This window comes from Pelobates fuscus, chromosome 3, assembly GCF_036172605.1.
Source record: "Pelobates fuscus isolate aPelFus1 chromosome 3, aPelFus1.pri, whole genome shotgun sequence".
Classification (NCBI taxonomy): Eukaryota; Metazoa; Chordata; class Amphibia; order Anura; family Pelobatidae; genus Pelobates; species Pelobates fuscus.
Genome location: NC_086319.1, coordinates 72,243,633 through 72,531,990, shown reverse-complemented (window position 1 = coordinate 72,531,990; position 288,358 = coordinate 72,243,633). Strand labels below are relative to the sequence as shown.

General features: G+C 43.2%; 1 protein-coding gene across 2 annotated transcripts; it reads right to left on the bottom strand.

Annotated features, from left to right (window-relative positions):
- Nucleotides 1–80,627: 80,627 nt before the first annotated feature.
- On the bottom strand, nucleotides 80,628–182,609 carry IGF1 (insulin like growth factor 1). 2 transcript variants are annotated; one of them, XM_063445180.1, is made up of 5 exons: nucleotides 182,499–182,609; nucleotides 182,074–182,160; nucleotides 179,524–179,680; nucleotides 93,490–93,671; nucleotides 80,628–81,325 (listed from the first exon to the last, which is right to left on the bottom strand). In XM_063445180.1, exons 2-5 carry the CDS (start codon nucleotides 182,137–182,139, stop codon nucleotides 81,266–81,268), a joined length of 465 nt encoding a protein of 154 aa, XP_063301250.1. In that variant the 5' UTR covers nucleotides 182,140–182,160; nucleotides 182,499–182,609; the 3' UTR covers nucleotides 80,628–81,265. The 2 variants fall into 2 exon arrangements, with proteins under 2 accessions (XP_063301250.1, XP_063301249.1); XM_063445179.1 differs by lacking the exon at nucleotides 182,499–182,609 and having other exon boundaries at nucleotides 182,074–182,362.
- Nucleotides 182,610–288,358: the final 105,749 nt, after the last annotated feature.

The following is a 288,358-nucleotide window of genomic DNA, read 5'->3' as shown; positions in this document are numbered from 1 at the left end:
TCTGTGATGTCGGACGGGGGAGCTGACGTCGGAGTGGGAGGAGAGGTCACCAGCGCCGAGGGAGCCCGGCGCTGCAATAAGCTAAGCCGCTGAAGGGGTATTAACCGCTTTGTTTTCCTGACACTATAGTGATCCTTTAAGTGCACCCACACTTATTATATATCATTTTATTCAGGAGAAATAGGGCTTTCACTTAACATCAAATATTTAGTTATGAAACATAATTTAATATGAATAAAATATTTTAAAAATTAGAAATTAAGAAATGTTTTTTTTTTTTTTTTTTTTTAGTTCTGCATGATATTTTAACTGTGAATGTCATAATACTGTTTCCTTTTACGGCAATAAAATACACATATTTGTAATCAGCGATGTCTCACATGTAAAACATAATTTTTTCAAATTATTTCTATCTATATTGTGATATATACATATATATTTATGTATATAGATATATATATATTATTTCATTCTAAGTGTATTTTGATATCAATAAATATATATATATCAAAACACATCTAGAACAAAATTACACTATGATCTAAGTATATATTATTTAATTCTAAACTATGTTTAAACTTTATTTTTCTTTATTTCATGCAGCAGGGGGACTGCCTGTAATTCCAGGCACTCCCCCTGACCCAGGAGGGCCGGATCAGCAGCAGGGGGACTCCCTGGGATACCAGGTAAGTCCCCCATCGCGATCCTCCGCTGGCAAGCAGGTAAGTCCCCTCAACAACGTGGACATGCTATGCCGCTATGCGACGCTTAGAGCCGGGTCCCCAAGGACGGCACAGCACGTCTGCCGTCCTTAAGGGGTTAAATAAAATTACTTTTTTTTACCCAGAACCTGGATATTTTATTTTATTATATTTGACTACCTGTGTTTCCTGCAAATCCATTGTGGGGATTATTCTACCAACGCTTCATACCACCAGAGCAGGTCATTGCTCTGGTTTGTGTAAGTAGGATATTCTTAAATTTTATTTATTATCTGCTTACATATTGCACTATTGTGTCTCTCTTTCTTCCACATATTCAACTACCTACCCGATGCTGAGACTATTAACCCTTACTGACTACATCCTAATCCTTAGATGGGGATTGTATCGTCCACATACAATATAGCAGAGCACTCAATAGCTCTTTAAAGTGTGAGTGTTCTCTCGGCTTTTCTTATGTATTGCCTATTTGTATATGACATATTGCACTATTATTTGTTTCTCTGTTTTTTGCTGTTAAAATGTACTCTTCAAAAGAATCTGCATCATTATATGTATGTATTTATATGTTTATACATCGATATAGTCCACTTTTTACATGGTCACTTTAAAAAAACAAAAAACGCTCTAAGCCCTCAATGAATATATTTCTAGCAACCTATTTTTCTACTCCTATCCTTACCTTTTGTGTCACTATACCCCACTCCCTCTAGCATGTAAGCTGTCACATATTCATCCGCTTATAAAAATGTGGTTAATGACATTTACTGTCCACACAGGAAAAGTTGTGCCGAGCAGCAACCAAATCCACAGAAGGGTTAATGCTGAGCAGCAATTATGCAAATGGGAACCTGGTAACTGCATTGGGGTCAAAGGCCGGTTACAGCCTATCAGATCTAGAGGAGGGGTATTTAGGCCCAGTTCTCATCCTGCTCAGTGCCCTGTCGTGGTTTCCCTTGTGGTTGTCCGAGAGTGCGTTATTGATTCTGGTTATTATGTTTTTTTGACTTTGGCATTGTTTTTGACTTCCCTGTTTTCTGGCATCCCTGACTCCTGGTTTTTCCTTATCGTTGTGTCTCTTTCTGTTTCCCTTGACCTTGGCTATTCCTGACTATTCTTTGGTATGTTAGTCCGGCCGTTCTAAGGTCCGGTATACGTTACCTATCAGTCCTCTGTGTTACACAATTCTATGTGCTGGATCATTCTGTAATCTTGACATAAGCTCATTGAGCAGAGCTCACAACCTCTCTGTTCTTCCACCCATTGTACAGCGCTGTGGAATTTGTTAGTGCTTTATAAACAATAATAATAACAATAAAAGTTATTGCTCTAATAATATATATATATTTTTTAAACTATTTTAGCTGTTTTACAACTGGAATTATTCTAATACTTTTTCTAATTATTAATAGGTAAACCAGGCATAGAGTGTACATAATTCATTGGGTATAAGACATCATAGCCTTTCTCTCCGTAGCATACTGTAAAAGTGTTTTAATTATTTGCTGGGTGGAAAAATACAAATTCTGTATGATCATGATTTTTTTTTTTGCCAACACTGTTAAACTGATTTATCTCACTGAGTAACTTTTCTTTCTAAGAAATCAACGTTGGCAAAGATAGGCCAAGGTCATTTCTGATTGTGTAAACAAAAAGTTCAAAAACCTTACCTGACAAGTTTGGGCAATGTTTAAACAGTCTGTATTTTATATCGCAGCTCGAGTTTTTCTGTTTTACCACTCGGCAAATTAAACATTGTGCCACTGATATCAGGTGGGAGCTGTTAACACTGACATAGTTAGTCACTAAAAGGGAGAATTCAAATGAATTAAAAGTGAATTACTAGTTTAAAGCGGTCAAAAGATGTAATGAGACAAAGTATGGACGGCTTTGTCTTTGTATTTCTCCTCCACTTGACTTTCTTAGACCCTTTCTTAGAGCCTAAGCATCAACCCAGACAGCCATCACCAGAGACAGATGCAGGGAATTGGCTGTGTCTATGGGGGATTCCTTAATAGGCCTCAATTCTGTATTCTTGCGCATGTGTGAGAGTACAGCAATAACGTTGGCTCCCGGCGCTGAAACAACGGAAGCTGAAGAGGAGCAGACTGAATAAGATGGCAGTGCCCATACAGCATTTCAACAGTTACTCACAGAACTCACAGTACCCTACAGTATTACTGCATACTTGATGACTATTGCACTCTTCATCCTTAACTCTTGTTAAATGTTTGTTTTTGTTAGTGTTTTTTCACTCAAAGCATTGTTAATCTAAGATGTTCCATATTTATGACTTTGACGTATCTGATCTCTGCCATTCCCTCATATCCTTAAATTTAAATTCTTTCTCATCTGCTTTTTCCTTGATTTGTTTTTAACACCTCAATGCTTCCCCATTCACAATCTGTCTTATCTAACCCTAGATTCTCTCTTATAGCTTGGCCCCATAAAGCATTGAAATAGCTACTCACAGTACCAAGCGCCGCAGGAACAGCCTTAAGCAGAGGTAGCATTTCTGGATGATCATTTAACCCTCCTAACCTCACCTATGATTTTTACAGCTCAATTCTCCATATCTTAAAAATACAGCACCTATTCTCCTAATAAAGTTCTCCCTTTTATTTTTCACTTTCTCCCTCATTTCCCTCATTATTAAAATCTCACTATCATTTACTTACCTGTTCCTGCTGACACCATCTTCATTGCTCTCTCTCTACTTCCCCCATCTCTGTATTCATCACTGGCACTTTACTCATATCTATCCAGCCTTTCTCCACAAACTCCTCCTAAATCCCCTAAATACAAGCTCTAACCCAAAACATTTAAATCTTACTCCCACCTTCTCTCCCTTTCCATCCTACTGCTCCTGGCAGCTGGTGATGTCTCTCCAAACCCTGGTTCCTCCTCTACTAAGCCTCCTGGTGCTAACACTAGAAACCACATCAATCTCTTATCCATGCCATGTAACTCTCACTATAATTCCTCCTTTAAAGCTGCCCTCTGGAATGCACGCACTGTGTGCAGCACCGTTAAATCAATTTGCATCCATGACCTATTCAGCTCACACTCCCTAAACCTACTTGCACTAAATGAAACATGGTTCTCTCCCTCTGACACTGCTACCCCTGTTCACTATCCTTTGGCGGCGTAGGATTTCTGCTTTCACCCCAGTGCTCCCTTAAAACTCTGCCCAACCCCCCTTCCCTAACTTTCTGTAGCTTTGAAATTCACTCAATTTGTCTGTTCAAACCTATCTCTGTAAACATAGCTGTCATCCAACCCTCCCCCCCCCCCCCCACACTCCCCTCCCCAGTTTCCCTAGTCTGTTCCTTGACCATTTTTCTGCCCGGCTTCCCTACTTCCTTTCAAGTAATATCCTTTCCCTAATTCTCTGAGATTTCAACATTCCCATTAACTCACCCCTGACCTCAGTAGCTTCCAAACTCCTTCCTTTGCCTATCACAGTGGGTAAATACTCCCACACATGTAGCGTGCAATACCCTTGATCTTATCTTTTCTAATGCATGCACTATCTCTAAGCTCCACAACACTCTATTTCCAAGGCTCGCACCTTGTCAGACTTCCTCCATTATAAATGTATTTTTTGTTCATATAGCACAGCCCTCACCCTTGCTAAATAATCCTACTTTTCCTCTCTTGTTAGTTCATGCTCACGCAATCCCAGGCGTCTCTTTAATACCTTCAACTGTCTCCTTTGCCCACCTCAAGCCACTCTTCAAACTGACCTTTCAGACTTGCATGCTACTTTACTGACAAGATTGAACAGTTAAGGAAATAATTCTCCCCCCCCTTTGCTCCTCCCTCTCGCAACCACACATGGACAGTACCTTTCCTACCCTACAGGTCCTCTCTCCAGCTACAGAATAGGAGGTGGCTTTGCTTTCCCTCCCCTCTCGTCCTACCACCTGTCCGCTTGATCCAGTACCTTCCCATTTTATCAGATCTCTCTCCGCATATCTTCTACCATCCTTAACACACATCCTAAACTGCTCTCTTTCATCTGGTGTTGTCCCTGATCCCCTTAAGCATGCTACTGTCGTACCCACCCTAAAAGAGCCATCCCTAAACCCGTCTTTCCCTACCAACTATAGTCCCATATCCCTGCTTCCTTTTTCCTCAAAACTTCTAGAAAGACTTATCTTTACCCGTATGACTCACTTCATAAATTCCAACTCCCTCCTCGATCCTCTTCAATCTGGCTTTCGCCCCCTCCACTCTACTGATACTGCTCTTTTTAAAGATACAAATTACCTAATCACATCTAAATCCAAAAGCCACTACTCCATACTAATTCTTCTTGACCTCTCTGCTGCCTTTGACACTGTTGATCATGTCCTCCTCCTCTAAACTCTTCAATACGTCAGCCCTGTGACCTCTCGTGGCTCTCCTTCTATCTCTCCCAACGTTCATTCAGTGTCTCCTTTTGCAATGACACCTCCTCCTCTCGCCCTGTCTCGGTTGGAGTCCCAAGGATCTGCTCTTGGTCCCCTTCTGTTCTTTCTTTATACTGCCTCTCTTGGCAAACTCATTGACTCCTTTGGATTCCACTACCATCTGTATGCCAATGACACCCAGATATATCTCTCGTCCCCCGATTTCTCTCCCGCGGATTGGATCTGATTGGATGTCCTCCCACTTTCTGAAACTCAATCTCTCTAAAATTAAGCTTCTTATTTTTCCCCTCATAATGCTGATCCTCCTCCTTCGCTTTCCCTGCAAGTTGATGGTGCTTGCTAGCTTGTTGTCTAGGTGTTATCTTTGATCCTGGGTTCACCTTTGCCTCACATATCCAGTATGTTGCTAAAACCTGTCGACCAGCATGGCAGACGGTCGCAGCTTGCTGGAGCTCCCGAGCAAGATGCGGCCCCAAGCGACGTATAGAGACTCCAACGGCATGCGACCACAGAGAATCCCATTCCCCCCCCCTTGGACCGGGGGGGGGAGATCCCGGTCCACACTCCACTGTCTAATATGGGGACGGTCCCTGACAGACAGCACATCGAGAGCATGGAAGGCAACCCGACACTCGAGATGGCGGACCCACTCACCAACCACAGCCAAACACAGCGGCTAACCGCCAAAAGCAGACCGAAGCCCCAGAGGAGCCTAACGGCAAGGCTGAATGCTGTTCTGGAGGCCTTCTGGGCGAAGCTGGCTGCAAGAGTGGTGAGCCCCAAATGGGACCCCCAGGCGCAAGACCAGAGGCGGAATGCACAAAATGGCCGCGGACCGCGCGGAGGCGTCCAGGGGCGCCCAGCACCAGTCCCAAGCAACAAACACCCCTCCGGGCCGAGAGTCACTAAGAGAATGGCCCGCCGGCAGCGACCAAAAAAGAGGAGCAAACTACCCACACCTGCACGCCGCCTGTTATGTATTGAGGTTTATGCAGTCCACCTTCCAGTAGATGGCAGCATAGTGAAGTTATGCACTTGTTCTATTGTGTTTAGTCTCTTTGGTGTTATGTCATTATGTGTGTGTACTGAAGTAAAGAGAAGTTTATTTTACTACAATGTCTGAGAGCCATTTGTGAATATATAACATGCTAATACACTAAACTGGCGACGAGGATGGGATTCCAATAAATGGACACTGCAGAATATATATAAAGGAAATGAAATCAGCCTGAGTGAGGAAGTAAAACTTTTTTTGGAATTCTTTTATCTACAAATATTTCCAGCATGGCTTCTCTGGGACACATGGAGGAATTTGATCTGGCTAATCCAGCCTCATGGGACTCATATGCTGACAGGTTAGTGTTTTTCCTGGAAGCTAATAAGGTGGTGGATGCTATTCATAAGAGAGCTGTGTTACTGAGTGTTATTGGATCCAAAACATTTGATATTGTCCGCTCACTGATATCTCCTGCTAAACCACAAGACTACTCATTTGAAGAAATACTGGCACTGTTAAAACATCATTTAGCACCCACCCCATCTGAAACAGTGAGGCGTTTCCATTTCAATAGAAGAAATCAGAAACCAGGTGAAAGCATTGCAGCATACATTGCAGAACTGCGCAGGCTGTCTGAAAATTGCAATTTTGGTACCAGCTTAGAATCCTTGTTAAGGGACAGGCTTGTGTGTGGGGTGCAAGATGAAGCACTGCAGAGGAGACTGCTTGCAAGACAGAATTTAACTTTTATTATTGCACAAGAGGAAGCGCTCGCAAATGAGGCTGCATATGTCCATTCAAAAGAGATACAATCCTCCAGCAAAGATAACTCACCTGAAGTAAATCTAGTGAAGAAGACTGATGTTAAATCAAAACACTGTTCACCACATACTGATGTCACAGCTCCATTTAAAGGAACTTGTTATAGTTGCGGTGGAAAACACAGGCGTAATACATGTCGTTTTCGAAATGCAGTTTGCCACACATGTAAACGTACAGGTCACATACAGACAGTTTGCCAAAGTCAAGCCAGTGGAATTCAGACCAAATATAAGAATGTGAATAAAATACAAACCACAGCGCACTCTTTTAATACTCCACAAACCGTTTCAGATAGTGAAATGACTGCAGGTGTTTACTCAAATGACTATGTGAATAAAGTGGAAAATTCACCATCAGGACTGAAGATTTACACTGAAATTGTGCTTCAAGATGTTCCGTGCAAAATGGAAGTAGATTCTGGGTGCGCATATTCTTTGATTTCAGAAGAGACATTTACATTGTTATGGCCTCATAATTCTCCTTCAATAGTACCTTGTGATATTCATCTCGTGGACTACAACAAACAGGCTGTGGATGTTAAAGGGGTTTGTTTTATACCAGTAAAATATGGTAAATTCAGAGGACATTTACGTTTAATAATTACTAAGGGACAAAGAGCAAGTTTGCTAGGTAGAGAGTGGTTTGAACCCTTAGGAATTTCATTAACTGGAGTTAATAATGTATCCACAGATATTCTACAGAATGTGATTGATAAATTTAGTGCAGTCTTTGAAGAAGGTCTTGGCATGTTTAAAGGCCCTCCTGTTTATTTTGTATTAGATTCAAAAGTACCCCCAATTCGTATGAAGCCTCGCAAAATTGCATTAGCTCTCAGACCAAAAATAGATGCTGAGATTACACGTCTTGTGGAACAAGGCATACTTGAACCCATAACACACCCAAAGTGGTGTACACCCATAGTTCCGGTCATGAAACCAAATGGGGATGTCAGAATCTGTGCTGACTACAAATGTACAATAAATAAAGCGTTGCAAGAGCATCCCTATCAAATTCCAGCTGTTAATCAAATTCTTACTACTTTGGCAAAAGGAAAAGTATTTGCCAAGTTGGATATGGCTCAAGCCTACCAGCAGTTACCTGTGGATGATGAGGCTGCTGATGCACAAACGATAATAACACACAAAGGAGCTTTCCGAGCAAGACGTTTGGAGTTTCCATTGCTCCTGGCATATTCCAGAATTTAATGGAGGACCTCTTATCTGGACTTCCAGGTGTAGTGCCTTATTTTGATGACGTTCTTATTGGAGCAGATTCTATACAGTCATTGGCTGCACAGTTACAACTTGTTTTACAACGTTTTCTTGATGCTGGTCTAAAACTTAAAAAAGAAAAGTGTGTTTTTGGTGTAAGCAGCGTGGATTTCCTTGGTTACCGAGTTGACGCACAGGGCATTCATCCAACTGATTCTAAGGTTGAAGCTATCCATAGAGCTCCGGTTCCAACAAACAAACAAGAACTGCAAGCTTTCCTAGGGTTGCTTAATTTTTACCATTCTTTTCTGCCTGATAAAGCCACTGTTGCTGAACCTCTGCATCGTCTACTAGAATAAGATGCTCCATGGAAGTGGACTGACGTTCATACTACCGCTTTCAGCACTGCTAAAAAACTGTTGTCTTCTGACAGTTTGCTTGTACACTATGATTTGGAGAAACCGCTCAACCTCACCTGCGATGCTTCTCCGTATGGCATAGGGGCTGTATTGAGCCACACTTTGAGAAATGGGGTTGAGGCTCCTATTGCATTTTATTCACGGACTTTATCTACTACAGAGAGGAATTACGCCCAAATTGACAAGGAGATTTTAGCTATTGTGTCCGGTGTAAAAAAGTTTCATGACTATTTGTATGGGCGGAGGTTTACTATTATAACAGATCATAAACCTTTACTGGGTCTGTTCACCAGCAATACTCCCACTCCTCAAATAATTTCACCACGCATGCTCAGGTGGTCCCTTTTGCTGAATGCCTATGATTGTGAGTTCAAGTATCGTCCTGGCAAGGATATCACACATGCTGATGGATTAAGCCGATTACCTTTGCCTTCTCCTGACTTCCTTGTTCCTCCTATGTCTGAGGTCCTCATGTTGGAATCCATTCCAAACCCTCCGTTACATGCAAGTGACATTGCTTGTATGTCTGCCAAGGATCCTTTGCTGTCCCGTGTGCTCAACTGGGTTTGGAGGGGGTGGCCAAAATCAAAAGTGGAAGACAAGTTCAAACCATTTGTAGTGCGCCAACATGAACTATCTGCCTATAAAGGGTGCCTATTATGGGGAAACAGAGTGGTAATTCCAAATGCAGGACAAGCTCGAGTATTGCATGCTCTTCATGAAGGACATCCTGGAATAGTTCGCATGAAAGCTTTAGCCAGAAGTTATGTTTGGTGGCCTAAAATGGATGAAGTTATTGAAAAGTGGGTGAAGAACTGTGTACCATGCCAATCTACTCGTCATGCTCCACCTAAAGCCTCAGTACATCCTTGGGAAGTGACTAGGTCACCTTGGTCCCGTTTACATATAGATTTTGCTGGCCCTTTTCACGGACAGATGTTTTTTTTAGTTGTTGACTCCTTTTCAAAATGGTTAGAAGTTGTTCCAGTTACATCTGCTACCTCAGTCACAGTCATAAAGATTCTAAGGAGGTTGTTTGCTACACATGGGTTGCCAGATACAATTGTGTCTGATAATGGAACACAATTTACCTCATCAGAATTCAAAATGTTCATGGCAAGTAATCTTATTCGACATGTTACTATTGCACCATTTCACCCATCATCAAATGGTCAAGCTGAGCGTATGGTTCAGACTACCAAAGACTCATTAAAGAGAATTATTGAAGGAGATTGGAATCGTAGACTTGCAAATTTCCTTCTGCAACAACATGTGACACCTTGCTCAAGCACCGGTAGTAGTCCAGCAGAGCTCGTTATGAACCGGCGTCTTAAAACTTGTTTGGATCGTTTACATCCTGATTTGACAACTGAGTTACAAGAGAAGCAAGAATTGCAATTCAATAAGAACTATAATGCTTCTACTGTCAGAGTATTTGCACCTGACAGTGATGTCTATGTCAGGAACTATGTTTCTGGGCCTAAATGGATACCTGCAAAAGTACTTATGGCCACAGGACCTTTGTCATACAAAGTACGAATTCCTGATGGTAGAATATTACGAAGGCATGTCGATCAGATTCGGGAACGGAGTGATGAGATTGTGCCTGCTGCCGGTCCCAGTCATACTGGGTTTTCTGTGATACCAAATGATGTGGAACCACTGGATGATACAGGTCTCAGTTCTCCAGGAGTTGTTATTGAAGAACCAGTTCTGTGCGGTCCATCTGACAGAGCACAGGAAGAAGGGATGGGCACAACTGAAGGTCCAGGTGAAGCAGTTCCAAACACGGTTTTGGGGCGCCCAAGACGAAATATTAAACCTCCCAGTTATCTCAAAGACTTTGAGGTCTAGGGGGGAGGAGTGTTATGTATTGAGGTTTATGCAGTCCACCTTCCAGTAGATGGCAGCATAGTGAAGTTATGCACTTGTTCTATTGTGTTTAGTCTCTTTGGTGTTATGTCATTATGTGTGTGTACTGAAGTAAAGAGAAGTTTATTTTACTACAATGTCTGAGAGCCATTTGTGAATATATAACATGCTAATACACTAAACCGCCACATAGAGCGATCAGCGCTGAAGGAGGGGAGACCCCTGCAGGGGCGACCATACAGAAGGCGAAGTGCAGCAACATAATAACTGATTCAGAGAAAGGTGTCGATACAGACCGAACCTGGAGTCCCTTTGACCACTCAGCAATACTGGCCTCTACATGTGTTTAAGGCCCTGAGGGACTGCCTCGCAGATTTCTAGCGCTTCCCAATATCAGGAGTCGGCTGAACGTGGACTTAACATGTCCTCCTGTGCCCAAGTCACCAGACCCTCCTATGCAAACTGTTAAGTGCTATAACTCATGATTTACCTTGTCTCCTCAGCCTTTGCTCTATGTCACTCCACCACACTCGCCTGATATACTCCTGTCTGTCACACTTCTATGTCTCACTAGTATTAACCTCCTTCAGACAGAATAATCTTGCACACAGTAGGATCTCTCACGGTTACACAAATTTATGTTTATGTTAGTCTGCATAGCTTGTATAATCTCTCTACTACCACTTAAAGGAACACTATAGTCACCTAAATTACTTTAGCTAAATAAAGCAGATTTAGTGTATAGATCATTCCCCTGCAATTTCACTGCTCAATTCACTGTCATTTAGGAGTTAAATCACTTTGTTTCTGTTTATGCAGCCCTAGCCACACCTCCCCTGGCTATGATTGACAGAACCTGCATGAAAAAAAAAAAACTGGTTTCACTTTCAAACAGATGTCATTTACCTTAAATAATTGTATCTCAATCTCTAAAGTGAACTTTAATCACATACAAGAGGCTCTTGCAGGGTCTAGCAAACTATTATCATAGCAGGGGATAAGAAAATCTTAATTAAACAGAACTTGCAATAAAGAAAGCCTAAATAGGGCTCTCTTTACAGGAAGTGTTTATGGAAGGCTGTGCAAGTCACATGCAGGGAGGTGTGACTAGGGTTCATAAACAAAGGGATTTAACTCCTAAATGGCAGAGGATTGAGCAGTGAGGCTGCAGGGGCATGTTCTATACACCAAAACTGCTTCATTAAGCTAAAGTTGTTCAGGTGACTATAGTGTCCCTTTAAACATGCTTACATAGACCGGATACTCTACTGTAGTTTACTACTATATCCCTAGCCTGTTATCATAAATATATAAAATGTGCTTTTTTACTTGCCATGACAATGTTTGCTGTTATGCTGCTTGTCACTGCTGTCGTGGCGTTACAAGCATTTATGTTATTCAATGCACGTGAAAAATAAAGAATTAAAAAAAATATATATATATCGCCCGCATCTGCCCCTTTCTCACGCAAAATGCTGCCAAGGAGCTTGTCCATGCTCTGGTAATCTCTTGCATGGATTATTGTAATTCTATCCTAGTTGGTCTCCCCAAAAGAACTGCCCCGCTACAATCGTGAATTGAATGCTGCCACCAGGCTGATCTTTCTCACCCGTCATTCCTCCCATACCTTGTCCCTCTGTTGATCCTTACACTGGCTTCCTGTATCATACAGCTGTCAATTCAAAATGCTAACCCTTACCTATAAAGCTCGAACCAACTCTAGCCCCTCTTACATTTCTTTGCTGATTCATAGATATGCCTATCTACTCTGCCAGTGACTTTCTTCTGTCCGCTGCTCACACCCTTACTGCTAACTCGCGCTTGCAGGACTTCTCACTTTTGGAACAGCCTCCCTCCCCCATCAGACTCTCCCCTAGTCTTCAATTGTTTAACATCTGTTCAGAAATGCTTATGGACTCCCAGAGTAACTTATCTATACTTACCCAAGTCTGTCTCTTGCTTTCCTAAACAGCCATATTCCACTCTCACCTCCGGCTCTGCTACTTTTCCACCTTGTTTGGTGGCTGTCACCCTTGCTGCCCTGTTGTGTATTTGGACCCCACCTCATCTACACTGTAAGTTCGTTTGAGCAGGGTCCTCATTTACCTTTTGTTCCTGTGTCACTGTATAATTGTCTCATTTATTGTAAATTTCCCCCCGTTTCATAATATTGTAAAGCGCTGCAGAATTAGTTGGCGCTAGATAAATACCAATAATAATAATAATGTTATATAATGCTAAAATGCAAATCAGTATGATCCAACTGAGATATTGGATAAGCTTGCTGTCAGGTAATAGAAGGGTTGGTAGGAAAAAGTGTATGCGTAGCAGTATAAATGCCAAACAGTATAATTATTTTGTAACAAAACGTTCGCTGTTTGTAACTAATGTTTTCAAGGCCAGCAGGATTGTGAGGAGTTGTCCTACTCCAAATGTGAGGAGAATTTTCCTCAATTCTCTCAATTAGAAGAGTCTACTTTCGTGTTTGGAGAATAGACAAAGAACTGAGTATGCTAAGCTGGCCAAGATAAAATTCCTTTCTGTTTCTTTTGTTCTCTTTCATTGATATCATCTATATATTCAAGATCTTATCGCCTATGCTCTCAGAACCAGTTTTGACTGTTTCTCCTCTGTTGCAATAAAGACATGATCCTATGCTTCCACTATTCCAGGCTCTGGCTGGTTCATAGAAAAGGCTTTTCAGAAGGTCTTGGTTATTTGGCGAACACCTTGGATTGCTGCATCTAGTCTGTGCGTGACAGAACAAGTAAAATAATTCACAGTATACAATTAGATTTATCCGCCTTTAAGACTTTTTTAATGTCTCATTACTTTTGCCACCTTTTTTTTTACATTTCCCCCACTTTTACTACCTCCTAGTTTCTGACTTTCTTCCTATTTTTTCCTTCTGTTTGCACTCTTCAATACAACAATTTCTCTGAATATTTTGTCAATCCAAATCTCACCTTTTTTTTACTTAAACCTACTCATCTTTATAAAGCTATTTGCCAAGACAACCCCAATCTCCAATTCACCTTACAAATCAATTATGTCTCTTCCTTTCATAGTTCTCCATACTTTTCTCATGTTTTTTTGTCTAAACAAAGTGGCAGGTTATTACCGGTAGTCCTCCCTCAAATAATGTCATGCTGTATTTGCCTACTGGAGTTTAAATAAGAAATAATGCTTTAGATAGAGACCAGTAACACCCCTCCCCCTCCCTCCCACCAAACTCCAACCACTGATTTCAATTAACCACTAAATTAATTTCTAAATTAACTAAACTTCAATTAATCCACTAAATCGATAACTGGGCAGTGTGGGAGAAAAACAAGAACATGTATTCGATTGACTCTTTTCCTAACTGATTAAAGTATTGTTAATAAAATGGTATAAAAAGGCTCTGTACAGGACCGGTGCAAGGATTTTGTGCTTTTTGTGAAAAAGATGCATTTTGCTCCCCCCGCCCCCTCCCATAACAAAATGCATCTTCTCCTGTGTGTCACTTTAACCCCTCTTGAATGTCTTACACCTTTTTATGCTTCTTATCCCCTGTTTTAAATGTCTTAACCGCTTTGGTGTATCTTATATAACTTATGTGTCTTACAACCCCCTTTAAGGGACACTATAGATAATCATCTAATTTAAGTGGTCTGGGTGTGGTGCCCCTGTTCCCTTAATCCTGCAATGTAAAATAGTGCAGTTTTGGGTTTTTTAGAGTTTTAGGGTTAAAAGACTGCCTCTACTAGTGGCCTAGCTTAGTTCCCAGCTTAGTGAATAACCCTAATATCCTACACTGAATTGAGAAGTGAGTTATCAATTGGGAAACTGGTAAGCTCTGGGTCTATGAAGTTACGTAGAAAAATCAATTGTGGGACAAAGATCTAAAAGTAATGCAATCACTGTGCAAACCAATAGAATGTTCCTATTGATCGCACCACATTTTAGAATTTTGTTCTAGAACTGCCCTTTACAAACAACCCCTTGTATGTCATACAATGTATAACTCGTACATTTTGTCTATGCGACAATAAAATAAGAAACATCAAAAATCAAGAATATTTAGACAAAATACCATAAGACAATGTATTATGTATATTTGACATTTAATGTCACAGAAAAAATTATGAATGAAGCAGGTCACTTTAAAAGGGTAACATGTTTTTTTTTTTTTAAATATAATAACATTGCCTAAACACATTGCAATTTTCTTATTTAAATATTACTAAAGTGCAGATCACACAGAAATTATATACCGTAAGCTGGGATATAATAGTACCTCTACTGACAGTGTGATGAATATGTGTTTTGATTTTGAGGATACTGGTACACCCACATATTATGATATGCTTTAGCACTCGTTTTATAATATACGCAACCACGCTTCTCTGATGGATTGTTATAGTTTAATAATATAATATAAGTTTAATTTTAGTTCAGTGGTTGTTTATCTTGGAGCTTTGAGGCTTGTTTTAGAAGAGACCTAGCCAAACTGGATTCTATCCTGGATATTTAAACAATAGTGCAGTATCATACTATTTGTATCAAATATCAAATTACTATGAATATAATAATATAGCTTTCCTTCATTAGAATCTATCACAGGATTCTAGTCTAATACACATCTGGATATACATCTGGAAGCAAGCTAAACGTGTGAACCCTCAAAATTTTCAGATCTACACAGCGTTTATTCTTAACTTTAGGTTTTTCTGTAACGGCACTGGTCATTTTGCAAACTGAACAAATGCCTGGTGGGCCTAAATAGATATCAGTCATGAGAAGATCAGACAATGTCCTCAACTGGCCTGGTGAATCAAAGACGATTCCTACTTTCCGTACAGCTCCCACTTGTGGGCCACAGTGAGAAAGTTAATTATCATAGGCTTATGTAAGAAGCAGTACAGGTCTCTACTGCTCCCATACATTATGGCCAACAAATGGCAGCATAGAGGAGACCAAGTCATTGTGGCCAGTAAAAGGTGTCCAAGATGTCCAAGGTTTGTCAAAACTATTTAGTTCAAGAGATATAGATTTGAGCTTGACCAACAAAGTTTTTTTTTTTTTTTTGTCTGGCCCACCAACTACAAACAGTCAAATGCACAATTCTACTTAATTGATTTCTAAAAGGACAAAATAGAGTGCTATCAAATGGCAAAAAAAAAATAATCTGTGTTAAAATTCAAAAGTCAAGCAATTAAGAAGATAGAGAATGATGTAAAAAAGGAGCCTAGAGAACGGAATGGTGAAGTCTGGTCAATATGTTCAACAGTCTTATAAATACCTCAGGTGTGGTGCACATGTTCTATGGGTTCCTGGAAAGTGAATTAGGTAATTATATGGAACTGCATTGATCAAATAGCTGACTATCCATATGCAAACAGGGAAATCAAGGAAAGACCTGACTAGGGCCATTCCATGGATCAAAGAACTATATATTTATATTTCTTCAAAAAATATGTTTGGATTGATCCTTTGATGTTTCAGATGAACATATATGTAGGGAATTATGTACCACCATGTCTTTCATGTTCGTTGTTGGATTCATTACACTAGAAAATAGAAAGTAATACATTACTCTATAATATTTAATCGTAATGCATCCCTCTAAAATATTTAATCACTCTCAGATATTCAATCATAATGGAATGGAATAAACTCATTGAGGGTTGTTTGTGAAGCTATAATGAAATGCAAAATAAACAGGAATTGAATATGAAATTTGTTAACCATCAGACACTTTGTAAACAGAAAAATGTGATCAGAAAGATAGTGTCATGATGTTAGAACACATGAGCACTGTCATACACAATACTAGGCTTCCCTGCCGTCCTGATTTAATTGGGACATTCCTGATTTCCAGGTTGTGTTCTGCAGCCCCGACATAGTTTCATGAACTCCTGATTTTGGGGATACCAGGAAACTGTTTCCAATTAGCATAGTACGAGCGCAACATTAAATGTGCTTAAGCTATGTTCAGGGCACTAAGACCCTGCAGATAGCCCCAAAACAATGCTCCCTGCAGTGCATGCATTTAGTGGGCTCCCGTGGCTGATTGGCAGTCAGCCTTGTGTGCATTCACATTAGGCTGGCTCGCACACTTCACACCCCTCCAACTAGTCTCGCTGGAGTTGGGAGGTTTTAAGGTTTTACAACTTTTGTCAGATTTGAACTGTTTCCCTTTTAATTTAAAATTACCGACTTTCACAAAACAACTAGCAGCATTTGCAGGTATGTTTAATGTGTTTTAAAATTGTCACCAAAACCACTACATTTTAAACTAGTGGTTTTCGTGCAAAGACCCTGTCCCTGCACTCTTACGAAAGTGAGATTTGCATTTGTCAGTCAGAGTTTGCATTTGCCACTAAGAATTTCAACAGTGCCTGTCAATCATAAAACAAATTAGTTAGTTAGACAGCTTGCAAAGGCACTTTCCCGTTGAAACCTTTCAATAATCGAAAGTGCTGACGTTTGGCCACGTAAAACACTGTTAATGCTTCTCATAGAGAAGTATCTGATTGGTGAAGTATGGTATTTGCAGCACACGCATTAATTGCATTGGTCCAAGATCATCAGTAATGACGAATAGCAGTACAGGGTGAGACTGGGACAGAGCTTGATAAAAAAGTGAGCTCAACATTTTTTTTTTTATATATACTTTAACAGAGAGGGCCCAGTAATCCAATGTGCAACAGATAATTGTAACATTATCAATTATTATATGTAATTGTATTTCCTTAAATAACCCAAATCCATAGCACCACTAGCAGGTATTCTGATCACAGTTACACTGTGGACATAATATTTTTGTGCTTATTTTGCGTTGTATTTTTCATTTATTACTTTCACTTTACTTTATAAGTGTATATGCAGAAGTTAAAGAATGGAAAAAAAGAAAGAAAGATAAAATAATTAGATTGTAATAAATGTTTGAAGAATTTATTAGCTGTAGAATGACTATGTGTGTTAAAATGTGACTGCAATCTGTAATGGGTTTTAATGGAACACAAGTGTAAAAAAAATATACCTTAATTTCGAAAACTTCAAAACGACTGTGCAACGCGTGGGGAATGCAAATTTTATAACATGACAGGAGGCTTCATATTTGCTTAAGTCTCTCTTTACTAGAACTCCACAGCAGTAAAAAAGACAGAGTTAAACAAACAACCAATCAGAAAATAGTAAGGAGACCATATAACTCCCTTCCCAGCATTCCATTTCCTCTTTCTTTACTGCTCCGCATCAGTAACAGGTCAGAGTACCACTGCCTCCTGCTTTTAGTTGGTGGCTTTGGGCTTTATTGTTTTACATACTTCTTTTACTCTCATTGTGATTTAGGTATTGGGGGTATTTTATGTTATTTAGGTGTTTTTACTCTTCTGTACACTAGATCTGGGGACTCCCCCTCATATCCCTCTGGGGATCTCTATCCCCATTTTTCTCTCTGTCCCCCTTGTTTTTCCTCCCTTTGGCTGTCACACTTTTTCCCTGCTCTGGGGTTTCTGGAGGCTGGCCCGTTCTGCCTCCTCCGATCCCCCCGAGCGCCGGGACCGCGGAGTACGTCTCCAGCGGTCCGTGAGTTTTTTTCCCCTCAGCTCCGGTCGCGGGGCGCTCGTTTCTGAGCGCTCTCCCGCCGACCGGAACTTTCACCACGTGGCCGCACCTCGCGGCCGCCCCGATCCGCGGACCGCGTGTGTCCGCCGGGCGGAGAAGGGAGCTCTTGCTCTCGCCCCCTCCCCCGCCCGTTTGATTCTCAGCGCCAGGCTCCTTGCTCCTCTGCCGGCGCGGGGGTCTCCCACTCACACAGGCCGCGGCTGCAGGCCTGTGTGGGGTCTGGAAACCCCCTCTCTCTCCCCCTTGGTCATTTCTAGTCCTTTGGGTAGGCAGGCTCCCCTTCTCTGGCTCTGCTCAGGTGGCTTTTATTTTAAGGCGCTGTTTACCCCTCCAGATAAGGGCGTTCAGTGTCCCTTAAAGGTGTATGCACAATTTTCATTTTCATGATATATTTCATCCTACACTACTATTTGAGAGCACGTACACATGTGACTGTACTTACATTTTGGTTTGCTGACACCGTGCATATTCTGGCCTGCTGTGTCTGTGCCCATTATTCTGGCCTGCTGTGTCTGTGCCCATTATACTGGCCTGCGGAGTCTGTGCCCATAAGATTGGCCTGCCTTGTCTGTGCCCATAAGATTGGCCTGCCTTGTCTGTGCCCATAAGATTGGCCTGCTTTGTCTGTGCCCATAAGATTGGCCTGCGTTGTCTGTGCCCATAAGATTGGCCTGCGTTGTCTGTGCCCATAAGATTGGCCTGCGTTGTCTGTGCCCATAAGATTGGCCTGTTTTTATCTGTGCCCATAAGATTGGCCTGTTTTTATCTGTGCCCATAAGATTGGCCTGCCTTGTCTGTGCCATAAGACTGCCTGCCGGGCCTGCGCCTTTGCCGGCCAGCCCTGACTATATTTACGCTCCTCTGGGGCCATACTGTTGTCACTCATACATTGCTCTCATATTAACCGGGTCTCACCTGTCATTTTTACTCCAGGCTCACGCTGCTGCTCTGAGATGGACGCTTCGACCCAAGAAAACTTGCAGGCTATGATCAATGCGGCCGTCGCCGCGTCAGTTGAAAAAGCGCTCTTACGCGCTATGCCCCAGCCACCCCAAGAGAGGGAGGCACCGGAGGCCCAGCGCATGCTGGTCGAGTCCGAGCCTGACTCTCCAGACAGGAGCCAGGCACGCGCACCTAAGCGCTACTGGAAGGGTGCAGGCCCTGAGCATACTGCCCGGAAGGGCAAGGCTCCTGCTAAGCGACCTAAGCGGGCGTCCGCTTCCTCTCCAGCACGCCCGAGATACTTCCCCGAAGAGGAGGAAGATTTCGCCCTTCCCGCGCCTCTGTCTGTCCTGGATGAATGGCGGGCGGACCAGTCCCCCTCGGAGGACGAGGGCGGGTGGGGTGGGGAAGATTCGGAAGAGGAGGCATACCATCAGGATGCCGACGAGACCACCTCGGAGAACCTACGCGCCCCTCTGGGGGAGGACGTGTTCCTGGATGCCACAGGCGTCCCCCTCTTTGATCCGCGCAACATCCGGCACCCCCGGTCTCCCGAGTGGTCTCTGCCTGATCACCTGGCCCAGTTTGTTCACTATTGGGTCCGCAGACCCCTCGAATGGGCAGTTCGAAAGAGGCTGAGGGCGGAATGCCCGAGACCTACCTTGCCAGACAAGGTCGCTGTTACACCGGAATTTGATCCGCTGGTCTCCACCTACTTGACCCGAACTGGTCGCGACCCCAAGAAAGGGGTCGAGCGCAACCTCCGCCTCGCACAGGATAAAGTGCTGGACGTGCTCGGACCGCTGTCACGGATCCTGGCCATGGCGGACGAGGCCGTCACTCAGGGCTCACCCCTGGACGCTACTGCCATCAGGGATTGGGCATTGCGCTCTGTTTGCCTGCTGGGCAACTCCAACTCGGCCCTGTGCACGGAACGGAGAAGAGCAGTCCTCATGCGCATGGACGGCAAGTTGTCAGAGCTGGGTTCCAAGGAGTTGGGCCCGTTAGCCAAGGGCCTTTTGTTTGGCGAACCCTTCATCAAGGAGCTCCAGAGGCATGTTAACCTCTACACCACCCTGAATAAGGCGCAGACTTCGATAAAGAGGGTGTTTCGTTCCCACTCTACACGTGTTTTTGGCAGGGCTGGTAGGCAGCGGGGTCGTGCCTCCAGCCGCTTCTGGCCTTCGGGCCAACGAGGATCCCGCTCTCCATCCTTCTTCCCCAGCTACCGCCCGGGGTCCTTCGCCTCCTGGAGGTCGGACCGCGGCAGAGGTAACCGCGCCCGTGGTCGGGGCAGGATGCCATCAGGTGAGACACATGACACCACATGTTTACCACAGATATTTGCATGCCGGCCGTTTACGTTTTTGTCTCGACAGGTGGAAAGACATCTCCTCGGACGCATGGATCCTCCAAACGGTCCGGGGTTACGTCATAGACTTCCATTCCCCTCCTGTTCAGGATTCCCGCCCCCGGACGCCGGTTTCGTCGAGGGAATCAAAGGCCTTGGTGGACGCCGAGATACGATCTCTCTTCGTCAAAGGGGCGGTTCAGTGGGCTCCGGACGACGGCGGTTTCTTCAGCTCGATTTTTCTGGTCAAGAAGAAGTCTGGAGAATTCCGACCGGTTATAAACCTGAGGAGTCTCAACGCCTTCGTTTCTTACCACCACTTCAAGATGGAGGGCATCCATCTACTACGGGACCTCTTGCATCAAGGAGATTGGTTCACTCGCCTGGATCTGAAGGACGCATACCTGTCTGTTCCGGTGGCGATGGAGCATCGTCGTTTTCTACGTTTCGTTTGGGAAGGAAGGCCTTGCCAGTTCACCTGCCTGCCCTTCGGCCTCAGCTCGGCTCCGTGGTGTTTCACCAAGCTGCTGAAACCGGTGACCGCATGCCTACGTTCCAGGGGCATTCGTTGCCTGATATACCTGGACGACTTGCTTCTCTTCTGCGAGGACGCCTCCAGGCTGAAATCTCAGACGGCCTTCACGGTCTCCTTGTTCGAATCCCTGGGATTTGTGGTCAACCGGGAGAAGTCAGCCCTGTCCCCAGCGCAGGTGGTTCAGTTTCTGGGTTTCGAGATCGATGCGGTTCAGTGCATCCTACGACTTCCCCAGACGAAGATCACGGCCATTCGGAAAGAGATTCGAAGGATTCTACGCCAGGCCACGATTCCTCTCAGGGTTCTGGCACGAATAGTGGGTCTCCTGTCCGCCTCTATCCAGGCCATCTACCCGGGCCCCCTTCACTACAGGGCCATGCAACGCCTGAAGGCGCGCTTCCTACGCCGGACGCCCTCTTACGACCAACGTATATCCCTCACTCAGGAAGTCAAGACCGAGCTCCGGTGGTGGCTGTTACACATGTCGGCCTGGAACGGCAAAGCGATTTTCGGGCCGACCCCAGACTTTGTCCTAGAGTCGGACGCGAGCTTGTGGGGCTGGGGTGCGACCTGTGCGACTGCCTCCACAGGGGGCCCCTGGTCGAACACGGAGGCAGGATACCACATCAACTGCCTGGAGATGATCGCGGGGTCGTTTGCTATACGCAGCCTTGCGGGCCACCTGTCGGATTGCTGCATCCTCCTGAGGATGGACAATATCTCGGCGGTGCAGTATATCAACCGCCTGGGGGGGGCACGTTCTCAAGCTCTGACGGAAGTCACAAAGGAGATATACAACTTTTGCCTTCAGCGCAATATCACCCTCCAGGCGGAGTATCTTCCAGGAGTATCGAACCTGACGGCAGACTGGTTCTCCAGACACTGGAGAGATGCCAGCGACTGGCGTCTGCATCGGCAAGTCTTCCTCGAGGTGGCGCGACGGAGGGGCCCTTTCACGGTGGACCTGTTCGCATCCAGGACGAACTTCCAGGTTCCGAGGTACTTCAGCTGGCTCCCGGACCCGACGTGCACGGCGGTAGACGCCTTCCTTCAAGACTGGCCGTCTCAGGGAGCCTATGCTTTTCCGCCCTTCACTATGATACCCAGGGTACTACTTCAGCTACGACGTCAACGAGTGTCGTTAGTATTGCTGGCACCTCTGTGGCAGGGCCAGGCCTGGTTCCCAGAACTGTTGGAGCTGTCTTGTCAACATCCACTCCTTCTCCCGGCACTACCGACACTCCTGTCGGACACTCGAGGCAACCATCACCCCCTCGTTCTGGAGGGCCATCTCCGTTTGGTGGCTTGGACTCTTTCCGGGGCTCCTGGAGGGTCGAGGACCTATCGGAATCGGCTAGGGACCTCCTATGGGACTCGTGGGCCCCAGGCACGAGAAGATGTTATTTGTCCGCCTGGAACGTTTGGTGTCGCTGGTGCGTGGAACGGGGTGTCGATCCCTTTACAGCACCTGTCCCCAGCGTTCTGAATTTCCTTTCACACCTGTTTGTCCAGGGTAAATCTTATCGCTCAGTGAACGTGGCCAGGTCGGCCATCTCGGCGGCTCATGTCCCTCTCCTAGGGACGCCGATTGGACAGGATCCTTTGGTTTGTCGGCTGTTGAGAGGGATCAGACTGTCGCGTCCCCCGGCTCCTAAATATACATCGCTCTGGGACGTTCATCGGGTCTTGGATTTCATTCAGTCTTGGCCGGAAAATCAGGATCTTCCTCTACGACAACTGTCGGCCAAATTTGCGCTTCTGTTATGTTTGGTGTCCTTTCGTCGGGTCTCCGACGTTAGGGCTTTCGATGTTAACGCCTTCTCCTTTTCCCCGGACGGGGTGACCTTTTCTATTACAAGGCGTACCAAATCTGACTCTTCTACAGTCTTCTATCCATTTTTTCGAGAAGCCCCTAGGCTCTGTGTAGTTTCTACCCTGTCTCGTTATTTGGCTGTTACCAAGCCACTTCGACCCTCTCAATCAGGACAGCTGTTGATCTCCTACGTTCGCCCTCATAAACCGGTTTCGACTGTTACTCTGGCTCGCTGGATCAGATGGCTCCTGTCCTTGGCCGGTGTGGATTCGTCGTTCGGTGCCCACTCAGTCAGAGGTGCGGCAGCATCTGGAGCACTGATGGCAGGTGCTTCTCTTTCCGAGATTCTACGTTCAGCAGACTGGTCTCGAGAGGACACCTTCCGGAGATTCTACTTCAGACCGGCGGAACATGCATCGTTGGTTCTTCTGAAGGAGCGTTAAAACAGCAAATATGAAGCCTCCTGTCATGTTATAAAATTGTAGATTATGCTAGCTTTAGTGTACCTATAATCTTAATTTTATTAATGACAGGAGGCGAATATTTCCCACCCTTTTCCTTTTCCCGACCCTTGGTTTTGTCTTGGTTATTGTATGTTTGTTGAATAAAGAATTACTCTACCGATCAGTTTCTATAGTGGTTATTTCGGTATTTTCTAATCCGGGGGCGGGCCCGATAGACTTGGTGGTTGGCTCTTACATATTGTGTTGGGTGGCTACATGATTTTAGACGTACACTTCATTGGCTAATCACCCCTTTCGACTGTCTTTCTCTCGTTTCAGTGTAAAGTTATCAAGATGAGGTCAAGTTCAAGTCTTCGTTTCAGTTGAACAGTTTCCGCATGGATCGTTATCTATGTCAAGATGGACCTTCTGTTATATTGTGTTATGTTTTCCTTACTTTATTTGTTGTCGCAGTTAGAAAGAGGAAATGGAATGCTGGGAAGGGAGTTATATGGTCTCCTTACTATTTTCTGATTGGTTGTTTGTTTAACTCTCTGTGTTTTTTACTGCTGTGGAGTTCTAGTAAAGAGAGACTTAAGCAAATATTCGCCTCCTGTCATGACATTTGCACAGACGTTATTCGGCATGTGCTTAAACTTTTATATAAACCTTTGTACAGACGATATTCGTCATGCACTATAACCTTAAACTGAATAAGACACGGACACAGTTAATTCTGTTGGAGTATAAAGTCCACAGCTTTTATTAATTAAATTATTAATTAAATTATCATAAATTAACATAATTTAGGGTCATTGTCCAACTATACATTAAATTACTATACCCCCCACACAGTACCCCTGACAATGACCCTACCAATTGAACAATATATAACAAATAACAATTCACTTGAAACACGGCCTACCAAAGAGGCCCCACATCATATTGTTAACTGTAGGGGTGTACCTCAGACACCCCTACACCCACAGGTTTGTCGCCACCGAAGAGCTAGAACCAACCAGTCCTTAATTCCATCAGGCCTACACCTCGGCCTGTCCAGTCCAAACTCTACGCCAAATTCCAATTTCTACTATGCCCTGTTCCGCCACAGCACATGGCTTGACCTCCTTAAGCGCATGTGCGACCCCCACCACACCTAAACAGGGCCTGCTCAATACCTTCGTGGAACCCAAGGTTCAACAAGTCGTTCCCCACATCTGACAGGTGTACACCGTCCCTCCTGAAATACCCAGGTAACATGCCCTCCAACTCTCTGTGACGCACCACTACGCCCCCAGAACGTCTAATGAAACTGACATCATCTTATTCACCTTACCCCTCGATCGAGCTATTGCAGCCGGGTCCCTGGCGTGCCGCCACGCAAAACGCGGAACCATTTCAGACCACACCACCACCACGCCAGGAACCAGCTCCCTCAGCCGATCTACATCCCTTTTCATCCTTCTCACCAATTCCCTTTGTGGAATCCCACCTAGGTCGTTCCCTCCTCCATGAATCAATACCACATCCGGGACCGACCCTCCAACCACTTTCTGAAACAAGAAATTACACAAACTCTGCCAACTTGCTCCCCTGAAACCAAACCAACATAGAGTCACTCGTTCCAAAGGAAAGCCCAGCTGTGATCCGCTTCTGCGAACTGCGGCCCTCTTCTCCGCCCAGTACACATACGAGTGGCCCAGCAACCAAACTTTCAAACCTGAAAAGAGACAAAGTTAGTGGCAGAAAAAGGCAACGTCCCCATCCCCAGATACTTGCACCCTAGCAATTACACCAACATATCAGGCCTTACATACGAGCGGAATCGCACGGACTCCCACCTCCCAATTTGCTTGATCTTCTCGTCCCCCAGACCTAAACGCGCAGCCTCCGTCGCTGCCCCAATGCGAAAGGAGTGCGTCCCAAATTGACTCGGCTCCAAACCCATTCTCTGCAGACCCATTCGAAACATCCGTAGAAACTGAAATCTCGACAACGCTGAACCATCGGCGTGTAAAAAGAAACAACTCTTACCTTCTGGCCGCACCTCACAGTACCTTTTGCCACAAGCCACCGGGCAAGCCTCTGATCCTGGCAACTCATACAGTACCACCGCACGGCCCTTGCCGTACACGTCCGTTTTAGACCGGCGCAGCCATATCTGCACCTGATCAATACCCACGACCACGTCCTTGAACATCAAACCGCCGTTCCCCAACTTGTTGGCACTCACCAGCTCACTAATGCGAAAAGCCCCCAAAAACGCCCAGACAAACGCCCCGGAAAATAGTGTCACTTCGAAAGGGGAATTACACAGATCAATCAACACACTTAACAGGTTTTGCAAAACCGAAAACGACACCGGTCGCCTCGGGTCCGCGAGCTTCTTACCCTTCTTAAAGCCCTTCAAAGCCTGGCGTATTAGAAAATTCTTCGTAATGTCCTCCCACCCGTTAAACTTGAACAAAAACGCCATGGCGGACATGCACCTATCTATCACGGCCGGCGACGCTTGTTTAGCAAACAAGCGACACAGTACCCACAACAGCACGTCCACCCTCTGCCCTTGCGAACTGTCACCCCCTACCTGCTGTACCGCCTCGTCCCATTCTTTCCACACCTTGACATAGCCAGACCACGTGCTCGGCGCAAGAGAATTCTTTATACACTCCCCAAGCATGCGGTCCCGAGCTGCCACATCTCGCCAGGGCAAGCCTGCCCCTGTGCCAAAGCTTCCGGCGCCGCTTCCCGAAATCGTTCCCACTGAAAACGAGAAAGCGCATCAGCTACCACATTCAACATACCAGGGATGTGCCTAGCCCTAAACACCAAATTAGAAGACATACAAAGAAGGACAAAACGCCGCAGCAAACACAAAACAGGGGGGGACGACGCCGACAAACTATTGATCGCCTGTACGACCGCCATGTTATCTGAGTGAAATATAATATGCTTGTTGGATAACACCCGTCCCCACAAACTCACCGCTACCACTACCGGGAATAGCTCCAGAAACGCCAGATTTTTAATCAGCGAGCTTTGCCTCCAGGCCTCCGGCCATGGCTCAGCGCACCAGTGACCCCCCAGGTAAGCCCCAAAGCCTACGCTACCAGAAGCGTCGGTGTATAAACTAACAACCTCCCCTGATGCCGCCGGCTCTCGAAAAATCACCGTTCCATTAAAATCCCGCAAGAACCGGTCCCACACCATTAAATCTGCCTTCATATCCGCCGAAACCCTAATGTAATGCGACGGCAGCCGCACCTTACTCGTAGCTTGCGCGAGGCGCCTACAGAAAACCCTCCCCATGGGTATGACCCGGCACGCGAAATTAAGGCTCCCCACCAGCGATTGGAGCCCTCGCAGTGTCACTTTCTTGGCCCTCCCTACCGTGGCCACCAGCTCCCGCAGCCGTGACAATTTGTCCCCCGGTAACCTGCATTCCCATTTACAGGAGTCAATTTCTAAGCCCAAAAAACTAAGGCACGTCGTAGGCCCCACCGTCTTGTCCTCCGCCAAGGGAACCCCTACTTTATGCGCCACCCACTGAAACACGTCCAATATCTGTTTACAGCGGTCCGAATCCCTCGGGCCCACGCAAAGAAAATCATCTAGGTAATGCACCACCGCACCCTCCGCCGATTCCGTCCGCACAACCCACTCCAAGAAGGTACTAAACTTCTCGAAATAGGCGCATGAGATCGAACACCCCATAGGCAGGCACAGATCAACAAAATATTCCCCTTCAAAACAACACCCGAGCAGATGATGGCAGTCCGGGTGTATCGGGAGCAGTCGAAATGCCGCTTCCACATCCACCTTTGCCATCAGTGCACCATGCCCCAGCCTCCGAACCAACTCGACTGCCTTGTCGAATGACGTATAAGAGACGGAGCTAAGAGCCGTGTCGATGTCATCATTCACCGAAGCCCCTTTTGGGTACGATAAATGGTGAATCAACCTGAATTTGCCTGCCTCCTTCTTGGATACCACGCCCAACGGGGATATTCGCAAATCGGGCAATGGCGGTGCCGAGAACGGCCCTGCCATCCTCCCCAGTTGCACTTCCTTACTTAGCTTGTCCCTCACCACCTCTGGGTGTTCCCGCACTGACTTAAGATTCCCACATAACGTACCAGGTCCCCTAACTACGTAGGGAATAAAGAACCCTTCCCGAAAACCCCGCCACAAGAAAATAGCAACTTCCCTGTTAACGTATTGCCTTAGCCAAGGCAACATCGCGTCTATTTTCACCGGAGACGCTCCCAACGGGAGCTGCGGTGGCTGCCGCCCCTGCGGGCCCGCTTCCCCCGCCAGACTTACCCTTTTTGAAACAACGGTTGACACCGTGGGACCCCCCGCAGCCTGAGCATTCGTGCCGGAACCTGCAGTTATTTCCCCATTTGCAATGTCCTTCGTTGAACATCCAACAGAAACCTTTCTTTTGCCCAGCCGACCCGGCCCCTGAGGCCGTGCCGGCTGCCCCAGGAAAGGGCGCCGCCTTCTGGGCCATCATAAGGCGCATCCATAACGGCAGGTCCATTTGGTCCCACCGCATGCTCGCATTCGCTGCCAGCCGCTGACGAAATTGTTCGTCGTACCTCCACCAAGCCAAACCTCCGTAGGTCCGGTACGTGTCACCTATCCCGTCCAAATAACAAAATAGTTCTGAGCAACGCCCCGGCGCCTTCTCCCCGATTACGCTAGCTAGAATGCAGAAGGCCCTCAACCAATTCCCAAAGGTCTTAGGTATCTTGCGATACCTCCGCCTTTTCTCCTCTTCCTCCTTTTTAGCATCCTTCTTATCCTCCTCCTTCAAGTCTAAAAACTCCTCTAGGGGAAGGAGGGAAAATATCTCCACAAACTCACCTTTCCATATCTTCTCCTTCACTTCTATTTTTAAATGACATCCGAGGGGGCCCGCGAAGGACACGTGCACATTCTGTCGCGCCGCATCCGGGACATCACCTACCTCCCGCTCTTCGCCCCCTCCTTCCAACCCAGACAAATCAGCCCCGGCTCCGGACTCACCTCCGCCATGCACGGACAGCTGTGTAACCCCGAGCCCTGTAGCTATGTCCCGGCTACTCTCTCGTGCCCACACCTTCCCGAACTGCGCAGGCGACCCCTCTTTCCCAGACCAAGAATCTAAAAATGTTCTTAAATCATTCAACAACTGTCCTGGGTGTCGTGTGTGTGAGAACTCACCACTCGAACCTCTGGCCGTAACTGGCTGCAGAGGCGCTGTCCTTCCGTCCACCTTTTCAGGCACCGGAGAATCCCGTTGTCGCCGACTCCCATCCGCCTGGACTCGCCTCGAGACCGTAGGGGTATTGCTCCGAGACCTGTAGGGAGAAGGAAATCTGGGTAGTCTGTCCTGAACCTTCCTCACCCGCCTTTCCTCCCTACGTTCCTCCCAATCCTCCTCCGCAACGCTGCGTCTCGCAGGGCGACTGCCCTCACGAGATGATCCCCACCACCGATCACTGAGCCTCTCACCCGGCGAACCCGATCTTCTCCGCTGACTCCTCCTCATGCTATCCCTGGAATCACGCCTCCTGCAACATGAGCCTGCTAAGCTGCACCCGCTCCGCGCAGGTGATCCTTCCCTGCTCCCTGAACTCCTTGCTCTGCTCTTCGAAATGCTGCGCCTGACGCCAGAGAAGCGTCGTTCTGCTCTCCACTCACTCCCCGAGGCCTCCCTGTCATGAAGCTGACCCTGGGAGCGGCCAGATGGGCCCTCCCGCCTACCGCTGACATCCCTAACCAGCTTAGCAGTTTGAGCACCCTGTCCCTCAACGGTCAGTGCCGAGCCTGGCCTCTCCCCGGCCGTCTGCCCCATGTCCGATTCATCTCCGCTATCCTGGCAGCCTGCCGTGTGCCCAGACCTACTCGCTTCTTGTGAGGTCCCCTTGTCCTTGTATCTGTCTCCCTGACCTGCCTCAGCCTGAGACGTCCCTGCCCTCACACTGCTGTCCTGGCCTCCCCCCACAGCTTGAGGGGCCGTCATACATCCGCCATCACCATCACACCCCTGCCCTCCAGCATTCGCACTAGTGGCTGACTCACCGGGACGTGTCCGCTTCGTGCCGCCGCTCACATGACTCCCAGCCGGCCTGGCCTCCGTCCCGGCCGTCTTCCGAGATCCGCCAGGACCGTTCCTCCTGCCAGCCGCGGAACCGCGTGGCTTAGATCCATCCGCCACCATGCGCTGTGCGTCCGTCCTCGCCAGGCCGCTGCCGCGCCCACCGGAGCGAGCCGTGCGCCTGCCTGGCTCTGTTGACCGGGCCTCACCCGGACCGTCGGTCACACCACATCCCGCCGAAGGGCTCCTCCTCCGCCGCGCTGCAGGCCCAGCGCCCGGGCTCAAACGCTGAGGTGGTCTCGTCCTCCTCGCCGGTCGACGGGCCGGTACCGCAGGAGCAGGCCCGGCAGTCCCCAACTGCTGATGAAGCCAATCCAGTCCTCTGTCCTTCACAGCTGCCCGAACACCATCCAGGATCTCATCTAGCGACGCCATAATCCTGCAGAAACGACAAAGAAAAGAACCTCGCCGACCTGACACAATTTACAGGTAAGAAAGGCTCTGGTTAAAATGGCCCCTATTCTAAAATGGCTGCTCTTTATACTCCCTGTCTCCGCCCCCAAGCTCCATTAAACTAATCCAACCCCCAAACACTAGCACCTGCCCACTTCCTGGCTCTGTCAAGGCCCACTCCTCCTACTGCGTTGTTCCATGGGCTTCATTAATAAAATTAAGATTATAGGTACACTAAAGCTAGCATAATCTACAATTTCCGCAGAAATACGCTAATGGTCTGAGGTCATCTGTCAGGATAATTTTAAAAGAGGAAGATAAGCTTTCACTGTGAGACCAGCACTGTGTTAGGTTTAAGATGTATTTAAGTTATTTATTTAAATTACGTAACTGTCAACATGCAAATATATTTATTTAGAACATTAGAGTGTGTCTTTAAGAAGCAACATATTTTTTTCACCGTAATGCAAATTTAAAAAAAAACGCTCAAAATTTGTGGGTGACATAAAAATAATTCTCCTTTTTTATGGTACCCAAAATAAATTGAGAGCCATTAAATGCATTTAGGACTAGGTGAGTGGCAATAAAAGTGTTACATGATTTCAAGACAAGTCTGAGATACAATTCTGAAAAAGCACTCATCAAGGATGAGCTATTAAAAAAACAAACTCGGGGGGCGGGGCCTGACAGCCAAGATGGCCGGACGTGTCCTCTGAGGGCTCCTGTACCAGAGGGCACACAAATGCACAATCTGCCTGATTTAACGCAATCCACAACTCAAGCTACCCAGGTATCGAACCGGGACCACACGCGGAGCAGAATGGTACCAGTCCGGTACCAATCCGCCACGGGAAAGTCATTACCGGCCACGCGGCCTAAGCGGGGTCTGGAGCATGGAGGAGGCGGCCGATCCCCCGGCCCACAGCCCGCATACAAGCGCGGACAGAGCAAAGCCCTGCTACCCCCCCCTTTGGACCGGCGGGGGTTATCCCGGTCCACTCTGGGGATGACAACCCCTCTGCGAGACCAAGCTACTACTAAACAGGACCCACGAGGTCCAAACAAGATGGCGGCAACCAGGCAGTCTGGGACGAAGCGCTCACTATACCAGCCTCCCGGGAACATAGCAGAGTTCTGCGGCAGACTCATTGCTCACCTCTGCACAAAGCTCCACACCCAGGGACAGGCATTCAGGCGGACGAGGAGGGAAGCAGCGGCATGGATCCGCCCGAAGACAAGAAGAAGTATGAGCTGGAATCCTCCTCGGGCCTCCAGAGGGGCGATTAGGGGGCAACGCCGGCACTTCATAAGGCGGGAATCGACGCCAAGCCCCTCGGACACCGGCACTCGCTTCCACACAAGCCAGGGCGAGAGCTGCAGACATAACCAGCCAGAAGGCCACCCGGAGGCAACAAATCCACTGGGCCAGCAGCAGACTTCCCCAAATAAATGGACCCACACCGTCTGCAACGACGTACAACACCACCGGTTAAGTGCAGCAAGCGTCCGCACATCACGGACCCGCACACACACGCCAGGCGGGGGAGCCCATCACGAGGACCGGCACCGGGCGCAGAACAGCCAGGGGAAGAACGGAGACACCATACTGGGACACCTCACAGACTTTCTCCTAAAGCACATACACGGTGTCGGATGAACATACCGCGGACCTGAGTATGTCTGGAATGCACCCCTGGTATACCACGGTATAGCACATTACTGGACTCTGACAACCCTCCCAACGCCAAGAAAGATGACTGCAAATTAACACTGTTCTGTTATTGTCTTCACATTAGCTTAGTCGAGCATTAGTGATTTCATACATACTGCATAAATGTCTAGTTGCATGCTTATTCTAAAGCAATGCTGCCCCCTAAATATGCTAAAGTTTTACATTCCCCTAATGTCTACAGGTGAATAAGCCTACAAAAGCCAGGGTCAGTTCAAGCAACAGATTTTTGTTTTTGTTTTAACTTCAGTATAGCCTTAACGTTTAACTCATAACGATGCAGTAACTGATTGCAGACATTCAGCATGTTATTAACACGTTTGTTTACTTAACTATGCATCCTGTAGTCCTCTCAACATACCTGTCTAGGTCTAGGCGCACAGCGGACTCCCTATTATTGTTGATGCTTTGCCTAGCTTAAAACTAAACCATTTAATTGTATATCCAGCGTAAAGTTTAAACGTGAATAACCTCAATATACTTATTTTAAAAAAAGTGCACGGATTTATGTTAACCCTAATGTTAAAATGTTGATACTCAGCGTGCGGATTGCTGTTGGGGCACCACACGCCTGCTGTTATGGTCTTTATATGCACTGCAAAAATAAAGAATTAAAAAAAAAAAAATGTTGGATAACCTTTTGAAATGATTTCATATTTTTTTAATAAACTTTTAAAATTATTTTTTCAAAATATTAAAATATAAAAATACATCAAAATAAAAAAAAAATATATAAAAAAATTATCAAAATAATAACACATTAAAATATTTTTCACAAAAATCAGATGATTTTAAAAGTTAATCCCAAAATATTAAAAGTGTATACAAAATATTAAATTTGAAAAACATATCCAAAAATATTACGGTGAAAAAAAAAACAAAAAAAAAAACAGTTTGAACTAAAAAAGAAATCTTTAATATTGATTACCTTCAAGAGTACCATTAAATCCCTCATTAAAAAAATAATAATAATAATTAACAAATAACATGTCACAACGAGACGTGTGAAGAGAAGAATATGTATCAAAATTCAGTATTTAAGCAAGGAGGGTTTTACAGAAGCCACAAAAAGCTGGTGGAGCTGGAAGGAAATGAGGTTCCAACAAACCGGCAAAAATTTAAACGAAAGTTACACAGCTGATAAAGCAATTAGAAACTCACACAAGTCATACAGCGTGCGGTATTCACTCAAGTGAGAATTCAGATGAAGAAACCTGTACCAGTTTTTTTTTATTTTGTTTTGTGTTCAGGTACTAATGCAATTTTGGCCTACGTAGTTTGGGCTATGTATGGACACACTACAGTTCACAGTTTAGTAAATAATTCCTTTTGCAAAGAATGCTACGCACAAATCTGGAAGCAGTACATTTATCTAGGGAATTCCTGCCATCACTGCGTACTGGTTATATATTACCTGCGTTGCAGGGGATTTTACTTTAACCATGTGTGACTGTACATTTTGTTCTCAGCCCCCTTTGCCAGAACATCTGTCTAGCAAGTGGTTAGAATGAGTTATATTATAGCATGTGCATTGTTAAAGTTATAGCTTGTTGCATTATGCACTGACAGTGGAGCTAGCCTGTGTTTGTATTGTATATGCTGTTGATGTATCTTTGGACAGCTTTGCAATCCGATTAATTGGCAAGTTGGAGTACTGCTAAACTAGATGAATGGTGGGATTTAAATGTTGTACCCTACACATTTTGTCTTTTCAATAGTTTGGGATGCTAAGATCGCCGTGAAGCATCAGATTGCATTGCTTTCTGACAGACGCAAAGGAATTTAAATTGTTTTAACATTGACTGTTTTTTTTTAGGCTGAAATTGTGTGAATATGAAACTTTAACATCTGGATGTATGCTAAAATCCAGACTCGAATTGCATATGCAACTTGCAAAATAATTATTTTAGGGAGCAAAATAAATTCTGTTAATTTTGCAACGATTGTGTACAAAGGCAACTGGGAAATGCACCCACCAGTATTTGTTGCAGAAAAAAAATGAATTAATTAAACTGTATGTTTTTTTTCTGTTGAGGTTGAATTTTTTTTTGTGTGTGTAAAGATACACTTTTGATTTGTGTCTGTTTGTTCAAATGTGTTCCAACTAGATTGGCAATTTGCAGATTTACAAAAGCTAAACACAGTCAAGATTCAGTTTCAGTTTGTATCATATGTTCAGAATAATTTGCACATTCACAAATTATTATTCACTCGCTTTTTGCAAATAAATTGATCATTTGAAGAACTATTTGGCTGCTGACTGACCACATCTTAGTAGAACTTATCAAGGTCGGCCAAAGCTTTAACTGGGTGCTGATTGAACACCACATGTGGAATTATTTGTGGGTGTTATTTTGTGAGGAAGTTTGGTGTAGGGCTCTGTTTGCTGGCACCCTGTCTGGTGAATACCCAGCAGGGACTGGCAGCCCAAAGTGGTACTGGGGAACCATTCCTAGTTCTGTGAGTAGCCCCCTGGAGGGTAAATATACATTTGCAGTGTATGAATGCTATGTCTGTGTGCTAATAAAACGTTCTTGTTTCACCCTTCATCAAGTCTTAGCTGATGTTTGAGGAAAGTGCTAAGCAGACTATACTCACTCAGGATCTTTGTGTCTGACTAGGTAGGGAGACTAGCAAAGGTAGTTTAGCATTGGGAGCTTTGTTACATTGGCTCTGTTACATTGGTTGGCAGCAGTAAGATCGCTCCCTCCTACTTGGGAAAATGTCCAGATCACCACTGGAACCAGGGCCGGATTAACATAGGGGCTGATGGAGCTGCAGCTCCAGGCCCAGGCCCATGGAATAGGCCCATTGATTTAAAAAAAAAAAAAAAAAGTTATTTTTTCTTTTTTACATTTTTTTTTTCCACACTACTCTTAGGTATTCCACCTGGCTTTTATTTTATTGGCACAGCCAGTATTTGAGACTGCCTGACTGGTGCCAATATTGCAGTGATACTGGCAATACAAATGCTGGTATTTTTCTCAGTATAAACAAGAGATTACTATGCAATACCAGCACTGGCCAGTAGGGGTCGCTGTGTGTGGAGACAGGCAGGGATAGGAAGTTCCAGGATATCGCTCCCTGCCTATCTATACTCACTGATCTGCACTGCAGGGGTGTAGCTACAGAGAGTCCAGACAGCAACTCCCATCCTGCAGAGACAGCCTACAGCTCAGGGAAGTAAGGGATGGGGGGAAAGGCTGCAAGTAGACATACACTGAGACACTAAGGGACATTGGGAGACATTATGACACAGTGTCCCCATGTCTCCCAGCCAGTGTCCCTGGTGTCTCAGTGCCCCCTAGTCTCCCAGTGACCCCTAATCTCCCAGTGCCCCTAGTCTTCCAGTGTCTCACTGTCCCCATGTCTACTAGTGCCTTAAAGGACCACTCTAGTGCCAGGAAAGCATACTCGTTTTCCTGGCACTAGAGTGCCCTGAGGGTGCCCCCACCCTCAGGGACCCCCTCCCGCCCGGCTCTGGAAAGGGGAAAAGGGTTAAAACTTACCTTTTTCCAGCGCTGGGCGGGGAGCTCTCCTCCTCCTCTCCGCCTCCGTTCCTCCCCGTCGGCTGAATGCGCACGCGTGTCAAGAGCTGCGCGCGCATTCAGCCGGTCGCATAGGAAAGCATTCATAATGCTTTCCTATGGACGCTTGCGTGCTCTCACTGTGATTTTCACAGTGAGATTCACGCAAGCGCCTCTAGCGGCTGTCAGTGAGACAGCCACTAGAGGAAAAAGGGGAAGGCTTAACTAATTGATAAACATAGCAGTTTCTCTGAAACTGCTATGTTTATCAAAAAAATTAGTTAACCCTAGCTGGACCTGGCACCCAGACCACTTCATTAAGCTGAAGTGGTCTGGGTGCCTAGAGTGGTCCTTTAAGTGTCTCAATGTCCACATGTCTCCAAGCCAGTGTCTCTAGTGTCTGTGTCCCTGGTGTCTGTGCCCCCATGTCTTCAAGTGTCCCCTATTTTCCCAGTGTCCCCATGTGTCCCAGCCAGAGTCCCCTAGTCTCCCAGTGTCATTGGTGTCTCCGTGTCCCTAGGTCTCCCCATGTCCCCAGGTCTCCCCGTCTTCCTAGTGTCCTAGTGACATGGGGACCCTGGGATACATGGGGACACAGGGAGACATGGGGCATTGAGACACTGTGATACATAGGATCACTGGGAGACCTGGGGACACGACTCTAGGGGATACTGGAAGACATGGGGCACTGAGACACTGATACATAGGAAAACTGAGACCTGGAGTAATCGACCATGGGGGCACTGAGTCATGAGGGCACTGGGAGACATGGGGGCACTGGGAGGAATCCATCTATACAGCAGAATCAAACTAAGTAGTTTTTTGGTGATTTTACAGCATTTTCTCTTATGTCACTACTTGTGATTTACATCATGTGATGTCACCCCTACATATTAAATTATGCAAATTAGTAAGGCCGGTGTGTTTTTCCCAGAAAGGTGGCAACCCTAACTACTTTTCACATACTCTTATTTAAGTATGGAAATGTAAGAGGGATGTATGGGAACAAAACTTGTGTGGACTGGCTGAAAATGAATATAGTTAAAGGGACAATATAGTCACAAGAACAACTACAGCTTATTGAATTTGTTCTGGTGAGTAGAATCATTACCTTCAGGCTTTTTGCTGTAAACACTGTCATTTCAGAGAAAATTCAGTCTTTACATTACAGCCTAGTGATAACTTCACTGGCCACTCCTTAGATGGCTGTTAGATATCCTTTCCGGGTCATGGCTGTCTAAAATGCATCCAAAAATTCAGTGTCTCCTCCCTCTGCATGCAGACACTGAACTTTCCTCATAGAGATTCATCTCTATGAGGAGATGCTGATTGACCAGGGCTGTGTTTGAATCATGTTGGCTTTGCCCCTGATCTGCGTCTTTGTCAGTCTCAGCCAATCCTATGGGGAAGCACTGTGATTGGATCAGGCCACCACTTCTAATGATGTCAGCAGACTGCTTGTGTTTCTGAGTCTAACAGCATGCAGAGTTACAGCTTCAGGCCTGAATACAGTAAGCTTTTGCTATACTTATGGAGGCATGAGGGGCCCAGGAGGCTAGATGGTGGTGTTAACACTATAGAGTCATGAATTCATGTTTGTGTTCCTGACCCTTAAGTGATCCTTTAAGGTAATGCTGACTTTGGTCTCTCTAACACTGTGGCATGTTCCCTTTCTTCTACAGCTTTTCTCTGTCCCAGACTATATACCAGGAGCTTCTGCCTGTGTCAGGGTTTCTTTGCTGTTTTAAACAGCAACCCTTTCTGTTTCAGTGATTGAGTTTTCAGCTGCAATTACTATGAGCTGCTTCTGCTTGTTGCCACGGTTACTCACCTGTGAGTAGTAATCAACCCTGCTGCTAATCAGTTCTGCCTATTTAAGCAGCTAAGCCCAGAACCTCCTTGCCCTTGCGTGGTTTCCTGTTCCCCAGAAGTCTCCTTGTTCCTGTGTTTCCTGTTTGCTCCTGGTTCCTGACTCCGGCCTTGTTCCTGACTCCGCTGCTCTCAGTGCTCCTGATCCTGGCTTGTCTGACTACCCGCTCTGGTGACTGACCCCTGCTTGATTCCTGGACTTTGCTTTTGTTATTTATTTGTTATTTATTAAAGGTGTGTTTGCATCTACTTCTGTCTCTGTCTGGTTCCTGGTCCCTGACATTACGCAAGGGCCATGAATACAGATGGTACAGGCAAGACACCTATACCTAACCTATTTACCCGGTGGGACCAGCAGAACCACCATTTGGACCAGTATGCCCATCTGGATCCAGTACCCGGCCAGCCTGCGATTGCGGCCGCCTCTGCCTCACTTCCTGTTCTAGCACCGGTTGTAGCCTCCAAACCTGTAGCGGCTAGAGAAATGACTGGGTCTGTCCCGCTCCCTCAGTATTTTGGGGGCGACCCAGCACAGTGCAGAGAATTTATAAATCAGGTTAAAGGATACCTTGAAACCCTGCCCCAGGCATTTCCTACAGACAGTGACAAAGTTCACTTCATGATTTCTTTGCTGTCTGAAAAGGCCCTAGCTTGGGCAAAACCTCTCTGGGAGGCAGAGAAGCCTATTATTTACAATTACCCTGAATTTGTTGCATCCTTCAAAAGGGTTTTTGATATTCCAGCTCGCTCCACCCCTACTGCCGAACTACTCATGTCTAATGCTCAGGGCACAAAAACTATTGTCGAGTATGCCAGTGAATTCCGTACCATGGCAGCAGAGGGTGGCTGGAACAACGAGACTCTCGTGGCTGCCTTTGCACAAGGTCTCTCCGATGTGTTTAAAAATGAGATTGCAGCCAGAGAATTACCTAAAGATCTCGAGGAACTGATATCATTTGTCACCCTCATTGACATCAGACTCCGAGAGAGATCCTCATCCAAGGAGCGCCTGCGGAGGCCTCTTGTAAATTTGGCACCGAGCTTTTCTTGCCCACCCGAACCTCCCTCACCTCCCATGCCTCCTGGTCCTGAGTCCTCTGTCTGTGTGGAGCCAAGGCGGTTAGGCTTCTCACGCCTCTCGGTCGAGGAGAGAGCCTTTAGGAGGAGGGAGGGTCTGTGCCTATACTGCGGACACCACGTGTAACGGATCCACTGGCACCCCGACTTGGTACCTCCGTTAATGGATGCTCCTAGTGCTTCCTGAGGGCTCCAAGCACTCTGGCAGACACCATAATCACCGAATCCAAGAAAACCTTTAAATTCTCCCAAGCGTATGAATGCTGTAGACCATTGAATAGGAACCATACGAATAGGCTTGTACCCCTAGCAGTCAACTGGAACAGCATACAATAAATCCTTCCCCCAATAATGAGACGACACATCACTTTGAGGTTAAAACAGGAACTCTGGACTGGGACATCCAGCCTGGCTTTTATTCACAATCCACAAAACATAGTGCTGCTCAGAGGGTTTTGCAGAACAACCAATAAACACATTACAACACATACAATGCAAGTACAGCAGCCAATCAGACACAATGGGACAATAGAAACACACCCAGCATATTCCTCCCCTCTGCTTAGGAGATAATTGAGTCAATTACTGTATCTACTCAATTATCTCCAAGCTGAAAAGTTACACTTTTTATACATTTTTATAACTTGGTGAGTTAACATCGTACATACATAAAACTTATATTATTTTAACCAGTATAACTTGGGGACAAACATATCCAAAATTCACTTGAATAGGTTCAGGGGTTTAACGGTTAGGTCGAAGTCCTTTGTTTTCACTTGCAAGCATGGCTTTTCCTTGTCCCTGGGACAACACCCTGCTGGAGAACAATGGATCCGGGGGAGGGGAAGAGGAAGTGTCCAAAAAGTTTCAGTATGTCCATACACTGTTTTTAAAAGGCCAGCACAGTACAATAAAAGTCCATTCACTGTGCTTAAAGGGCCAGTAGCCGCACAATAAAATACAATATGCCCAAATATTGCATTCAAAAGTACAACTTTACCAGGGGCCATAGTCAGCAGGTAGGAGGCGGGCAGCCAGGCCTCTCCAATGCCCAGTGGCGAGGTTGGTTTCGCCACATTTCTCCCCTTTTCCAAACATACTAACAGGGTACCTGACCTCTTGCCGGTCAGTGCCCTTGTTAGTCCAGCAGCCCACCCACAAAACAGAAACAGCAGTACAGTCCACCCACAATGAATGGTTACTACACCTGAGTAATGGAAAAACTTGTCCAGGTCCAGGTGCCTCACCCCGGCTGTGTGGGGGACTGGTAGGCTGTTTTGGTGGGTTGCTGAGTGGGCAGAGACCAGCGGTACTCTGCCCTGGTGCCAGCACTACTACAGGAGTAGTCTGGTTGGAGCCTGGTTGCTGGAGACCGACTGTCTCCCCTTTAGCTGCGCAGCTCTGCTGCTGGAGACCGACTGTCTCCCCTTGAGTTACACAACTCTGCTGCTGGAGACCGACTGTCTCCCCTTTAGTTACACAGCTCTGCTGCTGGAGACAGACTGTCTCCCCTTTGGCTAAACAGCCCTGTTGTGGGGGGGCAGGACCGACTGTCCCTACCCCCTGTGCTGGAAGTGCAGAGACCACGGTCCCATCTGCACAGGTGTGGGGCTTACAGTCTCCCCCTGGTACATTAAGCTGCCGCTGGGGAGAGGTGGTAACCAGCTCCTCTCCCATTAGAACACTCTGCCCATTGATGATCCGCCGCTGGGGAGAGGTGGTAACAATCTCCTCTCCCATTAGAACACTCTGCCGCTGGGGAATGGAGACTGGGCTCTCTATTCCCTGTACATTAATGATCCGCCGCTGGGGAGAGGTGGTAACAATCTCCTCTCCCATGCATACTTCCCGTCTCTGCGGAGGGAGACCGACTGTCTCTCCTCCCAGCACAGAGTCCTGCTGTGGGGAAAAGGGGGCTGGGCTCTCCATTCCCTGCTGGATACTCTGCCGCTGGGGAATGGAGACTGGGCTCCCAATCCCCAACAAATCACACTGCCGCTGGGGAGGGAGGACGGCCCCTTCAGCTCCCTGTAACTTGGGCGCAGAGACCACGGTCCCATCTGCGCTGGTGTGGGGCTTACTGTCTCCCCTTGGTGTGCTAAGCTGCCGCTGGGGAGAGGGGGTAACAAACTCCTCTCCCTTACACACTTTCAGCCGCTGGGGAGCAGGGCTGACCCTCTGTACTCCCTGTAGGCAGGGCGCAGAGACCACGGTCCCATCTGCGCTGGTGAGGGGTTTACTGTCTCCCCTTGGTGAGCTGCGCTGCCGCTGGGGAGAGGGAATAACAAACTCCTCTCCCTTACACACCTTCAGCCGCTGGGGAGAGGGGATAACAGGCTCCTCTCCCTGCACCGTAGAATGCCGCTGGGGAGCAAGAACGGCACCTTCAGCTCCCTGTAACGCACACTGCCGCTGGGGATCTGGGCCGACTGCCCAGCATCCCTGTAGGGCCGGTAGAGAGACCGCAGTCCCATCTCCACCTGCCATCTGTGGGTCTTCCCAGGACCAATCCGTGAGGCCCCGCAACATTTGTGAGTAAGGGCCCGGTGGAGAGACCTTGGTCCCATCTCTACCTGCCTGTTGTGGTTCCTCACAGGACCAGTCTATGAGGACCCCCACTTCGGGTTCCTCCCGCCGCCTCAGGGAAAGACGGCTAACCTCCTCGGATGCAGCCTCTACTCGGCTGCTGTACCGCTCCTGCTGCTGAGCATACTTCCTCTCTTTTGCCAACCGGAATTCTCGGTCCAGCCTTGTGTTTCGCTCAGCCATGACCTGGTTCCAGATCACCCGGCGTGTCTCCATGGGTATATCATCCCCATACTCGGCCACTCGCTGCCTCACCTCGGCCAGCCAATCATCTCCAGAGCCAGAACCTTCCATACTTGTCTGCTCCCAGGGGCGCTGCACGACTGCTAGCGTTGCCCTCAATTTGTAAATCCAAACAGTGTCTCTGAGCTGCTTTACCTCACACTAGGACGCCATCCCACCGCTTGCCACCAATGTAACGGATCCACTGGCACCCCGACTTGGTACCTCCGTTAATGGATGCTCCTAGTGCTTCCTGAGGGCTCCAAGCACTCTGGCAGACACCATAATCACCGAATCCAAGAAAACCTTTAAATTCTCCCAAGCGTATGAATGCTGTAGACCATTGAATAGGAACCATACGAATAGGCTTGTACCCCTAGCAGTCAACTGGAACAGCATACAATAAATCCTTCCCCCAATAATGAGACGACACATCACTTTGAGGTTAAAACAGGAACTCTGGACTGGGACATCCAGCCTGGCTTTTATTCACAATCCACAAAACATAGTGCTGCTCAGAGGGTTTTGCAGAACAACCAATAAACACATTACAACACATACAATGCAAGTACAGCAGCCAATCAGACACAATGGGACAATAGAAACACACCCAGCATATTCCTCCCCTCTGCTTAGGAGATAATTGAGTCAATTACTGTATCTACTCAATTATCTCCAAGCTGAAAAGTTACACTTTTTATACATTTTTATAACTTGGTGAGTTAACATCGTACATACATAAAACTTATATTATTTTAACCAGTATAACTTGGGGACAAACATATCCAAAATTCACTTGAATAGGTTCAGGGGTTTAACGGTTAGGTCGAAGTCCTTTGTTTTCACTTGCAAGCATGGCTTTTCCTTGTCCCTGGGACAACACCCTGCTGGAGAACAATGGATCCGGGGGAGGGGAAGAGGAAGTGTCCAAAAAGTTTCAGTATGTCCATACACTGTTTTTAAAAGGCCAGCACAGTACAATAAAAGTCCATTCACTGTGCTTAAAGGGCCAGTAGCCGCACAATAAAATACAATATGCCCAAATATTGCATTCAAAAGTACAACTTTACCAGGGGCCATAGTCAGCAGGTAGGAGGCGGGCAGCCAGGCCTCTCCAATGCCCAGTGGCGAGGTTGGTTTCGCCACACCACGGTCACGTGTTAAAGTTTTGCCCGATTCGTCCGGCAAAGGGCCCGCACCCAAGATACTGTCAGGGGCAGATCTTGGGTGGTCTTTCTGCAGACCCAGAGATATGTGTGCGCAAACCCTTGGTGCCTGTTATCCTCTCCTGGCCTGATTCATCCATTGAAACCCGGGCATTTCTTGATTCTGGGGCCGCAGGCTTGTTTATAGATTGTGCATTTGCAGCAAAGCACTCTATACCCTTACAGTCTCGCAACTTCCCACTAGCCTTCGAAGCCATCGATGGCAGACCAATACAGCCAACCCACGTGACCCAAGAAACCGTGCCCATATCTCTGGCTGTAGGGGCTCTACATCATGAGACGATCCAATTCCAGGTAATTTCCTCTCCATATTACCAGGTTGTTTTGGGATACCCTTGGTTACAGAAGCATAACCCCACAATTGATTGGCGCAAAGCTGAGATATTATCATGGTCCCAACAATGCACATTGTCCTGTCTCCAGAAACCGGTCAAAGTTTTGGGCGCATGTTCTGCCTCTTCCTTACCCGCTGAGTACCAAGAATTCCAAGATGTATTTGACAAGGGTCAAGCCAGCGTTCTGCCACCACACCGTCCGTATGACTGTGGTATCGAACTCCAACCGGGTACCAATCCTCCCCGGGGCCGGATTTACCCACTGTCTGTAGCAGAGAATCGAGCCATGGAGGAGTATGTTACCGATGCACTGTCTAAGGGTTTTATTCGGAAGTCATCTTCTCCTGCCGGGGCCGGCTTTTTCTTTGTAAAGAAAAAAGATGGCGAGTTGAGACCCTGTATCGACTATAGGGGTCTCAATCGCATTACTATTAAGAATGCCTACCCCATTCCATTAATCACGGAATTATTTGACCGCCTCAAGGGAGCAACGGTCTTCACCAAACTTGATCTGAGAGGGGCATATAATCTCGTCCGGATAAAAGAGGACCACGAATGGAAAACCGCATTTAACACCAGGAGCGGCCATTACGAATACCTAGTAATGCCCTTTGGTCTTTGCAATGCTCCGGCGGTTTTCCAAGAATTTATAAATGACGTCCTGCGAGATATGCTGCAGCAATGTGTGGTGGTTTATCTTGATGATATTCTGATCCATTCCACATCTCTCGAGAACCATCACGCAGACGTTTCTCGTGTTCTACAGAGACTTAGAGAAAATAATCTGTTCTGCAAATTGGAGAAATGTGAGTTTCACTGCAAACAGGTCACATTCTTGGGATATGTTATCTCAGATGCTGGATTCTCTATGGATCCGGAGAAACTTTCGGCTGTACTAAAATGGCCTCGACCTACGGGTCTTCGCTCTATACAACGGTTTCTGGGCTTCGCCAATTATTATCGGAAGTTCATACGCAACTTTTCTTCCTTGGTTAAACCTCTCACGGACATGACCAGGAGAGATGCTGATCCACAGCATTGGTCACAGGAAGCCATTACTGCCTTTGAGTCTCTCAAAGTCGCCTTTGCTGCTGCTCCTATACTGGCACACCCTAACCCTGCCTTACCATTCATTCTTGAGGTCGATGCGTCTGAGACAGGAGTGGGCGCCCTCCTGTCTCAACGTCCTAACCCAGAGAGCTCCAGGCATCCGTGCGGGTATTTCTCGAGGAAATTGAACCCGGCGGAATGCAATTACCAGATTGGTGATAGAGAACTTCTAGCCATAATTTTAGCTCTCAAAGAATGGAGGCACCTTCTTGAGGGTACTTCGGTGCCAATCCTCATACTCACAGACCACAAGAATCTAACATATCTTTCTGAAGCTAAGCGACTTTCCCCCCGGCAAGCTAGATGGGCTCTCTTCCTATCAAGATTCAATTATGTGGTTTCTTACTTGCCCGGTACAAAAAACATTCGGGCTGATGCCTTGTCTCGACAGTTCTCCCCTCCATCTACTCCTGTGATTCCTCCGGACCATATACTGGCAACCATCCGTACTAACCTCACCTCACCCCTAGGCGAGGAGATTCTGGCTGCACAAAGTAATGCTCCTCCAGAGAAACCTAATGGCCGTTGTTTTGTACCTATTAACCTCCGTACGAAACTATTAAGTACATACCACGACCCCAAAGCAGCTGGACATCCAGGCAAAAAACAGTTAATCTGGTCCGTATCCCGGCAATTTTGGTGGCCTAGTCTCCGTTCGGATGTCACCGCTTTTGTAGCTGCCTGTCCTGTGTGCGCTCAAAATAAAACCCCACGACGCCCTCCAGTGGGTCTCCTGCAAACCATACCTAATGGTGAACGACCCTGGACCCACTTGTCCATGGATTTTATCGTAGATCTTCCGGTCTCCCGTGGCAATACAGTCGTTCTCATGGTTGTTGACCGATTCTCGAAGATGTCGCATTGCATTCCCTTGAAAAAACTACCAACTTCCCAGGAACTTGCAACAATTTTTGGTCGGGAGATCTTTCGTTTGCATGGGTTACCCAAAGTGATAGTCTCAGATAGGGGTAGCCAGTTCGTGTCCAGATTTTGGAAAGCTTTTTGTACGCAAATGGGAATTCAGCTTTCCTTCTCCTCGGCCTACCACCCGCAATCCAATGGTGCAGCGGAACGAGCTAACCAAACACTGGAACAGTTTCTGCGTTGCTACATTTCTGACCACCAGAACAACTGGTCTGATCTGCTACCCTGGGCGGAGTTTGCCCACAATAGTGAGATTAATGCCTCCTCCCGGCTATCCCCATTCCTGGCAAACTATGGGTTTCAACCGTCCATGTTGCCTGATACATTCTTGCCACAGGAGATACCGGCATTGGAGGAACATCTCAGGGAACTCCGTTCCACTTGGGTGCAGGTTCAGAGTTCTTTGCAACGCGCAATGCAGAACTACAAACTCCAGGCCGACCGCAGACGCCTTCCTGCACCTACCTATCAGGTCGGAGAGAGGGTCTGGCTGTCTTCCCGCAACCTACGCCTCCGTGTTCCCTCACAAAAACGTTGGGCCATTTCGTATACTTCGAAGGGTTAACCCTGTAGCTTACGCACTTGACCTTCCTGCTAACATGCGCATCTCAAATGTTTTCCATGTTTCCCTCTTGAAACCGTTGGTTTGTAATCGCTACACCACCTCAGTGCCACGTCCACGTCCTGTTCTGATTGACAATCATGAGGAATATGAAATACGCAGCATCATTGACTCACGGGTCTTCAGAGGACAGATCCAATACTTGGTGCACTGGAAAGGATACGGTCCAGAGGAACGCTCCTGGGTTCCAGCCTCTGATGTCCATGCACCATCCCTCCTTCGTTCCTATCACGCCCGCTTCCCCATGAAGCCCGGACCCACCAACAGAGATGGGGGGAGTCGTTGAGGGGGAGGTACTGTCAGGGTTTCTTTGCTGTTTTAAACAGCAACCCTTTCTGTTTCAGAGTTTTCAGCTGCAATTACTATGAGCTGCTTCTGCTTGTTGCCACGGTTACTCACCTGTGAGTAGTAATCAACCCTGCTGCTAATCAGTTCTGCCTATTTAAGCAGCTAAGCCCAGAACCTCCTTGCCCTTGCGTGGTTTCCTGTTCCCCAGAAGTCTCCTTGTTCCTGTGTTTCCTGTTTGCTCCTGGTTCCTGACTCCGGCCTTGTTCCTGACTCCGCTGCTCTCCGTGCTCCTGATCCTGGCTTGTCTGACTACCCGCTCTGGTGACTGACCCCTGCTTGATTCCTGGACTTTGCTTTTGTTATTTATTTGTTATTTATTAAAGGTGTGTTTGCATCTACTTCTGTCTCTGTCTGGTTCCTGGTCCCTGACAGCCTGCTAGTAAGAAGGTAAGTGGACCAGCGAGTGCTAGGGGACGATCCTTAGAAAGCGTTGAGCGAGCGCATCATTAGTGTCATGAAAGGGAAGGAGCATAGTCATTTTCACATAAAGCAAGGATGAATAGCGTTTTCACAACTATGGTGTCAGGAATATATGTTTGTTTTCCTGACACTATAGTGTTCCTTTCATCAAATTACAGGAACATTCTGGTCACCATAACAACTTTATCTAAATGAAAATGCAGTGATGCAAGGAGGCCCCTGGGTTCTCTTTCTTTGAAGGGGAAATGGTTTACCCCCAAAGGCTTACTTCAGCTCCAGATCTCCAGGTCGCTCAGTGGTATTCAACTTCTGAAACAGAGTGTCAGGAAGTGCAGATTGACGTTGGGCATGGGTGCCGCTGATTGGCTAGAGTGGTCAGCTGACACTCTAAGCCAATCGCTAGTTCCCGATTCATAAAAATGTTTTACGTTTTTATGAATGGGGAGCTACTGATTGGCTTAGAGTGCTAGCTGACCCATCTAGCCAATCAGCGGCACCCCTACCCAGCGGCCCTCTGTGTTTCCTGACACTCAGTAAATAAAAGTGAACACATTAACACTGATATTGTTTGTTTTTACCTGGGGAGATGAGAAGGTCCAAAGTTTCCCTGCCAGGTACCAACGCCTTATGATGTGGTGTCCAGAATGAAGTGCTCCAATCTCATTTTCTTCTCCTTCATTTGACACAGTCTTCTTTGTCTTCTGAGGCCCCTTCCTGCTGCCCCTTCCTATTCCTTGCTGACCCCTCCTGCCTCTTGCAGACCCTTTCTACTCCTTGCTGACCCCTCCTGCTCCTTGCTGCTCCTTCTACTTTACCCTCCTGCTCCTTGAAAACCTTTCGACCCCTTCCTGCTTCTTGCTGCCCTTCTCTATTTCTTGCTGACCCCTCCTGCCCCTTGCAGAACCTTTCTGCTTCTACTTTACCTTCCTCTATGCGGTCTCCCCCACCCCCATCCCTCACTTACCTGCTCTGTAGGCTGCCTCTGTGCTGCTCCCCTGCGGTTTCAGTCATGAGAGAGAGGCAGGGATAAGCTGTAGCTTCCACCTACTGGCCAGCGCTGGTATTGCACTGTATTCTCACACTAAAATGAAAAATAGCAGCACAAGCTGAAAAATCGGGCTTACATGCTAGAGGGAGTATTATGGAGCCTTATACTCCAGGGCTTGGTACGAATACATCAGGGAGCCTAAGGTCTACCTCCTAATCCAGGGCTTTGTCTACTGTGGCCCTGGGACTCTGTGGGATTCCATGCAATATGACATATGGTTCCGGGGATTCTGTGCTGGAGAAGGGTGTTTTAGGGCTTTGTTTCCCAGCGTCCTGTCTGGAGAGTACTCAGTGGGGGATTGACTATTATCAGACAAAGCAGATAGGCACCGGAGAGGAACCTTCCTTTGTTCTGTTAATCACTCCCTGGATTGTGAATATACATTTGTTAGTGTATGAATGCTGTGTCTGTGCGCTAATAAAATAGTTCTTGTTTCAGCATTAAACAAGTTGATGTTTGGGGAAACTGCTAAGAGTGCTATACTCGCTCTGAATGTTCGACTCGGACAGGAAGGGAGGCTAGCAGAGGTACTGAGCGCTGAGCATGGAAGCTCTGTTACATTCACTAACTCAGGAATTGCAGAAAACTGACAAAGGAATTGCAAATTCAAGGTCAAATCAGACAAGTTCAATATAAAACTGATTTTGTTGTTGTATCTACATTGACCTAAAGTTTACAAATCCCATGTTAGTTTTACACATCTCTCTGTTTAGTGAACAAACCCTAAAGTGTCCTGGACTCTCTTTTGAAAAATGTCCCAACAAGAAGAACAAGGAACATGAACATCTATTCAAAATGCATCTTTTATTTGTAACATGCATGTTCCATTTTAGTGTGCTTAAATTTTAGGGAGTGTACATTTTCACTGGGGTGCATATTAGCTGGTACTTGATATGTTTCTTTTTCAAAAAGCTTGTTATATTATTTAAAGTGATGCACCAATAATGAGATAATTTTACTGCTTTACAAATTGCATATTTCTATTGCCATCACTATTTATTAGATGTATAGCTTTAGTTTCAAGAAGAAAAGTATTGAAATATGAACTAATTAACCACAATTAGTATTATTAGTATTAATATCCATGTTAATTTTCATGGCTGATATATAAACTGATGTATCTCATTTTTACCGTAAGGAAACAATAAATAAAAACAATCCTAAGTCAAATATTTTTTTTCCTTGCAGATACCAGATATGGACCCTTATACCTACATAGCAGGTTTTATAGTGTCATCTTCGGCTAAAAGGTCCACTGTCATAAAGGTGTCTCTCCAGAATCACAACTGTTGTTTTTATTCAATGTCTGAATACATTTTGTACTAATCGTATTAATTGTATTTAGTACTTTCGGGACCGCATATAAATGTCAAATAATTATAAAGGTTCCCATGACTATAAGGACTCTTACTACATGATCATGGGGAGGACAACAAAAAGGACTTCTAAAATTTTTTCCCATTCTTAGACTTCAACTTGAACTTAGTATTTGTAAATAGAATCCATCCAGTCACATGCTATAGTAACTGACATTTAAAGAAAAAAATGGTACACTTAGCGTGGCATTTTGGATACAGAACTCTCGCACATACAGAAAACGAACATGGGTGCAGGTTAAACAAATATTGTTATCATACATTACAAAAACCCACACAGTATTTGGAGTGTTTTAACAAAAAAACACACATCGTGGGACACCTAAAGCTCAGCATTTTCTGCTGCCGGGATAGTGCAGAAGTCTCTACTCTCTGATATCAATCTCATTTTGCTTTGCTTTAACATAAGGGAAAGATTGACAAGATGATATACGAATATCAAGCCCTAAATGTACTTCTGACATTTTTTACTTCAATGGATGAAATGTACATTTCCATGATCTCTCCAACAGGCGTCTCTGTATGAAGCACTTCAAAGCATCTAACCATCAAATTAAAAAAAACAATTAAAAAATGTACAGAAAAAAAAATAGACACAAGCTACTCATCCAACTTTGTTTTTTTTGTTGTTTTTTTTTTTTAAAAAAAGCTTTCAATAATTGTTTGCAGGCATACCAAGCTTGTCAGTTCTGCCATCTCCAATTCTTTTCCATTTGTTCTTTAGGTTTTTCTTAGGGAGATTTGGATAATCCACATTGGTTCCAATTTTTTAGTAAAAAAAAATGTGCACATGTCCACTTTACCATTTTACTATTGAGCTATGTTAGTCATATATTTTATTCATTCAAGGTTTGATAACATGGTATCTCACTCGTGCACTAAATAAAATGCTTTTTGTCTTTACTCAGCTTCTTAATTCCAGATCTCCCACAGGTCAAGTGAACGGGGTACAGACATCAAGAATTCATAATGACAGGACTCAACACACTTGTCTGAAGTCGAATGATTGCTCCTCACCAGCTGCACAGCCCAACAAATAGGCTCTGGAGATCCAGAAAGTTGGTCTCTCTACGACTAAATCTGCTATGTTCTGGTTGTATGGAATCCAATATTTCATATATAGTGCAGGCACCATACTGAAGAATACAAACGGTTGTCAATATATAGGATTATATTTGTGCACAGCAGAAGGGTGATTTTGTCTCTTTTGGACTTTGGAGAGTATTATAGTATGCCTTTAGAGGTAGCAACTAATTATTTAATGATTCAAGATTTTGTGATTGGTCATCTGGTTAGACATCGGATCAATTCCATTTAAACATATAGTTTAAGATGTAATCTCAGGACAAGGGTTCTATTTCATTGATATACACTATACTTTTTTTGTCAGTCTTTGTTTTTATTGAGGTATGGATTAAACATAAGTAACACAAATTCTGACATGACAATTATTGTAAAATCAAGAATATACACAGTATCACAGTCCAGAATATTAAGTCATTTTAGCGATAAGCTAGAGCTTGGTATAAGCTGAATATAGCAAAGGGGTATAACACAAAAGAGTTTACAGCTTGCCACCAGCAACTTAGAAGTTTAATCCCACTAGGTACTAATCATTACATGAGGGTAGTTAGAAAGGAGATGGAATTCCCTGCACAGAGAACCAGATATTAGTAGTGGGTAGGCAGAATATCTGCTTGGCATCCAATGCCGCATGTGGGCCATACAACACAGTCCGTTTCCTTGCCAAGCAGGGCGTCCACTCTTTCCTCAGTGAGGTGCCGAAGCCAGGCTTCCTGCGTGCGATCTGTGATGGATCTGCTGATTTGAAGCTGCTCACCCCCTATTTACCAGGCCTTAGAGGTGGCCTTTGCCACAAATCCAGTGACCCCCATCTCCCATTGGCAGGGTTGCAAGCCCTTGGGTTCCTCAGACGTCAGATAGTCCTCTGGGTATGTGGACTGCTTGGCATTCGTATCTTCAGGGATGCCCCATGCGCAGAATAGGGTCGGTGATCTTACTCAGAGTTTCGGTCCTCTGACAGAGCAAGTGTCATGGGGAGGATATACACTATACTGAATAATATAGAAAGTTGTAGAAAAATGTGTATGAAATCCAGTGAGAGGGATCAAAGGCAGGTGGTATTTGATAAAGATCGGGGTCATATTTTTGAATCTTTCAACACATGAAATTTAAGAACTGACTGTTCATATGCTGCCTAATATATCTCACCCCTTGGCAGGTGCCACTGGCACGATATAATCAATGTTATTCACTTCACCTGTCTGTGATTTTAATGTTGTGGCTGATCAGGGTATGGTACCCATTGTTGAGCTATACCTTGCAGACCTTCTATAGCTTTTGTTCTGTGTTGTATAAAGGAGTATTAATGATGCAATTTTCAGGTAACTGATAGATGTATGAGTAACTAAGACCATGCAAATTTGTACGGTCATCCTGTCTCCTTTTACAGCTGGTTAATTACTTCCCTATTCCAGCTCCACCTCTTTTAATTGATTTATTCTTTGGTCCTATATAATCCATATCCCAGTATTTTTATGCTGAAGTGCTGAAGTGTTTTATGCATTTCGTACTTTGCTCATATTGTTATTTGTGTGCTTTCTAATATGTAGCCCATGGATCAGCGCAGCAGGAGAATGGGCCTTGACAGAGCCAGGAGTTAGGCATTAGGCAAATAGTTAATGGGGTGGGATAGTGGAGGGGACGGGGTCTTTCAGGCATATATAATTCGGCCATTTTAAGAAGTGGCCAATTTTATGAAACCTTCACTTACCTGTTAGTTGACTGGCAGGTCTGTGTAGATTTTTTTTATTGTTTACTAGATAGTTCCTTTTGCCTATCCTGACTCTGGTGAGTCGGCACCCAGGAGGGGGCAGGCAGGGGTGGTTCTTGGGCTCAGGGGGCAATGAACTAGGGCCACTGTGTCACAGGGTAGGGGAAGGGATGCGGGGGGGCCAGGATGGAGAGTACGGCTGCTGGCTCTGGGACAGGCAGCCAGGCTAGGAGCGTTGCGGCCAAGAGAGGACCTAGTTTGCATAGGCAGGGTGATGTGAGCCAGGAAGCTGATGCGGGTAGGCGAGGGGAGTCACAAGCGTGGCAAGTTGTCAGCGGAGAGGGACCGTGGGCATGTGGCTACACAAGACGGCCGGGGGAGGCTCTCTCAGGCAAGGTCTAGCACGTACAAGGATGCTGTGAAGGAGGAGCGTCACATGTACAGACACATGCGCCATGTTGACAAGCGATCCACAACAAGGATGGAGCCCTTCTGTTAGGCATCACCGGGGAGGGGGGCGCTCAGTTTCTATAGGCAGGAAAGTCAGCAACAGGCGCATCGCTTCCAGGTTCTCTAGTGGAAGCTTCCTGACTAGGCAGGTTATGCAGGGCTGCCATTAATGGCCGGCTCAGCAGGAGCTGCGGCAGGGTCACACGCAGAGAGCATGGGGAGGATGGGCGGGTTAGGCAACCGGTGAACGTTTTACCCAGGCTATCTTCTCTTCGCGGGTGTGCAAGCTGCTCTCCCACAGTCCTACAGCGGGACCAGGCTGATGGATGCCAGCATTGCAGTAATTCTCTGGACCTTCGTATGGTTGATGGACGCCCCCCGGTGGAGCTCGGGGGAAGGGCAGGGGTCACAATTTAGTCGAGTTTGGATTCCTCCAACAGTGTAGTGGGGGTTGCGAGTACGGCGGCGGGGGACGACGGTGTACAAGGAGGGATCGGATTGTCGTCCCAGGCGTCGGTGTCCTCGGCGGTGACCGGTGAGAGGTCTGAGTTGATGGGTGGAATTCCTAACGTGGCTAGACAAAAGGTACACGTTTCTTTTGCAGGGCCCCTGGGCTGTCATTTGAAGCAGGAGCTGAAAGAGATTTGGGGGGATGACTTCCCCTTGGACGAATACCTGGATTTGAAGGAGGAGGATAAAAAAGATTCCAAAAAAGAGGAGGAAAAGAAACGGCGACGGTAACGGAAGATACCGAAGTCATTTGGGAATTGGCTCAGGGCTTTTTGTATCTTGGCAAACGTGTTGAGGGAGAAATTTCCTGACCGCTGTTCACAGTTATTCTGTTATTGGGTGGGATCTGGGAGGCTTACCGTATTTACGGAGGCCTAGCATGGTGGTGGTACGTTGAGCAATTATCATACCCGAAAGGTTCATAGGTGAATGATGATATCGATGCTGCCCTGTGTTCTGTGTCCTACACATCATTTGACCAAGCGGTTGAGTTCGTTAGGAGGGCAGGACGCGGGGCGCTAATGGCGAAGGCGGATGTGGAATTGGCATTCCGTTTAATGCTGATTCATCCTGATTGTCACCATCTGTTGGGTGTTTTTTCAATGTGACTTATTTCTTGGATCTCTGTCCAGCTTACTTTGAGAAGTTTAGTACCTTTTTGGATGGGTTGTGCAGGAGGAGATGGGGAGGCTCCTTGGTGCACTGTCTTGACGATTTTTTGTGTGTGTGCCCGGCAGGGTCAAAACGTTATGGGATACCATTAGTCATTTCTGTGGGGTTTCAGGTCTCATGCTCTGTGAGCGGCAGCTTGTGTTCTCTTACCGCTTCCATTGCCCGCGTGCCTCTCGCGGCATCTCTACACTTCCGCTTACCGTGAGCGGCGGCTTCCAGTGCCCTGTTGTGGTCTTTGATAGCTCAATAGTACGTTATACTGTGTCTGATTATCTGGTTACCGAACTTTGGCTTGTCTCATGTTTACTCTGTCTTCTTTGATCCTTGACTTGAAAATAGCCTTCCTCATTAACCATTTCTCCAGAAGGGCTTTGGCCTGGGCCAATCCCATATGGGAGTCAGGTCCTACTATCTCCTACGCTTACTTATTGTCTGCGTTCAAAAGGACATTTGACATGCCAGGGAGGGTTACCTCTGCTGGGAAAGCCTTGCTACGAATTAAACAGGGCTCTAGATCCATGGCAGATTATGCCATAGAGTCCCGTACTCTATTGGCAGAGATGGTATAGAACAACGACGCCCTGATAACCGCTTTTCAAGAGGGGTTGGCTGGTTACCTGTTGGATGAGACAGCATCCAGAGAGATACCCATTCTTCTAGATGATCTCATTGATTATTGCATAGTAATAGACAACAGCATCCAAGAAAGGTGTATCCAGCGAGATTCCAATAGCAGGGTGTACGCTCATACCTTACCCGCCTTACCCTCTGCATCTTTGCTTGCTTTGCCTCCACCTACTCCTCTGCCTGAACCTATGCAATTGGGTTCTGCCAAACTGACTGAGGAGGAGAAGCAGCGAAGAAGGAAGGCTTATGCCTTTACTGCGAGAAGAAGGGGCATTTACGTAAGTCTTGTCCTGACCTTTAGGGAAATGCCAGCACCTAAGGCCTAGTGAGGGGTCGGCTTTGGGTGTTCTGACACTATCCCCTCATGATGATTCCACCAGACCGCTCATAATGGTTGTTTTGTTTGTTAATGGGAAAAGCATCACCACTACTGCCTTGATTGGCTCAGGTGGAGCAGGTAACCTTATGGACCAAACATTTGCTGAGACCTCTGCCCTGGTTCCAAAGACTACACACTTGGCTGTTGAGGCCTTTGATGGTAAACCATTAACAAAGCCCTAGGTTACCCACAAAACCCAGGAGTTTCTAATGTCTATAGGAGCTTAGCATAGGAAACGTATCACATTTCAAATACTGAGCTCTCCTACTTGCTCTATAGTCCCTGGTTTCCCCTGGTTGGTAAAACACAACCCTGTTATTGATTGGGTTAACGTGGACATACTGTCTTGGAGCGATTAATTTCATACGTCATGTCTAGAATCCATACGCCCAGAGTGTTCCTTAAACCTGCCCTCAGCCCCTCCTCTCTCTACCTTGGTGCCTCCACAGTATTATTATTATTACTATGATATTTATAGAGCGCCGTCAAATTCCGCAGTGCTTTACAATGAGTGGACGAACAAGTTGGACACGCAGGAACAGAGGGGTTGAGGGCCCTGCTCAATGAGCTTACATGCTAGAGGGAGTGGGGTAAAATGACACACAAAGGTAAGGATAGTATTAGACTAGTGACTGTTGCAGAAGAGGAATCAGTTGGGAGCTATTAACAGTTTAATTGATACGCTTTTATGAAGAAGTGGGTTTTTAACGATTTTTTGAAGGAGTGGAGACTGGGTGAGCATCTAACAGAGGAGGGAAGCGGATTCCACAGGAATGGTGCAGCCCTCGAGAAATCTTGAAGGCGAGCATCAGAGGTGGGAGTACGGACAGAAGATAGACGTAAGTCTTCAGCAGATCGTAAGGGCCTAGACGGGACATACTTGTGTATAAGGGAGGATAGATAGGTGGGAGCAGCATTATGCAGAGATTTAAAAGCAAGAACCAGAATTTTAAATTGAGCTCTATATTTTATAGGAAGCCAATGTAGGGACTGACAGAAGGGTGAGGCATGGGAGGTGCGGGCGGACAGGAAGATGAGCCTCACTGCCGCATTCATTATGGACTGTAACGGCGCAAGTTGGGAGCACGTAAGACCACTGAGAAGCGGATTACAGTAGTCAAGGCGAGAAAGGACAGTGGAATGGACCAACACCTTAGTCGCATCTGGCGTTAAGTAGGGGCGGATGTGCGCAATGTTTTTGAGATGGAAATGACAGGATTTGGCGATAGATTGAACATGAGGCTTGAAGGAGAGGTTGGAGTCAAAGAGAACACCTAGGCAGCGAGCCTACGTGGTGGAGCTGATGGTAGCACCATTGACTTGGAGGGAGACAGACACAGGAGTAACAACACTTGAGGGAGGAAAGACCAGAATTTCAGTTTTGGTCAAGTTTAGTTTAAGGAAGTGGGCAGCCATCCAGTTAGAAACAGCAGAGAGGCAGTCAGAGACACTAGTCAAGAGGGACGGGGTGAGATCAGGAGAGGACAGGTAGATTTGCGTGTCATCTGCATAGAAATGATATTGGAAGCCAAAGGAGCTAATGAGTTTACCAAGGGAGGCAGTATAGATGGAGAACAGTAGGAGACCAAGGACTGAACCTTGGGGGACACCAACAGAGAGGAGTTGGGGAGAAGAAGCAGAGCCAGAGAAAGAAACACTGAAAGAGCGCTGGGAGAGGTAGGAGGAGCACCAGGAGAGAGCAATATCTTGTAGACCGATATTGCTGAGGATGAGAAGAAGCTGTTGATGATCAACAGCGTCAAAAGCCGCAGACAGGTCAAGGAGAATTAGGATACAGTAGTGCCGATTTGGCACAGGTTTTTGAGAAAAGAGAGTAGCCAACTAAAATATGAATAAAGTGCACAATGCAAAATGTATTTACTTACACACGCATGCGTTTCAGCATCATCATTATGTCCGCCGGAGTCTCATGGTGGTGCATGCGTTCCACCATGTGTTCCCCTCTAGGGGAGTCTGATATATTTAAGAAAGAGTTCTTGAAATGAGTGGATGAATGGGCGAAACATGTTGGAAGGGGAAGGGAAAAAAAGTTAATGACTGCTAATGACAGTTTACATAAGAAATACTTTATTAAACACCAAATTTTAAAATATATCAATTGATAATTGAGCACTCAATACTTCTATTCACTATGCAGTTAGAGCAAAAGTATCAAAAAGTTTATCAAACAAATTTGTTATAAAACAGAATTGTTCCATACATGATAATATAAAAAGGATCAGAAAATGTATCAAATTTTATAACACACAGAAACAGTTCCTTAACAAATGAAGATGAAAAAGCTAAAACAAAAGAAGAAAGGGAAAGAAAAATAACTACTTTAAAGAGCACTAAAGGTCTATGTCCACATTTAGTCCCCCTGGTTGGAGGGTTTTTAACATGTTATTCAAATAAGTTTCACGTTGTGCTAATTTTTTTTATTATGTTTCCACCTCTCCAATAATTTTCTATTTTTTCCACATAATAAAAATCTTTCCAACTAAGTTTAGCACATGCATTACAATGGATGGGGACTGTATGTTTATTAAAAAATTTCCGAATGTTATTTTTGTGTTCTAAAAAATACACTCTTTTAGCTTTCTACAAGTTCAGCCCACATACTGCTTCCCACAAGGACAGTGGAGTAAGTATATCACATTTTTCATTTCACAATTTATGTTTGATTTAATAGTGAATTCACTCCCCATTGCCGAACTTTAAAAAAAAAAACTGTACTTAATAATCTTTGTGTCATACAAGCTTTGCATTTATTGCTCGAATTGAAACCCCTAGTTTCACAAGTTAAAGTGCTTTTACGTATGTTTTTCAGCGCGAAACTGGGGGCCAAACTACTTACCTTTTTACAAATAATGGGTGCCTTTTGTGATATACTTACTCCTTTTCAGGTGACTTATTTTGTGCAACCCAGTGTCCTTCCAGGTGTGTTCTCTGAAAATGAAATATCCGCTTTGGACGATCACTTTGCTACTCTACGGGAGATGTGGGATCAGGTCCATGTAGCTCTCTCACATGCAGCCATGTCCCAGAAGAAGTTCGCTGATCGCCTTAGGGCTGCGGCTCCCAGTTATGCCCCCGGTAGTAAGGTGTGGCAGTCTACGAAGAATTTACGCCTCCATACCCCTTCAATATAGTTGTCGCTCAAGTTCACTGGTCCATGTAAGGGGCTGTGCAGGGTTAATCATGTCTCTTATTCTCTGGAATTGCCTCCGTGCAATATCCACAGGGGGCGGGGTCTTTCAGGCATATATAATTCGTCCATTTTAAGAAGTGGACATTTTAATCAAACCTACACTTACCTGTTAGTTGTCCCTCCCACCTTCCTTTTTTGGTTAATAGATGGGGGGGGTAGTTGTGGCTGTAAGTGCCGTAATGGTTATTGTGACGAAAGTAACCTCGCCACTGTTTTTTTTTGGGGGGGGGCTGTTTGCCAGCCTCCTACCCTGTGACTATGGCCCCAGCAATAGACCTGGCAAAAATATTTTAAACAGGCTCTGTTCGTGCAATTGGGACTATATGGTTCGTTTACTAAACAGCCGCACAAACTGGAGACCACCCTGGTGCTTGTTAAGCTTAACTGATACATTGTTGCAATTTCCACCATAGTGGTCTAAGTGTTCGTCTGGGTGGCCACAATTTCTATGGACGACCACGAGGTGGTGGCCATCTTGTTTGCATGGACCAAAACCGCGAGTAGACTTCAGGGGGACTTAGCCGTGAATGCCCTGGAACTATATTCGTCATGAAAACTTTGCGGTTCCCGGTCGGTCCTCCAGCAGCACTTAGCCGTGATTCTATGGGACTATTTTTGGCTATGGGACCATGCCTGCGGTTGGTCAAATAAATGACTTGCAGGAAATTCCTGGACCTCTGAACTGATCTGGGTAATTTTTGGATATTTGGTCACCCAGATCAGGGCTATTAGCTGATGTAACATTTGTGTGGTTTTATGTATTTTTAGGGTAATTTTGGGGTGTTTTAAAAAAAGTATGTTTTTTTCTGTGCTTGGAGATAATTGGATTAGAATTAGTACAGTTACTGATCCAATTATCTCCCAAGCAGAGAGGAGGGATTGTGTGCTGTGTGTGGGAGTGTCGTGCCTTGTAACCTTATTGTTATTGGTCTGTGAAGTTGCAAATCAGTCCCCCGCAAGATCCATACATAAATGATGTATTCAATGTAAAATGCATGTATTAAGCAGTTTGTGTGTATGGCTGTGTGGATTAGGCAGTAGGTGTGCATGGATGTATGTATTGGCAGTGTGTGTATGGATTTATGTATTGAACAGTGTGTATGTGTATGTATGTATGTATGTACCGGTATATAGCAGTGTGTATGTGTATGGATGGTGTATTGGGTAATGTGTGTGTATGGATGAATGGATGTATTGGGCAATGTGTATGTGTATGGATGGATGGATGTATTGGCAATGTGTGTGTATGGATGGATGGATGGACTGGGCAATGTGTATGTGTATGGATGGATGGATGGATTTGGCAATGTGTATGTGTATGGATGGCTGTATTGGGCAATGTGTGTGTATGGATTTATGTATTGGCAGTGTGTGTGTGTGTATGGATGGATGGATGCATTGGCAGTGTGTGTATGGATGGCTGTATTTGGCAATGTGTATGTCTCTTTCTTTCCCTAAATGTTTGCTCACTGTGTCTCTCCTAAAATGTCTACCAGTCTGTCTCTGTTTCCTAAATACCTCAACAATCTCTCTATCCTTTCCCTAATTGCCTTCCTGGTCTATTCACTTTCCCTAAATGTCTCTCTGGTCCGTCTTGTATCCATCAACAACTCTTCAGTTCAGTCTGTCTTTTTTCCCCCTAAATGTCTTGGCCTGTCTCTCTTAAAGAGGCAACTAGAGACTTAGAAGTCTATTCACTAAACAGTGATTTGAAATGTTATGAAAAAGAGTTGAGATGGTGACTTTATATAACTCTTCTGTTTTTGCCTAAATGTTGCACGTTATATTTCAACTCACTGTTTGATGAATAGACAGGGAAAAGAAAAGAAAACCACAAAAGTCAGTTACAGAATTATTCACTAAACTGAGAACTGTTGAATTCGAAATGAATTAAAAGTTCATTTCAAATGTAAAGTCAAAGTAGCCTAAATTAGAAATCCACTTTGAGTTCCCAGCAGTTCTCACTGTAGTGAACCCTGTAAGAATAAAGAAAGACGGGCTGGAGAGAATCAGTGGCAGAGAGTGAGCAGAGAAATCATGAACATAGAGACTGCAAGCTTTGGAATAAAGAAACATGAGAATGATGGTGATAAAAGCTGACGAGCGAGAATACACAGATTGTTAAAGGTACACTCCAGTCACCCAGACCACTTCTGCCCATTGGAGTGGTGTGGGTGCCAACTTCCACTACCCTTAACCCTGCAAATGTAATTATTGCAGTTTTCATAAACTGCAATGTTTACATTGCAGGGTTAACTCCTCCTTTAGTGGCTGTCTACTAGACAGCAACTAGAGGACGCTTCCGTGTTATAACAACGCTGGACGTCCTCATGCTGTGTGATGACCTCCAGCGTCGCTGAAATCCCCATAGGAAAGTATTGAAAGCATTATTCAATGCTTTCCTATGGGAAGGTCTAATGCGCGTGCGCAGCATTGCCACACATGCGCATTTGGTCTCCCCCGCCGGATGATGTCGGCAGGGGGAGGAGCGTGGGCGGACCCTGACCCAGCGCCAGAGGGACATCGGCGCTGGATACAGGTAAGTCACTGAAGGGGTTTTAACCCCTTCAGCAACATGGGATGGGGGGGGTGGGAGGGAGAGGGGACTTGCAGTGCCAGGAAAATGGTTTGTTTTCCTGGCACTGGAGAATCTCTTTAAGAGAGAGGAATGAACACTGTGATCAGACCTAACTGGAAACCAAATGGCAAAATTTAGGCCAAAATAGCTGATCTAGAAGAATTCTTCAACTCAGCTACAGTCACAGCCAGGGCCGGCGGGTCCATAAGGTGGCACAGGCGGCCTTAGGGCGCCAGAGGAGGGGGGCGCAAAAATCTGAATCCCCTGCCTCTGGCTGGAGACTCAGATTTTTAATCTCACCTCTCTCCCTGCAGCCAGCACACAGCAGGAGCCTGGCAGTGAAGTCAGCCGTCCTCCTCTGATGATGTCAGAAGGGGGCGGGACTTCTACTGCTCCCAGACTCCCCAGCGGTCCTGACTCTATCTGCAGCTCCAGCCTCCAGTGCAGCCTGTCCCAGCCGACCACCAGGGGTAAGGCTCTCCCCTCCCTGGTCCAAGGTAAGTCTCTGGGAGGGGGAGGGGAAGGGGGTGGGGGAAGAACTTGTAGCATTTTTTTTTTTTTTTAAATCAAAAGTTCAGTTTCAGCCCCTGCCCCCACCATACTCCCCCTGCCCCCACTATACTCCCCCTGCCCCCACTATACTCCCCCTGCCCCCACTATACTCCCCTTCCCCCACTATACTCCCCTTCCCCCCACTATACTCCCCCTGCCCCCACTATACTCCCCCTGCCCCCACTATTCTCCCCCTGCCCCCACTATTCGTCCCCTGCCCCCACTATACGGCCCCTGCCCCCACCATACGGCCCCTGCCCCCACCATACGGCCCCTGCCCCCACCATACGGCCCCTGCCCCCACCATACTGCCCCTGCCCCCACCATACGGCCCCTGCCCCCACCATACGGCCCCTGCCCCCACTATACGGCCCCTGCCCCCACTATACTATCCCTGCCCCCACCATACTCCCCCTGCCCCCACCATACTCCCCCTGCCCCCACTATACTCCCCCTGCCCCCACCATACGGCCCCTGCCCCCACCATACGGCCCCTGCCCCCACTATACTATCCTTGCCCCCACCATACTCCCCCTGCCCCCACTATACTCCCCCTGCCCCCACCATACGGCCCCTGCCCCCACCATACAGCCCCTGCCCCCACCATACTCCCCCTGCCCCACCATACTCCCCCTGCCCCCACCATACTCCCCCTGCCACCTCTCTAGCCCCTGCCCCACCATACTACCCCTGCCCCATAACAGCCCCTCTATAGCCTCTGTCCCCACTCTACTGCCCCATGTGCCTCTCTCCAGCACTTCTATTTCCCTCTATAGACCCTGCCCCCACCATACTGCCCATGTCCCCTCTACGTCCCTCTATAGCCCCTGCCCCACCATACTGCCCATGTGCCCCTCTACAGCACCTCTATAGCCACTGCCCCCACCATACTGACCCTGTCCTCCTCTACTGCCCCTGTGCCACTCTACATCACCTCTATTTCCCTCCATAACCCCTGCCCCACCATACTGCCCCTCTAATGCTCCTCTATTTCCCTCTACAGCCCCTGCCCTGTCTACAGCCCCTCTTTCCCTCTAAAGCCTCTGCCCCACCATACTGCCCATGTGCCCCTATACAGCCCATGCCCCCCTCTACAGCCCCTGTCCCCACTAACTTCCCCCTATTGCTTTTGTGCCCCCCTCTTTATCCCCTGTGCCTCCTCTATTTCCCTCTACAGCCCCTGCCTACCTTTCACACGTCTCTACTGCCCGTCTCCCCCCTCTACTTCCTCTACCCGCCTCAACAGCCTCTGTCCCCCCTCTACTTCCCATTTACCCCCTACCATACTGTCCCTGTGACACCACTTTATTGCCTCAGTGTCCCTCGTTACAGCCTGTGCCCACACCATACTGCCCCTGTGTCCCCCTCTACTGCCCCTGTTTCCCACCATACTGCCCGTTTCCAACCACATTGCCCCTTTGCTCCCACCACAGCCCCTATACTCCCTTCTACAGCCTCCAACTCCCTTACTTCACATCCCTTCCACTCCCTTTTACCCCATAACTCCAGTACAGCCCCTATTCCCTTACTACAGTCCTTACCCCCACTACAGCCCCTCTCCCCCAATTGCTGCCCATATCCCCCACACTACAGCCCCTGTTCCCACTTGCAGCCATCAACCTACTTCAGTCCCCAACCCCCTACTACAGCCCCAATTCCCCACTACATTTCCTAAGCCCCCAATTACAGTCCCTAACTCTCAACTACAGCCCCTGCCCCCCTACTACAGCCCTTAACTCCTTAATTAGAGCCCCTATTACCCCACTAAAACTCACTACCACCCCCCCCCCCACCCAAGATTAGGTTCTGGATCTGCCCCTGCTCTGTATACCTGTCTGCATGTCTCTGTATGACTGTGTCTGTATGTCTCTATATGACTGTGTCCGTATGTTTCTGAATGTCCCTGTATGCCTGTGTCTGTATGTCTCTGTATGACCGTATCCATATGTCTCTGTATGTCTTGTTCTGTATATCTTTGTGTGACTGTCTGTGTATATATGTCCCTGCATGCCTGTGTAAGTATGTCTCTGCATGCCTGTATGCCTTGTTCTGTATGTCTCTGTATGCCTGCATCTTCATGTCTCTGTATGTCTGTGTTTGTATAACTGTGTCTTTATTTATCTATATGCCAGTGTCTGCATGTCTCTGTGTGTGTGTCTGTATGACTGTATGTCTGTGTACCTGTATGTGTTGATTGTATGACTGTGTGCCTGTATGGCTGTGTTTGTTTGATTGTGTGCCTGCATATTTCTGTGACTGTGTGCCTGTATGTGTGTGTAGCTATATATCTATGTCTATATGGCTTGGGAGGGAAAAGTTACACAAAGGAGCCTGAGGGGAAGAGGGACACACAAAAAACAGGCTGAGGGGAGAGACCCACAGAAAAGGGCTGTGGGAAAGAAAGACACACAAAGGGGCTGGGGGGGAAAGGAGATACACATGGAGGTTGTACGAGACATACAAGGGGGTGTAAGACACACTAAAGGGGGGTACAATACACTACATGGGGATTTCATAAGGCTGGATATGAGACACCGCTAAAGATACATCTTATTCGTGTGTGTGGGGGGGAGGGGGCGGCAAAATTTATCTTCGCCTGTGTAGCCAAAAATCCTTGCACCGGCCCTGGTCACAGCTCAGTGTTTTTTGCTTAAACTTTGCTATTTGGTTTTCAATTTACTGCAAATCAGAGTTTCGTGAATAAACCTCTGAGAGAATGTAGTTGTATTCATAAAGGGGGCAAACCGAAGAACTCAATCAAAGTGCAAAAAAGAAACGTACACTGGCTGAAAAAAATACTAATAAACTAATAAATCACACAGCGCCACTATGAGTGCGTACTTTTATTCCAATGTATAAATATATATATATGTACATTCGTATCTTGTAATACCATATATATATATATATATATATATATATATATATATATATATATATATATATATATAGCTGTGTTATAAATTATTAACTAATCTATAAAAATGAATATTTAAAGTGTAATTGTTTCAGATTTTAGATTTCATTCCATTCACATTTATTTCCATAATCATGATGGAATAAGCAGATCTATGGGTCACTGAGAAAGTCACAGCTATTGAATTATTTGCCAGGTTCGCAGATTTACTCATGATAAATAGAGCACTGCTGTAGTTAATTACAAATCCTTCTTAAAACAATGAGAAGGACTTGAAATATCATCTAAATCACATTAAAATATAGCATTAGATACCTGCTTTTCAACTACTAACCTTATTCTAATCCTATACATAACAATGGGTGGGCAGGTAAATATGACTAGTAAGTCTTGATCCTTGCTGGCACATCTTATATTTTAATATATTTTCATCCTGACATTACATCTGAGTTTCATGACTATGACATAGAAACATAGAATGTGATGGCAGATAAGAACAATTCGGACCATTCTAGTCTGCTAACTTTTCTAAATACTTTCATTAGTACCTGGCCTTATCTTATAGTTAGGATAGCCTTATGCTTATCCCACATGCTTGAACTCCTTTACTTTGTTAACCTCTACCACTTCAGCTGGAAGGCTATTCCATGCATCCTCTACCCTCTCAGTAAAGTAATACATACTGATATTATTTTTAAACCTTTGTCCCTCTAATTCAAGATTATGTCCTCTTGTTGTGGTAGTTTTTCTTCTTTTAAATATAGTCTCCTCCTTTACTGTGTTGATTCCCTTTATGTATTTAAATGTTTCTATCATATCCCCCCTTCTCGTCTTTCCTCCAAGCTATACTTGTTAAGATCCTTTAACCTTTCCTTGTAAGTTTTATCCTGCAATCCATGGACCAGTTTAGTAGCCCTTCTCTGAACTCTCTCTAAAGTATCAATATCCTTCTGGAGATACGGTCTCCAGTACTGCGTACAATACTCCAAGTGAGGTCTCACCAGTGTGCCGTACAATGGCACTTCCCTCGTTCTACTGCTAATACCTCTCCCTATACAACCAAGTATTCTGCTAGTATTTCTTGCTGCTCTATTACATTGTCTGCCTACCTTTAAGTCATCTGAAATAATCACCCCTAAATCCATTTCCTCAGATGTTGAGGTTAGGACTCTATCAAATATTTTGTACTCTGCAAGATCTTGCACTTATCCACATTAAATGTCAGCTGCCACAACTCTTATCATTTTTCTAGTTTACCTAAATCATTTGCCATTTGGCTTATCCCTCCTGGAACATCAACCCTGTTACATATATTAGTATCATCAGCAAAAAGACATACCTTACCCTCAAGACCTTCTGCAATATCACTAATAAAAATATTAACGAGAATGGGTCCAAGTTCAGATCCCTGAGTTACCCCACTGGTGACAAGATCATGCTTCGAATATACTCCATTGACTACAACCCTCTGTTGCCTGTCACTCAGCCACTGCCTTACCCATTCAACAATATTGGAATCCAAACTTAAAGATTGCAGTTTATTGAAAAGCCTTCTATGTTGGACAGTGTCCAAAGCCTTACAGAAATCTAGGCAAGCAATGTCTACTGCACCACCTATTATTTTAGTTACCCAATCAAAAAAAATCTATAAGATTAGTATGGCATGCTCTCCCTGACGTAAATCCATGTTGTCTCTGATCTTGAAATCCATGTGATTTTAGATGTTCAACAATCCTAATCTTTAGCATGGTTTCCATTACTTTCCCCACTACTAAGTAAGACTTACTGGCCTATAGTTGCCCAACTCCTCCCTACTACCTTTCTTGTTAATGGGCACAACATTTGCTAACTTCCAATCTTCTGGGGCTACTCCTGTTAACAATGATTGGTTAAATAAAACTGGTTTTGCTAGTACACCACCGAGCTCTTTTAATAACTTAGGGTGTATTCCCTCAGGCCCCATTGACTTATTTGTCTTTTCTTTTGACAGTTGAAATAGAACATCTTCCTCTGTAAACTCACATGTAACAAGTGACTCATTTGTCCTTTTTCATAACTGAGGTCCCTTTCCTTCATTTTCATCTGTAAATACTGAACAAAAATATTCATTGAGGCAGTCAGCTAGACCTTTATCCTCTTCTACATACCTTCCTTCTTTTGTTTTTAATCAAACTAATTATTGTTTTATTTTCCTTTTCTCATTTATGTATCTAAAAAAATGTTTGTCCCCTTTTTTTTACTGACTGTGCTATTTTCTCTTCTGTGTGTGATCTGGAAGCTCTTATAACTTGCTTAGCCTCTTTCTACCTTATCTTATAGATCTGTCTATCTTCCTCACTCTGGGTTCTTTCATGAATACTAAATGCTAACTTTTTGTTTTTTTACTATTTTGGCCACATCTGCGGAGTACCACAGTGGTTTCCTAAATGTTTTGCTTTTACTGACAAGCCTAATGCAATTTTTTGTTGCCTTCAGCAGTGCAACTTTTAAATAATCCCATTTCTCTTGGACTCCATTTAAACTGCTAAAGTCTGATAATGACTCCTTTACATATATTCTAATTTTAGAAAAGTCTGTTTTTCTAAAGCTTAAAACCTTTGTTTTTGTGTGGTGTGACTCAATCACTGTTCTTATATTAAACCACACCAACTGATGATCACTGGATCCTAAACTTTCACAGACAGTAATATCTGATACCAAATCTCCATTTGTTAACACTAAATCTAGTATGGCCTCTTTACGAGTTGGCTTCTCAACGACTTGTTTTAGAGACAATCCCAGTAGGGAGTTTAGAATATGTGTGCTCCTGGCACAAGCAGCTATTTTGGTTTTCCAGTTCACATCAGGAAGATTAATGTCACCCATGATGATAACTTCCCCCTTCATTGTCATTTTAGCTATTTCCTCAACTAGTAGATTATCTAACTCTTTTATTTGTCCTGGGGGCCTATAAATCACACCTACACAAGTTACTGTGTGATTACCAAATTCTAACGTAACCCAAATGGACTCTATGTTCACCTCACTTACTTTTATTAGGTTAGATTTTATGCTATCCATCATATACAGGGCTACCCCTCGCCCTTTATTGCCTTCCCTGTCATTTCTATATAAAGAGTACCCTGGTATTACTATGTCCCAGTCACTTTTCTCGTTATACCATGTCTCAGTAACAGCGAGTAAATCTACATTATTTGTTGCTATTATTGCCACAAGTTCATGGATCTTATTCCCTAAACGGCAAGCATTTGTAGACACGATTCCAAGCTTATCATTTTTAACACACTTGCTACAGGCACCTTCTGTCCTTGTTTTGGGAGGCAATTGGATTGATGTTTTATCACCCTCTCCACCCCCCCTCCTAGTTTAAATACATCCTTGCAAAACCTCTGACTGCTCACTGAGAACATTTGTTCCCTTTTGAGAAAGATGCAAACCATCTTTTTTATACAGTTTATTTCCATTCCAAACAGAGCTATCATGAGAAATGAAGCCAAATCCCGACACCATTCACCAAGCCACAAGTTAAAGTCCCTAATATGCATCCGCCTGTCGTTCTGAGTGTTATGCACAGGCAGAACTTCAAAGAATGACAGTGTGGAAGCAACCTGCCGTATATCATTGGCAAAAACACAAAAAAATTCCTTAACCTCTGAAATCTCATTGCAAGCCAAGCCATTTGTCCCTAGATGGACACGTATATCTAATTCCCCTTCCTGCTTTGCTCACTTAACAATATTACAAATACATCTCTTGTCTCTGTGAGCAGTAGCTCCAGGAAGACATCTCACAAGACCACTATTGTCCAGCTCCACACCCTTTATGATAGAATCCTCCAACAACAACTGCTTTCTATCAGACCTCACCATAGTCTGCAATCCTGTCTCATAATCCCTCTACACTTGGTGCCTGAGAATAACAAGTTCCATCTTCTGGAAATAGCTTACAAGTACATGGACAGGACACAAAATATTTTTGTAAAGTCCTCCCCTGCAGTAGCAGGAATGCTACCAGTTCCAATTTTTTTGATGCAGCTTGTATTTCAGTTTTCTTGCCTGCCGTCCTTAGTTGGTTCACTGGTGCCTTGCATACGGGGATACCAAGATACTGTGCCCAACCAACACAGAGTGAATGCATCTTAGATCATTAGATTAACTAAGGGTAGTGGGATAGTGCAGAGTCTGCTTCGTGCATGGGGCTGGAAAGAAGGCTGTTAGTTCATTCATTTGATATATCTGCAAAAAGTCCCATAGATTTTAATGACTGTGATGAAAAGTCCCTGGCATCTCTGCCACGGAAGGTGTACCGGTTCCGACCTGCTATCAATCGTGGGTTTCTTTACCTAACCTGCAACGCTAACTGCTCAACTAAGTCCCGCTGTTACGTTTGCTTGATGGCAGACTCACCGTCAACCCAGGATATACTGTGGTTGTATGCTCTATCTGTAACAGAGTATACTAACTTGCTTGTTCCACTGGCAATACACTTGAATGAATGTGGTTCCTTAGCATGACTTAAAGGGACACTATAGTCACCTGAACAACTTTAGCTTAATTAAGCAGTTTTGGTGTGTAGAACATGCCCCTGCAGCCTCACTGCTCAATCCTCTGCCATTTAGGAGATAAATCCCTTTGTTTATGAACCCTAGTCACACCTCCCTGCATGTGACTTGCACAGCCTTCCATAAACACTATTAAGGACTAAGGGTATGTAGACTTTTAAACAGGGGTCATTTCATTGTTTTCTTTCTTGCCGTGTTTTGTTTTATGATTGTGCCATTCTGTTATAACCTACAGTTGGATATGAATCCCATAAGAAATACAAGAAATGTGTTTTGCCCGCTCACTCATGTTTTCATTAAAAAAAATGGTACATATATCGCTAATTTTCCAAGCGTATGCAAACTTTTAAAGGGACACTATAGTCACCTGAACAACTTTAGCTTAATGAAGCAGTTTTGGTGTATAGAACATGCCCCTGCACCCTCACTGCTCAATCCTCTGCCATTTAGGAGTTAAATCCCTTTGTTTATGAACCCTAGTCACACCTCCCTGCATGTGACTTGCACAGCCTTCCATAAACACTTCCTGTAAAGAGAGCCCTATTTATTTTTGCAAGTTCTGTTTAATTAAGATGTTCTTATCCCCTGCTATGTTAATAGCTTGCTAGACCCTGCAAGAGCCTCCTGTATGTGATTAAAGTTCAATTTAGAGATTGAGATACAATTATTTAAGGTAAATTACATCTGTTTGAAAGTGAAACCAGTTTTTTTCCTTCCATGCAGGCTCTGTCAATCATAGCCAGGGGGGGTGTGGCTAGGGCTGCATAAACAGAAACAAAGTGATTTAACTCCTAAATGACAGTGAATTGAGCAGTGAAATTGCAGGGGAATGATCTATAAACTAAAACTGCTTTATTTAGCTAAAGTAATTTAGGTGCCTATAGTGTTCCTTTAAACTATAGCTTCCATCCACCCCGCAAAGAGACAAGACATATGCTTCTTGCTGGCAAGTTGTAGAATCACTCTTTATTTCTGAGCTACCAGCTTTTCCTAAAGACCACAGCACACACATGAAATGAAATTGCAAATTATTTACACAAATGAGAATAAGAACTGGGATGGGGTACCGGAGCTCAGACTGTCGGGTGGAATTAGGTTAAGCAAATTATTTCCAGGGGTCCTCTGTTCTTATTCCAGGACACAACAACCTTGCATATTCCAAGGGAAAGGTTAGTCGTCCCCCCCCCCCCCCCCCCTCCTCTTTGCTAATAAACACTTCAAACATAGGTTATGTATACAGCAGCAGACATAGTGTCTGTAAACACATGTTGAATTGCCCTAGTCCTCTGGATTTTTTCTATGGCTATACAATGTTGCTGAGAGTATGACTAATATCTATATATGTATATCAATTTTGTCACAGTGACTTCTTCAGATACACCACTTGGAAAGATGTTCTAACACTACTGAATCATTTGAAAAGGTTATTAAATCGAGGCCCAAGTTCTTAAAATGAAGGATCATAGAGCAAATGGACATTAACAGGAGAAAATAGTCTGTCACATTTTTCTCTGAACAAAGCGAGTTTAGCCCATGCTTACAATTCTCTGCTTATACACTACCTAGATGTAGTATTATCCTCTCTTCCTCAGGTCTGAAGCAATACTAATTAATATGATAGGATTTAACACTCTATTATACTGATCAGTATTGTTTTAGATTTCAAAAAGAGAGCAAAACTCTTGAAAGCTTGTCTTTAACACCTTAAAGGACCACTCTAGTGCCAGGAAAGCATACTCGTTTTCCTGGCACTAGAGTGCCCTGACCCCCTCCCGCCCGGCTCTGGAAAGGGGAAAGGGGTTAAATCTTACCTTTTTCCAGCGCTGGGCGGAGAGATCTCCTCCTGCTCTCCTCCTCCGATCCTCCTCTTCTACTCCCCGTCGGCTGAATGCGCACGCGCGGCAAGAGCTGCGCGCGCATTCAGCCGGTCACATAGGAAAGCATTCATAATGCTTTCCTATGGACGCTGGCGTGCTCTCACTGTGAAAATCACAGTGAGAAGCACGCAAGCGCCTCTAGCGGCTGTCAATGAGACAGCCACTAGAGGACATAGGGGGAAGGCTTAACCCATTCATAAACATAGCAGTTTCTCTGAAACTGCTATGTTTATGAAAAAATGGGTTAACCCTAGAAGGACCTGGCACCCAGACCACCTCATTAAGCTGAAGTGGTCTGGGTGCCTAGAGTGGTCCTTTAAGGACCAAACTTCTGGAATAAAAGGGAATCATGACATGTCACACATGTCATGTGTCCTTAAGGTTTTTTTTTTTTTTAGAAGGAACGCCGTTCCCGCTGTTGCTGCAGGACTCGGGTGCGGCATAAAATGCCGCCCCCCGTGTTCCCCCTGTCATGGGGGGGCCCAAGAGGTGGCCTAATGACCACCTGATGGACTCCCCCCTCCCGGCGGGCGCTTGTCACACGTTGCGAGGGAGCTGTGTTCTCTCTACTCCCTCTCGCCGCGCGAGGTTTGCTGATGCCAGGAGCCGGAATATGACGTCATATTCCGACTCCCAGCATCAGCAGACAGCCTGCGCGGCGAGAGGGAGCAGAGAGAACACAGCTCCCTCGCCGCTTTTGATATAGAGACAGGCGCCCGCCCCACTGGACCCCAGGGACAGGTCCACGCCAGCTCTCCAGGTAGGGAGGCTGGGTGGACATTTTTTAGTTTAAAAAAAATAATTTCTGTGTGAGTGTCTGAGTATGTGTGTGTCTGTGAGTGTGTCTGTGAATGTATGTGTGTGTCTGTGAATGTATGTGTGTGTGTGTCTGTGTATGTGTGTGTGTCTGTGAGTGTATGTGTGTGTGTCTGTGAATGTATGTGTGTGTCTGTGAATGTATGTGTGTGTGTCTGTGAATGTATGTGTGTGTGTCTGTGAGTGTATGTGTGTGTCTGTGAATGTATGTGTGTGTCTGTGAATGTGTGTGTGTCTGAGTGAGTGTGTGTGTGTGTCTGTGAATGTGTGTGTATGCATGTGTGTCTGTGAGTGTGTGTGTGTTTGTGTCTGTGAATGTATATGTGTGTGTCTGTGTGTCTGAGTGTGTGAGTGTGTGTGTGTCTGAGTGTGTGTGTGTGTGTGTGTGTGTCTGTCTGTGAGTGTATGTGTCTGTGAATGCATGTGTGTGTGTCTGTGAATGTATGTGTGTGTCTGTGAGTGCATGCGTGTATATATATATATATATATATTTATATATTTATACATATATATATATATACACACGTGTATTTTTTTTTTTGGGGGGGGGGGCGATCTTGGGAGTGTCCCCACACTTTATTCCCCAGGACTTGACCCCTGCTTTAAAGTAGTATATTAGTCCAATTAAAAAGGGTATCATTACATAATGCATTTTGTATAAATACAGTTATGCTTAAAGGAAAACTTTAGTCACCTAAATTACTTTAGCTAAATAAAGCAGTTTTAGTGTATAGATCATTCCCCTGCAATTTCCCTGCTCAATTCACTGTCATTTAGGAGTTAAATCACTTTGTTTCTGTTTATGCAGCCCTAGCCACACCTCCCCTGGCTATGATTGACAGAGCCTGCATGAAAAAAAAAAACTGGTTTCACTTTCAAACAGATGTAATTTACCTTAAATAATTGTATCTCAATCTCTAAATTGAACTTTAATCACATACAGGAGGCTCTTGCAGGGTCTAGCAAGCTATTAACATAGCAGGGGATAAGAAAATCTTAATTAAACAGAACTTGCAATAAAGAAAGCCTAAATAGGGCTCTCTTTACAGGAAGTGTTTATGGAAGGCTGTGCAAGTCACATGCAGGGAGGTGTGACTAGGGTTCATAAACAAAGGGATTTAACTCCTAAATGGCAGAGGATTGAGCAGTGAGGGTGCAGGGGCATGTTCTATACACCAAAACTGCTTCATTAAGCTAAAGATGTTCAGGTGACTAAAGTGTCCCTTTAAAAGTTTGCATACGCTTGGAAAATTAGCGATATATGTACCATTTTTTTTAATGAAAACATGAGTGAGCAGGCAAAACACATTTCTTGTATTTCTTATGGGATTCATATCCAACTGTAGGTTATAACAGAATGGCACAATCATAAAACAAAACACGGCAAGAAAGAAAACAATGAAATGACCCCTGTTTAAAAGTCTACATACCCTTAGTCCTTAATACTGTGTATTGCCCCCTTAAGCATCAATGACAGTGTGCAGTCTTTTGTAATAGTTGTCTATTAGCTCCTAATACTTGCAGGTGGTGAAGCAGCCCATTCGTCTTGGGAAAATGACTCCAGGTCATGCAAAGTCTAATCCAGGTCATCTTGCATGAACTGCTCGTTTGAGTTCTAACCATAGTGGCTCGATGATATTAAGGTCAGGATACTGTGATGGACACTCCAGAACCTTCACCTTTTTCTGCTGTAACCACTGGAGGGTCAACTTGGCCTTGTGCTTAGGGTCCTTGTCATGCTTGAAAGTCCAAGAGCGTCCCATGCACAGGCTTCATTCAGAAGAATAAAAAATTGTCTGCCAGTATTTTCTGAAAACATGCTGCATTCATCTTGCCATCAATTTTCACAAGATTTCCTGAGCTTTTAGAGCTCACACACCCCAAAAACATCAGCGATCCATCACCATGCTTTAGAGTGGGGATGGTATTCTTTTCACTTTAGGCCTTGTTGACCCCTCTCCAAACATAGCGCTTGTGGTTGTGACCATAACGCAAATGTGGCCAGAGCAAGTCTCTAACAGCTCAAGTTTCAATTTATTAGCTTGTTACAGAGCCATTCATATTTGCACAAATAAGAGCTATCTGGATACATTTTGTTAAATTGTATAAGATCTGAATAATACATCACTCAGTTCTTAGCCATTGTTTTTGGCTTTTCATTTATGTTTCCATCTCCACTTACCCTATTAAGGTGACTAGAATCCTAGAGAATTAACAGTGGGTCATTTACTATAATGTTACCATGTCCACCTTTATCTAAAGACTTAGACGCCATGGGTTCTAGGTAATTCTCTTTTACACTTCGAATACGTCTCAGACTTGGACAACACCGGATTGCCTTAAAGTCCAGAGTCTGGGTATAGTAGATGTACCGAAGAGACTCCAGGACAGGAGGTTAGCCATTAGGCTTGATTTTTTCTTTATCCATTCATGACCATCTATTTTTGAGACTCATTTTACCTATATTACTTTATTATTTATTTCTTATACTATTTGTCCAGCCGATACTCGTGTTTCTGGATTTTCTATCCAGTAGCTTGATGATTTTTCTGTAGTTTAAACATTTAGGGGTTATGCCCCGGGACACTTCTGGAGTGTCGTCTAAGGTGTGACTCTCTACGGGTTTAGTGGACTAGTCCAGTTTCGGACAGCCACTACGTGTAGAAGTCGTTTCTTTTGTTACAGTCTGTATTTCTCCTGAAAAAAGTATGAAGTGATAAATATATGTAAAAATATGTAAAAATGTGGGTACCGTGTCTTTAAAATTTGTATCTTAAAATATAAAGTGCAGCAAATGTATGCAGTGTTGATATCCTAATCTCTGTAATAATACAGTCTCTGAAGAAGTGGGGCTTACACCCACGAAACGCGTAAGACCAATCAGATCAAGCAGGATACAGACACGGACTAACAGCCAGCAGAAGACCACTGCACACAGAAACCTTTGACATCCCTGGACTGAATCAGTCTTCAGTGTCCGCCACTCAGAGTGAGGTCTGTGCTGGAACGCACACAGAGACGCACACCGTCCTCACAGGCAGCCGTTATCCAGAGGGCAAGTTTGAATAACAGCATCCACATCCATCCTAGCCATCCACCTTGAGGTTTATTCCAACTATTGATTTCTACTATGCTGGTAATATTCCTGTGAACTGTTCCTGACTTTTATTTTGAGCTATTTGTGTTTAATAAACTGGTTTTTAATTTATCCAGTTTTACATCCTCATTTTTTAAGTGGTTTTAGCGATACACTATATGTATTGCATTGCAGAAGACAGTTCCATATACAGTTTTTCTACAGTTAGTAATTTTTATCTATTTATCAAAGTATATTATTTGGTGATCATATAATCTATCCTGTATTATTACAGAGATTAGGATATCAACACCGCATACATATGCTGAACTTTATATTTTAAGATACAAATTTTAAAGACACAGTACCCACATTTTTACATATATTTATCATTTCATACTTTTTTCATCTGTTACCTATTGCACTTATCTTAATTATTGAACTCAAATTCTCTACACAAGCTAGCTCCTGGACTCTATACACCTTACTTGTAGGGTGTTATTCTTGCTATTTCTCTAATAGGTTCTGGTGAATCCCTATTTTTATACAGTGTGAGCAGCTTACTGCCAGTCCGATTATTTCTTGTACTTCTCCTGAGCTTACCTGTGGGTTCCCCATGGCTCAGTATCTAGCCTGCTCAGTGCATCCACGTGAAAGCTAACAAAAGCTAACAAACTTTGACTGTTTATACACAGACAGGAATTGCAATTTAAAATTCCACAGTATGGGAAATTAACCTTTAATTGCCATTTACGCTTGTGTCTCCTTTTGTGTCTGTAACAAGGCCAAACATTCAAGGGTATGTAAACTTTTGATCAAGGTCATTTGGGCGAGTTCTGTAATCATTATGATTTAAAAAGGAGCCAAACAACTATGTGATAATAAATGGCTTCATATGATCACATTTTTTTTTTTTTTTTTGCATGATCAGTCATATTTTCAAAATCAATGCCAACATTTCACAATTCCTGCCAGGGTATGCAAACTTTTTCCACAACTGTATAAATTTTCCGTTTCTTGTATCTTAGTATTTTTAGGAGTCATGTAACTAAATTTTTGTTAAAAAGGAGATGTAACAGTATTTTATTTTTGTGAGTTTTCCAAGTAGGCACTTATTTTGACAGTACGTGTGGTTATCTTCTGCATGTTGATGATTTTTTATGTGTAATATTTGAAATGCTACACTTGCAGCTACTGTGCCTTATTCAATAATCTATCTTTTCAGAAGTGTCTACACTCAATATGATTTTAAAGGTGCATTAGATAACAGTCAATCAGAATCAAAATTGATATTAGGATGGGTAAAATTACTTTTAGCTTTTTTAAAAGAGCTTGAAATTCCATCTCTACATTGTGCTAATAGTTTTGATGCCAACGCTATAGATTGGGAGAAAAATGTAATTAAATTTTTTTCCCCTCCTATCTATCTCTCTCTATAATTCCTTGGCAGACACTGAATGCTGAAGGTTTAAGAGACAAGTAGAGCAGAAGATACCTCTCACAGAGGTCCCTCTGCTCTAAACCCATGGCAACCACAGTTCATGCAATGTGTTTGATTTGGTAACTGTCTAGCCGGCACTGCTAGCACTGGCTAGGGAGTATAGGAAAGGTGTGACATGATGTAACTCCGTTCAGACGCAGGCATGCTAGCCACATAGCCAGCATGTTGGCATCATGGCAGAGGTTTGCTCTGCTTGGGGAAGTATCCCCATTCAGGGCAAATCAACGAAGAGCAGAAGATGCTGGTGGTCCAGAGGTGGATGTTACAGAAGTAACCTTTGTACCTACCTCTTTAATGAGATCGCAGCAGAGGAGCAAAGGGCCAGGTAAGTGGTGACAGTTTCCATTTAATTTTATTACAAAAATTGGTTGGAAAGTTGGAGTCTATTGGATAGAGTAATTAATTATTAGCACAATATTAACACAAATATACATTCCACCAAATTGTAAGGAGGTTCAGGACTCAGGTAAGAAGGCAAACCATTACAAAACAGTTTGCCCCATTATCAGGGAATGGCGCAAGGGTACTTCTAGTATCAGAAACACTACAGAGAGCTGTAGGGGTTAATATGCTTGGAATAACCCTTCAATCAGAAAAGTGTAGGGCCCTCATGTTATATTAGGCAGCAAAAATGTTTGCTGCTTAATGTAACCTGTGGGACCCACACCTGCTCACACTGCATATCCTATTATAAGATGGGACGCCATGTGGGAAACATATCAGTTATGACTTCATTTGTTGGGGGCACAGAGAGAGTGGACATTATTTGATATCTTGCAAAGGTCAATGTGAAGTTCTAACCCACTTCTGGCTTTGTCACATGACAGATAACCAATGACATTATTTAATGCACACCCCTGATCAAAATGCCCTGCTTTGACCTAATGCAATATGAAGCAAATACCTTTTTAATGGTCAAATGCTAAGTTATGGAGGGATTGCATAGTGAAAAGAAAATTAAAATAATAAAAAGATAAACACAAGGGCAATAAATGGTCAGTAAAAATAAAAAATAAAAATCCAAAGCAACTCTTCTACATATCAATAATATAAGTAAAGAAAAACAATATACTGTCAAGAAAGATACTTCAATTCACTGTAGATATAGTATTTCTTTATTTAACTCGTGGGAGATTGAATTTATTCTTTTCAACCAAGAAGAAATATTGATCTTATTCATTAAACTATTACAAGTGCGTATCTGTGTATAAATCTCACCTAACAATACACCTGAGTCTTCAGTGTTGCCATTGATTGCTGTTTATAGTGGTCACGCTTAATAAACGAAATGTATAACCCTACTCATCTGAATTTATGGACTGCACAGCATGGGAGGATGTTGGTTGAAATGCTTTGGAACTATACTTAGTTATAAGTCTAGAGGACATAAGCTCTGCAGTGGGTAAAGAGGAAAGGAGTTAAATATTTCAATCCTGACATGTTTGGACCAGGGCCTATACATTCCATCTATTGTCACATTACATCATCACGTGAGACTTACTCATGCTTTTATTGGCTTCGCGAGATGTTGGGAGACATAGTCTGACAATTACTCATGATTCTTTGTATCTTAAAGACATTTTATAAATCAATGTTAAATTCTGATAACTTTCCACCCAATTCCAGTTAGTTATACAGAGAAGCATTTTGAGTTACAAGCTGCACTTTACGTAATTTGAAATTCTTCATGAATAAACGAATTTTGTGAATAAGTTAAGCTACAATGTTATCTCAATAATTAGATTTATATTGTACTTCAGTTTACTGATTAGTTCCTCGGAAGGCTGAGTAGCTATTGTAAGCTAGGAAAAGATATACTGTGTACAATCAAATCACAAGGTACCAAAGAACAAGATGATTTGTGTGGTATTGTTTCATAGTGTTCTGCCAGCCAATACAATTTGGAAAAAAAAGTCACATCATACAAACATTTGCGTTCTTGAGCTATTTTCAGGCACTGAAGGGCTAATAGAAAAAGTGACATCAGTTTTTATAACATATATATTTTTCTGTCTATCAATTTGCCACAAAATCACACCATACTCCACATAAATCTTATAAAGTGCAGGAAGTTTGGTCAGCACTAAATAAAAAAATAAAATATCATTAACAAAGGCAAAAGTGTCTTTTTTTTTACAGCTTTTGGTTTTGCAAAAAGACATTACAGTCCGAATTTTTAAAAACCGCGAACCTTACAAATTTTCGGTTCCAAATAATACAATAATTATGTTGACAAATTTTAAATTTAAGATGGCACAAAGTTCAAGAGAAATCGACATAAAAAAAGAAACATTTAAAAAGCAACCTATTTACACAATAGTTGGCAGTTCCTTATTTCAAAAAAATATATTTTATATGCTTTATTTTATATTTTAGTCAAGTACTTCATTTAAGAAAACATTAGCACCACTTTACCACTCCTGGCCAAATAAGTAACTGGTAAAAGCAAATCTGCTACACAATTTGTATCATGAAAATGATAGAATACACCTTTTCATGTATTAAAAGCCTTTGATTAATTATAATAGTAATCTTTTTGTATGTGAATTTGTAGGTGGAAGATTTCTCTGAGCTTATGAATTACTTGTATAGAAAAGTAATGAGATGAATGGACTTTCAGTATTGTTGTTTACCAAACATTTATATGTATTGTCTTCCACTCTTGCCATGAAAAGTGGGTAACGACCCTCTCTACTACACCTTTTCCCCTTTAGCACACAGCTTCAGAAATGAGGCCTGCATGACGGAAGATTTCCGTCATGTGTTCTTAAGGGGCTTATATGGCCCCCAACATTGTTGTTATTAAAATATACTAATCACTGGGTCTGATTTATTCTTTAACCCAGCCTGGTCACGCAGTCGTATTCCAACTTCCCAAATGGTCCAAGGAATGCTTTCTTACTCTAACTTTTTAATCAAAATTATCACCTGCTACAACTTGAACCCAGACTTCTTAAGTGTTAGCATACTTTAATGCAAATGGCAGATCTCAGAGTTTTATTTGACTAATTTACCTGCAAACGGAAATACAATTCTCCAAGTCTCGAACATTCAAGGCCACTCATTTGTTTGTGGTTGGTGACTTTTTTTTAAGAGCAAGAAATAGTTGTTTAAGTGTTTGTATAACTCAAAACCTTTTCATCTTAAATTAAAATGGAAAAGTTAATTTTCCAATTAAAAAAAAAATAGCAGATTACTTAACTTGAACAAGCAGCTTCTCTACAATATAACACTGTAAGTTCCTGCTCTTCAAGTAGCATATGAAATGTAGGTCATGATTCAACGAATTCACGTAAGTTGACTCTAGAGGCCACTTCTAACTGACATCTATTGTTCCAGTTAAGCACAACAAAACTGTTTTATAGTATGCTATGACTTGATTGGGACGTGGCTAAAACAATAATTTAAAATATATGACAAGACCTTCCCAGGGGGTAGCCTCCTTGTTTAACCATGTGTTATGTCGGATTTGTTGTAAATAAGTCTGAATATTACCATTCAGTGCTGAGGCAGGCAACCTTTTAGCAGTAATGTTCCAAAACAAAATCTTGAAGTCCCTTGGCGTGCCGGACCTATTTTTGTAAACTGAGGTGTGTATGTTGCCTTATTCTGCTTGTGTTATTTATGGGTGCTGTAGTTGCTTTGTAACATTGTATTTGTGCATATGTAGGCTGTTGTACTGTATATGTTCATGAGTAGTTTGTAGTATTGTGTATAAAACCTGAATGTGTGCTGTGTATGGGGGCTGCTTGTGGAATTGTGTGTCTGGAAGATATATCATATTTTGTGTTTAGTGGTGTGTGTATGTGTGGGGCTGCTTGTAATATTATATGTGAGAGGGTGCTTGTGGGGTTGTGTGCGTGTATGTATATTGTTTGTGGTGTTGTATTTGTGGGCACTGTGTGTGTTTGCGTGTGTGTTGTTTGTAATATTTGTATGAGGGGAGGAGTATTCTGCAGCTTTGTGTATATCAAGCAGTGTGAGTGACTCCCCTGAGGTCCAGTGGAGATTGGGCTGACCTCATACTGGTCAAGGGCAGGAACTTTGAGAGTTGCTGTGGGCTACTTTACTTCCGTGCACATTCCCTTTAACAAGTGCTGGAATCAAGTGATCTGAGATCACTTTCCCTAAGTGCTACAATGCATAAATTGAGGATTGTCCCTCATCACCTGCAATCACCACTCAGGTGACAGTAGCAAATATCTGAACTCACATGGGGACTCCTGATAGGCCAGAGCCTGTATGGTTTCTTGCAAAGGCACCTCAAATGCAATGCATGGCACACATGCCGTAGGTTGCTGACCCCTGATGTAGTGTTATTGCAATTAATGATAACTGCAATTTCATGCTGAAATACAGTTTAATATCCAGTGAATGGAGTAAGCTGTAGGCCATCATAAATTAATGAGATTCCTATAAATTGTGATTTCCAGGACAAAACTTGAAATTGGCATGGTCCTAGTTAATAATAACTAAAAGTCTTTGTTTACCCTACGGTTTGGAAACACGGGTAATGGCGGACGTTAATTTGCTTTGTTTTTACAATTACACTGAATAAAGTAGTCTATGCAGCTATCCCAGATCACTGAAAGGTTAGGCACAGGACTGATACATTTATGTAAAAAACCCCATCTAAAATGAGTGGAACTCACTAAGGATTATATTGTTTCACATGGAATTGCAATCACATGATGTAAATATTTGAACAACACTGTACGGAATCTGTAAAACTAACACTTAATTAAAATAACACTATAATTATCCAGACCACTTTATGTCAATGAAGTGGTCTGAGTGCTGTGTCCCTGTCCGTGTAACATGGCACTGACTGAGTAAAAGTCTGTTACATGGCGCAGAGATGATTTCCTATGGGGAAGTATGAATGCGTGTGCGCACCGCTCGTCACACATGCGCATTAGGTCCCCAATGCTTCTCTATGAGAAGCATTGGTTTGGACAATCATGGAGGAGGCCATGCCTCTTCTATGATGTCGCGGAAGGCGGGGAGTTAGAAAAAGGCGATAGGAAAAATGTTAAAACTTTAATGCACTTGGGGAGACATTCCTGAATAGGAGTAGGGACAAGGGACACTATAGCATTAGAAATACAGGTTTAAAACCAACACTTCACTTGGTGACAATACTTTTTCATATTTGTGGAGGAAAAAACAGCTTATCAATGTGACACTCCAGGAACTATCACAACTTTAATCCATTTGAATGCTTTTGACCTCATTAAAACCCTTTATTTTTGGCAGCTGCTTTATTCAATCCTAAATCGAGCTGCAGACAGTCAGATTAACACAAGACAATAGTGATATTGTTACTACATGTGTTTCTGGACGTTCTTTAGTTCTAATACAAGTATTCTGGCTTATAGCAGTTCGGCTACCACAGTGCTGGCAGTGATAAAGTATGTACACTGATAAAGAAGTATTTTTCTGAAATAGGAAAGTGAATCTAGGAAGGCAGGGTTTATGGTGCATCATTCTACAAAACATGACTATGAAGACTATGATAATTTGAGAACATGATAATACAGCATATTAGGCCAAAACCTTATTTGTTAGGTTGGTGCTCAGAGTTTGGCTTTAATTCTTTCTCTGTCTCCAACTATTGTACAAAAGTAAGCGCTGGTAAATTAACCAAATCCTTGGACGTGCAATCATTATTAATATTAATGTTGGTTTTTGGTTTTACACTTAATGCGGTGCATATAAAAATATGTTTTATAGACTCTACAGGATTTATCATGATCGGTTTGCTTTTACCCGTTATTATATTTGACCAGATCATAAGGACAACACTTATTACAAGATACCATAGCACCATTGTACTATTTAACAGCATTACACACCGAAATGATATATTTGCATTAGTGATTAGATTTTACGTACTTAAAAAAATGAAAACAAAATGTATATTGTTTGAAAATTAACTAGCTTTTTTTTTTGCGTGTAGTTAAAGAAAAAAAAACTTACAGGAATCAGTGACGTTAATTTAATCCTTTTAGTGCAGGCATCTGTGGAACTCGAAGTTATCATTATATCAATCCATATTTAAGGAAATGAGAAAACATATTTAAGGGAAGATTTTAACTATAGCATAATACATTATGTGGAATTTAGTAATGCTTAAAAATTCAAAGCTTTTTTTATTTTGCCAAAGGGCAAAAATTGTGCAAATATAGGAAGGGCAGGCAAACAATGTTATCAGACACTGAAAAATAAACAGCCTGTTGCATGTATAGAAGTGCAAATTAGAGAAAATCTCTTGGACAATGCTGGATAATACTCCTAGAATCCATGGAACATTGATTAAATTTAGTGCAATTGGAGCCATCAAAAGGCCATTAATTTCTGGACCTTTTGGGAACACAGACTATCAAAAAGAAATGTTTGTGCAGGATATGTAAAACAGACGAAAGATTAAACAGGATTAAATCAGCCTTGTGAGTTGGAATATTCGTTTCTGGAAATTCTAAGATTGGAATGTGCATTTGTATTGTTCATAGGAAAAATGCCCATTGATTCAGATATGTGTGAAATCTTCACTGTTTTATCAGATTCTTCTGTTACAGTAACGTATCCTGCAGATGGTACATTCATACTTCAAGATGCTGTGTGGCAGGAATTAAATCCTGAAGCTGCGGCTTCCCGTGTTTCCTCGACTTGCGTTCTTCAAATGTACTTCCTATTGAAGACAGAGATTAAACTTTACTCAAACAGTGGATACAAAATGAACAAACAATGTTACAGGATGCTCGTTGACAGGGCTTGTGATATAGGTGAATATTGTTAATCTCTAAAGCTTTGGTCTACACAGCACTAGTGGCATGGTCACCAAGCAAGCCACACTTTTAGTTAACTAAAACATATTATAATGGAGCTATATACAAGTGTAACAAAAAAAATTATGAATTTTTGGGGTAGTGTTCTAAAAGTAATTACAGTGGAAACCAATTAAAGAAGTGGGACCATATGGTTTTGACAGTGATTGCTAAATTATTATTATTATTATTATTATGATATTTATATAGTGCCATCAAATTCCTGCAGCGCTTTACAATGGGTGGATGAAGAGACATGTAGTTGTAACCAGACAAGTTGGACACACAGGAACAGAGGGGTTGAGGGACCTGCTCAATGAGCTTACATGCTAGAGGGAGTGGGGTAAAATGACACAAAAAGGTAAGGATAGTATTAGACTAGTGACAGTTGCAGAAGAGGAATCAGTCAGGAGCTATTAACAGTTTAATTGATACGCTTTTATGACGAAGTGTTTTTTTTTTTTAATATTTAAAATTGTTATTGTTTTGTAAAAAACATCAGGGTAAATGGGTATAGGGTACAGAAAATGAAAAGGGGTGGGGGGGGGGAACATAGGTTTTCATGAGAACATGCAATATTCCGTACAACATGTTTCGGTCGTACATATATCAATTACAATACATTTCTATTGTACATTGGTCTGTCGGGTTTCCTTGTGGTGCCGTTTTGAAACTTTTCCGTGCAGGGAGTAACCTCGTCATGAAGGTAAGGTAAGGAGTCATAGGGGGGAGGGAGGGTGAGTAACCAGGGTCATTAACATTTCTTGTCACACTATAACATTTTGTGTACTTATTTGTTTAACCAAAAGGCATTGATACAGTTGTAGGAGCATCTGAAAATATGGAAACATACTGTCACCTATTTCTTTCTTGGTAGTAATACCTCTCTTGTTCCCTTTCATGTAAGGCTTAAGGGTTCTTGGTTTTGGAATCGAAACCCAATTTGCCGTTATATATGTATTTATATTTCAGGGGTTGTGCGGGCTGTAAAAGTGGGGGCATTAGGTCCCTCCTCTATAATTCGTGGGTGAGGGCTGGTTCCTGTCCAAGAGGATCTAGGTGTGTGGTTTTTGGTGTTGTTTGGTATATATGTTTGCCCATGGTTCCCATACGTCTTGAAGTGTTTGGTATTATGTCTGTGAAGTTACTGCATTCATATGTGTAGTACTGGTGGATTGTATCCATCAATTGTTGTTTGGTGGGGCAAGTGAGTTTTTTCCACTCTAATGCTATGAGATTTCTCGCAGCCAGTATGGTAAGTATCACCACTTGTTTGATAGGCTTGGCTAGAGAGAAGGGGAGAAGCAAAAACAAGCATATTGATGGGTTGAGAGTAAGATTGTCAACCTTAAAGGATTGGAGGATATCGTTTACATGCTTCCAAAGTGGTGTTAGGAGTGGGCAGTCCCACCAGATATGTAGCATCGTGCCTTCTGCTTTTGCACATCTCCAGCAAGCTGCTGGTACTGTGGGGTAGATCTTATGTAGTCTGCTGGGCGTCAGGTACCACCTGAAAACCAGTTTTTATGTGCTTCTACATGTGAATGGCAATTGGTGAGTCCCTTGAGCGCGTTAAGGGATCATAGCCAAGTGTCCCCAGTAGGAGAATCTTTGTATTCTGCTTGCCACTGTCTTTCGAAAGGGAAGGGTAGTTTGTCTACATTGTCCAACAGTGAGTTGTAACACATAGATAATGACTTAGGTTTTGTTGGAGTCAGCCAGCATCGGTCATATATGAGGTCGATCGAGTGAGGATCGTGTAGTGCAATGTCTGATTGTGTAAGTACGTTGTGGGTGGTGATGCTTTTTAGTTGGAGGTATTGGAAGATGGACGAGTTCGTTAGTCCATATTTTCGTTGGAGGTCTGGGAAGGGCATGAGCTGGTGGTTGTGGAACGTATCCCCTATGTGTTTAACACCTTGTTTTTTCCATGTGTTCATCGTCAGTGCTGGGGTTAGTGAGTTTAGTGCTGATATTGGCGCTCTGGGGTGGAATTTGTTAACTGCTGCCCTAGTGTGGTGTAGATTGTCCCAATTGTTGATGGTGAGGACTGAGGTATGATATAGGTGGGGTGTGTGTGGTCTCAGTTGCTTCGGTGTCCACAGAATTGGTAGTAGTGATTTTCCCAGTGCATTGGCGTGTTCCATGTCTACCCATTGGAAGGTACCCCTGGGGGAGTGAAGTTTGATTGCGGCTTCCGAGAAAGACGCTTTGTGGTATTTGGACACATCTGGGAATCCTAGACCCCCTTCTTCTGTGCGCTTCTGGAGAAGTGACATAGCTAAACGTGGTTTACATGCTTCCCATATGAAGGAGGAGAGTATGGTTTGGAGGTGTTTATAGAATATCGGATTGACATAGATCGGTAACATCCTAAATTTGTATAACATTTTTGGTAAAAGTATCATTTTCACGGTATTTATTCTGCCTAACCAAGAGAGTTTCACTGTTTTCCACTGTTGGACGTGTGTTTTACATAGTGGTATTAATGGCTTAAGGTTAAGGTCGAATGCGTTTGCGGGAGAGGGTCCAAGCTTTACACCCAGGTAGGTGAGGTCAGTCGATCTCCAGTCAAATGAGTAAGTTTGTTTGAGTTGCATTTTCAGTGCATTAGGTAAGTTAATCGGGAGAGCTTGTGTTTTGTTCTGGTTAAGTTTGTAATAAGACAGTTGCCCATATTGGTGGAGCAATTGTATTAGTGCCGGGACGTACTTTTCAGGTTTACGCATTGTAAGCAGAATATCATCTGCGAACATAGAGCGACAAAATGCGCGGTCTTTGATTTCAATGCCTGTGATTGTGTCGTGGTGTCTGATTTTTGATGCTAATGGTTCTAGAGACAGGATAAAAAGCAAGGGAGATAGAGGACACCCCTGTCTAGTGCCGTTAGTAATATTGAAAGATCTGGAGAGGAAACCAGAGTTGGACACTCTAGCCTTTGGGTTGTTGTACAGGGCCATAATACCCATGATGAGGCCCTCTGGGAATCCAAATTTGCGGAGAACTTGTCGCATATATTCCCAGTTAACCCTGTCATAGGCCTTTTCTGCATCAAGTGCCAAAACTAGTCCCTGGGTATGTGATTTGTGCATGTGTGAAAGGATATTCAGGACTTTTCTGGTATTATCTGAGCCTTCTCTGCCTTTAACAAACCCTGATTGGTCGTTATGGATCAATGTGGGTAGGACTTAGGAAAGTCTATTGGCTAAAAGTTTGGCATATAGTTTGACATCTGTATTGATAAGGGAGATCGGTCTAAAGTTTTGACATTGGGTTGGTGGTTTGCCTGGTTTGGGTAGCGTCAATATGTGGGCTACGAGCATATCACTGAGTATGCGCCCTGAGGTGTAGCAGGCGTTATAAAAGGTTGTCAGATGTGGTGTGAGAAGTTTAGTGAACGTCTGGTAGTAAAGGTTAGTAAACCCGTCCGGTCCGGGTGCTTTATGTTTGGGTAGGTCCTGAATGGTCTTCTCTACTTCTTCCTAAGTGAATGGGGAGCAGAGGGCATCTAGATCTTTGGTCTGTAGAGTGGGGACATCTATAGATTGAAGAAAGTCTATAATTGAATGTGGAGAGGGTTGGACTGTCTTAGGGTCTTCTGTGAGGTTATATAGAGAGCTATAGTAGGACGCGAATTCGTCCACTATTTTTTGTGGGTCTATTATTTTAGTTCCCCGGGAATTCAGTAAATGTGCAATTTTCGATTTTTGGGAATGGGTTCTGAGTTGTGCAGCTAGTAGGGCCCCTGATTTGTTCCCGTCAGCAAAGAACTGTAGGAGGTATGTAGTCTTTTCTAGTTCTAAATGCTGGAGGTCTTTTTGCAGTACGATTAGCGTGTCCCTGGATGGTTGCAGTTTGTTTTTATGTGTTAGATCTGTGATGTCATTTATGAGCTGAATGTAACGCTGTTTACGTTGCTTTTGCTGGTAGCTGGCCAACTTGATAAGTGTGTGTGACGGTACAATCCGTTACTCAGTCAAGCATTCCCTTCTTCCCATAAAATAAAATCACCAAGTAATCCACAGAGTAATAACTTGCTGGTCTCGCCAAATAATCCACACATGAGCCAAAGCTTAATGCTGGAACAAGACTGATTTACTGGCACACAGAACTCACAATTTATGCAACACAAAACTCCTCCTCTGGGCCAGGCTAGATAATTGAGTTTTAGCAATATACATAGCTCAATTATCTGCTGGCCAGAACATTTACAGTTTAACATACTTTTTACCTAACATTCATAACTCTAAAACCATACATCACATTCACATAAAAATTACATATTCACAATCATTCAGGGGAACAACATATTAAAAAATGGCATGAATCAGACCAGGGGTTTAAAAGTTAGTAAAAGTATCTTGTGTCCCTTACTGGCAGCATGGCAATCTGGTTTAAACAGGTTTTACAGAGGCCTCTATCCTGGAGACAAAGGGGAAAGTAATCCAATTATCCATGACTAGAGGCAGACTCCATTGAGCACATGGTTGCAAAAAGACATAAAACACTTTAAAATACATAAAGTCACCTTTTACACATAACACACAGACATTTCTTTTATACATTTTAAACCGAACAGATACAGGTATTTAAACAGCAGGGAGAGGGTTTAACTGAGGGCCCACAGGCAAGTACATGGAAAATCCTTCACAGTGTGCCTCTAATGACGGCCTTATGTGCCTGCCATACTGATTCTACGCTTGTGTCTTCTGGAGGATTGTCTGTGAAGTAGGCTTCTATGTCTTTTTGTATGTGTTTGTTGTGTCATGTTTTGTAAGCAATGTGTCATTGAGTCTCCACGTGCCTTGTCCTTTAAACGGATATTGTTCCGATATGACCAACGAAATGGGGGCATGGTCTGACCATGTTATGGGTCCTATTGTGGCTTTTTGAATATTGTCTATAAGTTTGGCGGGTATCAAGAATCTATCTATCCTCATGTATGTGTTATGTACTGCAGAATGAAAAGTATAATCTATGTCAGTAGGGTGAAGTATTCTCCAGGGGTCCACAAAGTCATGACTGAGGATGGTCCGCATAATTTTGGAGGTTAATGTCGCTAAGTGTTTGGTGGTTTTCGTGTGGTCTGGACGGTGTGCTGAGGTATCAGTGGAGGCATTTAGTAGGAAATTAGTATCACCCCCTACGATAACATCCCCAAACTGGTATAAGGAAAGTAGACTGAATATCTTTACGATAAAATCATGTTGGTTATCATTAGGTCCATATATGTTTACTAGAGTATACGGGTTATTATTGATGTAGCATTGAATAATCAAGTATCTCCCCCGTTTGTCTCCTATTTTTTTAACTAGAGAGAAAGACACGTCTTTGCTAATTAGGGTGGAAACTCCTCTTTTTTTCTTTTTGTAGCATGAGTGAAAATCGTGGGGAAAAAGGGTGGAATTAAGTTTGGGCCTGTGACCCCATTTAAAGTGGGTTTCCTGGTAGAAAACCACTAAGGCATTAGCTTTCTTAGCCTCCGCCAAAGCTAGTCGCCTCTTGTGAGGTGTATTTAGACCTTTAGCATTTAGTGATTAGATTGTAAGGGTCATGTTATAATCTTGGGGGAGGTTGCTATACATAGCTTGTATTTCTTTTTTGTGGTTCTCCCGGTCATACCTTTTCTCAAGATGGGCATTTTAGTATAGGTTGCGATTTGTACTATGTGGTTGCAGGGGGGTAGTATCAGTAGCAATCGGTGTAGCTGACATTGTGTTGTAGTGTTATGCGTGACAATAAAAAATAAGGTGGGGTAGATTAGGGTTACACAATTTTTCTGTGCTTTATGGGTGTGAAACAGGTTGTTGTGATGTGTGACACTTGGATTACAATGTTAAAACATAGAAACGCCAAAACTATTTGAACTATATACAATAGGCCGTCAGGGAGGATACAAAGGTGTATAGGCGGCATAGGCAAGGCCTGCAAGAGACTGATAATAATGATCTAAAGATTTTGTGCAATTGTTTTGGTTGCCAGGTATATGCGGGTATTCTCATTTGAGGAGAAGGTTATGTAGCCTAGGCAGTGTCATTTACCATGGCATAAAATTTGTTGACACTTAATAACATATAAAACATAACATAACAAAACTTATAGGACCTGGGGTGGTAGCCTGTGGCATAAGGGATAGATGCATAGGTTGCATCTCGGTGTGTCAACACGGTTGTAACATATCAATGTAAAGTTCGAATTGTGACAGTTCACGACGACGGATCAGGGTTGGAGAGCATTTTTATTTTCTGGACAAGTCTATTGAGGAGGGGCACAGTCACTTGGCTGTGGGGACTGTGTTCCAGTCCCTTGAAATCTGTATTGGGGAGCAATGCATTGGATTCTGTGTAACGTTGTCGTTTTGGACTTGTTGTGGGATATTCCACTCTTTGAGTATCTTGTGGCCTTCTTCTACATTGAGGATATGTTTTTCCACACCATTTCTTCTAATCATCAACCTGGCTGGGAATCCCCATCTATATATGATATTTGTATTCCTCAAAGCCGTTGTGATGGGCGCTAAGGCTTTTCTCTTCAGGAGCGTAGCGGCAGAGAGATCAGTGTATAGCTTTATCTTTGCAAATTTGCCCGGCAATTCTGTGAGTAGCCGTGAAGCTCTCATGATCTTATCTTTGGATGTGTAGTAGTGGAATTTTGCTATAGTGTCTCGTGGGAAAGTTGTTGGGAGGTTTCTTGGTCTCGGGAGACGGTGTATCCTGTCCAGTAGCAACTCCGCTGGGGACAGTTCTGGGGACACTGCATGAAAGAGATCTGCTGCAAAGGATGACAGGTCTTGTGGGGAAATGTCTTCAGGGATACCCCTGATTCTGACATTGCTCCGTCTGTCTCTGTCCTCATGATCTGCCACTTAATGTCAGTAATTCGAGTTTGGTAGTGATGTCTGTATAAGCATCTGCCAATGTATTATGTGCTCAGTTTTCTCCCTTAAGTGTGCTGTGCGCTCACCTATTGCCTGGATATCAGCCTTAACGTCTCTTGCCAGTTTGGAGAATTCAAGCTGCATAGAGCTTTTTAGTTCAGACAACATCTTTTGGATAGAGGAGTCGGTGGCTGGTGCTGAGGCATGTGTGGAGATGGACGTGCTGTCGCTCCTGTCTGAGCAAGAAGCAGGAGAAGACAGGCCGTCAGCGCCATCTTGGATTTTTTTCTGCGGTGAGGTGAGAGCGGAGATTTGCAGGTCAGCCTGTTTTTGTTTTGGCTTCTTCACTGTGCGGTATGCCATGTTAGCTGGGCACTTAGATGGGTTCGTTTAGAACCGGGGTTCGCCGTTCTTTTGCTGGTATAGTCGCTGTTTTTCGTCTCGTGTGCAGGAGCTCGTGGCTTACGCATCTATCTTGGATCGTTGCGTGGCCACCGACGAAGTGGGTTTTTAACGATTTTTTTAAGGAGTGGAGACTGGGTGAGCATCATGGCTGAGGTTAATTAGCATTTAGTTTTAGAAATGTAAGTTTTATACTAGTCACAAATCTAGTTTTAGAAAAATAGACACTTTTCATCGAGGATCAAGGTGATAAAAAGTCCTTGAGGTATTGGATAACGAGGGAAAATATCCGTAAAAATGTAAAGCTAGAAAGGTTTCAGTATTTAGGAAATGTTACCAATCCATCAAGAATGATTAGGGAGTGTCTGGGGAAATCTAGTACATCCCGTATGCACATCTATTTGATTATTATTATTTATAAAGCACTAACAAATTCCCCAGTGCTGTACAATCAGATTATCTATGTCTCTATAACGCATTATCCCACACTCCCCAACAACTACCCATCACCTTTAGCTCTAGATGTTCTCCACCAATTGCAATATCAAGCCATTCTAAACTTCCGAAATGTCTAAAGTTGTAAAAGTATGTCATACTCGCTTGCATATTCTATGACAATTGTTTAGCAATTTCTATAAATAAATATTCTACATACAGGCAGGCGAACATATTTACTACTAGGTATGTACACCACACTTTACTAGGTGCCCTCTACCCCCATGGCTTCGTGATCCCTCAACGTTTGTGATTGTACTGGCCATCTAGGGTGCTCTCATTATGCAATGTAACTTAATTATTTATATGTCCTGAATTGTCTTTTGGTTTGATGCTAAGTCTTGCTACACATCTTTTGATTTGTATTACTTTGTCTTGACTGAATCTCCTTTTACCTAATATACGATTACTATATCTGACGGAGGCTATATGAGGCTTTGCTTTCTTATGTTTTGTTAGGTGTTTACTTTTCATTGCTTTGACTTATTTCCGTAAAAGGATTGGCAATTTATTAGTCCACCTCCTTTTTCTATATATTGTACTATGATGTAACTTGACGTTATCGTCTTGTACTTTTAAATTGTCAGTCACTTCATAAAATTGTTTCAAACTAATAGGCTAATACATGACTTAATTTAGAAAGTGAAATATGGGGGAGGGGGGAAGTACACTATGGGAGGGGGTGAGGGGGGGGGAAGTACACTATGGGAGGGGGTGGGGGGGGGGGAAGTACACTATGGGAGGGGGTGAGGGGGGGGAAGTACACTATGGGAGGGGGTGAGGGGGGGGAAGTACACTATGGGAGGGGGTGAGGGGGGGGAAGTACACTATGGGAGGGGAGGGGGGGGAGGGACACTATGGGAGGGGAGGGGGGAGGGACACTATGGGAGGGGAGGGGGGGAGGGACACTATGGGAGGGGAGGGGGGAGGGACACTATGGGAGGGGAGGGGGGGAAGTACACTATGGGAGGGGAGGGGGGGAAGTACACTATGGGAGGGGAGGGGGGGAAGTACACTATGGGAGGGGAGGGGAGGGGGGGAAGTACACGAGGGGAGGGGAGGGGGGGAGAATGGGAGGGGAGGGGGAAATACTATGGGAGGGGAGGGGGGGAGAATACTATGGGAGGGGAGGGGGGGGAGAATACTATGGGAGGGGAGGGGGGAGAATACTATGGGAGGGGAGGGGGGGAGAATACTATGGGAGGGGAGGGGGGGAGGGGAGGGGGGGAGAATACTATGGGAGGGGAGGGGGGGAGAATACTATGGGAGGGGAGGGAACACTATAGGATGAGGGGGGGATACTATGGGGGGGGGGGAAATTTCCTGGAATTTCTTTCTAAAAATGAGGTGCGTGTTATACGCCGGTGCGTGTATACGGTATATATATATATATATATATATATATATATATATATATATATATATCAGACGTGTACCTGTCTGGTATTGTTTTGTTTTTTTTTGGCTGGTGCTTCTGTGATTCAGGCCTTGGTACTCTTGTCATCATAAATATCTCCTAAAATTTACAAGTGTTTCTATGTTTCTTATTAAACTTCCAGTGTCGCACCCCGATCCTCCCCCCACCCCACCCTATAAGTTAAATCCTATTGTGAATTCCTGTCTGTGTTTTATATATAGAATATGGATCTTCTTGTATCAAATGTAATTCTTAAGTCTTCCCTCCTTTGAAGGTCGAATACCGCTCGTGCCCATTTATTTTAAGTAAAATTGGGACTTCGCGGTTTTTTATCTAGTGATTGGAGCTATTCCTGATTTTATTTTCAGTTAACCAGGTTTTTAGATCATCTGCATGATTAATGGGAGTGATTTTCCCTTTGTGCATTATTAGAATTTTCGTGGGGAACCCCCATTGGTAGTTAATATTGTTATTTCTCAGGATTGATGTGCCTTCAGTAAAGGTCTTCCTCATTTGTCTGGTTGACCATGACAAGTCCTGAAATATTTTCAGTGTTTCGCATTCTTCTGAGCATTTGTTGCGTCTTATGGCTCTCAGTATTTGCGTCTTAATTTTACAAGAGGCGCAACACATCAGAACATCTCTAGGTAGGTGGTCTGGGACCCCCATAGGTTTATTCACTCTGTGGCATATCTCCATCATAGGGATTCTGGCGTTCCATTCCACTTTCAGATGTTTAATAAACTCCTCTATGTATGACTCCAGATTTTTTGCGTTAATTTGTTCTGATATTCCTCTGAATCTTAAGTTGTTCTGTCTTGACCGGTCTTCTAGGTCTATCAATTTGTTCTCAGCCATTCTTTTTTCCAGCGCAAGATGCTCTTCTTTGTGGAATTTTTCCTTTTGTTCCAACCCGTTTAATTTTTCTTCTATTCCTTGGATTTGTGTATTCAAAGTCTGCAATTCTTTCTTAACATCCAAAGTATTAATTTGGATTTCTTCTCTCAGTTTTCCAAATTGTGTGTCCAAGTGTCTTAGTAGATAGTCATACTCATTTCTTCTTGGTTTCCCTCCATTTGTCCTTTATTCGTGTCTACCTCTAGTGGGTATTTTTATTTCTTTATTAATTCTGCAAAGATTGAATAATTTAATAATCTGCATGGAAACTAATGTAATGTACCTGCTGATGGCTCTACTTTTAGAACTTTGCTTTAGAGTTATGCTTTATAAATATCCCTCATTGGTTTGTTCAACTTGATGATAAGGGTTTTAAAAAGGTTAAAGACCTTTCAATTACAGTGTCAACTCTACCTATGACCATCAGATGGGATTTAATGTTTTAGCTTAGCATCTATTTGTCTATACATACTGTGTAAACCCACGTAGCCCTGTACTCTTTCGAGGAATTATTTTGGCATGAATTAATCCATGCGCCATCATGTATTAGTAATGTATGAAACAATCACCTGCCTTTTACAGCATTTTTCCAAGTTAAAATGCATATATAGCAGTCTCTCAGAACTGCTCACCATTATCAGTAAAGTCTAATGGGTCACTGGGCTAAAGGGTGTAGATAAACATAGCTTGTATGAATAGTTAAACTTTAACCAGTCTCAGAGATTACTATGTAAATTATTGAAATCAGGACTGTCTGAGTTAGGAGAAAACTTTTCAGTCTCGGAAGTGTTAAAAAATGTTTTTATCTGTCATGGATATAATTTGGAAAGTGCCTAAACCAGGCTTCCCCAAACTCTGGCCCTCCAGATGTTGCTGAACTACAACTCCCATGATTCTATTAATGAAATAGATAGGCCTGGGGAAGCCTGGTCTAAATGTTTGATAACATATCATTTTCATTCTATACTACAAAGCAGTTCATAAGTGCCCAGATAGTGGCCCACATTTTGGTCTTTTGGCTTTTAACTCTAAACAAGTACATTTAGAATTAAAGTAAAACTAAGAGCTTTAAGTTGAGGCTATTACTATCCATAATTGTCAAATGTGTGGTTTCTTGTTTGCAACTTTTACCACATTTATAAATAAAGCCTTCCTATTTAATACTAGGTAGCAGATACTTTGCATTCTGATGCCCTCAAGTCTATGATCCAGACGTAACCAACCATCATGTATATCCATCAAAGATGTTCTGCATAGTCCACATTTCATTTCCTTTTTGTTTGAAGGCACATTTAGCTTTTATTCCGTTTCAGCAAGTACAATAAGTGCTTACATCAGTTGACTGATATGGCCAATCCTAAACATGCCACCTGTTGGCCCTCAACGCCACTTAGCCGTTAAAGATGTTTAAGTTAATGGTTGCTGATGGAAGGTCAAGTGCTGCCGTATGATTTCAAGACATTGGTTGGATGTAAACAGTGATATGGATCCAAGTTTCCAGTGATTTGCATCCTGCAAACCTTCTTAACTAATTTTCTGTTAGTCTTTAATTTAAAATAATCTTTTAAATTGGTCAACAGTCTAAAGTGTGTTCTTCAAATTGGGGATTTAATTAACAAAAGACGGTTTCTGAGGTTTAAGCGATGCTTGTCTGATATCGGATCCCAGTGAACTTACAGTACTGATTCACCATGGAGGAGAGCTTGGCCAATAATTCTTTGGATTTCTGTTTAATATCAAGCACTCAAAACTCCAAGAACTAACTACGAGTATGTAGGTTTTCCAACTGTACTAATGTCTTCTTTTAATAATTAGTTTGTATTTAACAAATAAAACATACCCTTCTGTGTAAACAGACTTAAACAATGTATGGATGATTTAAATATGCACTTTGGCTTCACTAGAATTTTAGTAACAAATAATCTTGAATGATAGGTTACCTTCTGGGCTTTTGGCATATCAGTGTGACGCTGAGCACGCACAGAACGTGCTGACTTTGCCGGCTTGGCGGGTGCACAGTACATCTCTAGCCTTCTTAAATCACAGCTTTGAAAGCAACACTCATCCACTATTCCTTTGTGATGGGAACGTCGAAAGCTGGATCCATACCCTGGAGGCCTGTCTGTGTAAAAAAAAAAAAAAAATGTTGTAACAATTTTGACCACTAATACGTATTGAGTACATTTGAAATAAACACTAATAGCATTTTAAGCTGTGTAATAAGGGTGCTCAGTCTTACAGCGTACAGAGCAATTTCATGAATACGTCATGTTTTGTTTTTTTTAAATTTCAGTGATTTTGTATATATTTACTGCAGGGTTGACAACACAAAATATTCTGATTTAAACTTGAAAAAATGAGTCGATCATTTGTTGAGATCACAAGATTCTATAACAGGGAACGACACCAACTGGCTTGGAAAAAGATTAAACAAGTGAAAACATGTGAAGCACTTTGTTTGCTGATATGCAAGGCATACATTTACAACATCAATGGTGTAAACATTTATTTTAGATAAAGTACTTGATTGAGTACCAACATGTTTCAATTTTCACAAATTTTCAATCTATAACGCTCTACAAAGAGGTTTAATATGTTTTGGAAGGAACACAAACGTTATATTAGCAGCCTTCAGTTGATTTTATACTTTGTTTTACTATGTGGGCTTAATTTATTTATATTTGGATAGTTTTAGTCATATGTTTATTTCACATTGTAAGAAAGGGGCACTCTAAGCAGAATAACCACTACAGGTTATTTTATCGATTATGGTGCAAAGAGTCTATGATTGCTACTCCTGGAGTGACAGCTGTGTCGAATATTTTTCTTACGCATTTAATATCAAGTCAAATGCCACTAAGGGAAAACTAATGCTGCCAATTAAATAATGATAGTAATACGGTGATTTAAAAGGATATGTTTCCCAAATTTCTCTATGTTCTCCAAATTTCAATCTGAGTCTATGGGCACTAACCAGATGAGGAGTTGCTAAATTCTGAGAGCCATTCCTGGTAGTGATGTAATAGAAACACAGTCACCACTTTCAGTAGTTACATTTATTCAAAGACATGAATGGAACTACAGCCCAACCTGACAGCAGCCACTCCTGGCTTTTATCAGTTTATCAATATCTCCATTAATGGAATTTACACATTACATGCATATGCAGAACCCATCCGATATCTTAGGTTAAGCTGGAAAGATCATCAAATATTTCCCTTTTGATGTACTTGAATGAGAGAGTAACTCTACAGTTGAAGCACAATTTACAAATCTTTACAATTTACAAAAACAAAAGTTTATGGAACTTGGAATATGTCTTAAATTTACCGTTCCCAAGTGATGTTTCGTGGTCTTAGGTTATTATTAACTAGCTAAATTTTACTTGTTTTTTTTTTAACCTTGGACAGTTGAATGGCCAAGCGGATTCTGCAGGAAGTAAACCTGTAGCCTTGAGGTATGAACAATTACTAGAAATGCAGCAATGCACTGTGACTAACCCCTTAAAGGGACACTGTAGGCACCCTGACCACTTCAGCTCATTGACGTAGTCTAGGTGCTGAGTTCCATTTGCACCTAGTGCTGCAATGTTAAACATTGCAGTTCCAGAGAACTGTAATGTTTACATTGCAGCACTACGTCTGCTCTCAGTGGCTGTCTACCAGACAGCCACTAGAGGGCTTCGATAATCCAAACTGACTTTTGTTCTGTTATCTGACACTGGACATCCTCACGATTTGCTTGAGGACCTCCAGCGTCAGATTTTCCTCATAGGAAAGCATTGATTCAATGCTTTCCTATGGGGAGGTCTAATGCGCGCACAGCATTTGCAGCGCATGCACATTAGATGCCGCTCGTCGTGGGACAGACGAGGGGGCGGAGCTTTGACTCAGGGCCGAGGGACATCAGCGCTGGGATCAGGTTAGTAAGTGAGGGGGGAGGCAGAGGGATCGGTAGTGCCGGGAATACAGATTTGTATTCCTGGCACTACAGTATCCCTTTAACCAATTAACTAGTATGCAAATACACTGACCTTTTAAAAAAAACAAAAACATTTAATTAGTGAAGAATTAACCCAACATTATAGTTATACGGCATCACTTGACCCTCTTTTCCATCACTACCATTACCTTAAACATCTTTAACAGCTAAGTGGCATTGAGGGCCAACGGGTAGAATGTTTAGAACTGGCCATATCAGTCAACTGACGTGAGAATGTATTGTACTTGCTAAAACTAAACCAAAGATAATCGTGCCTTCTAACAAACAAGAAATGAAATGGGGACTATGCAGAACACATTTGAGGGATATACCCTATGTTTGGTTACGTCTATGGATCGTAGACTTTAGGGCATCAGAATGCAAAGGATCTGCTACCTAGTATTAAAAAGGCAATATTATTTAAAAAGGCAGTGTTTACATTGCTCAGCCTGCATGGATAGACTATAGACACAAGAACCACTACATTATTGGCATTTAGAAAGTGCAAGCATATTCCACAGTACTGTACAGTACTGTACAATTGTGGAAAAAGACAGTACTATCTACTCAGATGAATACAAAAGGTAGCTGAGATAGAGAACTTGTGCCATAGGACAGGCATAGGCAACCTTCGGCACTCCAGATGTTTTGGACTACACTTCCCATGAAGCTTTGCCAGCATTATGGGCGTGAAAGCATTATGGGGGATGTAGTCCACAACATCTAGACTGCCGAAGGTTGCCATCCCCTGCCATAGGAAGTAGTGAAAGTGGGAAGCGATGCCCAGCAGATGTTAAACTGTTATAAAACAGTCTGAATCCTTACAATGGGTGGGACTTCAGGCTAGTCCAAGTGAGCTGTAGTGGTTATAGTACTTGGAGTGTTCCTTTTAAGCCATTAATCGTCAACCTGCACATCTGATCCTGACAGATGCCTTAATGGTTGAAATAGTCGTATTCTTTGAGACTTTATTATAATTTAACATAAAAATAAGTATTAATGAACTTGTCATTATAGTGGAATTACAAATAGAAACATATATAGAGGAAGAAACACATTTTATACATTTCTACGATGATTCTTGGTAAAGACTTGCTGACTGTAGCTATTATAAATGTTTCTTATCTTTATTGCACTAATTCCTTTTATAAAAAGAAGTCTGAAACTTGTCCGTATAGACCAGCATTTCCCAACTGGTGTTCCCCAAAATTAGTGTTCAGCAGCATTATGCCACATCCAAGATGGCCACCGCTACCTGCTGTTCCCAGAAGGTCGGAAACAGCAGAGATTGCGCAAGATCTTAAGCCTGCCCTGCCGTCAGCACGCCCTAGCGCCAGCCCTGCCATCAGCTAGCCACTTAGCTCGGCCATGAGAGAGCCCGTCCAGCCATCAGCCAGCCCGCCCAGCAGTAAACCAGCCAGTCCTGCCTTCAGTCAGGGGCATTGAAATTTCCTGCTAGGGACATTAATAGGCTCTGTAAGGAACATTCTAAGGGCTCTGTCAGGGGCATTGAAAGACTGTCAGGGGCATTGAAATTATCTGCTAGGAACATTAAAAGACTCTGTTAGTGACATTAAAATGCTCTTTAGGGGGCATTGAAAAACTCTTTGAGGGGCATTGAAAGACTGGCAGGGGGATTGAAAGACTCTGTCAGGGGCATTAAAAGACTGTCAGGGGCAATGAAAGACTCTTTGAGGGGCATTGAAAGACTGTCAGGGGCAATGAAATTCTCTGCTAGGAACATTAAAAGGCCCTGTAAGGGACATTAAAAGGCGCTGACAGGGGCATTGAAAGGCGCTGACAGGGGCATTGAAAGACTGTCAGAGGCATTTAACCCCTTAAGGACACATGACATGTCTGACATGTCATGATTCCCTTTTATTCCAGAAGTTTGGTCCTTAAGGGGTTAAAGACTCTTTGAGGGGCATTGAAAGACTCTGTCAGGGGCATTGCAATTCTCTGCTAGGAACATTAAAAGGCTCTGTCAGGGGCATTGAAAGACTCTGTGAGGGGCAAAAAAACTGTTAACTGTATTTTTCAAAGTGTTCAAATCTTTTTCCTCCAAGTCTAACTCGAAAAGCCTGCTCTAGTTCAGTTCTTTCTAAGAGCGTTATCAAAATCAGCATCCTGTTCAGATCTGTATTTTTCCAAAGTGTTCCAATCTTTTTGCTCCACTTCTAACTCAAAAATCCTGCTTAAGTTCAGTTCTTTCTAAGAATGTTATTAAAATCAGCATCCTTTTCAGTCAGGTTGTGAGATCTGTATTTTTTCAAAGTTTATTTGTAATTTTTTTTTACCAATAAACAACTAAGAATTTGGAAAGCTGGTTAAAGCAGGGAACTCTTCAGAGAAAAAAATATTACTGCTTCTACCTGTTCGGCACTTATAGAAACTGAGAAAGAAGATACAACTAAAAATCCAGAAAACATGCCCGAAATAGTTGTATCTACTTTTCCTCAAATAGCAGAGACAAGTGACTAGTCAAAAAAAATAAAAAAAAATAAATAAAAAGGACACAATGCTTGCCAATCTTCTTCTCAAACAAAGAAAATAAAATATGATGATAGCTACTTGTCATTTGGATTCACAAGTGCCAGAAATGAAGATTGTCCTGAAGCACAATGCGTACTTTGCAATAAAATATTACCAAACAGCTCATTAGCCCCTGTTAATGCAAAAAAATTCAAAATGCAAATGAAAGAGCCACAGAGGCTTCTTACAGAGTGAATTACCGCAAAGCACTTGCAGGAGAAGCACACACAATTGAGGAATCACTAGTAAAACCACGTGCAAAAGAAATAGTGTCATGTATTTTAAGTGAGAAGTTGAGTAAAAACAAATTGAAGTTGTGCCACTTTCCAACAACACAGCTTTGCGCCGTATTCATGATCTTGCTGATGACATCCATGCTAAACTAATTTCTCGACTGCATCAATGTGACGGGTACTCACTGCAATAAGAGTCCACAGATGTGGCAGGACTTTCAATTTTGTTGGTTTTTGTTAGATATAAGTTTGACAAACAGATTGAAGAAGAGTTGCTTCTGTGTGAAACTTTGAAAACTCATACCACTGGTGAGAACATTGTTAACTGTACCCAGAAGTTCATGAACACACACAGTATAAATTGGGACAAATGTGTAGATGTGTGCGGTGATGGTGCCAAAGCAATGGTTGGGAAAGTGGCAGGCGCTGTGACACGAATAAGAAATGTAGCAAAAAACAGCACCAGTTCTTACTGTGTTCTTCACAGATATGCACTGGTAGCTAAAAATAGTTCAATCTCACTTAAAACTGTGCTAGACGAATTAGTCCAGATGATTAATTTTATAAAAAGTCGACCATTACAGTCATGACTAGTTGAAATAATATGTGAAGATATGGGTAGTCACCACTATGCTCTGCTTTTGCATTCAGAAGTCCGTTGGCTATCACGAGGTAAAGTCCTTGTTAGAATGTTTGACTTGCGCCAAGAGTTGTTTGCATATTTCCAGGATCATAAATTTGGATTATCTGATCAATTAACAAACACTCTGTGGTTATCCAAAGTAGCATATCTTGCAGACATATTCACAAAATTAAATGACGTATGTTTCGCGCTCCAAGGAAAAAAACACTAATATTTTTAATGCAAGAGATAAAATATTTTCACTGCCTCGTAAGCTGCAGTTTTGGACCTCATCTGTTGAGCAAAATTATTTGAACACTTTGCCAACACTTAAAGATTTTCATGAAGAATCAGAAATTTAACTTGAAGATGAAATTTGCAATGAAATTGTAGATCATCTTCGCCATTTAATCGCATCTATTAATCAGTATTTTCCATTCTTGAATGAAAACAATAATGAGTGGGTTCAAAATCCATTCATGAAAGACAAGCCAGACAATTTTTCTGATGTAGATTTTGAGAATCTGATCGATATAACTTTTGACAGTCAACTAAGCCAAAAATTTAAAGAAGTTTCTCTTATTGCTTTTTGGGGTGATTTACGCGAAGAATACCCAGAATTGTCCAAGCGGGCAATCAAAGTTATGTTGCCATTCGCCAGCACATGCTTATGTCAAACTGGATTCTCACTTTACTCTGCAACAAAAAACGAAGTATCGAAATCGACTTGACCTAACTGCAGACATGCAAATACAATTGTCAACAATTGAACCAGATATAAAAAGATTTTGCCAGCAATAGAGAACATTACACTCTGCTCATTGAAAGGTTTGAGCTGCGCAGTGCTACTCTACGGCACACATTTTTTAGTTGGGGTTCCAAAGTTTTGCTATATAATGTCAAAGGGTTCCAAGGGAAAAATTAATTGGGAAACCCTGGTATAGACTAAAAGAGGAACGGTGATGCTGCAATACTTTACCAGTCTAAAAATAATATTTAAACAAAGCAATGGCTTCATGCTATCTAATGATCTTATCGCAGACCTTGAAACACTTATCCATTTTCCTAGAAAAAAGATTTAGTCATGCAAAGCACTTTTGCAGCCAGTGAAAATTTTCTTGGCTGTTGATCTCACTTTCTACCTCTGGAATCTGACCCGATAAAAAAAAAAAAAAAATGCACACTGTGAACAGTATGGGACATGTATAGTTATTTATTTAAATTATTTTTTTGAAGCACTAAATTAGCAGTAGGGAAATTCTACATGCAAACAACTTCCAATATTGGCATGAACAACTTCCAATATTACACATGGAATTTTACACATAGTAGGTATTACCAGTATTGGCCAATATTACACAAACAAAATGGAAATATTAAAGTAAAAAATAGTGTAAAAAAGGGAAATAGTTAATGGGAAAATAGATGTCTATGATCAGTGGATCATATAAAATTCTACAAAGGATACACAGAACAGAACGTTACACAATTTTCCTTTGTTAAGCCCATGTTTAAATGCACTTGCACTGCAGTTGGCATAAAACATAAGCATTTCAATAATTACACAATTGCACATGCGCTCCATAAAGCACCCTACGCTTTAACTTGAAACCTGGCATGCATATTCTCTATGATGACATCGCGTAACTAGATACCACCGGGACCGGTGCGAAAATTGCCCTGCCCCCACCCCCAATGTGTATCATTACATCAAACCCCTGTCCCTCCATGTGTATCATCCCCCCCAGCTCCTTCATGTGTCTCATCCCAACCTCTAAGCTCCTCTATGTGTCTCATCCATCTTCCCAGCTCCTCCATGTGTCCAAGACAGTGGTTCACCAGGCCGCCCATACCATTTAAAGGGTAATTTGTCTCTGTATTTAAAGCCCTACCCACTCGCTCTCCCAATTTCAGACCTGTCAAGTTTTGACAAATCAAAAATATTTCACACCGTTTTGTAAAAGGTTAACATGTTAAAAAATTCTGGGGTGTACATTACAAATTGTAACTAGAACTAATCATTTTGAAATGCTGCACATACAGATTTGATCGTCATAAGGGTTTCATCCACCAGCCTAGAAGTAGAATTCCGGGCTGACTAATGTCATTCTACAGAATGACTGTCATTGGCGGAGACCGGTCAGCTGATGCTCTCAGCCAATGAATTGTGACTGCTGCAGCTTTGTGGATATTCTTTACTGGACAATGAGGAAGCAAGGTTGCTAAACGGTTTGCCCCATTTCCGGGGAACTGGGTCAGGGTACTCCCGGCATTATAATTACTACAGCAGGTTGTAATGGTTATGATTGGAATAGCCCTATAAGATATAAAACAATTGTCTGGCACCACACTGGGGGTCAAACTGTATCTGAGTCGCCAACCGTGTGGCTAAATACACCCGATTCATGAGCACAATTTTGGAGTAACTGAGTAATTCATTGAATATCTCAATACTGAACACGACAACATTATTTTAATAAGTTTAGAACTGCTAAAAACAAAAAAGGAAATGTAATTAATAACCACTTCAGTCACTTACCTGGGTCCACACCGACACCGACGTCTGCCGCGGGGGGGAGACCTAATGCGCATGAGCGGCAATGGTCGCGCTCGCATTAGGATTTCCCCATAGGAAAGCATTATTCAATGCTTTCCGATGGGGAAAATCTGATGCTGGAGGTCTTCATGCAGAGCGTGAGGACGTCCAGCACCAGATAAATGACCAAAAGTCAGTTCGGATTCCTGAAGTCCCTCTAGTGGCTGTCTGGTAGACAGCCACTAGAGGAGGTGTTAACCCTCAGAGGTAATTGTTGCAGTTTATAAAGACTGCAATAGTTACGACTGCGGGGTGATGGGAGTTTGCACCTAGACCACTTCAATGAGCTGAAGTGGTCTGGGTGCCTACAGTGTCCCTTTAACACTCCATAGCTGCCAATCCTGTTACTTTCTGGATGTTTAGCTTAGTGAGTCAGCAAATGCTCAGAGCACCTGCCTTGCAAAGACATCTCATTGAGCTGCATTGAGATCTGTGATTGGACAGATACAGAAAGACTGGACAGGGTTAGAAGGGGAGGGCTTGCAAAGGCAACAGACAAGAGACCTGCAAGTTTTACAAGCTGCTTTTAGATATACCTATAATTAAAAACTGCATTAGGGGTGTTTTCAATAAACAAATTTTTTTTTTTAATTATTTGGCCATCCTTTTAATGTTTGCTAACTTCTCCTGTTCTATCTAGAATTGTAAATGGTCAAAGAGTGTGACAGAAACTAGAGTTAAGATCACAATTGGCAGATAAACATGACCACAATGTCTGGGTCTGTCACTATCAAAATAAAGATTTTATACATAACAGACTGCACGTCTGCCTTCCTTTGCATTGCTATGGAGAGAATTAAAAACAACTCTCAAGCCAAATCCTAGCATAGTAATATGGATATAGACTGAATAACATAAATTTTACTTACCGAAAATTTCTTTTTCCTGAAGATTAGAGGCAGTGCTTACACCATAGGGGGATATCCAATCTGGAGGGAAAAACAGGCAGGCAAATCTCCAAACATTTTAACCCCTCCCCTAATTACCTCCTTTCCAATAAGTAGCAGCTCCTCCTGATCCTCCCCAGACAATACATAAGCCAAATAGCTGCAAAATTACTTAGTTTATTAGAAAAAGGGGCGGGAATTGTAGCACTGCCTCTAATCTTCAGGAAAAAGAAATTTTCGGTAAGTAAAATTTATGTTTTTCCTTTCAGATTAGAGGCAGTGCTTACACCATAGGGATATAATAAAGCAGATCCTGAGGGCGGGTTTCAGTTCACTACTGCTTGAAGCACCCTGCGCCCAAAAGCTGCATACTCCGAGGCCAGTATGTCCCACTTGTAGTGTCCTGAGAACGTATGGAGAGAGGACCGATTAGCAGCTGAACAAATTCGAGACGGAGAAGTAGCTGCACGCAGAGCCCCTGACGGAGAAACAGCTCTAGTAGAATGTTCCTTTATAGGGCCTGCAAATTCCGTGCCACTCTTAGAATAAGATAACAGAATACAATCCTTCAGACATCTAGCCAGAGAACTCTGCGAAACCAACATACCTTTCTGTGTGCCTATGAACAAGACAAACATACCGATATCCTAACGGAAGGATTCCGTAGCTTTAGATATTGCCAAAGACCTGTCGTTACGTCTAAGCAGAGAAAATTACTTACCAAGGCATTAGACGGATTCCGACACAAGGTCGGCAAAACCACTTCTCGGTTGACATTGGCAACAGAAAAAACTTTTGTGACACCTGAAGGATACAGCTTCAGAACCTCCTTGTCCTGATGAAAACCAAAAAGGGAAAATACTCCCGAAGCGCTCGGAGCTCACATACTCTTTTAGCTGACGAATAGCCATCAAAGGAAAACGGTATCCAAAGAAAACATCTTCAGGGAACTTCTTCCAATGGTTCAACAGGCGGTACTCAAAGCGCGGAAAGGACCAAATTCAGATCCCAGGGAGGACAGGTTTCCCTAACAAAGGGCACCAAACGTGTCAGAGCTCTGAAGAACCTTGAAATCAGAAAATTCGAGGTGAAACATCTGAGGGAGAAGAAACCGATAGCAGAAACATGTAAACTAAATGAAGCAGGTTTAAGACCTTTGCCAATCTCATCTGAAGGAAGCATAGAATATTCTGGATGGACGCGGAAACAGGTTTGACTTCAAACCTACAACATCGCTGAAACTTCCAAATCCTAACGTAGAACCTTGAAGTAGATGCCAACAAAAATTTTTTAAAACTTCAGGATCCAGACCTTTACACTCTAAATCTGGAGTCCAGAAACCAGGCCGTCAATCGGAATCTCCGAAGGGCCGGAAGAGGCACCATGGCGTCCTCTAGAATTACTCCTGAAAAGAGGAAGCTTCCAAAAGGTGGCCCCCGGAAAGTTCAGGAGAACCGAGAACCAACTACTTCTTGGCCACCCTGGACGGATTAGGATAATACTTACATTTCCCAGCCTTACTTTTTTGAAGTATTCTGGGAAAAATCACTACTGGCGGAAAGATATATGCCAGGTTGAACTTCCATGGTAATGACAGGGCATCTATGAAATCCGGCCTGTCTGCTGGAGTAAGGGATGCAAAACGTCTTGTCTTCCTGTTCACTCTGGGTGCCATCAGGTCTATCTCCGGCACACCGAAGCGGACTGTGCTGAACTTGAAAGTTCTGCATGACAGGGACCAAACTGCTTGTTTCAAATGATGCCTGCTCAGGGCATCTGCCACCACATTGAACTTTCCTAAAATGTGAACTGCAGAGATTGACATCAGGTGCACATCTGCCCACAGCATGATTATTGAACAAAGGCTTTCTAATCTTGTTGAACTCGTACCTCCCTGTATGTTCAAAAATGCCACTGTCGTTCGATTGTCTGAACGAATTTGAATATGTTGATCTTTGATGAGAAACTGAAATGCCAAGAGTGCCATCCATACGGCCTTTAATTCCCTGAAGTTCGAGGAACTTCTCATATCCTTCTCTTGCCAGGACCCCTGCTTCTATATGTCTTCCAGATGGGCCCCCCAGCCCAGCGCAGAGGCGTCTGTTGATATGATCGTAAAGGACTTCATCCGGAAAGACAGACCCTCGTGGAGGAATCGAGAAAATGTCCACCACTGCAGACTTTTCAAAATTAGATCGTTAAACCTCATCAGCCTATCTAGGCCGAGTTCCTGTCGATACCAGACCTGCAGAATGTAACTTTGTAGAGGTCTTATTCTGGCTATTGCCCAAGCGACTGCCGGGATTGAGGCTGTAAACAGACCCAGCAAGCACCCGGCATCTCTGATTGAAAACATACTTTTTTCTCAGAGATTCCGGATTAACCGCTTGATCTTTTAGTATCTTCCCCTCTGGCAGGAATAACTTCATCGCGACAGAATCCAAAATTAGACCCAAGAACTGGATCCTTTGAACTGGCACTAGTTCCGATATGTTGAAATCTATTAGCCAGCCATGCTTTTCCAGCGATTTGATGGCTGTCCCCAGGTCTAACTGTAGTTGAACTTGGGACTCTGCAAACAACAGCCAGTCGTCCAAATATGGAATGACAGCGATGCCCATACTTCTTAGAACGCTTGAACTACTACTCGACGCTATGTGAATACTCTGGGCGCTGATGCCAGGCCGAAAGGTAGTGCTCTGAATTGGTAATGTATGGTTACCAATTGGCAGCACACCGCATCCATAGAAAACTTTTGCTGGATTCTGCTATGGGTACATGAAGATAGGCATCTTCAAATCCAGGGAAGCAAACCAATTTTATGGGTGCATAAGCAGAGCAGCCGACTTTACTGTTTCCATGAGGAATTCTTTATGATAATCCGCTTGTTTACGGCCTTTAGGTCTAGGATAGGTCCGAACGAACCATCTGGTTTTGGCACCAAGAAAAGTCTTGAATAGGTGCCTTGATGTCTTCCTTTAGAGGAACTTCTTCCACCACTCTTTTAGTAACAGAGTCGATACTTCTTCCTATAATCAAAGGCTCTTTCTGTTGACCCTTGAAATAGTTTCTAAGAGAGGAACTTCTAAATGAGGGAAGTGTCTCTGCGTTACGGCTTCTAACTGCTTCCCATACGATACTGGTAAAGCATTCCTTCCTTCCTTCACCTGTTTCAACAACTCATCCAGCTTTGAACCGAAAAGTCTTCCAGGTTCAAAAGATAGTTCACACAGTGAATTATCAGGTGTCGCATCTGCTGACCAATTTCTAAGCCAAAGTGCTCTTCTGGCGACTGTTGAAATACCTATATTCTTGGCCGATAATTTCAGGCTTTCTGCAGAGGCATCCACTAAAAATCAGATGCCATACTGATATTTTATAATAGCTTTAACGGGTCTTCCTTTTCTAGTTCTTCCAACCAAAGAAATATGGGCCTTGGCAACGGATGACCCCGTAATCAAAGCTTTAGCTTGAGCTGCCGAAGAGATGAACAACATCTTTAAGGAGGAGTCCATGCGTTCAACCATGACCTCCTTGAGGCCGCTTGAAACTCTAATTGGTAATGTAGTTTTCTTACCTATTTGAGCAATAGGAACGCCCACTACAGGGACAGTATCCAGCATACAGTCTTGTACCGCTTCCTGTTTCTTCAAGTTCAAATGCAACTGCACTTCTTTAATCAATTCCCCAAATGGATTCTACTGGGAATGCAGATTCCTCATTTGATGAGGCACTGCTGAATTATCGCCATACTCAGAACCACTAGTTCCAAACTAGAATCGGAACTTCCCAAGATCTTAGGCTTTTTGGTAGCATGTATTACAACCGAGAATCCTGGGCAACCGAAGCCTGGATTGTCTGTAATGCTGCTGACCACATATCCACAACTGTTCGCTGCATACTTTGTTGCAACCAGCTGATAAAGTGGACATTACTGTTCTTTGTGCTTCCTCTGAAGCTTCTTTGAACACACAGAGCAAAGTTTTCTTTTTACAACCATCTGGCATAAGATGGTCACACAAAGAGCACATTAAATGCTTGGCTAGATGTACATTTCCCCTTCTCAGCAACTTTATCCACTGGGAACAGAAAACAAACAAGGGAAAATAAACAAAATTTTTCCCTAAAGATTCAGGCTAGAACCATTTAAATAAAAACTTAATCAGTCTTACCTTAAATGGCCCGAGAGTGTGTTGGAGGGCAGGTGAGAAACACACATTGCAAACCGTTCTGAGAGCTCCTGGCAAACAGAGGTTGCTGCTGGGGATGCTCCTTTTAAGTCCTGTAACCAAACAAAAACGCCCAGTTCAAATTTGGCGCCTGAATCCAGGTTCGCATTGCGCATGTGCATAGCGCTCTGCGACTCCCTGGTGGAACGCAACGCAACCTGTTTGTGCGTTCCACCGACAGGACCTCCCAGCCGACGCACGCCTGCGTCCTTCGTCAGACCGGCACCTGGCACGGCAAGAGACGGAATAAATTCTGAGGGACCACGCCGTCCGGCGTGTTAAACGCTACTTACCCGAACATCAAGGAAGCAGAGCCTCCCGAGCCTCAGCCCTTCTCACCTGCTTCCTGGAGAACCTTCCTGCATAACCTCCCCTGCCGAAGGCAGGCAAAGAACTGGGGAGGATCAGGAGGAGCTGCTACTTATTGGAAAGGAGGTAATTAGGGGAGGGGTTAAAATGTTTGGAGATTTGCCTGCCTGTTTTTCCCTCCAGATTGGATATCCCCCTATGGTGTAAGCACTGCCTCTAATCTGAAAGGAAAAATTGGTTCTCATAGGTTCAGCAAGGCAATTTCCCAGACATCTTAGAAAGAGAAAGAATATCTATTTTAAGAATGGGAATGGTATGACATAAATTATGATAGAGCTTACTATCATTTGAAAACTATATAGCAGCCCAGAATTCAGAAAAAAATGTCACTAGGAAGAAAAGTGGCATTGGTGAATGACTCAGGAAGTAATTATTTTGAGAAATGGACAATGCTAGATGTAAATACATAATGATCACTTTCCATAAAGTTGAATCAACTAACACGAAGATATTAGGGAAAAAATACATTCTAATTTGTCTATTTAACACAGGTCAGGGGATATAAAGTAATCCCATTCAGTAGAATAGAACTAACAAACATAAGGTATAATTCCTTTTCAGTTAAAATGTATCTTTATACATTTTTACTAACAAGAAATTGCACACTCACCTTTGCACGCCATTCTGGACTGGTAAAAATTATTGTCAAGAACAGGATCGCACAAAGTCATCCACTGATTAAATTATTTCAATAAAATTTTCATTTTAAGTCCGGAGAGCAGCCTTTCTTGTTGGATGTTTTATATATATATATATATATATATATATATATATATATATATACAGACATAAATGTTGTATCTTGTAATACCTTTTTTATTGGACTAACAGAATTTAGAACCTCCCTATATCAAGTCTGAAGCATTTCTGAGCAAGACAACACATAGAATTTGAGTTGTGATACAAGGGTTAAAGCGACATGAGTGCAGATAAGACACAGGTTTGATACAAAATAGACACCATTCTTGAGAAAGGGAGGTTCTCCCGAAAGCTTGTCATTAAAAAATGCTGTTAGTCCGTTAAAAAAGGTATTAAAAGATACAAATTGTATCTGTTTTTTTACATATACATCACTGGACTAATACAGCTACAATCTCTAGTTACACACACACACACACACACTAACACACACACACACACACACATATATATATATATATATATATATATATATAGACACACACACACACATTATTATTATTATTTTTACCAATTTAATAGATATACCCCAAATGTCCCAATGCAAAAATACATCATATGGCCTCATCATGTTAGGTCCACCACAGTACCCCAATATCTTATCATAAATCTCATTATTGCACACCATAAAGACTATTCTTCGTGTAGCTCAATCCCACAAACAAGACACTGCATAAACGCCATCTGTTTTAGCAAGCCATGTTGTTTGCTTGTTTGACAATATGATCAACAGTTTAGTAAAAGCAACCGACTTTGTTTAATGAGAATACAATATTGTATTGTGGTTTTAAAGTATGGATGGGGATAAAAAATAGATCTCCTCTAGAAAGCTTGTTGCATCCAATTTGAACAGTGCTTGGCATTATTACGCCTTGTAAATTGTTAAATGCATTATGCACAAAATAAAGCTAATGAGAAAGACAGGAGCTTTGTTTATTTTCATAACAGATCTGACTTTACTTTTGCTCTAATACAGTTAGAAGAATGAGATTGTGTCTACGTCTGTCTAGGCACCTGCTGACATCAAGTTACATACTACACTATATAGTGCTCCTGCTCTTTTGCTTTGTCATCCCCAATACATATTCCTTTGAGGACCAATACCCTAAACGTGAAGCATCTATATACCCCAAGGAGGGGATTGTACCGCTCAAGCCTGAACACCAGAGTTGGTTTGAAGCTCTGTCTAAGGTAAGTGAATCCTTATCCTTTTATATATTTGTGTTAGGTGCTTATGATAGTACAATGTGAAATACCATAGATAAATGTAGGATAATAAAAGAGCAAGTCGGTTGTGGTGTGCCGGAACCGACGATGAGGTAGGCCTGAGAAAGAAGAGGGCCTACCCAGGAAAAGAAATAGAAAGGAAATAAATGTTAAAATGTGGTGTGGTGGGAGGGTCATTCAACTCTGACCTTGAATGGTAATGAGCAAGGTAAGGGGAGTGCCTTAAGTAGGCTAGAGGTAGCAAACCAGCCCCTCCCACAAATCCAGGCAAATTGCCTTCATACTTGTGTTAGGTGCTTATGATAGTACAGTGTGAAATACCATAGATAAATGTAGGATAATAAAAGAGCAAGTCTGTTGTGGTGTGCCGGAACCGACGATGAGGTAGGCCTGAGAAAGAAGAGGGCAAAATTGAAGTAAACACATTTATTTACAGACAACCAATACATATACATTTTATCAACCAGACATGTTTTTGAAAGCATCCCTTAATTCTTGTACTGGGTTAGGTATGTACCGTGAGAAAGCGGATGACTTCCAGCGCCCCAGTGTTTTGATAACATGAGTTGGGATGTTTACACTGGAGGCTGTGGACGCGGCTCCTATACGAAAGGAGTGCCCTGAGTAGTTGGCTGCGTTGAGGCCCAGTTGTGTGAGCAAAGACCTGACGTAGGTCATGAAGGTTGTAGTGGTGAGTACTGAACCTTGCAGCTGTAGTAATGGTTGTGAGGGTAGTAAGTTATGATGCTGTATGTAGGCATCAAGAACCCTGACTGGACATCATCTGTTGTGCGTGGGATAGTACGGAAAGTTTACGGGTATGTGCTGACTGGTTTTGGAGTGAGGTAAAGTCAGGATGTAATGATCCATATGTTTTGTCAAGTGGGAATAGAGGAGGAAAGGAGTAGTTTGGGTCGTGGAGGTTGTAGTGATTTCTCTCGGTCTTAGAAATCCATAGAAAGCTATGTATATTGCTGTTTTGATGATGGAGTTTGTATTGGTGTCAAACGGTTTTAAGTCAAGCAGGTTAGATAATGCTTTAAATATATGGTTATCTATGGGTAGCCTCTGGGCTGTATGTGTGGGTTCTGATTTCTGAATACCTCTGGGTATGGTCTTAATTTGGTGAGAGGCCATGAAACTGTTGTTATTTGGGTGTAAGATTAGCATGTGGTGTTGAATGCCAGTGAGATAGAGTTTGATGGTGTTATATGACATTTTAAGTTTGAGGTGGCAAAAGGAAGCAAACCCCAAAAAAGATGTCATAACAAATGGTTGCATGATGTTATGTTCCAGAAGGAATCTTTTGAATAGTGTGAAAGCTCTGTTGTATGTTTTGTGTGTATTGTTTGAAAGTGCCAATTGGGACAATGTCCTGCTATGCTGCATGATGGTTTCTAGTCCAGTATGAGTTGTTGAAATGTTGGAGTGATGGTGGCTGTGGGCGCCGCTGACGGGAGTGCTTGATGAAACGCCTGAAATTTAAAGCGAGACAAATTGTCAGCAGCTGTGTTACATACACCTGGAACATGAAAACAACATAGGAAAAAATTATGACAAGCTGCCAACCAAGTGAGTTTCCTCAGAAATCTCATGATCGTAAGGGATTTGGAACGACCTTTGTTGATGATGTGACAGGTTGCCTGGTTATCTGAGTAGCAACGAACTGGCATTTTTGCCCATAAATGACCCCATGCTACGGCAGCCGCCACGATGGGATAGATCTCAAAAAGAGCTGAGGTAATGGAAAAACCTTCCAAATCCTGAACTGCTGAAGACCAGCTGCCCCCAAGCCATTCGTTCCCAAAAATTGCTGCAAAACCAGTGGTAGATGCTGCATCTGACCAAATGGTGGGAGATGAGTCCGTCAATTGAGGGAGGAACATACTTTTACCATTCCAATTGGATAAAAATCTCTTCCACATGTTTAGATCTGCTGTAGCTTGGGTATCTAAGGACAACCTGTGCGTGTCATGTAGGAAAAGTGGAAAAAGATGCAATAGTCGTGATATAAAGGAGCGGCCTTGAGGTATGATGCGCATAGCAAAATTTAGTGATCCCAGCAGAGACTGTAGCTCTTTGCGGTTGCAAGTACCGAGCTGAAGGTAGCTGTTTATGTAAGTGAGAATATTCACTATCTTATCGTGTGGTAGGCTCGCTTGCATTGTGGCAGTGTCTAATTGGATACCCAGAAAAGTGATAACCGTGTCTGACCCCTCTGTTTTCTTAGGGGAGATAGGTACCCCTAGTTGCTCAAATAGCTTAGTAGTAGCTTTGAGACTAGTAGGAGGGGAAGTGTTCTCCTCGACCAGTAGGAAATCGTCCAGGTAATGTAATACCGTAGGGCATCTGGCTATGTTCAATAGTAACCAGCATAATGCTTTGGCAAATGTGTCAAAAATAGCTGGGATACTTTTGGACCCAAAGGTTAACCGGGAGAAAAAATAGTAGTTCCCGGACCACTTGATGCCATGCAGGTGCCACAGTGTGGGGTGGATTGGTAGTAATTTAAAGGCGTTGGTAATGTCGGTCTTACTGAGCCAGGCTCCAACCCCTGCTTGTATGATAGCGGTAATGGCGTGATCTATGGTGGTGTATTGCAGGGAGAATTCCTCAGAGGGGATGAGGGAATTAAGACTGGGGTTGGCCGATGAGTGGGGTGCCGATAAGTCAATGATGAGTCTCTGTTTTTGGGAAGATTTCCCTGTGACAATACCAATGGGGTTAGTGCGCCATTCTGTGAATGGGGGAGTTTTGAAAGGCCCCAATACGAAGCCTTCAGCCACTTCTTGAGCTATGAGGGTGTCAACCGCTGTGGGGTTGTGTTGGGCGGATTGTAGATTAGGGCATTCCAGAGTTCCGACTGGTAAGTGTAGGATACCTGTATGGAAGCCTTCTGTTAAACCAGAGATAAGAAAGTCTATTAGGTGTCTAGATGGGTGCTGAGACATAAATGCAGTGAATACTGGCATATTAATGGACGTTAGGTAAGGCTTGGAATACATTTTATTTGGACACATGGTCTTTGCATGTGCCCTAAAACATTTTGAACAGACATGCAATAGTCTACATCCACTGTAATTACAAGACCCAACATTAAAATTATTACATATCTGGGACTTGCCCAGAAACTTGATTGGGCGTCCCAGTTTGTCTCATGACAACTTCTCTGGAACCCCAGAGGAACTAGCTCCTTGCGTGGAGGCATGTTCGTCCGCCGTGTTGGGACAAAAGTTTGTAGTATGGGCTGTGGAGGAGCAGTATGCACAAGCCGGTGTTCTTAGACCTGCAAAGTGTCTGCAAAAAATGACGGTATCAATCCTTCCCCAGTTGGATCGTGTTCCGTACTGGGAGAAGGCTCCAGACATTTTTGCAGAAAAATACCTATGGTAGTCATAGAAGGCTGAACCACCATATTTGTTGCCCAGGTCTACCAGCTTGTGCATATAGAGATCAAACTCCTCTCTTCTGTTGGGATAGACCGCACAGATGACATCCCTGTAAATACCAAAAGCTAGTACAAATTCAGGGATAGTCAGTTTCCTGTTTAGGCGGGCATCCCTAGACCTGACAACAACAGATACATCATCATAAGCATACGTTTTATTCTCAACAATATCCTGGGAGGGGGGCGGGGCCGGACCGCCGAGCTGGACGGTCGCAGGCAGAAGGAGCTCCTGCTGTTTCAGCACAAAATATGCAGAAAACGACCCAAATTCAGCCCAAAAATGACCGACCACCATAATGCCCAATGCAGAAGGCCTGCTGGAGCCAGGGAGAGGCTGGCTTGTCAAGCTACAGTCCCCTGGAGGAGAAAACTGCGATGCCCCAACCGGGGCCTTCTCCGGCGGTAAGTGGAGCGGACGGCCGACACACCACTGCCCCGCCACACAGCACCCGGCCTGGGGCTCGAACCTGGGCGGATCCGGCCCTGTTTCCCCCCCCTATGGACCGGGGGGGTGATCCCGGTCCTCACCCGGAGGCAGGGCAGCCGGGGCACACAGGCGCCATAGACGCATCCAAGGGCCCGACCACTATGCACAAGATGGCGACTACCACGTGCACTGAAGATTGCGGAATGGAAGGCACAGCAGCGGAGCTGGGAGCACCCGGTGCAACCAACAACCAAGCACGGGCCCAGGAAACAAGAGAAGAGGGTGGCCCGACTCTCTCACAGTTCCCCAAGCGACATCTTACCGGCCAGAGCGCCTAACCACGAGAAGACGAGCAGCGGTGGCGGAGACACCGATATGCCGGGAATCCGCTTCACATTCACGACCTTGCCGCCAACCGAAATGTGTCCCACGCCAGACCATGTAACGCACGACGACGACCTCGGAGATCACTCCTCCCAACAGAGGCAACATGCTGAGGAAGGCACTGGCTGACTCTATTTCCACTACAACCCATGAAGCAGCGGACCCAGCATGTCGGTGATTCCTGCAGTGTATGAAGCCTAACGAACTCTTACTCGGACTGGGTGATACTATATTATATTTTACCTGCAGATGGCTACCCAGCCTTAACATACCCAAGTCTACACGCTGTACCTCTGACCATAGCATACCGCTTGCAATCCTCCCATAGTACAACATACCAAGTTAGCACTCATGGCACCCTAGCACTGCAGAAACCGTTATTCCACATGCACTCTTACCCAACTTGCAACAGTCATGTCTTAGGCCATAGTGTTTAACATATGTTCCCACACGCTGCCTGTAATTGTATCATGCGCCCTGCCTTCCCGGGTGAGATACCTAGGAGCAATCCTGGTTAAGCAACATCATCATACATAAATGGTGTCTGCACACGTGTAATGTATGTAACCATATGTGATATGTATATCATGCCTGCATAACCTACATCGCTATGTCACTAAATACCTAAATAATGCTGTACATCATCTTGTCAAGACGCGACTATAACACAAAAATGTGCAGTTACAAACATATACCCCACTGTAACTATTGTATGACTAACACGAGGAATGCCTTTGGGGTACCCCGTGTAAAGCTGTAACATCTAATGCACTGCAAAAAAAAAAAAAAAACAATATCCTGGGAGGCAATCAACAGGGAAGCCAGGTTGACGTCTTTACCTTCCAGGATATCCCTTTTTATATGCTCAGGTATCATATGAGCCGGGCTAACTTCCTGGTCATCCAGGGTGATGACTGGAGCAACTAATGCAAGTCAGCTGGTGCTTGTGAAGCAGCAGCGGGTGGCCCTGCTAGAGTAAGGGCCGTGGTGACCAGCTTGTTTCTCCAGCCTGGAGTTGACCTTGCTCATGGACGCCATGAGTGAGCATAACATGGCATGTATATCTCCTGGGTTGGACTGGCTAGGTCCTTCCCCGGCATCCATGTTATTTGTAGATGTGCGTAGCAGTTTGAAAAGTTCTGCCTTCCTTGCTGTAGCGGGGTAGGGGATTTGTCGTCTCCTCAATTCCGTGGTTATACGTGGGATCGTCCAGGATCTGATCGATGCTGGACTGGCTAGCTCTCCTCCTTGTGTGGGAGTGACAGCTCTAGCCGGAGTGCTAGGCAGGGAGAAATCCTCTACCCCTTCCTGAGACATACTATAAACAAAACAATTAATTAGTATAGGAAACCACCAAATTGTACTGGCAGGCTAGCTAGGCCGGATGGCGAAAACATACTTGTTTGGTGACAGATGAGGCCCTGCTAATTGGCAAGCGGCTTGAGAGGCTCTATCTATGCGTTGGCGCGAGGGGTTATTGAGGCCACTCGTCGTAGTGGCAGGAGTTTTAGGCCTCTCGGTGACTGTAAGACAGAAAACAGGGGAAGGGAGTGACAGGTGAGGCCCTCTCTATGCAACATGCGAGGCGGCTAGCTAATGTGTGGCCCGATGGGTGTTTGCCTCTGAAACGTTTGAGGCGGGGTGTTGGCCTCGCGGGACCACTAACTGATGGCGATTGCCAAGAAGGGGTAAATACCTATTGGGAAGCCTGTGACCCTATTGCCAGCACTCTAACCTAGGGGGATGAAATGAAATGTATGGTAGAAATACCATATGAGCAGGTGTACGTACCTGGTAGTATGACAAATTCACAGGAAAAACCTGTGTGGAGCAAATATATATAAGCTTGACAGCCTGAAATGGGTAGAAGAAAGTAGTATGATGAGTGTGGATTGTTGGACAGAAAACAGACTTATAGCCTGTAGCAGCAATGTTTTAAGGTTTGCTTGTGTATGATTGCAAATAACATGTTGATACTATGCAATAGATATGTGTTATAAATGTTGGCATGGCTTTAATAAGATATCTGAGGGAGGCCGTGGCCTATGTACCAACAACATATGTGTTATATAATAATGGTGTGTAAGGGGAACATAAAATGTAAGTTATATATATATGTATATTACTGCGCAGGAAACGTATGATTGGTTGGATCAGTACGTGTGATTCAACCCGAGTATGCATGAAAAGGTATTAAATCCTTATGTGTCATGATTAACAACAAAGAAATGAGGCCTGTAACGTAGGCTGATTTAAATGTAATGAATGAATAAAAAAACAAACAAAAAACAACTCCAGTAAGCGTGGGAGTCCAATGGTCTATACAGAAATGTTAGCTGGTTTCATACCCTTGATGTAATAAGTGATACCTTAAAAATAGCATGAAAATGGTCTGTCTATTTAACCAAGCAACTTTAACCAAATGTAAATACATGAAATGATGAAATGTAAATCACGAAAAAGATCTACCGTATATACTCGAGTATAAGCCGACCCGAATATAAGCCGAGGCCCCTAATTTTACCCCAAAAAACTGGGAAAACTTATTGACTCGAGTATAAGACTAGGGTGGGAAATGCAGCAGCTACTGGTACATTTCTAAATAAAATTAGATCCTAAAAAAATTATATTAACTGAATATTTATTTACAGTGTGTGTATATAATTAATGCAGTGTGTATATGAATGCAGTGTGTGTGTATGCAGTGTGTGTATGAGTGCAGTGTGTATGCAGTGTGTGTATGAGTGCAGTGTGTGTGTATGAGTGCAGTGTGTGTGTATGAGTGCAGTGTGTGTGTGTATGAGTGCAGTGTGTGTGTATGAGTGCAGTGTGTATGCAGTGTGTGTATAATGAATGCAGTGCAGTGTATGTATGAGTGCAGTGTGTATATGAGTGCAGTGTGTATATGAGTGCAGTGTGTGTGAGTGCAGTGTGTGTGTGTGTGTATGAGTGCAGTGTGTGTGTGTATGAGTGCAGTGTGTGTGTATGAGTGCAGTGTGTATGCAGTGTGGGTATAATGAATGCAGTGCAGTGTGTGTATATGAGTGCAGTGTGTATATGAGTGCAGTGTGTATGTATGAGTGCAGTGTGTGTGAGTGCAGTGTGTATATATGCAGTGTGTTTATAATGAATGCAGTGCAGTGTGTGTATGAATGCAGTGTGTGTATGTGCAGTGTGTGTGTGTGTGAGTGCAGAGCATTGGTGGGGGGTGGGCATTTTATTAATTATTATTTAATTATTATTTTAATATTTTTTTTAATGTTATTTTTTTTAGGTAACTATTTTTTTTTATTTTATTATTATTTGTATTATTATTTTTATGTTATTATTTTAATTATTTTTTCCTTATTATTATTTGTTTTATTATTAATATTTTAATTTTTTCGTCCCCCCTCCCTGCTTGTTAGCTGGCCAGGGAGGGGGGCTCTCACTCCCTGGTGGTCCAGTGGATGGGCTGTAGGAGGGGGCTGTCAGGAAGCTGTAACTTACCTTCACAGCAGCTCCTGTCAGCTCCCTTCTCTCTTCTCCGATGCGTGCAGCTCCCAGGTCAGCTCCCTCTGCAACTCTCGCGGGAGCCGCGGGGTCAGAGCGTTGCCACGGGTTACCGTGGCAACGCTCCGCGCGGCCGCGAGAGTTGCAGAGGGAGCTGACCTGGGAGCTGCACGCACCGGAGAAGAGAGAAGGGAGCTGACAGGAGCTGCTGTGAAGGTAAGTAAGAGCTTCCTGACAGCCCCCGGTCCATGTCTGTATTATGGCAATGTAAATTGCCATAATACAGACAAGTGACTCGAGTATAAGACGAGTGGGGGTTTTTCAGCACAAAAAATGTGCTGAAAAACTCGTCTTATACTCGAGTATATACGGTATGTGAATACATAGCAGAATAACCGAATCTTAGTATGAAGGGAAACAGAAGTTAGCATGAATAGCTTAACCGTATGCATTTTAATACGAACAGCAATCGTGCATAGAATATACTATGAATAAGTGCCGACCAGAAAACACAAACCGAAATGACAATCGTTTAAATTAAGCAAGGGAAAACCAGTTTGTACGAATTGATCGCTTCTCTAATACGCATAATTTAGCCGAATAATTAGTAAGAAAAAAAGCCACGAAAAAGGCTTTGAAATGCGACTGTGCAGGGAAAACCGTAAAGCGAGGTCCCGTGCTGTACCGTGCGCCGTGGGAATCGATCCTGGCGTGACAGGTAGGTCTGACTTACGGTTTAGGAGTCCCTGGGACGCGATCTACGACGAAGACCCAGGTAAGAAGCTGGAGGGACGGAAAAGGCCTGCAAGAGGATTCCTGGACACAGCTTGCTGCAGAAAAACTTGTGGGTAAGAAAACCAAGATGGCGTCTGAGAGAACCCTGAAGTGGATCCTCATTCAACTCTGACCTCGAATGGTAATGAGCAAGGTAAGGGGAGTGCCTTAAGTAGGCTAGAGGTAGCAAGCCAGCCCCTCCCACAAATCCAGGCAAATTGCCTTAATACATATAAATATATATATATATATATATTGCACCATTGGATCATGTTCGATTCTTGTCCTTACATCGGACAGGAAGAGAGAACTCTGGTATGTTGTAGCTGCTATTCATCATCACAAATAAGAACTTTATTTAGTGCCTAATCTCATCCTGTTAATATATAAGTATTTTTGGTGTGTCTGATTTTATATTAGAAATCACAGCAATAATATTCACTGTGATGTGTCATGAAATGTGTTAAGAAATAAGTCTGTGTGTAAAAAAAATTCACAGAATAACCCGCTCCTGACCACACCCCCATTCAGAATCCTAAAATGAAAGTGTCCCTTTTTGTCACTTTGAAATGTAAGCAGCTGCGGTCTAAAGTTCTAAAGGTGTGGCAATCACCATGGACACCAGTGGAATCAGCAGGCACATTCTATTGGTTGCTCCTCCCATTTTATATTTTTGCACACATTTGTAGAACAGAACAGTGTTAAATTTTATTTTATTTATTTTATTTTTTTGCGTGGTATGAATTTTAAAACAAATAAATTGTAACGTGCACATTTTACAGTAACATGTATTTTTTTTTATTATTATTTAAAATGTGTTTTACTGGAAAAAGATTTCAAATATGTCCCAGGACCATTGAACAATACAATTGAATTACATATTTAAAACATTTGAAACCACTAAGCAGTTATTTACAGCTATAGTTTGAAGGTAGCCACAATGAAGCAGATCTTTTCCAACAGAAGATGATTTTATGTTTTTATGATTTTATGTTTCTGGTCATTTCTACCACAGTTGCCAAGTTCAGTAAGAGAAAGCTGATCTATTGCCGTTTGACAATGCCAAATAATGAGCAGCACTAGGAACGGGCCTTGATTTGCAGAAAGCTAGCGCGTGCATGCCTCTGTGGCAGTGGAATATAAAAGATAGGTCTAGATTTAAGGATTTGTCAGTTTAGGTCATGTAATACTTATCACAGATGAGTACTGCCATCATTATGCAGGACAAAGCTGGATAGTGAAATTTATCAAATTGCGTTGGGTTTACCAGGATGCTTTTTAGGCGGACATGTACATTCTACATGTCTTACTGACCAGCATTACCATTTGCTGCATATTTCATTTTAAATATTACATGATTAGACTCAGTATGTTACACATTAATTTAAGGAGATGACTGGAGTCATACTTGATAGAACAAGGGACACCACACTCCCTTGGTCCCCAGGGTGCAACTGGAGCTAGACCAAATCCCACTCTTTAGTTTATAAAGAAGCCAATGGTCTAGGTCAGGGGTGGGGAACCTTTGGCTCTCCAGATGTTTTGGACTACACCTCCCATGATGCTTTGCCAGCATTATGTGTGTACGAGCATTATGGGGGATGTAGTCCACAACATCTGGAGAGCCGAAGGTTGCCTATCCCTGGTCTAGGTACTCAAGCTACCTTAATTAGACCCATTGGGTCAAAACGTTACTTGTACATTGTTCCATTAAATCAGCATTTACAGTTACACCTTTACTGTCTGGGTCATTGTCTACTTTGGAATCATACTTAATAAATTTGGTGTCCAAATAAGAGCTTAAATACATATAAATATATTTCAAAAATATTTAGAGGTACACTATAGGCACCCAGACCACTTCATCTTCTCCCTGTGTTAATCCTGTGAACACATTGCCATTCTGCAGGGTTTAAATGCCTAACTTAGAGGTGCTTCATCTGAAACAGCAGGATAAAACAATTAGATGACGTTTTGCAGCAAATGTGCACTAGGCTTCCAATGCTTTCCTATAAAAAAGCATTGGGTTGGCTGAGATCATCGATCTAGGTGATCTCAGCCAAGGAGGTGTGATAGCAGCGAGGAAGAAAAGGACAGAAAAATCACTGGTCAAACAGCCAAAAGGTCTGTTTAATGTTAGGAATACGCATTTGTATTCCTAAAGCTATGTGTTCCTTTAATTATACGAAGGAGTAAATTGAATTTGTTGTGATGTTTAGATTAAAAACAGTGTGCTGTGTGTCCTTCAAGATACATACATAAAACTGTAAACAACCCTGCTCTATTGCACTTTAGCTTCTAATTTGTTTTAATTTTATAGCATGAATTATAGTATCATCATGCAAAGCTGAAAATCTATAAAACACGGATAGGTCATTCTTAAATATTGAAAGAGATCGGGACTTTGGGAAACTCCACATGTACTTCTGGCAATGGATACACATTGACTTCTGATTAATATTGAAAACATTTCGGTAATGACTGAGGTTTTGAGGTTACTTAGCTTCCGTATTAAAACACAGTGACAAATATTATCCATACGCTTTATGGCATCTAGGAAAATAGCTTCAGTTGCTGCTGCAGTTCTGAACAGGGGAATGTTAGGAGATATATTGAAATAGGGGTCCGAAAATTAGACAATTGATGAAAACTGCACTATTGCACATTTAAATACTTTCTTAGTAAATAGAGACCAAATTGAGTAAATTTACAAAATTTTTACTTTCAGTTTCATGGACTAGTACATCCTTTGCAGTTTTCTAGACATATAACCAGACTACAGAAAACCACTGACTCACGATGCAATAAGATGCTCTGCTAGCAGTACATTTACCAGTAGCTAGTAATTGAGTCATCGAGAACAGAGGTTTGATTGTGGCTATATTAAGGATATGCAACGTTATTCCTTTAGTGAACTCTTGCATTAATTTAAATTCAGAAATATTATTCTTGGTCTGTTCTATGATTTTGTTCAGTAGTATCCACCGTAGATATGAAACATTATTTCTGTTTCATTGCCAATTTTTACACATCTGGGCTGATGTGTACTAAAATTCCACAAGTTGGCTGGATGTCATAGACTTTTAGATTTTTTTTTGTCTTCAAAATATTGAGCCTTGGTGAGGTTTTTTAATTCAATTAAATTATTTTTTTTCGTGCACAGATACATCATAGATATTTGCAAAAGCGGTAGGGTGGCAATCAGAGTACAGGAAAACATCGTTCAGATAACACATGATAAATTGCACATTTTTGTTTTTGTTTATAATGACAAAATAGCTCAGTGCTGGTAGGTGAAGCTAAAAACATAAACTCTGTATATAAAGTATGACCCATGCACTGTTGTAGATGCCACTAAGATTAAACTTGAAAATTATGAACATGCTTATAAGTAGATAGATGGTAAAATAAAACCACTGGGGTCCACTACTAATTATTAAGATCGCTTAGGGAAGTTACTTGAGGGCTACAGCTTATTTAAAGATGTAAAGAATAGTGATGTACCGAACTGTTCGCCAGCGAATAGTTCCCGGCGAACATAGCGTGTTTGCGGTCGCCACGGCGGGCGAACACATGCACGGTTCGATCCGCCCCCTATTCATCATCATTGAGTAAACTTTGACCCTGTGCCTCACGGTCAGCAGACACATTCCAGCAAATTAGCAGCAGACCCTCCCTTCCAGACCCTCCCACCTCCTGTACAGCATCCATTTTAGATTAATTCTGAAGCTGCATTCTTAGATAGAGGAGGGAAAGTGTAGCTGCTGCTCATTTGATAGGGAAATTGATAGCTAGGCTAGGGTATTCAGTGTCCACTACAGTCCTGAAGGACTCATCTGATCTCTGCTGTAAGGACAGCACCCCAAAAAGCCCTTTTTAGGGCTAGAACATCAGTCTGCTTTTTTTTTTTTTTTTTGTGTGTAATGTAATTGCAATTGCCTGCCTGCCAGCTTCTGTGTCAGGCTCACAGTGGATACTGTGCCCACCTGCCCAGTGCCACCACTCATATCTGGTGTCACAAAAGCTTAAGCTTGCATTTAAAAACAAAAACAATTTTTCACTGTAATAGATTGAATAGCAGTTAGTTGTGTGCAAGCGTCTGGGTGTCAGGCCTTCAGCGTGTACTCTGCCAACCTCTGCCAGTGTACTTTGCCACTCATATATGGTGTCACAATAGCGTGCCTTTAAAAAGAAAAAAGCTTTTCACTGTAAGCTAATAGCAGTCAGTGTCCTTAAAGCGGGTGTCAGGCCTTCAGCGTGTACTCTGCCAACCTCTGCAAGTGCACTTTGCCACTCATATCTGGTGTCACAATAGCGTGCCTTTAAAAAGAAAAAAAGTTTTTCACTGTAAGCTAATAGCAGTCAGTGTCCTTCAAGCGGGTGTGTCAGGCCTTCAGCGTGTACTCTGCCAACCTCTGCAAGTGCACATTGCCACTTATATCTGGTGTCACTATAGCGTGCATTTAAAACCAAAAAACTTTTTCCACTGTTATAGATTGAATAGCAGTTAGTTGTCTTCAAGCGGGTGTCAGGCCTACAGCGTGTACTCTGCCAACCTCTGCCAGTGCACATTGCCACTCATATCTGGTCTCACAGTAGCTTGCACGCATAGTACCACTAATCCCCCAAAAAATGACAGGCAGAGGCAGGCCACCCCGCAGGGGCCATTGTGGTCGTGGTGCTGTGATTCCCTTTTGCCCTAGAATAATGCCCAGTTTTCAGAGGCCACGTACCCTGAACTCGAAAAGTTCTGAGGACATAGTTGACTGGCTAACACAGGACACCCAATCTTCTACAGCTTCCGCTCGGAACCTTGACGCACCATCCTCCTCCAGCTTAGCTTCGGGCACCTCTCAAGATACCACTCACCCGCCTGCCGCCACCACCAACACTAGCACCACAGCCGCTTCACTTGGTATGTCAGAGGAGTTATTTACACATCCGTTTGAAGAAATGAGTGATGCGCAACCATTATTGCCAGAGGATGTAGATAACAGGGATATGTCTCAGGCAGGCAGCATTACACACATTGACGTACGGTGTGATGATGATGATGTTGTACCCGCTGCTGCTTCCTTTTCTGAGTTGTCAGATACAAGTGAAGCGGTTGATGATGACGATGCGTCCATGGATGTCACGTGGGTGCCCGCTCGGCAAGAAGAAGAACAGGGTGAAAGTTCAGATGGGGAGACAGAGAGGAGGAGGAGGAGACGAGTTGGAAGCTGGGGGAGGTTGTCGCAAGGAGCTAGTGGCACAGTCAGACAGGCACGCCAATCAACGCATGCTGTATCCACCACCAGAATGCCGTCATTGCAGAGCTCAGCAGTGTGGCATTTTTATTGTGTGTCTGCCTCTGACAACAGCGATGCCATTTGCAACCTGTGCCGAAAGAAACTGAGTCGTGGGAAGTCCAACACCCACCTAGGTACAACTGCTTTGCGTAGGCACATGATCGCACATCACAAACGCCTATGGGATCAACATATGAGTACAAGCAGCACACAAACTCAAAGCCGCCATCCTCCTCCTGGTCCAGCATCTTCAGCCACGTCAACCACTGCTGTCCTCCTTGCCCCTACTCCGTCTCTCGCCTTGAGCAGTTCCCGCTCATCTGCCCACAGTCAGGTGTCTGTCAAGGACATGTTTGAGCATAAGAAGCCAATGTCAGAAAGTCACTCCCTTGCCCAGCGTCTGACAGCTGGCTTGTCTGAACTATTAGCCCGCCAGCTTTTACCATACAAGCTGGTGGAGTCTGAGGCGTTCAAAAAATGTGTGGCTATTGTTATACCGCAGTGGAAGGTACCCAGCCGAAATTTCTTTGCACAAAAGGCAATCTCCAACCTGTACTCGATTGTGCTATGGAAGTAATGGCATGTCTGGCACACAGTGTTGGGGCAAGGGACCACTGATACCTGGTCTGCAAAGCATGGTCAGGGCAGGTATATCACCTACACTGCGCATTGGGTAAACCTGCTGACGGCTGCCAAGCATGGAATGCGTGGCTCTGCAGAGGAGTTGGTGACACCGCCACGACTTGCAGGCAGGCCTGCTGCCACCTCCTCTACTCCTCCTACTCCATCCTCTTCCATAACCTCCTCGGCTGAGTCCTCTTCTGCTGCTGTGTCTTGCTCCACATCAACGGCACCCCCCCAGCCCCCCAGCTCCCCAGGAAAAGTGGCTGACTCCGCAGCAACTGGATATCGGCAAAGTGGTTTGTGACAACGGAACAAATTTGTTGGCGGCATTGAAGTTGGGCAAGTTGACACATGTGCTGTGCATGGCACATGTGTATAATCTGATCGTACAACGCTTTGTGCATAAGTACACAGGCTTACAGGACGTCCTGAAGCAGGCCAGGAAGGTGTGTGGCCATTTCAGGCGTTCCTACACGGCCATGGCGCACTTTGCAGATATCCAGCGGCGAAACAACATGCCAGTGAGGCGCTTGATTTGCGACAGCCCGACACGTTGGAATTCAACACTCCTAATGTTCGACCGCCTGCTCCAACAAGAAAAAGCCATTAATGAATATTTGTATGACCGGGGTGCTAGGACAGCCTCTGGGGAGCTGGGAATTTTTTTTGCCATATTACTGGACGCTCATGCGCAATGCCTGTAGGCTCATGCGTCCTTTTGAGGAGGTGACAAACCTAGTCAGTCGCACCGAAGGCACCATCAGCGACATCATACCATTTGTTTTCTTCCTGGAGCGTGCCCTGCGAAGAGTGCTGGATCAGGCCGTAGATGAGCGTGAAGAGGAAGAGTTGTGGTCACCATCACCACCAGAAACAGCCTTATCAGCATTGCTTGCTGGACCTGCGGCAACGCTGGAAGGGGATTTTTTTGCCATATTACTGGACGCTCATGCGCAATGCCTGTAGGCTCATGCGTCCTTTTGAGGAGGTGACAAACCTAGTCAGTCGCACCGAAGTCACCATCAGCGAAGAGGGAAGAGTAGTCAGAGGAGGAATGTGGCTTTGAGGAGGAGGAGGAAGACCAACCACAACAGGCATCCCAGGGTGCTCGTTGTCACCTATCTGGTACCCGTGGTGTTGTATGTGGCTGGGGGGGAAGAACATACCTTAATTGAGATCACTGAGTAGCTCGGCATCCAACCTTGTGCAAATGGGGTCTTTCATGCTTTCGTGACTGTTGAGGGACCCTCGTATAAAAAGGCTGAAGGAGAACGACCTGTACTGGGTCTCCACGCTACTAGACCCCCCCCAGAAAGTGGCGGAAATGTTACCAAATTACAACAAGTAGGAAAGGATGCAGCATTTGCGAAATATATTAAAAAGTATGCTTTACACAGCGTATAAGGGTGATGTCACAGCACAACGGAATCTAACAGGGGAAGAAGTGAAAGTCATCCTCCTCCTCCCACAACCACGCCGGCAAGGACAGGACGCTTTAAAGACGTGTTGTTGATGGAGGACATGCAGAGCTTTTTAAGTCCTACGCATCGCCACAGCCCTTCGGGATCCACCCTCAGAGAACGACTCGACCGACAGGTAGCAGACTACCTCGCCTTAACTGCAGATATCGACACTCTGAGGAGCATTGAACCCCTTGACTACTGGGTGTGCAGGCTTGACCTGTGGCCTGAGCTATCCCAATTTGCGATAGAACTTCTGGCCTGCCCCGCTTCAAGTGTCCTGTCAGAAAGGACCTTCAGTGTAGCAGGAGGTATTGTCACTGAGAAGAGAAGTTGCCTAGGTCACCTTTATTAAGATGAATGAGGGATGGATCCCGAAGGGACTGACAGTGGGCGATACATTCGAATAAAAAAGGCCTAATGAGATGAGCTGCCTTGGGCTAAAAATGGTGACCCTATGTAGGAGGAACAGTCCCTATTCTGCTCTGTGTCAGTGTGTATCAGGGTCCCTAAGGACAGGTGTCAATCCATATCTGCCAAGTGACCCTATGTAGGGGGAATAGTCCCTATTCTGCTCTGTGTCAGTGTGTATCAGGGTCTCTGAGGACAGGTGTTAATCCATATCTGCCAAGTGACCCTATGTAGGGGGAACAGTCCCTATTCTGCTCTGTGTCAGTGTGTATCAGGGATCATTAGGATAGGTGTCAATCCATATCTGCCAAGTGACCCTATGTAGGGGGAACAGTCCCTATTCTGCTCTGTGTCAGTGTGTATCAGGGATCATTAGGATAGGTGTCAATCCATATCTGCCAAGTGACCCTATGTAGGGGGAACAGTCCCTATTCTGCTCTGCATCAGTGTGTATCAGGGTCTTTGAGGACAGGTGTCAATCCATATCTGCCAAGTGACCCTATGTAGGGGGATCAGTCCCTATTCTGCTCTGTGTCAGTGTGTATCAGGGTCTCTGAGGACAGGTGTCAATCCATATCTGCCAAGTGACCCTATGTAGGGGGAACAGTCCCTATTCTGCTCTGTGTCAGTGTGTATCAGGGTCTCTGAGGACAGGTGTCAATCCATATCTGCCAAGTGACCCTATGTAGGGGGAACAGTCCCTATTCTGCTCTGTGTCAGTGTGTATCAGGGTCTCTGAGGACAGGTGTCAACCCATATCTGCCAAGTGACCCTATGTAGGGGGAACAGTCCCTATTCTGCTCTGTGTCAGTGTGTATCAGGGTCTTCGAGGACAGGTGTCAATCCATATCTGCCAAGTGACCCTCTGTAGGGGGAACAGTCCCTATTCTGCTCTGTGTCAGTGTGTATCAGGGTCTCTGAGGACAGGTGTCAATCCATATCTGCCAAGTGACCCTATGTAGGGGGAACAGTCCCTATTCTGCTCTCTGTCAGTGTGTATAAGGGTCTCTGAGGACAGGTGTCAATCCATATCTGCCAAGTGACCCTATGTAGGGGGAACAGTCCCTATTCTGCTCTGTGTCAGTGTGTATCAGGGTCCCTGAGGACAGGTGTCAATCCATATCTGCCAAGTGACTCTATGTAGGGGGAAGAGTCCCTATTCTGCTCTGTGTCAGTGTGTATCAGGGATAATTAGGATAGGTGTCAATCCATATCTGCCAAGTGACCCTATGTAGGGGGAACAGTCCCTATTCTGCTCTGTGTCAGTGTGTATCAGGGTCCCTGAGGACAGGTGTCAATCCATATCTGCCAAGTGACCCTATGTAGGGGGAACAGTCCCTATTCTGCTCTGTGTCAGTGTGTATCAGGGTCCCTGTGGACAGGTGTCAATACATATCTTCCAAGTGACCCTATGTAGGGGGAACAGTCCCTATTCTGCTCTGTTTTAGTGTGTATCAGGGATCATTAGGATAGGTGTCAATCCATATCTACCAAGTGACCCTATGTAGGGGGAACAGTCCCTATTCTGCTCTGTGTCAGTGTGTATCAGGGATCATTAGGATAGGTGTCAATCCATATCTGCCAAGTGACCCTATGTAGGGGGGACAGTCCCTATTCTGCTCTGTGTCAGTGTGTATCAGGGTCTCTGAGGACAGGTGTCAATCCATATCTGCCAAGTGACCCTATGTAGGAGGAACAGTCCCTATTCTGCTCTGTGTCAGTGTGTATCAGGGTCTCTGAGGACAGGTGTCAATCCATATGTCAAGGTGTCAATATGTCATATGTCAGGTGTCAATCCATATCCATTGTGATTTAGGAATGTTAGGTGATTTATGCCCTTTATGGATTAAAACCAGACTCTGCATCAACTGTGTAATTTTCCATGGGAGTTTTGCCATGGATCTCCCTCTGACATGCCGGTTCGCGAACGTTTGCGGAAGTTCGCGTCCGATGTTCGCTAACCGAAAATTTTGTGTTCGCGACATCACTAGTAAAGAAAAACAATTTAACATACATGAGCACCTAGCTTTACATACTGGCCCCTCAGCCCACCCCCACCTCCGGCTTGTCATGGTGTGTGTGAAGCCGAGTCCCTGCATACTGACAAGTCCACCACAAGTCGCCCCCTCAGCCCCCGGTCGGCTTACGAGAGCTCTGTGGACCTGTGTCAAAGTTTCTGGAGGGGCTCACCAGGCAAGCCCTCCCATGTGCGCCCACCCTTCCTGGGTATTGGGTCCAGGTAAGCATCTGCGGGAATCCGAACCACCTGCCGAGTGGGTAACAGCATGTAGTCACACACCCTTCTTCAGCATCCGGTGCGGTGTCTGCTTTCCAGCTTTGCGTCGACTTGGCACACCGCATGGGTGTATGGGTGGTTGCGGTCAGTGATCTGGACCTGCTGCTCGAGTCTGCGGTGGGACCGGTGAAGCTGGAGTGGCCATGCGACATGCCATACGAGTCCAGAAGTCTTGGCACAACTTGTCAAATCTGGCCTAAAACCTTTTTACCCTATCTAGGCTCTCATGGTCTGCTTCACTCAGTATGGGTTTCAGTGCAGAAGCCATCTTTGATTCACCACGCGGTTGAGATTGTGCTTGCCACTGCAGAGTATTTAATGTTTCCAGCGGGACCTGTATAACCCCCACCGGTCCAAAGGGGGGAGGTAATTGGGCTCTAGTAGATTCACTTCAGGAGGCTCTGTCCGAAGCGGGAGATTGGCCTCCTCTCCCTAACAGGCCTGCAATCCTGGTAGGCCTCAGGGCAGTGGTGTATCCTGGTTTTGTGCTGCCCTAGTGAACTAGTGAACTAAAGCTATCCTTTCCCTTTCCATCAAAAGCATTTGATTGAACAGCACGGGGGAGGCTGTAATGTCAGAGGAAGCGAGGAGAGGAGCGCCAGTAGCTTTGCCTGGCGCTGAAATCAAGGTACGTTTACAGCCTAATTTGCTGCTTTATAATGGGGGAAGTCTCATAATGCCCAATTGAACATTCTAAAGTAAAATGGCAGAATATTAAAGAGGGTTAGAGTCATCCTTTAAATCTGGACATTTCGTAACATACCACTAAAATGTCAAATGAAAGAGGTCCGCTGACACCCAAACAGATGCCCCCCTTCGTCTAACATTCTGTTATTTAACACTGGGCGCCAGAGAGCTGAGCCTCTCTCCATTTAACATTTTGAGAAATAGCCATTTTTTTTTCTCTAAACAGTAATAGTGGTGGATATCAAGTTTTTCAGTTTTCTGTCAAATGTGAAACTTATTTTAAAACAGTAATAAGTAAATCTGTGTAAATTACAGTTTGGTAGGGTATCAATCCAGAAAACTGGGAAAATATACCAATATGAAAAATGCCAAAAGCTTTGTCATGGAGATAGATAACAAAACAAATCCATTTGCATGCTGTCAGCATACATTTGATAATTAAGTTCATGCCTGCATAAACAAGAACTATGTTGAGCACTGGCATCTTGCACGTTAAAAAATGGATCACAGATATGTTGAGGAAATTACTTTAAAATAAGTGTTGCTGCTGCAAAACTACTGCCAAGCAGGAAGTATAGGATATTTCTTGCACACCATCTGTTTTGGGCTTTGACAGTACTGATACCGAGCCAGTTTGCCTGACCATCATAAGATTTGGAGATGGTAACTACCAAAGTGCCTTTCACAAGATTAGAGTAAGGATTATTTTTGCTTCTTAAGAGCCTGTTTTTCAGTAACCAAAATATAAAATTATTTTCATGATTTTTTTGTTTATGTAATGACTGCATTTAGAATTTAATAGTTTGATGATTAATTTTCCAATAAATAACCCATGAGCATTCTATTTGAAGCAGTTCATTTATCAATAACAAGAAGTTTAGATAGGTCTTCTAGAATGGTATAGAACAGTGCTCATCAACCCTCTCCTTAAGGCACTCCCGGGTAATCTTGGTCTGTTAGGTGTGCCTTAACACAACAAAGTCATAAAGTACAGAACTAATCATGCAAAGTTCCCACTGTTCGGTCCACTTTTAAGACACTGACCAAAATTTCCAGCTATTTTCCAAAGCATGGTCCTGCACAATTATCTGTAATGTGTAGATGTTTGGTGTTTATTTTTTTACTTATTTAGCCTGCAATGATGACATCCAAAGAGCTTTAAATTCAGGTTATACCAGCCCATATATACCATATATGGACAAAATTATTGGGACGACTGACGATTATACCAACAGGGACTTTTATGACATAACATTCTAAATACATAGACATTAATATATAGTTGATTACTTTTTTACAGCTATAACAGCTTCCACTCTTCTTGGAAGGCTTTCCAGAAGATTTTGGAGAGTTTTTGTGGGAATTTCTTCCCATTCATCCACTTGAGCATTTATAAGGCCAGGCACTTATGTTGGAGGAGAAGGCCTGGGTCGCAATCTCTGTTCCAGTTCATCCTACAGGTGTTTGACAAGGTTGTGGGCCTGTTGGGTTTTTCCACACCACACTTATACAGCCATATCTTTATGGACCTTGCTTTGTGCACTGTGGTACAGTAATGCTTGAATAGAAAAGGGCCTGACTTTCCCAAACTGTTACCAAGTTGGAAGCATAACATTGTTCAAAATGTTTTGGTATGCTGAAGTATTAAGATTTCCCGCCGATGGAAATAAGGGGCCTAGCCAAACCACCGGAAAGACTCCATACCATGGAACTCCATACCATTATTACTCTTACACCAAACTTTACAGTTGGCACAATGCAGTCAGGAAGGTAATGTTCTCCTGACATTCACCAATCAGACTTCCAAACAGAGAAACGTGATTTGTCACTCCACAGAACATGTTTCCACGGCTCCAGAGTTCCTACATAGTTCCTCTTTCCATTAATACCACTTACATTTGATCGTGGAATATTTAGCAGGGACAAAATTTCACGAACTGACTTTTTGCAAAGGTGGCATCCTATCACAGTACCATGCATGTATTCACTGAGCTCTTCAGAACAACCCATTTTTTTCACAAATGCTTGTAAATGCAGACTGCATGGCTAGGTGTTTGATTTTATACACCTGTGATTGAAACCTGAATTCAATAATTGAGAGGTGTGTCCCAATATTTTTAGCCAAATAATATACATTTCAACAAGTAAAACATTAGAAGAAAAAAATCCTATTAAAAAATAAAGTATATTGTATATATTCACTGTACAATTACGTGTAAAGTAAGCAGATAAGTTTGCACATGTAAGACTCACTTTAAGAAAACGGAGACATTTGAGCCAAAACATTTGACGTATACCAGTAATAAAATGTAACCACACAAGGAAAAAAATCAGATCAGTATTAGTCAGTGAGAAGTCCTTCAATATTTAATTGCAAGGACTGTCTCTTTGATGTGGCTGCACAGAACACACAAGAGTGTGGGCTTCAGATCAAATCTACAAGTGTGCGTTCTTTGGAATGCTCCCAATATATCCTCGAATATCAGAAAACAAGAAAAGTTGAGAAAATAAGTAAATTTGAGGATAGAGAACAATCTTGACTTTACAATTAAAGGCACACTCATGCCAGAGTTTAAAAAGGGCAATTCCTCCTAAAGCATTTGAGTTTATATTGAAAATGAAATATAAATTGTACAGATAATCCTTGATGATGATTAAATTGAATCTCGCTTCTCCGCAGCAGATAGTCTATTGGCATTTGTCCATAACATCTGCGGAAAATCTAAGGGTCGAGGATTAAATTCCTGGCAATGGTGACTCATCTTTTTTTTTTTTTCTGCTGCAGTAGTCAATTTTGTTATTTATTTTTTTTACTTCATAATACACTGTCATTCTGATATCCCTCTATGTAAAAGATATGCACTTGCATAACTTCTTGGTTTTCCAATCATTCCGTATGTCCTAAAAGAAGAGTAGAATATATTTGCCTTCTTGTAATCTAAGGAAGCATTTAAAAAAATGGTTGGGAGCCATGATTAACACTTATGAATGCTGAAACATTACACCCACATCCCACAGTAAAACTACACCAGTCATTTGTAATAAAGCTAGTCTCTATTTTGTTCATCCAATCTTCCACAATTAATGTTGAAGGACAACATGTCCTTCAACATTCTATCTCCTGACTTGTTGTCCTTTCAGTTATCACTTTCAATCTGTTTCTAGGTTATTTCCAACTTTCAACCTCTACAACCCTTTCTGTCTATTGAACTTCTCTAGTCTTGCCCCCTCTCCTTCCTCCTTCTGTTCCAGTTCAGTAGCCCACTCATACTTACACGTTATTCATTAAATTAGGTGGGGTGTTAAATGAGTCAATGTAAGATCCCTTTTTAGATTATATTATGATCTAAATTTAAATAACTGGCTTTCATTAGACCATACCTCGCAATACTGTCTAATATAAATATTGTGGGGTATGGCATGACAAAAATTGGCATATCCGCATAACTGGTAACACTATGGTGGTAAGTTCATCCAAAATAGGGAAGGTCCTAGCCAAACAGGACAGATTGATATGCATACACACCAGGCAGATTGAAAGCCAGTGGGTCATGCATGATACACAAACGCATCATTAGATTGAATTAGGACTGTCCTGCCAAACCCAAAAAGGGTGGGAGATACATAACCAAATTATATTTAATTTACAGAAACCGAATTAATAAACACATTTATTGAAGTGTAAATACTGTGTGCTTTTGATTCACTCAAACAGCAAATTTCCTAAGAAAAAAATGTAGAGCAAAAACATGGATTTTTAAAATGAAGTGGACTGGGTGCCCTGTCCCTGTAGTTTTGTCCCTGCAGTGTAATTCATTACCATTCTGCAGGAATGGAAATGTTTACATTGCAGGGTTTAAATGCATTAAGTGGCTGTCACTTAGAGAGTGCACTCAACCACCATCGATAGTATTCATCTGCATGAGAGGCACTCAACCACCATTGACAATGCCAGACTGCATTAGAGGCACTCAACCACCATTGACAGTGCCAGACTTCATGAGAGGCCCTCAACCACCATTGACAGTACCAGACTGCATGAGAAGCACTCAACCATCATCGACAGTACTAGACTGCATAGATGCATGGGAGAAATTACAAAGATCTGTAGAGCACAAGCAGGTATCTAAGCTCCCCCATTGTTACATGGTGAGGCAATTCCCATCAAAATATAAATGAAACTTGAATGAGGAAGACATGACTCAGACATAGTTTAGTTATATGATAGTTATAGTTTGCCTTTTCTGATGGCAGCTCTCTGCATTACAATTCAATGTGCACAACTGCAGTAATCTTGCTTTTAATATTGAATATGCTATAAATTGCAAAATCATTTAAATTTGATTTATTCATCAACGTAACACCCAGTTTATATTAGTTTATACATTCCAATTCATTATTACAAAATCCAAATGTAAAATAAGGGCATTTCTACTAGTCTACTGGGGGTGTAACTGTACAAGATCCAGGATAAACATTTAGCACTGCCTTTAATATTTTTGCTGTTTGTTCAGAAAAGCAGTCTGACTTCCCAGCTTTGTATTATTTTACCTAGGCACTTTTTGCATAATTCTTTGAATGTTCATACAATATTGTACACCGTCTTTGACCATAGATAGATAGTAAAAAAACGAAACATGTAAATCATAACATAATAAAGCATAGATTTTGTAATATGTTTGAAGTTTAGTATGCATGGAACAAAAAAGACATTGTTTATTAAAAGCTCAGCAATTTAAAAATACAGTATTGGAATTATTCCAATATAACAAGCATTAAATCTGTAAATGTTTTGATAGAAGTTGCTCTCCAGTCCTAGTACGTGCTCATGTAGCCCACTTTGGCACAGTTCGAATGGCAGCAAACCCACTAACTTATTTTCACTTACAATACTGTATAGAGCACATAGAGATGGGGGCTAGCCGGTTTTCCAGAGACTGTGGGCACTTTTTTTCGTTTAAACTTGATCTGCCCTAGTCCCAGATCCTACCAGTCAGGTGGGGTTTAAGACTCTTAAGTTAAAAGCACGCTATAGAGTTAGAATTACAAATATGTATTCCTAACGCTATAGTGACCTAGTCACTGTTTAGGTCAACGGGCCAGTTCTGCAAGGGTTAACAAAAGTGATTTACTTACCTTTCAGCCCACGCCTCGCTGGTTTCCCCACCTTGTATAGCCCCACCTCTTTTGCTGAGATCATCAATGTTGATGATCTCAGCCAATCCAATGTGCAACAAAACACCATTAAGACGCTCTCCTGAGACCAATATTTTACTGATGTGCCTCGAGTGGCTTTTAAAATATTAACATTGCAATATAATTTCAACTGGATGATTAAAAGGGGGTGAGGGGATCATGTGGCACATATTATTGAGATGAAGTAGTCTTGGTGTCTTATCTCCTAGGCTTTAGTTCAGAAACTAGAACATGAACTTGAGTGAAGGAGCTTCTAATCTGTTAACCACCGCATAAACAGACTTCTTGAAGATCCTGTTCATCTACATTTGTTGACCAGGTTCATTTCACCCTTTGAGAGAGTATGCAGCAGGAGATACTCACCCACTGTACTATTACTAATAAGCTGAAGATAATGCGAAGAAAGGTGAATTCAATTATAATTGATTTTGACGGAGCAAATTCAAAGCATTTTGGAAAGAACTATGTTTTAAAAGAAAGTGGGTGTTAACAGAACAGATACCATCGAGGTCACCGACATTCAATATAAATCCAGAAAATTAATGATAGCTTTACAGGGTTATTTACTAAAATGCGAGTTCAGAGCAAATTCAAAGTGAATTTCACATTTAAGACCAGAGAAGCTAAAGCGAACGCATAGCTGGCTTTGAAAGATTTTCTTTTTAAACGTCAGCTATTTGCACCTTTAATTTGAAATCCCCTTTGCATTCGCTCTGAACCTTTCATTCCCACCTTGAATGAAACCCTGTTAGTGTGCAAAATATTTTTGTTGTGAATTTTCTTTATGCAATGTCTTCACACCATTAATGGTCCAGCAGAAGGATAAATGTGCCATAAATGTGCCAATTCTCCAAAAGTTCTTTTGACGGAACATTTTGCCTGTACAAAGAGCCGTCCTTGTAAAAGGTAACAATGTCAGAACCGACAATTATTTTTTGTATCTGCAATCATATTAATTTAAAGAAGTTGATTTTTACAGATTTCTGCAGCCTAAATTTGTCTGGTAATTGTCCATGTGTTCTACTGTCCAGAAAGTATGTATATGCATTATATTTAAAAAACACTAAAGGACGTAAAAGTTATATTTTAAAGGTTGTGAAGTGCAGCCATTTTACACATGCATTTTAAGAGGGCATGCAGTACATATGGATACTTTGAAACAAATTGTTCTGGACCACAGACCTTACCATTTAAGTGCTTCTCAAGGTTTTCTCCGTTGTAATTATAGAAATACAATGCATCAACCTGTTTTGAAATGACACAGTTCTAAGGAAAAACCGGATCAGATATCTCAGACAGGAACTGCACGCTTAGAGCCTCGAGCTCCACAGTATTTATTTTCCAACACTATGGGGATCTGTCTAGTCTAAAATATTTCCCAAACTCTTGACTTATCATGCCCCACTTTCTCAATGAGAATGCTGTTCATACCATTTGTCTCAGAGACTGACTACTGTGCTGTCCATGAGTCTGTCTCAACATTTGTTTTGTTGGCATTTGACATAACACCTGCCACTGTTTGACGTTGACGTTAACTCTGTAGTTGATGATTTGACTTGATTTGATGCATAGTAACAACCATAATATCAAACCTAGCACACACAAAACAATTCTTAATAACCATATACTCGTATGAATAATGTCTGCTTTTATTTACTGAAACATTTACTCCATGGATACCTTAGTAGTTTTGTAAATAATACTTAAGTGAAATTTCATAAACTTGACATCAGCTGTGCCCACAGTCCACTGGAATCGACATAATCCAAGTCAGCATTTGGCTAAATTTAAAGCTGTCTAAATGCTAGTCTAATATGACTTCAGTGAATTATAAAAATATTGTTATAAAAATCTGACGTGGGAACCAAAGTTCAATTTCATACAAAATTAAGCCCTTCCACAAATTAAATAATATAGCAGCTAAATCTTCTAGGACAGGCATAGGCAACCTTCAGCACTCCAGATGTTTTGGACTACGACTCCCATGATGCTTTGCCAGCATTATGGGTGTACGAGCATTATGGGGGATCTAGTCCACAACATCTGAAGTGCCGAAGGTTCCCTATACCTGTTCTAGGAAGTAGACATTTTCTACACTTTGTGGCCAGCAGGGAATTCTGCAAGGTTATTAAAACAAAACTGTTAAATTGTTCTAGTGCTTATAGAAGACTGTTCTAGAGCTATATATTGAGACTCATTTTATATAGATGCACTGTCAGATTGAGGAATAATTCCTACATGTCACTTTGCTTTCTGTGACTATATTACTATTTAAAAAAAAAAACAAGTACACAAGGCGCACTCTATGGGATGAACAATCATGGTTCTCCAGCCGTTATCAGACCTTAAGTTTCATCTTCCTGCGTATGCAAGAGCTAAAGCAATGTCCCAAATGGCAACTGTACATTATGTATTATCACATTGTTATGTATTTATTTAGGTAAAAAAATTATAAAATGTGTGTTATTCTATGGTGTATCCCTTTAACGACAGAGCACATTTAACCCCTTAACGACCGCTGACGGTTCAGGACCGTCAGCGGTAAAACGTGCGTTTGGACCGCTGACGGTCCTGAACCGTCATAACGGTTTTGGGCTACTTACCTGATCGCCGTCGGTCCCACGGCGGCGATCAGTGCTCCACCCGGTCCAGGGGGGTTGCCTGTCTGCCCAGGCAGTCCCCCTTCGGCAGATCAGGACCCCACGGCCATGTGATCACTCGATCACATGACCGCAATAGGTGTCCATGTGTCTGCCTGCAGGGGGACTGTCTGTGCTGACAGGCAGTCTCCCTGCAAGTAAAAAATCCAAAATAAAGTGTAAAAAAAAAATCTGTGTAAAAAAAAAAAAAAATATGTGTATATATATGCTATATATACATGTATTATATCTATATATACCTATATATAATATATGTATATATATCATATATATAATGTCACACTAAGTGTATTTTTATATTTATATATACGTATATAATTATAAAAATACACTTATATTTAAATTACACACGAATATATACAATATATATAATAACTATATATATGGTATATATATATTATTATAAAATACAAATAATATGTTAATAAAAATAAATAACAAAAAATAAAAATAATTTTTAATAATTAAAAAAAAATTATATATATATATTCAGTTTTATTCTAACAGTATTTTGATATTGATATATATATATTTATATCAAAATATACTTAGAATGTAATGATATATATATCTATGTATAAATAAATAAATAAAAATAATACGAAATATACATATGTCCACATACATAATTACATAAATAATTTCATAAATATACACGTAGACGTCAAATATATAAATATGTATATATATTAAAATTCTACGTGCATATTTATGTAATATTTTTACCTAATTAAGTAATTTTAATGATTGCAATTTGAGGGACCTGCCTGCCAACCCAGGCCAAAAGTACAGATAATTTAATTTGCTAGCACTGTGTTTAACCCTGTAACTTTCTATGACACCCTAAATCCTGTACATGGGGGTACTGTTTTACTCGGGAGACTTCGCTGAACACAAATATTAGTGTTTCAAAACAGTAAAACATATCACAGCGATGATATTGTCAGTGAAAGTGAAGTTTTTTGCATTTTTCACACACAAACAGCTCTTTCACTGAGGATATTATTGCTGTGATATATTTTACTGTTCTGATACACTAATATTTGTGTTCAGCGAAGTCTCCTGAGTATAACAGTACCCCACATGTAGAGGTTTTATAGTGTTTGTGAAAGTTACAGGGTCAAATATAAGGCTTGATTTTACTTTTTTTTTTTTATTGAAATTTGTCAGATTGGTTAGGTTGCCTTTGAGAGCGTATGGTAGCCAAGGAATGAGAATTAGCCCCATGATGGCATACCATTTGCGAAAGAAGACAACCCAAGGTATTGCAAATGGGGTATGTTCAGCTTTTTTTAGTAGCCACTTAGTCACAAACACCGGCCAAAGTTAGCGTTTTTTGCATTTTTAACACACAAACAAATATAAATGCTAACTTTGGCCAGTGTTTGTGACTAGGTGGCTACTAAAAAAAACTGGACATACCCCATTTTGAATACCCTGGGTTGTCTACTTTAAAAAATATGTACATGTTAGGTGTGTTTCGGGGATTTATGACAGATAACGGTGTAACAATGTCACTATTGATACATTTAAAATATATATATATTGAAACAGCAATTTCCTACTTGTATTTATAGGCCTATAACTTGCAAAAAAAAGCAATAAAGCATGTAAACACTGGGTGTTTTTAAACTCGGGACAAAATTTTGAATCTATTTAGCAGTTTTTTTCATTAGCTTTTGTAGATAAGTAAAAGATTTTTCAAGTAAAAGTCCAAAAACATGTTTTTTTTTTTATTTTTCACCATATTTCATTATTTTTTTTAAATACAATATATGACATAATATAAATACTGGTATGTAAAGAAAGCCCTTCTTGTCTTGAAAAAAACAATATATAACTTGTATGGGAACCGTAAATGAGAGAGCGGAAAATTACAGCTAAACACAAACACCACAAAAGTGTTAAAACTGCTCTGGTCCTTAACGTACAAACATCGCAAAAACAGGCCGGTCCTGAAGGGGTTAAGAGGTATATTATTCTGTTTGATTGCTAGACTGTAACAAGCAGCAAAATAACAGATTAAAGGGACACTCCAACCACCATAAACACTACTGTGCACTGTAGTGATTATGGAACCACAGTTGCCTTGGTACCCTCCCAGGACATGTAGTCAAAACGTCTGCAAATAACTTACTGTGGCGCAGTCAGAGTATTCAGGAGTACTAGAAGCTCCTACATAGAGCTTTTATCATCAGACCACTCTAAGCCAATGAGCACAGCCCTGCACCACCAGGCTAGCTCAGAACAGAAAGTTTCCAGTTTTCCTGGAGGAGGTGACCTGTGCCCAGGTGTCCCTATGCAATTTGTCAAACCATTAGCAAACGATTAGACTACTACATTTTGGAGGGTGACAGGACACTCATGGCACTATAACCACTACAGGCAGCTTGGAGATGTGTGCCATTGCTCTCACATAGAAATAATTATAGTCACTCACATTGAAACTGTACACACTTTCACTAACACTGCTTTGCACAAATATTCGAAGCCATATGCGGCTTTTACTGGACCAAGGGAAACACAAGGTATTTACTAAAGCAAGAATTCTAAGTGAATTTCAAAGTTAAAGGACCACTATAAGCACCCAGGCCACTTCAGCTCAATGAAGTAGTCTGGGTGCCAGGTCCCTCTAGTGTTAACCCTGCAGCTGTAAACATAGCAGTTTGAGAGAAACTGCTATGTTTACACTAGGGTTAATCCAGCCTCTAGTGGCTGTCTCACTGACAGCCACTAGAGGCGCTTCTGCGCTTTTCACTGTGAAAATCACAGTGAGAAGACGCTGGACATCCATCGGAAAGCATTGAGTAATGCTTTCCTATGGGCGGTTTGAATGCGCACGCAGCTCTTGCCGCACATGCGCATTCAGCGCTGACATCGGCAGAAGGAGGAGAGTTCCCGGCGCTGGAGAAAGGTAAGAGGGCCCCTCTTAACGCCTTCAGCCCCCTTCAGCCCAGCGGGAGTGTGTCCCTGAGGGTGGGGGGGACCTAAAGTTTGTTTTCCTGTCACTATAGTGGTCCTTTAACCCCTTAAGGACAAAACTTCTGGAATAAAAGGGAATCATGACATGTCACACATGTCATGTGTCCTTAAGGGGTTAAGGTCAAAATAGTTAAACTAGAAAAGTCAGGTATACTTCCAGTTTCTGAGCTTTCCCATTAAGTGAATAAACCCCTGTGTGTCTTAAATTGTTTGTGCGTCTCAGACTGTGTGAATCTGTGAGACTTTGTATGGGTCTGTCTATGTTTTTTTCCCAGCTGCATTTTATTTGGCAGACCGCATTACAAAGAAGTTCTAATGATAAAATAGGTCTTGCTTTGTTATGCTCTCTTCTTCTTACAGTTTTAGAATAGGCAGAATTGATTGGGATTAGCTTTTATGTAGATTAGACGTGTTGCAGAAAACAAAAAGGTGAGGTTCAAGGGAAAACAGGGAGCCCACAAATGTTTTTGAACAAATTGAAAAATAAAAATGTTAAATCATATAATGGTAACTCACAACTACCTTAGTTAACTCCTAGAACAATATGCTGGTATGTGGCAGGAGCCTGACCAATTATTTGGATTACATATTATTAAACTGTCAGCAACGGTTATCTTAAAATTAAAAAGTAATATCCATCAGATTTTTTTTGTATGGGGTCCTCTATACTACGTAAGCAAAAAGACAACTTCAGCTCAGTACATCTCTTAACACCTTCCACTCTGCTAATCATTCACAAATGATCTGCTACTGTTTAACAAAGGGGTAATTAACCTTTGTTACTCCCGATTTTGTGGACTACAACTCCCCTGATGATTTGCCAGATTTATAGCTGTAAGAGCATTATGGGGGATGTAGTTTACAACATCTGGAGTGCTCAAGCTTGCCTACCCATGGTTTAACTGTTCAGTCTCTCTTTATTTTCAAAATATAAACTCTGTTCTGTTCGAGTTTACTAGTACATACCCAAGAACAAGATACATCACAAAGTATTCTTTCAGGTAAACCACTTTCTAAATAGACACACAGTGAAGCAGGCCCGGACTGGCCATCGGGCAAACCGGGCAAATGCCCGGTGGGCCGCGATGGCCATGGGCCGAGGCCGGCAGGAAAGATCAAGAGATATCCCCTGCCGGCCCATGCGCAGCAGCACCGGCCCCAAGATGGAGTACTATCCCATCATGGGCCGGAGGGGAGATCGGGAAGTGAGCCGGTCTCCCTCCACGGACGGCGAGCAGCTTCCTTTCTTTTCTTCTCGCGAGCTCCGAGATTATCAGAGCGTTGCCACGGTAACCCGCGGCAACGCTCTGAAAAAACGGCGCTCGCGAGAGGGAGAGAGACCTTGTCTGTACCCTGCGGGGTACAGACTGAATTACCTGCCGCTGGACCGCCAGGGATGTGTGTGGCTTAGCCCCCCCTCACTGGACCACCAGGTATGTGAATGCTCCCTCCCCCCCTGCAAAGTTAAAAGGGGGAGTAAATGGAATTTTTTTTAAAACTTTTTTATAATAATAATTTAAGGCCATATACACACACAAACACATTACACACATACAAACACACTACACACACTGCACCCCTGCACTAACACTCACTGCACCACTAACACACACACATTCTGCTCCCCTGCACTAACACACAAACACACACTGCACTAACACTCACTGCACACCTAACACACACACATTCTGCTCCCCTGCACTAACACACAACCATTCGGCTCCCCTGCACTAACACACAAACACACACTGCCCTAACACACACTGCACCACTAACACACACACATTCTGCTCCCCTGCACTAACACACACTGCACTAACACACAAGCACACACTGCAGTAACACACAAGCACACACTGCACTAACACACACTGCACTAACACACACTGCACTAACACACAAACATACTGCTCCCCTGCACTAACACACACTGCACTAACACACAAACATACAAACACACACTGCACTAACACACAAACATACTGTTCCCCTGCACTAACACACTACACACACAGCACCCCCTGCACTAACACACAAACACACTACACCCCCTGCACTAACACACAAACACACTGCATACACTCAATACCCCTACATACACACTACAGCCCCTGCATTAACACACAATACACACTCTATACCCATATATCCACACTGCACCTCCTGCACTTACACACACACACACTACACACACTCTATACCCCTTATATACACACTATTCCCCTGACACTCACATACACACACTAAACACACTCTATACCCGATAAACCTACACTACACTCCATGCACTCTCATACGTTATACCCCTATAAACACACACATTACACCCCCTGCATGCACCCACACTAATTTATATCCCCTATAAATACATATTCTGCACCCCTTGTACACACTACACCACCTATGCATACATTATCCCCCTATACACATGTGCTCTACAGCTCCTATATGCATACACACACTAGAGCCCCTAGATACACTCACAAACACACAGTACAGCTCCTTACATGCACACACTCCACAGGCCCTATATAAATACACACACACAGACACACATACTTTACAACCCAGAGACACACACACTACAGCCCCTAGCCACATGCAGTATGCCACAAACAGACCCCTTCACACACACAATTGCTCTACACACATGCGACGTCCAAACATACACAAGAACACAAGGAACATCCCCACACATGCACAACACTCTTTAACAGTCCGGCTCCTGTTTTGATCTCTGGTATCCCACTATTGAGGACACCAGAGACAAATCGCCAGCAAACGCAGCACAAAAAAAAAATCATGGCATTTATTTTAGCCAGGAGCACTGGATGCTCTGAAGGAGCGTCACATTAACATACTAATTTGGTGGGGGGGAAGGGGGTGTGCATGTTAATGGTGGTGACATGACATGCCCCCTTTCTGGCCCCGCCCCTAATAGTGGGCTGCTCTGCCTTTAATTGCCCGGGCTGAATTTTTGTCCCAGTCTGGCCCTGCAGTGAAGACTACTGTTAACGTTGGAGCAGTTCGTCTACATGTCTTCAACCCCTAATTTTATTGTTTTCGAATTTACAAACCAATGTTCTAGGTTAATTAGTGTTTGCTATGGGATTGATATGCACCTTTGAGCTTTCCTAGAATAGAGTTACTTTAGGCGGTGTTAGGGTTTTAATTTGTTCAGTGCAAATAACTGTCTGGGTGGTACTGAAAATGGTACACAAACTAAGAAATATATTTCTTACATCGGAAATGTCCCTGGCCAGGTCAATCTTCACCAATAGCAAACAGGAAGTTTAAATAAAGGGCAACTGCCAACAATCTTCTGATCTTATTAACTTTGAAGGTGCAGAAGGTAAACAGAACTGGAAAAACTCCAAAAAAGAACAAGTAGGAACATTTCCCATAGCTCCAGATTTAATATTTAAAGATGAAATGATCTCCATTGTTCCATGAACATCTCCATGAACAGACAAGCAGAGGTAGCAAAAACAATTTCTTAAAGTTTAACTGTCATATCTGGATTTATTTATTTTTTCTTGCACATCTGTGGGCACCAGGGAACTGTCCTTACCAACAGCAATCACAGCTGCAACGTGATCACATTGTTATACAAGCTAAAGCTGTGGTGAATGGTGTCTGGACATTAGAAACATGGACAGAACACTTCAACAGCATTCATGCCATGTCTTCATTTCTGATAGACAGTCCATTTCATGGGCTGGTTTGCCTCTTTTTTAGTCAGGACCACCCTTTGTCAATGCCCCCTTTCCTAGTCTGCCCACCCTGTGTTAAGATGTCAACCGTGCAAAGTTCCTACCTATATTTATGTAACATTTTTTCTTATTTTGGTAAAATATCACATTAATACATCTTTACAGATCAGAATGTTTTATCCACATATAGTATAGCTTACTATGCATATGGGATTTTAGCCAATCCACAAATTGCCAGGATTCCACCATATAACTTCAAGTATTACTCGGCTATGCTTCCATTTCATCTGATCTAGAATTTGTGAATTCCTGACAATTCACAGTTTAGTGAATAACCATGAAAATATATTCACTCGTTTCTTTCATTTACTTTTTATCATGCAATACAAATACAATATCAAAAAAAGAAAATGCGTTTTACCCTTATATGGCTATATATCAAGTTTTTTATTTGTTGGATAGTTACTAAAAGCTGAACTTTTTAGGCCAAAATAGCTGAATTGGAAATATTAACAAATTTTTCAAGTTATTCAGTCTAGAATTTAAAGTAGATCACTTTAAAGCCAACAAGTTATTATCAAGAAACACCAATCTCTCGCATAAACAAACACACACACACGCTCAACGGCACTGACCGAAGTATCCAATGATCTACTCGCTGCAAAATCTCGTGGTCACTACTCTATCCTAATTCTCCTAATTCTGTCTGCAGCTTTTGACACTGTTGATCATCAACAGCTACTTCTCATCCTCCGCAATATCGGTCTACAAGATATTGCTCTCTCCTGGTGCTCCTCCTACTTCTCCCAACGCTCTTTCAGTGTTTCTTTCTCTGGCTCTGCTTCTTCTCCCCAACTCCTCTCTGTTGGTGTCCCCCAAGGTTCAGTCCTTGGTCCCCTACTGTTCTCCATCTATACTGCCTCCCTTGGTAAACACATTAGCTCCTTTGGCTTCCAATATCATTTCTATGCAGATGACACGCAAATCTACTTGTCCTCTCCTGATCTCTCCCCGTCCCTCTTGACTAGTGTCTCTGACTGCCTCTCTGCTGTTTCTAACTGGATGGCTGCCCACTTCCTTAAATTAAACTTGACCAAAACTGAAATTCTGGTCTGTCCTCCCTCAAGTGTTGTTACTCCTGTGTCTGTCTCCCTCCAAGTCAACGGTGCTACCATCAGCTCCACCACGCATGCTCGCTGCGTAGGTGTTCTCTTTGACTCCGACCTCTCCTTCAAGCCTCATGTTCAATCTATTGCCAAATCCTGTCATTTCCATCTCAAAAACATTGCGCGCATCCTACCCTACTTAACGCCAGATGCGACTAAGGTGTTGGTCCATTCCACTGTCCTTTCTCGCCTTGACTACTATAATCTGATTCTCAGTGGCCTTACGTGCTCCCAACTTGCGCTGTTACAGTCCATAATGAATGCAGCGGCGAGGCTCATCTTCCTGTCCGCCCGCACCTCCCATGCCTCACCCTTCTGTCAGTCCCTACATTGGCTTCCTATAAAATTTAGAGCTCAATTTAAAATTCAGGTTCTTGCTTTCAAATCTCTACATAATGCTGCTCCCACTTATCTATCCTCCCTTATACACAAGTATGCCCCGTCTAGGCCCTTACGATCTGCTGAAGACGTACGTCTATCTTCTGTCCGTACTCCCACCTCTGATGCTCGCCTTCAAGATTTCTCGAGGGCTGTACCGTTCCTGTGGAACTCGCTTCCCTCCTCCGTTAGATGCTCACCCAGTCTCCACTCCTTCAAAAAATCATTAAAAACCCACTTCTTCATAAAAGCGTATCAATTAAACTGTTAATAGCTCCCAACTGATTCCTCTTCTGCAACTGTCACTAGTCCAATACTATCCTTACCTTTTTGTGTCATTTTACCCCACTCCCTCTAGCATGTAAGCTCATTGAGCAGGGCCCTCAACCCCTCTGTTCCTATGTGTCCAACTTGTCTGGTTACAACTACATGTCTGTTCGTCCACCAATTGTAAAGCGCTGCGGAACTTGACGGCACTATATAAATATCATAATAATAATAATAGTAACCAGCGATAACATTAACATTACTGACAGTTGAAGTGAATAACATTGATTATATAGTTACAATGGCACCTGTCAAGGGGTGGGATACATAAGGCAGTACGTGAACAGTGAGATCTTGAATTCCATGTGTTGGAAGCAGGAAAAATGGGCAAGTGAAAAGGTTTGAGTGAATTTGACAAGGGTGATGGCTAGATGATTTGGTCAAGGCATTTCCAAGACAGCAAGTCTTGTGGGGAGTTCACAGCAGCTAGTATCTACCAAAAATGGTGCAATGAAGGGCAACCGATGAAAGGCATCAGGATCATGGGCATCCAAGGCTCATTAATGCAAGTGGGGAATGAAGGCTAGCCCATCTGGTCTGATCACACAGAAAAGCTACTGTGGTTCAAGTTGCTGAAAAACTTAATGTTGGCCATGACAGAAAGGTGTCAGAACACACAGTGCATCGCAATTTTCAGTGTAGCTGCATACCGGTCAGAGGACCCATGATTATCCCTGTCCACCACTGAAAGGGCCTTCAATGGGGACCTAAGCATCATAACTGGATCATGAAGCAATGAAAAAAGGTTGCCTGGTCTGATGAATCATGTTTTCTTATAGATCAGGTGGATAGCCAGGTGCAATTGTGTATTTTACCTGGGGAAGAGAGGACAGCAAGATGCACTATTGGAAGAAGGCAGGAGCGCGGAGGTAGTGTTATGCTTAGGGCAATGTTCAGCTGGGAAGCTTTGGGTCCTGGCATTTATGTAGATGTTACTTCGATATGTACCACTAACCTAGAGATTGTTGCAGACCACATATTCTCCTTCAAGGCTATGTTGTTCCCTGATGACAGTGGTTTCTTTCAGCAGGATAATGCACCCTGCCACACTGCAAAAATTGTTCAGGAATGGTTTAAGAAACATGACAAAGATTTCAAGGTGTTGCCTTGGACTTCAAATTCCCCAGATCGCAATCTGATTGAGCATTCATGAGATGTGCTGGAGCAATAAATATGAACTATCGAGGGCCCACCTTCCAACTCACAGAACTTAAAGGATCTACTGCTAATGTCTTGGTCCAAGATACCACAGAACATGTTCAGAGGTCTTGTGGAGTCCATGCCTCGATGCATCAAGGGGGACCTACACAATATTAGGCCGGTGGTTTTAATGTTATGGCTGACCAGTGTACATACTTAACAAAGTTCACAAGCAAATGGAACAACATGCTAAAACACATATATTGACATACTGTGTAGCTGATGATATATTCACATGAGTACGCTTAGATGCGTGGAAGACATTAATGATAGCTTAAAGTGTCTTCCTCTTGAAGAAAAGAAAGCACTCAGGCTTCATAATGCCCCAGATTATACTTTATGCGAAATGAAATATTAAGATTGTTATGTAATTCCCATAAGAAATAAACAGTCACTTTAGCTTGTTTGACCTATGTAGCTCTGCAAAAATTGCCTGTTCATCATAGTCCATGCTTGGCTTTCTCTGTGATTTGTTTTCCAACCATGACGTGATCTTTAAAATGAAATATGAATTTATAGTCATAAAACTGACAGGACTAATAATATTTTTGAATGCTTACAAACTGTGACAAGGATAAAGATGTGAAGAAACAGAACATGCGAGGACAATCAATCATTCCAAGACTTGACGTACAACTGGTACAATCTATCCAACAGCTGAAACATTACAATCATACACCCAGAACAATCCCACCAACAGATAAAAAATCAGAAACGACGCCAGCACAAAGACAAAACAGCACAAATCTCACAACACCAGCAGGATAAACTGGCCAAATCGTGCAATAAATTTAAAGACTGAAATAACATACTTTGTATCAGCACAGCAACAAATTACACAGAATAAATTCTAGAAACAGTAATAACTAAATAGGTAAAAACCAATATAAAATTAGCAACATATGAATGATGACAAGTTAAAACGATAACAGCTATATCAAATGTAGCTCCACCAAGGAGAGCTGTGAAACTAGAACCCAATGCAGCCAAAATGAACCAACCAATAGCAGAGGTACGGTCAGCATGTACAGCTAATAACATAGTAAAAAATTGCAGTACAATCAGTTCAGCAAGTGAAACTCTAAAATTAGTGATACTTTCAAACGATCCAGCTGTACAGTTAATGCAACCAGGGCTGTCATTATAACAGTTGAAACAGTACGTTTAGCGCACAAAGCGCCCAATTGCAAAATGCAATCAGTGTAGCGCACATCATCAACAGTACAGCACAGTGTATACATTATAGACAGTATATTAAAGTTACTGCAAAGAGCAGAATCACTACAATTAAAGATCTATAAAAGATAGACAGAAAGACGGATATGCAAAGAGAACGATAGAAAGTCAGGCAAAAAACAGGCAAAAACACAGGACAGATAACCATATGGACAGACAGATGGGCTGTAAATATGTGTGTTCAAACATTCTATGTTAGGATGGCATAGTTGCAATCAGTTGGTATCTTACCAGTTTACCTGTTGCTTATACATACATTAATTAACCTAACTTGACAAGTTAAGTTTGTTGACTAATGCAATATGAATGAAATATGAAGAGGGCATACATTAAATATAAAGATAAGTCCTTGTTTGAAAATGTATCTTTTAATAATAATTTTCATTAACAGTATTAACTCTCTTTAAATTTAATATACATTATATTTGTGACTATCTCACAGAAATGATGGTCGATGGGAATCAGTAAAATTAATTAATAATTTTTAACAGCTAAACCAGCATACTTGGTGTTAGCGTGCCAAATACTTAAACAATACTCGCTTCACTCTCCTCCACAGCTGAATCAGTACAAGCATGCCAGAGATCACACATTATAATTATTACACTCCTGCCAGCAAATTAACCAGTTCTAATCTCACAAGGGTATGTCAGCTACAGATGGGACATTTTAACTATCAAGCCAAGAGTGCATGCAATAAACATGGGATGATCTTAGTAATAGCTCAAACAGTAGACAAAGCAATTATGTCAACAGTTGAAAAGTATAATCAACACAAAAACATCACAGTTCAAACAATCCAATCAGCGTTACAACCACAGCAATTGCTCATATATCAAAGCTAGGAATGTTAAAATAATTAGTTCAAGCATCACTCCTAGAAACAATGTTTTTTTTTCTGTTTTTCCTAACTTTCTGTTAACCAAAAACAAGGAAGGTCAAAATACCATAAGAAGAAAACAATATTAGCCCTTGACAGCACTAGTCATAACAAAAGGTGTGCTGCGCTTGTTGTTGGGGCACCAAACGAGGAACTGGTGTTCCCCCTGCGTTTGTGTCCCATCGCAAGGCTGCCCGCCCTCCCCCTCCCCGTGGTCACCTAGTCCCCCAGGTTCCGTTCCTGGGAGACTATATTTTATCAAAGGATTGTGTGGTGTTATGTGGTGTTATGGTGTTCTCTGTACTGATTCTGGCATGGTAGGCATGCGTAGGTTTGGGATAGGTTCAAATAAAGATTCTTGAAACGTTGAAGACCTGCCCTCTCTAGCCCTGCAATATCCCTTGCATACATGCCTGGGGGGAAAGCTCTATTTAGGAGGAAAGGATTAGTGCAATTTTAAGATAAGTAATAACAAAATCTAAAGATAAAACACACATGTGATAAGTGAAAAAAAAAATAGAGAAAATAGAGAAAGACAGACTGCCTTTTCAAATCAATCAGTGTTGTCATGGACATAGGTAAAATTAAGATCAGTACAAATAATATTCTACAAAAAAACATGATTACGTACAGTGTATCACACTTCCATCAACTCAGACACAAGCCACAGGTTAATAATCACAAATGTGTCTACCCTTTCCAAAGTTCAATAGTGAGTAAACATATAAATGAATTGTGATAGCACCAAAGTCTTTGTTTGTTCTTTCCAACATATGAGAATTGGTGATTACCCTCAAAAGCTTATTCACTAAACTCAAATTATTGTGAATGGAAATTCAAATCGTAAAAGCAGGATGAATTAGCCAAACCGTGAAAATGGTTGAGTTGGAAATTTTTTCCAGAGTTAAGTTTTTTTTACTTACATTTGACAATTCTGATTTCAGTTCACAACCGACTCAATAAAGAAAAGTTTGATAACTCTTAATTTTGCTACCACAGGTTGAAAAGTAAATGACGGCAACATTGGCACTGTCCTTTAAAGGAACACTCTAAAACCGTAACCACTACAGCCACTGCAGGGACTTTGGCTTTAATGAAGGAAAACAACCAGGTCTCAGTGGACCCCAGCTTAGTTGTAAAACCATTACCAAAAGCAGTGGTTCACAAAGCAATGCTCATGACGCACCAACAATCCTCAAGGGGTCTTCTCCACAGTTATACTGAAAAAAAACTGGACTATTGGTGGGCCATGAGGACGGGTTTGGAAACCACTGTCCAAAAGTTTTAACTCCTTACTCCGGAGGGTGCCAGCGAACTTTAATTGTGGAATCCTTTCTACCTTCTACTGTATGTCCACAAAACAAATAGTTGTTGTTTTACCAACCAAGATATATAATAGTGATGGGATGTTAAAATAGTAAGTTCTCAACAAAGACAGTTTAGTTAATATACCCCCACTTTTCCCCATCTGCTATACTGGCAAGAGCACTGTAATATGTTACAAGGCTGAACTTGCTCACACATCACCCTGTTCTTTTGTGTTGCTCATAAAATTTATGAATTGTAATACATTTTATGTCATTAAATTGTTCATTACACACAGAATTGCAATCTTATGAGTTAATTAAAGTAACCCCCTTAAACATGGCTCACAGGAGAGCTATTTAAATGTTAGCTCAGTGTTTTGTCATGCAGTTGGGATTGCATACTTTTTGATATTGTCTCAAATCAGAAATAAATTATGTAACATTATGTGATCTCTTTGTAGCTAAAGAGTTAACCAATTGAGAGATAAAAAAAAATATTTATGTAATTTTTTGGGCTCAAATGGGACCACAATATTAGGGGCAAACGAGACAAACATTTACAAAATTTGAAGCAGCATATTGACTTTAAAAAATAAAATAACTTGCAGAATGAAATTGTTTATGCATTATTCACATATAAACTTTAAGGGACACGCTCGGCACCAAAACTAGTAAAACTCAGTGCAGTGGTTACTCTGCTATTTGTGTGCCGAAAAAGCAGCATAAGTAATAAAATGCATAGCTGTCCAATTTACTATATTGACTTGCGATTCTAAATGCTAGCGTAACTTGACAGAAACAGAGTAATAGATATCCCCATATAATTCTATAAACAGATGGCGATTAGTGATGTCGCAAACATAAAATTTTCCGTTCGCGAATGGCGAACGCGAACTTCCGCAAATGTTCGCGAACGGGCGAACCGCCATAGACTTCAATGGGCAAGGGAATTTTAAAACCCACAGGGACTCTTTCTGGCCACAATAGTGATGGAAAAGTTGTTTCAAGGGGACTAACACCTGAACTGTGGCATGCCGGAGGGGGATCCATGGCAAAACTCCCATGGGAAATTACATAGTTGATGCAGAGTCTGGTTTTAATCCATAAAGGGCATAAATCACCTAACATTCCTAAATTGTTTGGAATAACGTGCTTTAAAACATCAGGTATGATGTTGTATCGATCAGGTAGTGTAAGGGTTACGCCCGCTTCACAGTGACAGACCAAACTCCCCATTTAACGCACCGCAAACAACCGCAAACAGTCCATTTGCACAACCGCAAACTCCCCATTTGCACAAGATTGGATACCAAGCTAGCCATTTCCCGTTCCTTGTCCTCACTGATGTCATTGAAGGTCTCTTCCTCCACCCAGCCACGTACAACACCAAGAGTCCCCGAAAGGTGACAACAAGCCCCTTGGGACGCCTGCTGTGTTTGGTCTTCCACCTCCTCAAAGCCACCTTCCTCCTCGGACTCCTCTTCTTCAGACTCCTCTCTCTGCGTTGCCTCTCTGTGCATTATTATAAGGTGTGTTAAGTAGTACTATTCCTATTAGTTTAATCCCTGTTACGTTCCCTATCAGGGGACGTGTATATGGCATCGATTTTAGGAACCGGCAGATGGAAAAACATGCTTGGTTGGTCCTCCTACTTCAAATTTAGGGCACTGTGCGTGTAATCTAATGTGCCACCAGATAGGAGTGGTGTGTTAAGTAGTCCCCCTCATCAGGCCTTTTTTAGTCGAATGTATTGCCCACTGTCAGTCCCTTCGGGATCCATCCCTCATTCATCTTAATAAAGGTGAGGTAATCTAGACTTTTTTGACCTAGGCGACTTCTCTTCTCAGTGACAATACCTCCTGCTGCACTGAGGGTCCTTTCTGACAGGACACTTGAAGCGGGGCAGGCCAGAAGTTCTATCGCAAATTGGGATAGCTCAGGCCACAGGTCAAGCCTGCATACCCAGTAGTCAATGGGTTCATCGCTCCTCAGAGTGTCGATATCTGCAGTTAAGGCGAGGTAGTCTGCTACCTGTCGGTCGGTGTCGTTCTCTGAGGGTGGACCCCGAAGGGCTGTGGCGATGCATAGGACTTAAAAAGCTCCGCATGTCCTCCATCAACAACACGTCTGTAAAGCGTCCTGTCCTTGCCGGCGTGGTCGTGGGAGGAGGAGGATTACTTTCACCTCTTCCCCTGTTAGATTCCCATTGTGCTGTGACATCACCCTTATACACTGTGTAAAGCATACTTTTTAATTGATTTTGGAACTGCTGCATCCTTTCCAACTTGCGGTAATTCGGTAACATTTCAGGCACTTTCTGCTTATACCGGGGGTCTAGTAGCGTGGACACCTAGTACAGGCCTTTTTATACGAGGGTCCCTCAACAGGCACGACAGCATGAAAGACCGAATTTGCACAAGGTTGGATGCCGAGCTACTCATGTCCCGTTCCTCATCCTCAGTGATCTCACTGAAGGTATGTTCTTCCCCCCCAGCCACGTACAACACCACGGGTACCAGATAGGTGACAATGAGGACCCTGGGATGCAAGTTGTGGTTGGTCTTCCTCCTCCTCCTCAAAGCCACATTCCTCCTCTGACTCCTCTTCCTCACAATCCTCTTCCAGCGTTGCCGCAGGTCCAGCAAGTGATGCTGATTAGGCTGTTTCTGGTGGTGATGGTGACCACAACTCTTCCTCTTCACGCATATCTACGGCCTGATCCAGCACTCTTCGCAGGGCACGCTCCAGGAAGAAAACAAATGGTATGATGTCGCTGATGGTGCCTTCGATGTGACTGACTAGGTTTGTCACCTCCTCAAAAGGACGCATGAGCCTACAGCCATTGCGCATGAGCGTCCAGTAACGTGGCAAAACAATTCCCAGCTCCGCAGAGGCTGTCCTAGCACCCCGGTCATACAAATACTCGTTAACGGCTTTTTCTTGTTGGAGCAGGCAGTCGAAAATTAGGAGTGTTGAATTCCAACGCGTCGGGCTGTCGCAAATCAAGCGCCTCACTGGCATGTTGTTTCGCCGCTGGATATCTGAAAAGTGCGCCATGGCCGTGTAGGAATGCCTGAAATGGCCACACACCTTCCTGGCCTGCTTCAGGATGTCCTGTAAGCCTGGGTACTTATGCACAAAGCGTTGTATGATCAGATTACACACATGTGCCAACAATGCCGCCAACAAATTTCTTCCATTGTCACAAACCACTTTGCCAATCTCCAGTTGGTGCGGAGTCAGCCACTGATCCACCTGTGCATTCAGGGCGGACAGGAGTGCTGGTCCGGTGTGACTCTCTTCTTTCAGGCACGTCAACCCCAAGACGGCGTGACACTGCCGTATCCGGGATGTGGAATAGTACCTGGGGAGCTGCAGGGGTGCCGTTGATGTGGAGCAAGACGCAGCAGCAGAAGAGGACTCAGCCGAGGAGGTTATGGAAGAGGATGGAGTAGGAGGAGAAGAGGACGTGGCAGCAGGCCTGCCTGCAAGTTGTGGCGGTGTCACCAACTCCTCTGCAGAGCCACGCATTCCATGCTTGGCAGCCGTCAGCAGGTTTACCCAATGCGCAGTGTAGGTGATATACCTGTCCTGACCATGCTCTACAGACCAGGTATCAGTGGTCAGATGGACCCTTGCCCCAACACTGTGTGCCAGACATGCCATTACTTCCTTTTGCACAATCGAGTACAGGTTGGGGATTGCCTTTTGTGCAAAGAAATTTCGGCCGGGTACCTTCCACTGCGGTGTCCCAATAGCTACAAATTTTTGGAATGCCTTAGACTCCACCAGCTTGTATGGTAAAAGCTGGCGGGCTAAGAGTTCAGACAAGCCAGCTGTCAGACGCTGGGCAAGGGGGTGACTTTGTGACATTGGCTTCTTATGGTCAAACATGTCCTTGACAGACACCTGACTGTGGGCAGATGAGCAGGAACTGCTCAAGGCGAGAGATGGAGTGGCGGATGGTTGAGAGGGGGCAAGGAGGACAGCACCACGACCACGCCTGCCTCTGCCTGTCATTTTTTTTTCGATTAGTGGTACTATGCGTGCATGCTACTGTGACAACAGATATGAGTGGCACTGTGCACTGGCAGAAGTTGGCAGAGTAGACGCTGTAGGCCTGACACACACGCTTGCATACAACTAACTGCTATTCAATCTATTACAATCAAATTTTTTTTTAATTTTTTTTTTAAATGTACACTACTGTTACACCAGATATGAGTTGCACTGGTGTGACACTGTGCCCTGGCAGGCCCTGAAACGCACACGCGTGAAGGAAACTGACTGCTATTATTTCACAGTCAAAAAAGTGTTGTTTTTTTAAATGTACACTACTGTTACACCAGATATGAGTTGCACTGGTGTGACACTGTGCCCTGGCAGGCCCTGAAACGCACACGCGTGAAGGAAACTGACTGCTATTATTTCACAATCAAATTTCTCGTTTTTTTTAAATGTACACTACTGTTACACCAAATATGAGTTGCAGTGGTGTGACACTGTGCCCTGGCAGGCCCTGAAACGCACACGTGTGAAGGAAACTGACTGCTATTATTTCACAGTCAAATTTCTAGTTTGTTTTTTTTAAATGTACACTACTGTTACACCAGATATGAGTTGCACTGGTGTGACACTGTGCCCTGGCAAGCCCTGAAACGCACACGTGTGAAGGAAACTGCTATTATTTCACAGTCAAATTTCTAGTTTTTTTTTTTAAATGTACACTACTGTTACACCAGATATGAGTTGCACTGGTGTGACACTGTGCCCTGGCAGGCCCTGAAACGCACACGTGTGAAGGAAACTGACTGCTATTATTTCACAGTCAAAAAAGTGTTGTTTTTTTTTAAATGTACACTACTGTTACACCAAATATGAGTTGCAGTGGTGTGACACTGTGCCCTGGCAGGCCCTGAAACGCACACGTGTGAAGGAAACTGACTGCTATTATTTCACAGTCAAATTTCTAGTTTGTTTTTTTTAAATGTACACTACTGTTACACCAGATATGAGTTGCACTGGTGTGACACTGTGCCCTGGCAAGCCCTGAAACGCACACGTGTGAAGGAAACTGCTATTATTTCACAGTCAAATTTCTAGTTTTCTTTTTTTTTAAATGTACACTACTGTTACACCAGATATGAGTTGCACTGGTGTGACACTGTGCCCTGGCAGGCCCTGAAACGCACACGTGTGAAGGAAACTGACTGCTATTATTTCACAGTCAAATTTCTAGTTTGTTTTTTTTAAATGTACACTACTGTTACACCAGATATGAGTTGCACTGGTGTGACACTGTGCCCTGGCAAGCCCTGAAACGCACACGTGTGAAGGAAACTGCTATTATTTCACAGTCAAATTTCTAGTTTTCTTTTTTTTTAAATGTACACTACTGTTACACCAGATATGAGTTGCACTGGTGTGACACTGTGCCCTGGCAGGCCCTGAAACGCACACGTGTGAAGGAAACTGACTGCTATTATTTCACAGTCAAAAAAGTGTTGTTTTTTTTTAAATGTACACTACTGTTACACCAGATATGAGTTGCACTGGTGTGACACTGTGCCCTGGCAGGCCCTGAAACGCACACGTGTGAAGGAAACTGACTGCTATTATTTCACAGTCAAATTTCTAGTTTTTTTTTAAATGTGCACTACTGTTACACCAGATATTAGTTGCACTGGTGTGACACTGTGCCCTGGCAGGCCCTGAAACGCAAACGCGTGAAGAAAACTGACCGCTATTATTTCACAGTCAAAACAGTGTTGTTTTTTTTAAATGTACACTACTGTTACACCAGATATGAGTTGCACTGGTGTGACACTGTGCCCTGGCAAGCCCTGAAACGCACACGTGTGAAGGAAACTGCTATTATTTCACAGTCAAATTTCTAGTTTTTTTTTTTAAATGTACACTACTGTTACACCAGATATGAGTTGCACTGGTGTGACACTGTGCCCTGGCAGGCCCTGAAACGCACACGTGTGAAGGAAACTGACTGCTATTATTTCACAGTCAAAAAAGTGTTGTTTTTTTTTTAAATGTACACTACTGTTACACCAGATATGAGTTGCACTGGTGTGACACTGTGCCCTGGCAGGCCCTGAAACGCACACGTGTGAAGGAAACTGACTGCTATTATTTCACAGTCAAATTTCTAGTTTTTTTTTAAATGTGCACTACTGTTACACCAGATATTAGTTGCACTGGTGTGACACTGTGCCCTGGCAGGCCCTGAAACGCAAACGCGTGAAGAAAACTGACCGCTATTATTTCACAGTCAAAACAGTGTTGTTTTTTTTAAATGTACACTACTGTTACACCAGATATGAGTTGCACTGGTGTGACACTGTGCCCTGGCAAGCCCTGAAACGCACACGTGTGAAGGAAACTGCTATTATTTCACAGTCAAATTTCTAGTTTTTTTTTTTAAATGTACACTACTGTTACACCAGATATGAGTTGCACTGGTGTGACACTGTGCCCTGGCAGGCCCTGAAACGCACACGTGTGAAGGAAACTGACTGCTATTATTTCACAGTCAAAAAAGTGTTGTTTTTTTTAAATGTACACTACTGTTACACCAGATATGAGTTGCACTGGTGTGACACTGTGCCCTGGCAGGCCCTGAAATGCACACGTGTGAAGGAAACTGACTGCTATTATATTACAGTCAAAAAAGTTTTTTTCTTTTTTAAAGCTATTGTGACAACAGATATGAGTGGTGGCACTGGGCAAGTGGGCACAGTATACACTGTGAGCCTGACACACATGCTGGCAGGCAGCTGCAATTAGATTACACAGGAAAAAAAAAAGCAGACTGATGTTCAAGCCCTAAAAAGGGCTTTCTGGGGTGCTGTCCTTACAGCAGAGATCAGATGAGTCCTTCAGGACTGTAGTGGACACTGAATACACTAGCCTAGCTATCAATTTCCCTATTAAATCAGAAGCAGCACACTGTCCCTCCTCTCACTAAGAATGCAGCTTCAGAATGAATCTAAAATGGATGCTGTCCAGGAGGTTGGAGGGTCTGGGAGGGAGGGTCTGCTGCTGATTGGCTGGAATGTGTCTGCTGACTGTGAAGTACAGGGTCAAAGTTTACTCAATGATGACGAATAGGGGCGGACCGAACATCGCATATGTTCGCCATCTGTGGCGAACGTGAACAAGCTATGTTCGCCAGGAACTATTCGCCAGCGAACCGTTCGGGACATCACTAATGGCGATAACAAACTATGCCAGTGTAACATGCAATCCTCTAGGAACAGTAACAGATCATTGTTGTTCGCAGTGCTGTTCAGTAATTTTAGGCAACCTTTGGCTAAGAGATGTTGTGGACTACACCTCTACTGATGCTTTGGCAATAAAAGCTGTAAGAGCCCTTAAGGGAAATGTGCACCACAATATCTGAAGGTTGCCTACCCTGGCAAGGGACAGTCATATATTATTAAAAAACAAGTCAATGAACTCATTAGTGTTGAAGGTGAAAATAAGGTGTATGCAATAAAGGGCCCTGGTTAAAATGATTCTGTTTTTTAAAAGATGTTGGGGGGAAAAAAGTATTAAAAAAAGGCAAACAAATTCACTAACTAAAATTTCTAGTGACTGAAAAACATGCATTGGGAATCTACCATGTAAGCCAAGCATGTCAAACTCAAAGGCTAACACGGGCCAAATAAACAAGGTTTACGTTTATGTGGGCCGCAAAAAAACTACAACTTCAGTTTTCATAGAAACGTAGGTTTATTTAGAAAAGTACAGTACACAAAAAGTGCCCAAGTGACACTGGACATCCTCACGCTCGTAGGGCTTTAAAGTAAACAAAACAGTGAATTTATTTTAAGAAATGGTATTTGCATATAACCAATGTTTCAGTCCAACTACCTTCACATATTAAGAAAAGTTTGGTAATGGTACTGAAATGGTGAAATTATGGTGTTGCACAGCTGTAAAAAACAAAAATACACTTTCTTCCTCCCATCCCAATTTAATACACTGCCTTTCCCCCAATTTCACATTGCCCCCCTACCCCCAATTTAATACACTGCCCCTCTCCCTTACCCAAGTTAATACACTGCCCTCCCGCTAATTTAACACACTGCCCCCTCCCACCACTCTAATACCTCCTCCCTCTCCCAAATTAATACACTGCCCTCCCCCAATTTAACACATTGCCCCTCCCACAACTTGAAAACACTGTCCACTACCTCACCCAGTTTAACACATTGCCCCCCCCTCCCACAACTCTAATACACTGCCCCCTTCCTCCCTCAAATTAATACACTGCCCCCTTCCTCCCCAATTTAATACACTGGCCCCCTCGCTGCCCCAATTTAATACACTGCTCCCATCCCCAATTTAACACATTACACAGGAAAGTCCACCAAGCCCCTCTTCTCCTACCTTAAGATGAGCCACCACTCCAGTTCCAGCCCTGCTCCTCTTTGCTCAAGCAGACCAGACGCTCCTCTGGCATTGCGAGCAGGAGGGAAGGGGGAGTGGCTGGCCTGCTCTTCAGACAGACAGACACTTTGCCCTCTTGTGGCCGTGGGAGGGATATATATCTTTCCTGTCTTGCGGCTGGTCGCAGCCACAGGACAAAGCAGCCCCAGGGAAGCAGGTCGCAAATATTCATTGTGGGCCGCATGCGGCCCCTGGGCCACAAGTTTGACATGCTTAATGTAATCTGTCATCTAACCCAAAATTACACCCAGAAAAAGTCAATGTGATTAAAAGCAGTTCACTACTATTTAATGTTTAGTGAATAGGTCTTAAGAATAAAAAAAATTACGCGACCAGGACATATATCTAAAAATCTCAATGAATATATGCAAAACACAAACATATCTTCGACTGAGAAGGGAAATCTTGGCAAAAAAAAGTCAGATTGCATATATCCCAACATTGCCTTTGACTCAGTGGAGATCCAGGACAAAGGTGGATGGGCAAGACACAAGGACAGGCTAGACAAATGGATAGGCCCAGCCAAGAACGGAACCAGACAGTTCATAAAGTGGGCAGTCTGACAAAAATTGGGGGATATTATCCTGGCATGATCACACATCTGGATGACTGACAGCATCTCATGTAAGCCTCACTTCGGTCAGACCATGCATTTTTAACTCCTGAAGTGCTCTGTCTGGTGTCAGTGCCCTGTCACTATTTAGAAAAGCACAGGCACATCTAATGTTGGTCCTGCATTGTCCTTACTGTGGACAGTTCCCTGGTGTCCCCAGATGAGGAACACCAGGGAGCCGACCTGTGACCACAAGACAGGATCACAAAATTTGGACAGTTCAGCTGGTCTACCAGTGGTACATTACACTCATCTTGCCTCCACAAAATCTACACAGCCGTATCACCACTCTGCTGAAAAAGTGGTCCATGGGAAGGCACCATTTTACACATCTGGTGGGGTTGCAAAAAGATATAGCCCTTTTGGAGAGAGGTAGCCGATATACTAAAAGCAATGTCAATTCCAAGCTTACCCTTCGAACCCTCCAAATATAAAAAAACATACCAGTTTTGCTAAACTCGTGACATGGAATGGTAATGTTCCTGGAGGTATGACGGGATATCAGATATCCCCTTAAGAGTGCTATCATATTTGGTCGTGACATGTTAATGACTAATTTATGTTTTATTGTTTAACTTAGTTTGATTTTAGCTTGGCAGGAGCATTGCATTATAACTGATGTACTTGACACGTTACACTTCACATCTACACTGTATTGCCTACTTTATACTGTATGTATGTCTTAAAGTCTAAACCCTTCAATATACTACTGATGATGAAAGAAAATTGGGACAGAGACTTTTGAAAGGTATGACACAGCAAGGCTAGTCTACAAGTAAACAATACAATCCAGTGACAATATCCCTGTTTTCACATATTAGAGATGGGGGTTGTCTATGGACAAATATAAGAATTGTAATGTTGAAACAGCCAATAACAGTGAACATTGCAGATGAAATTCCATAAAGTCCATGGATGAAGTCTGCAATTGTTATCCCTTCATATTTGTTCAATAAGAACATAATGTTCCAACGTGTAGACCAGGTTGATGTACAATAAACACATTTTCAGATCTGTGGATGTAGAATAGATATATGCACTTGAGTTAACAAACAGGTTTTAATAACTGTTTACACTTTTTTTGGGAAATTGAATATTTAAATCCAGAAAACATTCATTCAAAACTTTAAAGTTGACTTTGCAAGTCATGGAAATGCAGACATTGTGTTCTCATACAATGCAGAAATGGTGAGAGTTTAAAGATTTCATCAAAGGCTGTGAATTTAAAGATCATATTGCATCTTCGCAGGACTCAGTGAGTAATGGGAAAACAGAGTCTGCAGTAAAAAAAACAGTCAAGAGACATATATGCAAACTACGAGCTAGCAATCACTGATGCACATTCGGCTTCATTGAATCCGAATAACAGTCCAATCCGTTTTAGTTTTGCAATCCAGCACATGATAAGCAGGTAAACTAAACTTTGTTGTCAATGAGCAAAAGTTAAAGATCAGATATGGCTAACGAGATCGAGGGCTGGTAGAATACTTCAAAAGATGTAACGTGGTGGGGACTGTTACAACAAACCTACAAACGTTCTTTCAAACCATCACAGTTTTGACATGTATGCGCAAAGTCAATGAATTAATACAATAATTATTCAAGTTTTGCAAGCAGTTGGGTCAACTTTTTTTCTAAAAATGGACACTTAGATAATATTGTAGGCACCCAGGAAGAATAACAAAACCATCCAAAGAAGAGCCAGATGATGGTATACTAGTTATAACACCTGAACAAAATATGAAGAAAATTAGAGTACTACACATAATGGAAATGTATTAAACAATGCCAATGTATTAGGAGGCAACACAGAAGTAAAATACTCATCTAGGACTCCTGGTATATTCTAAAAGCTTGCAATTCATAAGATTTTTTTGCTCTGTATGTGAAAATATGAGTTGGTATTTTTCCTTGTGAGAAAAAGAACACTTGAAACATGTGTTTTATAAGCATCCTGAGACTAACTGAGCAAGCAGAATCAGGAAACCTGATCACCTGATCTTGAATAATAAAGATCTCAATTTGAATATAATGTTGAACTACTGCGATATCACAATATATATGAGATATATAAACAGGGAGGGAAATATGCTGTATATATGTTACACGTAATCCATATAGATATTACACAAAATATGTCTAGTGCTGCAGTTACAATATCCAAGTATCAATCCTCCTAAAGGAGCTTTGAGGCCCTCCTTTTAAATTGATGATGCAGAATGCAAAAGATCTGCTTGTTATCTTGGGTTGGTTTATCCGAGAATTTATGAACTGTTACTCACCTTTTCTAGTTTATGGCACACTAATCAATACTAAAAATGAAAGTGCTTCTGCTGAACACAATAGAAATTGTGATATGAACAATTATCCTCAACTCCTGTTTAGGGACACAAAATTAAGTTCCCATTGGTTGGCACAGCTTTACGTGGTATACTGTGGCATTATTGCTATACTTAAAGGGACTCTCCAGTGCCAGGAAAACATATCAGTTTTCCTGGCATTGCAGGACCCTGCAGTGCCCCTCTCCCTCCCACCCCCAATCCCATGTTGCTTACCTGAATCCAGTGTCGATGTCCCTCGGCCCTGGGTCAGGCTCCACCCACGCTCCTCCCCTGCCAACGTCAGACGGTGGGGAAGACCTAATGCGCATGCGCGGCATTAGACCTCCCCATAGGAAAGCATTATACAATGCTTTCCTACGGGGATTCCGGCGACGCTGGAGATCCTCATGCATAGCGTGAGGACGTCCAGCGTCATTTAAAACACTTTTTGTGTTCTAAGAACCCAGAAGTCCTGCTAGTCTGCAAGACAGCCACTAGAGGAGGACTTAACCTTGCAAGGTAATCGTTGCAGTTTATAAAAAGGGTTAAAAAAAAACAATAGCTTATTTTTTATAGCAAGGTTAAGGGTGGTGGGAGTTGGCACCCAGACCACTCCAATGGGCAGAAGTGGTCTGGGTGCCTGGAGTGTCCCTTTAATGCAATGAATACTCTTAACAGTTTAAAGGGGCTCTATAGTTACCAAAACAACTTTAGCTTAATGAAGTAGTTTTTGTGTATAGGACATGCCTCTGAAGTATCACTGCTCAATTCACTGCTATTTAGGAGTTAAATCACTTTTGTTTCTGTCCATGCAGCCCTAGATATACCTCTCCTCGCTGTGACTGACATAGCCTGCATGCAAACAAAATGGTTTCATTTACTTTAAAAGTTTTGTACCTCCTGGTCTGTAAATTGAACTTTAATTACATACAGGAGGCCTCTGCAGGGTCTAGCAAGCTATTAACAGAGCAGGAGATAAGAAATTCTAAATTAAACAGAATTTGCAATAATGGAAGTGTAAACATTAGATGACTCTTTACAGGAAGTGTTTAGGGAGGCTGTGTAAATCACATACAGGGAGGTGTGCCTAGGGATGCATTAACATAGTGATTCAACTCCTAAATGCAGAGAATTGAGCAGTGAGACTACAGGGGCATGATCTATACACCAAAATTAAAAGGTAAAGTTGTTTTGGTGACTACAATGGATGGAAGATGTTTTCACTGGATGTGTTTAACTGAATTATAAAATCAAAGAATGGGTCTTTTAGTTAATTTTACAATTGGAAATTGGGTCACCGAGCTAGTGCTGTGTTTATAAATTTGCATCTCATTAAAAAAAAACAAAAAAAACACTGGTTTAAAAGGATCATTAAGTCTTACTGCAATTTAAGTAATTTCTGCTTCAGTAAAACGTTATTCTCCATTCTAAGAAACATGCAGTGTGAGGTGGAAAAATACCAGTGTTACAGCTTGATGTCTCAACGTTGCATTCCATCTACAGAATTACTGATGGAAACTATGGAAAATGACACAATGGGGATTTCCTGTCTCACTGCGAGGATGGAAATTGAGCATCGACAGGGATGATGATAAAAAAAAATGGTAGTTGGATTAAAAATTAAGTGTCAAAAATCCTCCACCTGTATGCTGCTATTGAGTGTCTAAATATTTTCAGAATCAAAGGACGCAATAAAAAAGATGGCCTCCCGCCAATGTTAAACATCGTTTAACCAAATAAGAAGAAGCAATTTTATGTCAATATCATCTTACAGTGTGAACTCTCGAGGGATTGAAATTCATTTTCAGTAGCTTTCCGCTAAATCCCTCCAATGAGTCACTAATTCCCCTATGCCAAGCAAAATATATCTATTGGAAAATAAGAGAATGGCTATAAAAATAAGCTTCAAATATGCAGATCAAAATAACTTCCTCATGAAGAGGCTGTTGATTAGAAATTCAACAGATGGGAAAAAATAGTTTTCAAATTAATCACTGATGCATGGTTTTTGAACTTTTTCTTTCCCTTTCTATAGGAGCTTCTTTGTTTTGTCTGATTGGATAATCAAGCCTTTGAAATCGGAACAATCTTATTTACACTTTCTACCCATCATATGGTCTTTTCTTCTTCTTCATCTTCAGGGCCAAGTCCATACAATGACTCAATAGTCCATTTGCTTGTTATAAAACGTGCCATTCTCAAACACTTTACATATATTCAGGGTCCTGTTTACAGTTTTCCCAGTTCTAGCCTATATACTTTTTTATTGAGGTATGATTTATTTTAATTTCACATAATTGTTTCTTATTGGCATAAAATCATATTTTCCATGTGTCCTAGGTTTGCCTGGGTGGTTCCTGAATTTGAGGTTCTGACCTGGTTTAGCTCTCTGGTGTCCATCAGCTAGGAACATCAGGGTAGTGCAAGCACATTATTAGATGTGCTTGTACTGTACTCAGTAACCTCAAGTCCATCAGAAGGGTGCTTCAGGAGTGGACTGCACATGGCTTGCAATGAGTTGAGCTGGCCACAGAATCTGTCTCTCAGCCTGCTATGCACACATGGCAGGTTAAAACACCACTTTATGGGAAGGCTCACCAATTGTTGATGAAGACTTCTGGCTTGCCGACCTGCCTATTCCACTCCCATACCTCTCATTGTTGGAAAGTATATAAAATATCATTTGTAAAACATATTGTATTGTTATGTTTAATGGACAATGAAACGGTCACCATTAAAGAATGTTTCATAACTAAAAGGAAGAGGAGTTACAGAGACCATACCTCGTGATACCAAGTAGCATTTTGCATTACTGTAAATAAGATTTTAGCGGGTTGAGGCACAGTACATGGAATAAGAAATATGAAATTAATATAAAGAATTACACGGAATAAGTAAACCATTTATATAGTGAAAACATAAAACCAGCTCAATGTACAAATTTTATCTAGAAAGTCTGAGTTTCCCAATATATGAAATAACATGACTCATGGTTATATTCCTCAGACAGTAAATTGAAGTTGATTTAATTCCCTAACTCTGCTATTTTATTCCAGCGTAGCTATTTTGGCTTTTACAATTCCCTTGTCATTCCTTTGTTTTGTGAATAAACTCTTTGATTCTGTGTTTTTCCATTGGGATGATATATCAAAGGTTATAGCCCACAGAATAATAATGAAATAAGGATTACTGTATTATTTCAGGTGAGTTACAATAAAACCCCATTCGATAAATATACACCATAATGTGATAAGGATATTTTTCCAAATGTAATGGAGAAAAACTAAACATTAATGACAGAATATTTCAGTTGTATCCACACACATGTGGGTCAGTCCTGGAAGAATTTAACATAGTTTTATCTTTAGGATCTTGAAAACACAGTTTCAAGTTCAGATCCATCAACAACAAGACACTGCATAATGAGGTATGAATATCTAAAAACCATGAGACACACATACATATTTGTATTGTGTTTCTTTTTTCGAGGAGATTTAAGAACTACCTCAGGAACTGTTTATGCCAATTACAACACACTGTCATAACACTTCAAAACACACAAAAAAGAGAGTAAACTGTGGGACACTGCTAAGGCACAAATCTGGTGGTGGGTTCAGTGGTAGGGTATTGTTTAATGGTCAATGGCAGTTGGAGAGTGTGTTATGGAAACTTAGAGCTATGGGTCCGATTCCCCTGGTCAGTATCAGACAACTGGGTCAACCAAATAAAAATAATTCAGTTTGGATGTTTGGTAATACCCAAAATTGGTCACATGTTACATGGAGATTTGGCTTGATTTCAATAGACAACTGAATTTCAAAGGAATGACGGTAAAAATAGTTGATATAAAACCAAATTTGCCGTTTAGCAGAATGAGTTACATTAGTTAAACAGACTAATTTTGATAACTGAAGCTTAAATTACTAACGTTCTGCATTTAGTGAACAGCCCTCATTTTGGTCTTCATTAGTTCCAAGATATTAAGTAAATAATTTATTGTGGCATCACTGCTGTAACAATTGGAAAAGTCACCCAGAGAACCCTAGGACCAATGATCCTGATGAGGGGATCAATGGATACAAGGCAAGGGCCCCAGTAAAGGCCTTGGGCGAAAACTTTTGGTATTATGGCAACGGGGAACCACAGGCTATCGGCTGCGGACTATACCACCCAATCGTTACTTTGCAGCATGGAGAAGTGGACAACGATCTGGCCTTGGCGGGTATCTTGGAGGAGCAGTGCGGGTCCACTTTTGTGTCAGGGGCTGGTGGGGTGTCCCCTACAGTTTGATAGTGGACTGTACACATACTCACCAGGTCTACTTGAACAGGGTGTCGGCTGACTGCTCTCTGTTACCCTTGGAATGGCATGCAGGTAGACACAGAGCCCCTGCTACCCTATACCTAATAATCCACCTTGAGTGCTCCACCTGGAGGGAAACTTTGGTATGAGAGGTATTACAGCATCTTATGTTAACCCACCCCATGTGTTCCCTATTAAGGGTTAATACGTATGTAGGGTATTAAAAAAATACCCCTCTCTGTCTCATTAGAGATGTTTCTACCTGAAGGAAGCAAGGTGAATAGTTTTAGTGTGGAACTCCCTTAAGAGGTTTGCCTTGACGTGGCAGGGGAGCTTACATCGAATGGCCAATGAAGTGGTACTAAAAACCTAGAGTTATGTAAATATGCATAGGGATTTGGGATAGTGCATACCTCAATTTAACCCCAATAAAAACATATATTGACAAACAAAAAAAAACTATGTAGAAAAGTCCAAAATGTGAATATTTACTATATTAGAATTTGAAAATTGACTTTTAATATAATTGCAAAATCTCCAAGAATATGTCATGCATGTAAGGTAAGTATGGTAAATAAGGTTAAGAAGCACTGACTTAGACAGATGGGCTGCAATGGCTTTAGAAGGAAACAAAAAATATTGAAAATAAAGAAATCTGGCTAAGGATAAGTCATGGTCTAACTTGGGGAGAGAATGTAGGCATTATAAAAAACAAAATCCTAACGTTAAGAATATAAATAATGCTTTTCCAAGTAAATGTCTATTTTGTCTAATGTTTGTGATGTTTTTATCAGTATAAACATCTAGAATTGGCTTTTTACTTTTGCCAAATGAAATATAACAGGTTTTCGATGTTCTTTTTGACACAGCTGTGATGTTAGTCCTTTATAATACCATGCAGATTGGAGGTGAATTCCAAATTTGTGCTAAACTTTAATTTGACAAACTCTATTAAAAATCAGATACCAAACTTTAAGAAGTTAAAGAAACATCAATGCGAAAAAGAATGGATTTTAGATTTACATTTTTTACAGGCATTAAACAATGTAACCTTTAACTGTAAACATGCATACTGTCGGAATAAATAATGAATATAGTAAAATGATTATTTTTAACCAAATACAGATATTTCATAGTTTTTTTAGATTATCGGGAAGAATAAACATGGGTGGAGAAGTGTATTGTGTTCAAATGTTGAACCGGTCAAGATCAACAGAATAAACTTGAGCTATTTAACTAATTCTGATTCTGGCAAGCGGCTTATGAATACAAACAACATGATATTTGTTAAAATTGGAAGATTGATACAAAAAAAGAATTGAAAAGAAAGAAAATGTGGGGATTTGGAAGTGAGAGAATGAGCGTACAACAATAGTCATCTTATATCGCTGTTAGAGGGCTAGCCTAGAGCTCTCAGCATGTCACGATGCACCATAAGCACTACACAACTAACTGCTGACAGCTATCCACAACTCAATCTGCAACTAAGCAGTAGGTGGAAATCTATATTAAAGGACACTAAAGGCAGTTCATTTCATTGAAATGGTCTGGGTGTGGTGCCATTGTTCGCACTAAATGCGCTTTCTCAATTCACACAACTCTGGACAACCTCACGCTTTGAAGGAGGACATTTTTCAAAGAAGCAGATTTCCAAATAAATCTTGATTTCATAATTAACTTAGAGGTCATCTGTTATCCCAAATAAATGCCCTGCTAGTCATAGGGTAACTGAGCTAGCAGTTCCACAACTGCGACTTGCTGTGAACTTAAAACATTGTTCTTTCTCACTGCACCATACATGTCTGCTCAAATCATACTAGGAAACAGAGTTACTGGAAGCAAGATCCTATAAAGGTTATGATATGATCGTCTGGAATTTAGCCAACTTGTACTTTAAAGATTGCCACTATTTTAATGTTTTCTTACACGCAAATGTCAGGAAAAGCAGTCAAAATAAACGTCTAAAGCTGAGCCGAACTACAAATCCTACGAGTCCTAGGTGAACGTATGCTCAATCAAAGCAATCACAAAAGTATAATCTTATATTTTTGTTGGCCAACGATGTTCGGTCCTAGGAAGCAGAGATTTTTCTAGGAAAGAAGTAACATAGGCCAAGGTAAATTAATTTATATATAAACAATATGAAATATCTTTAATAAAAATTGGAAAGAGAAACCATCACTTTGATTCCAGCTGGTTTTCCAACTTCAATGCTGGTAGTTTTATAATTGCTATATTGCATTTCTTGGTAATCACTAAAAACATTACTGTAACTTACACAAAAAGATGCAATACTAGCTTTCATTCCTTATTTGCTTAATTTCTAATATGCTTATTATATAAGGTAATATATATGTATACATTTATATATATAGATATATTTTCAATATTGATTTCAGTTCCAAAAATGTAGAACATGATATCAAATGAGCTTGAAATGAGCGTGAAAGATTTTGTTTGCCTGTGGTTAGATCGTGGATCATGAAATTAAGTCCTCGAGAGAGAGCACTCCGATTAGGAACTGGTTTGGCCTGGAGTCTCCAGGTTGGACATAGGGTCTTGGAGTAATCTTTTCTGCTCTTGGAAGTGGGGAATAGTTTTGCCCCACACTCATTCAACGATATGTCATCTCGACTCCAGATGTCTCTTTTTTGTTCCAATAGTCCAACTGTGATCAACAGTGTTTTGGCCAATCCCATCCCTTTTAAAATTCAAGCCTGCTTTTCCTTAATATGTACAGTTGTGCTCAAAAGTTTGCATACCCTAGCACAAATTGTGAAAATGTGGCATTGATTTTTTTTAAATATGACTGATCATGCAAAAAGATGTAATCTATTGAAGGATAGTGATCACATGAAGCCATTTATTATCACATAGTTGTTTGGTTCCTTTTTAAATCATAATGATAACATAAATTACCCAAATGGCCCTGATCAAAAGTTCACATACCCTTGAATGTTTTGCCTTGTAACAGACACACAAGGTGACACACACAGGTTAAAATGGCAATTAAAGATTAATTTCCCACACCTGTGGCTTTTTATATTGCAATTAGTGTTGGTGTATAAATAGTCGATATGTTTGTTAGCTCTCATATGGATGTACTGAGCAGGCTAGATACTGAGCCATGGGGAGCAGAAAATAACCGTCAAAAGACCTGCGTAACAAGGTAATGGAACTTTATAAAGATGGAAAAGGATATAAAAAGAAATCCAAAGCCTTGAAAATGGCAATCAGTACTGTTCAATCATTTATTACAAAGTGGAAAACTCGGGGTCTCTTGATATCAAGCCAAGGTCAGGTAAACCAACAAAGGTTTCAGCCACAACTGCCATAGGAATTGCTTGAGATACAAAGAAAAACCTATAAAGCCTATAGTGAAAAGAAAACCATTCTCACTGTGAAGTATAGTGGTGGCTCACTGATGTTTTTGGGGGGGGGGAGGGGCGAGGGGGTGTAAGCACAGGGAGCCTTGTGAAAATTGATCGCAAGATGAATGCAGCATGTTATCAGAAAATACAGGCAGACAATTTGCTGGGCCAACTATACATTTGAGGAACATATGTGGACATAAATGGTGCCTATTCCTATCTAGACATAATTGGTGCTTATACACACACACCTTAATCTATGGCCAGGGGTAGGCAACCTACGGCACTCCAGATGTTGTGGATTACACCTCCCCTAATGCTTTGTCAGGAACACTTGAGGCACTTTAACAACTTCTTCTCACTGAAGTTGTTGCAGTGTCATCAAAGCTGGCCACCCTGTGCTACTGCCCAAAACCCTTTATTTCAATAATTTGAAGGCTTGGAAACATGGCTTCAAGCCACAGCTCCAGGCCCTCTGGGTATCAGAGTTGGGAATCTTACTTCCTGGCGCTCATACGATAACACATCACGATGTCACATGTGCATGCATAGTGCTGCCCCGGTAGGCTATAGAGTATCAGTGAATACAATAATTTTTTCTATGGATGAATTGTAGGTGCATCGCCATATGCTGCGCATGCGCCTTTGTTCCCTCTACAAGGAGCATTGGATTGGCCAATCATCCTGCAGGCATGCCTCCAGGAAGAGGTAACTCGTAGGTTTGAGGTGACAGAGCCACTTTAAATCAATATATATTGATGCGGCCATAAAATGTACCCTTTCGCTGAATTTTCTAGTATTTTTTGCTGCCTAGCAACACCTCTAGCTACAAGAACCATTTGGAGGTTGTAATTACCGACAAAGATGGTCTTACTAAGTACAAACTGATAGGTGCCAAAACATTCGCATATGTCACTTTCACTGTTTTAGTTTTCCAATCAGATAAATTTGACATATAAATTGCAACTGTGCGTTAAAATATGCAGAAATATGTAGGTTTTAGGTTTTTTTCCTGAAAAGGGGAATGTTAACTTTTTTTTTTTAAATTCTTTATTTTTCCTTGAGCACAATATTACAGACAAGCTTGTAGCGCCACGACAGCGAGTACAAGCTATTCAGTGGCATACAATATCATGGCAGAGTTATCAGCACATTACATTTTTGTGAAAGGTAACAGGCTTGTGATAATTGAGTGGAACTTTTGTAGAGTAGCTAGTCGATGCATACATGGTTATGTGATCGTTATGTGAGTGGTGGGTATTCAGGCTATGTAAGCTAGCATCAGGTATGGATTGCTAATCATGAGTGCGCCTACAGTGAGCAAGATGATTGTGTAGCGATAGTGGAGGGAGGTCTCTGAGTGGTGGAGTCCCGGGCAGAGTGTGTTCGGCAGAGTGAAAGATTTCATGTTAAGTAGCTGTCTTGCTAGCACGCTAGTGCTAGCAAGACAGGCAGAGTACATTTCAGTGTAGTGTTCTTCTGCTATGTCGCCTGGTCCGGTGTCGTCTGCAATGCCGCATGGCAAGTGAGTCCTGTATAGGGAAAGCAGTCCAGGGTTGTTGGGACTCAAGCTAGCGGGGAATGTTAACTTATTATTTAGAAAATCAACAAGACATATTATTTTCTCAAGGGTGCTCAAACTTTTGCATACATCTGGATATATTTACTGTATATGTTTCTGAACCGATTAGCGACAAGTGTTAAGGGAATTCTAAGACCAGCTCAAAGTTATTGAAAACCAACATGTGCTGTTTGAGCAGTTGACATATTAATTTTTTTTTAATTTTTTTTTACTAAATTCACTGACTATGCATTTGTTCAATGTGTATGATCATAAAGACAAGTGATTTCAAAATGCCAGATATGTATGCAAACAATCCAATGTCGTACCCTATTATTGTTGTTATTCACATAACCAATTTCTTTTTTCTGTACAAACGTTCATGTGATACTTGAAAATTAAAAATAAAGAATCTTTAAAAAAAATAAAGACAAGTGATTTTAATTAAAAAAAAACTGTGTGGTCTCTGTCAGCTGCATACATTGGCCTGAGGGCTCAATCAGCTATTAATTATGTCAGTCCTAGGTACATGACTATGTGCAAAAAGTTTCATTCATTGACTTCAAATAATTTGCCAGGATTCGAGTAATTCAAATGTATTTCTCAGTATTTTAGACTTAGGGAAAGGCAATGCATATTCATGCCAATAATCACTACAGGGCCTGCCAAGTGCTTCTTTAAATTATGTTTGCCAATGAAAAACTAAACAATGTGTTAAATCTGAATAAATCTGACAGTGGTTTAAATGATTACATTATGTCATTATTTTTTTGCAAAATTTTCCGCTCAATTTAGCAAACACGTTAAAAATGGAAGAAATTTAATCCGATGCATTAACCCTGTCCATCAGATCTAAAACTAAACTGAACCACACAAGACCGTATAAGGTGTATTCCATTTTCTGTGGCCAAATTAAAACAACCTTTGAGACAGATTTTGTGGGGGCTTTACTGGTGAGCTTCTAAAAGTGCACAGATAACTTGGGCAAGTTTAGCACTCATTTTTGAAGTCATGAAAAATTCAAAATGGAACTTTCGCCTGGTAGAATGTCAATGAAGGAAAACTCCCTGCTGTTTTTTGGTTGGTTCCTGGCAACCCTGAATGACTGACTGTTGCCATGTGAATTGTAATAACAAAATGTACACATTTCCAAACTCCTTCCTTGCCCACATTTAATGGCACAGATTTGTCCTCTTTCTATACAGCATACATTTTTGAAATTTCACTATTTTTATAGCATTTCCTTTATTGGGACTATCAAAAATGTTTAATAATGTAACTAGCTTTTGTTTCCTTTTAATTAGACTTGCTTCCTTCCATATCCAGTCTTGTACTTTGCCTATAACCACCACCCCCTCCCCCCACCACCCATAGCAGAGAATTATGTTTTTTGTAATTTAAAAAGAAGGAAGACGAATACCACTGCTGATATTCGTATATTAAGGGGACTATATGATTTCAGATTTTTGAGATATTGAAATGAGGTTTGAGAAAATATAGGTCTTGATACAAAATAGAAGCTATGTTGCAGCACAAAAAATAAAAATAAAAGCAAAAGGACCTTACACAAATGATGCTGTAGACCAGGCATAGGCAACCTTCGGCACTGGAGATGTTTTGGACTAGATTTCCCAGGATGCTTTGCCAGCATTATGGGTGTAAGAGCATTATGGAGGATGTTGTCCCCAACATCTGGAGTGCCGAAGGCTGCCTATCCCTGCTGTAGACAATGATAGGCTGGTCCTTCAATATGTACCTCAACCAGAACCCTTATCTCCAGTAAGGAGCACAAGGCTCAATGAAGTATCATCTGAAATATGAAACTTTCTGTCTTTCGCACCCAGTGGTCACTGGTGGTATATACGACAATGTTTAAGAAAGGATCCTCGTGTCACATACACTGATCAGCCACAACATTAAAACCACTAAAAGGTGAACTGAATAACATTGATTATAATGTTACCATGGCTACAGTCAAAGGGTGTGATATTTTAGGTAGCACCCATTTCTTGAATTTCATGTGTTGGAAGCAGGGTAAATGGGTAAGCAAAAAGATCTAAGTGACTTTGACAAGGACCAAATAGTGATTGCTAGATGACTGGGTCGGGGCATAAAAAAACCGAAAAGTCTGGTGTGGTGTTCCGTGTATGCAGTGGTTAGTACCTACCAAAAGTTCAGTAAGGAAGGACAACCAGTAAAATCACAGCTCACTGATGAATGTGGGTTAAGAATGACTAATTGAAAAGTTAATTTCACAACTATAAAACTTATAAAACAATAAACAAGGGTTGATTTCACTGAATTTAGAGGTGAAGTCACTGGTCAAATATTCTCATTTTGTGATAAACTGAGGCACAATAGGATGGAGTCTTTGAGTTTGTTAATTCAGGGGAAGTGAAGGCCAACTGGGCCTAAGCATGGCAAGAAAAGAAGTGATCAATACAAACACATAACAGTCAGTTCCACTAATCAGCAACATATACTAGTGTCCACAGTTACAAGGGGCACTGCAATGGCTTTACAGCAATGGCTTTGATTCAGATTATCCAAGATACAGGCTTGGGTTCAGCGGTCAGCTACAAAGAGAAGATAAAATACAGCTGAAGCGGATCTATGCATTCCAGGTACAAAAAGGTTGAGGCGCTAAATCAACTGAATAATTCTAAAGCAGATATTTAAAGATTCATAATTTTCCAAAATCTTTTAATATGGCAAAACAAATGGAATGTTCTATAAATTGTTTCTGTTTTTCATAACTGTGCGTCATGCATAAAACTTTTAAAATTGTGTCTCAGCGAGTTACTGTCATTCATAAGTCTTTTGGAAAAAGTAAAGAAAAAACAAGGGTAGGGATATGAAACATCATCAAGGGGAGTCTAGCTCTCATTAAACAGTTATGTAGCCATATATAATCATTAATCATGTTCATAGCCATTACAACTGATCTCTACTCTGCAAACTATTTGTCTTCTTCTCAAGATCACCTAACACTTTTTGTTTTCTACATTCTAAATGACCTAATGTATTGTGTGAAAACTAATCTACATCTAACATGGGATTTAAAGAGGCCCTCAAAGTACCATAAGCTCTAGCGCACATTGTAGTAGTTATGGTGCAACGATTCATTAGTTGTTGTTGTCACCCAGTTTTCTGTTAAGCTGCTTTTGAGTAATCTAACAAATAACTAGAAATGTGGGAATTTCTACGCAGTCAAAGCCTGGCTCCTCTTAAAGGTAGAATTTATAATTCATTTTTTTCTGTCCAAGCTTAATGATAGTCTGAGAGTGCTGGGAGTAGTGGAAGAGAGTGAGCTGTAAAAGGGTTGACTTGGGTGCCGGTGAGAGAACATTTTCTGTTAGACGGCTTCAAAATGGTTTGACAAAAAGCCAGAAGATTATTACCAAAGACTTCTTGCAATATAATGAGTTTTACTAGTATGGTGACTGTCCCTTTAAAGACTCTGCTTAAAAAAAATATAAAAAAAATAAATCTAGTGACTGCTACTACTGCACTTTGAACTATCTTCATGAGCTGTACTGTCGCTTTATAAATTAAATTAGATATTATTTCTATTCAACATGTAACAGAGGGAGTGGAAGTTGTTGGAATAGGTGTCAGACTATAACGTGAAAAAAAAAAAAATTCAACTATTCCCCTGAATCTATTTAAAAGTAATTCGAAAGGACCACAGAGAAATGACATGATACCGTATTCAAATGGATGAAACATAATGCATTCTGGAGATGCGCAGGTGCTTCATCAAACCATGCACAAAAAGAGAGTCCTCTATGTGAACCCATCAGGAATGATTCATAATTTAAGCTTCCCATGTGAACTGTCAGATTTCGAAGTGCAAACGCAGATAAATACATTCACAGTCAAGAGAAACACAGCATTACGTTTTTCAATGAACAGATGTGATATGTCATGCAAATTCTCAGAAGCTTTTTCTTTTCTTAAATTCAAAGCATTTTTACTGCCCATACGTTTTCAGCCATGAATTTTTTCAGGAAATATAAACTTGGCCAACCAATACAATGAGTATTTATTTGGCTAAAAGATTAAATTTAACAAAAATAAAAAAAAATGGTACATTTTGCATAGAGTGACAAGAAAGTTAAGGTCTAAATTATATGAAAATAAAGTAATTATTCAAAGTGCTCTCACAATCTACATGTCTAAATGTGCATACATTTTGTTTTATGCGTTCTGAGGCTGACAATGAAAAAGTGAAATTTATATATGGTAAAATCTGAATTTATTGAATGGGAATAAAAATTGTTAAGTCAGGAGGTATGCTATCATCAATTTTTCAACACATTTCCTTGTGGGAGCATTTAATCAATTGCTATGGCATGGCAATTGTCATTTCTCAAACCTTTATCCTGCTCTCTCAACTGAAAGGGACACTTCGGTTACCATAACAATTTCATCTAAATTAAGTAGTTATGGTGCCAGGAGGCCTCTGGGCGCACTCTTACCTTAAGGGGTTAAACCATACTTTAATGGCTTAACCTAAAAGGGTGCCTCCAGCCACGATCTGCAGGTCCCCCATGCGGCATCCGGCTTCTGAATCTCAGTTTCAGGAAGTGCGGAGTGGTGCCAGGCAGGTACGTTTCCTTTTAATCAATAGGGAGCTACTGATTGGCTTAGAGCAGCAGATGACCACTCTAAATATTTCAGCAGAGCCTCTGCCCGGTCGAACTCCCTGCTTCCTGAGATTCAGAAGTCAGATGCGGCCTTGAGGATCTGCAGATCAGCATTGGATGACGTTGTTATGGTGACTGGACTGTCCCTATAATTAGTGAATCAATTCTCCATTTCAAACTCACATTCCAATTCTGCTACTTTACCACCCTGTCACTTGGTTCCTCTTCTCTATACTGCCTCTCTTATTGTGTTTTTGCACCCCTCATCCTCTAGATCGGAAGCTTGTTCGAGCAAGGACCTTATCAATTTCCCTCTTTAAAGTGTTGCAAAGCGCTTCGGAATAAGTTACTGCTATATAAATGCTGACAAGAGTAATAATAATAATTATTTGTTGTTGTTATTATTATTATTTATAACATACATACAGTATTATAAGATCCAAACTAGATTTCGTTGGAATTATTCAACGTAAATATTCACTGGCAATTTCAGTCTTGCTCTGAATTACTCAATTTAAAATTACACATACCAATGACAAACTGCTGACTAAATATAACTCCAACCTTAGATCTTATGCTAAGCAGCCGCAAAACAAGAAAGATCGTGCTCTATCAAAATGCACAGTTGCAAAGATAAGTCAGCATTATCTTGTCAATCTAAAGATTAGTTGGATCTTTGATATTTACAGCATACTAGACACGAGGACTCTGTAACATTCGACTTTGACATTCGACTTTGATATGTCGACATGGAGCATATTAATTGTATTCAGATCTGCTGCTTTGTATCTTGTCTTGCAGTTGGACATCTTTACCTGGAATTTGGGTATACAGGGCTGTTTATTGGGAAAGGGAATATGGCCTGGAGTAATAATCTCATATTGGCCATTAAACTGAGAAAATGGTTTATAATGTTGTGGTATGATGAGAGATGAAAGACAATTATACATGCAGCTACGAGTGATTACAATTAAAACACAGCGTCTCCTTGCAACATGTAGCAATAGCTCCCCTAGCGGTAGATACATAAAATGCAGTAAGGTTATTGTAAGAATTATAGATTGTCTCTTTAGATATTTACTTAAAAAGAACTAAACAAAGTATAATTGTATTTAATATGATGCCTGGTTTTCCCTTGCCACAACCACTCTTACAACTCAAACAGGTGTGTATAAAGAATGCACTAATTGTTGGAGGATACTATATATTATCTACAATAATGTCATTTATTCTTATAATGATACTAATTCTCCTCCTGTGTTTATATGACCCAGCACACTGAGATACCTTGTTTGTAAAATGTATAGGAAAAAAAAACCAAAAAACAGCCCAGCTATAGCTTCTTTATATCATAGTCCCTGCTTCTTACCTAGCCAATACTCTCTGTGGCTGTCCAATCACAGACTTCCCAGTGCATCTTAATGAGAAACCTTTGCAAGGCAGGTTCTCTGAGAAACTGCTGCCTCTCGAGTTTAGCTCCAGTGAGCTAATCAAACAAGGAAGTAGCAGAACCTGTTTGCTGATTGACAGCCAGTAGTGTGTAAATACACCAATTTCTGATTAAATCTGAACTTTTTGTGAAATGAAAAAAAGATGACACATCTAAAGTGCTTTAAACGGACACTCCAGGCACCCAGACCACTTCTGCCCATCTCCCACTACTCCCATCTCCCACTACTCTTAACCCTGCAACTGTAATTATTGCAGTTTTTATAAACTGCAATAATTACCTTGCAGGGTTAACTCCACCTCTAGTGGTTATCTACTAGACAGCCACTAGAGGGCACTTCCTGCATCATAGCACAGAAAACCTGTGCTAGAGCGTCGCTGGATGTCCTCACGCTGTGTGAGGACCTCCAGCATCGCTCAATTCCCCATGGGAAAGCATTTTCAATGCTTTCCTATGGGGAGCTCTAATGCGCATGCGCATTAGGTCTCCCCGGCTGGTGGGCGGGATCAGTCTCGCCACCGACCGACGCAATCACTGGGAGGAGCGGCGGCAGAGGAAGAAGCAGCGACGTGGGACATGTCGCTGCCTCTGGTAAGTAACTGAAGGGGTTTTCACACCTTCAGCAACCGGGGATTGGGGGGTGGGAGGGAGAGGGGACCTGCAGTGCCAGGAAAATGGATTGTTTTCCTGGCACTGGAGTTTCTCTTTAAGTGTTCCTTTACGTTTCTGTGTATTTTACGTAAAGAACTTGCTTGGAGTTTAACATGTGTCCAAAGTGGTAGCAATTTCATGAAATAAAAAAAATGTACCAGAGGGAGGCAGCTTTGAGCTATAGTAAAGAAGGCTATATATTGCTTTATAATGCTACTGCTCCGAGAACCAGAAAGAGCAATGTTCATGTGTGTTTCAAATGGAACGTGAAGAAAGACTTAACTTTGCAACGTCAGCTGTTTTTTACAGCATTTCGAAGAGAGTTATGCAATGTGTATAAGATAGTTGTAAGCAAAACTGAGACTATTGCAATTTTAAGTCATTAGATGTCACAGCGCGATATTTTGATGTGAAAAACTCTTACTGTCATGACAGTACACAGAAGCAACAAGCATATATATAGTAGTTCTAAGGACAGTACATATTACCGGTCCTTAGAGGTGGCGGGACTTAATGTAAAATAGCATAAGAATAGTCAGCGATAAAGCCAAGGTCAAAGGAATATAGAATAGCGACGATACAAGTAAACAATCTAAGGTCAGGATACCAGAGATCAGAATATTCAAAAAAGTCAAAGTCACAAATCAGAATACCGGAGGATAATACAGAATGCACTCCTGGGATATTACAGACGATGATAGGGCACAGGTCTCTGAAAGCTCTGACTAGGTATAGATGATTATGGCATGTGACTAATTAGCTGATATTCCATTAACCCAGAATATGATAGGGTGTTGCAAATGATGTAATTTTATGTAATCTGCACCATTGGCATTGATGCATTAACACTGCGTCATAAAAAAACACAAAGATTCAGCGTCTGGCATCAGAATCGTTGATAAAGGAACCAGAGGCCGATAATCCAAAGATGGAGCACTGCGCGATCAAGATAGTGTAAGTATTCGGAAACACCAATTTGGGGGGGAAAAAAGCTCTGATCCAATAACTTCACATCAATAACTTTTAACCATCTACAAAATAACGTAAAAATGTCTGTAGACAATAAGGACTAAAATATACAAACTGATATGAACAGGAGAGCGCAATCGTAGTAAATTAAAATTCTTATAATAATAGCATACTTAAGCAGCTAAACACAAAATAAAGTTCCTTAAAAATCTTTACCCAGATATCATTCAAAAACAAAGTGTCAGCGCTATATATGATAACCTTACATTTAGGCAATCTATAAAAAATCTATACATTTTTTTTAACAGATTGCCTAAATGCAAGGTTATCATATATAGCGCTGACACTTTGTTTTTGAAGGACTAAAATATGTATAAAAGAAATTCAACATAAGCAATCCCATGGCAATAATTCCTTGCATTAGGTGAGATTCACACTTGGTTCCATCCAACCCATTGATACACCACCACGTCTGTATTAAAGAATTTATGACACACATTCCTGACCTGAAACAGAAATTCTCTTACCACTGATACCGGGACATAAGTTGGCGTTTAGCACCATATACTACAGAATACAAATGCCAACAACTTTTTTAAATTATTAACCTTAATCAGAGTTTTAGATATTGTATACTTTTAACCCCTTAATGACACATGACATGTGTGACATGTCACGATTCCCCTTTATTCCAGAAGTTTGGTCCTTAAGGGGTTAAAAGTAAACCAGAAGGGAAGCTGGTACACTTTGCATCTGCAGAGGTTGTTGAAATGAGTCACCCAACAGCTTCAAATGCATTGAACAACTTTTGAATAGAATTTAAGGTCCTCCCTATTTTACACATATGGATTTTTCTGGCAATCAAACATTTCATGGTGAAAATTTAGCCTACTTTCACTTCTACAGTTAGATGTAGATTTAAGAAAGTTGACCGTTGTCTGACTTCCTTCCAGGCTCTCTATAATTAGAGACACCACTGCTCCTCCAATAGGTATATATGGTAGATTCCCATCATCAGTGAAACAGTTTAATCCCTTTCTATGCAGCATGTATTGTGGGTAAATACTTTATGAAACCTTGAAAGACTTTGCTCTGAGGACTCCCTTCCATCTCATCATATTTTTGTGCTATATAGGAACCAGCCACAGAGGTGGTCCCATTACCGTAGTAAACTAAGGACAAAGCATAGTAGCTCAAGTCCATCACGTGAGACAATTGCAACATGTTTTCATGCTTACTCATAAATCAACTATTTGCACCAAGTTCCCGGCAATCTAATGCAAATGTCTCACTCGGTGTTGAAATATTCTCCATGAGCACAGGTTTTTACCTGGAATTTCCTGATCTCCTTCATTTTTTTCTTCTTCGTTCCCCTCTCACTCCCCTCTGGTTGTTTCTATACACATTTCACTACTGATCATGTCTTCATATATTTCTTTTTACTAAAAAGGAGTTATAGCCCTTCGATTTTTGAGATCCACCTCTAAATGATGACCAGTAGTTTTTTATTTGCACCAATATTTTTACAGACCCAACCGGTAATTATTTTGTGCGTACTCAATAAAGCCTTGTGGCTTTGTACTCTAAGTTTAAATGAATTTTCATGCTTAATTTCAGATTAATCTTATCATTAAGCAACAGACAAACTGGTGTAACTATGACGTATATTTCCCTACCACTCAATCGTCTCGAAAGCCTCTATACAGGTGATGAGGATTTAGGAGATTCAACCAACTCCAGACTATAAATATGATTTTATACACACACTTCAAGATTGTTCTCTTGCTTTAAATTATCCAACTTTTTAGTAAACCTACTTGCCCAATACACCATGTGTATTACGGCCTAGCTAACAAATACAGCAAAAAAACCAAAAAACATTAAAAGAAAAAAATAACGGAACTTACTGAAATAGAAGCCCCGGTCTCCACATACGAACTGTAGAGCATCCACTAACTCAGCTCCGCAAAGAGTCTCTGGACCAGCAGCTACAGAATGGCTTAAGGTAAGTAGACACAGAGCCAGGTAGAAGAGATGAATGTAGGACATTGTGTGAATCTTAACCTGCCAAAGAAAACAGATAAAGTATTATTTTATCAATCTTCTCAAATCAGTTTCTCAATACAATTCTGAAAACGCAGAGACTGGTTAGCGATAAGGCACACTTTTTCTCAGGGCACACATACTTTATACTTGCATGTCACATTTGATTTGAATGTAAATCAACTCAATTTAATTGGCTTAATTTTTGTACAAATTAATTATGTCTATTTATTTATTTTAAAAGATACCAGCACGTTCTACAGATGCACTGAGCTGACGGATAAAGGAGAATCATTCATATGTCATTGAGACAGAGGGATAAAATTGCCGCTAGAACAAAATACAAATAATTATGACAACCATTAGCATTAGGCAATGTGACTAGTTAAAAAAAAGTAAACTATAAAAGTAGTGTGGAGTTTGGATTCAATTTATAGCAGTCAACATACAAAACAATTAGCATACATTGTACATTTATACAGTTTAACACAACTAAGTAACTAATGGCACTATTTATACGGTATAGAGTAAGCCATTTTTTGATTATAATAAATATCCATTTAGATTTCTTAATAAACAATGTCAATCAATAAAATTTCAAGGCAATAAAGCTCTTTATTTCAACTGCGTCATTTTAGTCTAAATGTTACAGGATGGTTCTCAGCTCACTAGAACTTACATGAGTTTACCTCAATAATGTTTTGGTGAGAATGATTCTTTTGAGTTTATCCCCTCTGAATGATAGCGGGTTTACGTCCAATTGGTAAAATTCAGACTAAAATATCGAAGCTGTGTTAAATAACGTTTCCAGATCTGATATTGTTGGCTAAACGTTAACATCCAGATTCAATTTGCTAATATTCAGAGTCTTTCGAATAAACCCGTTTGTGTATACAACCCTGTCCTATGGTACTTTTGCGTGTTTTACTGTAGCGCTTCTTAGTGTACCCCCATTATTTGCACTAAAAAGATTAACAGAACAATTGGCCTTCTTCAAATACATTTGCAGAATTAGAAAGATATTTCCCATTTCACATCATCTAATTTGGATCAGGAAATGAACCAAACATGGTACACTGGCAACTGTATGCAGGATGGAACAGTCACTGACATACATTACTAATAATGAGTTCCAATTCCATGTTTTATGAACTGGGCCTAAAGTGTATACAAGTGTCTGATCCAATAGCTTAAACACATTTCCAGTAGAAGAAAAGTTAAAATCGCATCAGCCTTCAAGAAAAAAAAAAAACTAAAAAATCCTTTACTTTTTTTTTCTGCTCAGAAAGGAAACTTGAAACATTTCCAACAACCAGAAGAAAGGTCATATAAATCATTCTTAAAATGTTTTCAATTAAAAAAGATAAAAAAAAAAAGTAAATTAAAACCCTTTGGCGGATGTTACATAATACGTTAACCCTTGAAAACGTGGAATGCAGAGATTGTTAAATCTAGCATTAATGTTATAGAAGTGATGCTGGATTAATGACCTGATGTAGTGGTGTGTAGCATTAAATATCTGAATTTTCTATCCATTGAGGAAATGTAAATGATCCGATTTGGGCAATTTATTGATGAATGCTGTAATATTTCACTGAAAATATGCTTTGCTTTATCTGATTATATGTTTATTATTTTTCACACTTTGGGGTTTGTTTGTTTATTTACTCAACTTGCCTTGTTGTGCTTTGATAACTAACTTGCAATATTAAAGTTAATTTTAGTTTGTTTTTTTTTTATAAACTTTTATATATTGTCCTTAAGTTTACAAGTTTCTACTTAATTCAGCATAAATCACTGTTTAGTGAATAGACCCCACAAACACCATGAATTCATGCCATTTGTTGCAAAAGTCCCCTTATCTAAATAAAGTTTGAAATCAAACTGATAAAGTATGTGGATTCTAGTAATTCATAGAAAATCATGATCTAGCATTATCTATCTCTTTACTTTTACTATCAAGGTGTGCACATTGTTAGTATTTTGACAGGTGTATTAACACAACTGCAGTACAATCAATGTCTGAATAAAATAGCTCAGTATGTCATTGGCTATCAGCTCCTGTTACTGCATAATATACATGTTTGTTGTCATAACATAAAGTAGTTACATCTGCAAACTATCCTAATAAGTTTAAAGTATATAGCTATAGGCAATATTTGCTAACATTTACATTTTATAGAATTGAGAAATACCCAAAAAAAAAAAAAAAAATGTGCAGACTTCACCAACAAACTGCACAATCAGCATTTTTCTTACTGTCAGATCCAAAGCTATTTGACAGCTGGAGTGAACGCAAAAAAAAAAAAACATAAAAAAAATAAAAAACAGACAAAACAGACAAAACAAGCATAACATTATTTTAAAAATTAAGTAAAACAGTAGAACATAGATTAAACAAGAAAGGGAGTTACCTTTAAGATATCACAAAAGTAGCACTTAAATATTTGTGTTGAAAGACTGTTGTTGTTTTTTTCCATTGCTTCTTATAAGTGCAGGGTCTGAGAATGAAAGTGTTAGCTGTGATAACAAGAAATAAAAAATAATAGTAATACTTCCAGGCAGATTGTTCAGAGCAGTACATTTCAATAAAGTGGACTTTGTTCCATTTGGGTAGGCGCTATCTGCTCTGATTTTAAGAGTGACTGACAGATTTAGCAAACAGGAGAGAGATTTACAGAAAATCCTCACATTTATCTACATTTACACAGACACTGTAGACAGGAAGCAGCTGGGAGAATTATTTGCTTTCTCTCTCTCTCTCTCTCTCTCTCTCCCTCTTCTGGCAAAGTTTTCAAAAAATCTGACTTTTTGGGCTGAGTGACAAATAACATCATACCTTAGCATTTCAGGACTGGATCACTGAAGGATATTTATTTCTCTTTAAAAGAATGCATTATAGTGACATAGTAAAAAAAAAAAAAATAATAATAATAATAATCCAGCTATTTCTTTTTTTTTTCATTGACAAGCTTGCACACAGTCATCTATCCCCATTCTTGCTTCATGAAGAGTGCCTGACGTTGGGAACCTGATTAAGATTAATGCAAAGGGAGTGACGTAACCCACTTTACAAGCAGAGAAGTGATGTAATCTGAGGAGGGGGGTGGGGCAAAGAAAGTGTATTTTTCTTTTTTATATATATATATTTTTTTTTTTGCAGAGAGCTAAATATCATGGGGTTTGTTCACTAAATATTGAATTGCAGTGAGTTAAACAATTAAATGTTTTAAAATGGCACATTCTAAAATTCAGCTATAGTCACTCACTGTGTGGCTATTTTTTCACCTTCATTTTGCTATTCAGATATCAATTCACTACAATTCATTGTTTAGCGAACAAACCCCATTTGTATGTGCGATTATGGAGTTTATTCTCTACTCAAACCAGATAGACTCCCCAGATGTTGTAGAACTACAACTGCCATAATGCTTTGCATGCCTTTGTATTGTATTGAAATACAAGCTTGCAGAGCTGAAAACAGAGAGCTAGTCTCTGTATTCAGGCTTGCAGTGCCAGTGTCGCGGCTCCCTGTGCCGTTGCGTTGTGAGCTCTCTGGCTGTAGTTATGGCATTAAGGCAAACTAAATACATTTTCAATAAACAAATTTAATTAGCAATTATGCTAATCATTTATACACGACTACGGGGTATGGTTACATAGCCCGTGGCATACATACCAGGGTCGCAGGGGTCGCGGCTGCGACCGCGCCCGGCCCACCAGGGGGCCCGGCCGCCCTGCGACACGGTATGTACGTAGGGCTGGCCCTGCCGAGGCTGGCCCTGCTGTCACCCGGCTGGCGGGCACGCAAGGGAGCATTGTCCCCTGAGTGCTTCCTCTTCAGCTTCCTCGCGCACCGCACTGATGCCGGAGCCGGAAGATGACGTCATCTTCCGGCACCGGCATCCCTACACGGCGCGCAAGGGAGCTGAAGAGGAAGCACTCAGGGGAGCCTGCCCGCCGGGTGACACCACTGGACCCCAGGGAATCCCCTCAGTTCTCCCACAGGTAAGGAGGCTGTGGGGATTACATTTTTTTTTAAAAGTGTGTGTGTTCCTTTTATGAAAGGCTTTGCTCCACTGGGACCACCCCCAAGGGTATGATTACGCTTCTGTACGCACACTTAAGCACGGAAACCAGTGAATGGGGTAACTTAAATTATACTGAGCGATGGGAAACGGATCTGGGCGAGGTATTGGAGGGTTTGGAGTGGAGGGAGATCTGGGAGGCGAATGCCACCGTCTCGATTTGTGTCACACTCCAAGAACAGGCGTGGAAGACCATGCTGCAGTGGTATACCACGCCTGTTCAACTGTATCGCATGCGCAAGTTGGTCAACGATGACTGCTGGCGGGGTTGCGGTTACCAGGGCACCTATATCCATATGTGGTGGGAATGTCCAAAACTCACCGACTTCTGGAGGTCGGTAGAGGACCTCCTGAGGCAGACGTTCAACAGACCCCTGCGTATGGACCCTTGGGTGTACCTGCTGAATAGGTCTCTGGAGGGCTGGACCAGGAGGGAACAAACATTGGCGCACAAGATAACCCTGAGCGCACGCCGGGCTATAGCGACCGCGTGGCTTTCCCCGGAAGGCCCCGATTTTTACGGAGTGACGTCTAGGATTAGAGAGTGTAGAATCATGGACGACTTGACTGCAAGAGTACGAGGGACAGTAGGTTCGTTTCAAAAGATTTGGGAGCCATGGGACAGTAGTCCAATGGGCTCGGGTTGAGCTTGACGGCATCTTCTCTGGTGTCAGTAGGCGGGATCTCGCGCAGGAAGCCCCCCTCCGCCCCCTCTTCCTTTTTCCTTCCTTTTCTTTTCTTTGTCTCCCTCCCCCTCCCTCTCCCTCCGTCTAACTTGCTCTCTATTTTTTAGACAGCTGCTCTACTTCTCATTTCTCTCTCTCACATTACTATATTTTTCCACCTTTCTTAGTCTCGTCTTTTTCTTTGTGTTAAGTTTCTTATCTTTCTTGTTTCTTACACCCCTCCCCCTGGACTCTCCATGGGAGGTGGAGTTAATGTTACACCTGTATCAGATCCGGAGACGCGGTTGGACGAGCAATGTAATCCATACGTAAGTTGGGCATTGATGCAGACTGGTAACTCGGCATGACTGCCGCGCCGGTCGCACTATATACCACCTCACTGTCAGCAGCGGTCACCTTGGACAACGGCAACTGACAGGCACGTGATGACGAGTTACATGTATATCGTATGGGCGGGAACTCTGACTGTATAGTATCAAAATCTACCCTGACGATGTTCCGGGCCTTTCCCAGGGTCTAGAAGCCTCTTCTTAAGTCTTAAGTAAAAGTTTAACATTGGAGGTGGGAATGCCTATACCTGACATAAAGGACTTTGGTCCTGACCATGCATGGAAAGCTACATGCTATCCAACTCAACATTGACTGACTGAGTCGTATTCCTTTATTGTTCCTTCCTTTCTTTGTTATAAACTAAAAATTTGTGCTGTGTCCACCTGTTATTCTGTTGAATATTGTAAATTGCTCTCAGAAGCTGGTGTAGCTTTGAGTAAATGTTGGAGATACATGACACGACAAAAATAAAGAATTAAAAAAAAAAAGTGTGTGTGTTAGTGTGTGTGTGTGTGAGTGTGTGTTAGTGTGTGTGTGTGAGTGGGTGAGTGTGCTAGTGTGTGTTAGTGTGTGTGAGTGTGTGTGAGTGTGTGTTAGTGTGTGTGTTAGTGTGTGTGTGTGTTAGTGTGAGTGTGTGTGTGTGTGAGTGTGTTAGTGTGTGTGTGTGTTAGTGTGTGTGTGTGTGTTAGTGTTAGAGTGTGAGTGTGTTAGTGTGTGTGTGTGTTAATGTGTGTGTCTGCTAGTGAGTGTCAGTGACTGTGTTACTGTGTGTGTCTGTTACTGAGTGTGTTTGTGTGAGTCTGTCTGATGTCTGTTAGTGAGTGTGTGTTTGTCAGTGAGAGTGTATGTTTTGTAAGTGAGTGTGTATGTATGTTTGTCGCTGAGTGTGTCTCTGTCATTAAATGTGTGTCTGTTAGATAGTGTGTATGCATCTGTTCGTGAGAGTGTGTTTGTGTGTCTTCAGCACTTACCTTTCTCTAGCGCCGGACTCCCTTGGCGCTGGGGATCCCTCCGCCTCTCAGCTCCGAATGCGCATCCGCGGCAAGAGATGAGCGCGCATTCAAACCGCCCATAGGAAAGCATTACTCACTGCTTTCCTATGGACGTTCAGTGTCTTCTCACTGCGATTTTCACAGTGAGAATCGCGGAAGCTCCTCTAGCGGCTGTCAATGAGACAGCCACCAGAGGCTGGATTAACCCTCAGTAAAATATAGCAGTTTCTCTGAAACTGCTATGTTTTCTGCTGCAGGGTTAAAACTAGAGGGACCTGGCACCCAGACCACTTCATTGAGCTGATGTGATCTGGGTGTCTGTGGTGGTCCTTTAAGTGTATGTGCATCTGCATGCACTGGCGTACATACCGCGGTCGCAGGAGTCGCAGCCCTGCAACCCCTGCGACCAGGTGCCCGCCACCATGTGTTGCGGCCCCGGCCCGCGCAGAGTAAGCGTGGGGGGGGGCCCACGGATCAATTTTCGCACTGGGGCCCCATGGGTCATGTGTACGCCACTGTACATAGCCTTCCAGTCGTGTATAGATAAGTGCCGTTGTGTGTATTTCTGAGTGTGTCTGGCATTGTCTACCTATGTGTGACAGGGTTTGGGGCATTGGCGTGCGCACGGGGTGTGCCGGGTGTGCCTGGGCACACCCTAATCCCCTCGGCACGCGCTATGTGCCTCCCTCCATGGGCCAGTGAGGGAGATCAGAGATCTCCCTCACCGACACACAGCAGCATGGAGGGAGGCATGAGAGGACCCGGGGAACTCTTGCCAGCTGCTCCGTCGGGTTCCTCTCGCGAGGTCGGAGTGTTGCCGCGGTTACCTCGGCAACGCTCAGATCTTGCAAGAGTGAACTCTAGCCCCCTGTGAAGCTAGAGTTCACTCACCACTGAACCACCAGGGATGGCAGCAGCACGGTCCCCCCTCCCTACAAAAGGTAAGAAGGGAGGGGGGATGTAACTAAACGGCCTCCCCACCCCACACATTACACACAAACAGCACATACACACACATACATCACCCTTACACACACAGCACCCACACACACACATACACACACACACTAACAGCACCCTTACACACACAGCACCCTTACACATACACACACACAGCACACACTAACAGCACCCTTACACACACAGCCTCCTCACACACACACACACACACACACACTAACAGCACCCTTACACACACACACACTAACAGCACCCTTACACACACCTTACATACACACACACACACACTAACATCACCCACACACATACAGCACCCTTACACACACATACATCACCCTTACACACACATACAGCACCCTTCCACACACAGCACCCTTACACACACAGCGCTCCCACACACACACACACACACACACAGCGCCTTCACACACACACAGCGCCTGCACACACACACAGCACCTGCACACACACACAGCGCCCACACACACACAGCGCCTTCACACACAGCGCCTTCACACACACACAGCGCCTGCACACACAGCACCTACACACACACACAGCGCCCACACACACACAGCGCCCTCACACACACAGCGCCCTCACACACACAGCGTCCTTATACACACAGCACCTACACACACACACAGCGCCCACACACACACACAGCGCCCTCACACACACAGCGCCCTCACACACACAGCGCCCTTAAACACACAGCGCCCGCACACACACACACAGCGCCTGCACACACACACAGCGCCTTCACACACACAGCGCCTTCACACACACACACACACCTACACACACACACACCTACACACACACAGCACCTACACACACACACAGCACCTACACACAGCACCCTCACACACACACACAGCAGTATATGTGTGTGTGTATGTATATGTATATGTGTGTGTATATATATATATATATATATATATATATATATACACGCCGTGTGTTTGTGCTTTAGGGTGGACACCCTTATACAATAGGCTGTGCACGTCTATGGTTTGGGGTGAGTGTTGCACAGTTGGAGGGCAGGATTGGAAGGCTTTATGTGGTAGATTGAGTGTGACAGGATATACAGGGGCTTTTTTAGTAAATTGATTCCCTGGTGATCCGGTGGGCTGGCTCAATCCCTGGTGGTCCGGTGGGCTCCCTATCTGGTTTGCAGCTCCACCGGGTGCAGAGCTGTAGAGCACGTGGTAAGTCTTGCAACTCCAGTCAGAGCATTGCTGCGGCAACCCTTTGGTTTGCTGGAGATCGTGAGACACCTCAGTCTGCAGCTCCTCCCCCAGCGGAGCTGCAGACAGGAACTGGGCTCTCTCCCCCAGGGCAGACTGAGCGGAGGGGCTTCGCTCCCAGTGGCATATTAGGCAAGCCGCCTGGCCCTCTCATGTGTCGGGCCCTCGGCCATAGACCGAAGACCCAACATGTCAGTCTGGCTAAGGCTATTTAGGTGGCCATGAGGTCCCAGACCATGCAAGGTCTAATTAGAGAGCCGCCTTTGGACAAGGCATCATGGAAGTTGTCGTTATCAAACATCTGGGGATCTACCTTTTGGGCACCCCTACTTCTAAGCACACAAAATCTTTGCAAATTCAAATTGGAAAACTGAGGCCAAATTAACTGCCTGTAGATAAGCTGGAAAATGCTCTCAAATCAACAATTGTTGCCTCCATTTTGCATTTACTATTAAAACCTGAAATGCAAAATTTAGACAAAAATAGCTGATTTGCTTGGCTATTGTTGACTCCATTTAGCAATTTTTTTTTTTATTTTTTTTATTTTAGTCGTGCATGGTATAACATCATCGCTTGCGCTGCCACAACAGCAGAGGCAAGCACATATAATTCAATATAACATAAACAACGGCATGGCAGTAAATTCACAGCACATTTTTTTTATAGTGTAAAGTTGAGCTACAGGCTATTATGCTTGAGTATCTGCGATAAAAAAAAAAAAAAGGGATGTAGTATAGCCTGCTGTGTTGCCCTCTTGGCCCATTGCCTCCGATGAGAGAGTAAGTTGGCTTAGGTTTTGTAGTGTATAGGCAGTGTGGGCCGTATGCCTCTTGGCCTGGTGTGAGTAAGGGCCTATGCGCTTAAGTGTGAGCCTATGCGCTTAAGAGGCTAGCACCCGTATGGTGGCACGTTGGTACTGTTGCAAGGTCTTAGGGTGGGGGGGGGGGGTGTTAAGAGGTGTTACCCTCGAGCCAGTGGATGGGGGGAATTATGTCATCCGACATTGTATCTAATGTTAGGGTACAGTCAAAGAGGTTGTAAAATCAATATTATAACTGTGAAACATATAACTAGACATATAACTATTGTCAGCCTATCAAAGTTAGAACGGTAGCAGTCTGGTGATGTACTGAAATAGAGTTAGTCCATCATGGGATGGCTGCTGAGGCAGGGTTGCCCCGCTTAACTGCTGGCACAAACGGGAGAGTCTTAGCCGGATTCCAGATGTGTGGCTGCGGCTTGGTCATTGGCAGTGCACCTTCTGGTGTCACGGTCAGTCCCAGCTGTTGTAGTGCGTCCTTGATTTCCGAGGGCTCCTGGACATTGAGATTGCCAGATTCCTGGGGGATCAACAAGCATTTTGGGGTGCCCCATTTATAGGGTATGTGGTGTCGGATCAGTTCCGTCGTCAGCGGCTTTAGGGATCTTCGCCAGTCCAACGTTGCTCTGGACAGGTCTGGGTAGAACAGTAACGTGTGACCTTCAAATTCGTATGGTGATTTATTCCGCAGTGCTGTTAGAAATGCTTGCCTGTCCGGCCCATTCTGGAAGCGTATGATGGCATCCCTGTTCACCTCAGTGGGACGTGATGAAGGTGCTGGGAGTCTGAAGCAACCCTCCAGGGCCATCATTTTGGCCTGCTTGGCTGAAAAGAGGTGTGTAAGTAGTCTCCTGACTAGGTGGGGAATTTCTGCCGTGTCAATTTGCTCTGGGATGCCCCTTATTTTAACATTTTTCCACCTCCTACGGTCTTCCATCGCCGCCAAGCGGCTCTGCGTCTGGGCCTGTTCACAACGTATCTCGTTGAGCTCGAGCTCCATATTATTGAGGCGGACCTCGTGGGTGGCCGTGGTTGTCTCCGCGTTGTGGAGGCGTCTCGACACTCCGCTAATCTCCACTTTGAAGGAGTTAATGTCGGTTGCTATATTGCGGCGGAGGTCGTCCAACAGGGCCTTCAAGGTTCCCTCTGTCACCGGTGAACCTTCTGACCGTTTTGCCTGTAAGACAGCGCTCTGTCTGCTAGCTGTAGTGGCCAGTTCATGTAGATCTGGTAGGGAAGTTTCACTCGAGGAGTAGGACAACCCGTCGGAGAGAGGCGCCATGACAGGCTTCACCGCGCCTTGCGGCCTTCTCAGGAGTTCCCCGATGTCCGCGGAAATTGGAGGTTTATCCGCTTTGTATTTTTTGGTTTTTCGGCCCATCGTTATTGGAGACCGGTCTTCTCGCTAGGCAGTCAGGTGCCAAGCTGGAAAGGTAGTTATACCGGCTGTTTTGTTAGAAATGGCCCGGAGCTCTTTCGTTATGCGTCCGGACGGTATGGCAGCTGGCTCCGCCCCCTCCATTTAGCAATTTGCTTTCCAACTCACTCCAATTAGATATTTAGTAAATAAACTTTCCATCATTGTATAAATTAGACATTTTTAAAGCAATACAAATTGAACTGCTTATATTATACTTGTTCCCATCAGCAATGTATGCTTTATTCTAAGAAAGTACAAATGTCTGACAAGAGAACTGTTTTTTGTGGTTGTTTTTAAACCCAAATATGCATTGCATAAATAACACCATCTGGCTTAGTTGCACGCTCTTAGTCTCACTGCCTATGATGTCATCTAAATGCCCTAACTTAATGGTATAAAATATCTTCAGTCAACTGTTTTTCCTTTCTATTTATATTGTGCACTAAAACTGCTTTTCAATCTATAACCGGTTATATAACTTTATTGCTATATTGTGGGAATTCTCCTTAAGTGACTAAATTCTTAGAGAACAAATGGTAAACTTTTAAAGAGGTAGATTCACTAAACTGTGAATCTGTGACTGTGAATTAAAACACAAATTGCCACATTTAGGCAAAACAAAATAGCTGATTGGAAGTCCTCCCAAGAAGACTGGAGCACGAGAAGGCAGAGAGGACGGGGGCTGGGCAGGACCAGCTCCTCCAACTACCTCAGGCAGCACTTTGGAAAAGTCAACACTACATACAAACACACTGCTGCATCGAAAAGTCAACACTACATACAAACACACTTCTGTATTGAAACGTCAACACTACATACAAACACACCTCTATAAACACCCAAATTATATATAAACACACCTTACATTCAAAAACCAACACCACACATACATGCATGCTTGCATTCAACCTCCAACACCACATACAAACACAATCACACAACATACTTTATACAAAAACATGCTTACATTCAAACACAGAAGCATAGCTTCGTGCTAAATACAACCCTGCAAGCAGGCAAAATTGGTAGAGCCCCAGCTGTCAAAGTATTGTTGGAGTTGCACGACAGAATGTGTTTTACCTTTTATCCAACCTTGCAATTCGGCAATTTGGGGTTACAAACATGTAACAATACAATTTTTCCACCAGGGCACTTTTTACTTTAGTTCCGCCACTGCATTGGGGTGGAGGGCGTGATTCTATGACATGGAGTTGGGGGCAGGGTGCAGGGGGCCCAAGCGAATATTTGCCCAAGGTCCAATCAATATTAAAGATGGCCCTGACCCTCCCACACACACAGTCACCCCTCCGCACACTGCCCTCCACTGTTATCTCTACACACACTGTCACCCCTACACATGCTGTCACCCCACCTTCACCCAGCCACTCACATTAACTCCGTCCTAATCCTGTCTCTCTCACCCTCTCCAACCATGCCACATTTACCTGCCTTTGCTCTCCCACGCTCACCCTATAATTTCAACCCCCCTAATGCTGTCACATTCATCTTCTCTTGCACTGTCACACTCACCCACCAACCCTGTCACACTCATCCTCTATCACTAGGTAATACTCATCCCCCTTCACTCTGTCATGCTCACTATATCACATTAACTCCTCCAATCATGTCACTCAGCCTACCCAACCATGCCACACTCACCCTGTCACATAACCCCCCATCCTGTCACGCTCACCTACCCTCGCCCTGTCACACTCTCACCTCCAACCATGCCACGCTCACTCCTGAGGATACTCACTGTCAGACACACACTCTCAGGCCCATACACAGGTAGACAATGCTAAACACAATCATAAATACAAACAACCAGATACACATTGTGACTGCATGTCTGTATTTGTCAATGTGTGGGTCTGTGCATCAGTGTGTGTGTGTGCGTGCATGTCCGTGTATCAGGGTGTCAATGTGTTTGTGTATAACTTTGTATATATGTGTGTGTGTGTGTGTGTAACAGTGTGTATATTTGTGCATGTATTCTTGTGTGGGTGTGGGTGTGTGGGTGTCTATGATTGCAATGTGAGGGAGGTATGGTAAGGGCAATGCAAAGGTAAAGTGGCAAGATATATAATATATTATATACATACATGTACAAAACATGGGGACACACATGTAAAGAACGTATAGGATAATATATATGTAAAGGGATTATTGAATATGTGGGGAAATGTATAGGACACTGTTTTCTTATCTAGTTCTAATCTTTATTATTTTGTAAATACATCTTTAAAAGTTTTTTTACCCAATCAAAATTTTCATTTCTGTTTGTAATAACCCCCTTCACACTGACACTTATGTGTACATGAGTGCTAGCCTGTGCAACCATGCCCAGCAATCCAGGGCCGGATTAAGAGCCCATTGGGCCTGATGCTGACAATTATGATTGCCTAATTACAGAATCTTATCGACAGAAAACATCTGGGGGAGGTGGTGCTGGAGAGAAACTCACAGGATATAGCTTTAAGAAAACACATACCCTATGCTAATCTCTCGCTTTCATCTTTCAAGTAAATCCATACTCCCTAACATCAGTGTCCAGTGACGCAGGATTTCGGTGGGTGGGGTAAAGGGGTGGGCCACTGATGTGAATCACAAAAGGGACAAACATGCTCAAAAAGGGGGCGTCTTTCCGACAAATTTACTAATACTAAGTAAAAATGACTTAGTATTAGTAAATTGTGCCCCTACTCGCTCTACCGCGAGTAGGGGTATGTCTAGTAATGTATGTTACTTGATTGTTGTAAATGTTGCAAATGCTTTTAGCTGAATCCTGGCTATGTTTGTATACTTTTTATTTGAAATTGTATACAGTGTAACATTCTTCTTTCACTGGGTAAGTATATTAGTACTTAGGCAATACTGTGCTTCGGAACTTCGGAACTTCGGCACTTGGACACCTCGGAACTTCAGCAACTTCGGAACTTCGGCACTTCAGCAATTCGGCACTTCGGCACATCAGCACTACTACAATTTGGAAATTCGGTAATTTTGGCACTGCGGGGCTTCGGCAATTCGGCAATTCGGCACTTCGGCACTTCGGTAATTCAGCTAATTTTAATTCAGACCGAAACGAATTGCACATGTCTAGTATTCAGTGCAAGCACACACTCCAATTTAACTACAGCTCAAACACACACAATGCAACCCCTATTTATTTTTAAACTATGGATGTTAGTGGGGACCTCATGTTTGAGTTTCTCCTAAGGCCTCACAAAGTCTAGAACAGGCACTGGTCGGTAGTATATGCAGGACACAAAAATAAAATATATAGTGCTCACTGATGTAGATATACATTTAATAAAAAATAGAAGAGGTATTCACAAATGTGGAGCAAAATATGTTTTTTCTTACTCTGCAGTGCTGTGTAGAAAATCAAGGTGAAGTCCAATAAAGATTAAATATTAGATACTTTATTGGATAAACTAGTTTATAAAACAATAAAAACAATTCAAAATAGTAAAAAATACTTCACGCGTTTCGCCTATCCAATGGCTTTTTCAAACACTTTTACACTACAGCACTTTTGCACTGTTTTGCACTTTTGCAAGACATCAAATATCCCGGGGGCGGGGCCGGACCGCCAAGCTGGACGGTCGCAAGACAGACCAGCTCCTGCAAAAAGCTCAACCATTAAGCCATAAAAACACAATTCTTGTCCCTTCTGTGGACCAGCAACAGCGGCCCACGACGGGCAGAGTGCACTGGATCCAGGGTGAGGCTGGCTCACCGAGTATTAGTCCCCTGGAGGAGAAATCTTCACTATCACGGTTGAGGCCTATTCTGGCGGTGAGTGGAGCGGACGGCCGCTGCCCCGCTATCCCGCCTAATAGTGCCCAGGCCCTCGAGGAACCGGCTCTGTTCCCCACCCCTCTGGACCGGTGGGGGTGATCCCGGTCCTCATCCTGATGCCCAAACCTCTACAACGCGAATAAGGCAAAGCAAGATTGCCAAACTGACCCGCAACTCAGGTGATAAACCTAGAATGGCGGAGGCCGCGTGCAACAGCACCAAGAACAGAGTACAAGAAAGTGGTCCCCCCACATCAGCCGCAACCAACGCGGATCAGAAGCACCAACAAATCTGACACCCACAAGGACCAGCGGCACGCACACACCCTGGCACCTAACGGGTCACTTACCTATGGAGCCTCATCACAAGCTCGGACTAGCAACCGACGGCGAAGAAAGAGGCACAGCAGAACAGCGCTTGCCCAACAGCAGCCCTTACCCTGTGACACGCCGCTCTCCAGTTCAGGTCCATCGAGCCGGATGCCGCATACCACTCCTAGTCTGTCGTGCAGCACCTGCCAACCAACCCCGCGGGAGTCGCAACAGAGGCAGACTGCCGGACAGCAGCGGGAACGTGCTGAGCCCACAGAGGGCATAAGAAAGGGGACTCTCTGAAAATGACCTCACTAATCATAACTTGTCTTAGTGTAAACATGGCAATATCAAAATTTTACCTATCACAATGCACCAACCTTCCTCACTTTACTCATGTGTAAATATAAGGACCTAAAGGGTGATATTTATCTCTCACATCTAAAGCATGTATCCAGCGAATAATAAACAGAGCATAATACCAGCATGTAACCTTATCCTTTACCTATTATACCAAAAATGTGCACTGCCTAGCAACTACCCTATCTGTTATCTATGCCAAGCAGCTCGAGGAATGCCGTTGGGGTACCTGGAGCCAGTTTGTAATCATTATATGCACTGCAAAAATAAAAAATTATAAAAAAAAAAAGACATCAAATATCCCTAGGTGGGGATTATACTGCCCAAGCGCATCCAAATAGAGCTATCCTTGCTCTACAAATTAAATACATCAAGGTGCTCCTCCTTCTTCTTATCTGTTTGCATCTTTTATTGAACTGGATTGAGAGACTTTGGTTTGGGTGCTGTGGCTGCCTATCTATTTTAAATATACGCACTAGAGACCAAGCTCCCATAAATTGATTTATGTTTATACGTGCCAGACTTTGTATGTGTGTGTCAATATGTATGTGTGAGGTATTGCATATCTTTGTGTGGCAGTGTTTATATGCTTGTGAATTTGTGTGTATCTGTGTGTATATGTATGCATCAGTGTATGTATGTGTATGTGTGTCAGTATGTATGTGTGTGGCAGTGAGTATATGCTTGTAGATTTGTGTGTGTATTTGTATGGTAGTGTGCATATGTGAGTATCTGTGTGGCTGTGTATATCTTTGTATGTACTGGATGTGTGTGGCAGTATGCATGTGTCTGGCAATGTGTATATATATAGAGAGAGATGCTGATTGGGTGCACAGCTTTTTGTCACACATGCACTATAGCCTGCCAATGCTTTCCTATGGGAAAGCATTGGATTGGCTGAGATCATCAAGTTTGATGATCTCGGCCAAAGTGAAAAACACACTCATAGGACTTCAAAATCAACATACGGTACAATTATTTGTTTTTTTACTGCTGTGCAACAGCATACATTCACCATTTCAGTCCTATTACCAAACTTTTGTTAATATGTCATGGTAGTTGATTTGAACCATTTGTTATATGCAAAAACACATCTCCTTAAAATAAAATTGCTTAAAAGGAAACTGGGGTTCAAAGTTCTTTTGATTGATCTCACTGCCATAACAGCACCATATCGTCAAGGAGGTAAAACTCAGTTCTAAAGAGTTGTTTTAAACTTCTTGCTAATTGAGTTTGAATTTGTTGCTTCATATCTTGGTTTATCCAAACCAGACCTACTTTTATATCCCCTCTTGTTTGGTATACAAGAAATATTGATTTAACAGGCTACTTGATGAGAATCTCCAATGTTATTGCTACAATTTTATTAAATTATATTTCTTGGTTAGTACAACTATTGCCACGGTAGCACTGTATGCTTATAAATAAAGAACCAATAAAATGGACATTCTGTAGGAGGAAACGTTGCACATCGTTGCTCACTACAAGTCGTTTCACTACTAGTGTTGGCATACTTTCCTTTTGTACTTTACTTAAAATCATTGGGTCTTGGCTGACCACGCTACAGAGGGTATACAGCTCTACATAAAGCATTGCATATGGTCCTTTATAAGGTAAAGGTGGCTCAGCGCCACAAATGAATTAAAATTATGTTGGACTGGTTGGGTAGATCAGTTGCTCCTTCCGTCACAAAGCTCCTGCTGGGCTCCTGACTGCCACAGGCCTTTTGTCTATAACCAAAGCGGTCAGTCCGTCCTTGTCTGTAAGTGTCTGGGGGCATGAGTGTTTCTGTATATGTACGTGCTTCTCTACGTGTCGTTATGTTCATGTGTCTCTCTATATGAGTGTGTCTGTATGTGTCTCTGTACATGAGCATGTCTGAATGTGTGCCTTTGCAAGTCACTGTATATCCATGCAGTCACTGGGCGTATGTGTTTATGTCTTACTGGGTGTGCCTGTATGTGCATCTGCATCTGTGCATGACTGTGTCTGTATGTGTGTCTCTGTCTTGCACAAGTGGGTCATTAAATATGGTTCTGTGTATAAGTGTAGCAAGTCTGATTAGAGACTACATGAGCCTGGAGCTAAAATTTACAAATGGCCTAATTGGGAAATAAGGTATAATGAAATCACAATTTTTCTAGTGAACTTTGGGAAATCTCTCAATTTTCTTCCAGGATACGGAGGCTTCTATAATGAAAGGTTAAAATAAAATTCCTTGAAAGTCGACTCACTAGACCATTCTGCATATTTCATCAGATCCTCTAACCTACAGCCTCAGGGAAAAGCTTTAGAAGCAATAGCCCCTCTGGTGGAGTGAGCTCCCAAAAAAGAAACATAAATTCCTGCCAAACTCATTAACTATGTTACCCATATTGTTATATTTGGAATTCAAACCACTTTAAAAGGTTTATGAAAGGAAATGAACATTGAATCTGAGGAATTATCTCTCAAGTCCTATGTTTTTGACACAAACATTGTACCAGACATAAACCTTGTTTTAAAAGAAAAGTTATATATATATATATATATATATATATATATATATATATGTGTGTGTGTGTGTGTGTGTAAGCATTTACTTTGCCAGACCTCCAAATAACATACAGAAATCCTTGCACTCTTGCAAGTAGATATTTGGTTCTGCCCGGTGCCCAGCCGTTGTTTGTAATATAGAAAAATAAAAACATTTGGCTGCATTCACGGTCTTTTTGTGTTTATTCCAACGTCTTCTTTATTTCATCAATTAAAAAATGAACATCCACCATACTGTGTGGGAACAAAAGTATAGTTGCCGGTCAACGTTTCAGTCCCACCTGGGGACTTTCCTCAGGACCAATAACATTTTTATTGGTCCTAAGGAAAGTCCCCAGGTGAGACGGAAACTATACTTTTGTTCCCACACAGTATGGTATATGTTCATTTTTTAATTGATGAAATAAAGAAAAAGTTGTAATAAACACAAAAAGACAGTGAGTGCAGCCCAATTCTTTATATATATATATTTGTGCTCGGAATCTCTATTATGTTAATGGAATGTAGAGAAAGAGCAAAGTTGGTTGAGGTGTGCCGAAACCAACGTACGAGTAGGCCTGTAAAAAAGAGGGCCCACAAAGAGAAATGTGTAAAGGAGGGTGTAGGTGGGTGGGGTCAACACAGCTTGAACGGCAAAGGTAAGAAGGGGGTAGGGTTTATATAGGGTCATAACTCCTCCCACAAATTCAGGCCAATGGGCCTTCCAACTTGTGCTCGGAATCTCTATTATGTTAATGGAATGTAGAGAAAGAGCAAAGTTGGTTGAGGTGTGCCGAAATGAGTGACCAGAGAAGGAGGCTGGGTTGTAGCCTAACCTAGACAATAGAATTCTGATGTGTGACATAAATTTAGCTGTGGTGAGTGGGTGTCCTTGGAGTAGAAGTAGTGGAGTATCTGGTGAGTGCGTGAGGTGAGAAACCAGGAGCATATCCAGAACATAAAATGGGTTGCAAGAGAATACTGAGAACGGGCAGCAGCTGAAATAGCCTGCCCTTCGGTGGGTCCCCGCTCAGTTCTCAAGCTGGTTATTGCTCATCTTGTGCCATTACAGAGAGAACATCTCTGAAACATATCAGACTGGTCCCACCCATACGGGCAGTCCAGATCCGAAATGCCAGCAAGTTCCCTCTGCGCGAGAGACACAGCAACCCCAGACGATCGTTTCAGCCTTGTTAGGCATCATCAGTGAGGCATAGCTGATATCTCCCTAGGCACCGTGAGCAAGGGGTCCACGTCTGGATTATCCCTTTAAACTTGTGGAGAGCAAAAAATGGGTTGCAAGAGAATACTGAGAACGGGCAGCAGCTGAAATAGCCTGCCCTTCGGTGGGTCCCCGCTCAGTTCTCAAGCTGGTTATTGTTCATCTTGTGCCATTACAGAGAGAACATCTCTGAAACATATCAGACTGGTCCCACCCATACGGGCAGTCCAGATCCGAAATGCCAGCAAGTTCCCTCTTCACGAGAGACACAGCAACCCCAGACGATCGTTTCAGCCTTGTTAGGCATCATCAGTGAGGCATAGCTGATATCTCCCTAGGCACCGTGAGCAAGGGGTCCACGTCTGGATTATCCCTTTAAACTTGTGGAGAGCAAAAAATGGGTTGCAAGAGAATACTGAGAACAGGCAGCAGCTGCCCTTCGGTGGGTCCCCGCTCAATTCTCAAGCTGGTTATTGCTGCATGTACAGGGCACCACAAATTCGCGGTAGGAAAGAGGGGAATGATAATGGGATAGGCTGAGTGATTAGTCTTGGTAGAAGGCAAAGAGAGTACAAAATTGTCGTCTACTCTCTTTAAGTAAGAAAGTTTGGGGCATCGTACTGTGTCTCACTGTGAACTCTCTAGGTCTGAGGAACCCATAAAAGGCCCAAAAAAATGGCAGATGTCATGACTAAATTGGTATTGTGGTCAAACGGGGATTTGTCCAATAAGTCGCTTAGGAGCCGGAATATTGGACCGTCTATTGGTAGCCTAGTCGTACTAGGATACACTGAGACCTTAAAAATACCTTTGAGGATTTTCTTAATGGGGTAGGAAGACAGAAAAGGAGCGTGGTTAGGGAAGTTACTGAGGATGTGGTGTTGTACTCCGGTGAGGTAGAGTTTGATGGTATTATAAGAGAGTTTAAGGTGTAAATGGCAAAAGGAGGCAAAAGCCACCATGGTTTTGATGGAAAGGTCACCTTGTAAGCAAAAGGAGGCTGTGAATTTGTTAAAGATAGTCAGTGCCCTAGCGTAAGAGATAGTGGTGTTGGGAGACAGTGCTTGGTGCGTGAGTGTTTGTGCGTGGAGTAATAGTTTGTTTAAACCAGGGTTAGCCGTAGGAACGATGGCGTCCTGGCTGATTGAAGGTGTGCCGGAGGGGGAGTCTGGCCGGAGACCTGTAATTAAAGAGCATAAAAGAGTGTTAGCAGCTGAGTAGAGGAGGTGTAGAGAATGAGGTCTAAGATATATCTATATTGCTTAAGCATGTATCCCTACATGCTGGAATAGAAGAATGTAGGCAAATTACATCAAAATTATACATTGATATGACTGAAACTAGAAAAGGACAACGCTGGCTGAAAATGGAACAAGTCCATCCACCAGAGATGTAGTGGTTGATAGATACTGTGGGGCTTAACCCCTAAGCGAATGAAGAAACAAATGGACTAATAGGTGGCAGATGTAGAAACCAAACTGCCTACCAAAAAAGACCAAGTATCTAGATATAAAAAGCTCCTCTGGTCTAATATAGGAACTAGTACAGAGAGAGCTTAAAAACAAAAAAACCCTTTAATAAACCCTCATGAGGGATAAACTCATAACAAAACAGACATAAATAGGTAAAAAGGATTTGATCGATGGTTGTAGCAAATCTAAGATAGTGAGTCACTGCAGTAAATACAAAGTAACATGCAAAGTTGCTGGATATTGTTACACTGCTAGTGATCAAACCAAATTAGATACTGTAATGATAGGGTACTAGATAGTCCATAGATACATAATCTCTAAATATAACAGGACAAAAAAAACCCCAAGCACAGAGAGTAGAGAACAAACCTAGAGAACTATACAATAAATCAAAAGGTGCAATAATGAAAAAATAAGTGCACCTAAACAGACCTATACAACTATAGGAGATTTGGGGGAAAGGAGTCCCTAGTATAGTGGTCGTAATAGGCTAGTATCAAAACTTCTGTCTGGTATAAACGCCAACAAATCCTAAATGGAATTATCCACTAAAGATGAGCGCTCAACGCGCGTTTCGGCGAAACAGGTCGCCTTTCTCAAGAGCAATTTGCACCGTGGATCGGCGCCTCTTTTTAAATGTGCTGAGACTCCACCCCTAGCCGTGACATAGATGAGTCTCGGCGAATCATCAGGCTCCCTGAAAGAAGTGGGCGGGGGAGCTAATACACCTCCGTGAGTGTTGAGGGGATTTAACCCCTGAAACTATTCCATGAACTGGAGGAAAAAGAAGAAGGATACAAAAATGTCGAATCACACTTTATTACTTGGAGTGCAAGTAAGCAGCCCCCCGAGATGAGTAAGGTTGCGAAGAGAAAGTGCCATTAACTGGACGTGGTGTCGTCGTATAATTAAATGTGTGCTGAACCAGCTTATTTGTTCGGTGTCAGACGGGTTGGGCACATGGACTTGGTGTGTGCTCTGAAGCATATGGAGCAGATGTGCAACTACCTGCATGCACTGTAGTTGCATATGCCAGTGTTAAAGTTATTGCACACCTGCGAAGGTGATGGGTCTGCCCAGTTTGTCTCTCTGGACACCTTCCTGTCTAGGGAGTGGGGTGAGGGAGTGGTGGGGTGAAAAAGTGGACGTGGAAGGGTCTGCATCCCCAGGGCATAGAACGGTGGAGTGTGAAGTGGAACCACAAGAGGCACAAGATGGGGACCTCAGACCAGCAAAATGACGGCAGAATAACTCAGTATCTATCTGACACCAATCGATTCTTATATTGAATTGTGTCAGATGAGTAGCTGCCTTGGCCGAAACGGATTTGTGGTAATCGTAAAATGAGGACCCTCCATACTTGATGCCCAAATCAACCACCTTGTGCATATATAAATCAAGCTCTTCTCTCCTATGAGGGTACACCCTGCAGATAACATCGCGATAAGTGCCGAACGCAATAACAAACTGTGGGATGGTGAGTTTTTTATTCAAACGTGGGTCTCTGGCTCTTAAAACTGCAGAAATGTCCCCGTAGTTATAAGCTCTATTCTCTAAGACGTCTTGGGAGGCTATGAGGAGAGACATTAAATTGATGTCTTTTCCATCAAGAATATCTTTCTTGATGGAAGCCGGAACAGAGTGGGCTGGTGAGGTGTGGGTAGTGGGAGTGGTAGTGGCTGGTGGGGGAGGGGAAATGAGGGTACGGCAGTCAGAGCGGTCGAGGTTACCGGTGTAGGGACTGCTGGGGCTGTTAAGTCACCTGGAGTGGCTATGGCTGATTCCACCTTCAGCAACCTGCTGTTAATGGATTGCAGATTGGCCAGTATAGCCGCCAGAGTTTCCTGGGTGGAATCAGAAAAGCCTACTGAAGGCCCTTGTGAACTGGTGCCAGGCCCCATACCCTCATTGGCCTGAGGCATCAGCAGTTTATAAAGTTCTGCTTTCCTGGCGGTGGCTGGAAACGGGATTCTCCTGAGCCTAAGTTCAGCCGATATTTTAGGAATGGGGGGCGCGCTGCCTGGCTGGCATGCTGGGTATATCGTCTGATGGGGGATCGATGATTGGTTCTTGCGACATCCTGAAAGGAATAATGATATGGATAAGTAGAGTATAGTGGAGGTGGGATGAAACCTCCGGAGAACTGACCTGCTAGCTAATGGCGAAGCGAAGAATTAAAATTTTAGAACCAAGTGACAGATGAGGCCCTGCTATTGCCAAGCAGCGGTGAGAGGCTCTACCTATGGGCCGAGGGGATTTTGTGGCCACCAGAAGGAGGTGGCAGGATGTCGGCCTCTCGGTGACTGTAAGAGATTCAAAACGTATGGCCGTAACATGGGAAGCCCTGACTGTAGCCCTAAAGAAGAGTGGCTAGCTATGATTTGGTCGTGGGGATGAACCTCTGTGTATGAGGTAGGGGTGTAGACCTCGCGGACCGTAGTATTATTGGGGGAAGCTAGGGCCAGCACCTGACCCTGAAAGCCAGTTCTCTACCCTGATGGGGGCTTGTCTCTTGCAGGAAGTATGTAACGTATGTAGATACTGACCTTGAGTGTTAGTTCTGTATATAGGAAATTGCTCAGTCGACTTCAATATATAGGTCTATATATACTTTGTATAATCAGGTCCAGTCCTGGAACCTAGGGGTAAGAAAGATGCTAGTGGGCCAGAGGCATGCAATTTGTAATCCAAGTGTAAAAGTATGGAATGGTGTGTAACAGAAACACTGTATCATAAACGCTCGTGTAATGAGAGAGACCTGAACGTAGGTCCAAAAATGTTTTTGAGACAAGCCCCTGGGATCCCAGAACTGAGCAATATTATTTGACAGATATGCAGAAGAAGTGAGGCCTTAGGAGGACGTAATAGTAGTGAGTTAGATTAGGGATACCTACTACTGGAACGTCGGGAACCAGGTAGACTGATGGACGTAGAAGGCGTAGTGAATCTGCGCAATGGTGCAGGTCTACGTAAAGATATGTAGAAATTAAAACAGAATCTAACATTTAATATAATAGTACACTGGGGAGTGAGGCATCTTTTAACCTGATGTGTTTAAAGTTTTGAGCCCACTTTGGGAGGTGGGAGGGTATTGTGAAAAGGCCGTGGAGGCTGAAATGAGGCCTCAGGAGAAACGTAAATTTTTTAACCTTATTTACCTGATACCGTGGTACTGGATACTGGAGCCACCTCCTGGAGTCTTCTTGACAGAATAAGTAGTACAACCTAAAGCATTTTTTTTTTAAATTAAGGAACCTGAGTATAGTATTACAATTAACAGGGATTTACAAATAAAACTACTGGAAAAGTGAGCGTGGAGTTTGATAAGTCTTTAGAGGTTTTTGTGGGGCTAGGCCCTGCAACCGTAAAGGGGAAACTGTTCCTTTAAGAGAAAAAAGCCTGGGATATATACATAATTTAAATGTGACAGTGTGGTGAAATAATGACATTTAGAATAAGGAAAAAAATGTAGGTAGTGTCGTGAACATAAATAAAATCATACATAGAGGAACATACTTCAATATTAATTTTTTATAAAATAAAATCTGAATGTGTGAGAGAGATATACTACGACCGGATGTAGATTAATGAAAAAAGAAACGTTTTGTGACCCAGCCGTTCGTATGTGTTTCGTCTAACGAAAGTGAGAAACAGGCGAACATAAGGTGAGTATAAGCGTACGTAAGAATGAACAAAATTTGTGTGTACTATGCGGTCGGCTAAAAAGTGCCCGAACGCAGAAGTACATGAACGGCGGATTAAACGAACAGGTAAGTAATATATCTAGGGAGCCTTTCCCCGCGCTTTTAGGCCCGAACGTGGGAAATAGCCGAACGCTATTCCCCACGTTGAAGCTTACGTTTGTGTGCCGGTCTCGTGACCGGAAGCTCGGCAGCCGGGAAAGCCGTGGGGCAGCCGGTGGACGAGCCCTGAAGTCTGCGGTAGGTGCTGCTGGAGGGAGACTACTTGCTTGCTGCAGAATTTTGGCTGGAACGGCTGACAGGTAACTATGGTGACAGTCAACACAGCTTGAACGGCAAAGGTAAGTAGGGGGGTAGGGTTTATATAGGGTCATAACTCCTCCCACAAATTCAGACCAATTGGCCTTCCAACATATATATATATATATATATATATATAAAGATATATATATATATATATATCTGTCTGACCATAGATGTTATGCAGAAATTGCCAAACAATGTCATTTTAATGTTTTGTAAGCTGGTAAGCTATGCCTTGATGCCTTGTTTGTTCACATCGATCAGGAAGAGGAGAAAATCCCACGTAAGTGCTGATAACTCAGCGAACTTTGATATCAGCCCCCTAATAAGATGAATAAGTCCTGTAATAGAAACTTGTGAAATTTATGCTTGAGATCTCTGAGAAGCAAAGGTAACAATGGACTTAACATTGGGAAGTCTATTTCCAAATCCAGACGTTGAGAAAACCATGGTTGTGTCTTGCAGGGAGCACGGTCATCATCATCAACGCAAAAGGGGAGATCCATAATTCCTTCCAAGGATAAATCCTAAAGAACAACATTCAGAACTAAAGCCTTCAGATCTGTTTCCAACTGTAAAATCAAGGAGGCTGAGTATCCAGGCGAGATGTAAAAAGATATTTACAGTCAGGGGCGTATTAGCCGCGAGGCAAACAAGGCATTTGCCTTGGGCGGCATTTTCCAGGGGGCGGCAAAAAAAGCCGCCCCCAAATGCCCAAGGCAAATGTCTTGTTAGCCTTGCGGCTAACAGACATGCCGGCAGGGCTGCTGGGCGATCGGGCGGCACTGCCTGGCGGGCGGGCGGCCGGCGAGGGAGCACTTCCCCTGAGCTGTCTGCTCAGCTCCCTCGCCAGCCGCAGAGTGAGGCTGCGAGGCGGAGCCGGAATATGACGTCATATTCCGGCTCCCAGCCTCACTCTGAGGCACGCGAGGGAGCTGAGCAGACAGCTCAGGGAAGTGCTCCCTCGCCGGCCGCCCGCCCGCCAGGCAGTGCCGCCCGATTGCCCAGCAGCCCTGCCGGCATGTCTGTTAGCCGCAAGGCTAACAAGACATTTGCCTTGGGCATTTGGGGGCGGCTTTGCCGCCCGATCGCCCAGCAGCCACTGGACCACCAGGGAGGAAGAGACACCCCCCTCCCCAGCATTCCCAAAGTTAAGGAGGCGGGGGGGGGGGGGGGTGTTAAATTAAAAAAAAAATGTGTTACAAATAAATTTAAAAAAAATGTGTTACAAATAAATAAAAAAAAATGTGTTAAAAAAAAAATGTGTAATAAATAAAAAAAAAATGTGTAATAAATAACTGCCTAGGGCAGCACAACACCAGGATACACCACTGTTTACAGTGGAGATGCCATAAGACTGGGATATATTATCTGTGATTGCCAGTGACTGTGATCCATCAAGAATCTTGAAATCCAATCCTTAATTAGCTCTTTAACCCCAGAAGGTAATTCTGCTTAAACTGAAATATGGCCTTCCATACAAATGTGCCAAAATTGTCCAGATTTGGCAAAACTATGAATTATGACAAATAATCTTGCCAAAAGTTATAAACAATGTATATAGATTTTTTAGCCTTCTGGAGACTATCTTCGACTTGTAGTCAAACTTACAAATCAAGCTCGCTATACATAATTGTAGACCGCTGATCGATAATTTCTGGGCACAATCCAAAATAATCATCCTTTTGCTCTACACATGATGTTTTTGAGATACCAAGTCACCAAGGAAATGATATGGGCACTCCCCCTCATATTAAGTAGGGGGAATATTGATATGACTAGATCTTCTTTAAAGTATTAATACCTCCCAAGAGTAGGAGGCTAAGAGATAACAATTTGAATTCAAGCCATCTCTATTATACTATTATTATGACATGTCCTCAAGCCATATTATTTGATGCCCCAGTTATTATGTATAGCTGGAGGTGGGGTATAAACTGTATAACTGTATGTCCAGCCCTCTTACTATATCAGTAACTGTGAGCAGTGTGTGGGGGGCAAGTAGGCACAATTAGCATAACCATTTTATTTGTTTTTCTCACTAGTGTACTATTTTTTTCCCTCAATAGTGTCAGCCCCGACACTTAATATTAAGTGTTTGAATGAACTGCTAATTTACTGAGCCCATCCAGCTTTTCTACCCAGTCAGACTAAAATAAGTTTCCCTGACATGTGTGGATTTAGAATACTATTTTAAAACGAATAAATTCTGTGTGTTTTATTCATTTTATTGCAAGATTATTTGGCATTGTGCAAGTGTCCTAGCTCCTTTAACTTGCATGGCTGCAGCACAAACCTCTGTGTAGCCCATGGATCAGTGCAGCTAGGGGAGTGGGCCTTGACAGAGCCAGGAGGTAGGCATAACAGCTATAGGAAGTTGAGTGACAGCTAGCAAGCTGGGTGGGGCGGAGCCGCGATGGGAGTATTTATACCGGTCATCTTATGAAGTGGCCATCTTAACTAAACCTAAACTTACCTGTCAGTTGTCCCTCCCAACCTCCCTTAATTTGGATAGGTTAGATAATTTTCCCATATTTTCACATCGGCGGGGAATGGCCAGGTTAAATCGGGGGTAGGGGTGTAGATGGAGGAGCAAGTGGGCATCCTGAGGTTTAGTGTGGTTTAGGCAGTGTAACACATGGTTGGTAGGTTCAGGCCCGTCGGTGGCTCCAAACCTGGGGGTGTAGCGGTGTCTTGGTACACCCCTACGTTGGAACTTGTGGGTAGCAGTGTCTTGGTACACCCCTATAATTGATCTGGTGGGTAGTTGTGTCTTGGTACACCCGTACAATCGATATGGTGGGTAGCGGTGTCTTGGTACACCGCTACAATTTAACCTGGTGGAAATGTGGTCATATTGGATGGCCAGTTCCTGTGTTAATATGCTAATTAGATTGTTCTATATTGTTATGATTGTGGGGTCATTGCCAGGGGTATGTTATGTATATGGGGGGATGTTGACTTTAATAAGATTTGTTGGCAACGACCCTATTTGTTATTCCTTAATTAATTAATTCATTAATTAATTCATCATTAATAAAGCTGTGGACTAATATTTCCAACAGTATAACCTGTGTCCATGTCTTAATGGAGGTTTGGGTAAGGTTAGTGCATATGCCGGCACATCCGACTGTACGCCTGTCATGAGTGTGTGTGTTTGTGTTTAGTAGCTAGAGTTTTTGCCATATGGTAATTTATTCATTGGTATCACATAATTCATAGTGTAAGTGTCGCTTATAACTTTAAATCTTTGTTCCGCACTGACTGCTTCAGGCGGAACCTTTCTGCCTTCCTTTTGTTTCCCCGGGAAATGTTTGATCATCAGACCACTCCTTCCTCTAGTTCTGGTGGCAAAAGCTCCCTGTGACTCGGCATTCAGATGCAAAGCAAAGTTAACAGCACCTCGTGGGAAGGCCGATTGTTATCGAGGTTTTTCTAAAGTTTAAAGTTGCACTCTTTGGCAAGCGGAGCGAGGAACTCTGTAAAAGTGCATGTTTATAAAAGTGTATATGTTCTTGGACATTAATTGTGTCCATGCCGTTAGTTAAAAGATAAGTTGTATATAAGCCAACGTTTGTATAAAAGTACTATAGTCCAAATATCTGTATGTAGTTTGTATTCCTCAGATGTTTAATGTAATATCGATGTATACAGATATCTGAACTCCACATTTGTAATCCTGTTTGTAATCTTGTTTGTAACCCTTTCGGTGAAAACTGTAAACAAATATTTGTATGTCCTATTACAGTTTTCGCGGTGCTTACGGTTTCACAGTGCTCATGTAGCCCATGGATCAGCGCAGCTAAGAGGAATAGGCCTTGACAGAGCCAGGAGGTAGGCATAGCAACCACAGGAAGTTAGTGACAGCTAGTATGCTGGGTAGGGCGGAGCCATAAGGGGAATATTTGCACAAGCCATTATATAAAGTGGCCATTTTAACTTAACCTAAGCTTACCTGTCAGTTGTGAAAGCTGCCTGCCCTGGAGGGAGAAGGCAGCAGCATGGAGCATAGAAGTACAGAGCAGTATTCAGGCAGAAGGCAGCATGGAGGCAGCATAGAAGAACAGAGCAGTACTCAGGCAGAAGGCATCATGGAGGCAGCATAGAAGAACAGAGCAGTATTCAGGAAGAAGGCAGCATGGAGGCAGCATAGAAGAACATTTTTAATCAGAGCTTCACTTACCTGTTAATTGTGACAGGTCTGGGAAGTTCTTCTTTTTTATTTTTCTGCAGGTCCATGGCATCCCTGGAAGAGATCCTGGCTGGAGTGAGGGCAGCAGTGAAGAACCGTGGGCTGGCCTGGCTGCATGAGCAACTGGGGGCTGCAGTTCCCCCTCCGGCACCAGCGTAGCGCAGGACGGCGCGAAGAGCACGGCCGCCCCAGCGTTTGAGCCCCGGCATGGCGCCCGCACCACGGCGTCGGAGGAGCCTGTCGGCGCCCAGTCAGGAGGCAGAAGGGTCGGAGGTTGCTGGAGGACTGTTCGACGCGGCGCCGGTCGGGCGAGGACGGCCGCAAAGCGCGTGCCTGCAGCGACAAGCGCCCCACTTAAGATGGCGGCTGGCGGCAAGATACCGCGGGAGGACGGCTCCAGCACGGCAGGAATGGCGGCCGGGATGGCGGAAGAGCACATGGAAGGAGGCAGTTCGCTGAGGCGTCCCGGTGAGTCTATACTTGTCACTGTGGGGCAGGGGACTGGTGGGACAGGTGACAACTCCGCACAGGCGGCCCCCCAGCCGCTCAGGGGCGGCCTGGTCAGCAGGATCAGTTCGGAGACGGCCTGGGAGGTGGCCAGGACGGGAGCGGCAGGGGTACCCTCAGGTTGCCAGGGGGGCAGGGTGCCCCAGAGCCAGGCGCAGCGGGCAACGTTGGGCCAGGCCCAGCGGACAGGGGAGAGTCACGGGCTGCTGCACTGGACAGGGATGACAGGAGCTGCTGCGGCAGGAGAATGGGCCCCTCAGGCTGCTCTCACGGGGGGCACCGCAGCAGGGACACATATAGGAGGGATTACAGAAGGGAGCGGCGCAGCGTTAGCGCCAGGCCCAGCAGCGGAAGGAGGTCAGCGGGTCGGCAGTGGAGTAGGGTCAGGAACCCGTCACACAGCAGGCGCAGTGATTCCAAGTAAAAAACAGGAAATAAGAGTAAGCGCTAAGTACCCAAAAGGCAGCAACCCTATAAGGGGATCTCTCAGAAAACCCTTAAATAAATGACAGATACAAAAAATGGGGGGAAGGGCTGCGCCACAAAACGTCAGTAGTAAAATAGTCCAAGTAAAAGAAGAGAGGGAAAGTCTTATCTGGGACGAATCCACTAGGGGATGTAGGGTCTATGGACGTTGGTCCGGAGCGGATGTCCTCTTTCTCCTCTTTATCCTCCTTATGTGGAGGAGCTATAACTCCTCCACATAAGGAGGATAAAGAGGAGAAAGAGGACATCCGCTCCGGACCAACGTCCATAGACCCTACATCCCCTAGTGGATTCGTCCCAGATAAGACTTTCCCTCTCTTCTTTTACTTGGACTATTTTACTACTGACGTTTTGTGGCGCAGCCCTTCCCCCCATTTTTTGCAGTGATTCCAAGACCAGCTGCAGGGGGAGGAGAAGGAGGTCCAGTTCCACGGACAGTCGGGGGAGGAGGCGGCGCAGTGCATCTGGTTCCTCGGGCTGCAGTGCGCAGGGACGGCGGAGGGCCGCCAGGAGCAAGGAAGTTAGGCCAGTGCGGAGGTGCGAAGCTTGGAACAGTGAAAAGGAGCGTAGGGAGGAAGGACGGGTAGGGTCCCTGCGGTACAGTCTACCCAGGTTGTCTTCTCCTTACAGGTCGCGGAGCAATACCCCTATGGTCCTGAGGAGGGATCAGGCGAATAGGAGTCGGCGTCATCTGGACACTCCGGGGCCTGAAAAGGTGGACGGAAGGGCGGCATCCCCGGGGCCTGACACGGCCAGGGTCTCCAGCGGTTGAGGAGTGTTACTCCTACGAGCTTGAGGCGGGACCAGCGCGGACAGGAGTCGGGCGTCCACCGGATACTCCAGAGCCTGGCAAGGTGTACGGAAGGACAGCACAAAAATCATTTTAGAGTCATGATCAAGGAAAAAGGGGCCGTCCCCGCGGTGCGGAAGGGTGGGGTCACCGGAGGGCGGTCGGGAGGCAGAAGTTAGGGCGGTGGTGATGGCGTGCCAGGAAGGGAAGGGGAATAGGGTGTACCGGTACCGGGGACATTCGACGGGGCAGGAGAACAGTTAGATGTGTGGCAATATTCCAGGCGCGGTGTGATGAAATGGGCATGTGTCCATCGCGTGGACATTGGGGGGGGGTCACTTGAAGGCGGAGGATAAGATTTGATTAAGGGATTTTGTAAAAAAAAAAAAAAAATGTTCCTGTCTTCCGCTCGAGGAGTTCCTTGATTTTTAAAGGGGATGATAGGAAGGAGGCCGGAAAAGAAGAGGAGGGGTATCGCAAGATACTGAAGACTTTGGAAATTGGCTTAGGGCTTTTGTATCCTAGTAGGCGTAATCGGGGTAAGGTCCCCGTTTCCTAATGATGGTGCAGGAAATTTGCTCTTTCCGGGGGCTGCTGGCGCGCCCCCAGGAGCAGGCAAATTCAGTCTGATAAAAAACTTATCCCACCCGAAAGGGGCATTGGTAAATGAGGACATCGACACGGACCTGTTCTGTATCTTTGGCATCATTCGGCCTTGCCGTCGAGTTGGTTCGGGGGAGCGGGACGTGTTCGATTATTGATGACCCTTCCATCTTTTGGGTTGCATGTTTGCAGGTGCCAATTGGTGACCTCTGCTTGCCAAGGGGCAGTTCCATTTCATGTTCCTACTTCGGGAAGTTAGTTCCGTCTGGGAGTGGGTGGTGAAAGAGGAATCAGGAAGGGGTTTCCTTAGTACATTATCTGTAAAATAGCTTGCTGTGTGGGCTCGGCTGGGCCGGGCCTTTGTGGACATACCTTACGGTCGCGGGAATCCTACCGCGCGTCCTAGCTTAGGCTGGAAATTGTTTCGGTGGTAGGAGAGGGTCAATTGCCTGGGGATCAGTTGACTGCACTTCGGGAATTAGGGTGAAGGTTCACAGGTCCAAGAAGGTCACGCTGAGAAATCGCAGTTGTTCATAAGGCAGTTTCAAGTTCGCATGTCAGGTTAGTCGCGAGGAATGGGTCTGTAGCCGTTTCATGGCGAAGGCTACTTATGGAGTCATTGCGGGTGGTATCGAGTTGTTCACGGATGCCTCTGGGAACATAGATTCCGGGGCATACCTGGAAGGCAGGTGGTGCGCGGAGCGGTGGCAGGAGGCATGAAAGGTAAGTCCTCTAATTCGAAGTTGGCATCTTTTGAGTTATTTCCATTGGGGGTGGCCGTGGCTCTAAAAGGTGAAGGATTAAGGGACGAAAAGTCGTAATTCACAGACAATACGGCGGGGTTCATGCGGTTTACCATCCAGCCGGGTTCTCGTTACAGGAAGTACGCCAATGGCGGCGATTCGTATTATTGTGCAGGTCGTTTAATATCGGGTGCAGGCACGCCACGTGCCTGGTTGGCGGAAGGTAAGGGCTGGTTACTTGGCTCGCGCACAAGGGGACAAGCTGCGAATGGCGGCCCCAGGGGGCGCGGGAGGAGGAACAGGCCGGTCTGGAGGAAATGTGGCAGCTCGAGACGCCATGCTTGGAGGATTGATACGTAATCCTATGGCACCGGGCACGGAGACTGCCTATGTGGAGGTTTGGGATATAAGGGACGAGGCGTTTGGTTTCACTGGGGGGTCCCAGTCAAAGGAGGGGCAAAGGGATACCTTGCTGTGGTTCCTAAGCCACTTGTTCTTTCAGCGTTAGCTCCATCGGCAAGGGACAGGAGCATGGCGGCATTGGCGTTAGGGTTCAAACTGACCGATTGGGAGGAAGTGACGGAATGTTGACACGTCCGTCAGGCATCGCGAGTCTTATGGAGAGGTATGAAATATGTCGGTGCCGGGCGGCTGGTTTCCTTGGGTAACGCAACGCCTGGTGGTGTATTACTCTACTTTTGAGGTGAGTTTGTTTGCGGTGGCCTTCTCGGGGGCTTGGAGCCTTCTCAGTTGTTGAACCTCAGTCGGTTAAGGTAATGATTCGGTGGGGTTGTACAAGAACGGATGTGTCTGGTAATGGAGGTTTGGTAAAGCTATATTTTTGCCGGCGTCAGGGGTACGCCCGGCGTCAAGCGCATTATGTTACTTGGAGCTTCGCCCGGACATCCCGGGTGGCTTACTGGTAAAAGGGGACGGATCGGAGCGGTCACGATTCAATTCCCGCAGGGGTTTGTTCGGAGGGGCTTGACAATGTTGGGTTTGGGGCCCAAGCTTCCCGGATAATGGCGGCGACAGAGGCGTCCCGTCTGGTTTTAAGTGAGGACCTGGGGAAACGTTTAGACAAGTGGGAGTCAGTACGGTTTAAGTCCTGTTTACGGCCGGTCTATTTGGTTTAATGCCTATGGACGTATGGGTGTGTGTTTGGGGCTATGCTGCTTTCGTTTCAGGTTTGGTGACATGGTTGGTGGGCCACTTTTACATCTAAGGGGCGCAGAAGGGAGCCGCGGTTCGGGTCAAGCGCAACTGGGCTTTCCTTTGGAATTGGTGGAGCTGGAGTGGGTTTGGTTTTCGGGGGTTTTGGTGGCAAGGCAATAGTGGAGGAAATTTTCCGGAAGGTAACTAGGGGTACTGTCTAGGACATTCTGGTAATCCGCAAGGGCGGGAAGGATATCGGCATGGTCCCGGAAAAGGAATTGAACAGGTGGAGACAGAGGGAGGTGGACTGGCTATGGGAGCTGGCCACAGGTGGTGGTGGTGCGGTCCGAGATGGTTCCTCGGTTACATTGGAGACATACTAGGTACCCGGTCTCGTGGCGAGGACGAATTAATAAAAAAAAAAAAAATAATTGATGGCCGTATTTATCAGATGTGGGGGCGGTGTAACAGTGAGACACAACGGACTGGGAGGCAAGCTCCCTGAGTACTCCAGGGGGGATGGGGTACGTTTTCGTATGTAAGGTGTGATCTGTTTAAATTGGGCCTTCAGGAAGGCATTCAACAGGCCTTATTCCGGTGTGGTGGGGGTCGCTCAGGAGCTTTAGGTGTCAAGTCCTGAGCTGTGGTGGGGAATGGCCTGGTTAAATCGGAGGGTAGATGGAGGATAAAGTGGGCATCCTGAGGTTGAGTGTGGATTGGGCAGTGTTGCACGTGGTTGGTAGGTTCGAGCCCGTCGGTGGCTCTGAACCTGGGGGTGTGGTGGTGTCTTGGTACACCCTACAATGGATATGGTGGGTAGCGGTGTCTCGGTACACCCCTACAATTTAACCTGGTGGAAATGTGGTCATATTGGACGGCCAGTTTCTGTATTAACATGTTTTTTAGATTGTTATCTATTGTTATTATTGTGGGGTCATTGCTAGGGGTATGTTATGTATATGGGGGGATGTTAACTTGAATAAGATTTGTTGGCAATGACCCCATTTGTTATTCCTTAATTATTTTATTAATAATTTAATAAAGCTGTGGACTAATTATTTCCAACAGTATAACCTGTGTCCGTGTTTTAATGGGGGTTTGGGTAAGGTTAGCGCATATGCCGGCAAATCCGACTGTGCGCCTGTCATGTAGCCCATGGATCAGCGCAGCTAAGAGGAATAGGCCTTGACAAAGCCAGGAGGTAAGCATAGCAACCACAGGAAGTTAGTGACAGCTAGCATGCTGGGTAGGGCGGAGCCATAAGGGGAATATTTACACAAGCCATTATATGAAGTGGCCATTTTAACTGAACCTAAGCTTACCGGTCAGTTGTCCCTCCCACCCTCCCTGTATTTGGTTAGGTTAGTTGATTTCCCGTTTTTTCACAGCGGCGGGGAATGGCCTGGTTAAATCGGAGGGTAGATGGAGGAGAAAGTGGGCATCCTGAGGTTGAGTGTAGATTGGGCAGTGTTGCACGTGGTTGGTAGGTTCGAGCCCGTCGGTGGCTCCGGACCTGGGGGTGTGGTGGTGTCTTGGTACACCCTACACTGGAACTGATGGGTAGCGGTGTCTTGGTACACCCCTACAATGGATATGGTGGGTAGCGGTGTCTTGGTACACCCCTACAATCGATATGGTGGGTAGCGGTGTCTCGGTACACCCCTACAATTTAACCTGGTGGAAATGTGGTCATATTGGACGGCCAGTTTCTGTATTAACATGTTTTTTAGATTGTTATCTATTGTTATTATTGTGGGGTCATTGCTAGGGGTATGTTATGTATATGGGGGGATGTTAACTTTAATAAGATTTGTTGGCAATGACCCCATTTGTTATTCCTTAATTATTTTATTAATAATTTAATAAAGCTGTGGACTAATTATTTCCAACAGTATAACCTGTGTCCGTGTTTTAATGGGGGTTTGGGTAAGGTTAGCGCATATGCCGGCAAATCCGACTGTGCGCCTGTCAAGGTGTTTAAAGATATTGACGTTGGTCAACGCTGCACATTTCTGATGCAAATAATAAATTACTGCACTCGTCAGAAGCTCTCTTCTCCTTTCTTTACTCAATGCCAAAGGGGCCGCTACACATAGAACATTAATACTTCAATTACAACATCCACAGTACGTTTATGCAATTCCTACACCATTCATTTACACACAAACACTACTCACAACATTCTCTCTGTATAACCACAAGATTCATTCACTGAACAGAGTGTATAATGTGAATGTTGTTTTAATTGTTGGTGAAAACACAACAGCATTTCACCACTGCACACAGCATTCCAACACTGCACACAACTATCACACCACATTTCCACTGTAACCACAGCATTACCACACTGCATATTATTCAAACATTCACACTTACTCTGTAACAACAGCATTCCAACACTGCACACAACATTCACACTACATTCACATTATAACCATTGCATTCCCACACTGCACGTCATTCAAACAACATTCACATTGTATGCACTGGAATCTGCAATGAACATAGAAATCACACTATACCTCAGTATTCCATCATATAATTTACACCACATTTGCACTATATCGCAGTATTCCAACAGCACATGCAGCATGCACCACATATAATAACACACAATAATAATATAAGTCTGCTCGGTTTGTATATTTTTCATTTTTTTGCTCAGTCTGCCTTTTATTAAATTTATAATTCCCATTCTGTTTATTTTCCCGAGTATCTTCTAGTACGCCCTTTTATGTTTGCTTAAACTAATTTCACTTTCATCTCCCTAGTTGCTTTTTTCTGCAGTCAGCAGTCGCGTGCTTATATTCCTGTGCCTTTTCCTAGTCTACCTCTGGTCCTATGTGTCTCTAGAGACAGACAAGCACTTAGGAGCTAAATTTAGACTTAAAAAGCAATTGTAAAAAGCAATTGTAAAAATCTCCACTTTACCTGAGTTGGGGACATTTTGTAATGCTGCTATTTTAGGAAACATGTTTAAAGTCATTATTAAAACATGTTTAAAGTCATTATTCCACTCTACTCAGTTATTTCCACAGAGCTCCCATTTTCCCCAGGTACTACCCCGATGCATAGCGCTTCTCCCGGTCCTCTCGTCCACCCCCCCAAATATCCCACACCAGGTCGTCGACCCCTCATATTGTACAGAAATAAACAGTGCGCATGTGTCAGATCCCCTGGATTGTGAGAGTGGGTGGGTGGGGGCCCATATGGAACAATGCTAAGAGACAGCTGCATATAACAACACGTGTATATCTAAACATAGTAGAACAAGTGGATAGGCAGTAAGGAGTAATGGCAGTAAATACAGACATCTCCCTCCAGACATCGCGGGGGGGGGGGGGGAGTGAACTGGCACCATCTGGTGGCCATAGCAGCAGTTAGATCCTGGAGGGTATTCTCAATCCTCTCCAAGGCAGTGTTTGCTGGGCCCTGTCCTGTGACCGACACCATCTTGGCGGTCTCGGGGTCGCCGCTCGCCCCGGGCTGCGGTTGTAGGAAGCCGTCCAGGGAGCCCTGTTGGGGATTCCCCGAGGTCTGGGAGTGCTCGGAGCGTTTGGTGCGCCCCATTAATGTAGGATTGCCGCTATTAAACGCTGTTTAGGGGGTCCGGTAGAGCGGAGCACTTTACTCACGCGGCCATCTCAGACGGAGCCGAAACCACGCCCCTCCAATTTACCAGTTTTAAACACTAATATTTGAGTTCAGCGAAGTCTCACGAGTAAAACAGTACCCCCTATGTACAGGTTTTATGGTGTCTTGGAGAGTTACAGGGTCAAATATAGTGCTTGCAAATTAAATTCTCTGCACTTTCTCCCTGTGTTGTCAGGCATGTCAATCAAATTTTAATTAATCAAATGACATAATTATGTTAAAAGATTACTTAAATATACACGTAGAATTTTAATATATATGCATTTATAGGTATTTAAATTCTATGTGTATACTAATGTAATCTTTTATGTAATTATATGTATTTATATCTATATATTTGCGGTATTGTATTTTATATATAGATAGATAAATATAGAATGTCATTCAAAGTGTATTTTGTTACCAATATATATATATATATATTAATAACAAAATACAGTTAGAATAAAATTGCATATGAATATATCATTTATTTTAAATTTTGTTTCAATATTTTATTTATTTATTTTATAATTTTATTTATTTATTATTGTAATTATACGTATATATATATATATATATGTATATAATATAATATATATAATATATATACATATTATATATATGTAAGTCATTCTAAGTGTATTTTAATACTAATATATATACTAATAGTAATTTTAAAATACATTACGTATGATGTTACATATATATAATATGTCAGCGCACTAATCTCAAGGACAGACCAGCCCTGCAATCGTTGACAGCGATGACAGTTCTCTATTTATTTTGTCTGTTCCCCTATGGGTTTGCGTTCTGGGTTTCTGTATTTTTGACTATTTCTTAATGTCTGCATCTATCCTGCAAGTTGTTTTATCTGCCTCTGCGCAGGCGACAATCTGCATTTACCAGCCATCAAACATTTATTACTGCCTACGTATACAGTCAGGCTGTTGCATAGGGTGCCGACTATTAATACGCTTGTACCTAGGCATAGAATTGACCATGCGCATTGAGACACATATATATGTTACTAGCCCTGTCGATTATACATCCAATGTCAGGCATGCCTATTCTGTGAGTAACTAGCCGCTGCTGTAATGCTAATAGATAGGATTTATTACTGCATTAAGACACTTAACGGATGCGATACTTCTGCCACAAACGATTACTGTACCACATGTTTAAGCGGATATATCAGCTTCTATACCAAGCATATAGGGTTTTTTTTTGTTTTGTTTTTTTTTTTGCTTTATTAGCTTTCTTAAAATTTTCCTTTTTTTTTTTTTAATTAAGGCATATATATGTTTAAGCACACAAAACGTGGTTATGGGATACATCACCATGAAGCTTAACGCCCACAGGCAGCTAGCGTAACGTGATACACCAGTTCATTATGGGCTGTCTGTGTTGACATAGCCGCCTCTGCTCAGGTGATAATCTGAATTAACCCCTTTAAATTGATACCTTAGCCATTTAACTAACTACGTACAAGGCTACCCATGCGGAAAACGCCATCGCACGCAGAGTTAGACATAGGGATGGCTCAGATGACTAAACAGCCTACACAATGCGTAATTTTGCCTGTTAAATGCCCTTGTTATACCAAATCTTGCAAAGTCTATATACGTCCAATTTACTTTACTTTATTGCTTGCCTCATCTGAATTATATGCCTCTGCGCAGGCAACCAAATGTTATTTTTAGCAATTCAAAAAAAGTCTGCTTACGCTTCTTTGCGACTCTAATAAACATATTTAAAACATATATATAATATGTATATATATTATATATATAATATATATACATATGTATTAAGGCCTTTTGGCCTGTAATTGTGGGAAGGGCGTATGACTCACCTTCTCCCTACTTAAGGGACACCCCTTACCTGGCTCCATACCGTTCGAGGTCAGCGCTGCATCCTGAATCCACTTCCGGTTCACGGACGGCGCCATCTTGCTTTCGGAAACTCCGCGTTTTTCTTCAGTGTCAGCTGTGTCCAGGAACTCCTTACAGGTCTTTCCACGGCCAGCCACGCACAAAAAAACGGTCTTCTTCGCTGATTGAGTCCTCAGGACTTCTCAAACGTAAGTCCGTCGCCCGGATCACTTCCCACGGCGTCGCAATAATTTTCAGCCTTACTTTACGGCCACACGCTTTACGGCCAAGTCTCAGGCAAATTAACCCTCTGGTTGCCGGAAAACATGTACTAAGTATGTAGCATTCTTATGCTTTGCTTTTTCCCTCCTTTTATTTTCAGTTGGTTGCTATATTATCAGTTTTAATACCTGATAGTAGGATTATTCATTTATTTTTTTTATGCAAATTATAGTTCATTAAGTATCACAGTCTGTATATAATATACATATAACGATCATAGCATGTTTTTTCATTAATTATGCTGTCACATTAATTATACTTAGGTTAGGACTCCATGTATTTTTAGATCATAATATATTAATCCTGGTATACATATACATAGTTTTTGCTTGAACAAACTTTACATTATTTTGTGTACCTTCCATCGGCACTTAGAGAATTTGTTTTAAACAAACTTTTTTTTTTTTTTTCCTGTGTAAACACACCATGTACACTTTTCATTACATGGCACGTGTCATATGCTGACTTTTTCTTTATGTACTCAAATTACATACACAAGAACTCGGTCGTAAAATATTTCATGTACTTTCGGGTTAAATCACACGCCTTGATTCAACCACTCATACGTCAATATTTCGGTATTTTATAATAAAATTACATGATTACTACATGATCACAATACTACACCACATTAGACTACTAACACTAGCAAGCATACTCATTACTCTCATCGCCATAGAGACACATTACACATACCATATACCCACGGTCAGATCTTACCACATAACATGACCAGTTAAGTAGACACCATTCATATACATTTCCCTTACATATGTATATATAAACGCACTACAGTGTTTAGTCTTTGGTATCAAGGATCCAAATCTCACACTTTGCGTATCTTGTTTCCAACCTCTAGGTTTTCCAGGTTTTTTCTATACCTGTCGCTTATCAATCACTTACATACTATCAGGTACGTTAAGCCTGCTCACACCGTATATCACATACGGTTCCATCTCAACATAGGACTTAGAGTACTGGCAAATGGTAGGGGTTATAGGCCCGAATAGGTATCTCCCCTCTGGGCTTTTTGCCTATCGATTAGTGGTCCGCGAGGCCAACACCCCGCCTCAACGTTTCGGAGGTAACGCCCCCCGGGCCACACGTAAGTTAGCCGCCTCGCAAAATTATAGAGATGGCATCACCCGTCACTCCCTTCCCCTGTTTTTCTTTTATTGTCACCGAGAGGCCTACGAACTCCTGCCGCTACGACGGGCGGCCTCAATAACCCCTCGCGCCAACGCATAGATAGAGCCTCTCACAGCCACTTGGCAACTAGTAGGGCCTCACCTGTCACCAAATAACAAGATTAATGTTTCGCCTTATCCGGCATAATTAGCTTGCCAGTACATCCCCTGGGGTTTTTCACGCTAACCATATATTTTCTCATCTAGTATGTCTCAAGAAGGGGTAGAGGATTTTTCCATCCCAAGTACTCCAGCAAGAGAAAACACTCCATCACGGGAGGAGGATATGGCTAGCCCAGATTCTTTCAGGTCGTGGACTATCCCTCGCATCACTAGCGAACTCAAGAGACGACATATTCCTTTCCCAGCAACGGCAAGGAATGCAGAACTTTACAAATTACTGCACACCTCAACCAAAAATAGGGATGCCGGGGAGGGATCTAGCCAGTCCAACCCAGGAGACATTCATGGCATGCTCACATCCCTCATGGCCTCTATGAGCAAGGTTAATTCTAGGCTGGAGTCACTTGAATCGGTCACTACAGCCCACATGATACCCGAACACCTCAAAAAAGATATCCTGGAAGGTAAAGATGTCAATCTGGCCTCACTGCTCATTGCCTCCCAGGATATAGTGGAACATAAAACTTACGCTTACGACGATGTTTCTGTGGTGATAAAAGCTAGGGATGCACGTTTAAATAGGAAACTTACTATTCCAGAATTTGTTTTAGCTTTCGGTATTTATCGAGATGTGATGTGTACTGTATATCCCCACAGACGTGAGGAGTTTGACCTGTATATGCACAGGCTGGTGGACCTGGGCAACAAATATGGTGGGTCAGCTTTCTATGACTACCATAGATCTTTTTCTGCCAAAGTGTCTGGCGCCTTCTCTCAGTACGGGAAAAGATCCAACTGGAGTAAGATCGATACCGTCATTTTCTGCAGACACTTTGCAGGTCTAAGAACACCAGCCTGTGCATACTGTTCCTCCATGGCCCATACGGCCAATTTTTGTCCTACCACGGCAAACGAACCCACTACTTCACAGGGCACTGGTCCTGTTGGTTCAGCAGAGAAAACGCCCAAAGATAAACTGGGACGTCCTATTAAGTTTTTGGGGAAATCCCAAATTTTTAATAATTTCAATGTCGGTGCTTGTAATTACAGCGGATGTAGGTTATTGCACATATGTTCCAAATGTTTTAGGGCACATGCGAAAACCATGTGTCCAAATAAAATGTACCCTAAGCAATACTTAACTAGACACCTGGTAGACTTCATCATCACTGGTCTATCACAAGGATTCCATACTGGTCTAATACACATGCCTACAGGAATCCTTGAATGCCCTAATCTGCAATCTGCCCAACAAAACCCTACAACGGTCAGCACTCTTATAGCCAAAGAAGTGGCAGAGGGCTTCTTATTAGGACCCTTTCAGTCCTCTCCTTTTACCACATGGAGGACAAATCCCATTGGTATTGTCACGGGGAAGTCTTCCCACAAACAAAGACTTATCATCGATCTGTCGGCACCTCACACCTCTGCCACACCAAGTCTGAACTCCCTTATCCCCTCTGAGGAATTTTCCCTTCAATACTCCACCATAGACCACGCCATTACGGCTATCATGCAGGCAGGGGTCGGAGCATGGCTCAGCAAGACTGACATAACCAATGCTTTCAAATTATTGCCTATCCACCCTACACTATGGTATCTGCATGGCATTAAGTGGGCCGGGTACTACTACTTTTTCTCACGCTTAACATTTGGTTAAAAAAGTAGTCCGGCCATTTTCGACGTATTCGCCGAAACACTATGCTGGTTATTGTTAAATGTAGCCAGATGCCCTAAAGTTATACACTACCTGGATGATTTCTTACTAATCGAAGACAATATTTCCCCACCCAGTAGCCTCATAGAAACCATCAGTCTGTTCAAACAGGTGGGCGTCCCAGTTTCCCCCACCAAAACCGAAGGACCAGATACAGTCATCACTAGGGATCATATTAGACTCAGCCAACATGCAAGCCAGCCTGCCACACACCAAGATAGAGAACATCCTTACCAACATCAACCTCTACTTACACCTTGGTACTTGCAACCGCAAAGAATTGCAATCTCTACTTGGGTCACTAAATTTTGCCATGCGCATTATCCCTCAAGGCCGGGCTTTCATCTCACGGCTCCTACACATGTTCCCATTGTTTGGCAATGATGCACACAGGTTACCCCTGGATACCCAGGCCACGGCAGACCTACTTATGTGGAAAAAAAATTTAACCACCTGGAATGGGATAAGCATGTTCCTCCCTGAACTGTCTGACTCTTCACCTACCATCTGGTCAGACGCGGCGTCTACCACAGGTTTTGCAGCAATTTACGGGAATGAATGGCTCTGGGGTAGTTGGCCTCCAGAGGTTCAGGACCTGGAGAATTTTTCAACTACCTCAGCTCTATTTGAGATATATCCCATTGTGGCAGCTGCTGTGACATGGGGGCATCTATGGGTAGGTGCGTCAGTACGTTGCTACTCAGACAACCAAGCAACATGTCACATCATCAACAAAGGTCGATCCAAATCACTGACCATTATGAGGTTCTTGAGGAAACTCACCTGGCTGGCTGCGTGTCACAATTTTTTCTTGGTTTGTGTGCATGTCCCAGGTGTATGCAACACGGCTGCTGACCATTTGTCTCGTTTCAATTTACAGGCTTTTCGACAAATACTTCCGTCAGCTGCACGCACAGCCACGACCACTCCACCTTTCCAACAACTAGTAATGGATTAGACGCTATCATGCAACACAGCCGGACATTGTCACAATTAGCGCTATCCTCCAATACCTGGAAGACCTATGACAGAGCCTTCCTTCTATTCAAAATATTTCTGTCATCACACAATATCGCACAACCTTTCATTATGACATCCTTGTTGGGTTTTGCTTCCTTTTGCCACCTCAAACTCAAATTATCATACAACACAATTAAGCTATATCTAACAGGCGTACAACATCATATGTTAACATTACAACCAAACAACACTAGTTTCATGTCCTCCTACCAGATCAAAAACATCCTTAGGGGTATTCAGAGATCCGAACCCCCACGTACTGCACAAAGGCTACCCATAGACGTCAATATTTTCAAAGATCTTTCCAAACTACTAGATTTAAAACCCTTTGCCACCAACACAAACCTTGTTATTAAAACCACTATCTATTTGGCCTTTTATGGGTTTTTAAGACCAAGAGAATTTACTGCCATCAATACAACCCAGTCCACTCACATTCTGCTTCACTCACACTTAACAAAACACATGGATTACTATATCTTGGCTCTGCATCACTCTAAAACCAATCAACACGCACCTCCGGTAGAGGTTAGATACTATCCTACCCACAACGAATGGTGCCCCGTCACATTACTGGACACATATACCCAGGTTGTAACAGCATCACCATCTCAACCACTTTTCTTTCTACAAGGTTCTGTACTCACTACCACCACCTTCATGACCCACGTCAGGTCATTACTTACACAACTAGGCCTAAAAGCAACTAACTATTCGGGCCACTCCTTCCGCATAGGAGCAGCCACTACAGCGTCCAGGGCAAACATTCCAGTACATGTTATCAAGTCACTAGGACGCTGGAAGTCTTCTGCATACTCTAGATACATACCTAACCCAGTACAAGAAGTTAGAAATGCCTTTCAAGATATGTCTGGTTAAAGTATGTATATTGCTTGTTTCGTAATAAATGTGATTTTCTACTTTTTGCCCTCTTTATTTACAGGCCTACCTCATCGTCGGTTTCGGCACACCACAACCGACTTGCTCTTTTAATACCATCCCACACCTAACAGTGTTTGTATCTTCTGTACTATCATGAGCCCTTAACACAAATTATATATATAAAAATACTTTTAATTTATTTTTAAACATGTCTAATTTTTTTTTTATTCTTCCTACCAGCAGGGGACTGTCTAAAATTTTAGACAGCCCCCCTGCTGGCAGATTGAGAGCGCTCACATGGCCCCCGGGGACCTCATTTGCCGGGGGAGGGCTGCCTGGGCTGTCAGGCAGCCCTCCAGAAGAGGATCGCGGCGGAGGTGAGTACCTCCGATCTCCAGGGGGCTTAAGCCGTTAAGGCGTTCTATGCTTAACGCCGTTACGGCGTTAAGGGGTTAAAGTACAGCGAAGACCTGGAGTGTATATTCTTCAGTTCTTGCTTTGAATCCTCAGTGGTAAATATCAAATACAAAAGCAAAAATATAGACCAATAGTGCAAAACCGTTTTAGGAAAGCTGGATCACGAACAACATAGAAGTAGAGAAGTGCCAACTCACAATTTAAAGAGCTATGCCCAGCTCTAGGTAAAACAGCATACAGTGGTATTTAATACTCCCCACATGTAGGATATAACTGGACACTTGGAGGTGTATCCTCAAGACTTCTTACAGCATTCCAGATAAGCGTCAGCATATAAAATACATAAAAGGGGGAAAAACCCAATGGTGCAATAACGGAGGTTAACTGCAACTACAGACAACACTGAGGTCCTAAGAGTGTCAACTTACACTACTGTTACACTGTGGTGGAATCTCGGTAAAAATAAATTTAGTAGGCCGAGATTACCACGTGGCATGTGTACGTGCATATGCTGACGTATCGGTCAGTTGGTTGCACGTGGCAAAGATACGATCAGTAGTGTACGGAGCATGTGCGAGAATACAGGATGTAGTATTCCCCTCCTCCATTGTGCTGGACAAGCCATGCGGTCAAGCAGGAAGTTAGTTCTTGTTCGTATTGATTGGTTATGAGAATGTGCGGGTGGAGCTTAATATGGGAGGAGTTATGTGCCTATATAAGGAGCCTGCACTATTGTCCGGGGCTCAGAACTTGTTGTATTTTGGTGACATTAGTCCCTCTGAGTCCCGATCGGTGAACCGAATAAAGAATCTCTTCCTTCCTGAAGAAACCTGTGTCCATCTCTCTGTGCTTGACTTCCGTCAGTTTCTCCGGTATCATTTGGTGCATTGGCCGGGAAGCTCATCGTTCAACGGTAGCTGAGAAGCAGAGGCGTGAGACTGTCTATCTTTGCCCACGTTCTCTACGGCTGCACCCCTGAACTTCTGCGTGTACCTCCCTTCGTCTCGGCGCCACTGGTCTGTTGTCCAGGAGATCATCGGCCTCTACGTAGTAAGTGCTGGGGTGTCCCCGTCGATGAGTGTGAACTCAGGTTCAGGAACGAGGAGGTAAGACGACCGCTGTTTTAGACGGCGGACCCACTAGGGGTATACCGATTGTGCAGTAGGCCCATAAGGGGTTTGAATTGTATACGGAATCTGCCCTCTCCAGTGGAGGGAAGGAGCGAAGGCGCACCGCTCAATTGAACGCTCTTTAGTAAGACCGTTTAATTTGGTTTGGAGTCAGGCGGGGTTCTGTGTAAATAGCCCTAGCCGGACACCGGTGTCTTGTCTAGACTAGCGTTCTAGGGTGTACATTTTGTTCGCTAGGTCGGAGGGACCGGGAGACTAAGCGGCGTCTGTGTAAATTCGGTCCGCTAGCTCTCAACCTATCTTGGCTAAGTGGGAAGGCATGTAAATTTGGAACCCACTAGACTTTTGATAGAGTAGATAGACTAAGAGGGTTCTGTTGTAAATTCCGCCCTCTAGTTCGCTATATGTGGTGCTTGGGCAGTGTGGCTAACCAAAACGGATGTAGATAGTTTTAGGTAGTCCATCAAGGTACTGGCCAATAGATTAGTTGGGAATTGTATATGTGTTAAAGATTGTTTAGTAGCGTGTATATCTTGTTAGATAGCGTGAGCTCTGCCGTCTAGCGAGTTTGTTAATAGTGTGTAGCTGTATTATAGCGCATGGTACCATAACCCTGTATATTTACTGACACTGTATATGAATACTAATACTTGTCGTCTATTGCATGTCTAACACCATAACCACTATTAATTGTACTGTGACCTTAAATTGTACTTTGACCTATGCTAACCGTACTGTAACTACTGTTTGTAAAGACGATGTTACTGGGGTATGTTATAGACGGGTAATTCATATATAGGGAATTATAGCGTGGGTGACGGTATAGTTTCGCCAAAGGGCATAGTATCTATTATTTAGTGATTGGTGTAACAGCTGTGTGTGTACGGGAATTCCTTGAGTGTTTTTATTGTGTGCGTTTCACTTAGTAACTGTACCAGGTGGTGCTGTTGCCGAGGGAACGGGTGTGACCGTTGATAGAGTGCGTGTATAGTATTCGTTGGAAACGACGCTCCATTGCTAAGTATGGGCGCGTCGGACTCGACGATTTTGGATCCCTTAGGATGTATGTTAAAGAATTTTAAAAAGGGATTTACAAAATGTGATTTTGGGGTTAAAATGTCTTCTGTACGTTTGATTACATTATGCACTAGGGAATGGCCTACTTTGGTTGCCGCATGGCCGCCACGTGGCAGTTTAGATCCAAATCTGGTACAGCGTGTACACGTGGCTGTATCAGGTAGGCCTGAACTTTACGGACAGTTTCCATACATTGATTGTTGGAGGCAGGCCGTAAATGACTCGCCAAGATGGATCCGAATATGCCACGAGGAGCAATGTCGCCTCATGGTGGCCAGGACTCGTTTGTCCACTAGGGCCATGGTTACGCCCATTTTGGACACGCCTCCTGAGTCCGAAATCCTTATGCCTCCCCCTTACTCCTCCTCAGGAAGAGGAAGAGGAAGTGATACAGGAAGCACTACACCCCTTTCCCCGTTGTCCCCATCTACTTCCTCCTCAAGTTCAGAATCCGTCCCCCTCATTACTAAACCTCCCCTTCCGGTACCAACCCCCGTTAAAACCACATATCCTGATTTGGCGCCATATCAAGCTTCCGGTCAGGCTTCCTCTAGCCCGGCTCGGAATATTTTATTCACCGACCTTCCCCACAATAACGCTTCCACATCCCCATGCCTTACTACCCCTCGACTGGAACCCCTAACCGACGCACCTCAACGAACCCCTATACTAACCCGACAACTGACTGGTACCCTAAAACCTAGACATTATCAAATGCCACTTCGTTTGACTCCCGGCGCAACATACCTTAATGATGAAGGTCAAATGGTACATGCTGACTCAGTCTTCGTATACGTCCCGTTCACAACTACCGATCACTTAAATTGGAAAACCCATAATTCCTCGTACACCGACAAACCACAAGCCATGACCGACCTGTTCACCTCAATAGTCCAGATGCATAATCCTACTTGGGCTGATTGCCAGCAATTACTAATGACATTGTTTAACAACGAGGAGAGAACTAGGATAAACCAAGCGCCCATTAAAGCGCTGGAAGAAGAAGCCCATACATTAAATCAAGCTAATCCAGCAGCATGGGCCACAGCCCATTATCCTAACGCTGATCCCGAATGGGATGTTAATGGCGCAGATATGGCTCATTTAAAAGCCTATAGAGACGCTATAATTGCTGGCATGAAAGCCGTAGGGAAGAAAGCTATAAATATGTCTAAGACGGCTGAGGTGTTACAGAAAAGTGATGAACCGCCCAGTGTCTTTTATGACCGATTATTGGAGGCATACCGCTTGTATACCCCCTTTAATCCGGAAGCCCCTGAGAATTACCCAATTGGTAAACTCTGCCTTTGTCAGCCAAGCCTACGGAGATATTAAGCGCAAGCTACAAAAGTTAGAAGGGTTTGTAGGAATGTCCATCACCCAACTAATGGAGGTAGCAAACAAAGTTTACATGAATAGGGAATCAGAGAATAAGAAAGAGGAAGAGCGCAAGATGCGTAAAAAGGCGGATATGCTAGCGGTAGCGATCGCAGGTGTAGACAGACGGGGACCGGATAGAGGCGATAGCAAGTGGAATAGGGAACCCCTGAGTAGGAATCAGTGCGCATACTGTAGAGAAGAAGGGCATTGGAGAAGCGAGTGTCCAAAAAGGGAGCAGTGTGAGAGAGACCAACCCAGGGCAGGATATGGAAACTTTAGAGGTAGAGCGAGAGGTAGAGGAGGTCCCGGAGGGAGTAATGGTAGTAATAGAGGTAATGTAAGAGAAGACAGATATTATCCCGCAGCGCAAAAGTCCCACGATAGAGAAGACAGGGACTATGTAGGATTGGCTGACACGGTCATGGATGACTATTGATACCGACCGGGCTCCATCCCCCTTGGCCGAGCAGAGCCTATGGTCGAAGTATCAATAGGGGGAAAAAGGAGTGCATTCATGATTGATACTGGTGCTGAACAAAGGAAGAAGAGTGGCGACTTTATACAGCGTTGACTAGCCAAAACCCTAAGAGTGATGAATCCTTATTCAACATACCAGGAGTTTGGGCAGAGAACAACCCACCAGGACTGGCCCGCAATATTCCACCCATTCGAATTGAACTAAAACTTGGGGTTTATCCAGTGAGCCTACGGCAATATCATATCCCGCAGAAGGCCAAGAAGAATATTCAATCTTATCTGGATAAGTTCATACGGTATGGTATCCTAAAATTCTGTACTTCCCCCTGGAACACCCCATTGCTGCCTGTTCAAAAGCCCGGTACAGATGAGTATCGCCCTGTGCAGGACTTGAGAGCAGTCAATGATGCGGTTGTAAGTATACACCCAGTTGTGCCCAATCCGTATAACCTGCTTGCTTTAATTCCAGGCGGGGCTACTTATTTTACAGTCTTAGACCTCAAAGATGCCTTCTTTTGCCTCCGAATTGCTGCAGAAAGCCAATGTATCTTCGCTTTCCAATGGGAAAATGCTGTAACGGGCTCGAAACGCCAGATGACTTGGACAAGACTGCCCCAAGGGTTTAAAAATTCACCTACCCTATTTGGTTCAGCTTTAAGTCAAGACTTACTGGATTTCAAGTCCATCCCAGGAGAGTGTGTACTATTACAATATGTAGATGACTTGTTGATAGCCGCAGTTACAAGAGAAATATGTCAGCAAGCAACACACGATCTACTACACATTCTCTGGAAGGCAGGATACAAGGTGTCTAGGAAGAAGGCTCAATTGTGTCAGCCAACTGTCAAATATCTGGGATTCCATATCTCTGAAGGTCAAAGAATAATGGGGCCAGAGAGAAAAGAGGCTGTGTGCCAAATACCAATACCCAAGAATAGAAGACAAGTGCGAGAATTCTTGGGGGCAGCAGGCTTCTGTAGGATATGGATTCCCAGTTATGCGATATTGGCGAAACCTCTGTATGCAGCTATCAAGGGTACAGAACACGATCCCTTCTTATGAACCCCAGAACAGCAAAAGGCATTTGAAGATGTGAAGAAGGCTTTGATGAGTGCCCCAGCATTAGGTCTACCTGATCACACACGACCATTCTACCTGTATGTACACGAGCAAAGAAGAATGGCTGTGGGAGTATTGACACAGTACTTGGGATCATGGCAAAGACATGTTGCCTATATGTCTAAGCAACTGGATGCAGTGGCCAGTGGTCTTCCACCTTGTCTAAGAGCCGTAGCTGCAGCCGCCCTGCTGGTAGCTGAAGCCGATAAACTCACTCTGGGTCAAGAACTTTATGTACGAGTCCCACACGCAGTACAGACGTTGTTGGATTACAAAGGCAATCATTGGTTTAGTAACAGCCGTATGACCAAGTATCAAGCAATGTTGTGTGAAAACCCAAGAGTGCATTTAGAGACTGTCAATACCTTAAATCCAGCATCCTGCCTCATGACTATGGCCCCTGGAAGATTGTGCCCCTGAAAATGTATTAACTTTTATTGGTGTGTATGGCCCTTTAAGAACCGTCTGGGGACATATTGTGACTTTGCTGAACAATGCCCCTTTAAGACTATGTCCCCAGACCTGTAAAATAACTTGCCCCTGGCTCTCTCCCACTTGGTTCAGTAAATAGGGCTTACTGAACCAAGTACCACACAGGCGGACCACCCAGAAGTTAAAATGTGCAGGCAATTTACCTCCCAGGCTGTGAGGTTACTGCAGGTTAATTGCCGAGCGCTGGGTGGCCGCCATTCGGCAGCCGAACACGTGGCGGCGGCCATTTTAGTCATTCGAATGCGGTCAGCGGTGTATGCTAAAGATTCTGTGGAACTAAAATCAGCTCCACATTTTGCCGAACACCGCTGACCCTTACCTTCTCCCATACTGAACTTGCAGCTCCAGAGACTAAGTCCCGTTCGAAATGGGACTTAGTCGTTTTTTCGCATGAAATTGACCGGCCGCACAGCCCAAATCTATGGAACTGTTTTGGGCAGGAAATTGTGCTTGCGGTCGGTCATAAAGGACTTCCAGCTAACTTTTGATCCACTGGGGGGATTTGGCTGATTTTTGGAAGTGTTTATGTTTGATGTATGCTGAGTCTGAATATGCAAATTTTATTGAAATTGAATGTATGGTTTTAAAGTTACAGTGTGTGTGTAAAAACTGTATTTTTATTGTATGTAATAATTGGTTTAACTGTTTATCTGAGGGGAGGAAATGTGTGGGCTGCACCAGATGTACGTGTATGATTGGTGATTTTATGCCTCCCCCTGGGAGTGTCCTATTTGCATGTAACCTCAATAAAAGCCAGGCTGGGTGTTCCAGCATCTGAGACCTCTTCTGACCCTCTAACTTGTAGCCGTGACTCATGTTTGTAGGGGACAGCTATAATCACTACAGGGATTGCTATGCTCTTCATACTCCCTTAGCTACTGAGCTCTTGTAAGAGCTCTTGTTCCTGATCCTGCTTCGCTCTACAGAAGGAAGAGGTTCACCTATTGGAAACTGGAGCCTGGTCGTAGGTCCAGGGCGCAGAGCAGACGGCGAGATACCAGCCCAGCAGCGGTGGTTCGTGGAGTTCGCAGTGCTTATGGTGGCTACGGTGCTGATGGTCCTTGGGTAAGCGCTAGGAGCATCCTTTCTATGGTCCAACTTCCAGCCAGCCTGGAGGCAACCGTAACAATTCGCTATGCAGGATATGCAGTAACAACGATAGACAAGGTGATAGAAGCTCGGCCACTGTCAAAAGGAACATCAGCACAAAAGGCAGAATTAATAGCACTAACACGAGCGTTACAATTGGCTGAAGGTTTAAGAGTGAACATCTATACGGACTCCAAGTATGCGTTTTTAACCACTCATGCCCACGGAGCTTTGTATAAAGAAAGAGGACTATTGAATTCAGAGGGCAAAGAAATCAAGTATGCAGCTGAAATACTACAACTATTGGAAGCAGTATGGGAACCGAAAGAAGTTGGTATTATACATTGTCGAGCGCATCTGAGAGGCGATGGTGATGTAACCAAAGGCAATCGGATGGCAGATAATGCAGCTAAGCGTGCCGCTGAATCAGGAAGACAGGAATATGTGGAACATATAGCTGCTCTTATACCGACTCCACTGTCTCAATGGACTCCAGTTTATACAGCTCAAGAAGAAGAGTGGTTAAAGACTGAACCTGGAAAGTACCTGGAGAACAAATGGTATCAGTTAGAAGATGGGAGAATAGTTATTCCAGCATCACTAGCGGTAGAAATTGTCCAAAATTATCACAACGGGACTCATTCTGGAAGAGACGGTACAGAAGAATCTCTCAGAAAACATTTCTACATACCAAGATTGTCCAACTTAACGCAAGCCATTGTACGAAGATGTGTAACATGTGCTAAAAATAATGCAAGGCAAGGACCAGTAAAACCACCAGGAGTTCAGTATATGGGGGGACTCCCTACGTCCGATCTACAAATTGACTATACAGTTATGCCTAAATCTGGTGGACATCGCTACCTACTAGTAGTTGTGTGCACCTATTCAGGCTGGGTATAAGCATGTCCTACTCGTACAGAGAAAGCAGGAGAAGTTGTGCGATTCCTGCTTCGAGAAATAATACCCCGATATGGACTACCCTGCTCTATAGGATCGGATAATGGTCCAGCCTTTGTTCACCAGTGCCTACAACAACTGACTCATATGCTTGGTATTAAGTGGAGACTTCATACGGCATATAGACCTCAGAGTTCTGGTAAAGTAGAAAGAATGAATAGAACTATTAAGAATCAGTTGGCAAAAATGTGTCAGGAAACCCAACTCAAGTGGAATGTTCTTTTGCCTATAGCTCTGTTGCGTATTCGCAGTACACCTACCAGAAGGATGGGTCTCTCTCCTTTTGAAATCATGTATGGGCGTCCACCTCCTGTACTTGGTAACTTAAGGGGGGATTTGAGTCAGTTGGGAGAAGGAATTACCCTGCAGCAGGTTGTAGAGTTGGGTAAAACTATGGAGGAGGTACAGAAATGGGTACAAGATAGATTACCTGTGAATATTTATCCCCCAGTTCATAGTTACCACCAAGTGTGGATTAAAGAGTGGAATAATATACCGTTAGGGCCTAAGTGGAGGGGTCCTTATGTTGTTCTTTTGTCTACCCCATCAGCAATAAAAGTGGCCGAAGTGACTCCGTGGATTCATCACTCCAGGGTTAAACCAGCAGCAGTAGATTCTTGGCAAGCTACAACAGATCCAGAGAATCCCTGCAAGATCCGGTTAAAGCGCACGACTCAGTCGGAGTGACGAGGAAACCTTGTGGATTACAATTATTGTTGTTACAGAGATTGGTAAGTGAGTGTTTTGACGGCCATAATAACGCCTGTCCGCTCACCAACGTATTATTAAAAGCCAGGAAAGTCTCGAAGGGACCCCTGTGAAGACGAGCAGAACTCCATTCCCTGCAGCCCTTACATCCTGGAAGCTGAGGTGCCATCGCACGGACGAAGACTGAGGATGCAGCCGACGAAAGAAGTGTTGATAATAATGTTTATTTATATGTCTTTTTATATTCAGGAAGGTAGAGGTACCGACACTCCTAGCTGTGAGGTTTGCATTAAGACTACTAGAACAGGTAATCATATTTCCCAGACCCTAATTTGGCATTCACAATATGAGTGTAAAGGTGATGTGTCTAGGTGTAGATACCTAAGTATAGAATATAGTGTATGCCATTTAGGAGTAGGAGAACCTAGGTGCTTCAATCCGGAGTATCAACCCCGTACAATTTGGTTGACCCTCAGGAATGGAGATCCTCAGGGGACCCTAATAAATAAAACTGAGTTAGAAACCGTACATTCTTCGGGTGTTCTGCTATTTGATGCATGTAAAGCGATATCAAGTGGTAGAAAGCCGTGGAATGTATGTGGGGATCTTAGGTGGGAGAGAACGTATGGGTCTAACAATAAATATATTTGTCCCAGTAGTAAAAACAAGTATGTAAGTCCTAGATGCCCAGATAGGGAATATAATTTCTGCCCATATTGGTCTTGTGTGGGGTGGGCAACTTGGGGACAGACAGCAGACAAGGATATGATTGTTACTAAGTTGCCTACCAAACCATACTGTAAGTCTATGGAATGCAACCCAGTCCATATTCTTATAAATAATCCTGACCAATTCCTGGACAGATATGGTAACTTATTTGGGTTTCAAAAATATGGGACGGGTTTAGACCCTGGGGCAATATTGTTTATTGGGATAGAGACCGATACTGTAACATCCCAAACTCATCAGGTATTCCATTCTTTTTATGAAGAGATGAGTGTAGATAATAAGATTCCCCATAACGCTAAAAACCTGTTTATAGATTTAGCTGAGAGTATTGCTGGTAGTCTTAATGTAACCAACTGTTATGTGTGTGGAGGTACTAACATGGGAGACCAATGGCCTTGGGAAGCAAAGGAGGTAATGTCCGGTTCTGAGGCAGTTGAACAATTAATATCTTCACAAGCCGATTATCAGATGAGTGTTAGAGGTAAATCTGAGTGGAGATTAAAAACCTCCATCATAGGTTATGTTTGCATAGCAAGGAAAGTAATGATGTTTAATACTTCTGTAGGAGAACTAACTTGTCTAGGGCAAAAAGCTTATGATGATGATACAAAGAATACAACTTGGTGGTCGGCTTCAAATGTCTCGGAACCATCTAACCCGTTTGCAAGATATGCCAATTTAAAGGACGTATGGTTTGATTTATCTATCACATCTAGTTGGAAAGCCCCAGCAAATTTGTACTGGATCTGTGGTAAGAAGGCCTATTTGGAGTTGCCACAGGACTGGGAAGGGGCATGTGTGTTGGGTATGCTCAAACCATCCTTCTTCTTGTTACCTATTGAAACAGGTGAGACTTTGGGAGTGGAAGTGTATGATGTGAATCATAGGAAGAAAAGAGGACCCATAGAGATAGGCGCCTGGGAAGATGATGAATGGCCTCCCCAGCGTATTATAGACTATTATGGGCCAGCCACTTGGGCAGAGGATGGTACTTTCGGGTATAGGACCCCAATATATATGCTCAACCGCATTATAAGGTTACAGGCGGTGGTTGAGATAATTACTAATGAAACCTCACAAGCGCTCAATCTTCTAGCGAAGCATAATACCAGGATGAGGACAGCAGTTTACCAAAATAGATTAGCCTTGGATTACCTATTGGCAGTAGAGGGAGGTGTATGTGGGAAGTTTAACCTGAGCAATTGCTGTCTTCAAATAGATGACGAAGGGCAAGCAATAGCTGAGCTTACTAGCCATATGGTTAAACTAGCGCATGTGCCTACTCAGGTATGGAAAGGGTATAATCCAAGTAGTTGGTTTGGTAACTGGTATGAGCAGTTTGGAGGGCTTAAGGCATTGGTAGGCGGAGTCATGCTGATTTTAATGTTGTGTCTACTCCTGCCATGTCTTATTCCTTTAGTAGTTAGGTCAGTGCAGAGCCTGATAGAAAATATAGCAGAGAGAAAGGCTGCAGCACAGATAATGGCCATATATAAATATGAGGCTCTAAATCAGGGAGAACCAATGCAGGAAGAGGAGTGTTGAGGGATTCACATCATAGGAAAGTCTGGTCTGGTTCATGGTAACCTGAGGTATATGCAAACCAAGGTTAAGTGATGCCTCCGTAATTGTGAAATATCAGAGGCATCAAAGGGGGGAATGTGGTGGAATCTCGGTAAAAATAAATTTAATAGGCCGAGATTACCACGTGGCATGTGTACGTGCATATGCTGACGTATCGGTCAGTTGGTTGCACGTGGCAAAGATACGATCAGTAGTGTACGGAGCATGTGCGAGAATACAGGATGTAGTATTCCCCTCCTCCATTGTGCTGGACAAGCCATGCGGTCAAGCAGGAAGTTAGTTCTTGTTCGTATTGATTGGTTATGAGAATGTGCGGGTGGAGCTTAATATGGGAGGAGTTATGTGCCTATATAAGGAGCCTGCACTATTGTCCGGGGCTCAGAACTTGTTGTATTTTGGTGACATTAGTCCCTCTGAGTCCCGATCGGTGAACCGAATAAAGAATCTCTTCCTTCCTGAAGAAACCTGTGTCCATCTCTCTGTGCTTGGCTTCCGTCAGTTTCTCCGGTATCAACACCAGATATGAGTTGCACTGGTGTGACACTGTGCCCTGGCAGGCCCTGAAACGCACACGCGTAAAGGAAACTGACTGCTATTATTTCACAGTCAAAAAAGTGTGTTTTTTTTTAAAATGTACACTACTGTTACACCAGATATGAGTTGCACTGGTGTGACACTGTGCCCTGGCAGGCCCTGAAACGCACATGTGTGAAGGAAACTGACTGCTATTATTTCACAGTCAAATTTCTAGTTATTTTTTTTAATGTACACTACTGTTACACCAGATATGAGTTGCACTGGTGTGACACTGTGCCCTGGCAGGCCCTGAAACGCACACGTGTGAAGGAAACTGACTGCTATTATATTACAGTCAAAAAAGTTTAGTTTTTTTTAAATGCAAGCTATTGTGACACCAGATATGAGTGGTGGCACTGGGCAAGTGGGCACAGTATACGCTGTGAGCCTGACACACACGCTGGCAGGCAGGCAACTGCAATTAGATTACACAGGAAAAAAAAAAAGCAGACTGATGTTCTAGCCCGAAAAAGGGCTTTTATGGGGTGCTGTCCTAACAGCAGAGATCAGATGAGTCCTTCAGGACTGTAGTGGACACTGAATACACTAGCCTAGCTATCGATTTCCCTATTAAATCAGCAGCAGCTACACTGTCCCTCCTCTCACTAAGAATGTAGCTTCCGGGGGGCGGGGCCTAGCTGTCATGGAGGAAAAAGGCACTTTGTGTGAGCTCCCTCAATATCTCACTTTAAGCAGCTATCAACAAGCAAATTTCACCCCAGAAGGGGATGACCGAGCAATGTTCTACCTGAGCAACCCGACATGCTTAATAGCGGTCAGCAACTCAACAGAGTCTTACTTACCTCTGCGTGGCAAGTGTGGCCTGGTGCTCACTGGGCAGGAGAGGCGGCCGATCTCCCGATCCTGGGATTCCCAGGAGCAGCTACTTCCCGGCAGGAGCTCCGTTATCCCCCCCCCCCCTCGGACCGGTGGGGGTTATCCCAGTCCACCCCTGAGAGGCTGTCTGGAGCTAATGGACGCACAGAGCACACCACCCAGACTGACATACTCATCTGCGACTCTCCCAATATGGCGGCAGCCGCTTTTCCTCCTGGTACCAGCAAAGCATGGCAGGATATTGAGTCTAAGCTAGACAGACTCTTTAATCAATTTTGGAAGCAAATAACAAGCAGGAAGCCCCAACAAGCTCCACCACAGCCCCAACAAGCTCCACCACAGCTAAGCGAAGCAGTCCCCATTAAAATCCACCAACGCAAAAGGCGTCGAAGACGGGACCGAAGGCACAAACAGAAATGCAGAGCCTGCCCCACGTCAAGCACTCGCCTCCACCTTAAGCCACCACAATCCCGCACCGGAGGTGAAGCACCACCGGGACAGATCCGACCACCCGACAAAACAAGCTTCCACCACCTCAAGCCGCGAACCCGGCACTCAGCCAGAGACTTGCCTTTGTTGTTCCAGGTATCAGGGACTCCCAGGGTCTGCACCTGGCGCCCAGAAGGGATCGGATGAGCACAATGAGTGTCCCACTATAGCCGATCCTCCACACCATGCCTTTGATCACATGAACTGCTCTCTGCACATTAACTAATCGTAAAGTAGCACGCGTTTAAACATGTCATTATTTCACCTCCTAAAGAGTTTATTGTCTTAGTTCCTTACATGCCTTTACCTTAACCGTTCATGTATTATGTTATTTACTAGTCTCATCTCATGGGGCGACTCACACTTGATTTATAACTAGTGGTGGAGCTGCTGATATAAATACACAGTTGATAATGTGCAAGCTACACCCTAAACATGACAGCCATCTTTCACAACAATGTACTGCTATATACTCATACCCTCAGTGCAACTAGCCATGATATACGCACTTTCAGCCTAGTATGCTCAAATATAACACACTTCTGTCTAAAAAAAAAAAAAGAATGCAGCTTCCGAATGAATCTAAAATGGATGCTGTCCAGGAGGTGGGAGTGTCTGGGAGGGAGGGTCTGCTGCTGATTGGCTGGAATGTGTCTGCTGGCTATGAGGTACAGGGTCAAAGTTTACTCAATGATGACGAATAGTAGGGGGACCGAACATCGCATATGTTCGCCCGCTGTGGCGAACGCGAACAAGCTATGTTCATCGGGAACTATTCGCCAGCTAACTATTCGGGACATCTCTAGTGGGTTGGTAAATCTGAACCAAGTTGCTAGCCCTCCTCTGTCTATATCTGTATTGTTTTGCTGGTTTATAGGCAGACCTTTCCTTTGTCTCTAGTTTGTATTAAAGTTTGATTTCATGTCTGTATAATTCAAAGAACTGACTTTGTTATTATCAGAAAAATTGCAGAAAAAATAGGAAGATTTTAAATCATATTATGGAGACAAAATCACTGTTCGTACCATATTGATTAGTAATATTGCAATTCCATGCTCCTCATTAAAACAAATTGCACTCAAGTAAAAAACAACCATGAATAAATATGCTAACAGGGTTATTCACTAAAAAGAGAATCCAAAATGAATTTCAAATTTAAAGTGAAAATAACCAAATTGAAAACATTCCCTAAGTCAGCTGTGCTTTCATTTCCAACAGCTTTGGCCATTTAAAATACACTTTGAATTCTCACTTTAGTGAATAACTCTCTCACTTTTAGGATTGAAAGCAATTTAAAGGGCTACTACACTATGACCACGTCTACTTTTTAAAAGTGGTCATGGTGGTAGGAACTTGCATGTGCAGAATTTCTGTTTGAAATGCTGTAATCCAGATATATTTATTTTTTGTGCCTGGGGTTAGTTGCACCCCCAGCACATGTGACTGAGGCAGCTAAAGTCCTGGGATACTATACTAAGAGCTGAAATTGAAGCTCTTTACTTGTGAGTGTATTTTACTTCATTTTAGTAAATATTTTAATATCCTGCTACTGGATTGTACTATTGGCTCTTTTTGTCTCCACATTTATATATTTCATGTGAGATGCACACCCTCTGATTACTACAAAGCAGTGATTGATCATCCAATCTATATCCCATGACAAGGATTCTATTGTCAAATACTAACATCTAATACACTCATATTAGATAGCTCAATTTTTGTGAGTGTATTTTTAATCATCTTTCATTTTCTCCTTTGACACATACAATATTATACTATCTTGTTTTTTCTAGTTTATATTTCATATTAATTATTTGAGTTGGTGAAAATATTGGATTACTAGCTGAACTTACTTACCTTACGAAGACCCCCTGCTGCTCAACCTCAATCGACTTTGGGACTCTTGGTATTTGTATTAGATGTGATATTAATTTTGCACCTTATTATGGAGTACTACCCTCACTGTATTTGGTGCAACCTGTTTCTCTTTTTCTTTTTACTTGTATAGGTTGATAGGATACACAAGTTTCAGTGTTTGCTGCCCACCAGAGTCAGCGCTGTATCTATTCCCCCTAGAGTCTTGGGATTGCCTAATGTAAATTCTGTGCAAAAATTAAATTTGAAGTCGGCCGCATTTTGCTTTTTTTTTTTTTTTATTCTTTATTTTTCATGTGCAATGAAGAGTACATGTGCATGGCCACAATAGCCTCCATACGTCAGACATTATCATAAGCATTTTGCAAGATTCTAGTCACATATTTTTTCTAAGTACTTTCAGTCTCAATGTTATAACGACTGAATTGAGGTGTAGATCTGTTAGGGTTAAAGGCACCTGTCTAAAGAGTTTACCTTGAGTACTGCTGAGCCGTAGGTGGAGGGGGGTGGGCAGTGACGTCTATGTCTGATAGCTGCTCTGTTCCCCTGTCGTGTCTCACTAGCTTTTGGGTGTGCGATGTGTCTCGTGGCCTCGGTGTGAGTGGATGGGGCTTGTGTGGTGATAGTTGCGGAATCACTTTGTGTTGCCCCCTATCGTGTAGGTCCCGTCTCCTGTCTCTTCTGATTGTGGTTATTGGTGTACTTCAGTGTGAGTGGTGTTTTGGGAGTCATAGGGTGCCGTTTAGTCATAGGAGTGGCTGCGTTTTGCGCTGGTCAAGTTTACTGCTATTAAAGGTTTGGGTCTAGTTGTATGAAAGTCGTCGTGTTGTGTCTGGGTTAAACTGTGCCCGTGGGGCAAGAGGCTAGAAGTGTGTGGCAGTGTTTGTTATCTCCCTTGGGCCTTTTTACCCGTTACAATAACCGTTGGGGTATGACAAACTGTATGTAAAGTTAGGAACAGTGTTAACATAAAATATTTAAACTATTTAAACTAAGGTCTATAAGGCTGTATGCAGAGAGAGTTCATTCAGGTTTTGGTGCCCCAGCTTGGTCCAGGTGTCATGTGTAGATCTGCGCCTGTTGTCCCCGGCCGGTGTTCTAGCCTTGTTGTTGGGGCCAGTGCAGGGTTCAGGAGTCCCAGGGCGGCCATCAACGCTGGTCCCTCCGTGTGGTTAGTAGCTTTGTAGTGCTTGTCGTCTTTGGTGATCCAAAGTGTCCCTGGAGTCGACCACCTATAGGCTATTCCTGCTGCTTGGAGTTGTTTGGTGATTGGGTGCATGCTCTTGTGCCACATCAGTGTGGCCCTGCTTAGATCCTGAAAGAAGGATAGTTTGCTTTCCTCGAACTCAAATGGGGTTTTTCCTTGCATAGCTGCCATTAGTCCAAGTTTGTCAGACATAGATTGGCATCTTAGTATTATGTCTCGTGGAGCTTAGGTGGTTGCCTGTGAGGATTTGGCTATCCTGTAAACCCCGTCGAAGTGGAAGGGTTTAGCTTGCTTGGCCGGGAGGAGTGCGGCCGCAAGGCGCCTGGTAAAGTGCGGTAGCTCCTCCAGCGGCACCGTCTCAGGTACCCCTCTAATCTTGATGTTTTTGCGGCGCCCTCTGTGGTCTAGTAGGTTGACTTGTCTGGACATTGCCGCTTGTGTGGATTGTAGGTGGCGCAACTTCTCCCCCATTATTTGGTAATTCTCCCTCGGTCCCTTGACCTCCTCCTCAATCGCCTGGGTGCGTGAGGACACTGCGTGTACATCTAGCTCTAGCAATACCCAGTTCAAAGAAGCCATTTTACAAAAACTAATACATACCGTGAACAAATACCCTATGAAAATCCAGAAAGGCAATACCCTAAATACCAGCAATACCAACATCAAAACACAAAAAAAACACTCTATTCACCACAGAATACGTATACACACAGGGCACAAACCAACTATCACCGTGGCCCACCACAACGATCACATCACCATAACACCAATCAATACCGTTCATTCCCCCAAAGAAATCGATATAATTCATATCGTACTCACCAAAATACTTCACCACCACCAATATATCACAATACACCAAGACTTCAATATAAACACTTGTCTCCCAAACCACAAAGATCTAAGTACATCAACAATCACAAAGAATACTCCAACTATTCCAAATCCCCCCTATTCCCAATCACCCCAATAGATACCAATTATTGTCACTAGATTCCGAATTTGAAAATGATGATCATTTTTTAGAAATCCGAACTCACCACACTGCACTAGCCCAGACACCACATCCCGCACGCCCAAAAAAAAGGATCTTAAATTTAGAGGAAGAAGAAGTGGCAGACGTGAGCAAAAGAGAAAGATTAGAAAGATAACTACTCCTCTAAACAATACTAGTGGTGGCATTTTTAACCTCTCTCAGAAAATGTTATCAAGTGCCCACATAGCGGTTTTAACTAAAGGTCTTAAGTTTGCCCCCACTAATACTTTTAAATCATTCGAAGCTTTCATTGATGTTAACAAATTCGTTCGGAAAGCCACCCTCAAAAGATTCTTTATGGAAAAAAATGAAGAATACTCTATGCAAAACCCAGTTTTAACTTCTCTTCAATCTCCCCAAAATCAACAAGTTATTAACACTTCCCTTAGAGAAAGATCCACTTTTTATCCTGCTCATTTTAAATCTGCCCCTCTCACTATGTTCGAGAAATTAGTTACCAAAGACCTGGAAAAAATTAAAAATAGTAAATATGACCCTCACAACCTCACACACTTAGAAAAATTGGCACTAAAAGAACTCCAAAACGATGAAAATATTGTGATCAAACCTGCTGACAAGGGTGGAGGGATAGTCATCCAATCAGCACAAATGTATATAGATGAGGCATATAGACAACTAAATGACACTAACGTGTACGAAAAACTTTTATCGGACCCTATCAAACAAATCCAAAATACTTTTATCCAATTTTTAAATAATGGTGTAATTTTAGGTATTTTAAACAAACACGAATTAATTTTTTTAAATAACAAATTTCCCGTCACTCCTGTTATATATTTTCTCCCGAAAATTCATAAAAATGAAACCTCCCCCCGAGGGAGACCTATTGTCTCCGGCATAGGTTCTCTCTTATGTAATCTCTCACAATATATAGATATTCTTTTACAGCCTTCAGTCAGGCTCATGAGATCTTATCTCCAAGATTCCATGGCCCTTTTAAACTTTTTAAACAATTTTACATGGAAATCTAATTTTATACTAGTGACATGCGACGTTCAGTCACTGTATACAATCATACCTCATGACATAGGCTGTCAGGCTGTAAAGAATATACTAACGAGAGAAGGTAGAATTGCTGACAAACAAATCGAATTTATTTTAGATGGTATTAATATTATTTTAAAAAATAATTATTTTTGGTTCTTAAACTCATTTTACCTACAGAAAAGAGGAACCGCTATGGGGACTAGGTTTGCTCCCAGCTATGCAAACCTATTTATGGCTGATTGGGAATCTGAAGCCATTTTCAGCAATCACGCTTGGAGAGCAAACCTAGTCTCCTTTTTTAGATATATTGATGACCTTTTTTTTTTTATCTGGGACGGCACTGAAGATGATCTCAACTCTTTTATTACCAATCTGAATATAAATAATAGAGGTATAATTCTGACTTATGAATATAGTAGAGAACAAATCAATTTTTTAGACCTCAATATTTTTATAACAAATGGTAAGCTACACACAAAAACGTTTTTTAAAAAGGTATGTGCAAACACTGCTATAGATAAAAGCAGTTGTCACTACCAACCCTGGTTAGACAGCGCTCCAAAAAGTCAAATGCTTAGACTCAGAAGAAATTGTTCAGAAATAACAGATTTTAATGCACAAGCAGACCTTCTAAAAGACAAATTCATTGAAAAAAACTATTCAAAAATAGAACTTGAGAATACTATCAGGGATATTAAAAAAAAAGAGAGAACTGAGCTTTTAAAATACAAACCTAAAACCACAGATACGCCAATGCCTTTACCAATTATTTTCAATTTTAATAATAAAAGTAACAATGTTAAAAAGATCATAAGAAAGCACTGGCATCTTCTAAAACAAGATGAAACACTAAATAAAATTATACCTGACCGTCCAAACATTATATTTAGGGGAGCACAAAATTTTAAGTCTATTCTAACCAAGAATTTTACTAGAGAAATCAAAAAGACTACCCTCCGTATCTTTTTTTCCACAAATCAAAGGCTTTTGTAAGTGCAAAATGTGCATAGTATGCAGAACCACCAACCCTGATGTCCCCCAGAAAGTTACTGAATTTGTATCAAATAGGACAAACAAGGTTTATAAAATAAATGATTTTATTAATTGCTCTACAAAAAATGTTATATATCTGCTTGAATGCCCCTGTGGCCTCCAGTATGTTGGAATGACCACAAGGTGCCTAAAGACTCGTCTGAGCGAGCACTGCAGAAATATTAAAAATGGATATCAGAATCATTCTGTATCCAAACATTTCACTATACACAATAAAGACCCTAAAATGTTAAAATGTACTGGAATAAAAAAAATGTGCTGTTCCATGGAGGGGTGGAAATATTAAAAATATCTTAGGTAAAAAAGAAATGGAGTGGGTTTATAAACTTCAAACCCTTGCTCCACATGGTCTCAATGTTGATTTTGATTTGTTTAATTTCCTATAACCTCTGTATATTTTCCCTTTTTATTTACATTGCACTACCTCTGTGAAAATGATATTTTTATTTGTTTGATGCTGTTTTAAGATGTTCCCTTATTTTATTCATTCCGTTTTTATACATGCCTGCAGCTTCCATTTACCATCATGTCTGATCACATTGTGGTTAGGATCAGACATGATGTGTATTCTATATGATGTTTTTATCTCTACTTCTATTTTTTTATCATCTTAAGCCGGCCGCAGCTTTGTGCGAGCCGACCGTCTTTGTTTTTCCTGTTGTCATGACGCTCGCCGCGTCACACAACTCATACTCCTTCCATACCGACGGCCGCAGCTCTGTGCGAGCCGTCGTCCTTTCCCCTCACGTCAGCCGCATATCTGATGCATGCTGACGTGAGCAGGTACACGCCTTTCTCATCCGCATCCCCATCAAGACGCCGGCGGCTGCGCAGTGCCCGCCGGCGTCCAACTACAATTCCCAGTATTCCCCTGTTCTCTAATGCCTTTCACGTGACCAAGTTATATTTTATCGTTTCTCTATATTATCAGCTCGTTTTTTATATGTAATCATATATTTATTCTGCTATTATGGTCTTTTATCTTGTTATATTGTATTTATATAGTTTCTTACATGGTTTTATTTTATTAATTTTAACCACTGTTGTGATTGGTTGCCTAATTTTTTGGCGCCAATTTCAAAGCATTGTGCTTGTTATTTAAAGTTTCCTTTGCCAGGTATCAGGTCCTTTCCCCATATTGATAACGCCGTACTGGCGAAACGCGTTTATGGTTATAATATTGTGTATTTTTATTATTAAAGTATATTTTACTACTTTTTAATATTGTACTTTTTAATACACATCTATCTATTTTTTACCTGGCATTTTATCCTTCGGACTCCAAGTAATCCTAGGTGGGGATAATACCACCAGCGCTACTTAAAGGGAGCAGTTGATCTGCTCCCCTCTTGTGAGTATCCATTTTATCCTTTTATTTTATGCAAGAGTTTTATATCAGTGTACACTATTGGTTGTCTCTCTCTACCCGAGTGTTTGTCGTATAAAGGACGGAGGAAACACACCAAAGACGAAGGACACCTGCTGTATATCCCAGAGGGGGGATTAAACCGCTGCACGCCCTCCACACCAGAGCAAGTTCTTGCTCTTTCAAATGTGAGTTTGCATTCAAGATTTCTATATAATTTCTACTTCAATTTTAAACCTACTGCACTATCTGGCTTCCTTTTGTCTCTTACATATGAGTGGATTCATCAGGAAGAACTAAACAAGGAAAAGTCTTCCGAACTGAATATTGCTGTATTAGACGACTGCACCATATATATCTAGATAAGACTTTCTATTTTCTATTTTTTGTCTATTTTATATATTGGACTTTTTTTCTTCCTAATAGGCGCAGCTCTTATTTTTTTTTTTTTTGTAAATATGTTTTTATTTATTATTTTCAATATCAAGTTGTACCAGTATACATAGTATGGTATAGACATGTCGTTGGTGGTGACACGCAGGTCGCCGTCTGGCACTTGTGTAAGCAATTTTCGAGCAAGTAGGTAAAGGTGACACGCAGGTCACGTCACGGCTTTATAGGAAAAATGTATGAGCAATCAGGTAATGGTGACTCGCAGGTCACAGCCTAGCATTTCTAGAAGCATTTTCTGGACATGTAAACGGGGTAGATATATGGGTCCCTGCACAGTATGCGTATAATTTCTCCACCTGCACAGTTCAGCCTCAGTCCAGGGGAACGAGCGCAGCCCGAGCGGCGGCGGCTCTAGTCAGGGCACTCTAGGTTTGTATTACATCCTATATATACCGGCCTCCCCTGCTGCGCCCGTCCCCGTGCGCCGGTCGTGTTCTCGTGTACCGTGTCCGTTCGTATGGCTGCGGGGTGTCGGTCAGGTATCCCTCCTGTGAGGTGATCTGGTGTCGTGTCAGAGTGTTCAATCGGTCACAGAGTGGCTCTGCAGGGCGTCCAACCCCCGTTGTCATGGGTCTGTTTGTGGAGGTGCAGTTACTGTGGTCACCCCTTAGGGAAGTGAGTATCGTCGTATGAGCTGTTCATGTCCGCTCTGTTGGCGCTCCAGCTGTGAGCCATGCTAATAATCAGTGTGTGTGTGCCTGAGGGTAGGGGGGGGTCGGGGATGGCTTGTCTGGGAAGGTAGGGGAAGGGTGCGTCTACTTCCAAGTCCCTTCTGTCTGGGTCTGTCCTGTGGTTGTCCGGTCTGTTCGTCTCCTCGATGTGTCATTATGGGTCGTGTTGAAGTCTGGTCGCAAAGTCTGCCCTTGTGGTGGTCAGTATCCATTGGGTCCATATTTCCATGTACCTGGTCGTTGTGTTTGATGTAGTCATAATGAGTTCCTCTGTCGCCCTAAGCTCCTCCATTTGAGAGAACCAGGATGTTAGCGGAGGTGTCATTTGCCGTTTCCAGAATTGGGGTATTACCTGCTTGGCGGTATTTAGAATCCTGATGGTCAGTGAGTGTTTGTAGCGTGTTCTCGGGGTCTGTGTGTGGTGTAGGAGCATGTGTTCTGGAAGGAAGGGGGGTGGTATGTCGGTGAAGGTTTTCAGGATGTTATGTATGCCCCGCCAGAAGGGCTGCACCAGTTCACAATCCCACCAGAGGTGGAGTGTAGTGCCGGTCTCCCTATTGCACCTCCAACAGAGGTCTGTATGTTCAGGGTCCATGGCATGCAGTACCGTTGGGGTACGGTACCAGTTCGTTAGCAGCTTAAACGCTGTCTCTTGGGTTTTGCTGAAGACTGAACAGTGGTGTGTCAAGTAGCACATCTGTTCCCAGTCTTCCTCCGAGAAAGTCTTCCCTAATGTTCGTTCCCATTTCCCCATGAATTTAGGAGTCTCCCCGGGTGTTTCCCTTTGTAGCATGGCGTATATGTGTGAGATTCCGTGAGGTTGCGGGTCTGGCTCCATACATAGCCTCTCAAATGCGGTGGGGTCGCGTTTCCTTGCCATGCCCTCAGGGAGGGTGTGCACAAAACTCCGAAGCTGTCTGTGTTTAAGGTGGTGTAAGAGGGTGGGGGCGGTCTCTCCCAGTAAGGTCGGGAGTGTCTTGCATTCCGTCCCCGCCAGGAGGTGGTGTAGTCTTGGGATTTTATGTCTGAGTAGGTCCCTGAACGCGTTGGGGTCAAGCCCCGGGGGGAAGCTGTTGTTGTGTGTGAGTGGGAGCAGGGGAGACGGGAACGGGGCCAGTCCACTTCTCTTCGCCACTCTCTCCCACACCCTCAGTGTTGCGGTCGTGTATGGCGTGCCCAGTCCTCCATAACCCCCTCTCCCTGTCCACGGGACCGTGGACAGTGGTGTCCCCGTGTCCGCCTCTTCCGCCTCCTTCCATCGCTTGTGAACCCTCTCTTTTGTCCACTCCATGACACGTTGGAGATGACATGCGTCATAGTACAGGGCGAAGTCCGGTATGGCTAAGCCCCCCCTGTCTTTTGGCAATGTCAGTGTAGTTAGTTTGACCCTTGGCCGTTTGCGGTCCCATATGTATTTCCCGATGTCTTGTCTCAGGGTTCGGAAGAATGAGCTGGGGATGGTGACCGGTATGGCTTGCATTAGATATAGCAGGCGCGGGAGAAGGTTCATCTTTATAACTTGAACCCTACCTAGCCATGAGATGTGCGGGTATGCCCATTCAGAAAGGTCTTTCCGGAATCTGTCCAGTAGGGGTGTGAAGTTGTGTTTGAATAGGTCAGTATCCTTCCTTGTTAACCAGGTGCCCAAATACTGTATGCGGTGTTGTGCCCATTGGAAGGTATGGCTCTGTCTTAGAGGGGAGGCTCTATGTTCCGATAGGTTCATGTTCAGGATGTAAGATTTCGTGTAGTTGATTTTGAGGTTAGCAATCTCCCTAAAGGTCTCAAAGGCCTTCAGGATATTCGGGAGTGAGACCTCCGGGTTGGAGACGAAAAAAAGGAGGTCGTCGGCATACGCCGCGATTTTGTGTTGCGTGTCTCCAGATCCTATTCCCCTGATTGCCTCATTGTGTCTTATGTGCGTCAGGAAGGGTTCGAGCGTCAGCACGAAGAGCAGGGGGGATAGGGGGCATCCCTGCCGCGTACCGTTGGTGATGGGGAAGGCGCTCGTCAGGGCTCCGTTCACTATGACGTGTGCGGTGGGCCCGTCGTACAACGCCTCGACCCACCCCCGGAAATGCGGCCCCAGTCCGATGTGTGTCAGTGTGTGGAACATATATTGCCAGTCGACTCTGTCGAAGGCCTTCTCTGCGTCTGTCGACAGCAGCAGAAGGCCCTCGGTCCCGCCATGTCGTCTATGCATGAGTGTTAGCGCCCTGATCGTGTTATCCCTAGCTTCGCGTCCCCTGACAAAGCCTACCTGGTCTGGGTGTATGAGGGTGGGGATGTGTGTCTGGAGTCTTGTGGCTAGTATTTTAGCCAACAGTTTGACATCGCAGTTAATCAGTGAGATGGGCCTGTAGTTCCCGTAATGTTCCCTATCCTTGCCTTCCTTGGGGATGAGCGCGATGTGTGCTGTTAGCGACTGTTTCGGTAGGTGGTGGCCCTCCCGGAGTGCGTTTAAGGCCTCTAGAAGGGGTGAGTATAGTAGGTCTGCGAACGTAGTGTAGTATTTGAGAGGCAGCCCGTCTGGGCCGGGACTTTTGCCTTGTTTCATCATTTTAATGATGCGGGCCAGCTCTTCTATGGAGATCGGTTCGTCTAGCCTGTCCGCGATTTCCGGTGTCAAGGACGGGAGGGAGTGTTCTGACAAGTAGTCCTGTATTTTCGCATGTAGTTCTTCCCCGTGTTTGTGTTGGTAGGGTCTGGGAAGGGCATAGAGGTTCGCGTAGTAATCCCGAGTTATATCAAGGATCTTGGAAGGCAGTTGGTGTAAGGTGCCCTTAGAGTCTCTCATCCTGTCTATATATGTCCCCTGTCGCCTTTTGGCTAGCATTCTGGCCAGTAGCTTTCCACTTTTGTTGCCGTGGAGCAGGAAGAAGGCCTTGTGTCTAAGTGCATCCCTGTGGTGTTGTCTGTGTAGGAGGCCCGTCAGGTCGCGTCTGAGTTGCAGTAATGTCGCCTGGTGTGTCGGTAGTTGTGCGGTTTTATTGAGTGTTTCCACCTTGTGTATTTCTGCTACTAGGTCTGCCATGCGACTATTGGTCTGTTTTTTGAGAGTGGACCCCTGGCGGATGAAGTGGCCGCGTATCACACTTTTGTGTGCCTCCCATCTGATGGTAGGTGAGGTGTGGTCTGTAGTGTTCGTCTCAAAGTATTCCTTAAGTGTGCCTGAGATTTCGGACGTAAAGTCGGGTCTGGTCAGTAGGTAGTCATTAAGTCGCCATTTGTTGTGGCGGGGCCTGAACATGGGTGAGGAGAGTGTCAGGGTCACCGGCGCGTGATCCGACCACGTCGGCACCCCGTGTTCCGCCGCGCTCGTGGTCGGTAGATTATAGTGAGAGGTGAAGATGTAGTCTAATCTGGTGTAGGTGTTGTGGACCTGTGAGAAATATGTGTAATCCCTCTCGTCAGGGTGATAGGCCCTCCAGCAGTCTATCAATTGAGATCGGGTCAGGAGAGTTTTGATTGCATTCAGGTGTTGCGACGGGACCCCCGATTTCCCGGTCGAGGAGTCCCACCTTGGGTTGAGCGCGACATTGAGGTCGCCCCCTACTATGAGGATCCCTTCCGAGAAGGGCTTGAGTATCCTAAGTGTGCGTGCCAGGAACCGGTATTGTCGAGTATTCGGTGCATATATATTTGCGAACGTGTAGGCCTGGCCGGCTATTGTGCCCTTAAGGAAGATGAATCTGCCCTCTCTGTCTGTTAACTGTCCCGTTACTACTAGTGGTATGTGTTTCCCGATTAGAATGGCCGTCCCTCTGGACCTCCCCGCGTGATAGTCACTATAGTATCCAGTGGGATAATGTTGGTTCGTCAGTTTGGGCCTAGACCCTTCCCGAAAGTGCGTTTCCTGAATTAGCACTATTGAGGCTCTGTGGGTGTGGAAGTCTCGGAGCGCTCCTGAGCGCTTCTCCGGTTTATTAAGACCTCTGGCATTGATGGAGAGGACCGTGAGGCAGTCCGGCACGAGTGCCCTTGTGTCGGGGTGTGAGGGTGGCTGTGTCATTCCGTCCGTGGGTCCCAGTCCAGTCCAGGGGTCTATGGTCGTCCTCGTCTGCTAGTTACGGGTCGGATGGGGTATGCAGGGAAGGAGGGGGGAGGGGGAAGGTGATGTGTGAAGTGTGTGTAGGTGTGTCCTCGCCTCTGTGAAGAGACGGTGAGGTGGCAGCGACGGGGAACGGATTAGTCAGCGGCCACCAGTGGCCCGCTGATCCCGTTCACCTTGCCTTGGTCGCTGGGCCCTATAGGGCAGCAGAAGGAAGTCGAGCGACTTCGGGTGGAACCAGTCCTCCCCGCGTCTGTGCGTCTGTCTGTGGTAGACAAGTGGGTACCTGATTGTGTAGGTCGGTTTGTAGGTTCCGCGTAGTTTCTCTGTCGGCTGTGTCAGCTACAGTCGGGTTTGTGTTAGCGTCCTCCTCGGTTGAAGTCGTAAGTAGTAGGCTCCGGGTCTTAGCACTAGTCGCCGTCTGGGGTGCCTGTCTTGCGCATGTGGAGAAAAAGCAAATAACATAACAGTTACATAAACACTTGCCATATAACTCTCTCAACATTAAACATCAAACAATAAACTGTGTTGTGGTGTACATCCGCCTGCTGCTTGATTCAATTCTTGTCATAGCTACGTACCTAACTAACGTGCCCTCTCCTCCCCCTCCCGCCACCCGTGTCCCAGCCCAATCGCCATTTTCCCAGCCCTCCCCAAAGAGGTTCCTATTCCCCCCCTATGTCAGTTTTCTCCATATTCGTGTCTCACCACGTGTGTGTGATGAGGGAGCGGGAGTCTAGGCCGCAGAACAGTGTGGCTCTTTTCTCCAACCTTTAAGCTATACGTGAGTGAGACCCCCCGGTGGAGCCCGCCCCCCTGCTCGTTTAGGTCATCACAGGGCAGGTAGGGCTCCAGCGGCGGGCCCCAGTCCTAAGAGGGCTCCGCATTCATTACTGCGCCGGGCCTAGTGGGCGCCTCTCTCCCCTCCCCCTCCCCCCACCCTCTCCAGCGGTCGTCAGATGGTTATTGTGGAAGGCCATGAGTGCCCATTGTATAAGGGCGGGTGGCTACCTCAATGGGGCGAGTTCTATACTTTTTACTCCTTACGTATCCCCCCAGTGCCTGCCTCCCCCCATGTGTCCGGGCCGGGTGGGTCCCCCCTGTATCCCTAATCTCCCCTTGCGTAGAGCAGTGTGTCTTTGTGAGATAGTCTGAGAACCCCCAGAGTCTCTGGAGGGACTAAGCCCCGTTCAGGGGAGTGAGTCCCGTCAGTTGGTACTTGCGATTATATACTGCAGCAGTCAGTGGTGTGTACTTAAACCGCCATCCCGGAGGGTCGGATAGCCTGTTGTCTAGTCCCTCTGCTCCTGGGCTGCTGTGGCCGAGGCCCTGAAGTCATCTGTAGCGGTGCATAGAAGGCGAGAGGATCCGGCCATTGCAGGGTGATAGGTGGGAGGCGTAGTTCCAAGGCTAAGTCGCTCAGGTCCTCCGGGTTTCGGATAGCAAAAGGTCCTTGCTGGGTAATAACTTGGAGTCCGGTCGGGAAAGACCACCTGTATCTAAGTCTGTGATTTTGGAGAAGTCTTGTAAGGGGCTTCATAGCCCGCCGGTAGGCCAGGGTGGCCGGTGAGAGGTCCGGGTATAATTGTAATTCCACGCCATTTAGCTGCACCTTGTCAGTGTTGCGTGCTTTCTGCAGGATTTCTTCCTTCAGCTTGAAGTCGGCTAGGCAGCAGATGGTGTCTCTTGGAGGAGCCTCAGGAGGGCCCCTTGGTCTCAGGGCTCTGTGGGCTCTAACGAGCTCTATCTCGGAGTGCTCAGGGCGGCCCAGGATCATGTTGAACAGGTTCACGAGGGTGTCAGCTATCGGCGTCGCCTGGTCAAGGTCTTCTGGGATGCCACGCACCCGAATGTTCTGGCGCCTGCCACGGTTGTCCAAATCTTCCATGTGCAGGGCCATTTGTCTCATTTGTGCCGTGTGGCGGCGTACTGCGTCTGTGGTTGCAGATTGAGCAGAGGTTAAATGGTCGGTGTCTGCTTCGAGTTGGGCCACTTTGGTGTGTAGGCCCTGAATGTCCTCCCTGAGGGAGTGCAATTCAGCTGTGAGAGAGGCTTTCAGCTCGGAGTTGGCCTCCTTCAAGTCTTGTCTGGTAGGCAAGGCTTTAATTAGTTGGACCCAGTCTGGGTGTTGGTCCGGAGGGGTCTGGGCAGCAGTTGTTGGGCCCTCACCTCGTGGCGACGCTGGGCGGGAGGCGTCCTCATGCTCTTCATTGGCGTAGGCCTGAGTGGCCGCGTCCGCGGGAGCCACGAGGAAGTGTCGTAGCGATGTCGTTGCTGTGCCCTTCGGCGTGACCGCCGGCTTGGTAGTGCTCGATGCCCGGTGGGTTTTACCCATTTCTGCCCGCGGAATCAGTGCTGTGAGGAGGATTAGTGCTCAGCCTGCAGAGGAGCTCCGGGTCTACGCCGCCATCTTCCTCGGCTTCCAAGCCACGCCCCCCGCAGCTCTTATTTTTATCTGTTTTTATTCTGTTACTTCTTAAGGGTCTTTGAGAGATTCCCTTATAGAGTTGCTGCCTACTGTGTTACTTAGCGCTTACTCATTGTTCTGTTTTTACATCTAGCTTTAGGACTGACAGATCTGCTTCCCACATTTGTCTCAAGTTCTGTTGCAGGCCTGTCAGCATTGCCTGTATGTGTTGTTTTGAGACCGGTGCAGTGGCTTCTGACCTCTCTGCTTGTGTGGGATGTCTGGGACTGGGGTGTGGGCTGTCCTGCGGTTCCCCCTCTTCTGAGGGCAGCGGAGATTCTTCGCGGGGGTTCTGGGACTTCCCTGCACTTGGGGTCTGTAACATTTGGCCTATGTCGCGCTGTGGTTTCGGGGTGCTTTGGGGTGCTTTTTGGAACCTGCGCCCCATCTCACCTGAGGTCAGTGCGCTGGGGTACCAGTCCTCCAGGTCTGTGAGGTTCCAGGGCCAGTAATCTCCGGCTATGGTCTGAGGCCTCACTCCCGCCTGGTAGGCCTTGCCGCCTTGCAGTCTATTTTTGGAGGCGGGCGTCTGATAAAATGGCATCGGCGGTATCAGTGGGGTCTGCTGGGCTCTGTGGCGGTTCGTGTGACCTGGGGTTAGTACGGGATGCCTCGGATTGATGTGGATTGCGGTGATTTTTACCTGGAGCCCCGAGGTTGCACGTCTGCTCCGGTCTGGTGTCAGGCTCTGCCCCCCCCCCCGCATTGTGCTTTTAAGAGACATAATAAACTTTTCACTTGCAGGCATGCTGCCTTCAAGGGGCAGCTTCAGTGCCCCTCCTTCCAAAAGTTACACCTCCTATCTCTAGTGAAAGTTATTCTTTTTTTTTTTTTATTAAAAAAAAATTCCCTCCCTGCCTCCATCCACCCCTTCCCTGCTAAAAGAGCACGCACGGGTTGTGAGCTGGTGAAATGGACCAATCAAATGATTTTCCATGAGAAGCATTTGATTCGACATAGAGAGGGAGGCTGTGATGTCGGACAGTGTGTGGAATCCAGTAAGGGGAGCTTCATCCAGTGCTGGATTGCAGATAAATTTCAACTTATTTGTTAGGGTTCTTTTGGGAGTAAAAAGAAGGTTTTAAAAAGGGTTAAAGTAACCCTGTAAGGGTACATCATAAGTTGCCAAAGCACTTTTTCCCATGTCCTCAATGACACATCATGAGTCTTAAATTGTTTAAATGTATATATTGCAATAATCCACCTGATGGAGACTTACATTAAATATTGCCTTGATCAACCTGACATTTACAGCTTAGAGCTGGGAACTTTATGTAATGATAATGTAGCTGATTTAATGGGTTATATTTGTTTTGGTGACATTCTCTATTTGTTTTTTAAAATGAACATTTTGTAAAATACATTTAATGTTTATTTAATGCAATCCCGGTCAGGAGCATTGTATTTATGTTGATTTAGTTAGGACACAGTTCAGATTTCAGAATCTGCAGAAACTTTTTTATTCATAGGTTCCTTAAAGCTGTCATCGTTCTCTTAACTCTATGGGACGGATGCTTTTCACAGGTTTACTATGCTTGCAAAATATAAATTTTCCATAGACTTCAAAGGAGGAATTACTATTCAGCAAGGAAAGTAAACCATTTATACTCTTACTACTTAGGAGTGAGGTTGAGTTTTTCTATTTGCCCCCATCCTGCTTATCTTTTGGCAGAAGGCGCATTATTCCTGGTGATCCAGTGGAGGCATTTTGGGTAGCTGGATCCCTGGTGGTCAGTGGGAAGCATTGTGAACAATACCTATATCGGGTGCAGATCACGGTGAGAGCTCCCTCGCTGTCTCAGCCCTTAGTCAATGATTTAATGACTTGCTGCAGTGTTCTGTCATGGAGAAGTGAGGTAGCTCTTAAAATGTTCTGCACCTGATAGAGGTGCAGACCACAAAGCTTTGTTGAATTAGTAAGTTGGCACGTCCATTACGTTTTTTTATGATTTGGTCATATGGCCATGTGGAAATTGGAAATTCAGATGACTCGCTAATTGTCCAAAATTCAGACAATTCACACACTTTATTTGAAAATAGATGCACAAATCTACTAATCCCTGCAGTACTGAAGCTAAAAGACATCCCAACTCACCTACCATTATTTTCCAGAAGAATTTTGTGAGGTTGCAGTACACAACCCTGTGTACCAGCGGTCAGATGGCAACTGCTCCCCTTGCCAGCTCTCCCATCCCTGGAACCCTTAATTTGTGTCCACTTACACTGATGGTATATGTCTGCAACTTATATTCAAATTAAGTAGAAGAATGTAGATCTTTTAAAACATGCCATTGGAGGACGTTCTCTACAGAAGATACAGAATTAGAGTTACTTATGTGTAAGTGTATTATTTTCGAAGTAGAACTTTTTTTGTGGCTTGTTAAAGATTATAACAAGGAGGACATATGTCAAACTTATAAATCCATTTTGTAAATTCTCAAAAAATTCCAGAAATACCTTTTTTTTTTAATATTTGGAAGACTCTCCAGCTAGTGCTACTTCAGAAAAAGCATGATAAAACCTCATAAGGAATAATTTGCCAGTAATTAGAAACACTGTCTGTGTTGTGTGGTATCATTAGTGTGCATACAGTGGTGTAATAACTAAAAACCAGACCTTTGCACATGAATGCAATAAACTGATTGAAATGACGGATACAATGAAACAGGATCACGCTACACACTGGAATTCATCAGTGCCAGTGTCATTGTCTGGTATGCAGTCTTGGCAGCCTCATCTGAGATGCTTTAACATTAGAGCCTTGAATTTGTATGAAAAGTAAGATAAATCTTCAGCAGGAAGCAAATAAAGCGGCTGGATTGAACAATGTGCCCTTTCCAGTCTTTCTTGGAACTGGTCACATATGGTTAGGTATATTTCTTCAGAAAGTGGAAAATTAAATCATCAGGCCTCTTACATACTTTGATCTTGAAATCTGTATTTTTCAGGCATCGATCAGATGATACACATGGGTATAAAGATTCCAATGTAAAATTGATGACTGCCAAGAGTAGCTCATTAACCCTTTAATGACATGAAGCTTGGATAAGAAGTGAGTACGTCTTTATTCACATCAAGAAATACAAGTAAAAATATAAAGTTTGCCTTAGATTGTTTGGGACATTGTCACGTGCTTCCGTCTTGTTCCTGTAGTGCAAATATTTATGCATTTTTGTTTTTACCAGTTAGTAATATAAAGGCTACCTTACATAGATCACCTTGCCACCCAAAGAAAAAATAATTTAAGAAAAAATAAACATAGCTGAAAGGTAGAAGTGGAGAAATGCCTAGTTGAATGCTCAAAAGTTTGCACAACCATACATTTCTAATAAGTATTAAAAAGGAAATTTATTTATTTTTAAAAAAAATTATTTATTGCAGTGGATGAACAGCTTTATGCTAGAGTACCGCCTTTCTTGGATGCCGCCTCTGGAGGCATAGTGGTGCAGGATGATCAGGATGTTTAGAATGGAAGATTTTCACAAGTCAGGGTGCATGGACATTCTTTGCGGGTTCCCGGGATCTTTCTACAGGACTATAGCCCTTCCAGTGTATGAGATATTCGAGATTCCCTTTACGTCTCAGATAATCCATGACCTCTTGAACTTCATACTCCTGCTCTCCGGCTAGAGTTACAGGTTCAGGGGGTGGCTTATAATTGGCAGGGAAGGGATTTTCTTTAGCAGGCTTTAACAGAGAGACATGGAATGAAGGGTGTATACGATATTGATGAGGTAAATCTAATCTTACAACAACTGGTGAGACAAGCTTGGAAATATGAAATGGTAGGACAGGACAATTGAAGATATTTTGTAGATAGCCAGACGAGTTGATTCTCTTTATATGTGGGTGGAGATTGTATTTTGCGATCAGCGTATTTCTTGTGTGTTTGTTGACTTTCTTGTAGAGTCTGTTGAGCCCATAGGAAACCTTGTGTTATTGTTGCTAATTCATGGTGACATCTGGAACAGGCGCGAGTGATGGATCCCAGGAAGAGTATTCGGGTGGAATCTGTAATTTAACAGGAAAGGGGATTCATGTGTGGAATCATGTTGTTTGGAATTGTATGCAAACTCGGCTGTGGATAGTAGATCTTTCCAATCAGATTGTAGATGGGTACAATAGCAACGGAGATATGTTTCTACTGTCAGTTTGTCCGTTTGATTGAGGATGAAAAGCCATTGACAGGTCTACTGAAATTTTGAGGATTGACAAAAGGTTTTCCAGAAGTGGGAAGTGAACTGTGTTCCTCTATCTGAAAGGATGGATTCGGGTATTCCTTGTAGTCAGAAGATGTGATCAAGGAAAAGAGCTGCTGTTTGTTTGGCTGTAGGGAGTCCTTTGACTGGGACAAAGTGTGCCATTTTAGTCAGACGGTCCACAGCCAGGAGTTAGATGACTCCAAGGTCTGGATGGGGCAGGTAGTGGTTGTAGTAGCCCAGTGGTACAGTAACTGACATACTCTTTGACATCTTGTTGCAGAGAAAGCCACCAAAATTGTTGTCATATGCTCTGTAATGTCTTCTTTTGTCCTCCATGACCAGCCATGGGAGTATCATGGAAATGGTACATTACTTTAAGACGGACATTTTCTGGTACAAAGAGTCTTCAATGGGATACAGGATGGGACATATAAGGGAGGAGTAGTGGTGAGTATAGGTTGTGGCAATTTCTTGTTGCCATTCTCTGAGGCATCGATCCAGCTGGATAGCCTGCTGTATAAAAGCTTTTAAGGTATTAAGTATACCAAAATGATTCGGACAACCCCAAACGAAATTGATTGATAAGTCCAACATTGTTCCAGTATGTATCCTTAGCCTATTGCTTGAATTCAGTAATGTAGTCCTCGACAGGTCTGTGGCCTTGGCGTAATGATCTAATAGCGGTTTGTGCAGTGTCTTGTCTTATAGTGTTAGGAATACAGCTTATAGTGTTCCTTTAGCATTATACTTTCATGGAACACAACCCGCCAACCTCAAATAAATCATATACTGTGTGTACAATAAGAGTGATGGGTGTTGTACTAAATTATTAACTAACAAGTCACGTTATACAACAAAAGCAAGACCCTGTCAAAAGCCAAACACTATAGTATGCCATATAGATTTATAAAGCATGATGGAAATTTGGCCTAAAAGTCATGTTCACATGTAAGAATTATATATGTGAATTTAGTTTAGTTACAATTCTCTTGTGATACTACTGCACTGTACTTAAAACTTTACAAGTTACTCTTGAGTGTCTTAGTTATTGCATAGAAACACTAGGCCATGAGCAATTTATTGGGTAGATATGAATTAGGGGAAATAGGGCTACAGGAACAGGAACCAGAGTTATTTACTTCACCTGTCAGTGGTTTTATTGTTGTGGCTGATCAGTGTATTCCCTAAATAAATCTGGCAACCCTCCTGTTCAGCCGTATATCTCTGTATTAAATCTCTGTTATAACATTTCATCTTCATGTGCAATATTGCTCTTCCTGGGAAGAGCCTAATACAACCACTTTATACCAAACATTAAAAATATTATTCTCTGAAATAATAAATGTGGAACACATTTTCCAAACTAAATATTAAACAAAAAATTATTTAGAAACTTGAAGATTTACTCCAACTATCATAACAACTAGTTGTAGTAGTTATGATGTAAGGTGTACCCTGGCCATATTTTACAGTAAAGAGGCAATTTGTTTTGCAATGGTTTGCATTCTTACCTGGGTCCCCAACAGGCTCCTGGTCTCCTCTCTAACCAGTGATGACATATGGCTTTTGCTGCTCTGCAGAAGACGGATGTCATCGCTGGCCAGAAAGTAGTCAATCCGCCTAGAGAGGAGTTGATCCCGCCGGCCATTCATTGGTTTAGAGTGTCAGCTGACTGCTCTCATCCAATGAAGGCAATTCAATGCAATGTGTATAGAAATATGCACAGAATTAACATTAGCCAGACGGGAACTCTTGTTCCGGGGTGGCTACTGACTCCCAAATGAAGCAGCCAGAGGTGAAATGACAAATCTGGCAGCAGAGGGGTTAATCTCAGTATATGCAGTGTTTCAAAGTGAAACGCTGCACATACAGACTTTAGGCATCAAATCACTGAAGTAGTCATGGTTCTTAAAGTAGCACTTTAAATTTAAAATATGATATGACTATTTCACTAACTTTTTGATAACTTTGCAGAGGATTTACACCTGTTTTGCCAACAGTGTTATTTATCTCTATTGTTTATCATGGTCCTTATGGTCAGAATAAAAAAAAGTCTGTTATCGAAAAGCTACGTCTTCTTAAGCCACAGGGCAAAAAGAGCTATCGTTCCTGTAAGTTTTCTTGTAATTGTCCTATTTATAGTTAAATTCCCCCCTCTCATAATATTGTAAAGCGCTACGGAATCTGTCGGTGCTATATAAATGGCAATAATAATAATAGCCCGATGATATGTGAGTGGATTGGAACACTAGTAATACTTTAAATAGCTGGTCAAAAAATGTAAGTGAAAGTTAATGGTCAAAAATAGCTACACTACGATTTGTTTCCTTTTTTATTGCATTATCCATACTTGTGCTACACTAATCAGTTTTGGGGCATTTAAACCCATATTCAAGTGTATGTATTGGTAGCCTTTAATTTGGCTCTGTGAGACACCCATTTCCATACCTACACCCTACTTCAAAATTGGCATGTACATGTGTTGCATTCCACAGCAGCTCAATCAATGGTTCAACTCTTTGTAGACAAACACTCCTGCATTTATTTACTTGAATTCAGACATGTTTATGCTCATCATGCACACATTTTTTTTTAAATTCTTTATTTTATTTGTGCATAGATAAATCACAACTGGCTTACAATGCCACAACAGCTAGGGTAAGCATTTCCGACAGAGCATGACAGTAGTTAGGCATTAGTGGGTACTGCACAGTTTTATGTATATTAACATTGCTTATCTATGTGTTGTTCTATGTTGCTGAATATAACAGGTGAGTTTCAAGATTAGACAGAGCAGGCTAGTGTATGTTTGTAGTATTATAGAGTAAGGTGTTGCTCTTGCAGAATTTTCTAGTAAGGGGTATACTGGTAGCTGCTTGTGAATGTTTGCCTGTTGATTATTAAGCTAGTGATTATTCTAAATATTCAAAGTGTGTTGCTTGTTAATAAGATGTCTATCTCATGTGCAGGCATCGTTTGAGTGCACACATCATGGGAGGACTAGTGTACAGCGTCCTTATTAGGTGATGCCTCGTCCAGGTCGGGCGATTTAACCGATCCCCATCAGCCTTTGTTTTGGTGCCCGGAGTAGTGGTCGGTGGGGGTCCCCCCAGTCGATGTACTTCCAGTTCCCAACCGAGATGTGGTTCGAGGGTAAGATGGCAAAAGTCCCTTGATCTGTGGTAGGCCTGCCTTGGGCTTGTTGTCTCTGACTGGGGTTTGCTGTCTGGGCGATGCGGTGAGGTGTCGGGCATCCCCCCTTGCTCCCCTTCTTTATCAGGTAGAGGTGCTGAGCTGGGTCTCGTCTGGGAGTCTGGGAGCGTTCGATGGAGTGTCTTTGCCCAGGAGGGTTGTTTGTCACCATGGGGGAAGAGAGGGTTCGAGCGGGCAGACCCGGGGCTCGTTGCTTTTCTGGTGGTTGACTCACCGCTGGCGGTCTGTTGCTGGCCCGCCGTGGCTTGTGTTGGGTCTCCCGTCTTCTCCTCCCCGCCTTCCAGGTTGTAGTTGGGCCCTATCTTGGAGCCGTTGGTCGTGGCTTGGTGGCCCGTGGGTTTGTTGCTGATGGTGCCGCTGTTGGGGCATTCCCGTGGCCCGAAAGTTTTGCCCAAAAGTCAGCCAGCAGGCGATCTAGCCGTTCCGAAAGTGGCGGCAATGAGGCTCTGCATTCTAACTGGCACGTGGCATCCGCCATGTTGTGTGGTGCTGGGCCTGCAGGGCTAGTAGTCTGGAGCGTTGACGTGCACCTGAGGTGTGGGTCGTGAGCCGGGATATTCCTCTCCGGCAGGGAGGGGGGGAGAGAGATTGTGTCGGGGAGACCTCCAAATAGTTTGGCAGCGGTTCGCAGAGGGATGGGCCGCCTCCCCCGTGCTGTCCGTGTAGGCCGCCTATAGGCCTCAGGTCGATCCCCGATGTATCGTTTGTGGTCCGCCGCAGACTCGCTGGGGCGCTTTCTCTCTGGTAAGCCCTGTACCAGTGGGCTAAAAGGTAGGCAATTTTAGGGGTTATCATCGCTTTTTTGGGCTTAATTCAGGCGTTTTTGTGAGGAGCTCCTCTGATGTGCGGCCGGTCGGCTTGGTTGCTAGGCTCCGCCCCCCGGTGCAAAGCATTTTTGGCCATGCGGGGAGGGAGCGTGCACACACATACACTCACAGACACACACATGCACTCAGACACTCACAGACGCACACACATACTCAGACACTCACACAGTGGTGTATTTTAATTTTGTGCTGCCCTAGGCATGACTATACCTGAGAACCCCCTAATCTAAATTTACCACCCCTTCCTGTCAAGGGCGCACCGCTTCCTGATTAAGAACCCACCCCTTCCTCTTTAGACTCCACCTTTTCCTGCTCCTTTTAAAGAAATACTATAGTGCCAGGAAAACAAAGCTGTTTTCCTGGCACTATAATTTCCTGTAGTGCCCCCCCTCCCTCATGTCCTCCCCTCCCCCACTCGACACTGATGGGGTTAAAATCCTATGGGTATTTAGCAGATGCTGGATGTCCTCATGCACAGGGTGAGGACGTCCAGCATCAGTTAGGCGACTTTTGGTCACCTAACCACCCAAAAGTCCCTCTAGTGGCTGTCTGATAGACAGCCACTAGAGGTGGAGTTACCCCTCAAGGTAATTATTGCAGTTTCTGAGAAACCGCAATAATTACACTTGCAGGTTTAAGGGGACTGAGACACTGCACCCAGACCACTTCAATGAGCTGAAGTTGTCTGGGTGCCTATAGTGTCCCTTTAAGCACACTCTCTGACAGACACACACACATTCACTGACACACACTGGCAGATACACACTGACAGTAACACACACACTCAGTGACAAACACACAGACGTCACTGATTTGACACACACACACATTCACTGACACACACTCATTCATTGACAGAGACACACACAAACACACTGACAGACACACACTAATAGTCACACACACACTAAATGACAAAGACTCACTGATTTGACAGACAAACATGTGCATACACTAACAGAAGCACATACACTTATACGCACACACACGTGCATACACTAACAGAAGCACATACACGCAAACATGCATGCACTAACAGAAGCACATACACTCATACACACACGTACATACGCTAACAGACGTAAATACACTCATACACACACTGACACAAACACACACATACACCAACAGACATGAACTAACATACACATACACCAACAGACATGAACTAACATACACACACATACATAGACTAACAGACATACACACACACACACTAACATACATACACACACTAACAGACATACACACATACACTAACAGACATACACACACATACATAGACTAACAGACATACACACACACACATACACTAACAGACATACACACACACATACACTAGCAGACATAAACACACACATACATACACATACACTAACAGACATACACACACATACATACATAGACTAACAGACATACACTAACAGACATACACACACACATACATACACACACTAACAGACATACACACACATACATACATAGACTAACAGACATACACTAACAGACATACACACACACACATACATACACATACACTAACAGACATACATACACATACACTAACAGACATACACACACATAGACTAACAGATATACACTGTGTGCAGAATTATTAGGCAAATGAGTATTTTGACCACATCATCCTCTTTATGCATGTTGTCTTACTCCAAGCTGTATAGGCTCGAAAGCCTACTACCAATTAAGCATATTAGGTGATGTGCATCTCTGTAAAGAGAAGGGGTGTGGTCTAATGACATCAACACCCTATATCAGGTGTGCATAATTATTAGGCAACCTCCTTTCCTTTGGCAAAATGGGTCAAAAGAAGGACTTGACAGGCTCAGAAAAGTCAAAAATAGTGAGATATCTTGCAGAGGGATGCAGCACTCTTAAAATTGCAAAGCTTCTGAAGCGTGATCATCGAACAATCAAGCGTTTCATTCAAAATAGGCAACAGGGTCGCAAGAAGCGTGTGGAGAAACCAAGGCGCAAAATAACTGCCCATGAACTGAGAAAAGTCAAGCGTGCAGCTGCCAAGATGCCACTTGCCACCAGTTTGGCCATATTTCAGAGCTGCAACATCACTGGAGTCCCCAAAAGCACAAGGTGTGCAATACTCAGAGACATGGCCAAGGTAAGAAAGGCTGAAAGACGACCACCACTGAACAAGACACACAAGCTGAAACGTCAAGACTGGGCCAAGAAATATCTCAAGACTGATTTTTCTAACGTTTTATGGACTGATGAAATGAGAGTGAGTCTTGATGGGCCAGATGGATGGATTGGTAAAGGGCAGAGAGCTCCAGTCCGACTCAGATGCCAGCAAGGTGGAGGTGGAGTACTGGTTTGGGCTGGTATCATCAAAGATGAGCTTGTGGGGCCTTTTTGGGTTGAGGATGGAGTCAAGCTCAACTCCCAGTTTCTGGAAGACACCTTCTTCAAGCAGTGGTACAGGAAGCAGTCTGCATCCTTTATGAAAAACATGATTTTCATGCAGGACAATGCTCCATCACACGTCCAAGTACTCCACAGCGTGGCTGGCAAGAAAGGGTATAAAAGAAGAAAATCTAATGACATGGCCTCCTTGTTCACCTGATCTGAACCCCATTGAGAACCTGTGGTCCATCATCAAATGTGAGATTTACAAGGAGGGAAAACAGTACACCTCTCTGAACAGTGTCTGGGAGGCTGTGGCTGCTGCTGCACGCAATCAGTGGCGTACATACCAGGGTCGCAGGAGTCGCGGCTGCGACCGGGCCCGGCCCACCAGGGGGCCCGGCCGCCCCTGCGACCCGGTATGTACGCTCTGGGCCAGCCTCTTCTCCTGGGGGGCCCAGGAGCCGGCCACCTCCGGGCCCCCTGAGGCTGGCCCTGCTTACACCCGGCGGCCAGCGGGTACGCGAGGGAGCACTCTCCCCTGAGTGCTTCCTCTTCAGCTCCCTCGCGCACCGCACTGATACCGGAGCCGGAAGATGATGTCATCTTCCGGCGCCGGTATCAGTACGCGGCGCGCGAGGGAGCTGAAGAGGAAGCACTCAGGGGAGAGTGCTCCCTCGCGCGCCCGCAGGACCAGCCAGCCTGCCGGGTGACCGCCCCCCCCAGGAGCCCAGCAGCACCACTGGACCCCAGGGAATCCCCTCAGCACTCCAAAAGGTAAGGAGGCTGGGGGGATTAAATAAAAAAAAAAACATGTGTAAGTGTGTGAGAGTGTTAGTGTGTGTGTGAGTGTGTGTGTGTGTGAGTGTTAGTGTGTGTGTGTGTGAGTGTGAGTGTGTTAGTGTGTGTGTGTTAGTGTGTGAGTGTTAGTGTGTGTGTGTTAGTGTGTGTGTGAGTGAGTGTTAGTGTGTGTGTGTGAGTGAGTGTTAGTGTGTGTGTGAGTGAGTGTTAGTGTGTGTGTTAGTGTGTGTGTGAGCGTGTGTGTGTGTTAGTGTGTGTGAGCGTTAGTGTGTGTGTGTGTTAGTGTGAGTGTTGGTGTTTGTGTTAGAGTGTGTGTCTGCTAGTGAGTGTCAGTGAGTGTGTTACTTTGTGTGTCTGTTACTGAGTGTGTGTGTGTTAGTGACTCTGTTTGATGTCTGTTAGTGAGTGTGTGTTTGTCAGTGAGAGTGTATGTTTTGTAAGTGAGTGTGTATGTATGTCTGCCGCTGAGTGTGTCTTTGTCAGTAAATGTGTGTGTCTGTTAGCTAGTGTGTATGCATTTGTTCGTGAGAGTGTGTGTGTGTGTCTTCAGCACTTACCTTTCTCCAGCGCCGGACTCCCATGGCGCTGGGGATCCCTCCGCCTCTCAGCTCCGAATGCGCATGCACGGCAAGAGCCGCGCACGCATTCAAACCGCCCATAGGAAAGCATTACTCAATGCTTTCCTATGGACGTTCAATGTCTTAAAATGGCGGAAGCGCCTCTAGCGGCTGTCAGTGAGACAGTCACTAGAGGCTGGATTAACCCTCAGTGAAACATAACAGTTTCTCTGAAACTGCTATGCTTTCAGCTGCAGGGTTAAAACTAGAGGGACCTGACACCCAGACCACTTCATTGAGCTGATGTGATCTGGGTGTCTGTAGTGGTCCTTTAAGTGTGTGTGCATCTGCATGCAGTGGCGTACATACTGCGGTCGCAACCCCTGCGACCAGGTGCCCGCCGCCATGTGTTGCTGCCCCGGCCCGCGCAGAGTAAGCGCGAGGGGGGGGCCCACGGATCAATTTTCGCACCGGGGCCCCATGGGTCATGTGTACGCCACTGCACGCAATGTTGATGGTGAACAGATCAAAACACTGACAGAATCCATGGATGGCAGGCTTTTGAGTGTCCTTGCAAAGAAAGGTGGCTATATTGGTCACTGATTTGTTTTTGTTATGTTTTTGAATGTCAGAAATGTATATTTGTGAATGTTGAGATGTTATATTGGTTTCACTGGTAAAAATAAATAATTGAAATGGGTATATATTTGTTTTTTGTTAAGTTGCCTAATAATTATGCACAGTAATAGTCACCTGCACACACAGATATCCCCCTAAAATAGCTATAACTAAAAACAAACTAAAAACTACTTCCAAAAATATTCAGCTTTGATATTAATGAGTTTTTTGGGTTCATTGAGAACATGGTTGTTGTTCAATAATAAAATTACTCCTCAAAAATACAACTTGCCTAATAATTCTGCACTCCCTGTACACTAACAGACATACACACACACATACATACACATACACTAACAGACATACATATATACAAATTAACATTGCCCACCCACCCAGCCTCCCTACCTTTTAGGAAAGCTGGCATGGATGGGTCCCTGGGGTCCAGTGAGGCGGGCTGCTCTCTCCCTGTCATGGGGGGGCCACCTGATTGCCCCCCTGGCGGGCTGCTCTCTCCCTGTCAAACGCGGCGAGGGAGCTGTGTCCTCTCTGCTCCCTCTCGCCGCGTGGGTTGTCTGCTGATGCAGGGAGCCGGAATATGACGTCATATTCCGGCTCCCTGCATCAGAAAACGGCGCGCGGCGAGAGGGAGCAGAGAGGACACAGCTCCCTCGCCGCGTTTGACAGGGAGAGTGCAGCCCGCCGGGGGGGGGGTAATCCATTCATTACATATGAATTCAGGGGGGTTAGCAGGTGCCTGTCGTGGGAGGATGGGAGGGGCTGGCTGGGGGATGGGGCAGTGATGAACTAAAGGGTGTGTATGGACACTATATATAAAACTATAATAATATACTTACTGGTACTTTGTGAAAAGTGCACTCAGCTTATCGGGGACATTTCTATGGTGGTAGCAGGGGCCAACCCTAACATTTAAGGAACCTTAATAGTAACCGAGACCCTAACCTTATTTATATAAAGACCATTATGTTACAGTTGTTGAACACTGTTAATATCTCTAAACATTAGATTGGCATTGTACAGCAAAGCCCTCTACAGTGCAGCAGGTGCTGACTCGCAGGTCTTTAACCCCTTAAGGACACATGACATGTGTGACATGTCATGATTCCCTTTTATTCCAGAAGTTTGGTCCTTAAGGGGTTTTAAGGGAAGGCAAAAAAGAAAATGATTAAACATGGTTATTAAAAAGCAGGTTATATCAATTGCTTATTAATTGCCAATGTAAGGAAACATGGTAATTACGTCTCAGGCAGGGCCGGATTAGCATAGGGGCTGATGGAGCTGCAGTTCCAGGCCCAGGCCCATGGAATAGGCCCATTGATCTAAAAAAATAAATTTAAATTTTTTTTTTTTTTTTTTTTACTCATTACTCTTAGGGTTGCCACCTGGCTGGTATTTTATGGTATTTGAGGCTGCCTGGCCAGGGCCAGTATTGCAGTAAAACCGGTGTTCTATCAAATTCCCCTACCTCGTGAAAATCCCCTACCCTTGTCACTTCCGGTGAGGGGAATCAGCTGGATCCTGTGCTGCACATGCGTGCAAGCACTCCTGCTACGCCTCCACAGCAAGGTCCTGAAAGGTAAGTAAAACTACTTTTGCACTTTCATTATAGTTAATGCATTCACTAAGCTTAGGCACACGGGACATTTAGGGTTAAGTGAGGGCTCAAATTAGGGTTAGGTGAGTTATTTTAACCTCTCTCACACTCTATTCTTACCCTAACCCTTGGGGTAAGGGTTAACATAGAGTGTGAGAAATCACTATTTATAGATATTCCCTTAATGTGAAATATCACTAGATATGAACAAGTCCCTAATCCTAACCCTAATTTGAACCCTAACATTAACCTTAAATGTCCCATGTCCTAAGCTTAGTGAATGCACTAACTATAATGAAAGTGTAAAACTAGTTTTACTTACCTTCCAGGACCTTGCTGTGGAGGAGTAGCAGGAGTGCTAGCACGCATGTGCAGCACAGGATCCAGCTGATTCCCCTCACCGGAAGTGACGAGGGTAGGGGATTTTCCCAGGTAGGGAAATTTGATAGAACACCAGCAATACAAATGCCGGCATTCTATGTATAAACAGAGATTACTCTGCAATACCTGCGCTGGCCAGTAGAGGTCACTGTGTGTGGAGAGAGGCAGGGAGTTACAGCATATCCCTGCCTCTCTGTACTCACTGATCCGCGGGGGAGCATCTACACAGCACACAGAGTTCAGACAGCAGCTCCCAGCCTGCAGAGAGCCTACAGCTCAGGGAAGTGAGGGATGGGGTAAAAGCTGCAGGGAGACATGGGAGACACTAGGGGACACTGGGTGACCTGGGGAAACTGGGAGACACTAGGGGACACTGGGTGACCTGGGGACACTGGAAGATCAGGGGACACTGAGACACTAGGGGACACTGTGAGACACTAGGAACTTGGGGACACTGGGAGACATGGGGACACTGAGACACTGTGTCCCTAGTGTCTATGTCCCGAAGTCTCTGTGTCTCCATATCTCCTAGTCAGTGTCCCTAGTGTCTCAGTGTCCGCATGTCTACCAGCGTCCCTATGTCTCAGTGTCTCCCAGTGTCCCAATGTCTCACAGTGTTCCCATGGTACTTAAGTGTCCTCTAGTGTCCAAGTGATACTGGGCAACATGGGGACACGAGGGGACACTGGAAGACATGGGGCACTGAGACACATGGGGCACTGAGACATTGTGATACATAGGGACACTGTGATACATAGAAGACACTGAGACATGGGGACATGAGGAGACACTGGGACACATGGGGCACTGAAACACTGTGATACATAGGGGACACAGACACTAGAGGATACTGGGAGACCAGGGGACACTAAGACACTGGGAGACAGGGAGACACTGGGAACAATCCATCTTTTATTCAGCAGAATAAATGTAAGTTGTTTTTTGGTGATTTTACAGAATTATCTCTCAGGTCACTCCTTGTGATTTACAAGCATACATAATTAATTATGCAAATTAGTAAGGCCGGTATTTTTTTACAAGAAAGGTGGCAAAACCTTACTATCCTTCACATACTCTTGCTTAAGTATGGAAACTTTAGAGGGATATATGGGAACAAAACTTGTGTGGACTGACTGACAATGAAATTAGTTAAGGTAAAGCTGACTTTGTGCACAATGCAAATGATCTTGCTGCTTCAGTCTCTCTAACAATGTGGCATATTCCCATTCTTCTACACTCACTTCATACAGCTTTTCTCTGTCTCAGATTGTATACCAGGAGCTTCTGCCTGCTCGTAAGGAGGTTAGGAGAGGAATGGACCAGTGAGTACTGGAGACAGTCCTTATAAAATGTGGAGCGAACTCATCATTAGACGCATTTATGCCACACTCAGGGTGCTGTCTGCATAGTATGCCCTTAGTTGGCCAGCTTGGGTGATGGGCAGGCAGCCTGACATGCATTCATGCCAGGTTGGCTGTCCAATTCTTTAGGCAGACTTGCCCCCTTTTTAAGGCATGTTCGCCTCTTTCGGCAGTTCTGATTACATAATTTGCGTCAGTGGCCCACCCTTTTACCCCACCCATTGACTGCCTGCTTCACTGGACACTACTGTTAGGGGTATGGATTTACTTGAAAGATTAAAGCATAAATTAGAGAGAGATTAGCATAGAGTGTTTTTTTCTCATAGCTGCATCCTATGAGTTTCCCTTCAGCACCACTTCCGCCAGATATATGACGATTGGTAGGTATGACTGTTTTAGTGTTTTTGGTCGATAAGATTCTGTAATTAGGCCCATCATAATTGTCAGCACCAGGCCCACTGGGCTCTTAGTCTGGCCCTGTCTGTAGGTAGATCTATCCCCATTTAATTTTGTAAGGTGATAAACAGTAGGTTCAGTTTGATAGGATATGGAATGCATTTGTATGTTATCGACTTGGACTTGTAAATCATTTTGTTTTATATGGAATTCTTGTACAGATTGAGTGAGTAATTCAACTCTCGATTGCAATGTCTGAAAAGCATGTGTTAAAGTAGCAGTCTCCATTTAAACAGTTTGACAAAAGGCACAATTAGTCTGTTATGAAACAATCTTTTTAATTATCATCAATATTAAAATAAATACTACTTACCCCTTTAAGACATTTTCTCTACTTCACAGGATAAGGAAAGCACCATAGGTAATCTAACATATACGAAAATAAATGAGGACTTGATTTGTAATTCAAAAGAAAGAGAAGAAATATTCCAAATAAGTAATCAAACTGCATCAATATGGGTAATCCGGGAGAAGTGTTGGTTGACAGTCCAGGGTCGGCAACGAGATTTCTATCAGTAACAATAAGGGAGATCGGGGAGAGCAGTTATTGGGCAGTCCTGGTTCAGCAACAAGATTTCAATAAGAAAAAATAAGGGAGATCTGAGAGAGCAGTTATTAGGCAGTCCGGGTTCAGTAATAAGGAATTGATTAATAGGAGGAAGGTATTCAGGGGAGCGCTGGAGAGTCTTTTGGACTCAAAATAGGGAAAAAGATTGTACCGCACTGAAGTATAAACACATTAATTGTGCACAGAGGCACTAACGTTCAACGTTTAAATAACGTAACGTTACGTATGTCAGTGCCTCCTTTAAGAAACAGGTAAAAACCTTGACAGCACTATTGCTACACTGTATGGCTAAAAGAGCATCACACCTATATAAGCTTCATAGATATCCAATTCCAAAACCATGAACATTAATACAGAGTTAGCTCCCTCTTTAGGACAATAACAGCCTCCAATCTTCTGGGTGGCTTTCCACAACATTTTGAATTGTGACATCTGACACCATGTTGGATGAGAATTTGTGACACCTGACACCATGTTGGATGAGAATTTGTGACATCTGACACCATGTTGGATGAGAAAGTCGTGCTCACAATTGAGGGAGGACAGAGGGAGAGAGAGAGAGAGAGATGTTAGGTAGGGGCCCCAGTATTTCTTATTAAAAAAATGTGTATACGGGATAAGTAGCTTGTCATGACGTACAAGTGGATTGGGTTATCATTTTAGTCCCGTGGACAAGTAGATTTTTGAAAGAATTTCTATACCCCTTTAAAAGTTTTTTATCATCTCAGTATGTTAATGAACAGCATGTTGTTTTAGATTTACAGCTTTTTATGTTTAATCCCTAGCTCTCTATCTTCTCAGTGTCATTACTATTCATTTCAAATGCCAATAGTAGCTATCGTCTTCCCAAAAATCTGTAGCTTCTTTCCCAATGTTTTTTTTTAAACAGGAATTAAGTGTTAATATTTTATTGGAGATTTATTATTCAACTACTATTCCTTTACTCGGGTATGTCAGCAGTGATTTAATTTACAACTGTCAATCATATACATCATCCATGTTGTCACCTTGCACCTTGGGTCCTCCCAAGCAGTGAGGATCAGTTTCACATCAGATTGGATTGAATTTCCATTCGCTATTAGACAATGCTTATTGGTAATTTGTCATTTTGAGCCCTGCTGTTCTGCATGGTTATATCACTACTACTACTATACTACTACAGGAACTAGGGGGAAGGGCTGCGCCACAAAAAGTCAATGTATAAATAGTCCAAGTAAAAAAAGGGGAAAGAAAGTCTTATCTGGAGCAGGTCCAGTAGGAGACGCAGAATCTGTAGATATTGGTCCGGAGCGGAAATCCTCTTTCTCGTCCTTCTTAGGGATTCACTCGAATATAGGGAAAATAGAGAACAAAAAATGGTGCAATACGTCTGAGAAAAGAGATACAACAGTCTAAAAGCTGGTATAGAACTCACATGTGTCGAGTGAATCCCTAAGAAGGAGGAGAAAGAGGATATCCGCTCCGGACCAATATCTACAGATTCTGCGTCTCCTACTGGACCTGCTCCAGATAAGACTTTCTTTCCCCTTTTTTTACTTGGACTATTGATACATTGACTTTTTGTGGCGCAGCCCTTCCCCCTATTTCCTGTATCCGCTATCTGTTTAAGGGTCTTTTGAGAGATTCCCTTATAGGGTTGCTGCCTTTGGGGTATTTAGCGCTTACTCTTATTTTCTACTACTATACTACTATAGTTTGAATCAATTCTTGTCTAGTTGTTTCTTGGTTAGTGGATATATCCAGCCTCAATATCACCATTAAAACTATTATAATGAAATGGTTTAACGCCTAGAAAATCTGTTGTGTTTACTAGCTGTTTGGACTCTTGGCATTACAGTTAGGCTCCTTTTCAACTCCCTTTTACTTTTTATTATAGTTTGAAAGTGTCATGCCTTAATTCTGGTATCCTCTTACTTCCGGGTTCCACAGAGCTTAGCCACACCCCCTTATGACACGGTCTCCTTACTTAATGCGACCGCACCAGCTGATAGACGCTGGATTATTGAACTATGTACTGCACTCACGAACCGGCTACAAACTTGTCTGTGAAAGCCATCTGTTACTGGACCGGACTGGAAGACTACTCACGTCCCCTTCACCTCTCCTCATCCTCGACGAAAGCCTGAACTCTCTACACACATATCATTGGATATAACCGCCTCTGAGGAGAACTAAGGAACCTGTTTTCTCTTTACCGGAAGCTAAGTAACATTAAACCTCTGTGATAAGAGTTACATATCTAAAGCCTTTATTGCCTGTTACCAAAGTCTCATTATCAAACAACCCAGCTACAGCTATCTTCAACCTATCCACTATTCAAGTTTAGCTGCACCTGTCTTGCTTCAGATAAATGCTAATGGAACAAACTATTGTAATTGCTTATCACCTAACTTGTTAACTCAACAAACAGACTCTAAATGATTCAGAACCTGCTAATTGCAACCGTTTATTATTTAAAGCTACAGTGCCTGTAATTCTGGACTTAAGCAACCGTTTATTATTTAAAGCTACAGTGCCTGTAATTCTGGACTTAAGCAACCGTTTATTATTTAAAGCTACAGTGCCTGTAATTCTGGACTTAAAGTCACAATATCTTCTAATTGTTCTAATAAATATTCAAGCTCTAAGAAATCTGCAGTTGTGTTCCTTCATAACAAATGTTAAACGTGACAGAAAGGTGAAACAAATATCTTTGAGATAGGGAGATGATTAAATGACATTATGAGATTAAATAATATGAATGAATGGTAATATTTCCATATAGTTACATTATATAATATGAAATGGGCGAAGTAGGTAAGGGGATAAATGGAGGCCCATAAAGGTGTAGGACTTTGAACACCATTTTAACACATTTTAATTAAGCATATATTATTTATTAAAATACATGAAAGTTGCTTTTACATGTCTACATAAAATTCCTTATTATGTCTTCTAATAATATTTCTGGGCTCCTTCTGAAGTGGAATATCCTCGCTGACTTAGACTCCTCTTGCTTGGCCAGGCTAAACACTTTGTGTCTCCCCACAATTGGATTTTTTATAAATCAGTATATATGGTGTGGCCAGTGAAGGCTGTCTGTTTAATACGAAGTGTGTTGTTTTCCTGGAAACACTGCTGTCATCAAACAGAAACCATTCTTCATTTCCATTCACAGAGCCGAGGGCCGAAGAGTGTTTTTCGGAATGTGAACACCCTGAATTATCAGTCATGTCCCGCGCATAAGAATAATAGTGACCACTGTCAGATGATAACCCAGAATGGACCACAACAGAATTTAAAACATAGGGCACTTGTTGTTGGTTATGTGACAGGTCTTCTACCTCAGGTCTTCTATTCTCATTCTCCACTGTCTGATCTGCTGATGCAGCCCGAGATGTTGATCTCTCTACAGGCAAATCCAGTATGAGGGGAATGGACACAGGATCCAATATCTTACGCTTCACATTGCAGATTGTATCATAGGCAAATCGCAGTAAAGTTAAAATGAGATATTGAGGCTCTTCCACGATCATCTTAGTCCTTTCTCCTGTCTGAAGGGAAGCACATGTTTGACACTGATACTTCTTATCTCCATCGAGAACCTCTGGTGCCAGGAAACTACTTAGGAGGTCTTTTACCGTAGGTGTTTCCTGTGTCTTTTCCTCTCCAGTTTTTTGACATGAGATGTTGCTAGGCCCATGGCTCATGTTTTCCTCAGTGGGTGATTCTGCAGCTGGGGTCATATTGATTGTAACAGAATCGTAATGTTTTTCCTCGGTAGAGCCTGCCATTACCGGTGCTGGTTTGACAAATGAAGAGAAAGCCAGAGGAAGATCAGTGAAATCTTCTCTCTTCTGGGAGGTGCTTTTGCAGGTCTTACACCAAGTGTTTGTTTTCAGCTTTCCCCCAAACATGCTTTCTATCACAGTTTTTTCTTCCATTCCCAGTTTTGTGCTCCGAGGTGTTGAATTCTGTGTTGATTTCTCCTCTTCTTGTAATCTAATGCACAAACAAATATTAAGCAAGAACAATGGAAATTTAAAAGCTTCAACATTTGTCTTATGCACACAGAGTGTTTATTATTGTCAATAATACCGTTTAATATTGTGTATTTTGCTATTCTTCCAATGTTTAAGGTATGAATGACGACAACAACACTATAGTCAACAATTACTAGTTAAAAAGACTAAGTATAGACCAAGTATATGTACCTGTTTAGAAGGAATCTGAGATACTCGGCAGAGTCTTCCTGGGAATTAGGACTGGACCCAGGTGGTCTTGAAGCCATAAAAAATTCACAAGGCGCATAACCTATTCGCTGGTTAGAAATGGAAAAATACATTAATTTAAAATGTTGTACTGTCAAGAGAAAGGCACAGTGATATTGACATAAGACATTGTTGTTGTATCCCCAGTTTAAGGCTAGGCTACTTTTATTGTTATTTTTTTTTTTAAATCTTTTATTCAACTTCAATGAAGTGACTCAATGACACACACTGTATTATAGACTTCAGATTTTTGCAACTGATAGGTGGGCATGCCCATTCATATGTATTGCTTAGGATTTGTGTAAAAATAGGTTTTAAACAAGTTTTGTGCTGTATTTTAAATAATAAAAGTGTATAGTTAGTTTTTTATATATATTCTTTATTTTTGATGTGCAAAAGTTAATACATGAGCTTATGAAGCAACAACAGCATTAGCAAACTAAGCAATAACAGTGTGAAACAGTGTCATGGCACATTTTTAGGATTAAAATTAAACTAGATGGTGTATGGAGCAGAGATAGAGGAAAAAACATAGAAAACACATACCTGCATCTCAAACAATTTAACCCCTTAAGGACCGGACTGTTTTTGCGATGTTGTACATTTGCGACCAGGCATCTTTTTACACTTTTGTGGTGTTTGTGTTTAGCTGTAATTTTCCGCTCTCTCATTTACTGTTCCCATACAAATTATATATTGTTTTTTTAGGACAAAAGGGGCTTTCTTTACATACCATTATTTATATAATCTCATGTAATTTAATTTTAAAAAAATGAAAAAATATGATGAAAAATTGAAAAAAATACATGTTTTTTGACTTTTATGTGAAAAATATTTTACTCATCTACAAAAGCGAATGAAAAAAACTGCTAAATAGATTAAAAATTTTGTCCTGATTTTAAAAATACCCAGTGTTTACATGCTTTTTGCTATTTATTTTGCATGTTATAGGGCTATAAGTACAAGTAGGATATTGCGGTTTCAAAACATACATTTTTAAAATGTATCAATAGTGACATTGTAACACTATTATCTGTCATAAATCGCTGAATAACATCCCACATGTACATATTTTTTTTAAAGTAGACAACCCAGGGTATTCAATATGGGGTATGTCCAGACTTTTTTAGTAGCCACTTAGTCGCAAACACTGGCCAAAGTTAGCGTTCATATTTGTTTGTGTGTGAAAAAAGTAAAAAACTAAATTGAACGCTAATTTTGGCCAGTGTTTGTGACTAAGTGGTTACTAAAAAAGACTGGACATACCCCATTTGCAATACCTTGGGTTGTCTTCTTTTGCAAATGGTATGTCATCATGGGGGTAATTCTCATTCCTGGGCTACCATACGTTCTCAAAGGCAACGTAACCAACCTGGCCATTTTCAATGTAAAAATATTTGACCCATATATTTGACCCTGTAACTTTCAAAAACGCTATAAAACCTGTACATGGGGGGTACTTTTATACTTAGGAGACTTTGCTGAACACAAATATTAGTGTTTCAAAACTGGAAAATGTATCACAACAATTATATCATCAGTAAAAGTGCTGTTTGTGTGTGAAAAATGCAAAAAAAGTCACTTTCACTGACAATATCATCACTGTGATATGTTTTACTGTTTTGAATCACTAATATTTGTGTTCAGCAAAGTCTCCCGAGTAAAACAGTACCCCCCATGTACAGGTTTTAGGGTGTCGTAGAACGTTACAGGGTAAAATACAGTGACAGCAAATTAAATTCTCTGGACTTTCGGCCTGGGTTGGCAGGCAGGTCCCTTAAATTGCAATCAATAAAATAACTTAATTATGTAAAAATATTACATAAATACGCACGTAGAATTTAAATATATATGCATATTTATATATTTGAAGTCTACGTGTATATTTATATAATTATTTCTGTAATTTTGTATATGGACATATGAATAGTTCGTATTCTTTTTATTTATTTATATATACATAGATATATATACAATTTCATTCTAAGTGTATTTTGATATAAATATATATATATATTAATATCAAAATACAGTTAGAATAAAATTTCGTATAGATATATAATTTTTTTTTAAATTGTTATTATTATTTTTACATGTTTAATTTAATTTAAATTACTTTTTATTTGTATTTTATAATATATATATATACAATATATATAGTTATTATATATATTATATATTTATACATGTGTAATCTAATTATAAGTGTATTTTTATATTAATATATGTACATATTAATATAAAAATACACTTAGTATGACATTATATATATGATATATAGACGTATATTATATAGGTATAATATATGTCTATATATCATATATATATATATATATACACATATATAATAATAATTTTTTTTTATTCACTTTAACTTTATTTTTTTTTATGATTTTACACTTGCAGGGAGACTGCCTGTCAGCACAGACAGTCCCCCTGCAGGCAGACACATGGACACCTATTGTGACCATGTGGTCGCCCTGTTGGGCGATCACATGGCCACAGGGGTCCTAATCCGCCATGGGGAGACTGTCTGGGCTGCAGGCAGTCTCCCCACAACGGGAGCACCACCGATCGCCGCCGGGGGAACGACGGCGATCGGGTAAGTACCTCTTAAATTTAGGACGGTTCAGGACCGACGTCGGTCGGCAACGCAAAAATGCCGATGACCGTCCTGAACCGTCCTGCGTCGTTAAGGGGTTAACATTGCCACTGGGTGTTGACATATATAGACCAGATTCTCCAGGATGCTGTTAGGCTGGGGGATAAGATTAAAACCAAGCAAATAGACTAAATAAATGTGAATGGTACATTGGACAACTGGGATGGTGAATAAATGAGCCCTAGCTCAAGGCCCAAGGTGAGGGCTATGGATTAATTAGTACAACAGCGGTGGAGGACCCACAAGTGATCACTCCACTGGAGTTGTAGATGGTTGAAGGGAATAGAGGGCATAACCCAAAAAAATCGAGAAGAGGAAGCTGAGTGGAATGCACTAACACAGTGCATCCATCATCGGCTTCTAAACCCTGAATGGAGGTGCTCCGTCAATGTGTAGCAAAACAATGCTGTGACAGGAAGCTTAGGAACGAACTTAATTAAATAACATTTATTTACAAAAAATAGTAGAAAAATAATAAATCTTTAATAACCCTCTTAAGGGGGAGTAGAATTGGAGTAAAAAGTAGATAGACTACTATATGAGCAATGCCGAGATAGATAGATGTAAGGGAGTGGAGTAATACAACCCTACTGAGACATACTCGCCATATACATACTGTGTAACAATGTAGCTGTTCAGATACTGTTTAGGCAGCTACTAAATAGATACAGTCTGTATGGGTCATGCCCAGTATAACGTAGATAACTCCCTGAGTGCCATGTACCGTATAGGGGATAAGTGGCAGCGTTAGTGATAGTAAATTGAAAGACTCGTTATGGAGTCTAGGAAGAGCACTGTCATTTAAACTCGCACTTATATCAAGTGCTGACAGTGTCCCTAGTGTAAGTACAACTGGTGGTTAATGACATCCCAGGTAGGTATTCCAGTATAAGGGGAGGATCGAGAGTGGATAGCAAATGATGCGTGCCTATCCACCTCTTGTCACCCTTATAGATACCAGCCCAAAGTCCAGGTTGGAGCAATACTCCGTGGTTCACACTGGACCTGTTAGACCGAGTTGACAATCACTCTAAACAATCCACTAAGTGCACCCGCAAGTAAAAGTAAAAAGACCACAGCGGGAATGCACTTCCGTTAACATACCCATGTGGTAACGTATCTATCAGTGGGTTTCCCGAGAGAACGGGGTCTATCTATAGCCCGAGGTAGTAAGTGGGGTAACACCTCAGGTTCCAGTACCCAGTAGACTCGGCGTGCTTTCGGTATGTTTAACGGGAGTAGGAGGCCTGTCAGTTAACCCGAGATAATCCGGATCAGAGCAAAATAACCCCTTCAGTCCCAGTGCCCAGAAGCCAGGCGTGCAAGCCTTAGAGGATTCCCCGCATAGCACAATCCCCAGATTTACTAATAACAGCTAAACACAGCAACGCTCAGATAGATAGAAATATCATAGAGGTCCTGTGTAGAACAATCTGATAAACCTTCGCTCGATAGCATAACGAGACCTAGAGGTAATCCTCAATAGGACAGTGTCATTACACTTGAAATTGCTACCGTTCAATATTTAAATAAACTAGCATAAGGGTCCTTAGTAGGACAGTTAACTTAGATTTAAATCAAGATCGCTCACAGGTACAATGTTGGTCCTCAATAGGACAGTTTAAGTTAAATTAAATTAAATTAAAGTCAATAGTGCTCAGAAGTATAGTGGTGGTCCTCAGTAGGACAGTTTAACAAAACATGAGAGTCGGTGATCGCTCAACGCGCGTTTCGGCGCTAACATGCGCCTTTGTCAAGAGCTAACCGGTACTGGGGTTGGCGCCTTATTTTAAACCCTGTTAGGGCCAGCCCACCCCGAAGGGGGGCGTGAAGATCCAAAGTAAGACCGCCCGAAGAGGAGGGGCCGGGATCATGAGTGACAGCCAACTTAAACGCTTGAGGGAATTTAACCCTTACTAAGCGTATGAGTAATATGTCGTTCATTAAAACGAAACTGTCTAAACAAAGATGTTGCAAGGAGAATATATGGGTATAGCTCCCAAGTGGGGTAATAGTTGCTATGCAGGCTTTTTGTTTAGGAGTTAGTAGGATTATTAAACTCGAAAAAGCAATTAGGCATAGACTTATTATTATTAATATTATATATATCTCACTGTCATATGGCTGTGTAAAAAAATAGTTTTTATTATTTTTATTACAACAAAAAATAAGAAATGTAAAGTTGTAGTGACGATAATTCAAATAAATGGTGCAAATGAAAAACCTTCATTGAGTCCTCTGGGTTGTAGGGTCTTCAGCCTATATATCCAGAAGCTCTCTCGTTGTCTTAGGAATTTATCATAGTCCCCCCTTCTCTTTTCCCGTTTCACTAACTCCAGTCCACAAAAGCGTAAGCCATGCGATTTTCCAGAGTGATGTTCTCTGAGGTGGCGGGCAATGGGGGTTTCGATACTCAGTTTGGGAGATCGAACATGTTCTTTTATTCTCTCTTTAAATGGGCGAAAAGTTTTGCCTACGTATTTGTAGTCACACTCACAGGTGAGGAGGTATACCAAGCCTGCAGTGTTACAGTTGAAGAATGAAGTGATATTGAATGCTTGTTTGTTTTCACTATCAGATATTGTTTTGGAGTTGCGTCTGATATACTTACAGGCGACACATCGCCCACACTGAAAGGTCCCAACAACCGGTGTGTTCAACCAAGTTCGGATCTGGGGCCGCTGGGGTTGATAATGACTTGGTACTAGGAGATCTCTTAGGTTTTTACCTCTCCTTGCTGTCATCTCAATCCTTGGGCCAAGGATCTTTTTTAGGTGTATATCGCCTAGTAGTAGGGGCCAGAATTTCTCGATCCCTGATTTAACTTTATTCCAACCAGCATCATACGTAGCGATCATACGTGGTGGCGCCTTAGTGGGTGTAATCGATAGCTTCTCAGTCAAAAGTGTTTCCCTCTCTGAATCCAACGCTCTTTTGTAAGCTTTTTTAAGGCAGCGGTTGGGGTAGCCTTTGTCCCTAAACTGCTTACGTAGTATGTCTGCTTGAATTTTAAATTCATGTATTGTGCTGCAATTTCTACGAGCCCTAAGGTATTGTCCGATTGGGATGCCTTGTTTAAGGGAACTTGGGTGAAAGCTCTCCCAATCTAAGAGGGTTATTAAAGATTTATTATTTTTCTACTATTTTTTGTAAATAAATGTTATTTAATTAAGTTCGTTCCTAAGCTCCCTGTCACAGCATTGTTTTGCTACACATTGACGGAGCACCTCCATTCAGGGTTTAGAAGCCGATGATGGATGCACTGTGTTAGGGCTATGGATTATGTACAGGAGGGACGGGTCAGCCTATTCCTAAATTGGGCATCATAGAAATATACTTGCTGTGTCCATTATCAATGTAAGGCAGCCCATGTAAGCTACCCCTCATGGCCCCTTTGTGCTCAGTAGCCGATCTCCTAGAGTCTTGATCCCGAGGGTATCCTGTGCCACAGACCTGCCTTTCCGCCTTTCATTTTTTTTAATGTTAAGCAAATTGGAACTTTCAGAATTTCTATAAATAAGGAAATGCTCTAGGCACCATAACCACTACACTGTGCGTTAGTGGTTTCTGGTGCCAGAAGAGGCCCTGTCCCTGGTTCTCCCTCTTCCCCCACCCCCTTTTTTTAGTAGTCAATGCGTTTTACCAAGGCATCACTTTTTACCAGGGGTCCACATATGCCATGTCTCCGCTACTTAACTTGGAGAGTCAGAAACTCCTAGACAGGATCTTCCATTTGCCCTTCTGAGCTAAACCCTGTATCGCCAGGCTTAACTCATATAGTGGAAAGCTGTCTGTCAGAAGTACTGTGGGTGCAGAGCGGCGCCCTGCAGATCCTAGGTAAGAAGTCAACCTGGTCTACAATGGTTTGGCTACTTACAAATTGGGGAGGTTGGGGGGGGGAGGGCAGAGTACTATAGTGGTTATGGTGCTTGAAATGTCCCTTTAAAAACATACCTTGTTCGTATCAGATAGCTTCTTGAAAAGATCTTTCAATTTCTCCATCAGTGATTGGTACCCACTCAGATTCAGAGATAACACGTACCTCCTAAAACTGAAATAAAAACATGTGTTTTACATCTTATTCTTGGACATTCCAACTTATACGGGATACAAAATAAATGCACACAGCAGCCCCAATGATAACTCACTGTAGCCCCATACACACACTACAGCTTATATTAATATACACACACAACAGTCCACATACATAAACATTAGATACACACATACGCACACGACAGCCCCTGGACTCACACACACCATCTAGACACACAAACACTCTCTATAGCACCTGGACTCACATACTACAGTCCATGGATAAACACTACACTGAAACACAAACTACCCTGTTCACACAAACTACAGCCCCTATACATAAAAAGGCACATTACTGCTCCTGTAACACGCTACAGTCCCTAGATACACCCACATGCACACAACAGTCCCGATACACTGTTGTGCTCTTGAAGTACTACAAATATACTAAAATGCTTTCTCTCTCTCTCAACAACTGCTAGTCAGACAGACAGACACACACACACACACACACAATCTCTACAGCCCCTAGATGCACACACTTTACATCCAGTGGAAACATATACACACTACAGTGCCTAGCCACACATCGTACACCACAGACTCCTTTACACACACACACATACACACTACACCACAAACAGTCACCTCTATGCACACGCAATCCCACAATCTGCCTCCAACCACATACAGTGCCACAGAGAGCCCCCCTACACATGCACAACACCCTTTACTGGCCGTGCCCCACTTTTGTCCTTTGTTATCCATATTATAGGGACACCAGAGATTGCAGAGCTGTGCTTTGTTAAATAAACACAGGACATTGGTACCATGCGAGTGCTCTTCTCTGGGGTGACAGCAGACCAGCATACTCACTTTGAGGTAGCGTGCATGTCATCATTGATGACATGAAACACCCACGTTCTGTCCCTGCCCTCTTCAACTGGGCTGCTCTGCATTTAAATACCTGGGCTGAATTATTTTCCCAGTCCAGCCCTGGTGTGAAATAAAGCATAACTTACTCTGCTGCCATGAATAATGCTTGCAATACACTGTTCATAAAACATGTGTTTCCCAAGTTGATTAGGCCAATTTTCTTGGTTTTTAATTTCACTGACTGTGGCAGGTTCTAAAAAAAGAGAAAAAACAAACACACTCACAGTCAACAAAACGCACAATATATAAAAATGTCTACAAACAGAAATGTGTTTTCCGTGCTCATCCAGCCAGTCTTCGTGTAATGAATTGGCGGATCAATGTGTGGAGTTACAGAATGCCCTTATTTTCACAAGAAGGTGAAAATAAGTCATTCTTTTTGACTTGGTCACTGTACCTCACTATGGAATATGTTGGAGCTTTGTAAATATTGCTAATGGTTATAATGTTCAGTTTGTTAGAATATTTATATCTACTGTCATTGACACATTCCTCTATACCCAGCAACAGTGTTATTCTCCCCTCCACAGCCTTACTCCTATTGTTCCAATCCACACCCCAGTCCCATCTACCCTACTCCATTGACAAAGCCAGATATCCCCACGCAGCTCCACTGCTATAGGCCTATTCTCTCTTCCCAGTCTCTTTTCACTCTCAGCCTCTCTACCATATGCCCTAATACACCCATTTCCCTATGCCTAGTGAATTTATTTTTTTGAAATCCTGATCTTCCATGACCTGTCAGGCCCTATGTAGGTATCCTGCAGATAATCTGCCTGTGATCACCACTTCCCAAGGACTTACATATGTAGAACTGTATAGTAGAGCCGTGGTTCCTAAATCCCAAATTAGGTGCCTATGCTAAATGGGTCGTTAATGTTTGGAATAAGCACATCATATTAATGAAGGTGCATGCAATTGTTCTGAATAAATGTTTTTTTACAGCGTCTCTGCCTTCCTAGGTGTAATAAACCCACCTTTCACTTTGGGATGAGTCTATTTATGTATTTGCTACATTTATGTTATAAACTACAATGCAATGGTAGAATGGGTCACTGGGCTAAATTTTCATTTGAAGAATGGATCTTAAGTGCTTGTGATTCTGCTTAGTCCTTGTACAGCAGTAATCAATTAATTGGTATATGACTTGGATGTTGTATTATTGTTATTACTCTAAACCAAGGATGGCTAAGATTGGAACCACTGTTTCTCAACGATATTCCCCATGATGCTCAGCCAGCCATAGGAATGTAGTTCGTAAACATCTGGGGTGTCATAATTAGCTGTCAGTCCTCTAAACCATCTCTATGATATCCTTAACCATGTCTTACTATATATTCATGTTTATATGTATTTTCCTATTTTTAACATGTAATCAGTTACATTTAACCCCTTAAGGACACATGACATGTGTGACATGTCATGATTCCCTTTTATTCCAGAAGTTTGGTCCTTAAGGGGTTAAATCTAAATTTTATTGTTGTTATGTTGTTCCATTTTTTGTAACAATATATAACTTTTATAGCTAATATATGAAATGTATTACATATATTACAAGTACAGTAAGGGTCTACTCAAGCCTAATACTTCCTAATAAAGCTATGTACCTCAATTTCCGTGGGCTTGCTCTTGTCTCCGGTTACTTTGCTGCGGTTATTGTTGAGGAAGTTGATGATGTCTTGCTCACAGGTGAGATTTTCGGCTCTCCCTTTGCCTGTGAAAAACCCTGTAATGTTCAGTTTCTCAAAACAGGCGAACGAGCACCAATTGCAATCCCGCAGTCTTAGACACCTTCCGAAATCACATAGTTTTGTCCAAAATAAACGTATCCATAATATCAGATTTTGAAACCATCCAGTTTTACTTTCTGTACTGGAATCTTTGGTCTTAGATATCGTTTCCTCAATGTCAAGGACTGTTGCCTCGTCTGTCATATTTGTTTGCAACTGTTTGTTCACAGTACCACAATTTTACAATGTGTATGAAACACTGTGTGTGGCTTTTTGATAAAATTAGTAATAAAACTCTAAGGACAACTCTAGCGCACTGAACAGCAATGCAGCCAATTCAGTATTGAGTGAGTGTTCCCTCATGCACTGGTGAGAAACAATTGTTCAAATGATGACATCATAACCATGTCACAATCCCATATGTTGATAATGGCATAAACAAAGTTAAAATTACTTGTGGGCTCTTAAAGTTTAAATAAAAATAAATAAATGCATAGACAACACGTGCAATGTATATTTGTATACTAAGTGAGGCTAGCATTAAGGGCATCAGAAAAACAGCTATAAGATTCAACAAAATAAGGTTCTCTGTACTCAGATAGTGAAATGTTGTGCGCCTCTTCTTTTTGTAATGATATATTTTTATTAACAAGGGAGATAAGCAAGGAGTATACAGTACGACATACAGGTCCTAATAGGTGTTATCATTGGTATTGGTTACAAGTACAATGATTGTATGAACAATAACTTATAATTGGCTGACAGTAGGGATGCACCGAAATTTCGGCCAAAAACGGTTCAAACTGGCCGAAATTTAAAAAGAAAAAAATCTTTCAGATTTTTTTTTTTCTAGTGCATAGTTCAACAGACATGCTTGGATTAATGGTTCAGATGATTATATATCACATGAAAGTCAAGAATACTGCACTTGGGACAGGGGGAGAACACTATGGGACAGGGGAGGGTGGGGGAAGAACACTATGGGACAGGGGCAGGGCCAGATTAACATAGGGGCTGATGGAGCTGCAGCTCCAGGCCCAGGCCCATGCAATAGGCCCATTGATTTAAAAAAAAAAAATCACTACTGTTAGGTTGCCAGGTATTTCTCAGAAGTATTTCTCAGGTATTTGAGGCTGCCTAGCCGGTGCTGGTATTGCAGGAATAAACAGAGTATAAACAGAGATTATTCTGCAATACCAGCACCAGCCAGTAGGGGTGCTGTTTGTGTGGAGAGAGGCAGGAATAAGAAGTTACAGCATCTCCCTCCCTGCCTCTCTCTACTCACTGATCCGCGGGGGAGCAGCTCTGCACAGAGAGGCCAGAAAGCAGCTCCGAGCCTGCGAGACATGGGGACGGTGAGAAACTTGGGGATGCTGAGACATTGGGACACTGGGAGTCATAGGGACACTGTGGAACATGGGCACCCTGAGACACTAGGGACACAGTGGCCGCATGTCTCCCAGTGGCCCCTAGTCGCTCAGTGTCCCCATGTCGCCCAGCTAGTGTCTCAGAGTCCCCATGTCTCCCAATGTCCCTGGTGTCTCTCAGTGTCCCTGGTGTCTCTCAGTGTCTCAGTGTCCCCATGTCTCACAGTGTCCCAATGTTTCTAAGTGTACCCTAGTGTCCTTGTGACATCAGGACACATGGGGACACAGACTCTAAGGGATACTGGGAGACATGGGGAAACAAATGCTAGGGGACACTGGGCGACATGGGGACACTGAGACACTAGGGGACACTGAGAGACATGGGGACACTGGGGGACACAGGGAGACATGGAGACACTGGGAGACTGAGACCTGGGAGACCTGGGACACTCCCAGTATTCCTATGTCTCCCAGCCAGTGTCCCTAATATCTCAGTATCCCCATGTCTCCTAGTGTCCCTGGTGTCTCAGTGTCCGTAGTGTGCCAGTGTCCCTAGTGTGTCAGTGTTTCCTAGTCTCCCAAAGTCCCCTAGTCTCCTAGTGTCTCAATGTCCCCTAGTATAAAAGAAAAAAACCCAGGCACTCACTGTGATAGATTTAAGCAGGTTTATTGGACAACACAACGTTTTGACCTGTACCCAGGTCTTTATCAAGTCTCCAGTGTCCCCTATGTATCACAGTGTGCCCTGTGTCTCCCAGTGTCCCCTCGTGTCTCAAAGGCACCCAGTGTCCCCAGGTCTCCAAGTGTTCCCTAGTATCACAGTTTTCCCAGGTCTCCCAGTGTCCCAATGTCTCTCAATGTCCCCCAGTGTCCTAGTGTCCCTGGTGTCTCTCAGTGTCTCAGTGTCCTTAGTGTCTCAGTGTCCCTAGTCTCTCTGAATTCCTAGTCTTCCAGTGTCCCCATGTTTCACAGTGCCCCCCAGTGTCCTAGTGACATGGGGACACTGGGATACATGGGGACACAGACACAAAGGGACTGGGAGACATGGGGACACAGAAATGCCCTCTTTTTGTGTATGTTCGTCCCTTTCGGCAGTTCTGGTTATGTGATTTGTGTCAGTGGCCCACCCATTTACCCCATCCATAGACTTCCTGCTTTGCTGGACATGGCTGTTAGAGGGTATGGATTTACTTGAAAGGTGAAAGCGTGAGATAAACATAGGGTATGTGTTTTTTTCATGGCTGCATCCTATGAGTTTACCTACAGCACCATCTCCATCAGATAGAAGACGCTTAGGAGGTAGGACTGTTTTAGTGTTTTTGGTCAATAAGATTTTGTAATTAGGCCCATCATAATTGTCAGCACAAGGCCCACTGGGCTCTTAATCTGGCCCTGGTCTCAGGGTACTCTTTAAAATAATGTCTGATGTGGCCATTCTCCCTCTTATATACCCTGCAGGCTGCAGCCATAGTGATGTAGATGCCTTTCCCACTGACCTCATAGCCAAGACACCGACAAGGTGTCAGAGGAAGGGGCTAATATAATTTCCATATGAGGATAAAACCAGAATATAGTAACTGGTATTACGCAATCTGCCTCTTACAAGTTCTTGTCAACGTAAGCAACACTCCAAATACCATAACCACTACAATGTGCAAATGTGATGGAATGATTTTATGATTTATATATATGTGATGATTTTTTTTTTAAATTGTAATATTTTGAAAAAATAATTTTAAAAGCTTATCCAAAAATATGAAAGCGGCACTGTTACGTCTGGGGACTTTTCAGAATTTGCAAAGACCCCCGATGGTGACATTGCCACTTGGGGTCCAGTGGCTAGGGGAGCAGGGGATGGTGAGTTTAACTCACCTGAGCCTGTCCCTCATGGGCGCCACCATCTTCGTCCGACTGGTCCCATTCTGCTCCTGGTGCTTCAGCACCAGGATCTGATGTCACTGCTTTACAGTTGCGCATGCATGAGAGTACAGCATCAAGGTCTATGGAGGGACTCATGAGACTGTGGAACCCTTCATAGACAGAGCTAAATCCCTGCAGCTGTCACTGGTCCCTACTTTGTCTCAGTATATCTTTTGACTGTTAAATTCCAACACAGCCAATATGAGTATTTCATAAATATTCTATCTTTATGAAATACTCATTTTGCATGGAAGGGGGTCGGGAGTTGACAGCGTCGCTTTAAGTTGAGGTCCATATTGGGACCTAAACATATATGTCCAGAGGCTGCCATGAAATCATGGAACCTTAATACTTAATTTCACACTTATACTAACCCTAACTATTACACATACACTGTGCAAACATCAGCCCTACCAATAGCAAAATCATGTAACTTAAAAGATACATAACATATGTATTCAGTGTTTATTATGATGTTTCCCAAACCCCTTTAAGGATTTTTTTCTCTCTCTCACTCTGAACCCCCAGAATTGCATAAAGGGTCACAGCATTTTTAGTCCACAATATCTTTCTACTGCTAGTCATCATTTCAATAGCCATATAAAAATAAACACTAAAAAACAGCACTTTTTTTTAACAAAAAAATCCTAAATCTTAAAAAAAAAACACCCATGTCTTTGATAATTTGTGGGATGGAACGTTTTTTAGGAGGTGCATTTGACTGGACCATGCCCAGTTAACAAAGAAGTAAGCGTTAGGCAAAATCTTTGTTAGTCACAAAAGCTTGTTCTGAAGCTAATGTCAGGTAAGTTTTTAGGGTTTCGAATATATTTGCACAGATTTTAGCAAATGCATATGTTTAAATCCTTGAAATCCTATTTGGAATGATGTCAAACAAGTACTTCATTGTATGGGATTGCATATTGTCACATTCTTCAAGAGGACATTCTCAAAGAGAACCTTATGAGCACAACTAAAACGTAGCTAGTGAATGGAGTGGATGTAACTTTTTTAAGTGTTAAGTGGATGTTTTGTTCAGCAATAAAAAAAGGGCAATGTTTCAGTCATTTTACCTTTGACATGGTTAGATTATATGGAATGTGGCAGTAAATAACCATTTTTATAAAGTTATGTGACAGGTAACTGGAATAAAAAGGAATATAAAAATCAAATAAAAAAGACAGCACACGTAGCTCTAAGCATGTGATTTTTTTTCTTTTCTTCTTGAAGTGTCACTGTCACTTTTACGTTTTTCAAACATAATGGATGTAAATGAAAAACTGCACTGTACTTTAAGTGAAATTCCAAAGTTGTCAGACAATAAGGGAACTAATTAGTTTCACGTACAAGCCAAATTGTGACTATTGGTGGATATTCTACTACCACATTGTGCCATTTCCCATCAACCATCATTCAATTTCTTCTCAGTGTGATGTGCAGTAAATACATCTCGTTTGCAATATAAATCAATAGAGATAACATTTTACAATTGCATGGAGGTGCTGAATGTTTCCCATAGAGATACACTGATTTAATGAATCTCTATAAGGAGATAGTGATTGGTGCAGAACAACGTTTTGCCACATATGCGCAATAGCCTTCCACTGCTTTTCTATGGGAAAACTTACCATAGTTAGCGTTCACATTTGCTTTTTTTTTACACAAAAACTGCACTTTTACTAGTGATTTAATCGTCGTGATAAGTTTTACTGTTTTAAACACTCATATTTGTGTTCAGTGAAGTCTCCCGAGTATAACAATACCCCCCATGTACAAGTTTTATGGTGTTTTGGAAAGTTACAGGGTCAATATTGGGCTTGCCCAATTCAGTTTGCCAGATTGGTCTGGGTCTGTGTTGCCTTTTGAGACCATATGGTAGCCCAGGTAGCTCTTTTAGAGCGGTCATATGGCCTCTATGGGTCCTAAATTGCTCTGGGTTGAGCCCAGACAGTCCCCCCTAAGAAGAAGGGCGGGGGAACAGCTATCGGTAAGTACATGGGGAGAGAGAAGGAGGGAGGGTAGGGATTAATTTTTTATTTTTTTATTTCATTATTTACCCTCGAGGTACTCAGTACAGATAGAAACATAGAAACATAGAATGTGACAGCAGATAAGAACCATTCGTCCCATCTAGTCTGCCCAATTTTCTAAATACTTTCATTAGTCCCTGGCCTTATATTGTCGTTAGGATAGCCTTATGCCTATCCCACGCATGCTTAAACTCCTTTACTGTGTTAACCTCTACCATTTCAGCTGGAAGGCTATTCCATGCATCCACTACCCTCTCATTAAAGTAATACTTCCGGATAATATTTTTAAACCTTTGTCCCTCTAATTTAAGACTATGTCCTCTTGTTGTGGTAGTTTTTCTTCTTTTAAATATAGTCTCCTCCTTTACTGTGTTGATAGATCACCGGAAGCCTGCATGGTGGCTTACGATGCTCTATTCATGTTAACATTAGCTTTTTGAGAAAAGGCAGTGTTTACATTACTGCCTAGGGACACTTCTAGTGGCAGTCACTCAGACGGTCACTAGAGGTGCTTCCTGGGTCAGCATCTCCACACTATGCATTAAGGCCTCGTGTGATTGATAACACAGATTTTCATTGGCATTCATTGGCATTATTGGGAAAGCATTGTATATAGAGCTTTGCTATTCCATGTTCTCTAGCAGATGGAAGGGTTTGTAGGAGTCCTCCTTGTACTTTTTTTAATAGAGGGGAGGGTTCTGGATGACTGGTAGGACAGAAACTTTTTATTCCTTTTTATTAATTTTGTTTATGGGACAGGGAGGATTAGGAAACAAATAAAATACTAGATTTATTTCTTTAGCTTTTCTTTACATGGTGGTGCACTTATATATAAGATTCATGCTATGTGGAACAACACCTATAAAATGGGGGGAGGGGAGGCGTCGATACAGCTCCTTGACAAGGGCGCCAGAGACCCTAGGTACGCCTCTGAGGCGACCTTCCCCTTCTTGTTACCAAAATGTTTCTGTTTTGTTCTATATACAAGCTCTGAGCTTGCATACAGTCAGGTCCATAAATATTGGGACATTGACACAATTCTAATCTTTTTGGCTCTATACACTACCACAATGGATTTGAAATGAAATGAACAAGATGTGCTTTAACTGCAGA

Excerpts from the sequence above, each read along its gene's own strand:
- IGF1 (XM_063445180.1), bottom strand. The coding sequence starts at position 182,139 with ATGGAAAAAAACAACAACAGTCTTTCAACACAAATATTTAAGTGCTAC. Across the intron at positions 179,681-182,073 it reads ACTTTTGTGATATCTTAAAG|GTTAAGATTCACACAATGTC; the intron begins GTAACTCCCTTT and ends TTTCTTTGGCAG. Across the intron at positions 81,326-93,489 it reads ATATGCCAAAAGCCCAGAAG|GAAGTACATTTGAAGAACGC; the intron begins GTAACCTATCAT and ends TGTCTTCAATAG.